General features: G+C 42.5%; 1 protein-coding gene across 1 annotated transcript; it reads left to right on the top strand.

Moving 5' to 3' along the window:
- Positions 1-49,083: 49,083 nt before the first annotated feature.
- On the top strand, positions 49,084-274,733 carry LOC306797681 (NT-3 growth factor receptor-like; the record flags this gene model as incomplete). Its single annotated transcript, XM_079297062.1, has 18 exons — positions 49,084-49,361; positions 85,464-85,538; positions 90,359-90,430; positions 137,575-137,646; positions 164,839-164,993; positions 165,245-165,387; positions 166,277-166,421; positions 179,963-180,075; positions 180,896-181,079; positions 182,434-182,457; positions 184,034-184,080; positions 187,906-188,008; positions 221,595-221,783; positions 233,787-233,917; positions 252,796-252,968; positions 263,836-264,079; positions 270,504-270,662; positions 274,548-274,733. The coding sequence occupies 18 exons, from the start codon at positions 49,084-49,086 to the stop codon at positions 274,731-274,733; spliced, it is 2,493 nt and encodes an 830-aa protein (XP_079153188.1).
- Positions 274,734-288,358: the final 13,625 nt, after the last annotated feature.

The raw sequence follows: 288,358 nt of genomic DNA, 5'->3' as shown, positions 1-288,358 counted from the left end.
TTGAAACACACCACAGGGGGGAAGTTGGGAGTAACCATGCCATTGCGCTGTGGTGAGATTTTTTTTAAAGGTTTTGTAGTCAAAGTCAACATGAAATTCAGACAAAGAAACTTACCCTCCCCCTCCCTACCCGTAGACCGTGGAAGCACGATTGAGTCGAGGTCTTTTTATTCTGTTCTGTTGCTTTTGTTTTGCTGAGCAGACAGGGAGAAATCCCATTTCAAATTAAAATTGAATGACCCCCTCAAGCCTTGCAACTTGCACACACACAGTTTGGATAGTGCTTCAGTTGCAGCAAAGCTCCAGGGCCTACAGTGAGTGATACATGGGGCGCAGGGGCTCGAGTGTGGTTTTTTTTTTTTTGTGTGTGTGTGTGTACTTGCTACTGATGTGAAACTCAGGGCAGATTTGGGATATGAAGTATGGAGAAACAAATAACCTGCTAGGCAGAGCGCATGGAGAGTCCGTGCTGACGTGACTGAAAAGTAGAACCGTGGGTCAGGCTGGGCTGTGGAGCCTATGCAGTGTACGGTTGCAGCTACGAGACGCTCATGGGTAGCTGAAGGTGATAAATATTTAATTCTGATCGTTTGACTGAGATTAGATTTGTAACCCGGGTTGCCTACTTTCTCATTAGATTTAATGAAGTGAATTTTGTCCAGCTGACTAAATGAGTTTAATGAGTCCTGAACCTCTCTGTTCTGATCCGCAAAGTCTTTGGCAGTTTTTCGTTCCCTTCCATTGAAAAACCAAGTCGCTGTTTTCAATCTACGATTACATTATGCTCCTGTTTAATACTGTAATCAAATGTTGTTGTGCTTCTACCACTAATAAAACTCCCATTACTCATACAGTTATGGATGCACAAAATTGACATTTTTTAACAATGCCCAATTACTTTCTTACATGTTCGTTTTGGTTGTCACTGTACACTCACATATTTCATAAACCTGCATGGTTATGTATGTGTTACACGTCCCGGGCATGCAACCATGGAAACAATTCATCTTGTGAAAATATTGAATAAGCAGACAGGACGATGTTATACTGTGTTCACACCAAACGCAACGCGTGTCATTCGTGCCGCCGGTCTCGCCGGGGACCATTTGTGTTCATTCGCTTGAATCGCGCTGGACGCGCCGGAGAGGGGGCGTGGCTTATCGCCCTGGAAGCCATTCAACTGTCCGCCATCAACCATGGAAAAAATAGCCTATATTTGTGCTTAGTACGTTTTGTGGAAGTCCCAGATATCCCGGGAAACTAAACGCCGTCATGTCTGGGTTCATAACATAGTCCAGAGGAGCTCTGTGGATTTTGTCGAGCTGTATTCACTGTGTCTAGTGAGCCACACGTCGGCTGGTTTACTACAGCTGTATGAACACAAAATAAACTCATTTGGCTGTGATTTAACTGTACTAAACCGACAAAAATGAACGCCGAAATAACTACGTAATGACGCTGATTTGTAAAAAGTCTGAATTCATGTTTTGTTAGTTCTCTCCGCAACATAAATAACTTTAAAAATACTTGTTTTCTCAATGGAGCTGGGATCGATCGGTGCTAGGCTATGCTAACATTGTAGCAGCTCCATCAACACTCACAATAACGTCATCTAGACGTAAATACGGCAGCATCTTTTTCATTGTTTGTACCATATGGTTTACACACACACACACACACACACACAGTTTAGTCCGGTCTCTATTGATATGAGGTATCGTAGAGCTCTGGGTGAACACAGACGGCTACAGTATTTATTTTCTGATTCAACAACGGCAGGAAGCCAGTGATGACAGGGGGAGCAACTCAACGCTGATAGTCTATCTTGACGCAGCGTCACGGCATTTTTTCACCGAAGTTGAAAAATTTCAACTAACGCGTTTGGGGCGCTCGTGGCGTTTTTGCGATTAACGCGAATTTCGCAAATTCACGTCAATCGCCAAAACGCCACGAGCGCCACTCCAGTCTCATCGCGTCTGTGCATAGACTTTGTATGTAACCTACTCGCGCGAATAATTCGCGCCGCATTTGGTGTGAACACAGCATTAGAATTCTATTTGTATTTTCAGACTTTCAAAAATAACAACATGAAAATACATTAACTCTCTCACATGTTGCTGTATGCATCTCCAAGCTTTAACCAGGTGTTAACAAGTGTAAATCTAACAAGTCAACAAGCATACTTATTTAAGTAAATTCAGTCAAAAGGTGGTGGAACTCAATGTGCAGTATAATTCTGATTCCCGGGGCCCTTGGGCTTTCAGCCCAATTAAGTAAGGAGCCAAGATACACAAAGCTGGCAAAGCAAGGTCGCTGGCCTACAGTTCAGAGGCACACAACTGGTTAAAACACAACTATAAAACTTACTTACAAGCCCTCTGAAAATGCGTACGTGTTTATGTTTGTGCTTATACATGACTCTAACCTGATAAAAGGATGAAATGAATAGACAGGACGGCGTTAGGCTGTTGCTGCATCGACTGCTCGCAGCAGACTGACAGTAGAGCCAACAAGAGCGTAAAGCTCTTGTTGGCTTGTTCAGGTCATCTGCCAAACGTCCTGCTGCCACCTGTTGACGTTGTTGGGTAATACAACGAAATAACAAGTCCACAAAGACTGAACAAGTGTCCCTCCGACACGTAGTAAATCATCAGCAGTTGCTGGAATACATGTAAGCCCACAGGCCCTGACCGAACATGGAGGAAAAGACTTGACCTGCACTGTCCTATTGTACGTAACAACATTTGATAATTCATACGAGTGCATTAACCTCTTGAACTACATTAGCGTCTTTCAAAGGCTGAAGCAAGCTTATAATTCAAGTTAGTGGTATCAAACTCGATAACCTAAGGCATCCATTGGTACCAACTGTGTCATACTAACTTATTGGGAAGGGGGCTAAATATACTCCAAATTAAGGCAACGTTTTGGCAAGGGAAAAACTGGCATGGCCACATTCACAAGAGTCCCTTGACCTCTTACCACAAGGTATTGGTATGTAAATGTCTATGGTAACCCACGAGTCTCTGTTTTACAGACATGCCTACTTCTCATCTCATGCAGTTTGGGGCAAAAACAATGCAGTTTTTTGGATGCAGTATAAATGTGTTATTTTTTGACTGTTCTTAAAATGGTGCGTTTGAATATTTCTGCCTACTGCGGTCACCAAACAATGTTGGAATTGCATCGCATTGTACTTTGGTGTGATTGGAAAGCCAAGACTCTTGTGGATCCAATGAGCCTAATTCTATTCACGTGTGATGATGTTAGTCTCTATAGTGGCCATGGACATCCACAAACTAGAGACTTATGATGCATGGTATATTGACAATAAGTGGGTTTCTGAGCAGTTTACAGTCCAGAGGCAATCCCCCATCATCTTGCCAAAATCTCCAAACATCAAAAGTTGTTGATTACAAATCACAGCATGGGTTTTTCTACGGCGTTCCTCAAGGTCTTGATGTGGTATTTGGGAAGTATTGAGTCAAAAATAAACAACAGAGTGTGTGTTCATTGCAATGAAGGAACATGTCACCCAGTGCAACAGTGTGTATAATCAATGTGATGGAGCTCTGTGGCACAGAGGGAGGAGATATAGCAGGCTTTGATACACACACACACACACACACACACACACACACACACACACACACACACACACACACACACACACACACACACACACACAGGGTTAATAATTATTGGCAATTATAACTAATTATATTGATACAGTTGCTCATTGCTACTTAAATATTCATGCGGATAATTTATGGACTAAGGTTAAAAGGTATTTCATCAGTAAACCTACTCGTCTCAATATGTGTGTGAGAGAGAGAGTGAGTCATGGAGACAAAAAGAGAGAGAGCGACTAAGAGGGACCTTAACCCTGATCAATAATGAAGTTCAAAGGCTACATCTGCTGATAAAGCCCCATGGTGTGTGTGTGTTCCCCTCCAGGTCCTGGCCAGTTGACGTTATGGAATACATGTGGAGACAAAGCAAAAGCACACATTTCTACATAACCACCATGGACTCTCAATCTACATCAACCAAGTGCAGACCCCTGTTTGTGGTAATTTTGAAAAATCCAAAATGTAATGGAAATGTTTTCTTGGAAGCCGTTTTCTCACAATATAAATGCAAATATGCTTGCAACCATGACTACATATCAGAGAGACCACCATAGCCTGCAGTGAGCACAAACTGAATACAGATACAAAGGCGTTTTGTTAAAAAAGAGAGAACTTAATGTTCATGTTTTCAACATTCAAACGTCTCTGTGACACAAATCTGCTGAAAATTCACAATCACTGAAATTTGAACTATTTTACCTCTAAATGAACAGTCCCTTGGCTGCATGCAGTAATATCATACACTTATCAAGAACTGCAGCATCACAAAAGACACTATCACACGTTTTAGTCATATGCGGAAAAACGTTTGATGATATTTTAGAACCCCATCACACCATTTACCATATTCTTTTCCATTTCCCATTAGTAGTATTCACATTTTGCTGTAAATGTCACTATATTGAAATGTGTGGAGTGGGACAGTATGGATCTAAAAGGAGACCTGTGTCATTATGTGCAAGCTAAGAGAGGATTCCGGTCATTCCGTACAGTAAAATGTGTCGATGCTCTTTACTGTCAACCTTAAAACCAACCTTAAGAACCTTTTTTAAGTGTCCAGTTTGATGAAGAATAATCTAATAGAACCCTCTAATATATAATGTACTGTGCTCGTACTATATAATTAGAATTGGTCAAACACTTTTACATCACGTAAAAACAATCACACAAAGGCAAATATCCATCCATCCGTTACGTTGTCCTTTGAGAATACAAGTACATTTTAAAATTGATTTAAACCTTGTTCCTTTACAAAAACTAGTTCAGGGAGTTTGTTTGGGGACATTTTAAAAGTCCAGAAAAGTCGGATGTTTATGAGTTTTGATTGAATTAAAAAGAAGAAACGAAGAAGAAAAAAAGAAGAACTCATCTCACTGCTGACCCTTTAATTACTTTGTTCCTTTTTTAGTTTGTCCTTGGATTTTAAAATATATTTTATTCCTTAGCCTTCTAGGGTGCTCCTTCAATTGAATGCAGTGTGAAGCTTGAACATAGTCAAGTCATTCATTTTTCTTCTTCAACCTGCAGGGGCAGTGCTGAGTAGGAACTTTACCACCCACACACCTGCAGGACCCCTTCTGAAATTTAAATAATATTCTCCACAGGGTTTTAGATATGATTTTAGCTTTTAAAGCGCTAGTCCACTGTTAGTGAGTGTGTAACGATTCCAAGGGCAACTGTTGGATAGATAAACAAGCATACACACATACACACACACACACGGGGTTGTAATTGAAGCACATCCAAGTGGCAGTGGGAAGACATCATACAGTCACAGGGTCACCAGCCTCAGTATTATATGGCCTTCTCCAACATGACTAAATGGACTCAATGCTAACAACTGGGACTGATTTATACTGAAGAAGCCATAACCTGCTGCAGAGCAAGGTCATTGATCCTCACTGATCCTAAGAGGAACACGGCAACGATTTTCTCTCTGCTGGTTTATCCCCATTTACATGCTTGCTGTATGATGGAGGCTCTTAAGAGTTTGAATGCCACAGAATTGTTTTGATTTGAAAGTGTCTTCATTCCTTGACTGACTCAATATTTGCATACATATTCAATATTCATATCTATTTGTTAACATAATTACTGTGATTGGGTGTTACAACTTCCTGCTTCTAATGCAACCGATGTCAAGCCAAATCTTCGGTAATACATTTCGGCGACTGAAACCAGTAAAGACATCATCTGCAAAACAGCATCCTAAAAGAAAACACAACGCAGTGCTGACTGACACAGCTGGGATCATTTCACACTGTTATCTGCACTTAGAAAGTAAGTATGACATAGAAAAAGGAGTGTTTAATAAAGACGGATGAGTTGATTTCAGCTCCATAGTGTTTGTATTTGGTAAATGGACTGTACTTGTACAGCACGTTTCTAGTCTTCTGACCACTCAAAGGACTTTAACACTACAGGTCATCATTCACCCATTCGTACTCTGACGGGAGGGGCTACCATGCAAGGTACCACCTGTCCATCAGGACTCTTACTAACCATTCACACCCATTCATACACCTGCAGGAGCAATTTGAGCCACAGTCACCCCATTATATGTTTGCCATTCTCAAACATAGAATTTACACTAAACGAGGGGAATGAAGAGGAATCTTCATTGGTTTTCTGTGGGAATGTCTATGGTTTGCATGTGCCAGACTTAGTTGTAATTGCGTCTGGTCTTGGTCTTGACTCGAGTTCGCCCGGCCTTGGTCTTGGTCATGACTTGGTCTCAACCCCTCAAAATCTTGGTCTTATCTCTGTGGTCTTGATGCACCCTTGACTACATCAGTGAGGCTTCAACTCAGCCTTGCATGCGTCATATAAGTGTTGTGATGTCCTATAAGTAGGCTACCACATGCTAACCGATTGCACCACCTGAGAGCTGTTACTTTACAGTGTCTCTGTTTTGCTTAGTTATTTTTAAATGTAAAGCAGATTATAAATGTATTTTTCAGTTTGTTATATAAACACACTATTATTAAAGTATTGTGCCATCGTCAGGATATGCTTTCCATTTTTAGTTCCACACTTTAAAGAGTGGAAACGTTGCTCCACTGCTTTGAAAAGGAAAACAGCAGGAACTACTCTTGTATATATATATATATATATATATATGACACTTTAAAGATAATCATAAGAAAAAAGTAGTATAAAGAAGCTAATGATAGTTGTAAAAAAAAAAAGATCTTTTTAGTTTTCATTTACAATACATATCTTTAAAGGCCATTTTCTCAAAATACTAATTCTTTCTCAGAATGTTAGCCAAAACATGTCATTCATAGATTTTTTACTGAGGGGTCTATTTATATATCATACATGATTTATGCAACATTTTATGACTAAAACATGATGAAAATTGAATGTATTTTCTGATTTATGGAGTGATAGAAAGAAACATCCAATCTTTATCAGATTTATTCAGGTTTTTGAAATTTACACAAATTAGCATATATCTATTGAGATAATGCCAAACTTTCATATCCAAACATACATTTTCAGATGATGTGTAATCCAAAAAGAATTGTCTTAATTGAAGTTGATTTACATCAAGTCTTGGTTAAATTAGTTTTGCCCGATTTACTATGCGTGTCCCCCCTTAAAGATAACCTATAAGTGGATGAGCGTTTCTTCTATGAAACAGTCGTGCCGGCGCCTCAGCCAGCGCTGATAGTGAACACGTGTGATGAACGCTCCCCACGCTGGTCTGGCCTGGTCTGTTCTCAGCGGTGGATCTTATCGTGGAAACAGGATAGCTGAAACCTATAACTCCCCGACAGATGTTGAAGGTCAAGGGCTGAGGGTTCCCATGTGGAAGCAGCTCAGCGGTGCACCTATTAGTTAGCCGATGCTCTGTTTGTGATTCCAACAGAGTGTCAGTTTCTCTGCCGCCAGCAGCAGCCCCGGCAGATGCCTGGGGTCGCAGCCACGAGGACTCGTGCCTTGCTACATCCATTGCATCCATGCATTTTAAGCATTGGTACATAATCTGGAAAAGACAGGTGTTTATGCATTTCTTTTCTTGTTTGTTTTTTATGCCTTTCATTAGTTTTTAATCTGACTTTTTATAAATCTCACATAATAGCCACCACCGCTCTCTCTATATAGCTATTCACAATGCCATTCAAGAATAATCTGATTTCTCCCAAAGTCTCCCTCTGTATGAAGGGCTCATTCTAAGCTCACAAAAGAGATAATACACCAATAAAAATATAGTTATGAATATGATATTTCATTTATGCCAACAGATCCTCCTACACACTTTTCCTTTTATTTTATATTATGTGATAATGTCCACATTTTCCTAATTGAATTTGGAATATATAACCAATGTATGTACAAAACCACAGAATATAACATACTGAAGCACACAATTTCCACCAGATGTTAAAGTTCCACAAAGTTAAAGGTTGAAAAAACCTCAATATCACCAAAAATGCCCTCCGTGTCATCATCTAGCACCCTGTCTATGGGACATGTTAGACAGCACTCTCCCACCGCATCATCAAAACATCAAAGGAGGATATTCTGTATATTACTGCAGTTGGACAAATACTTGCTGAACCAGCGGTGTTGATCAACAGCCCTTCGCTCCCGGCACGTATACGACAGCCTGTGGGGCAGCAACAGCCATCTTAATTGCACCTTTTACAGAGAAGGTTGTCCAGGTCAGCAGCAGCAGATGGTCCCAGCTGCCTGTTTGTCCAGATGGAGACACTGGATCCCCTGGAAAAAAGAGAAACACATGATCCTGCTTCAGTTAATGGGAGCACTGTGTTCTGACTACAACAATAACACACCCCATTAGCATTATGCAAGTACGATAATACAGTATGTTCCGTACTCTTGTAGATTTTCCTGACTGTTCAGTTTTTTCATGCATTTGGTTGTTGCAGAAAGGCTGCACAGCTGCTGGTGGGCACACGGTAAAAACTGTAATGAACGCAAGCGATACATTCAATTATTTTGTCCGCCACATTTATATAATTTGTATGTGTTGAGGCAGCAATATATGTATTTGAATAAAAGTAGAAATAGATACAACAATCCTGTTTGTATTTCACTTCTAATTTTAGGATATCAAAGTGTTAATATGAGTGTTCCTCAATAAAGTATTATAATAATTATGAACACTTTATACCAGGTTAGGGTGATGCATGTGCATTGCAGACGTTGACAGACGTTTCAGATCTGCCGAACCGTTGTATTACTACATGGATCTGCACAGACTGTGAAATGCAGATGCTGCAGGACACAAAGGAGAGTAGCCTAACAGGCTAGTGTCCTTCCACTGCCCTGCCAACAACACAGGCAAACGCTACCCCAGGGGTCGGCAACCTTTACTATCCAAAGAGCCATTTTGCTCGATTTTCCACCAAACTAAATTTGTCTGGAGCCATAAAAAAGCGATTTGATATCACAGCTTATAACGTTTTATATATATTTACATTATATATACAAAAACTATAGTTTGTTGTATTTATAAAAATATAGAACAAGAATAAAGACAACTCTTGACATTTTACCTGTTATAACAATATCAAACTCTTATGAAGAGGAGAGTTTGCTGCAGCAGTTGAGAAATCGCTCTTTTTCGCTCATCTCCAGCGTGACACCAGCAAATGCTGTGTGTTCTGGAAGTGTCTTTCAACATTACATTTTTTGTTGTTTGCAAATTTCTCGCCACATATCAAGCATGCAGGTAAACCAGCATCGTTGGCAGTGAAAGCAAATGAATACGTCCACGCAGGACTAAACTCTCTATTTTGCTCCGTGACTTTTCTTTTTTTGGATTTATCCATTGATAGTTTACAGAGGGCGAGGGTCTGCAAATCATGATTAGCCACCTGCAGGGAAAGGCGCTTGACAGCAACGTAATCTGAATAGTTTTGTGACGGTTCAGGGTTTGCCGTGTGGGTTTAGGATTGGAGCAGAGACTCAGGCGCAGACTTAGACACAATGAGAGGTAATATGCAAGGCTCTTTACTGGGCACTTAAGCATACACAAAAACAGAAACCAAAAACAACTCCAACCGGGAGCGGAAAAAATCCAAACTGGAGTATGAAGCAAAGTCACAAAGAAGGGCTTGGTCACAAAAAGGCAATCACAAACCGTGGGGCACAGAGGGTCAACACGAGAGATGACCACAGGAGCGCAACGAGTCCACGGGGAGGAAAAAGGACAAATGATAATCCGGCAACTGGAACAGGGCAAGCAGGGGAGTATAAGTATGTGAGGGTTGATGAGCGGCTTGCCGGCAGGTGAGTGGAAATGAGTGGGGTTTGCAGAGGGAAAAACCAGGGGAGGTGATTTGGCACAGGTGGAGAGAATGAGCATGATCAGGAGAGACACACACACATAGCAAAACCCAACCGTGACGCGTTTATTGCCATGGTATGTTGAACATACAAGGAATTTGACATGACGCAAGGTGCATAACATTTAACAATCAACAATCAACACAGTGCAAAGTAGCAACACATTAAAATGTACAGAAAAATATAAAATAAAGTGCACAAACGAACAGATAACAGGGTTAGATGTTTTCAGGGGAGACCCAGACCGCTGGACTTTCACTGCTGCAAACCTTCGGCAGCGAAGTCGCACCAAAAATGAACTGGATCCGGTTAACAATCAAAAAGTATTTAATAAACAAGAGAAGTGATAACATTTGCAAACTGAATTACTCTGTCGATATCAATATGTCCCACGGGGCAGCGTTCTCACAAGGCCCACTAAATAGCCCAGCCCAGCTGGTCAACTACACAGAGTGGTAACGGCGCGAACTCTGCCAAAACCCTCTGGAACTAAGCCTATATTTAAATGTCTCTGTCCTAAAGTTTAAATGTCCAGTATCAGCCTCTGTGATTGTCCGAAATGCAATAGCCCCCCCTGGCTTGGGGCAGTTATCATCTCAGTGTTTGGTTGAAGTCGTCCGGACTCCTCCTGTGACCTGCTGCATCTCTGAAAAGCCTCACTCTCTTTCTGACCCTCAAAACTATTCACAGTGTTTTAATACCTTTAGTGACTATACTTCTATGGTTTAATACATTCAATGAGTAAAATACTGTAACATATATCCTCTAAGTAAGAATATTGTAAACATATAATACATTCCATAAGTAAACATATTTCGACATTCTTATTATTGTGACACTTCTACTCACCACTTGGGGTGTTATTTAATCCTACTTATAATATGTCTAATACTGAAATCCTTCACAAAACGCAAGTACAACACCGACTACATGAGATATGGATTTTCTTACATTGAGGACAAAAGAGGGCAAAAACCTCGGTGTGATTTGTGATTTGTCTGCACAAGAGAGCTCCCTACTACTACAAGGACATTTTCAGCTCAGGTTGGAAATGCACCATCTTTTCATTAAATAAATTTGAGAAGTTGAAAATTTGGGTCGCGGCTTGTCATTAAGGGGTGATGGTGGGTCCCGCAGCCAGACCAGTTGAGAACCACTGCCCTATACGAACAAACAGACAACTCTCACAGATTCAACATTCTTTAGCATAGCATAGCGTTTCCATTAAATGAGGATTTGTTATATAGGATTGACGATTGTAAAAGGGGCAGCTATTCCTATGATTAATGGAAGAAACTATTATTTTGATCGAACATTATTTTGCCATCACCTGCAGTTCTAGTGAAATGACTATGTAAGACAATACATTTAGTAATTTGACTGTGTTCAAACTCTGGTTTTAAATACCGTTTAACTATGCATTACTTAAGCAGCTGATCGATTGTCCAGTGTTGGTCATGTATAATGACTTTCCTGTTCCCTGGTGATGACCCTTCAGGCTAATTCATAGACTCATTCTAAGACTAATTAATTAAAGATGATGGAAGTGAATGTACATGGTATGAATGTTGAAGAAATATGAACGGCTGCTTTCTTAATATACTGTATGTATGCTGCCATACAGCCCACAATATTTCAGAAAGGTGCTGTAGAAATAATCGCCAGGGTGAGCCTGGCCCAAAACAATAAAAAAATCCATCTTTAAAATATATAAATTAAGAGCCAACAGTTTTTGCTGATATTCACTCTCTAAGAATTGCGGCAGTGTATGGTTGATTGCGTGCAGCGTAATGTCTCAGGGAGACATCAATTATTGTTTCAATGTATGTTTTAAATCTCCTTTACTTTTTACGACTGAATTTTATTTCTTACACTGTTTCTTTAATTGTTTTTAAATCTCCTTTTCTTTTGCCTTATGTTTTGATGCTTTTAATGGTTTTATGTGAAGCACTTTGAATTACCTTGTTGTTGAAATGTGCTATACAAATAAACTTGCCTTGCCTTGCCTTGCCTAAATTTCAGCATTTTCCTCTTCCACTCGAAACTCCACTATCCAGAATACCCATCCACTCCACAATCTACTTTTCTGTTAACGACCCTTGAGTACACAATCATCTAAAAGTTGAACTTGAAACTAATTTGCTTTTTCAATTACAATGGATGGTGTGCGCAAGCATTTTCAAAGAGCAGTTTTTATGTGACCGTGCTGTGGGAGTCAGCATGCTTACCCCGCGAGACCAAAACAAAGCAATGAACTCGTCATTACCATGAAATATATAAGCTACTTGCTCTCAAAACAAAAACCTTTGCTCTCAAAAAAAAACCTTTGCTCTCAGAAAATGATGGATGTAGTGGGCGGGGCATACGCTGCTGAATGAGCCAGGTGTTTCTATTGGTGGGTTCGACTTGGCTCTTGGTGTCGGAACCTTGGCATTACACTACCACTAAACCTTCTGTCCTCAGGGATGTGGGAGTTTCACTGACCTAAGCGGAGATTTTACAATTTACAGTTTGACAGAATCTGCAGGTCACTTTAAATTGCATGTTACATGTCAACTCGTTCTCACTCCCAACTTATCAAATACCAACGCTTGGGTCAATGCCCTCTCGGTGCACCTTTAGCGTCTTGACGCACTGGGCTTTCAACTAACTCCAATGTAAACCAGTGGCGGGCCGTCAGGGCCTGCAAGGCCTTCTCTGCTGGCCTAAACAGAATCACAAAGCTATATCTATTCTGTAATTTATAAAAATATTTTCCCATTATCTTATGTTCTCATTGCACAGCTCCTGTCTTCCTCAGTTGCTCTGCTTCCAGTGCAACTTGTTTTAGAGCTTTTATCCAATCAGATCTCACCTCTGTGTCTCTAGGTAAGAACAGAGCCAGAGGCCTGCAGACTCACAAGTGAATCCATGTGCACTTTAAGTGAATGGGGACGATATTGTTGATTGTCATAGTGTTCAACCAATCACATCTTTAGTTTGACATGTTGGGCGTATTCTTTGACTATCAGAGCCTGCGTGCCGGCCTATAATGACGTCAGCATTACATGCAGCTCAGTGTCCACGTGTAGCTTTCTCGTGAGTTGCAGAGTGTGCTGTGATTGGTCAGTGGGCGAGCACGTGACTATTGTGAACAGCCAGCAGAGGCTGATGGGGAGTGAATCACATCACGTGATGCAGCTCAGCCAATCAAATAAGAGTATTATGACTGAGTGAGATGCACCATGACACATGAGACTGAGACGAGGAAAGACATTGCAGAGCAGTACATTCAACATTCAATTTATGAAGGTAAAATTCTATGATACTCTCTTTGTGTCGCGGGTTGTCATTAAGGAATGATGGTGGATCCCACAGCCAGACCAGCTGAGAACATTATTTCCCTGAATTTAGGCTTTTGCATTTTCTAAATGCTCGAGCGTTATTCAAACAACTCGTACCGAACGGTTTAATACGACGACGTACATAGTTACAGCCTTAAAAATGAAAAATAGCTGTGGCGCCACAATGTGGTTATAAGGTGGTATTTCAGCTGCAGGACAGCAGTGAAGGCCCAGGTATAAAATGCACGGCCGCCACTGATGTAAAGCAATCTGTGTCATTATTAGACGGTCAGAGCAACTGAAGTAGTACAAAGAGAGTCTGAGTTGGGAGGAAGTCGGGGTGAATGGTTGTGCAAAAGAAACAGACAACTGTGTCCTGCGTGAAACCAGTTTAGTTAACTTATGTTAGGTACTTATTTTAACCCATACCATGATTATTTTAATCAAGCTTAACAAAGTACTTTAACTTTAAAACAGAGTAGAACTACATTGGAAATTCATTCTGAAAAGACACTGTATACATGTAACAAGCAGAACTGAAATTAACACGCACGCAATCCCTGACAAGTCCAAAACTGACACTAGAGGGTTACCTCGAGCGGCATAGTTTGAAGCGCAGGAACACTGACCAAGCGTCGGTATTCGACGAGTTGGGAGTAAGAATGTGTTGGTTATGTTTTCAGTTTTGGGACGAGTTGTGTTTACCTAACCGCCCTCTCATCTTTCGTAACATTTTCTCTCCTGCACCAGTTGCTGCAATTTTGTCTTACGTCAGTGGAGTGAACAAGACGCCTGTGTTTGTGTGTGTGTGTGTTCCAAATAATATGTGCTTAGATTTCTGTGGTAAGCTGGGTAGGAGATGTCCTTGTAATGACTTTAATAAGGGACAAAGCCCTGTGGCCTATCCATTAAACACACACACACACACTGCAGATGTGATGTATGTGGAAGAGAGGGTGGCCTTTAGTGCTATAATTTATCTTAAATCTCTTTCTTCCTCTTATTTTGTCTCTCTATCGCCACATTTATTCTGCCCTTTCACGATCACTCTGCTTTCCTTGTATATCTCCCTTGCCCTCTCTATTTTTGGGTTCTCTGTGCTCTGTTCAATCTATTGTGCTTTTCTATATTGATCTGAAGATACTGTGTTTTGTTTTCATAATGTTGACAATTTGACAAGAAAGTGGCCATATGTATATCCATCACACCTCGTGGGGGTGCATTTTGGGCCTTATGGCTTGAAATTGAGCCTGTGATAGAAGGACAATCCGATTATTAATAGGACACATAAATAGGGGGATGGTGAAAGACCAGAACATTATTCTCTTAGCTACACAAAACGTTATTCTGGTCTTTCAGCTGCTCACATACCTTTGTATGGTCTGTTGTCAGTCAATTGCGAGGTGGATTCAGCACAGTCTTGTTGTGAAAAGATCTGTTAATCCATCCATCCTTTTTCTTTAGCTTGTCTAGGGCAGCAGGGTATTCCAGATGTCCCTCTCCCGGTTTCCAGGCCAGATGAGATATATAATCTCTCCAGCGTGTTCTGGGTCTACCTTGGGGCCTCTTACCCAGGATGCATTCTGACCAGATGGCCGAACCACCTCAGCTTACCCATTTCGACTTGAAGGAGCAGCGGTTCTACTCCGAGCTCTCTTCCGGATGTCTGAGATCCTCACCAAACGAAGGAAGCTCATCTTGATCGCTTGTATCCAGACAGTTTGAGTCCGCCACAGCAAGTATATATAGTGAATGTGTATTGTTTGTATTGCATTACTGGAATTACTTAAGTTTCATTTGGTGCAGTACTCAATGGTAAACAAGTTAATCCAATTGAATCCCATTGCACGATCTATGATTGCTCAGGATAGTTCAGCTCCTTTAAATAAGAAAGACTCTGATCACAACTGACATATCGCTCCAAATTCTTGCACCCCATAGATCCAGTGGAGCAGCAAATCTGTAAACATTGTTCATCTCCTCCAGGAGAGATCTGAACTGACAGCGAATCAATGAGGAGTGAGCAACAAGAAGATCCCTGTCCAGTTTTTCCAGTGGATAATACAGCAGAGCTCGATGTTGGGGGCACCATCCGTGGGATGCAATATCTTCTCCTTTAGTGGTGCCATGCATGGGCCTCCAACAGCAAAGCGTCTCCGTTATCACTTTTTTGTGCTGCTGTATCTTGCTACAGTCACCAGACATGGGATGCCATGCCCTTGCTTTCATCAACAGCACACACTGGTACATTTGATGATGCAACAACTTACTTGATGTGTACATTTTCCGCCGTTTCAGAAATGCTCCTCTATACAGTTTTTGTGGACAAAGGACCTGAATGTAAAACAAAACTCTGCACTGTTGATGAAAGCCTCCTTTATGTACTTTCAAAAGCATCTTTGAAGTTATTACATTGACGAGTCTCTTAACTTTCAGTTATTTTTCTGTCATATTCAGTTTATGGCCAAATGTCTGCAACACACACGCCATTCCCATCAGCCTCAGCATTTTATATATGTTAAAGTTATCCTTTTTCAATATCAGCAAAGAAAAAAAATGGGCTCTGATGAGAATTGACATGAAGGTGTAAAGCTCAGCTGAGGAGAGGCGGTGCTTCGCCATGGACATGTTTCTCAGAAGGAGAAAAACAAGATTAGCAAGAGTGGAATAGTCAGAGTGGGCTCTGTTTGCAGAGCTCAAAATGATTGGCCTTTAAAAGGAGGAAGAATATCGTTAGCTTTGCTACTGAGCAGGAAGTGTGTAACTGCTTTGCTAGCAAGCACCACGGCAGGATGAGGATCAGCCATGTCATGTTGTTATTGGTCCCTTGACGCCATTACTTTTGGGTGACATCTGCATGCTTGCTTGAAGAGCCGTTAAAGATAAACACCACCACAATATGAGCGGCCCACTTCTATAAACTGTTTGACATTTTGAGAAATACAGTGATGACAAGATTCAAGGAAGCCAAATACACAACATTCATCATACAGATGGGGTTTTTTTTTACTTTCACTTTTTGTATTCTGTTGAAAGTAGGAACCAGTAAGAGATTCTTAATGAATTTTTAAGTATTGCCAGGATATAAAGGACCAAAGAAGTTCAGCTGAAAGACATTTATTAAGACTTCTCCCTCGGTAGACTCATCAGCAAATATACACAAACAGGGACACACTTTTCTCCCTTGCAGTGTGTCTTGGGGTGTCTCACTTCTTCTAATCCAATCATGGTGAACCCTTGCCCCCCTCACCTGTGGATACACTGTTCCGTTGCTAGGCAACCTGTCCATTTAATGTGACTGCAAAAACAGAGTGCGATGTCCATATGTCTCACTCATGGACAAAGCACATGTATATATAGACATAGACAGAGAGTATACCCCAGTCTGGGTATTCTAACTATACATGTGTCCAGGTTCAAAAACAGCGATTGAGCCACTTCCACTGAGCATCAGCGGACTGTTGCTGCTTTAAAATCCTGTTTTAAATACAGTGTGTACAATTTAAGGGGATCTATTGGTAGGAATTTTAAATAATCATATTAAGTATGTTTTCTTCACCTGATAATGAGATTGTTGTGTTTTCGTTACCTTAGAATGAGCTGTTTATATCTCCATTGGGAGCGGGTCGTCTTCACTTAGCCAGCCGCCATGTTTCTACTGTCGCCCAGAACAGACAAACCTAACACCAGGCTTTAGAGAGAGACTTTTTCATTTTCATGTTTTCATGTCAGCCCTTGTAGTTTTCCTACACGCTTGGTGTACAAGAAAACAGTTATTACTGTTATCTAACAGTTATTATAATTAGATAAATCATAGTCATAAATAAATAAAATCCACGCTGAAACAAGTGGCTTTTCAAAATGGTTGCAAGACCATTTTATGTTAAATAAACTTAATTTTAATGTATCGTGTAGAGGCTGGGGGGAAAGACAGTATCAGTGGGGGTCCCGGGTCCTGATGATGAGTTACAGATGGGAAGAAACAGTTTTTGTAGAAAGATGTGTTGGTCCTGATGGACTGCAGCCTCCTGCCAGACGGGTGCTTGGTTGAAAGAGTGCGTGAACGGGATGGAAGGGGTCGGCCAGTCTTTCCTGCCCACCTCAGGGTTGTGGAGACAGTTCAGGTGCTGGAGGGATGGCAGATTGCAGCCAATCACCTGCAGTCCTTGTCCTTGGCTTTGGCGTCGGCCTACCAGATGGCGATGGAGGAGATGATGTTCAGTCAGAAAGGAAGTCTTTGGTCAAGCACACTTCAGCTGGGAGAGCTTGGTGTCTTAGTTTTTTTTAGCCTCTCATGCCGCCTTGCTAAACCCCTATTTTGCCTCTTTAACCATGTCTCTGTCTCCACTCTTTAACACTTCTTCCTTTTCGAACCTTTGCTAACTATGCGTACATGTATAAAGCAAATCTATGTGTTTGTATTCACCACTTGACTGGGCTGTTAAGTGCACTCTACACATAATCACAGCATTTCTGGCAGGGATTGAAGGCAGCACCTTGTTCCTGCTGTTGGGGATGTGTCGGTGGATATCAGAACACTTCTCTGTCAGTGGGGACAATTTAGGAGAAAATAACCTTTGGACTCAGTACAATTGTTAAGCCTGAAAACATTGATTTTACTGCAGCTGATTGAAGTCATTTCAGACTCATTTCGTTGTAGTTGTTTTTTTTTAACTCTGAAGAGCATGTCTGCTTAGACTTCAGCTGTGCTGGACAAATAAATTCCTTTTAAGGGTACACATACTTGGCCAATAAATTCTGGTCCTTTATGCACAAACAAAAGATTTTAAACCATTTTGTTGGGCATGCTGTGCATCCTAGTGGAACATGGTGATATACTGTAAATGCAGTTGTATGGCTTTGCTTAAAAAAGTGTGTTTCAAGATTTGTCCAGTCCAAGGATGCTATTGTTGTCAGTCCAACACTTTGGTGCAGGGCATTTAATGTTGACAGCTAAAACCTCATAATCATCCAGCATTCGATTTGATTGGCCCTGGGAGCTTTTCTCTCTAATACTGCGATTCAAATTTCCTCTTGTACACAGGACATTTTTAAATCTAGAATGCTGCCACACAATGAACTCAGCACATTCATGCTCTCAAACATATTTAATTCAAGCTAATCCATTATCTTTTTAAATGGTAATGGTCCTTGTATAGCTCAAAGCGCTTTCACACGACTTGTCATCATTCACACACTGATGGCAGGAGCTAAGTGACACCTGCCTATCAGATTCTATCACCTTCATACACTGTAGGTACAGCAATTTTGGGGTTTAGTGTCTTGCTCAAGGACTAGCGGTAACGGGGATCGAACCGCCGATCCTCTGATTGAAGGATGACCCTGCTCTCCACTTTGCCACAGTCACCCACGTTTACTCAGCCTAACAAGTTATTTCATTGCGTTCTTTTTGGTTTAATTTGGTTTAATAACGTCAACCCCAAATTTAAAACTGCAATGGTAATCCAGGAGAAAATATGTAATCCTTTCAAATGTAAATTAAATATGCAGTTTAGTTGGGTAGAAACATCATTTTGCTGCTTTAGTGGATCAACTTTATATTTTTAGCTTTTATACAAGCAATTCTTGATGAATTTCCCTGTTTACTGTGATGAATACTGCAGAAACCATGTAACATGGCAGACTCACATTGAGGAGAAGCCAATAAAGCAGTCTGAGTGACAAATTCAGGGAATTACACAGAGCTCCAGGTGATGGTCCGCACTATTTTCTAATATTGTGACCAGTGCATTAGCAGTGGTTTGTGATGTAAAACGTGCGGTGAGACTTAGAGTCTTACAGGGTGACTGTGGAATGCTACTGCGGTGCCATGAAGTCAGAATAACCTGCCAGAAAGAGGCTCTAATGCCACTTAATGGGCCATAGCAGCCTCTGTAAGTGTGTGTATATGTGGGGTTGCTGACTCGTGGGCTTTTGTGGCGAGGGAGCATTAGTAAATTAGGGGGAAGCATTAGTGAACAGTTAGAACTTAACAGTGGGATTTAAAACAGTGCTGGATCTGCGGTCTGCTTCCATTAACGTGGCTGAATGGGGAGAGATAAGTTATAAAGTTGGTTTGGGATTTTGTGTGTGTGTGCGCGCTATGGGACATAGAGGAATATGAAATTGTATATACTGTATGTGTGTGTGTTCTGGTAAGGACTGCAGACATCGACATAACATGCTGTCTCGTTCTAACTGTTAACGGCAGGGATAAAATGCCTTTTATTGATGACTTGAAAGATAAAATGACCACAGATAATCAGGTTGTCCGGGGTTGGTTTACGCCTCCCTCTGCACTTTGGGCAAATTAGGCAAAAAAAAGAGATCCATTTAAATTAGGCAAAAGCTGCTCGCTAATATGTCTGAAAATCAGCAAGAAACTGAATACATTAATGGTTAGAAATGAGGGAGTAGCTTTCCGTTAATGTGTTGCGATAAGGAAAAAGTTCATTAAGATTGAGTTGTTTTTATCGTAAAAACAGCTGAGCGCATCAGGTTTGAGGAAATTGTTGTTTGTGCAGTGGATGTGATGCTGTGATGCATGTTTTGTTGATTTTTCACTGTTCTCTAGTTCCTCTACTAATGTAGCATTCTAAGGTGAGATAGGTGTGTCTGGGAAGCCTCCCAGCACGTGCCGGGGTCATAGATTCACGGACGTACGCTTCCCCATCTCTCAGACCTGAGACCATTAACCATCACCAATGTACAGAATGAATGCAAAACAATGTCCCTTTGTGTGACCGTCACTGGACCTCTTTACGTCCATCGGCGCAACTGCCACAATGTTCGGAAGGCATCGACCCTGCACTCGCATGTGTGTGATTCTTTCTTTTTGTTCTTTTCTTGCAGTGCTGACTGCTGTTTGGCCTATCTTTGAACTACATGCATTTTCTTTGGCCAATGTCTAATTTTACGAAGCTTGTTGTTGGTTGTGTTGGCCAGTGCTTTTGATTTGGCGCCATCTGATGGTAAAGTTACAGATTGCAACCAACTGAAATTCTTCCTGTACGTCAAGCGTGTATAGGACAACTACCGCAAAAAGACGAATGGCCCTATCTAGAGCCAGTGTTTGGTTTGTCCGTTCTGGGCTACTGTAGGAACCTGGCGGTGCAACATAATGGACTCCATTTAGTGACAGCTCAAGCAAGTTTTGTTACGATGAAGGTTGAATACACTTTGTGTGAGGCACTTTGGGCATAATGTAGTGAGAAGATCAAAGTGATGCACAGTATTCCACCATAATGTTCTATTTGATTGAAAAATCATTAAGGGTGTCGTCAGTCAGTGGGGTTCATCTCTGACATGATGGATATGATGCTAGTTTAATTGATTACATGTTTATTGTGGAGTGGATCAATGGTGCCACACCAGTCAGCCATGGGAAGGACATGAACACAACAGTTTGATGTTTATTGTAATCATTATTATTATGGTTATTCTAATTTTGTCAGGATCCAGGATCCCTGTCTGACCCGGTGTGTGTTTCCCCTGATCTCCTCTCATGTGTCCTGTCATTCCCCTGTTTGTTATTGTGTGCCATGTGCTCTGTGTTTGTCCTCTGCCTCCAGACACCTCCCATGGCCGCCGCACCCTTGAGTGTGCACAGCTGAGGACACTCCAGCCGATCACCTCCTGCAGCCTCCTTGTGTTTGTGGATACACTCCGCCGCTCTGCCCGCCTTGTGTTCAACGGACTACACTCGCCGTCAACCCACCAGCCCTCCGGTGTCGAGCCACCGGCCTCACACCGTCGATCTGCCACTCGGGTGTCGGACCACGGGCTCCACACCTTCACCCAGTCTAAATAAAGCCTGTTAATATTCACTTCTGTCTCCTGTGGTCTTGCGTTTGGGTCCTACCTGTGAACTCCCGTGACAAATTTACTGTTATTTTTAAATGGAGTCAGTGCTGTGCTCCACCCTGATGAGAACAACATTCCCTGGCTAACAGTGGATATCTGCAATTTAAAAAAAATATTTTACACAAATGAATAAGATAACATCAGGTAGAACTTTACTAATCCTGACGGAAGTTTGATCAAATATTACAAAAGAATATAAAAAAATAGAATCAAAATATAAACATACGTGAACAATAGAAGAACAATTATTAAGTTATATGGAAAATATTGCAAAAATAGAACAGCAATAAGAGTAAGGTAAATAAATAAAGTAAAAATGCAACTAAATTAGAAAATGTAATTTACAACAACAAAAATAAAGTGTATAAGAAGTAATACTAACACCTGTGTCAAATAGATAATAAAATGTAAAAGTAATATTGAGCATAATGTTGAGTGATATTGTCAATGATATTGAAACATTAACATATGAATTCAAATATTAATACAGTTTAAGAATAAATGTCAGTGGAAACCTTTCCCCCCCCCCGGCCAAATGAACCTGCAACCCTTTCGGAGGTAAGAACAAAAGCTTTGTGCTCCATATGCTGTGGTCCCTGAGGGCACTTCCCACACCACTACATAGCACCCCACAGAAAAGCAAGGAATGGGAAGTAGGGCTTGGAAAAAATGAATAATGCAGAGAAGTAATAAAGAAGGAATATGACAGAAGACAAAAAAACTAAACTGTTTGTACAAGATCATAATGAAGCCTGGAAGTGAGTCCCAGTTGATGTCCAAATCTGTGTCCAAAATGATCAATTGATTATTATTGGCTGATTTGTGTATTGCTGGGATAAGGTGCCTCAAAGGATGAGACTCGGCTCCAACAAGAGTCCCATTTAATGCCTCTGTGGCTTGGATCATCAGTCCACATAGCCACGCTGAAGGCCCTGTGTGTCAATACTGAGATGGGCCCCCTGGGAGCATTCAGACTGCAATCTATGGACCATGGCAAAGATAACACACACTTGTGTTGCCGTACTTGTAAGGACCTTCCAACGACTACCTCCCTTCCTTAGCCCAAGCTATTTGCCGCGTGTGATGCATGTACCTCGGGACGCTTTAATTGACACCCAGAGAAATCTCAAGAATGGAATTATTGATACCGTTGAGTTACTTGCCATTTCGTGCCCCATCTTTTCCTCAAGCTTATTTGCATGTGATTGTTCACTCTGTATTGTCACAGAGCAAAGGAGTTCCTGTTGCAGATGCCTGTGATGGTGACCGGTCATGGGGTTGCTCTCTAAAACAAAAGGAATGGATGAAGATTGTGCAAGGTCTAGCTGTCTGGAGAGGAAGTCTTGGCCATTTTGTGGAGAGAAACTAAAGGTTTGCTACTTGCTAAAAGAAAAAGCTCCAGATGCCACAAAGAAAGAAACAGAGTAGTATATGGATGTGAATGCCGCTTGCATCACAGCAAGCAGACCTAAACCTTGAGCAGAGGTCCAATCAGCCCGAATCACTGGAAACACCTGTAAAAACACCTCGGCTATAAATAAAAGTGCCAACCATGTTATAGATAGAGGCCACACACACACACACACACACACACATGCAGCAGCTTTCCAGATACGAGATAAAGACACAAAATGAAATGCTATCCTGACCTAATTAATACATTCCTTACCTTCAACCAAGTCTTCACCCTGGAATCTAGTGATTTACGATATGTATTGTGTCCCCAAAAGAAAGGTGAGTCCCCACAATGTAACTTAGACATACACACACACACAGCAATAACAAATTGCATAGACTCATCTGTTTATTGCCTTTATTGTAGTTGAATAATACATAATACATACGTGGGTCAAAATGAAAGGAACTGTGCCTCTTCGTCTATGTCTATGGAAGCATCTTAAATAATCCTAGAAAACAAACAAAGACGAAGTAAACTGACAGCTGAAATTAATTCAAATCACTGAAGATACAAAACGTACAACAATGATAAGCAACAGTCACGATAGTCAGGTAAGTCAAAATAATGTCAGTTGTAATTTCTTGAAATGTTGGTTTAGATGCAGCAAGTCATTAACGAGGAAGATCGGCTCGCCATGTGACAGCACCTGATCTTCTGAGATTTCTCCGTCCCTCTCCGTCTCTTTTGCTTTCTCCTTTCTCGTCTGTGCAATTAAAAGCTCTCAGTGAAATGGTCAGTCGCTGCTATTAGAGGAACAAGGAAAAATGACGGATGTGTAAATATCAGTAGAGACCAGGGTTCAGGTCTTAAAGACAGAAATGAAGTCGTAAATGTTTTGAATTGTTGTTGGGGTGTGTGTGTGTGTGCGTGCGCGACGGAAATAGATGCTGACTCAGGCTACAGGAAAAGGAAATTGATCTTAATGGGAAGAGAAGGATGTTTACTGGGAACACATTTTCTATGATTATGAGTATAATATAGTCAGTGCAGTCGCTGTGTTATAAATCAAACTTTCAGAAACCCCGTTGACAGATCAGAGCTCAGTTATCCATGTTTTGTGTGGCTGGTAAGAACAGCACTTTTAAAAAATATAAACAGTAACGGGATAAAGACTCGACATAAACGTCTTCTGAGATATCCATGTTGCAGACCCAACTGTGAGTGACTTGGTAAACTTCACAAATAAGACAAAAAGGGACCGTGCAATTCTCAAAGCAACTGAAAGGGTGAAATGCATCCCTAACTGCGCTGCCAGACAAGTAATGTCTCGACATTCCTGTGCTGTATATATTTAAATGAGGTAATATGCTGTTGGGAACGTAAGGAGCGTGTTTGGGTTATCAGCATTTAAGAAACTGAATTCTTGACATCAATAGAATTATTGATGTATGTAACAATTATTAATGATTATTAATAACAACGGGGCACCACCCTGCGAACAGGGACCAATAACCAAACGATAAAGCTAAGTCTCATAATTAGTAGTCACTCATAATGTCAATAGTCTGCGTATGACTATACATTCAGTGACAGTGAAGGTTTTAAGTTCGAGCACAGGCTACTACATACAGTCTTATCAAATACATATGCACAAGTAATCACAGACGACTGCTCCTTAAAGTATAACAGAGTTTATTAAATCAAAATAATATATGATCAGATCAATTAATATTGCAACCAACAAACGTTATCATACAATTTTATATGCCTAAACTAAAGAATGAATAAAATGGATGAGGGTGTATGTCTGTGTGTGTGTGTGTGTGTGTGTGTATGTGTGTGTGTGGGTCTGTGGGTGAAAAGGAAGGGGAGTCTTACAGCTATTGCTAAAGACTACAAAGATGGCGGCGTCGAGTGACGCGGACAAAAGGGGAGGGGCCTTAAGATACTACAGCTAAACTACCACCAGATGGCGGAGTCGAGTGACTCGGACAAAATGGCGGCGAGCCTGCTGTATGTAATCACGTGTGCCGATGCACACATGTGTTGTGAGGCGATCGTTTGAACGGGGTTTCCCCAGGGGCAGAGATAGGAGCTGTGTGTGTTACGTGAGAAGAGGAATAAAAGGGCAGAGAGAGGAATCAGAGTTTCTGTGTGCGATGTCGCGTTGTAGTGAAAATGAGGATCGCCGATCGTATCTCACAAAAGTTGCCGTTGTCGCTTCGCGAACTGACGACACTTATGCCCGATAGTCGCGTTTCCACACTTCACTCACAGAATCGATTCAAGGAAATAGAGCAAGAACAAAAATGAAATCAAATAATCCCAAAAGCAACAGTCAAACAGTTAATACACAATGCAGCGGAGCTTCTCTGCTCCGTAAGGAGTTGCGCAATATCTCAATATCACGCGACAGTAACTTAAACACACAAAAACACGGGAATATCAACATATAAATGAATGGCCTGAATTAAATTTAAGTTAATTTAAATTAAGATATGCCCAGATACCAAGAATCTTACTTGTCGATGCTTCGTTGCAACGTTGAAGTGTGTTCGTGGCAAAGTGGTCCTTTTTCCTCGGCAGGAAGGGGGGGGGGGGCAGCTTGCGGGTCGGCGCGGCTTTGCAGCGGGCGCTGTGTGTCGCACGGCGTTTGCTGGTGCGGCTTCGGTCCGTTGGCGTGAGCTCGCTCTGGAGCGAAACGCAGACGTGATCAATCCTCGCTGCAGGGAGGGTGATCTAACTTCGGCTGACTGCGTGGTCCGTGCGTCTTACCGGGAATCGTCTGTGAAGGAGGGAGGCTTGGTCGTCTTTCCTTCGCCGGAATGTGTGCACCAAAAGAAAAGCAAAAAAGCGGAGAACGGATCGCTGAAGCGGATTCGTTATCGCGGGCTGAGTGGGCCTTTACTCAGCATGGAACACGGCTGTTTCGTCCAGCGAAATGGCTCGTGACCTGACAGGGTTTGAGGAGGGGTGAAGGGCCGTTGCTTCCTCGTGGCCAGCGTCGCGCTGGCGGGGAAAGCTGGATCTTCTGTGGCCTGGACGGGGGTCTGAGGGCGAAGAGAGCGTTGTGTGCTCCCTGTCTCAACCGAGGTCGAAGGGAAAAAGCGTGCCTCCTGCTATCCCGGAGGGATTGTTGGAAAAAGCGTTGGTGTGTACTGCAGGCGGTTTTGTAGAACAGTGGTCGAACCACAGGGGTCCTGGGGTCTCTTGGCCTTCCGCCAATGAGATTGCAGCGGTGCATTCAGGTGACTTCAGGAACCATAGTTTTTTGGGGGGGGGGGGGGAATTCACACCCTGGTGTGAAATTCCTTCTGGAGGTTTGCTCTCATCAAACTACAAATCAGGGTGAAACATTTGCTTGAAAAAGTGAAGGCCTGATTCTCTTTGTTCACAGCACATGTTGAAGCCATATGGTCAGACCCCAACTATGCCGATGCTTGGCACAAAATCAGGTCCTTTCTAACAGTCCAACTTGCAAAATTCAGAGCCAGGTCCAGTGGCATTATTCATGTCTTCAGAGAGTTGGTGGGAGCTGGAGGGCATTCATGAGGGGCTGTCCACTCTAACTCATTTATTCTGGGGTGCAATGACAGTTGTGCCGTTAAAAGTAAATGAATAAAGATCCCCTACATGTCATTTTGAAAATACATGAGAGAAAAATGTTGATTGAAATAATGAATGTTACACTGCTGTTTTTCGTGCGTGAATGCACACAGCGTTTCTGTCAATGGGGAGACACACTTATTGTTTCCCCTGCGGTGGGATCGCTGCAGGTATTCAATGAACTCAAATAATCTGATCAGCGCAATATCTTTTATGAATCAGAATTCGAGATGTAAGAATCAAACGTGACAGTTTGGATAATTTTTGGCGTTATCTGAACAACGCTTGGGTGGATTGCCATGAAATTCTGTACGGACATTCATGTTCCTCAGAGCATAAATCGTGCTGACTTTGGTGATCCTCTGACTCTTCTTCTAGGTCCATGAGTGTTCTGCCCCCACATTTCTGTGTTGTAGAATGTCATTGCCTTTTCATGCTCGTATCTGTCCCTCATGAAAGGACACGCTGCACTAATCTTTCACCTCTTCTGTTTAGTAACCTTGAGAGACCTTAGTCTGTGAGTATTTCGTTATGAAGCATGAGAAGATATATTCTAGTTGCTCTGTTAATATAGCATTTGCGTTGTATTAAATGCTAATCGCGGTTAGCATTTCGCCATTGTGATTTTCCAATTCCACATCATTCAGTTTCACATATTTTAATTTGCAACCGGAAGAAATGAGCAGCAACTCCGCACCATGGGCGACCGGGCCTTTGGCTCGGCAGCTCCACGCCTATGGACCAGATCCCTGACCATCTAAGGGCAACACAGACCCTGGTCTCTTTAAGACCGGCCTAAAAACCTTTTTATTCAGGAAAGCCTTTCTAACCTAAGTCACTGTCAGTTATTTATTTTGTGTTTCCGTTCATTCACTGGTTTTTATTTTATTATAGTTTTGTGTTTATGTTTTAACTATGTACTGGCTCTGTGGCACTGAGATTTAAAAAAAAAAAAATGAAAAGTGCGTTACAAATAAAATACATTATTATTATTATTATTATTAACTGACTCACTGTCTGATTTTGTGTTTTTGTAATTACTAAACCGTATCTGCATTATGTAGCCCTGATGCACTTGCCTGTGCTATAATAAAGCATATGTGGCCTTTGTCCACAGCACAGCAAACTCCCAATGCTACAGTTTGTCCTCATGAATTATTGGATGATTGAAATGACTGCTTTGGGGGATATGGCCAGAAAGTGAAACGAGGGAGGAGTGCAAAAAGAGGAAGAGGAATGAGTGGAGCTGGCCAAGGCTGGAGCGGGATGAGGATAGAAAAAAAAAGCGAGAACCAACCAGGTGCAGATTAAAGACATCACAAGAATAGATGTGGTCTGTATGGAGAGGAAGAGAGACATATCAAGAGATCTGGACGACGAAGATAATGATAGTAAAGGAAGGAGGAGGCGAGGCTGGGAGAGGATGAAGCAGAGAAAACGAGGAGGAAGACAAGAGAATGTGTTGTGTGATTTTGACAATAGAGATCTCTGGTTGGTGGTCTGGTCGATAACAACCCTGTTAATGGCTAAAGGCTGATGGCTTTTACCGCCAGGGGCACAACAATCAGTAATGGTGTTCTTACACACATATACACATATATATATACATATACGTACATATATACATACATATATATACACATGCGTATATACACACGCGTGTATACACGCGTGTGTATATATACACACGTATATATACACACACATATATATACACACACATATATATACACACACATATATATACACACACACATATATACACACACACACATATATATATATATATATATATATATATATATATATATATATATACACACACATATATATATATATACACACACATATATATATATATACATATATATATATATATATATATATATATATATATATATATATATATATATATATATACACATATATATATATACACACATACATACATACACACATACATACGCGCGTGTGTGCTCTTTTTGACAGAGCAAATCGCAACAAGCATAAGGCCATTACGTCCTAAATGGGCTCATCTGTCCCTCTGGCTCTTTGGGGTCTCAGATAGAGAGTGCAATAATCCAATAGGCTGGATATAAATATGTTTGTTTGGGCTAAAAGTATGAAGAAAGTTAACCAGATAATGGAGAGTCTCAAGCTTTATCTTGCGCCCAACCATCTAAATCCCCTTAAAGGAGCACTGTGACACTCCACTGACACAACCAGCTGTTATGGGCTGAAGCAAAAGGTAATACAGTTTGCACCATATCTGGTGTCTTCAAGGTCATTTTTGGGAAGTAGCTGTTCGCCCCAGAGTGAGATCAGCTTCATCTCTGTGTGTGCAGTACAAAGATAGATCCAGGATGTGCTTAGCCTACCTTAGCATTGGTGTTAACTTCATTAATAAAATGTACGACTACATGAGTTAGTCAACGGCAGTTTCTTTTTCCACGACTAAGACAAGACTGTTAGATCAATATGCAATATTGTTTACGGAAAAAAAAAAAAACAGGTATTACTCATAGAAATGTGACTCCATGGTGCTGCAAAAGGTCAGGCCATCCAGCACGGGTTCGAATCCCGGACTCGATAAAGCCTTCTGTGTAGAGTTTGCATGCCTGGCTCCCTCCCACAGTCCAAAAACATGTAGCTCAGGTTAATTGATTACTTGTTAATTGATAAATTGTCCATATGTGTGCCCAATGGTGTAAATGTGAGCGGTTGTCTGTGTCAGCCCTGCGATAGTCTTCACCCCTTGTCAGCAGGGATTGGCACCAGCCCCCCCCCCCGCGGCCCTGAACAGGATAAGCGGTTAAAGATAATCGATAAAAGATGGTTACAACAACATGAAACCAGAGAATAGGAAAGAAGTGACTGTGGTTCAGTGGTAGAGCGCATCGTCCTGAATCAGAGTCCGCTAGTTCAGTGGTTCTCAACTGGTCTGGCTGTGGGACCCACCCTTTAATGACATCACCCTTTAATGACGAGCCGCGACCCAAATCGAGGACAATTTTCAACTTCTCAAATGTATTTAATGTAAAGATGGTGCAGTTTGAACCCGAGCTGGAAATGTCCTCTGCGGTCGTAGTGTAGGGAGCTCTCTTCTGCAGAGAAAGTGTTCCTGTCGGTTTCACGTAAACGAGTAAAACTGCTTTCTTTGTGATGTCTGTAGATTCATCTATTTGTAATGCAAAATGACCACTTGCCTAAATTCGAGCTGTGGTCTGTTTGATGTCATCAGACATGTCTTCAATTCGCCTACTTATAGTGTCATTTGACAGAGGTATAGTTTTCAGTTCATCCCCTGCTGACATTAGCATTACAAGGCATTAACGCCAAATACTGTTAAGGAGCGTGACTAGACGGCACTCCACTGCATAAAAAATCCTTCAAAATGAAAACTTATTTTTTTGCAGTTGAGAATCACTGCGCTAGTTCATGTCGATGAAGACCTAAATTGCTCCCGTAGGCTGTGCTAACGGTGTACGAATGAGTTAGTTAGTCCTGATGGATGGTGGCACCTTGCATGGCCCCTGCCATCAGTGTGTGAATGAGTGAATGACGTGTAGTGTTAAAGCGCTTTGAGTGGTCGAGAGAATAGAACGGTGCTATACAAGTACATTTACCATTTAACACCCCAAAACAGAGAGGGCAAGAAATCCTATGCTTATGCAACTTACCTCCCCTCAACTTAAGAAAAACATGGTTTTGTAAAACACAAATAAAATCAATGACAGTAAAGCTTTCAGTGTAAAATGAGCTGAGCTACTGTGTGTGTAGGGGCCTCAATGGGAGGCCACACAAACGGCTCTCACCAAAGCGTGGATCATCAAAGGATAATCTCCTGTTCAACCGTGTTGCTCGTGTACTTTCGAAAAAGCGCTGCTCTCCTAAAGTCACACGTGTGCAGAAGAGCACAGATAAGGTATTATTATGTCGACTGATGAGTCTCTCAGGTGTGATAAAAAGGTAGTTTTTGATTCACCTTTGTTCACCTTTAAAACTGCACAGCCATTGGCAAACAAACGAGATAGACGCCAACACTGCATGCCATTTATTATCCTGTTCCTGCAGTGAATGCAGTCCAAAGACAAACCAAGAACCCTGTCGAGAAATTCACTTCCGTACAGTCTTCGATAGGTTTCATTTTCCAATATACTTTACAGTAGTGCATTTGGGTTCACCTGTGCCAAACTGAAACAGAGTTGTCTGCTGGCTCTTCACAAAACAGCTTTGTCGCTTGTGAGGAGGACACTCACATTTAAACTCTCCGTACCAGTCTCGCGTCAAACCTGCACCCACAGGATGATGAAACAAAGATGCTAAATGGGATGCTCCTCTGGCTTGTTGCACTACAGCAGCTGCTGGAGGAGTACTGCTGGTGGAGTGCAGCCTCATTGTAGGAACTAGACTGATTTAAGTCGCGTTTAAGTAGTCAAGATAATTGAGTGTGCATGCTATTCTTAAGCAGCAGTCCACTGAGGACGATGTGGACCACTGTGATTGGAGAAATCCAATTCAATAAGTTTGTGCATCTGGGTGGAGCCAAATTACCGTAATCGTAGATGTAGACATCCTAGTAATGTAAATTGGGAAGGTTGGGGATTCTACAGTGTTTAACATAATTAAACCACGGGCACAATACATTCAGTTTGTGAGAACAGTAGGTTATTAAAATGATATACATATATATATATATACATACACACACACACACACACACACACACACACACACACACACACACACACACACACACATACATACATACATATATATATATATATATATATATATATATATATACATACATATACACACACATATATACATACACACACACATATATACATACACACACACACACACACACACACACACACACCTATACACACACACACATATATACACACACACACACACACACACACACACACACACACACACACACACATACATACACACACACACACACACACCTATACACACACACACACATATATACACACACACACACACACACACACACACACACACATACATACACACACACACACACACCTATACACACACACACACACACACACATATATACACACACACACACATATACACACACACACACACTGCAAACTGCAGCCGATTAGTATTGTGGAAGATGTCGGTCTGAGGAACGTTCTCAAGGTGCGTTCACGTTTGGTGTGAACGCACCTTTAGGATCGCAACGAATGACGGCACATATGAGCCTCAAGACGCATCCTCACAAGAAGAATACACGAGTTGTATGAAAAGGAGAGGACTACATAAGCGTGCACCAGCTGTTGCTCTCACTGGAGACGACTGGACATCGCTGGGTCACCATCATCACCTCGGAGTTACAGCATTATATTGATGAACAGTAGAGCTGCATTCACATGCTCCGACTGTCATGAAAACAGAAGATAGACATTTTGCTGAAACATGCACGGAACATTTTATTCATGTTGCACAGCAGTGGAACGTTTCACATAAAGTCACACACTGAGCACAGATGGTGAAGCGATAGAACTGCTGCTGTGTAAAGGGAATACTGCTGTTAAAAAGCACCTGATTTGTTTAAAGTGTTCGCAAACCAAATGTTATTTTTGTTCATATAGCAGTACTTTCAAAATAAACGTACGCAATACTGTCACGCCCGAGGGGCAGATTGGAGACCTGTAGATTGGAGACATATGTATGGAGTATGTATGTTAATCGTTGCCCAGCACTAATTTATATATATATATATGCTTATTTTCAGGTTCATACTTCTGTTCTGGGTTTCTACTAGAACATGCTTTTAATGTTCAAAAAACACTATTTCTCATACTGCCTGTATTAATATACCTGTATTCACCTTCGGTCTGAAACGCTCCATTTTAACGCCCTTCCTAAAAATGGCCAGTCTGCTCTCCTTGTTTTGCAAAAATAATATGGTGCACCTTTTCAGAGGAAGTTCTCAAGTCACGGGTGGAGAGAATGGGCCGGTGAAATATCTGGAAGAGTAGATGTGGAAGGGGATCAATAAAGCTTTATCTAATCTTGCATTTATCTGTCTATCCATCTGTCAAATCTATCTATCCTTTCATTTTTTTGTGATTAGCTCCCATGTTTGTGTATTGACCATTTCCACAGCTGGTAGATGCAGGAGCAGCAGAGCTGTTACTAATAACATTAACAACGATCTCGTTCCATTGAGGTGAGCCAGCATGCACTATAATAGTTGTTCTGATGAGACTTACAATGTAATATGTTTGAGAGAGGGTGCAGAAAATTTCATATGAACGCATACGGATGAGTGTGTGTTTTAATAGAATAAACCACTATTCATACTTCATATAATGCAGCTGGGTCTGCCATTGTTGTGACAAGTGGGTTTTTTTTTTACACCATCAGAGTTTCAGCTGGAGATAGAATTCTATTTAAAACTCAGAACGCTCTCTGAAGCGGTCGTAACCTGCTTTTAAAGAAATACCACTTCAAAAGCAGAACCAACGTGATTATTTATTTTTTTAAACGGTAGATAAAACTAATTTAACACCCTATTATGCGGGTCACCCATTTTTAGTCTATTACCTGCAAGCCTGGTATTTATTGGCTTAACTTCCATTACACAGACTCAGAGAGGCTTTGGAAGCATTAAATAGATGAGTTCTTTCTTGAAACCTTCCCCTAAATGGGATGCCCAATGGTGCTATTTTTGACCCGTGACTGACTTGATATCATGGAAAAAGCCTGCTACAGCAGTGGTTTTTGTATTTGCTACACAGCCTGAGAGGTAACTACTCTTTGGTGGAAATGCCACAAACATCTGTGTCATTATTGGACTGATGCAAAACCACTTTTGACTGCAGAATGCGACAGTGGATCTAAACACAAAGGGTGCAGCGTACAGGAAGAACACTTGAGTTAAAACAAAGGGACTCAATGAACAGAAAATGTACTACTCACACCCTCTCATCACTCGCAGCAGTCTGCCTCTTCCACAGAAATACAGTTAGACTCTCTGAATGTCACCATTGTAGGAACCATTTGACACACTGCCAAGATTATTTTATTAGGTTGAAGTGAAAAATGAAGTAAAAAAAATTAAAGTATCTGAAAAGGTAGAATACTGTTCAAAATACGTGAACAGTAATGATGAAGATGATAAAGGACCCACATCTGCAACACAAATCAAGTTGGTTTCTTGGCATGAAAATCTCAATAAGTAACTAAACTTTTGGTCTCACATGAACATCATTCCCCTGGGTAAAAGTCTGGTGTTTGTTTGATCCATCCACAACCCAAACGACCCGCTCTTAGAGGACTTGGACTTCTTCATACTATGTCCAATTTTCTGTGTCTAATGACTTGGATGGGTTTACATTGGTGTTCCCGGTGTGTCTCACAGAAGCTTAAAAGTGCCTTGTGAGTCAGTATCTAGACTCCAGCCTAGTCCACTTGCAAGGCTAGATTTTGACACAAACATGCAAGATGCGGGCATGAAACTTTACAGGTGTATAATAGAGATCAAGATGAAGGTTGAGATGGGTGTGATCCAGGCGGCAACCTTTGGTTCTGTAAAGTGAAGCCAATGTAGAAATGTTTTAAACTTGCCTTCTCTCTACTTGTCATTACGGGGCGGCTCCTCTGATTGCAAAAATAAGTTCGATTGTATAGAAGTCCTCCTCCGCGAATCGCCACCTTAATGTGGTGGAGGAGTTTGAGTGGCTCAGTGATCCTGGGAGCTATGTTGTCCGGGGCAGTAGACCCTGGTAGGGTCTCCCAAGGCAAACAGGTCTCAGGGGAGAGCCCAGACTAAGAGCGGTTCAAATAACCCTGATGATCAGCAGCCCACGGTCTTCAGCCACCTCGCCCGGACCAGGTAAACCGGGGCACCCTCCTGGCACCAGACCCAGGAGGGGAGCTCGTCGGCGAGCGTCTGGTGGCCGGGCCCGGTCGGGCTCAGCCCGAAAAACAACATGAAGCAGCCAACCTGTGGAACCACCACCCGCAGGGACAAGCATCGGGGTCGGGTGCAATGCAGACCGGGTGGCGGGTCAGGCCGGAGGCTAGATATAGTTGGACTCACCTCCACACACAGCACTGGCTCTGGAACCAAGCTCCTGGAGACGGGTTGAACTTTGTCCTTTTCCGGAGTTGCCCAAGGTGAGAGGCGCCGGGCAGGAGTGGGGATACTCACAAGCCCCCGGCTGAGTGCCGCTGTGTTGGAGTTCTCCCCGGAGAACGAGAGGGTGACCTCCACATGCCTACGGGTTGCGGGGAGCAAGGCTCTGACTGTGGTTTGTGCTTATGCACCAAACAGCAGTTCGGAGTATCCGCCTTCTTGGAGTCGGTGGGAGGGGTCCTGGAAAGGGCGTCGCCTGCCGACTCCATATTCCTCCTGGGGGGTTTCAATGCTCGCGTGGGCAATGACGGAGAAACCTGGCGGGGGGTGATTGGGAGGAATGGCTTGCCCGATCTGAACCAGAGTTGTGTCTCGTTATTGGACTTCTGTGCTTGCCACGGTTTGGCCATAACGAACACCATGTTCAAACATAAGGTGGCTCATAAGTGTACCTGGTACCAGAACACCTTAGGCCGGAGATCTATGATCGACTTTGTAATCGTATCATCTGATCTGCGGCCTTATGTCTTGGACACTCAGGTGAAGAGAGGAGCAGAGCTGTCAACTGATCACCACCTGGTGGTGTGTTGGATCAGATGGCGGGGGAACCGGTTGGAAAGACCCGGCAAGCCCAAACATATAGTGAGTGTGAACTGGGAACATCTGGCGGAGGCCCGGCTGCTGGAAAGGAGGCTCCGACAGTTTGTCGAACCTCAGATTCAAGCGGAGCAGTGCGGATTCCGTCCCGGCCGTGGAACAGTGGACCAGCTCTTTACCCTCGCAAGACTACTGGAGGGGCTCTGGGAGTTTGCCCAACCAGTCTACATGTGCTTTGTGAACTTGGAGAAGGCTTTCGACCGGGTCCCTCTGGGGTTCTTGTGGGGGGTGATGCGGGAGTATGAGGTGTCGGACCCGTTATAACGGGCGATCCGGTCTCTGTACAACTGCAGTAGGAGCTGTGTCCGCATTCTCTGCAATAAGTCAGACACATTCCCGGTGGGTGTTGGCCTCCGTCAGGGCTGCCCTTTGTCACCGGTCCTGTTCGTGATTTTCATGGACAGGATATCTAGGCGCAGCCGGGGGGTGGAGAACATCAGGTTCGGCGGTCTTTCGGTCGCCTCTCTGCTGTTTGCAGATGATGTGGTCCTGTTGGCCTCCTCGCATCGTGACCTCCAGCATTCACTGGGGTGGTTTGCAGCAGAGTGTGAAGCGGCGGGGATGAGAGTTAGCACCTCCAAATCTGAGGCCATGGTGCTCTGCCGGAAACCGGTGGATTGCTCCCTCCAGGTGGGGATGGAGTGCCTATGCAAGCGAAGGAGTTCAAGTATCTCGGGGTTTTGTTCACGAGTGAGGGTAAGATGGAGCGGGAGATCGACAGGCGGATCGGTGCGGCTGCAGCAGTAAAGCAGGCGCTGCACCGGACCGTCTTGGTGAAGAGGGAGCTGAGCCGGAAGGCAAAGCTCTCAATTTACCACTCGGTCTACGTTCCTACCCTCACCTACCTAATATCACTTTTATTATTACTCACATTACTGTTTCATATTACCGATACCATTAATGCACATTATTGACCTGCTTCTTCACCAGAGTATCTGTGCTTTCTCGCCTCACAGGTTCCTGTGTATCCTGGTTATACCTGGACCAGGTCTTGCCTCCTGCCGTGGTTCTGTCATACATTGAATGTGTTGTAATTCTGTTATCTTGTTCTACACACGACATCGATTGCACTTCTGTCCATCATGGGAGAGGGATCCCTCCTCTATTGCTCTCCCACAGGTCTCTTCCTATCCCATTAAAGGGTTTGTTGGGGAGAGTTGTTCCTGTTCCGATGTGAGGGTTCCGGGACAAGAGGATGTCAAATGTGTACATATTGTAAAGCCGTCTGAGGCAAATTTGTGATTTTGGACTATACAAAAATAAATTGAATTGAATAGAAATAAATTGAATTGAACCTATGTTCATGAACTCTGGGTCGTGACTGAAAGGACAAGGTCGCTTAGATAGGGTAAGGAGCTCGGTCATCAGGAGGGAACTTGGGAGTCGAGCCGCTACTCCTTCGAGTCGAAAGGAATCAGCTGAGGTGGTTCGGGCTGAATCAGGATTCCTCCTGGACGCCTCCCACTGGAGGTTTTCCAGGCACGTCCAACTAGGTAGAGACCCCGGGGAAGACCCAGAACACGCTGGAGGGATTATAGCTCCCAGCTGGCCTGGGAACGCCTTGGGATCCCCCAGTATGAGCTGGAACATGTTGCGGGGGAGAGGGAAGTCTGGGTCAGCCTGCTTGGCCTGCTGCCACCGCGACCCGACCCCGGATAAGCGGAGGAAAATGAATGAATGTATAGAAGTCTATGAGAAAATGAACCTACTTGTTAATGGATTTATTACCTCAGTAAACATTGTAAACATGAGTTTATGGTGTCAATCTCTAGTTTCAAGTCTTCTTCAATACAGCATGATGTTCATTTAGTACATTATGGTCCATTTAGTGTCAACCATAAAGCAGGGTATGCCTAAGGGCGGGGCTACCTGGTGATTGACAGTTTGCTAATGCTACCAGAGTATCCAGTGTCTCTAGGTCACTCCTCTGCAGTTCAAATATGGTAACTTCAGTTCACTGGTTGGAAAAAGCCAAGTAGGGGGAAAGTAAGGAGGGACACTTAATGCTGTGACCCGTCTGGCATCTCGAATGGTGTAATCCCATCACAAAATGGTCTCTAATTATTTATTTATTCATACTACTGTCATTAGGTTTCTGGTGTTCCACTAGGCTCTGTTTCAGGCCCACAGCTCCATAGCCAAAGTTTGACCTTGCTGCAAAGTTTTTTCTGGAGAACACTAAAACACAAGCAGGCTGTTCTTTTATGAATAGAAGATAATTAATTTACTAGCCCACTATTTACCGGCTGGGACCTGTTCGAGTCAAGAACATGAAAATGAGAGAAAACAAATCTAGAGGGAGCTGTTGTGGTTAACACACACAGTAAACAGTGGAAATATAGGTGTGAGGATGACAGACAGTTGCGATAAGCCTAAATATGTGTTAAGCAAGAACACATGTGCCAGGGCAAACTGTGTAAAACCTGAGACAAAACCAGTTAATGCTTAAGCAGATAGGTGAGAAGGTGAGCACAAAGGTGCGCATTCAAACAACATAGTATACCAATGGACGCAACGTAGCACCACTTCTGATGTTGCAGGCTGTCCCTGCTTTACAAATATAGACAAAAATCATTTAAAAACACACAAACTGCTTTGGGTACATTGTGTCAAGTACGAATAAGAAGGTGATGTTTAAGAGTTTGAGGGCTAATTAGCCTCCATATCCTTATTTCTTACACAGTGCCTTTGTCTGTCTAAAGCCGTTTGCACAAGCTGTGGTGGTGATTTGAATGTGCTTCGTGCTTCCCCATGAAGCCACTATTTCAAGACAACAGTCACATTTAAATCCATAAAGGCAATAAACTGTACAATATAACCTTCTACTAGAGACCAGAGTTAGAAGTGAACCAAACAATCGCTAGCCTTAATGTCTGGTCAAACCATAGACTGTATATTACAAGTGGACAAAGTAATCGAGACATCACCCATTGGTTTGTGGACTGCGGTTTAGAAGCCTCCAGTTCGGTGATTTGGCCGTCACCATCTTGGCTGTTTTTTGCAACCAGTAAAAGGAAGTTACCATTAAAACAATTGTCTTGTTTGAAGGTCATCCACTACACGGTGTCTTCAATGGACTCCGAAGCTCACTTAGTGAGAGACTCAGGATGCCTCAGTGTTCTACTGAACGAATAAGAAGGTCTTTCGTTCCAGCAGCAGTCCGATTTTTTAATGAACACCTTTAGGGTTTTTTATCTTTCTGATGTCAATCATGTTTTATATGGCATTGTCTGGTGTTATTTATCCTTTGTAATGTGTTTTTGTCTGTTGTGTACTGTGGACTGTGTCGTCTGTATGAGTTTTTGGGTGACAAATGAGTTTCCCCACTGGGGATTAATAAAGTTTTCTAATCTAATCTAATATTTGGGATGTGGAGGAGTGACGTAGAGACACCATATATAGCTCTGGTAGAGGCTGCGACCTGTCAATCACAGTAAGCCCGCCCTAAAGCACAACCTGCTTTATGGTATATTTGACTCTAAATGGACCATCATTTACTAAATGAACATCATGCTGTATTGAAGAAGAAATTGAGACAATAAACTCATGCCTAGAATGTTTACTGAGGAAAAAATCAAGTGAGAGTGTCATTTTCTCATAGACCCCCATAAAGTCTGACTTATTTTTGCAACCAGAGGAGTTGCCTCCTGTTGGTCAGTAGAGAGAATGCAAGTTTTAAGACACATTCGCATTGGCTTCACTCATCAGAAACGGAGGTTACCGCCTGGGTCAAACACGCAGCTCATGTTTCACCGTAATGTAATGAACACCATGGAAGTGTAATAATACACAGGTCAACGACTACTAATCTCAGGCCCCGCAAACATCTTGCATCTTTAAGAGTCCTGATGTATCATACCTGACATTTGCTGTACATAATATGAATAATCAGACACTGCGTTTCCAAGCTCCATTTTTTTTAAATAGCCACTGTGAAAGAAAACAAATCTTATTGTTTTTTGCATTTGAGATGAGTGTGTTTTTACACCAAGACCTGCTGTACATTAAACCAGTTCTACATTAACGTCAGTAATGCTCCTGGGCTGCTGCTGCTGGTTTTAGATGCATGTGGTTTCTGCCCACGCCCTGATGTGTTTAGCTTTTTAAGCAGGCCACAATCCATCGGAGCAGAGCCACAGAGGGCCCTGAGGACAGATGGAAGGCCCAGGACAGGCAGGAAACTCATGTTTTACTGCTCCCTTAAAAGGAAATGGACTTCTATTAAAAAACACTGTGGTGCTTGTGCTGTTGTGAGGTTTCTCTGCCTCTCTCTGTGTATATGTCGTTTAGATAGCGATAGCAAGCTGGTGTCTTTCACTCTAAAAGAACAGGGTTCTTAAGAGCATTTAGATACAATTCATTTACAATATATTTGTATTTATGTTTGGTTGTTTCTAGTGTAAAATGTGATCTTTTCACGGTTCCTTTTCCTTGTCAGGAAGGGGGAGCAGGGGGAGCTTGCTTGCAACGCGGCTTTGCCGGCGCTGTGTTCGGTCCGTTGTGGCGTGTCTCATGAGCTCACGCGGACGTGATCAATCCTCGCTGCAGGGAGGGTGATCTAACTTCGGCTGACGGCGTGGTCCGTGCGTCTTACCGGGAATCGTCGGTGAAGGAGGGAGGCTTGGTCGTCTTTCCTTCGCCGGAATGTGTGCACCAAAATAAAAAGAAAAGCAAAAAGCGGAGAACGGATCGCTGAAGCGGATTCATTATCGCGGGCGGAGTGGGCCTTTACTCAGCGTGGAACACTGTCGTTTCGACCAGCGAAATGGCTTGTGACCTGACAGGGTTTGAGGAGGGGTGAAGGGCAGTTGCTTCCTCGTGGCCTCGTGGCCAGCGTCGCGCTGGCGGGGTAAGCTGGATCTCCTGTGGCCTGGACGGGGGGTCCGAGGGCGAAGAGAGCGTTGCGTGCTCCCTAACTCAACCGAGGTCGAAGGGAAAAAGCATTGAGGTGTGTACTGCAGGCGGTTTTGTAGAACAGTGGTTGAACCACAGGGGTCCTGGGGTCTCTTGGCCTTCGGCCAATGAGATTGCAGCGGTGCATTCAGGTGACTTCAGGAACCATAGTTTTTTGGGGGGGGGGAAATTCACACCCTCGTGTGAAATTCCTTTGCTCTCATCAAACTACAAATCAGGGTGAAACATTTGCTTGAAAAAGTGAAGGCCTGATTCTCTTTGTCCACAGCACATGTTGAAGCCATATGGTCAGACCCCAACATGGGACAACATTTCAAGAAAATTCCAAGAAAACCACCGTAAAATGATTCAACATTGACTTGGTTTCACACGGGACACAAACAGTGGTCCACTGGCTGAAAGTTGTATGTTTGTTTGACCCGACCATCGTTCTCTGTTGCTTGAACCGTCTAATATTGAGATGGACGGTTTACATTGGAGTTTGTTTTTGAAACAAGTTGAAAACATCTCCCAGCATGTTTTTCTGCAGAAACAGACAAGGTTTTCTTATAATTGGGCGGAAACTGTAAATGTATCCTCTGGGGAACATAGACATCGGGCCAATCGGTCATGTCATTTTTGGAGCCGCCACGCTGCTACTGCGAGGAAGAAAACGGTTGGACCAAATATGGACCTTTTAGTTATGTTTGAAAATGAATGAGTAATAATAGAAGCAATGTTGGTTAGGGTCAGTGAATATACTGTGTGTGTGTGCGTGTGTGTGAGTGAAGGGAAAGAGACACACACAGAGAGCAAAAGAGAGGTTGGTTTCTGTCTATCACGAAAACCACAGCCTGGTCACAGGCAGTGCATTAACTAGCCATTAGGAATCGATGGTTCATCCATAATGCACTCTCGTCATAGGTACATTAAGAAGTCATGACATTAACAATTGATTGATGTCATCCGAACGGGTGGGACCAAACCCTTTTAGCCCAAAAGCACAGGAGAATAAATATAGCTGCAGCAGGCAGTGCATGCAGTCAGGACAAAATGAGAGAACAAACTAGAAAAAGCATTTCCTGCAGAAAATGCGTTGGAATGCTGAAAACTGAAATGAATCGCACACCTCTCCTGAAAGAGCTGAACATTTTGATATTTGAACAGTTTCTGTGGCTTAAAAAAATTCATCAGTGGTCAGTGGCGGCTGGTCAATAGAGGGCCATGGGGCCTGGCCCCACCATGAGCCACACAAAAAAAAATAAAAAAAATAATAATAATCATAAATTATATAAATTTCAATATTTGTGTTTTTGAACTATGGAATGTATCCAGTAATGTGTGTAAAGTATGATATCTGCGCAAAATATATGCTTTTCCTGCTCGTGCTCTCAGCCTGTGTGCTCTCTGATCGTGCTCTCTGTCTGTGTGCATGACACTCTGAGAACGCGCAGCTTGGGGGGCCTGATCGTTTTGGCCCAAAAGAGGCGGGTCTATGAAGCAGTTTAGCCAATTGCTGATTCAAGATATAAATGAGTGACATACAATTTAGCCAATTAGCGCCCTCAAATAGATTCCGCTTGGCAAAGTGAACATCTTTTCTTCTACGTAGTTGTCCTCAGTCTCATCTGCTTAACTTGGTCATGGAGGCATCAACATGTAATAGAGATGTTAAATTAACAGTGAAAACTCATCATAGCTTAATTTAACATCAGTATTCATAATTACACGTCATGTTTACTTCTCCTGATCTTTACCTCCTATAACAAGGTCCATAGGGGCATCTCAATAAATACACGTTATATTATATAAGTGTTATTTACTGATTGTTTTCGTGTTGGAATACATGTTAAATATTTAACTGGCAAGTAATAATGCGTGTTTGATACTTACATTTTTTTTGCATGACATCATACTGGGATGTTTGCTGAAATTGATAGGATGGCCCTACCTAGAACATGTTCCACCAGCCGCCACTGTCAGTGGTGATATTTGTAGTAGTATAAGTTGCAGTAGAAGTATTATTAGTAGAAGTATTAGTAGCATTAGAATAACTACTAGTTATAGTAGTAGTAGTGGAAGTTGTAGTAGAAGTATTATTAGTAGTAGAAGTATTAGTAATTAGAAGAAGTAGTAGAAGACACACATAAACAGAGGTTATTAAATGCCTGGCTTCTTCACAAGCATTTCAATTAGAATTCACTCTTTGGGGCTTTTATTTTGAAATGGGGTGTGTGTGTAGGGGGGGCCTCTAAAAGTCTCAAAGACCTGAATGACTGTATGAGAGAGAGACACAGACAGGGAGAGAGAGAGAGAATTAGTGAGGAGAAAGAATTAGTGAGTGAGAGAGCGAGAGAGACTGATATCTCTGGCAAACTTTCTCATTTGGAGATTATACTATGTTTCATCTTTTACAGCTTACATGACTGTTGTCCTGCTCTGCCATGTCTTTCCTCGTCTCTCCCTCTTGTGGCGCGGTGTGTGTAACTGTCACTCGAATCAGGAAACTTATCAGAATACTCATATCTGATTGGCCGAGCTGCAACACGTAACAGCTGCAACAAATCATGTGTGTGCGGCTTTTATTTTAAAATGGGGTGTGTGTGTGGGGAGGGGGGTGTGAGTCTGTGTGTTTATCAACATCACTAATTGGCTCAATCGCGAACACCTGTGTGCCTGAAGCCATTTGAAAATATTCTCCATAGAGATCCCATTGAAAATAAAAAGCTTAATAATTCAAAAAGTTTAAAGGTTAGAAATATAAAAAGTCATAGCACCCCTCTGGTGAATGAGCTGAACATTTTAAGAGTTGAACGGTTTCTGTAGCTTAAAAAAAATGGAGGAGAAGCGGTGCGATGGAAGAAATAGAAGTTGAATAAAGAAACAGGATAACAATAGTTGGAATGCTTAACAGCATTCCAACAATAACAGGACTGTTAAATACAGCGTGGGATTAGAAGTACATACACACAAGACCATATGATAAGTCTTTTTTTCTTTTCAAGAGAAATTTGCACATTATGTATATGTAAGCACCTGGTTCTTATGCCCGTTATTTAATGGACCATTCAGTGTTTTAACAGATGACGTCTTAGTTTTGGCTATCTGTAACAGGAGGACAGAAATTAGTGGCAGCGCAGCAATCACAGGCAGAGTCAGTACTGCAGGTTTTTAATCCAACAAACCTCAACCAACACAAAACATCGCTCCTTCCAGAGCTCAATCACTCTATGACAGGGGTCTCAAACTCCCGGCCCGCGGGCCAAATCTGGCCCGCCACGTCATTTTATGTGGCCCGTGAATCAGCCAGCAAAAAACCCCCAAAACTTGATCATAAAAATATCCCCATAGTCGAAATTATGAGATAGAAAGTCGAAGTTATGAGATAGATCATCATAACTATGATAGAAAGTCATAATTCTGAGATAGAAAGTCAAAATGATGAGATACTTAAACACACAGCCACAGAAGCAGCTCTTTGGCTGGTTACTGTACACTTGAAATAGAAATGTATTGAGAGTATATTGAAGACTACTTTAAACATGGCTTTAAAAACACATGAAATACTTCATGATTGTGCAAACGCACCCTTGAAAGGATTTTAAGCTTTGAACAAAGTTAATGTCATAACTTGTTTGATATTTGTATTTGATATTTTCAATAATAGTTCTTTGATAGATATTTGATAGAGTAATGTGGGTTTCTTAACTAACTTAATTAAATTAAAGGATTTAAGTTATAATCACAGAAATATGCTTAAATATATTTTTACATTTATATAACTGCATGTACACTATTTTTACACTTGAATAAACAATAATCAAATGCAGAGACAGTTATTTACCAATATGTCAGGAGTAGTTACATTTACACAGTCTTACATTTACAACCGGCCCTTTGAGGGCGACCGCGATGCTGATGTGGCCCAGAGTGACAATGAGTTTGAGACCCCTGCTCTATGACTAAACTAAAACAGCCGGGCCGCTAGCCGACTTACCGGGCTTAGTCTTCTTCTCCTCTCGTTGTCTCCTCCCTGCTCCGTTTCTCCCCTGGCCTTTTGTTCCCTCCCTGATGAGGAGATCCAGATCAGGTGTGTCTCTTCCCACACCTGATCTCAATGCTCTCATCAAGGAGAGGGTGGAGCCTTCTGGCAGGAATGTAGCAGCCAGCCACGACCCTGCCCCTCAGGCCCTTACACTATCGTACCTCAGTATCAGTTCGGCTGAGATATGGGTACATGATGACATTGCAAGCGGTCGGATGTGTTATCAAGCAATGGGACATTTTAAACTTGATAAGGACAAAGACATGAATGTTTATACTTTTTGTTTTGTATCCCAGGCACTTAGCAGTCAAAGCTTCCCACTAAGAATGAAACGCACCACAATGCCACCTCTCTACTTTCAGCACATTGTCAGTTGGTTATTGTATGACTTGCAAACGATTTACTACAGTTTTTACAATAGTTCAAGGCTCATTTATTGTTGTTTTACACACAAGGTTGCACAATGAAATGCAGTCGTAGTGCCTTCATGCTACACAAGGACAACATGACGAAACAAAAAACACGGTTGAATTCTCTGGGCAGATAATATTTTTTTTAAATACGACATCATCAGAGTCCGCCTCCTGCTGTCCCTACGTGGCCTTGCGCTCTGGCGGCGCGGAACAAGTTCCATGATGTCATGATGGAGGCAGGTCTTAATGTCGATGAGAGTATGAGGCCATACGTGTTCCAGTTATAAAGATGAAAAGACAAACAAATTCAAACTAAAATATAGCAAAGTTCATTGGAGCTGCTGGCCGCCACAGCTGCATGAGTCACCGTCACCATGGTTATTGTGTGCATGTATGTCAATTACATTAATTTAGTAGAGTTTATTATCTTTATTAAACTGAGCCTGGTGCCGAAGAATTGCTGCTACACTGTAGGGCCATTATCAGTCTCTGCCTCCAAAATAGTTATTGATTGCGATCAGAGAATATTTCTGTAGTATACCAAGCAAGTGATGATAAGATCTTTTACCCGTGTTTTTTCATCCGCAGACGACAGCAAAATCTATCTCAACGTTGCAGCTTGTGTTAGAAACTTGTGCTTTTCTCATACATGCTGACAAGTTAGTGCCGCACGCCTTGTAACCAGGGGCGGACTGGGGGGAAAAAGTGGCCCGGGAGTTACTGTCAGACCGGCCCACTCAATACACGGCGCGCTGCCCACTCAATGCACGGTTTTTGCAGCAGCTCACTCTTTTCTGCAACACCGTCTATGATTTTCTCACTGTCCAGCATCTGCAAAACATCTGTCTGAGCAGCCATCAACATAAAAGCCTCCAGGTGCTGTTGAGAGAGCGAGCTCCTGAGCCTGTTTTTGATATATTTCAGCGTCGAAAAGCTTTGCTCGCATGCTACCTGTGTGACAGAGAGGATAATCAGGAACCTGTATGCAAGGCCTATGATGTGGTATGCATCTGTCAGGATGTTGTACTGCTTCAGAACTCGGTAGCAACAGATTGGACAGTCCTTGCAAGATGAGCACTTTTTGTAAACCATCTCTGCCTCATCTTCAGCCTCATCTTCAGCATCCTCCGGCCCGGCTTCTGTTGTCTTGGTTGTGTACTCCTCAAATACTGATGCCTTCAGCCTATCCCACTGTCGTGCCAGACGTTTGAGCTCGCTTTGTAACTCGCATAGTCAAATCAACGTAATTAACACAAGGACAGCCACAAAGTCATAAGAACCAGTCACATATATTCATATGACAACAAAGCACATCAATCCAGCAGACCTGCAGCGGATCCACGCATTCCACCACACAAGAGCACGAGCCATCAAATATTATTCATAAAAACGTTACTGCAGATGTAAAAAAACAAACGCAGTTTGTCACTTACCAAATTCTTTGTTGACAAAGAATTTAATCCCAGTACATCGTTTCAGTTCCAGTAAGAAGTCCTTCTCGATTCATGGACGCCGTGACAGTCGAGCCGCCCCTGTATTTCGCCGGTCTATGGCGGCCATTCGCACCTCCGCGGCCCCGCCCCGACCGTCGCCCGGCACGAGCGCACGGCGCAGACCGCGGTTATGGAGAAAAGTTTTTAAAAGCACCGTAGTGTCCAGCCGTGCTATGGCGTCCTCGGATCGCGAGGAGTAGTATAATGTCAGTTTATACTGTTGATGCAGTTTTCACTGATTATTGACTTTCGGTATTAGAGTCAATTGAACGTGTTCTGTGAAGCATATAATATAGTCGGGGCCGGCGATGTCAGAGACCGGCCCAAACCCCGTCGGCCTACCGGGGATTCCCCCGGTATCCCCGATGGCCAGTCCGCCCCTGCTTGTAACTCACGATTCAGTTGCATTTTCATAAAGTTGGGGAACTGAAAAGAGAGATTTTAAAAAATGGTCCAAATGGAAAGCACCAGAGGTTCAATGTGACTGAAAAGCATATCTTCATCATGTCATATGGGACTGATGGTAAAGACGGGAAAGAGTCCTATGTTTATGAAGAGCATTAAAAGAAAGCTGAAGATGGTCTCTCAGCCCGAGCTCATAACCTCGCTTTGACATCATCAGGGTCATTTTCTCAGACTTGACAAAGCTTGTTCGTATTTTGAAATTCTGCTTACTTTCAACAACTTGAAATGCTGACTGAGGTCTTAGTCTGGACCTCAATTGTGACTGATTTTGTAAGCTTTTCATGAGCTGGTGCCTCGTGATGGACAGACCACATGACGTTCAGGTCGAGGCGTGATCGTAGACTGTGTAGCAGAAGTGGACGTAGTCACTGTGACGTAACCCACTGGTTTGTATTCAGTTGTGAAGCCTTGAGTTCAGCAATTTGGCTGTCGCCACCTTAGTTTTTGGCCCTCATTATCTTGGATTTTTTGGAACTAGAAGTAACACAAGAGGGGGGAGCTAAGCGGCAACCTCCAGTTCTGCCGAGTGAAGCCAATGTGGAAGTTTCTTAAAACTTACATTCTCCCTACTGACCAGCAGGGGGCGACTCCTCCGTTTGCAAAAAGAACTCAGATTGTATAGATTTCGATGAGAAAATGACTCTACTTCTCTCTTGATTTATTACCTCAGTAAACATTGTAAACATGATGGTCTTAATCTCTAGTTTCAAGTCTTCTTCAATACAGCATGACGTTCTGCTACTGGAGCTGTATATGGCGTCTCTACGTCACTCATCCGTATTCCAAATATGGTAACTTCCTTCATTGGTTGCGAAAAAAAACCAACATGGCGACGGCCGTAATCCAAGATGGCGATGGCAAAATCGACGTAAACGAGGATTCAAAACGTCCACAAACCAATGGGTGACATCATGATAACTTCATCCACGTCCCATATAAAGTCTGTTTGGGACCCAAGAATATCCAATACAAATTTCATATTAGTCAAATGCCAATGCATTATATCGGACGTGTGGGTCACCTGGGTATGATAACAATGAACCTGGCTCTCTGTGTGACTGTTCGCTCAAGGCAGTTAGATAAAACATATGATGCACTGTGTTCATTATCCCACGCTCACTCCCAAGATATAGACGCTTGGTCAGCGAGACACTCCACTTAGGGAGGGATGGATGGGTGGGTCAAACCAACACAAGCTTTCACTCAGGACACATCTTTTAACGCACTATGCACTTTACTAACGCTGGGTACGTAAGTTATGCTGCAAGTATTTTATTTTATACCTTAAAATCCATTGCATCTTCTCGTCCATAGACTATACAAGAAGTGGACGTAGTTGTCGTGACGTCATCCATTGGTTTGTGGACTGCGGTTTCAAAGTCTCGAGTTTGGCTATTTTGGCTGTCACTGTCTTGGATTTTGACCGTATATCTTGGGTTTTTTGGTACCAGTGAACAGAAGTGACCATATTTGGACAGCGGAGGAGAGACATAGAGATGCCGTATACGGCTCTGGTAGCAGCCGGTCAATCACAAGGTAGCCCCGCCCTAAAGCATCCCTTGCTTTATGGTCTGTTTGACTCTAAATGGACCATCATTTACGAAATGAACATCATGCTGTATTGAAGAATACTTGAAACTAGAGATTGAGACCATAAACTCATGTTTACAATGTTTACTGAGGTAATAAATCAAGAGAGAAGTAGAGTCATTTTCTCATAGACTTCTATACAACCAGAGGAGTCGCCCCCTGGTGGACATTAGAGAGAATGCAAGCTGAAGGCACTTCCACATTGGCTTCACTTTTCAGAACCGACGGTAGTCTCGTCACATGATTAAATAGAGACTTGACAACATCTGCATTCTATAGATATTAAGCAGAAATAGCCATTGCACATCTATATAAGTCATACAAGTAGTCCTTTAACTGAAACTGTCAGGGGAGTATGAAGCAAATGACACTTCGATCGAATAATTGTGAGTTCTTCTTTGAACACAGGTGCATTAACAACATGGCTAATTGGTGGCATGAATGTGTGTGTGTGTGTGTGTGTTTGGATCTAATTATCCAATGCGTGTTTAGTTCCTGTTATTTCTGTGGGGTCACAACCATCTAACAACCACGCAGGGGCGTGTGTGTGCGCGTCTCTTGTCAGTTGTTTCCTCTCGGTCCAGTAGGTGGGACTTGAAGCTCGGGAGGATGGAGTCGTCCTCTCTCTCTCAGCCGCCACATCTGCGTCTATGTCTCTCCACCATTCCCACCGTCTGAGAGAGAGAGAGAGAGAGAGAGAGAGAGAGAGAGAGAGAGAGAGAGAGAGAGAGAGAGAGAGAGAGAGAGAGAGAGAGAGAGAGAGAGAGAGAGAGAGAGAGAGAGAGAGAGAGAGAGAGAGAGAGAGAGAGAGAGAGAGGACATAAAACGATGCAGAGAGAGGAGGGGAAGAGAAAGACAACCAGACCGCACGCGCTTCAGACCCCTTCATGTCATGGATCTGGAATATTTTCGGGATTTCTTGCACCTTTTTTTCCTCCCCGGAGGTGCGTTTCTTTAAAAAAAACGCGCAGAGGAGCCGTGACTGGCATCATCAAAAGCCCTGACATACCCACACACGCACACACACGTATACACACACAGACACACACACGCACACATATGGATACGCAGGGACATGAAGGGAGATGTGTATTTTGCTTCTTGATTTAACATCTGGACTCCATTGAGAGAAATAAGGAGAACGCCGGTTACGCATTCGCACACCCACGTATGCACGGAGCGGACTATGAACAAGAGGATTTGAGTGGGTTTTTTCCCGTCGCAAAGTTGCGAGGAGATCTCGAATCGTGACAGAATGGATGGATCTGGCGCGTCGTTTGGCGCATTCGGTGTCCGTCGCCCCCTCGGGGTACGGTGCTGCTGGAAGGTCGTCTTTCTGCTCAGCGTATTCTTTCGCAACTACCTGAGCTCCCTGCTGGACTGTCCGCCCACCTGCACCTGCTCGCCCACGGAGATCTACTGCAATAAGTCCGACAACAGCAAATTCTTCCCGCTGCTGTCCTTCCAGGGCACCGGGAGCGCCGGGAACAGCACCGGCAGCATCGAGGACCTTTTCCAGAACATCACTTCCATGTAAGTGCTACTGCTGCTGCGTTAGAACAGTCATGTAGCTGTGTGTCGGTGGTCTTCATTTGGGTTCAGGAGGTTACCTTTTCATTGCAGAATTTCGTTTTTTTTAAAGCAGAGAAAACCTCCACACTTTGGTGTTTATCATTAGAATAAAGGAAATCCTTTGATGGATATGTATCCACAGCATATGGGGAACAATCAATACATGTCAGTAATGAGAAAAGGTTCCTCAGTTGGGGAAAAAAAGGAGAGATGCATTCTGTATCGTGTTCTTTTTGGGGGTAGAATTGGTGTTTGCCTTGTGGGATATTCACAAAAATAAACTTTAAATCATCATAAAAAAATTAAAAAACAGACAAAAATAATGTAATATTGAAATGAGGGTACAAATAGACCATTATGTTTGTGGTACACAATGAAACATTTCAGATCCAAACTTAAGCCTGAAAATCGGCAATTCCCCAATCCCTCAACTGGAGGCCACATGTTACCGTTTTTTGTAATAGCGTCTATATTAGGGTTGGTACAACTTTTTGGATTGTTGTTACAAAGAACAATATAAGGAGCCATGGGCCAAACAGTTACACTGCCAGAAAATCTGATGCTCATAAATAAATAAATAAAACAGTACTGTGCCCACCTCAAATATGATGACGTGTAAATCTGTAAATACATTTTGAGTTTGAAATGACTAAATGTTGGTTTCTGGGCCTACTTAAAATATTACAATGCAAAATGTAAGATTATATCTGTAAGTCTGGATATCTAATGTTCAGATGAAAAAACAGAACAGGTACAAATGATCTTGGTTGTCACAAATGTTGTCGCCAACTACGATGTGCAATGTACATCCAATTTATAAAAAATATGCTCAAACCATATTCTATTATTTTTTTAATAACAGAGGGCCATTTAACAATTGGCAGCGGGGCCGTAGTTTGGCCATCCCGGGACTACATCCATACATCAACTCTATATTTGTGTACACTAGCTCATATACTGTACGACCTGGTAAACCAGTACTACATGACACTACCATCCTGCCTTAAAAAGCTTGAGAATGTCTTCATCTTATTTGGACATAATCTTAGTCTTTGCAAACAACTTCAATGTAGAGGAAAGGGTCCTTCAACTGAGCTCATGGGGTCAAGTCAGAGGCTTATTGTCTCAATCATTACTGTAAGAGCAAACAGACAAGCAGCAGCAACACACAGGTGGTTGGTCTGTTGAAGATCATATGTGTTGTTTTTATCCTTTCAATCCTGTAAGTTTTGTCTAAAATAGTTTAAGAAGGACACGATCAAGGGATTCTGTGACCTTGTTGTGGTTGAATGTTCAATGAGATTTTCTTTTCCCATAAACTGGTTCAGGTTTTAGAGCTGGTCACACCTGTGATGTAGTGTTCAGTAAACTGGGACACTTGGCGTCAATATGAGCCAAGCCAATTTGAAAGCACCTACAATGAATCTATGTCCCCATAAAAGTGCTGAATTCTGAGGAAATGAGTATGTGAAGGTGGTTTAAGTCTTTTTCTGCATTCATGGTGGCAGGCAGTCCTTTCTTAGTCAGATTGACCCTGACCAAAATGACTTGGAACGCTGCAGTTGTACATCATGTGACTCAGATCCTTTCTCAACGAGTGGATATTTGAAAAGCCTAAAAGATGTTCTTTGTTTTTTTGTTTTTTGACTGTGAATGAGCTACCGGAAGATGATCTGAAAGGCCCCAGTTCTTCAATAAAGAACAGCACAAAAAGCATTTCCTGATTCATTACTCTTCCCCTTCGCTCACTGCAGTATCTCCTTAAATACCTTCTTTTTATATTCTTTCATGACAGAAAACCGCATTGCCCAAGAGGTAATAAGACCAGATATCTTGAAACAGCTTTTACATTGGATGATAAAAGCAGGCATTGCTCACTGAATACAAACCACCAAGGACACAAATTACTTTAGAATCCCTATTTACTTCGTGAGCCCGGCCTGAGAACCACAGGAGGCTGAACTTCTCCCAAGAAATCCTCCTTCCTTTGGATGAGAACAGCTCAAAAAGACCCCAAACGTCACATCTCTTGTTTGATGGGATGTTGAGGAAAATCTGTCTTGTCAAGACAGCTCTATGACCAAACGAGAGGCAGTATACAGTATAAGGTCCATCGAGTCCATCTCACATGACCGTTATTTCTGTGTTTGTGTGTGTGTGTGCATGTGTATACGTATCCTCCTGCGGGATTTTCCACATGCATGTGTCACCTGCTCAGAAAGTGATCAGCATTCACAATCAGAAGTTGTGTCGGAGCTGAATTCATTCAGCCATACTGAATAATTCATTTGCCGTATACACTCGTTGATATATGCATCGAGCATTTCCATACAGTCGGTTAGTTACAAAAACATGATACCTCACAATCAGCTTTGTTGGCCATGTGTGCGTACGCATGGAGTTTGACTCCGGTTTACACTTTGGTCTCAACGTACATACACAAGTTTACAAATAAACAAGAGAAATATGAAAGAACATAAAACAAGGACAACAAAAAAAGTGGATCAGATGTAGGTATAAACATTTAATGTTTAACGACTATGTACAAATCAATATCATTTACCTAAAGACACAAAGAATATATACAACACGATGCTTCTGCCTTTTGACAAAGCACCTCACCTCCAAAATCAACGTTTGTTTATTGATAACCACGCTACCTTGAATTCTTGAAGAACACGTTGTTGCATGCCTCTGTGGTGAATGGAGGATGAAAAAATGCCCCAAAACAGAGTAAGTCCTTGATGAATGGAAGTCAACGGAGGCCAGCACTAACAACAGCAAAACAATATAAAAATAGTTTTACAAACTCTCACTCAACTGGTGCAGAACAATCCAATTCTAATTGATGCATGTCCTCACTACTTCCTTGAACACATGCATGTTTGCTAAAAGTTGACTATTTAAAACACCACCGTTCATACGGTCGAGTTTGAAGGAGTAGTTCGCATTTGAAACATGGAAAAAAATCACTTTGAGGCAGCTTAAAGGGAACTTTGAGGCTGAGTTCATGTTTTTGCCTCCTCATGCAGGTGGAAATTCAGTCAAGTTGTTCAACCAGATTAAGGAAAATCAGTTTAAAGACATATTGATTCTAACATCACCATTTCAATGTCTGACAAGTTGCCATCATTCCGGAGCTTGTCTGGGATTTTATTATCTTGTGCACAATCGTCGTTTTCAAGTTATGCAGCCAGCCAGCGTGAGCAGATGTGAGCAAGAACTATTGAGCTGTTTTATCTGATAAACTCAACACGTCACATTGTTCTTTTGAGCATTTTAACCTTGAGCGTGCTTTAATAAAATAAAATATACCCAGAGCTTTTGTTCTGCGTGGAAATAAATTCAGAAATGACCCTTAAGCTAAAATTAGGTTTTAGGAGTGTGACTTTTGCTTTGTTCGTCGTCATTGTGCTTTTACACCTCAGCAATCAAAGACTTCAGCTGAACCGCAAAGAGTTTTGTATTTAACAATCGGAACCAGTCCTTTGAACAGAAAACAAGCAGAACCATGGCAATGCTTGCAGTAGCACCCATCAGCAGTAGCAGATGGGTGGAAAGCTTTTTCAACAGTAGGCAGTGCGCAATTATAAATCCTACGGCATTTCTTGGCAAGACCTGCTCTGTGTAGCTCTGTGTAGCAAATTTGTTAAGGTCAGGCATTGACCTCGAGTAAGTAGGATCAGGATAGCCCATTGGTCAGCGCATATGACCTGAACAAATCAAGTTACCGCTAACTCTGCGAGTATGGACGCCTGGCCAATCCTAGCACTTGTATGCTGCGCAGGGAGGATTTTGCCAAGAAAAGGCACCGGGATTCATAATAACTCAAAGGCAGTAAGGGTGGAACTGTACGTTTATTTGTCCTGAACCATTCAGGATGTTCGGTTTGCTATGCACCATCCGTTCGGTACTCCCTGTGACCCAAACGGTCAAAATAGTATATTAATGTCTACCACACTTAAGCGCGGGATAAAAATTCTGGAGCGCGACTTTCAACCGGAATGTTTTGGCAGCGCAGCAGCATGTTTTTAGCTGTAGCATGCTAGTCGTAGTTGCCCGATTAGTCGCATTGACCGAGCTCACTCAACAATTTGTGTCAGAACGTGTGCCGATATTGTTCAACTGAAGTCGAGATACACCTCAAACATTTAAATTTGCGATGACATCAACCAAATGTGTCAATTAGCGTAACGAAGCAAACAAAAAAAGACTCCTACCCACAACGTCCAGGCAGCCTCAAGCTGCAACGTTCAGTTTCAAGTAATAATTTGGTTCTGGCTAATCAACAACCAGTACCAGTTTAAGACCGGTCCATTGGTACCCATCCCTACTGACCATCCATCCCTGATGGAAAGGAGTATTCTGACAGGGAAGAGTGCCGTTGCCAGTGCAGTGAGCTAATCAGGAATAATGGCTCCATCACGTCATAGTAGAATCTGAGTGTTGTCTAACATTGAGTTCGTGCACATGCAGCACCATACTCCTCCGGCTCAGTTCACCTCACTTGGCTTTGGCGGATCGAAAGTAGAAAACAAGGTCGACTGGGCGTCAAGATAAGAGATCGGCATTTGTTACATGAATTTCCTTTCGCCACATTGTAGTTATGTCTGTGCATGGATGTGTGTGTCTTTCTGCTCTGAGGGATTTTACATTTAACAACATTTCACCAGCTCTCAGAGGTTGTAGTCCAGCAGGTCATCGTTGTGGTAAGACGACAAACTGCAACTGTATCCTCGTACTCTCTTATTTAGCTCGCATTCCCCCCCACACACACATATTGTCATTACATGTCAGTTGTCCATCTCCCGCTGCATTCTGCAACTCAGCAGCACCAGTGGTCGGGATGGGAGTGTGTTTCGGTGCGAGCTGTCACTGCTTCCCTTGAAAGGCAGAAAAAATCGAATAAATCCCCTCTGCATCTGAGTCCGAGCCTCGTTCGGATCACTTTCCTCTGTCCGTATGAATTTGACCTCATTGCCACTCACGGTGAAATGAATCCGATCTTCACGCTTATACACACACAGTGACTCACGAGAGAGGGAAGACCCGGGACTGGCAGAATGCACAGTGACATCACAGTAAAGAACTAAGTGTGGTAGCAGTGCTTCTGATTTGGAGCCTTTCCTTCAAACATTTTTGCCTATTTACGGCAAAACATTCACATAACTGTTGAAGCATTAACCAAAAGATAGAATAGCAGTTATGATGTTTGAATTACTTTTTCTTTTCACCTTCCAGTCAGATCTTCTTCCTCCTCACACTCATCCTCCTCCTATGTGGCATTCATCTCACGACAGTTTCAAAGAAGACCTGAAAGTGACTCCAGATAGATGATCCATCGTGCCTGCTTTATTCTTATCAAACTCACGGTACTTTATTCATGAATGGCAATACGTTTGGAAACCAATGTATCCATAAGCTTGCTGTTGGTCGAACAATTATTTTATTAAACTCTTAAGATGTCATGTCAGGAAACTAAAGATCTTAAAACCCAAATAAACAACTGGTGAATTATTGATGAAATCAATTCTGCTGCAGCCTAACTGCACATAAACCCCCGAACATGAACAAATATATGGAAGCTGTGTCACACGATATTTCCTTTCAGCATCAATCCACGCAATGGCCACAGTGCAGGACGTGCAACCCCGTTGAGCACTTTCATAACACAAAAGACCAATAGCAGACTAACCAGAGCAACAGCTCGCGGGGACCTAGTGGTCCCAGGCAGGAGAAGCAAGTTTAGCCAGCTATCATACTCTGTCACAGCTTCCGTCACCTGGAACACTCTCCCATCACACATAAGACAGAGCACCACATACAGGTTCTTCACACACAACCTCAAAGCCTGGCTCATTAACAACCAGGTGTGTCAGCACTAACAGTCTCATGCCTGCCATGTCCGTATGTAGCCTGCCTGTCTGCCTGTCTGCCTGTCTGCCTGTCTGCCTGTCCGTCTGTCTGTCTGCCTGCCTGCCTGCTTGTCTGTCATGTTTGATCCTGTGTCTGCAGGATTGTATTGCACAGCTCTGTTTGCTTGTTTTTGTGTTGTTGTCTTTTTAAACAGTTTTTAAATGTTTAAATGTTTTTAGCGGCTTTTAACACCGTGCCCAGGGACAACGGTTGAAAATTAGCTTTTTTAGCTAACACTGTCACATTTACAGTCATGTTTTTATTAATGTGTGCTGTCGATTAATGTGAACTGTCCCTGTACAAATAAAATCTTAATAATAATAATAACTTAACCGAAATAACACGTCACGCTGCAACTTTGTCGCTGCAGAAAAACTGCCACGGTTCTAGTTTGAAATGACTCATCCAGTGTTTGCCATTGATAACCTACAGTCTGCGTAGGCCCGCTACAGTTTCATAGTCTCCCTAGTCTCCTCAGAGGGATTCAACTCGGCGGGTCGGTGTGGGAGGATCCTCTACACGGTGCTGGCCGGCCCTCACCGGGCGCATCTTCTCAGTGTTTGGTGCAGCGCTACCAGCTCTTGCTCGGCTCGGAAAGGCTGGGGGTGAAGGTGGCTCGCGGCTCCCCTTGCACGGACTAGCTGCAACCTTTTTCCCTGCGGGAGAAGGACGGAGCCCCCTCGTGCAACTGTAATCGAGATCGTTCAGAAATCAGAATCAACCTCAAAAACCTCAAAAGTCTAAATACATTGTGCAGTTAAAATGACAATGATAATGCACCTTTGTTGATTAACAGTAAAAGACAGAAGCGCTGGATTAGAGTGTGCATTGAAATCTTTGCGGGTCTCTGCACACATCAGGAAGTCTGTATAAAGACCTGCACCCCGCTGTGTAAAGGTCCGCGTATTGGATGTTATTTTTTGGAACGGCGGAGCGTTTCTTCCTCTCACTTGCCTCTCACTTGAACACAAGCAGGGATTCACTCCTGCTGCCCCCCCCCCGCGCCCCCCTTCTGATTCTGTGTGAAGACTTTCAGCTGGCAGCAGTCAACACACATCACAGTGCATTAGGATCACATAGCACAGCAAATAAAATGGCACACAAATAAAACCACGCAATAGCTGAAACTGGAAGAAGAGTATCAGTCACCGTTATTTTTCCAACAGAGAGATGGAGAAAAAAAGGAGACTTAAAGATATCTGTGAGGTGATAGACGGTGATTATATTGTGAGAACAAAACCTCATTTCATTATTAATCCGTTTTGGTGCTGAAAAGAGGCTGCAGCAACAGTGATGCCTGTTTCCACCCACCACTGTGTGTAGGAGAGTGCAACACGGGGGCGGCTTCCACATCGAGTGCTTGTTTTTTCACGCCAGTCACAGAGAATTTAGTGAAATGAGCGGAAAACCCCAGAAAATGAGAGCCGCTCGCCGATAAGGCTGCTTTGTTTTTAATTTAATGTCCCCGGGAAAGGAAAAGTGGGAGAGAAAGCTTGAAAACGGAGAGACATAGATAAACAGTTTGAGGTGGGAGGAGGGAGAGGAGGTTTTATATCTGAGAGAAAAGGGAGATGAAACATGAGGGAGAGAGATCAAGTACTGTGCTGTTTAACAAATCAGCACCACATACATAGACAGCTCCCTGCGACACGCACACAGTTGTTCCTCATCACTCCCTTTTAATTTCACGGACTGAAACAAGCAGGTTTTTTTTGCGCCTCCAAATTTGACATTTGGCAGTATGAATGTTCAGTGGGGGGCTGTGGTCGGAGAGTTAACGCAAAAGTGTAACCCTCACTTGATATAAATAGCTTGTTTGTTTATGCTGCAGCCGGGACACACAATTTGTAGAACTCCAAGAATTCTTTAATACAGAGGTGCAGTTATAACTTACCTTTTTAAATTAAACTTCGGACCCCCTGAAAGCCTCAATAGCAAAGAATTGGGGATTATATGTCACCTGCAATTGGGTATTTCGGTCATAAACCACTAACTAACGCTAGGTATTGGCACTTGATACCTTTACGGTATCAAGTAAAATAAATCAGTAACAAGAAGTATCGAGACTTCTCCAGTCAAACGATATCTGAGGTTTTTATGATGTGGAAAAATATTCGTAGCCAATCACTGCAAGCTTTCTTCATTTTAATGGCCCACTACCGCGGCAGCTAACCCATACAGCCGGGTCTGAACACGGAGATGTCCAAGTCGGCGGCTAGAAGCCAATGATGCTAACAGCGCAAACTGCTGTAACAGCGCCACACAACAGCAACAATGTCGACAAACAAAGTTAAACAAAGTTTAAACCTAAGGTGGAACAGGTGGTTACGCTTCTGCAACAACAAGATCCCACCAACGTGGGTCGAGGATAGCATCATCAGCAGTGCGGCGGCAATTAGGTAGCCAGTGGGCACACACGCAGCTACTATTGACAAAGTGGGTATAGAATGAAGTACCTAGTATCAGTATCACTTTAACTGCACTGGCATTGGTATAGCATTGTAACTTTTAGTGGTAACTAGTCATGCAGTTTTTGCCCATGTGTTAAGATATCTGTCTCTGAGATTATCTTGCCACCATAACAGTGCAGTGAGAATGGAATTTGGTTTGCGAGGCTTAAATCAGTGCAAGATACAGTTGGCCTTGTTGTTCATTGGAACTACTGAAGGTAAGCAATGGAAAACTCCACACGTAGTCACATAGCTGTTGAATTTTACAAATATAAATCTCATTCTGATGCTCAAACAATTCAGTTCAGCCTCCCTTTGTCTCAGCACAGAGATCTCAAAAACCTTGGAAGTCAATTATGCCTTTGTGCATTTTACGCCACTATTTGTGGTGATAAAAGTGGGTTCATGAGGATGTTCAAATGCAGTTTTCCACCTTGTATTATGAGAATTTTTTTTTCTAAAAAAAGAATTAAATGCAAAACAAATGCTGCCTTAGATCCTCACCACCCCCACCACTCAGTGCATGTCACGGTAAGTGATAATGTTAGCCTGCAAAGCATAAAAGCTTCATAAATTGTTCCATAATTCAGGCCCCAGTTTGTAACTCGTGCATTTTTAAATGATTATCAGCGGAATAGGTCTGCAGTGTAATTAACTTTATCATATCAAACAAGGTGAGCGTTCAATGTGGTGACCTAGCCAACCTTGGCACCATAGAACCCCCCACCCCACCCCACTCTCTGAGGCCTTAACGGAATGCATGACCCACTGTGCTTACGCTATGTAATACGCTATGTAATACGCTATGTAATACGCTATGTAATACGCATTGTAATACGCTATGTAATACGCTATGTAATACGCTATGTAATACGCGTTGTAATACGCTATGTAATACGCTATGTAATACGCTATGTAATACGCTATGTAATACGCGTTGTAATACGCTATGTAATATCCAATAACATTAGCAGCCATTATGTACCACGTCATGTCACCCACATTGCTGCGAGTGTGTGTGTGTGAGTGAGTGTGTGTGTGTGTCTGTATGTGGACGTGTAAAGGATTAGACAGTCTGGGTTGAGATGCTGTTAAGGCGATAATGCGACACTGAGTTTTAGCTGGCTATTTTCTTTCTCCTTGCTCATCAGCACTTAGTGGGGAGCAGAATGTAATAATTAAAAAAGACATTTCAGAATAATCTGAACCACGCTTGTCACTGTTATTTAATCTTTCATTTAAATAGGGGAAAAAAGGACAGGATTGTAATTTACAAATATTCCTTTGAAGGCATGAATACACTGCATTCAGGGTTGAAGTGTTTGGCAGGTGGGGGAACCGTAATGCCCAATCCACATAGAAGTGATTTTAGAAGTGCAGATCAGATACTTTTTATTAAATGTAGGCTGTCACCGGCGTGACAAATAAATGAAACAAAAATGCGAAAAACACGCCAGAGCATATTTCTTGTCGAGGGATTATATTGTGAAAGGTGCGAGTGGATCTGATCTGCGCTGCCTTTGCCAAGTTTAACGTCTTGGCTGGACTATGGCGCTTCTGTGATATTGTTTTATAAATCCTCAACCTGTTCCACACAATGGAATCAATTGATGCCTTTACTCGCAGTTTGAAAGCCCAGAACATTGACGTTGCTCCGGAAAGAAAGTGTCGCCTTTTGGCCGATTAATATTCATGTTCTGTGTGAAAGTATTTATGGCAAAAAAAATAAAATAAAGTTAATACACACATATATATATATAGCCCCAACAAGCCCCCCAGTGTGTAAAGGCCTTCAGGGGGGGCTAGAAGGGGGCTCACTGGACTTTTTAATGTATGAAAATGCCGCTCAGATTTATTTTAATTACATCAATTACATTAAATCAATACGAATGCATTAAACAAATGTACCCAGTAAAATACAGCATATGTAAATGTGTTTGTCTCTCTTTTTTTTAAACATGAGACCTGTCTCAGCTGATGCATGCTGGGATAGGCTCCAGCTCCCTCTTGACCCTGAACAGAAAAATGGAAGCTCAATTTCTAAAAGTCCCCCTATCAGATACCAACATGATGCCAGGTGTTGCTGCTGGGTCACTGGGTGAGTGCATTAATGCTAATTAGCAACATGCAGCTAGTGGAGCGGGAGGGAGGAGCACTGAGTGCCTGAGAAGGACCAGCAGCCTCTGAATGAAATGCAGGTTTATTAGGGTTGTTTAACCAGACAAATAATTCTTAGTTAAAATGCTAGTAAATAGCACAATTATATATTACATAAATTGTTAAGCACAGTAAATAACATTAAGTCTCTACAAGACTTTAGGGCTAAAATGTTGTCCTCGTGATTCAGGGGTCGATCCAGCTGCCTCAGCTCAGATTGATGTTCTATTCATTGGAATGACAAAATATCACAATGTGAATTATTTTTCCAACAAACAAGTAAAAGGTGTTTATTCCAGTTCTGAGAAGTGTCTACAGCGCTTTCCTCCAGGCAGCGTACGACCCAAACATGCTCCACATAACTGAGAGCAAAACCCATGTGCCCAGTGGAAAATGTAATGTTTTTGAAATATTCGTTGTCACTGTTCGTTTGGTCCCCAGCAACACACTCGCAAAGTGTGAAGTAGAACGGGAGATTTGTGGAAATATGCAAAGGACACACAGACAGACTGACAGAGACTTCTTGCTTCATCTTGTGTCATTTCAGCACCAGGAGCTGTCCACACTGTGACCTGTAGCAGTTAGAAGCCGGGTGCTTGGCACATTATCAGTTTGGGTCAAGATGGTTTATATCCCTGCATTCATATTGTTAAACATGTAGTAGAAAAATTTGATTTAATTGAGGGGACAAACGTTGCTGGAAAACAAAAGTACCAATGTGTGCTGACATGTAGACCTGATATTTAAATGAATACTGCCATGCTGTGTGTGGCTATTCAATAACCCAAATAACACTATTTTGCAGTGAACAAACCCATCACCACGTCTTTCATGCACAACTGTTTCCATACAGCACCTGTTGACCAAACAGTCCAACTCACGCTAACATAAAACACTGAAAGCACGCCGTGTGTCCTCCTTTTCCATCTCCATGTATCTAACAGAGCTGTTCGTGAAACGCGTTATGACAGAACGTCGATGGCCAAGGATCGATGCTGCGCTGACGTCAATATTAAAATGCTATCAATTATGACAATGCAAAAAAAAAAAAGAGTCAATATTTCCTTCAGTAATGCACTAATGCTGTCTGACAATGTCAATCATTTGTGGGGTTATGGTTCACAAACTGCTCAGAGGGGTGTCTGATGTGTCTGTGTTTTTCGAGGCCAACAGCACAGGTGGCTTTTACTGGAATTATCTATTTTCATTAGATGAGCAGGTTTTGGTTTAAAACAGCCTTTGAAATAGGGCACACACCATCACAGCGCTTAACTCTTCGATGACTCCTTGTGTTTTCCGCCTTGGTCGGACATCAGCAGAGCAATGTTGTCATGTTCCTAGATCTCATGGGAACACTGGAACAAACACTGGACACATGTTTGATTTGTCGGCAGTAGATTCTGTTATCTGTGAGTGTGCATTTGCTCGCATGTCCTTGATTGCACAAGTGCGAGCAAAGCATGTGTGTGTGTGTGTGGGAGGGGGGGGGGACCGAGAGTGAAGTAGTTCCAGCGTTCTATCTCAGTGATTGCCAGCTACGCGTACTGAGTGAGTGTGCAGAAGGTGATGATGTGTGGTTTATAGTGTGTTAGTATGCTGTGCGTGTGTGTGTATAGGATACGCTGATATATGAATTCTTGCGGTTTATGGCAATGAATCACTTACCGCTGCAGCCCACACATAATAAGGTCATACACACACACACACACACGACCTTGTGCTTCTATCTGTGTGAGGACCATCAGTAACATTATGCACTCTTGGGCCCCTTACCCTTATCCAACCTAAACCTGAACCGCATTCTAACCTGAACATTAACACCATGTCTGATCCCTCAAACAGGCATTTTAAGGTTAGTCCCAAAACGAGAACAGGCTAAAATGTCCTCACTTTCTGAAAATGTCCTCACTCTCAAGGTCTAAAAATCAAATTGGTCCTCACAAAGATAGCTGAACAGGCAAACCTACACAAATTCACACTGTACTTCTTTCTGATTGATGGTTTTCCAGTCTGTGCTATCAGTGAATAATATAGGTTAGAGACAAGGATGCAATGTGAACCATAGAGCTTCCATTATCAGCCAGGTCAGTGTAAATATGTATCAGCCTTTGGGGTAAATATAGCTCATTTCACTCATCATATGTGTGGGAAAAGTGAAGAACAGCGCCTCCTGCTGCTGCTCATGTCCTGAGGGTTTACAAGAGGTTTACGTCTGCTGATAATGGATGTGGTTGGAACTGTGAGGAGAGGTCATGCCTCTTCTTTCCCACCAAGCTGTGCTACTTGGAACTCAAACAATCAGGAATGAAATGATGAATCAAGCCAATGCTCAGTCTGTGGGATTGCATCGCTACTAGCGCAGAAATACCAGCTAAAAAAACAAAATGAATAGACATGCAACAATAAAAAATGGCGTTCAAATGTTAATTTTGAATTCTTAGAATGAAGCTGCAAAGCTTTCAATGATTCAAGACCACATATTGCATTGATGAGTTTCATATTCTGTTCACTGATTAGGTGGGCACTACGTTAACTATTTGTTGCTGTCCATTGATGAGGGGTGCTGATTTTTTGTGAAGGGCCTCAAAACTTCCACAGCCCTAGGTTGTTGTTAAGCAATATGAAGGTGCTGCTGCATGTGCAAGGTGTAGTCTTTGCAGCTTTCAATGGTCTTCAACTTTGTTCATTTCTTGACATTGATGCCATAGCGAATGATTCACATCGTTTTCATCCTCACCAAAGCATTCAGTCAGCCCTTGGGAAATGAATGGAGACGTCGCTCACTCCGTAGAATGTTCTGTAATAGTAAATATTGTGTTTCTAGTAGGATTTGAACCTGCTGGTGTGCCAACAGTCCATCATTTGTGCAAGTATTCAGTGTCTTTTGAACGGAAACCAGTTTACTCCCACTGAGAGAAAGAGAGAGTTAGTGTAGCTCCAGAGGCAGAACAGATGAAATCACACAGCTGCACTGCAGAAATTCTTCTGTCCTCATTCTTTCTCTCTCTCTTCCTCTCTCTCTCTGTCCGTCTTACACAGACATTTCCTCAAAGCTTTGTCATGTGTGGGAATGCCCCGCAGGATCATCCAACCTCCACACTGATACACTCTGCTGAAGGAATACATCCTGTATGTGTGTGTTGTTTTTCATGTTCTTGCTTCATAGTGAGGACCGAAACATGTTTTTGAGTGAGTATGAGGACATTCAGGCCAGTCCTCAACTCTACAAAGGCCTGTCTGAGGGTTCAGACCTGGTTTTGAGGTGAGGGTTGGGGTTATTTACTTGTGATGGTTAAGGCTAAGGCAAGGAGCTAAGCAATGCCTTATGTGAATGAGTATCCTGACTAAGGACTACACGAGAACCGCTATTACGTAGGTGCAGTAAATTCATTATCTACAGTTTTTCCCCATAATGCTACATTGTGAACAACAAATCTGTTAACATGAGCTATTAGCAGGCTGAGGACAGCACAGCCTTGCTTGGCTAAATAACGGAGCCAACAGCTAACATTAACGGAGTTTGCATTGAGTTACATTATGACATTTTAAAGATCTATTCAGTGATAATGTGTACTGGCGAAGGCAGTGGTTTGAAGGATATGTTTTCACAGCAATATAAAATAGATATTAGGGAGCGAATTATGACCAGTTTAACTTCCTAACACTTGCTCAGCTTTATCTTAAAGTGTTTAAGATAAAGATAAGATAAAGAGGTTTTTATTGTCATTGTAGTGATACAACGAAATTTCGTGATTGTTTTGTTTTTAACTGTGAAATTGAATTGGATAATCATGGAATTTAGCTGGTACTGGTATCATGGCATCACTAATCCTCACAAAAATAGAAGTACAGGGATTTGTGTGTGTGTGTGTGTGTGTGACTGGAGCATTAGAGGAATGCAGTTCTTTGAGAGAAAAATTGTCTCCAGCGCGACTCGGGACATCTTGTGCAAACCCGCGATTTTAAGTAGCAGACCTCGTCAATAATAGCGACAGCAATGTTTTTAATCACTTGAATCTCTATTTTTTTAAATGTCACACCGCCAAACTACGCCATACCACTGACATGACCCTCTGTCTGTTTGCCGATGAAACTGCAGTTTACGGTTGGGGATCCCGCTTACACCAAGGTGGGAAACAAATCCAGAAAAAGACCTGTACCAGAAAAGTGAGTCGAGTTGAGTAGAGCTGTTCCATGCAGCGGAAACAGACCTATAGATTCGGCACAACATCTAACACATATCATATAAAAAAAACACCAACATGCAGAATACCGATTGATAACGGACCATTCTGGTGTATGTGGTGAATCGGTAGCATGTCAGTTAATGAAGCAAAGAACAGTGGACAGCCGTGTGTGATGACACTGCGCTCTGAGTGACACTTCTCAAATCATAAGGACAGATTTATTACTGTGTGTCCCGAAAGGCCTTCGGATGTCTTCAGGGATTTAATGAGCTGAAGGAGAATCGTTTTACACAGTGTAAAGCAGCTGCGGACGACACATACTGAAGAAGAAAGAGAATCACTCATCTTCCTCTCTAGATGAAATGCAGACGTTCCCGCCTTGACCACATTGAACATCAAGGCAGAGAGTCAAGCGTGAACATCTTATCCTTCAGTGAGGGCTTCATCAGAGCCAATGGGCTTTTTCCGAGTTGTGTAAAAAGCGAAAAGTGGGCAGTCGGAAAAGGTTGGACAGTTGATTCTGGCGCTCCCGCTGCCTCACTTAGGTTGCAGTGATCTTTTCTTTGTATATTATTTTAAGAGAGTTTCAAAGTCGGGGGAAATACCGAACTCTGGCAGCGCTGCTTGTTCTAGTTGTTGCATCGCCCAAAAAATAGGAAGACACCCTCATGGAACTAATACAAAGAATCAGAACTCGGAGAGCGATGCGGGGGACAGATAGCATCCAGATACCCATCTAATTGACTGCACTCCCCCTCTTTGTCACTGTCGCTCTCTCTGTGTCGTAGAATCGTGGACCATTAAAGCAGAGACTGCAGTCCATTTTACACCGACTTCATCTATCGTCTGTCCCAGGACTACACTAACTTGTCTCGACTGTTTTCTCTCTCCGTCTCTATCTCCCTCATCACTGCTTATGTTTCTTGGTATTTCTCGCCTTCTCAATCCTTCCCCATACCACTGGCTCAAATCCTGCAGCGAAGTGAAAAATCTTTGTCTGAAACTTGACAGACTAGCACATTACATATACCTTCTTACATGACATGGATATCACTTGTACTGTAGGCGTCTAAAGAGACATTTTGAAGCTTGGATTTGGGTTATTGCTTACTTGTCTTCCTAGCATGCATGGTTCTAAAGCTAAAGCAGAAAATGCTAATTTAGGCAAAGAGTAAAGAGCAAGATCTCCACAGCGCTGTGTCATCGGTAAAGAAAGATCTGCCTCCACATTATCACTCTGCTATAGGAGAAAATAAATACTCTGACTTGTTTGTATTGATTTAAACTAATCACAATCGTCTCTGGCGGTGCTATGCAGTGACCGTGACCTTGCAAAACAGTGGCAATGGGAAGGTGACCCGATGGCAGGCTTCTACCCACGGTCTATTCAGCCCAATTGGGTTTAGACCAAGACAGGGCTGAGGGACCATTCTGTATCTTTCTCTATAGTGATCACAGACTTTGCACTTCTTATGATGTGTGTTTTCGTCATTGGTTTTAATAAGTGATGGTGGATCCCGAAGGCTGGTGGTGACAGTGTGTCCCCGTGGACGCCAGTGTTGGAGGCTGACTGTCTGCTGAACTTCAGTGGAGAGGTGCAGCTGGCAAAAATACTGAATGTCAAATGTTTCTGACTAGTCTGACTAGTCTGACTAGTGCCATCACATCACATCACATTTTTTATTTTACATTTTAAAGGACTTTTCAAATTCGAATGAGAAGATTTCTTTAAAATCGTCTCACATCACATTTGTGTTGTCTGGGGGTTGAGCCCTATCGCTGACACCAGGTTATAAAGAAACTACACCACGGCTGCTTAAGCCAATATACACAACGAGGCTAGTCGGCATGGTGCAGTTTTGTAGTCTCAATTGGTCACTTGTTAGTAACCGCCTTTTTTAAGACACGTAAAAGCAACATAAGGCCCAAGAGGACCATCTCCTGATGTGCTAAATATTGTAAAACAAAACATTAACGTTTCTTATGCTCGTGTTAAACACTCTCATTATTTCGGGCACCTAAACTTTGAGACAAGGGAACGAGAAAAGCAAAACACGAATTTCCTGGTTTTAGGATTCATTCCTTCAGCACTCTAAATGGTGCCCACATAAGCAAATAGATACAGTTCCAATACAACACGTTTCACCTGAGGCTAGCAGCTATGTCAATAACAGCAAATGGGGGATTGCGTCAGGCAGACAGATCTGTGTCATTAGGGTCGTGCGGTAAAAGGAGGCTCTCATAATGTTCATTTCTTTCCACTCTTAGTGGTGTCACACACTCGCACGTCAAAGACAGTTTAATACTTAAACATGCTGTCTGTTTCCATGTCAGCATGTCCTCCTCAATGTTAGATCTGAAGCCCCCGCTCTTCCTCCCACACACACACATCTGTTGGTCTCTTAAGTAAATTGAGCTTCATGAATGTTTAATGTATTTGAAACCAAACACAGCAATCGATTCAACCCTAGCACCTTACACACACACACACACAATCACACACACACACACACACATCAGGGAAACACAGCTGCAGTCACAACCCATTCGCTCACCTCCCCCTTTGTTTCTTCTTCAATCCTTTCTCTCTCTCTCTCTCTCTCTCTCTCTCGCTCTCTCTCTCGCCCTCTTCCTCCGCCGCCTTCTCTTTCTGTTCTTGCTGAGTGCCTGGCTGAATGTAAATAGCGTGTGATAGCTGAAGATGTTGGAAGCAGCTAGTTGGCCCCAAGGGGGCCTTTTCTTTCTTTTAATGACAGGTTGGCTTTCAGAAGGCGTGAATACATTAGTGGAGAGAGAGCGAGAGGTGGAGGGGAGGCGGTAGAGAGACACAGACCGACAGAGAGAGAGAGACAAAAACAATAAAGGATTTCTGAAGGACGCATGCAGAACATACACATACATCTAGAAAGAAGCAGTACCTGCAGGTGATGCGTAGAGTAGCGGTGACTTATATCTTCTACTTGTACTCTACACATATTATATGAAGGACCCATGAGTCAGACACACGGAGAAGCTCTATTTTCACATTGCAGATGACACAGTTTTAATGTCATTTTCCTAAAGCACAATCTTATTTCTTTGGCATCTGCACCCGTTTGGTCGTTTTGATCTGTGCCGAGATGGAATGGCGGCGTGGTGCTCATATAAGGCACGAAATTACGCTTTCTGCTCAGACCTAGTGCGACGTACCAGATGGTTTGTGTTACGCAGAACCATCTGAGAAGCCATCGTTGGAAACTGTTTTCAAAGGTTCAGGAAGTTTCAAAAAATATATGATTGGTTGGAAGGTGATTGGTTGAACTATCTGTCAAACTCTTGCCAAAGTCAGTCGGGAGAAAAGAGAAAACATCTTTACCTTCGACAAAAGCCTTCAGTGTTGTTCTTCTCTTCAGTCGCCTCTACGTGCTTCGTCACACACACCTGAGCCACGCCCTTAGCTGCCAGTGGCCTAATTGGTTTAAACCAATGAAAAATATATCTTCTTTTCGTTTCTTTTCGTTTCACTGAAGCGTGATGGTTTTATGACAGTTTCCCATTTCTTTACACAGTCCTTTGCATTTTCATTGAACACTGCAAGGTCTTTTGAGTTGCAAGGGTTGGGTAGTAGAGGACAGACAAGGCAATGCTCCATAGTGTGGTCTGCTTCTCCACATTCACATGTGGTTGGGCCAGCCTTGTAGCCCCATCTGACCAGAGCAGCTTTTGATCGTCCCGTTCTTGTTCTGAGGCGGTTTAGTGTTTTCCATTGAGCCCATGGTGCTTCTGGGCCAGGGGGAAGGTTTTCATTGGGCGGTATTTCCATGACAGTTGGAGGAGGGTCATTCTCAAGCTTTTCCCTCCAGAGTTGGAGTCTGGTTTCTTCCTGAGACTTTATTAGGGGCTGGACATGGCTGAGAAAGCTTCTTCTTGATTTTAGCCATTGGGCCGGAGGGTGACATCAATGGAGGAGATGGCATTCATCACTAGTAGATTTTGTTTTCTCGACTCGGCTGGCAACTTCGCATCTAATATCAGCAGGGGCAATGCCAGCGAGGAGGTGAAGGTTGCTTGTGTTGGTGGGTTTCAAGCAGCCAGTGATCAGGCGGCAGGTGTTGTTCAGTGCTGGGTCAAGTTTCTTGGTGTTGTAAATTGTTTCAGTTGTATGTTTACTTTTATTGTGAAGAGCATGAAACAGGAAATGCTTTTACTGTGAAGGAGCGAGAAGAAGCATGGTACGTGTGTTATTGATGACAACAATGTGCGGATGATAGAAGAAAAACCCTATATGTCGGGTGCAAGAGTGCGCTCTGTTTACTGTAACAGTTGTAATACTGCAGTTTCTGAGAAGTAAACGTGTTCCGTTCAAACCAGACGTGTCTTGGTCATCATTCGAAGCTCCACTTCACAAGACTTGGCATGGGTTGACCTCTCCCAAACTGGACATGCATATTCCGCAGAGGAATAGCACAGGGCCAGAGCAGTAGATCTTAATGTGTGTGCTGTGGCTCCCCATTTGGAGTTGGTCAGTTTCCGTAGGATGTTGTTTCGGGAACCGACTTTGGATTTTGTGTTGTTGATGTGCTCCTTAAAGTAGAGAGTACGGTCCAGGGTTACTCCAAGGTAGACAGGGTGGGTACAGTGCTGAAAAATAATGAAAAATATATGAAATCACAACACACCTTTTCATTGGTTTCTTTGAAACGTCAGCATTGATTGAGTTCCCCCCAAAACAACTTGCAACAATGATGCCTGCGTTTCATTGACATTCTCTGATCAGAGCCAGTGGCTGTGTGTAATTTACAGAAGCGGTAACTTCTTTATTCATTTAAGTCTCCCGTCACAACGTCAGGATCTAACAGCTAATCTCTCGCCAGTGATAACACATCTCTAGCCATAACTAGCCGCTACTCTGTGCAGTGGGTGGAAAACAGTTTGCTCACTTTTGTTGTTTTGGACGGTGTGAGTTTGGCCTTTTAGCTCCAGTACGTCCTCCAGTAATGGAGCCCGAGGTACTTACATGCTAGATTGAATATATTCCCACCAGTGCAACAGTAGGCATTCAGGAGGCATTCTGAAGATGACACCAGCCTCAGACATGACAGTCAACATCATTTTGATTGTTTTTGAACAGTTTGCTAAGATCTTCAGGAATGTTTGTAATTACTAAATCAATGCCACAATGATGAATCTGACTTGCAAGTGTTTCATATGACCGATGTGATGAGATGGCTGTCCAAGCAGTGATATCCTCTAATTCTCTTTCTGTAACAGAAATGCTTCAGGTTGGTGTTTTAGTTGCAGGTTTTTGGGAAATAATGTTGGTATGAAACGTAAATCCACCTGCAAGCTCTTCTCTTGGTTGTTCTATTTTTTGTCTCCTCTCAGCCAGCATCATTGCTTTCCCCTCTCTTCACCTTCATCTCTCCGGCTCTTACGCTTTGGAGGGAGAGTGCGTAGGAGGCTGCTGTAGTGTTGCAGTTCCTTCTCTTGTCCTGGCAGGCAAACATTGATGTGTGGGTGAGGGGGTCGGACTCTTCACACAGTGCCAAGATCAGGAAGGGAAAGGGGTGGGTGTGTTAAGGACAGGGGCAGTGTTGGGCATCAAACGCCAGTTCTGGGCTTGAACTTCTTCCATACGAGAACTGGGGATTCACTGAAAGTTTTCCAGTGAAATATAACCAGTGCGCGACAAATAGTCTATAACACTATAACATGACAAAGCTTTTTCTTCAGCATGGTTGAATTATGGAGTAGTTTTTATGTCTCCAGTCATGGGCATAATACCCCCGAAACAGGTTATACTGCTGCATCCGGCTCAAGTAAAAAGCAAGATAGGGGATACAATTTGGTTTAATAATTGTCACCAAAAAGAAATGAATAACGTGGCTGTTCTCATGTTGCATCAAAAACCCGTAAAAAACCCGGCCGTACCGCTTTCATCCTTTTATCCGAGGTGCTTTAGAGCAGTGATTCTTTCAGTTTTGCACCTGTGGGCCGCGAGACTGCATAGGTTATCAATTGAAGAGACCAGAGATATTACTGTTATCCATGAGACGCTCAGTTACAATATAGCTTCCCACCACCTGGTGGCGGTAATGCGTCAGTCAGTTGTTTAACAAGCTGCAATAAGCAGAAGAAGACACTCAGCTAGCCTGTAGCGAAAGTTATGTATAGGTTTATACGGCTTTGTGAACGGAGGCAACGAGGCAGAGCCGAGGGCTCAGTGTGTGGAATGTGAGCTAATGCTATCAAACGAAGCACTGAAGCCTTCAAAAATAAAGTGACATCAAGCGACGAAACATCCAACGCTCGTGGGAAAGCCTGTTGGGCTTCTTGTTGTGTATGCAGGTTTACATACACATGATAATAAATGTCTTTGTGATCATCACATTGTATCATCTCATTTATTTAACAAGGGTTTTGCCTGTTCAACACCGGCATCCTCGATCCCCTCCCCTTCCGTTCCTACGGCTTGTTTGCGCAAATACGTCACAAAACATGTCCGTGTTTGGTATCCCAGCATGCCCAAAATCCTCATCTTTGCAAAGAAATCATCGATTTTCTTTCATTTCTTATGGTTCCTCCACAAAAGGAGCCCAAACACACACTGTCCAAAGTCGCCATAACCGCTGCAAGTCGTATCTTGCAGCATTTCGACGGAAAAAGACACATTACAGACCCGACAACGTGCTAGTGGATGTTACCATGGAGCTTCAGAAAACGCTAGTACTTATAGTACAAACCGTATCTTCCTCTTCCATAAACCGTCAACCAACATTTGCGTAACTGAGCTATTCTCATACTCGATCGTGCGCTCGGTCGCAGCCATTACGCACAGCAAGTCCGCTACTCACACACCATGTCTTCGACCATATATACATAGTTTTTGCAATTTGCAAAGGCTAATAATAAAAGGAAAATAATATAATGTCAAAATATAAAGGGAGAAACACCTTTAGTGTGTCAGAATATCATTTGGGTACCATGTGTCCATTTGGGTCTCCAAATGTCCTTTTAGAGCTCCGCCTGGATCTCTTCATGGAAGAAACTCTGTAGAATGGTCATACTTTGTCCAATCTTCTTCAAATTTGAGGCAGTTGTTCACTGATAGTGTAGTTACAGCCCTATACTGTCCTTTACCTGTACAGATACAGCCACCGGCAGTTATTTATACTGAAAGATACTTTTTTATTTTATGCGGACAAAAATCTTAAATTTGTACTGACTCCAAAGGCCCACTGCTCTGTTTCTGTATGACCTACAGGTTGTCTGACACTTTTGATGCATATAGTCAGAGTGGGCCCCGGGACACTTTGTACTTGAAAAGTTGGGCCCCGAGGTCAAAAAGGTTAAGAACCCCTGCTTTAGAGGTTCCACTACTGTCAGCAACGGAAACCTGCCCACTGCGATGGTGATGATTATGAAGTGGCAGTAAGCCTCACTGACTAACTAACAAAATATGTTTTGAATGTCCTTTTACAGAAAGTGGGAAGCAGGTAAAATAGTCGTTGGGACAGATCGTATGACTCTTGGTAGCTCTGCACTAAAGTTAACTTTTCCAAATTTATCGTAGACTCATATTTACAGAAGAAAGGAACAATATTTGCCGCCTGCGATTGATTGTTCCTTGTCATGCGGTGAGTGTTGTCGAGTTCCAAAAGTTGAACTATTGTCTCGGGGCGCAAAATAGTCTCTTGGGAACAACAGCCTAATCTTATTATACATGGTTTTAAATCAGAATTGGTGACATTTATTTTCATCAAAACTTATCTTTAGAAAACCGTTTGTATTCATTCTATTGACATGTGTTATTTCCAACATGTCTTTATAATATTATTATTATTACTGTTATTTTTATCTTATATTATTGTTGGGTGTTTTGTTCTTTCCGTATTATTTTAATAGTTGGATTTTATTTGCCTCAACAACATAAGCCACTTTGTAACTCCTTCTGAAAAGTGTATAAATAAAGATTCATATTATTAATTATTATTCATGGTTTATTCAGTGGAGGAGAGTTTTAGTATTTTACTGCTCTGGGACATTTCCAGGCATAAAATTATACAGGTTTGCATGGCGGTTCCTTTCTTTCTGGAATGTTTTGAAGCGATCGGGTTCATTTGAAATACAAGGTTTATAATGACGGATGTTTCTTTTCATTCAAGCATTGCAAGTGGCTGTGTTTGCCTAGGTGTACTCGAATACCAGGGGATTCTGTTTAATTCCATAAAGCCTCGGGTGGATAGCCTATGACTGTAATATAATAAGAACGATCTTCAAATGTATCTGCTTGGCACAACCAGCAAGCTACTGGTGAATCAAACATGATAATGTCATGGTAGAAATGTGTCTGAGCATCCTGTCTTGCATTGTCAGAATGAATCTAGTAAACGTTTTTATTTTAGCTGTTCTTTGTGCTCGGTAACCCTTTTGACGAGGTGCCTTGTTGGATTGATAGTTGGTAGTTTCAGGACTGGTTTGAGCTCAGAGATCATTAAGAAAGAGTGTTTGTTGGGGTACAATGTGTTTTAGGCTCCAGGCTTTTTTATATGTAGACAAATACGTGCATGTGTCGTAATCTTCGTTTGTTTCTAGCTTTATTTTGAAGTTCCCTGTCTCTTGTGACCTGTGTTTGTTTGACTTCCTGTCTTCGTGGTTTCCCCTCCTTTGTTCTGTGGATCACCTGTGTTGCTCTGTACCCTTGTGCTTCTTCCACCAATCAGATTTCGTCCTGCCCTCGTGTCTGCCCACTTGTGTCTCGCTGTCTGATTAGTCCCATGTGTATTTACAGTCCTTTGTCTGTTGGTTGTTATAAAATAAATATAGATTTATTTCACTGTAATCTTGCTTAGTGTACATAAAAAAATCTTACACAGTCGGTTATAACACAAAAGAGCTTGTGAGCCGTGTCAGTGGATGTAATTTATTCCACTCTGCATGTTGTGCATTTGATTTTATTGCCACACAAGCTGCCCGTTCATGTTGGCGTGAGAGGCTTTGTATGCCATGCTTGTGTGCCATATAGAAATGATGTGAAACCTGCACCCAGACAGACCAGGAAGGCAAAACAATGAATAAAGTGAAACCGTTGCTTATGTATATGCACACTCTTATAATAATTTATCGAATGATTCTCTGTACAAACAAATCTTTTGATGTCAGCTTTATTCAATGCACAGAAGCAATATCTGGATATCGTTGATCTTGTTTTTAAAGTGTTGAGAGACATGATAGTCCTCCGTGTAAGGGTCTTATTTCCCATTCTGTCCATAGCCTGAGAGCGTAGCTGCCCTTTGCTACTGTTGGGAACTAAAGGAGCGTGTTTGGGTTATCAGCATTTAAGAAACTGAATTCTTGACATCAATAGAATTATTGATGTATGTAACAATTATTAATGATTGTTAATAAAAACGGGGCACCACCCTGCGAACAGGGACCAATAACCAAACGATAAAACTAAGTCTCATAATTAGTAGTCACTCATAATGTCAATAGTCTGCGTATGACTATACATTCAGTGACAGTGAAGGTTTTAAGTTCGAGCACAGGCTACTACATACAGTCTTATCAAATACATATGCACAAGTAATCACAGACGACTGCTCCTGAAAGTATAACAGAGTTTATTGAATCAAAATAATAAATGATCAAATCAATTAATATTGCAACCAACAAACGTTATCATACAATTTTATATGCCTAAACTAAAGAATGAATAAAATGGATGAGGGTGTATGTCTGTGTGTGTATGTGTATGTGTGTGTGTGGGTCTGTGGGTGAACAGGAAGGAGAGTCTTACAGCTACCGCTAAAACTACAAAGATGGCGGCGTCGAGTGACGCTGGCCAAAAGGGGAGGGGCCTTAAGAACTACAGCTAAAAACTACAAAGATGGCGGAGTCGAGTGACTCGGACAAAATGGCAGTTAGGCTGCTGTATGTAATCACGTGTGCCTGGGCAGCACGTGTGTTGTGAGGCGATCGTTTCAACGGGGTTTTTCCCGGGGTAGAGCTAGGAGCTGTGTGTGTGCGTGTTACGTGAGAGGAGGAAAGAGAAAAAGTTTGCTGGTTCTATCACGCATAAGTATACCGCTGTCGTCTTTGAACTGCCGGTAACATATGCCGTGATAAGCCACGCACCTCAGTTCACTCACAGAGTTGATTTAATGAGGAGAGAATACTACACGAAGTGTAATAAAACAAAGGAAAAGAAATCAAATGAATCCCAAGCAAACAGTCATAGTTAATACACCAATACAGCGGAGCTTCTCTGCTCCGTAAAGAGTTGCGTGATATCTCAATATCACGCGACAGTAACTTAAACACACAAAAACACGGGAATATCAACATATAAATGAATGACCTGAATTAAACTTACGTTAATTTAAGCTAAGCTATGCCCAAATGCCAAGAACCTTACTTGTCGATGCTTCGTTGCAACGTTGAAGTGTTCGTGAGCAAAGCGGTCCGTTTTCCTCGTCGGGAAGGGGGACAGGGGGGAGCTTGCTTGCGGCGCGGCTGGTAGCGGGCGCTGTGTGTCGCACGGCTTTTGCTGGTGCGGCTTCGGTCCGTTGGCGCAGCTCGCTCTGGAGCAAACGCAGACGTGATCTATCCTCGCTGCAGGGAGGATGACCTAACTTCGGCTGAGACGACGTGGTCCGTAGGTCTTGCCGGGAATCCTCGGTCACGAGAGGAGCGAGGCTTCGTCGGGCTCCTCTGTGCCGGTTTGTGCACAAAATAAAAAGAAAAGCGGAGAACAGATCGCTGATGCGGGTTCGTCTCGCGGGCTGAGTGGAGCCGTACTCAACGTGGAACACTGTCGTTTCGTCCAGCGAAACGGCTCGTGACCTGACAGGGTTTGATGAGGGTTTGAGGGGCTTCCTCGTGGCTTTCACGTGGCCGGCGTCGCGCTGGCGGGGAAAGCTGGATTCTCTGTGGCCTGGACGGGGGGGTCCGGGCGAAGAGAGCGGTTGTGTGCTCCCTGTTCGACGGAGGTCGAAGGGTAAAAGCGGAGAAGTGTGAAACTGCAGACAGTTTTGTAGAACAGGGGTTGAACCACAGGGGTCCTGGGGTCTCTTGGCCTTCGGCCAATGAGATTGCAGCGGTGCATTCAGGTGACTTCAGGAACCATAGTTTTTTTGGGGGGGGGGGGAATTCACACCCTAGTGTGACATTCCACCCAGAGGAGCTGGCTCTCATCAAAACTACAGGTCAGGATGAGACCTGTGCTTGAAACAGTGAAGGCCTGATTCTCTTTGTCCACAGCACATATTGAAGCCACTTGGTCAGACCCCAACATCCCCCCTTTGTTCTGAAGAGCGAGGTGTTGGCTTCGGTCTTTAGAGCAAACCAAGGGCTGGCATGTGTATCCATGTGGTGGGGAAACCTGAAGAGGTGAGACAGTCCAAGTGTTCCTGAGACCAAAAGCAGTGGTTAAAACAGGCAGTGTTCATTGTTCATAGAGTTCAAGGTTCATAGTGGTCAAGTTCATGGTGTTCAAGTTCAGAGTTCATTGGCATCTGGGCAGATGACTAAGGTGGCATCTGGGCAGATGACTTTAACTACTTCTACCTACATCTACTATCATACACAATTCAAATCATAGGTGAGCAAAACATTATTCCCAAATAATTCAATCGCTATTATGATGTTGTGATAATCTAGCATTGCGGCATAGTGTCAAAGAAAGTAACAACCCAAATAAAACAAAACAAAACACAAAAGAGAGAGAAGGAAAGAATAGAAAGACAAGAAGCAGGTGAGGGGCAAACAGTGGTTACTGGTTCAACTCCTAGACAGGACTGGAGTCCGTCGGCGGAGCAGTCGTAGGTTGGCTACGTGTTGTTATGAATAGGAGGGAATCCAGTTTAGTCTGTCGCTTCTGGATCTATTGGTACATGATATGTGCGTCTACCTCTCTCTAATCGGTAGATTTAGAGCGAGTCCTGTGTCTAAGTTTTAGAATCTATCGATATTGGAGTTGCGTTGCCAAGACTATAGGCCAGAGGTACCTGTGAGGGTTGCATAACAGTAGTGGTAGCAGATTTACAGATTTCTTAGCACGGCTAGTGTGACTAGCTAGGCTGGTCTTTCGCTGCTCCAGCTGTTGACAGCTGGGTCTTCTCGGATGAGGTCCTGGGTTAAATCTGACTGCTACGGCCGAGGTTATGTCTTCTTTGGTTACTTCTGGTAGAGTCTATAAAGCATGCAAAGGGTTCTCTATGAGAGTGGAGCATAAGTTTACAGTCACAATGGTTTGTCAGGTCATGCAACTGTTCTGGTTGAAGTTGGCTGTGTTAGCGGTTAGTGCATGTCTACAGGGTGAGTTGGAGCATGCAGTTAAACGTTAGTAGTCAATAGTAAGCTGCCATTCTGCCGGTTGGTTTCGGCACTGGCGAGATTAGAGTGTACTTCCTGTGAAGTGCATCTCTCTAAGTTTCTGTTGTCAGAGATCCCAGCCCCCTCGCGCTGTTCAAGTGGTGAGGGCGGATATCCCCACGTTACCGTCAGCACTCAGGGAAACGTCGCGAACAGTTTCACTCTGGAGTGTGTCATGGCGGGCTGGTGATATCTCCCTCCCCCCACCCTCCTAATTAGAGATGGAGACAGGTCCGGCGCACAGGTCAAGTTCAGTTACCTACGGCACTGGCGACTTGACAGGCCCGGGCGATGACTCGGCTGAAAGAAGGCGGTGGCTTCGTTGAACGAGCTGGAGGTGGATCATGCTGAGAGAGCAGGAGAAGAAGGCTTAGTTGACGAAAGATCTTACGAGCTAGGGTGCTCGAAAGGGCCTCTAAGGTTGTGGCTTCCTAGAGGTGTATGCGAAAAGGTGGGGGAACACATGAGGCTCGTTTCTGACCCGGAGTCGGGTAGAGCAAGAGTGTTATGACCCCCCAGTAAGACTGAAGAATATGTATAGATATATACATAACGGGCATTGCCTTTGCGAACAAGGTCGCCCAAGAAGGTTGAAGAACGAGGTGCGAAATGGGAGTGGTCGTTTCCGGAAGTGTGCTGAGTTCTCTTCCCCCCCCTTACCACGTCGACTTGGCAGCAGGGGGAAAGGTCACTTGGCTGAGTCAGGTGGGCTGCGAGTCAGCGTTACCTGATGTGTTGCCCTTGAGGGCGTCTTTCACCCCCCTGGTTCCGTTGGTCTTTCGACCGCCAGGGTCGTTTGTTCCTCGGGGGTGACCAGGGCTCGCTAGGCCAAGTCCTCTCGTCGTCTTCCGACTCTAGGTCGGAGTCGCTCGACTGTTGGATGCCTAAGACTATGGCGGTGTCTTCGTACCGATTTGTCGGCCGTCCGCGTATCTCCCATGCAAGTTGCGCGTATTTCCTAATCTCTGGCATGGTGAGGTTACTCGTTCTGCAGTGCATAGTAACATCGTATCTCACGTTGTCGTGGAGATTGTGCAAGAATAGCGACTTGAAGGCATGGTCTTCTTCTAGACCTGGGGCGTTACGTCCTTGGAAGTACGCAGATCTCAAGCGCCTGAAGTAGTCTCTCGGAGACTCTAGCCTTTCCTGGGAAATGGCAAAGGTGCAGAGGGTGGCAGAAGCTGGGTCAGTGTACAGGGAGTACTCCTCCCTAAGGGCGTGACAAAGGGATGAATAGCGGTCGCGGATGCTCGGCTGGAGCGTTTCAATGAAAGCGTGGACGCTTCGCGCAGTGGTTTTCCACACTAGCTTTAGCTTTTCGCGTGATAGGTCGAGGAGGCAGCGATCGATCTCCCTTAGGTAGTCATCGATGCTCGAGTCGTGATTATCGGGATCGAAGCGCTCTACGTCTTTTACCAGAGGCTCAATCTGTCGAGTACGCAGGCCTCCAAGGTTGATGGGGCCTGGGCCGTCCGAGTCGTCTGAGTCTCCATACTCGCGATGGTGGTAACGACTATCATCCTCCCTCCCTGAGGGGGATGGGGTCAGTTCTTGCCGCGCGCGTGAACTGCGTGGAGGATTGCGTTCGCCTGAGGTGGGTTTGAAGCCACCTGGGCCGACTAGGACCTGGTGTTGGTCCTCTCTCCTCCTGGTTGGGGAAAGCGTTTTCAAGAAATGCAAGGTGGTTCGGGTCTCGGGGAATGAGGGAGCCGAGACCAAGAAGTGACTGGGCTGACAGGCTCGAAAGGGGGTAGCAGTACCTACCGGGGTTGCTGGAACACCTTGAAGCGCTTTCAGTTTGTCATCACTCTCTGATGCTTTAGAGAGTTCTAGGTTGACCTCTCTGAGGTCACTGCCCAGGCTACTATTTTCTGACTGTAGGGCTCTACAGTCACGTGACAACTCCTGAACCTCTGTTCGGAGTGTCCAGATCTCGCGTTGCTGCTCGTCACTCTGTGCCCGGGTTCGGGCAGCTTGCAGCTGCATTTTCTGATGGTAGATGAGCAGTATTTCGCCGATTACATTCTGAATCAGGCGCTCTCTGTTACCTGCTGGGTTATTTACATAAGCCACCAGCTGCTCTAATTGCTCGTCGCATAGGACAGCAGTGTATTTTGCAAAGTACTCTCTTTCCTTTGCTGTGAGTCCGAGGACATCAGCCACTGCATCTCGTAATGCGGTGTCTTCTGGAGCTACAGCTCCAGGAATGGGGGATTTCTCGTCGCTCATTCTCTCTAATGAGTGCGACTCCCAGTGGTTGTTAATTCCCTAGTGTTAGAACGGAAACTGTTAGTGTTTACGGTTCTCAGTGAAATGTCTAGTTCGGTAACTTAGGATTTCTACTGTTAGATGTTAATTACTGTTAGTGTTACGGTTCATGCAGGCGCACAGTGAAATGTCTAGCTCTGTGACTTACGTTTCTACTGTTGCTGCTCTGAGGTATCACTACTGCTTTGCAGCCAGAGGTGCGAAAATGCTAATGTGGTTTAGCACTTTGGGCCTGTGACAGCTGTGTGTAACTTCTTTGAGGGATTTAAGAAAACAAGCAAGGTATTACAAATAAACGATCAAATCTACTACACAGCTGGCTGTTAGTTTTAAGAAATGAAACGAATAATTAAACCTGGAAACGAAATAAAATTTCGAGAAGGGAATTAAAGATTAAGATTAAAAATCTGGATTTAAAATCAAAAATTTAATTACAATAAGACAAGATTTTGAAGATCAAAGCCTACCTATTTTGGGAAATAAGTTTCAGGAATTTGGATCATTCAAAAGAGGAAAAAAAATAATTTTTCGGAAAAAATATTGTTTTGGAAAATTAATTATTCAAAAATAATTATGGATTAATGTGCACATATACTGTAACAAAACTGGAATAACGTATCCTCACACGGGGCACCATTATGTTGGGAACTAAAGGAGCGTGTTTGGGTTATCAGCATTTAAGAAACTGAATTCTTGACATCAATAGAATTATTGATGTATGTAACAATTATTAATGATTATTAATAAAAATGGGGCACCACCCTGCGAACAGGGACCAATAACCAAACGATAAAACTAAGTCTCATAATTAGTAGTCACTCATAATGTCAATAGTCTGCGTATGACTATACATTCAGTGACAGTGAAGGTTTTAAGTTCGAGCACAGGCTACTACATACAGTCTTATCAAATACATATGCACAAGTAATCACAGACGACTGCTCCTGAAAGTATAACAGAGTTTATTGAATCAAAATAATAAATGATCAAATCAATTAATATTGCAACCAACAAACGTTATCATACAATTTTATATGCCTAAACTAAAGAATGAATAAAATGGATGAGGGTGTATGTCTGTGTGTGTATGTGTATGTGTGTGTGTGGGTCTGTGGGTGAACAGGAAGGAGAGTCTTACAGCTACCGCTAAAACTACAAAGATGGCGGCGTCGAGTGACGCTGGCCAAAAGGGGAGGGGCCTTAAGAACTACAGCTAAAAACTACAAAGATGGCGGAGTCGAGTGACTCGGACAAAATGGCAGTTAGGCTGCTGTATGTAATCACGTGTGCCTGGGCAGCACGTGTGTTGTGAGGCGATCGTTTCAACGGGGTTTTTCCCGGGGTAGAGCTAGGAGCTGTGTGTGTGCGTGTTACGTGAGAGGAGGAAAGAGAAAAAGGTGGGGGCTCATGAATCAAACTTCTGCGTGCGGTCCGCGTTGTAATGAGCCTGAGTTTGCTGGTTCTATCACGCATAAGTATACCGCTGTCGTCTTTGAACTGCCGGTAACATATGCCGTGATAAGCCACGCACCTCAGTTCACTCACAGAGTTGATTTAATGAGGAGAGAATACTACACGAAGTGTAATAAAACAAAGGAAAAGAAATCAAATGAATCCCAAGCAAACAGTCATAGTTAATACACCAATACAGCGGAGCTTCTCTGCTCCGTAAAGAGTTGCGTGATATCTCAATATCACGCGACAGTAACTTAAACACACAAAAACACGGGAATATCAACATATAAATGAATGACCTGAATTAAACTTACGTTAATTTAAGCTAAGCTATGCCCAAATGCCAAGAACCTTACTTGTCGATGCTTCGTTGCAACGTTGAAGTGTTCGTGAGCAAAGCGGTCCGTTTTCCTCGTCGGGAAGGGGGACAGGGGGGAGCTTGCTTGCGGCGCGGCTGGTAGCGGGCGCTGTGTGTCGCACGGCTTTTGCTGGTGCGGCTTCGGTCCGTTGGCGCAGCTCGCTCTGGAGCAAACGCAGACGTGATCTATCCTCGCTGCAGGGAGGATGACCTAACTTCGGCTGAGACGACGTGGTCCGTAGGTCTTGCCGGGAATCCTCGGTCACGAGAGGAGCGAGGCTTCGTCGGGCTCCTCTGTGCCGGTTTGTGCACAAAATAAAAAGAAAAGCGGAGAACGGATCGCTGATGCGGGTTCGTCTTGCGGGCTGAGTGGAGCCGTACTCAACGTGGAACACTGTCGTTTCGTCCAGCGAAACGGCTCGTGACCTGACAGGGTTTGATGAGGGTTTGAGGGGCTTCCTCGTGGCTTTCACGTGGCCGGCGTCGCGCTGGCGGGGAAAGCTGGATTCTCTGTGGCCTGGACGGGGGGGTCCGGGCGAAGAGAGCGGTTGTGTGCTCCCTGTTCGACGGAGGTCGAAGGGTAAAAGCGGAGAAGTGTGAAACTGCAGACAGTTTTGTAGAACAGGGGTTGAACCACAGGGGTCCTGGGGTCTCTTGGCCTTCGGCCAATGAGATTGCAGCGGTGCATTCAGGTGACTTCAGGAACCATAGTTTTTTTGGGGGGGGGGGGGAATTCACACCCTAGTGTGACATTCCACCCAGAGGAGCTGGCTCTCATCAAAACTACAGGTCAGGATGAGACCTGTGCTTGAAACAGTGAAGGCCTGATTCTCTTTGTCCACAGCACATATTGAAGCCACTTGGTCAGACCCCAACACTACACAGCTATTGCTATTCTGTGCTACACCAATAAGAGACAGAGCCGAAGAGTCACAAAGACAGAAAGAGAGCGTAGGATGACACGTTCTTACTTGATCCGTCCTGTTTATGGTATTGATTCTGCATTGGTAACACACCGAGAGCCGTTTTAAACTATTCGACAAGTGACAACTTGCATTCAGTCTAATTACTGAAGACAGTCCCACCATGTCTGCTGGGACATGCTTGAAAATTTAGGACTGTCTTCATTTGATCAGTTACTCTACAGCCCCTTTTCCCACGGGACGAAAAAAAACCCCATTAACAGCCACTAACATCTGTTTTTTGTCTTTGGTGGGAAATGTTACAATGGCATTCATTCTTGGGACAAATGTCTCCGCGGTACTCACTATTTATCAGCTCCAGCTCCGATCGGCAGCGATGGAAACGAAGCTACTTGGTCAGGGTTAGGCAACAAAAGTACTCGGTTAGGCTTAGGAAATGATTGTAGTTTGTTTGGAAATAAGTACTTTCTTTATGTGAAATAACTGTATGCAAATGTGAAGACTGGAAGTTCCACAACAAAACTAAGGTAGAATTAGTCAACGTTGACTTGGTATTACACAGGACACAAACAGTGGTCTCCTGGGTGAAGGTTGTGTTTGTTTGACCTGTCCACCATTGACGTGGATGGGTTTAGTTGAAAGCCCAGTGTGCCCCATACATATGATGAAGGTTACATCAATGCGTCTGTAGCAGACATTGGGTCGCAGTGACCAAGTGTCAGTATTTCACTTGTTTGGAGGGAGAACAGGTTGGACACAAAGTCATTTTTCATGTTGATATGTTTTTAAAGGCAGTGTAGTAATTTACTACACACTCTTTTTCTAAACCAGTAGTGTCGTGTTTTTAAAGTATGAGGAGTCAGTTATAAGTCTTTTCTCCGTGTGAGTTTGATTTGCGCCAGCCGAGGCTGCTGTTTAGCGTAAGCTGCATTTCAAGAAGGTTGCAGTGTGCTCAGTCCATGCTGTAATCTATGCAAAGAAAAGAGGCAACTTTGTTGCTGCAAGCAAAGAGGATTTAATTCATTACAAAGCAAAGCCCCTTCTCTGACACTGGCCGTTCTACAAGAGTTTATATTCTGAGATAATAAGTCGATACAGTGATTGTGGAAAAAGCTCCCATGCAGCGAGCAGAAGTTGAATTTAAACTGTGATTGTGAATGTGTCCGCTGTATAATTAAATCTTAAAGAATTCTACTTCTGTGTATGTATGTGTGTGCTTCCAACTGGACCAGTAACTGGTGTGTTACTGGCTATACAGACTCTGAATTGGATGAAGGATCTGTCATTCAATAAGTCAATCAGCAAGCCCTCTGTTGTCAATGTTATCACAATGTGTTTTTTTACACTGATTGATGGTGATAATTATCACAATATAGATTTTATTAATAATAGAAAATAATGATAATAATAATGATCAATTTACATTTTTCACAATTGTTTCTTGGTTTCCCTCTTTGCATTCATCATGGAGGGAGGCATTGTGTTAACATTGCATCATGCATACACATTTGTATTTTATATGTACATTAATTAATTTACATTCACGGAGTGACATGGGATATATTACATCAATAAATGCTGCGGTTTACAGTTTTTACAGAAACCAGGAGGTTAAGAGCACGCACAGCAGAGACTTACGCTGGCTAACTTCCTGTTAGCCCCATGCTAACTTGAATGAGGATAAAATAATTCAATGGCATGGCTCTTCTAGACTGAATGTTATCAGACCAAATTCATGAAATTCTGATAGTTGTCATTGTGGAATACGAATGTGGCTATGTTGGTGTTTATGCAGCCAATGAACAGAAGTTACCATTTGTAATGCTAGGGAGTGACGTAGAGACGCCATATAAGGTTCTGGTAGCCGCAGCGACCTCTCAGTCTCAGCAGCCCCGTCCTAAAGCATACTCCTCTTTATGGTCTGTTTGACTCTAAATGGACCATAATGTACTAAATGAACATCATGCTGTATTGAAGAAGACTTGAAACTAGAGATTGAGACCATAAACCCATGTTTACAATGTTGAAATCAAGTGAGAAGTAGGGTCATTATCTCATAGACCAGACATACTTCTTTTTGCAACCAGAGGAGTCGTCCTCTACTGGTCAGTAGAAAGAATGCAAGTTTTAAGACGCTTTCACATTGCCGTCCCTCTGCAGAACCGGAGGTTGCCGCCTGATCCTGGTATGATTGAATGACAAATGTTTCATTGAAAAGACATGTGTAACCATGGCCACAGACAAGCAATGACTGTCAGAGAGAGCAAGAGCGAGTAAATATGCAAAGGTGTTTTGGTGTTGAATCAATTCCAGGAAGACAGATGGACAAACAGCACCTCTACCTGATCTTTCCATGAATACCTTTGTAACCAAACACACAGAGAGGAGTGTCGTAGTGTACACACACACACACACACACACACACACACACACACACGGTCAGGGCCAGGAGAAGGTCTCTTGGGTAAACAGATGTTCAGTGTGATGTGGTTTGCGTGTTTTAATTTGCTGCCATCCACTGCCGGATCCAGAATGGGCCACTACCCTGTTTCTGCTGCGGGGGCTCTCACAAGGCCACGCTGCAAAAACCTTCACCGCCAACAAACCACAGCAGCCAGCCAGTTCAGACCATGTCTACATAAACACTTAAAAAACAGTTTACTGAACAATTGTGTGTACTCTCCGGTCAAGAGAGAGAGAGAGGTTGTGTGTGTGATAAAGAGTATAACGTCAGCCGTAACGTAATAGCTGTGGATGTTGAAGTACAGTGTATGTACAGTTTATTTGTCTGTGCCTCAAGACCCATGAGGAGACCCAAGCTAAGTTACCATGTCTCGCTTGCCAGCAAGCAGATGATTTAAGTAAAGGGTGTTCACCCCGGATGTTAGCAACGCAGTCGCACTTAAGGTGGGCTGCCCTTTAAAGGGGGACCAGTGCTATTGTCCTTTAAGTGACAAGCCACTCCTCTGAGTTGCATTTATTCTATTTCTTTTAAATGTTTAAAATAGCAGGGTTACACGGTTAATCATTTATACCATTTTTTTAGATGTACACATCACCTTTGACATGTTTTAACCTCTAAAGCAGGGGTCTTCAACGTTTTTCAGGCCAAGGACCACCAAACTGATAGAGAGATGGAACAGGGACCCCCGACTATATATGTTGTATAAAATTGTGTTTTATATTAAACTGGGCCTAGTACCATGTATAAACATACCTCTTTACTTGCATTCAATACTAAGCTATTCAAATAATACACAGGTTCATATATTCATATTTTCATTTTAAACAGGTACAGTGAGTAGGGAGGCTGTACCACTGACATTTAGAAACACACGTTGTCAACTGATACCAATGCTAATAAACATTGTCTGTCAATTGCATGATAATCATACATACAAGTTATTCAAATTGACATTTTTATTTTAAACATAAATGTGGAAACTAAAATGAGTGATGGCCTATTAGTGCCACTGCCATGCATAAACATACCGGTTATCTTGCATACAATACTGAACTATTACAATCATGGACAGATTCGTGTTTGGGAAAAAAATTTAAATCAATAAATTGTCGAATCAACCAGAGGTTTCGCGGACCCCCTGCAGTACCTCCGCGGACCCCCTGGGGATCGCGGACCCCCTGTTGAAGACCTCTCAATCATAGCGTAGTATTGTCAACATTTTGTTAACAGTGACGAAAGACCTGCTTGGCTTTAAAGAAACACTGTTGTTCCTCAATTTCTTTGTCTTCTGTCTTGAACTGTGGTGGTTCATTTTGACACTTTGATCTGTGAGCTTTAGTGATCTATTCTTATCTTTTTAAACCGTTTTCACTGCTGGATATATCCTTCAAACGCATATTGTAAACCCTTTTCTCTGCTTCTCTCTAAAAAACGTTTTTTAAGTTTTCCTAAATGTATTCAATTTAAGAATTGGAAGATGAATCCATAATCTATAATACACTAATATATCTCATCGTGTCCTATGTTTCAGACACATTGAGAACTGGACTGGTCTGCAGACTTTGAGGGATGTGGACATGGAGCTCTACACCGGCTTACAGAGGCTGTAAGTAGCAACACATGTGTCTGTTTGTTCATGCAGCGTTATAATGTTTCTAATGCATATCCCAGATAACATGCCTTGCTGGTCAGCGAATATTTCCCTCCATTCCTGTTTATCAGACTAATGCCTGGAACACATTTGTGAAAAACAGACGCTTAGTACAGATAAGACAAATGATAAGAATGTTTGAAAGAGTCCGAAGTATCTATCTATATGCAGTGAAGCATGAAAATATAGAAATATAGGTCCTACATTATATTCTATACATAACAGCCAGGTAACTTCGAGTGCCACCCTGCTATTATAACATGCAGTCTAGGAATAGTATTTGTCATTATTTTCAACAGATTTTGAGTAATTCACTTTTACAACACAAAGCACACAAAAATACAACAGCAACACATTGTTCATGTTTTAAATGGACATTGTGTACCATATGGTGGCATCTAGTGATGAGATTGCAGATTGCAACCGACCGAATACCCTTCCGCTCACCCCTCCCTTAGAGCAGTGGTTCTCAACTGGTCTGGCTGCGGGACCCACCATCACCCCTTAATGACAAGCCGGGACCCACGACCCCAATTATATTTATAATTTGGGTACATCTATATTCAAGAAGTCTCATAGTAGTAACGTCTCTGTGTAGTAAACAACTGTCAAATCAAATAAAGAAAGTACACATCAATTATATTTTAACAAATATTATTCTCATTTTTCAAATTTAACTGGATGGATTATAAATAATACAGAGAAATACATGAATAAATGTTCTTCTCATTTCAAGTAAAATAACGGCTGGATTAAAAAATAAATTACTTAACGCAATAAATTTTAGCAAAATAATTTTCACTGAATTGCCCTGCAGCTTTAAATTCAGTTCATTCAGGGTGAAGTGAAAAAGCCATAATATTATATTCTTCTCATCTTCTAAAAAGAGAAATTAGTGTTTGAATGGACAGACTCATATAGGTGAATTCTTCAGAGTCTAATGACTCTGGTCTCTCTGGCCATTTCTCTCTTTTGCAGATCGTCCTATGATTTGACTTTCACGACTCACACCTCAATAAACAGTCTCTCCCCGTGTGTCACGGTGTGTGCACATCGCACTCAAGTCAGGAAACTTGTCAGAATACTCATATTTGATTGGCTGACCTTCATCACGTGATGTGATTCACAACGCATTGGGCGGTGTTTTTCCTGCACCGCTGAACAAGTGCTGTAAATGCTGGAATAATTCCGCTGCATAAAAAATGCCCTTCAAAATAAAATCACTTTTTCTTTTTTTTTGTCAGGCAAAGGCCCGCGACCCACTGAAAACGGGTCCGCGACCCACTTTTGGGTCGCGACCCACCAGTTGAGAATCACTGCCTTAGAGGACTGCTGCGACGTGCTGCGACGTGCTGCTTACCAGTGTTGCTAGTTAGCTAGGTAACTAGCTTTAGTTAGCTAGGTAACAAGCTTGTCCTTTTCGTGACAGGGAGTGAGGCAGAAACCGTTGGACCCAGTGCTGCCACTGAAATTAGCAAGCTGGCTAACTACCCAGCTGTCTACTGGTTAGTTAGCCAGCTTGCTAATTACACAATACTTTAATACTACACTGGTTCCAGAAAATGAGCCAAACAGTGGGCTGATGGCCAGTGGCAGCGCTGGGTCCAACGGTTTCTGCCTCACTCCCTGTCGCGAAAAGGACAAGCTTGTTACCTAGCTAACTAAAGCTAGTTACCTAGCTAACTAGCAACACTGGTAAGTAAAATGCCTCTACAGTACTGAAGGTCTGATGTGAAATGAATTGAAATGGCCACATAATTAATGGAGATATTGAAAAAAAAGTGGTTTAATTGAATCAAGTTTTTCTTGAACTTGTATCACAGCCAAGTTTTTGCAATTAAACAGGACAATCACCACTCAGCAGGGTTAAAAGGGAGCTGCTGTCCTCAGTCAAACAAGGTGTTTTGAGGACTAGGGCACCGTTTGCAGATCACTATTAATCGTAGAAGTTTTTCGAACATATGTTTCCCAAAGTAGCACTTAAGAGCGAGTGCGCATGTTAAGAGCTTGTTAACATTGGCTGTCTGTGCTTCCGAAGAGGATGCACTTCAAAGTAACTTGGTGGATTCAATCGTCATGTGCACCGTGCCATACATTAAAACTACTTCAATCACGAAGTGCAGGGGCTGTAAGCGATTCAACAGGAATGGCGTAATTTTGTGTCAACACTTTGGATCATTCAGTTTAAAAATGTAGCTTAATGTTCAGTCAGGAGTTTCATTAATATACATGTCAGTCATCAGTGTCATTTCACCCAGAAGGGATGATTATAATAAGCGGCAGGTAAAGATCCTTTAGTGTGATTCTGCTGAAGAAAAAGGGAGAGCGAAAGAAAGGAAATCCACTTTTCACCATTAGAGTGCTCATCACTGTGATGACGATGGCAGCCTGACATGATGGGAAAAATGGAAATCAGAAACTGCAAGATGTCAGTCAGTCAATGGAGTTGCAATTTCGTGCATATCAATTATTGTTCAACCATTTTTTTTTCTTATTTTCCTTCCCCCCCAATCTTAAACATTGCAGACGGCATCGGTGGTTATGATCAACGTATAGACCTGATGCACCTCATGAACAAAAACAAGGCTGTACCTAGACACAGTGGAACTTTGAGCTAAATGCTAATGCTAAGGTGGCTCACAGTGACAATGCTAACATGCTGATATTTAGCAGGTATAGTGTTTACAATTTTTGCCATCTTGCTTTAGCATATTGACATGCTAACATGTGCTAATAAGCACTCAACACAAATAGCAGCTGAGGCTGATGGGAATGTCATTTGTTTTGCAGATTTGGCCTTGAAAAAGTTGAAATGTTCAGCTGCCTGATGGGGCTAGATGAAGAGTCACTAGGTTACATTTTTTTTCGTGTCTTGATACTTGACAACAGTCACATGTCTGTATGTACAATGAAACACTTGCTGGTGGCCGTCCTGACCAAAAAACGATCCCTTCCTAAAACAAGGCTTTATTTACCCCAATACTGACTAAATGGACCGAATGAAGACAAGAAGCTAAAGACAAATAAGAACATGTACAATGGCCGATCAGGCAAAGGGGTAACACGAGGACAAACATTACCAACTAAACTACAAATAAAACAAAACAGTAAGTCTCTTCAGAATTAACCCGAACTAAAGCACCAACAACCTAATCAATATACCCAAAGGACATCAACTAAATCTCTGAACTAGAAATCCCCACCATGATGTTGTGGGCACTTGGTATATTCTGATTGGCCACTTCCTGTATTTAAGAGCTCTGCTTCAGAGGGACGTTTGCATCCAAAAATGATATAGAAGGTTAAATAATCGTATATTTTCAGTCTATCTTAAAGCAACATTCACTTGCCATAAGTAGGAAGGAGACACTCTTTAATCTAAGATCGTTAGTCCATTCTTTTTTAGAGGTGTTCCGATACCATTTTTCCTTCCTGAAACAATCCCTGGACTATAGAATGCAAATGATTGGGAAATAAATGATTGTAGTTTTATTTAACTATTTGCTTTGGTTAAAATAAATAATTCTTGCCATTTTTATGATGGATTATATGTTGCTTTTAAAGCTATTGTTAGAAAGGTAAACAGGTCATATTTCCCTCTTTATCATCTGTTTTATATTGCTGTGAAAACAAACCCTTCTGTATTTATTAGTTTGTCGCCTCGCTTTCTAATACAAGCCCCTGATCTTCACTTTATTTGTTTGCTGTATACAATCAAAACCAAATCACTGGGCTCCATTTTTAAGCACGTTGAGAGCGAAGACTCGAGTGAGTCTGACCGTCAGCCAATTGTTGCCAATTAGCGCACTCTGTATCTCCTAACCCTAACCCTAACCTCTTCCACTCTCTCTTCTTCTACTCTATTAGATGGCTGTTTTTAGACCTCAGTCAATGGAACACATTCAACCAAAACTATGCTTCATTTAAGTTGTTCCGATGCCGATACTAGTATCGGAAATTCTCAGATACAGCCATAGACTGTATATAAGAAGTGTACGTAGTCATTGTGACATCACCCATTGGTTTGCGGACTGCCGTTTTGAATCCTTAAGTTTGACGATTTCACCGTCGCCATCTTGGATTACGGCCGTCGCCCGTTGGTTTTTATGCAGCCAATAAACAGAAGTTACCATTTGGAATGCGGAGGAGTGACGTAGAGACGCCATATACGTCTCTGGTAGCGGCAGCGACCTGTCAATCACAGTAAGCCCGCCCTAAAGCATCCCCTGCTTTATGGTCTATTTCACTCTAAATGGACCATAATGTACTAAATGAACATCATGCTGTATTGAAGAAGACTTGAAACTAGGGATTAAGACCATAAACTCATGTTTACAATGTTTACTGAGGTAATAAATCAAGAGAGAAGTAGAGTCATTTTCTCATAGACACATACAATCTGACTTCTTCTTGCAACCGGAGGAGTCGCCCCCTGCTGGTCAGTAGAGAGAATGCAAGTTTTAAGGCATTACCTCATTGGCTACACCTTTCAGACCCGGAGGTTGCCGTCTGGCCAAGATTTTAGAATCCGCCCACCCAACCGATTTCTTTTGAGTTGACTGATTCTTCTGGCATCATGACATGAAAGAGCAGTTTCTCAACTAAAAAAGCAAGCATGTCAGTTGGCCATCGAGAATTAAGTATCTGAAGCACTCTGTTGTGATAGCAAATGTTGTCTTTCCTTTCTAGGGTGATTGTTTCTTCTCTGTTAAACTGACAATGATTCGGAGTGATAGAGATGACGTATTTCTCTCCTCTGCGTCTGTCTGTTGCAGAACCATTACGAGGAGCAACCTGCATACCATCCAGGCTCGTGTTTTCTCCAAGAACCCCCACCTGCGCTACATGTAAGTGCACACACACACACACACACACACACACACACACACACAGAAACAGCATGCATGCATACATGAATACAAAAATGCACACTGTGAATTATACCTAGATACAACCACGGGGATGAAAAAATTTCCAATACCAATTACTGATATATTTCTCCATATTGAGATGAAAAGACTGAGGCGAGGTTGGGAGTTTTTGATCAATTAAACCAACCTGAAGCAGGATGATTGGATGTGTGGACATGCCCCTCTCACGGTGAGAGGGAGATGGGTTTAGGTGAGCTGTGTGACACAGAGTAGCATCACAGTGACGCAGAGACGATCCTTCAACTAGTCTGCCCGAATTAGCATCATGAATTTCATTTATATTTAAACAGCGTTAGTCCTGCCAAAAGTTGTAGCGTCACCAACTCTGATTTGTCACTACATTCCCTGCAGTCTGCAATTCTATTTATTCGTATGTTTGATTTATTCAAATCCTTACTTTTAAGAGTGCACCACTTCAACCCTCTGAACTCTAAGCCGTTTCACATTTTACCCTCTATGGTCTTCATTTTCACTGCAATATAAAAGTCCTGCACCTCTATGGAAACATGGCTAAAAGTAGAGGGAAATCAAACATGGCTTTTATGCAAAATAACACAGTTATCATCATGCCATCAATAAAATAAAACAATGCAAGTTGCATTTTTTTGATAATTTATTCTACAAAAATTGGAATACAATGGAATCTATATATCCAACATTGTTCCAAATGTCCACAATTGTCCCGCAATGCTTTATATATTGAGCTATTTACATTTGTACAACCTCTACTTACAGCCACTCCTGTTCTCTCCTCAATGCTCTGCGTTCAGTCAAAGATTCACTGAATTTCTTTCACATGACTGTCGGTCTCAGACAAATCGATTATGGCCTCCTAGTTGCGCTGAGGAGCCCAAATTTAATGTTTTTTACAGGATTTGGTTTAAGCAAACGGTTTATTTGGGGCAAGATTTTAAATGAGACATGTAGAAAATCTTTTGATGAAATATCACAATTTTAAGCTTCATTTTGGCTGCTTTTTCTGGCAGAAGCATTCGTCAGTCATTATGTGTTCAAGGACTGTGGGAAGGATGAAAATCTGATGATAATGACGTTTCAATCCCACCGGCAGATTTTGAGGTTCAGGGGGTTAAAACCTTTGTTTATTACTTTGCCATTGTTTTGGACTATAATACAATAGGTGTTCATCTGATTTTGTCCATGCAATTTTATATGGGCAGTGATATTGTTTTTCATATAGATCTGCTTTGATAATGTTTTTATGCTGGTTTGGTTTTTAGCTAACACAGCTGGTTAAAAAGCTCCATATCCCCGTTCGTATCATATCTAAAGAAATGTTCAAATTATTCGTGTGTTTTTCTACAAAAGTCCAGCAACACGTGTTAATTTCTGCTCTTTACATGCATACAGTAAACTTTAGTCCTCATGGGAAAAAAACTACACTCGTAGCAATACCTCCGAAAAAATGATGTGGCGGCATTCGTAGATGAGCAACGAATTTGTTTTGTACTTTGTTTTGTACGTTTTGTACTTTTTGTACTAAAAGACACATTTCAAACAAGGGTGTTGTTTCCGATAGCCGAAACTAGCATAGTTAATTTGAATTACAGATGCAACATGCTATCCAAGCTCGCAAGCTCGCGTTAATTGGTTACTTAGTGTTTGTTATTAGTGTTTGTTATTCCAACAGCACATGGCTTACCCTCTTGTCCAAATATGGTCACTTTTTGCTCCAAAAAAACAAAATGTCACTCATGGCTTGAAAACTTCTGATGTACAGTCAGGGTGTAAAGACAAACCAGAGCTTTCCACGTTCTTTTAAAAATCACACAGCCTACAAGATGGTGCTGACTTGCTGCTGACATTACATCACATCAAGCTGAAGTGGTATAGTTATAGTGCTACCTGTGCAAAGCTCTGTGTGAGCACACATTATATTGTAGCACATTCACTGAAACCGTGCAAACGGTGCGTGTGCTGCTACTGTATATGTTTGGAATTCCATTTCCTTTGTGTTGCTTGTGCTGCACAGATGAATGTTCCCCTCCACTCACATACACTGCAGAACAGAGGTAACATTCGTCAGGGCTGCCAAGTAAGTAAGCCCTGTTCAAGGTGAGGTGGCCCATAAACCAGGACTTAATCTCCTGTTTCAGTGTGGGAGCTTTAATGGAGCACTGCAGCCAGCAGGGACCGACACCCAACTAATGACTTCTAATAACAATCATGTGTGAGTGTGTTGGCTGTGAAAAAAAACATCCACTGTGAGCCACTGTCCTGTCTTTGTGGAATTACGATTCAATGATCAGCTGCTTTTTTGAAGTCTTAAGAAAAGCTTTCAGCCCACTCTTCCTGCATCTCTGCCAGCATAGTCTACCCAAGATTAAACCAAACCAAACTGCCATTCAGGGCCCAGCAGCCGCAGTGGAAAAAAGCATTTCTTGCCAGTTATTGGATTGGATCGGATCGATCCAGGGCTGCCCCAGTTGTCTCTGAAAGTTACTGTAAATCTCTCAGTGCAAAAAAGTAAAGCTAGATAATGTTTAAGGTTGGTTTTTCTGTGTCACTTTCATGGTTTCCCCTCGTCCGTATTTGGAGTAGTAACCCTGTCCGAGAATAGCATGCAGAAGACCTTATCTAGGGCATTAGAGGTCATTTGCATGATCTTCTTCTGGCATCTGGCATGTCACATGAGTAATTATCAATGGCCGACAGCATATTAAAAAAGACACTGAATAAGAATTAAGATGAGAATATATGGTTTTTACACATAATGCTAGGAGTAAAGTAAAGAGCTAAACAGAAACAATCCGGTTAGAATAGAATAGAATAGAATTTATACTATCTTTATCCCTTTAAGGGGGACATTTTTCTCTGCATTTGACCCATCCCTGTATATAGGGAGCAGTGGGCTGTAGGCTGGTGCTTTGTCCACCCTTCACAATATTTCACAATACCACAGTTCAGATTATAAAAAGGTCAAAGATATAAGCCTTTTAAATACAGGTTTCATTGTGGAAAATATCATGGATTGCTTTGTAGAGGTGTGGTGTATGCATCCAGGGCTGGGTATCGTTTAACAAGTTATGATACCAGTACCTTTTAAAGGCAGTGTTGGTAATCTTCTTCAAAAACTTTTTTATATTTTATTATTTTTATTATTTTATATTTTTGTTGAAACTCTCGTTACATCCTGACAACAATCAATGATTTAAATGCTCTAAAAAAACATTGGTATCTGTGGCTGTCACAGGACTGTAATACGCCCATCCGATCATCATCCGGAATGTAATGATTGGACGAGTTTGGATGGCTATTCATTTCTCGTCACTTAACGTTCATATTGATAATTTTGGAGGAGTGGCATAAGATTGGGGCCTGAAGGGACAGGGTCAGGGCCTGAAGGGAAAGGGTCAGTGTTGCCGGCTTGGCAACTTTCTTACTAGCGACATTTGGTCTTTTATTGGAACAGAGTTGGCAATACTTGGCTAGATTTTGTTTTGGTTGGATCCTTTTTAAAAATCTATCGTAGCAAGCCACTGACTAGCTAATCGCCGGCGCATTGCACAACGCTTATACAGCGGTTACCGCTGACAACAATCCCCTAACCCAGCGGTTCCCAAACTTTTTAGGCCACGCACCCCCTTCTACATCCAGACCGGGTTCACGCACCCCCAATCCCCCCCCCCCCCCCCACACACACACCTTTAAAAAAAAAAAAGCAACAGAGCCGCATAAAAATCGGACTAATGAGAGAACAGTTTGCTCGCGCGTGGCGTTTGTTTACAAGATAAAGAACACAAAAACTCTTCCTGCACCGTGCCTTCGAAAAGGTAACGGATGTACACCAGACGATTGGCCAGATTGGCCACATCTGTAGGCTCGTCTACTTGCAGAGAGTAAAACTCACTCTTCTTCACGCGACCGACTAATGTAGCCAGGATGTCTTCGGACAAAGCATCGATGCGCGCGACACAGTGTTGTTGGACGCGGGATCACGTCCAACTTGTTCGCTTCTCTCTCTCCAATCATACATTCCATCATCTCTTTAACATTTTTTTCCCTCTCCACCACCGCCTCGCCTTCTCCCTATTACGCAGTCAGAATACTACCACAACACGCCGCCTGTCTCCGGCAGAAATGCGCTCATACACACACGCACCTCCCCAGCAACGAGGCACATCACCCGGTCACAATACCTCCAGAATGTCCCCGGGTGAAATCCGGGACTTGGTTTTATGGTTCCGAGTGGCGGCCGCTCACCCGTTGGCGCCGGGACGCGAGGTCTCCAGCCGCCCCCGCCGCGAGGCACCCGATCGTCAGGTCTGTCAGCCCTCGGAACAGGCCGCGGGTCAATAACTCGTGGGTGGCGGGGCAGAGGCGAGGCAGATCACAGAAACATAAAGACTAGAGTACAGCAAAGATATGTTGATGAGAAACGTATTTGTAATATGTCAAACACAAACGTAATCAGGGAGAAAATACGTTTGTGGTCAAACGTAATTGAGAATGCATTTTAGTTTTGGGGGAACGTAATTTTTAGGAGACGGGACTGCACCGCCATTACATTTTTTCTCTCGCGCACCCCCTAGAGGCAGCTCGCGCACCCCCAGGGGTCCCCCAGTCTTGAGTACCAATACCCAGCCCTGTATGCATCAGGTGCAAAATATATAAATCAATCAAACTTTTATTTCAGACTCTGGGTCCAGATAAGACAAGACCTTACATAAAATAAATTACATACAAAAACACAATAACAGTTCATAGGACTAACAATGCTTTCAAAGAGACAGCTGTAAGATAATTTCATTTTCAGAGTCATTAAGACAGCAAATACATTTAAACATAAGATTCCTAAAAACATTTTGGAAAGTATTGATGCCTACAGCCAGAAACATTTCACTTGCGCTACACCATCTCGGTCTCTTCTGTCTATCTGTACACATACTAAACTTGCGTGAGAGAGTGTCTGCTTGGGCATACATCCTACGACATTGCCAATGAAAATCATTATCGGTCATCTGTTCTGTATTCAAATGTCCAAGATATTTTACCTTGTCACAGACACCAAGATTGTTATCAGACAAATGGACAGATCAAGATAGCACTCTTACTGGCACTGTATTTGATATCGTGTTTCACACTATAGACAGTACATATAGTAAGGAGCTGCTGAAGACCAGCACTACATGGACTAAGAATCACAAGAACATCTGCATACATAATGTGGTTAACTAGAGTATTACCAAACATGAACCCAGTATTACAGGCTTTCAATTGCTTGGACAATCATCAATATAAAAATGGGGCTGAGACAATATTGCCCCATACCAGCTCTCAGTGCCAGTCTTTAATGACTGGCACTAACAGAACAGACAGCATTGAGTCTGGTAACAAGCCGTGAATCATGAAGCCAAAACAAATGGCAAGGAGAGGAGCTAACCTCGGACTAGCATATTTAAGGTGTTCAGCAGTAACATGATCTAAACCACTTGCTTTGCTATCGGACAGCTTATTTATAGCTTGCTACACCTCATGTGACATAATTGCAATTGATTCATTACTAAAGCATTTCAGTAAGTGTAAAATATAGGTAATATAGACATGAAAAGCAACTTCAAAACACCCCTTTTTTAACATTATGAATATGCATATTCATGTTTTCAAAAATGCACTAAAAGCCAGACATCCTCCCATCTCCCATTCCGACTACAACTGTACAGGGTCTTAATCTGCCATTCGTACAGTGCGATACAGAACACTTCACTACAGCTTTTACATCTTTTAGTCAACGACCAAAAACGGCAAGCGACATGTGGAAGAAAACTATGTCTGAACCCACAACTCGCAGCGATCAAGCATCTGTGAGTCCTCAGTAACATTCATCAAGATTGTTTTTGTCTCCACAGTCTTAATGGGCAAAGATAACATTGAAACATGCAGTGAAATTCCTTGTGATCATGGACACCAATCTCAGCTTGGTCCCGAAACAACAGATAATTATAAGAATTATTAAACTCACTGTACATGGTATAACTTGAAAAAAAGTGTGAAGTTCCATTCAAGAAGACAAGCAGTCTATAATAAGATGCTCGTCTGCCATTGAAAACCGTAGACTCATTAATATTGAAAGAGTGTGGCATGGTAGAAGTATCAAAGTACAAGCAAGATCAGTGATGATTTGTCACTATTCATTAGTTCTGCTCGCTGTACATGCAGCCTGTAGACAAACAGACGGCATCAATCATTTAACACCCTGTAACATAAAAAAAACACGATGCATGTGCCATTGCATATCTGCATCTCCCATACAGAGATAATTACAGTATAGCTTTGTATGACCGTGGCTGATGGTATATTAATGGCTTCGGAATGATTAAACTGACTGTGGTGCAGAAAAAGGCTGTTTTAGTGTTTTCTCAGAAAAATCATGTATTAACATCATCTGCCAAAAAGAATCCATCTAATTATGTGTACAAAAAAACATGTGGCGTTCCTCTTGAAGCTAAGCGCTTCTGTTCAAAGTTATGAGTTAATGCTGGCAGCAGATACAAGATTTCTTTGACAGAGCGAGATGGTAAAGCTGCATTAAAGGAGAATTCATCATATCAAAATATTATATTCAGTGAGCACACTGGCTGTTGTGAGAAAATTATTAGCATTCATTCACCTCCTCTACATCCTGACATCTTGCATCTCTTGGCGTAGCGATGGTCTCCAAGGAGGAAAACGACGGGCCAATCAAGGCTTCAGCCGGATCCTCGTGGGGCCATTGTGGCGCTGCCGAGACTTCCCGAACAGCAGGAAGTGGGCAGATGGTGTTTGCTTCTCTCTGTGTGTATGGATATGTCCATTTGTATGCGAGTGTGTTCCTGTGTGTTGCTAAGAAACTTGGACCTTCTCAGCCATCTTCACTCCTCTTGAAACAGGCCTCTGCTTATTGAGTTTAATTGAAATGTTCAGTAGATTATTGATAGAAAGAAACATTGGGTATGAGTTAATGTGTCACTCCATATTGTCAGACAGCCAAACTGCTAATATAGTGCTGTATAACAATTACTTTTGTCCATATTTCAAACCGTATTTTGATATTTACAATAGCATGCTACTTGAGTTCACCCTCGTGGCTCTCATAGCGTTATTATCTGCTGCAGCAGGCAGCTGTTTACGGAGAAAGAGCTCAGGTAAAGCCACTGTACACTACCTGCTCAGCAGCAAACAGCAGATAGACACAGTTAGAGACTGGCTTGGGAACATAGTGGAGCATTTAACAGCTGAGGTGGTGGAGACCAAAAACAGAGCTAAAAGTCTGTGTTGTTTACAGCTTGTTTCTGCTGCCCCCTAGTAGCAAAATAATAGTTATTGCAGGTTTAAGAGAAGCACTATAGAGTCATGAGTCAAGTTTTTGTTCGCTAACCTGGCTAGTATTTTCAATGCTTCCTGTGGTCGTACAATAAAAGCCTCCCGCTTCCTGCATTAATTATCAGACAAACGGAAAACGATTGCTTTATCAGTGATCATTAGCCTACCAAAGTAAAGGTATCGCGCAGTCTGTTAGCAATGAATTGATGAATGTAGCGAAAAACTATACAAGCCCCCAGTACCAAACAGTGGTTTTAGTGGTCAAATACTCAACTAGTTGAACAATCGATGAAACCCCCGATAGTCGGAGGAGCAGCTTGTCACTAAAATGAGAATAGCGGGTCCACCTTTAAGGTCAGTCCACCTTAAGTGAGCCGAAGTTGTCAACAAAAACTAAATCTAGAGTTATAACTGGGCTGCTGTATTGAGGCCTTTACACACCGGGGGTGTGGCAAATGAACAACACGAAAATGCGAAATACTCGCCTGCGAATATGATATTTGTAGGGCTTTTATTGCGAAAGGTAAGAAGTGAAAGAGTTGATCTGATCTGCTCGGCCTTTATCAAGGTTGAAAGAAGTAATACAGTTTGCTGTCTTGGTGTCGGACTACAGAACCTCTGTGTTGTTTCAACCTCAAAACATTCACCCCAACATGATTGGTTGATGCCTTTTATTCACGGTGCGAAAATGTGTTTGTCAGGGAAAAAATAAAATATATTCTTGTAAACTTTCTGTGTCAACAGTGAGAGCACTCTGTAAAGAAAACAAAAAAACAAGCACAATTAGTTTGATGGTGTGGACAGCTAATGACAAGTGTTCATTTGATTGACAAGTGGAACTATAGACTGCACTGCGTCACACCCACACAGACAGACAGAATGACTGAAAGTTTTAATTACCGGGGCAACACCTGTCATTTCACAGCCTTGTCAGTTGCTCTGAAAATAGCTTTTGCTAATCAAGTGTGTGTGCGTCTGTGTGTGGCGTTGTCCTCAGTGAGTTTCATCTTTGACAGTCATTGTAGATAATAAGCATAGACAGTCATATAATGTATGCAGTAACAAGAGTAAATGGACAAAAAATAAATAAAACGGAGCGGCCATTATAAAAAGGCATGACGATAATGATGGAGCGGCCATATATGGTGAACACACAAGCATCGCAATGTTTGTTTAAGTCACGATGAAGAATTCGTACAAAGCATAGTCAGCATAAGGATGTGGTCATCCTGTTGAGTGAGTCAGACAAACACAGGACTTTCACAGGACTTTCCCTACTTAAGTAAGACTACTACTTGTTATTAACAATCCAAAAACCACAATATTTTCGTAAACCTTAAAGAGTTCATAGGAAAGGAGACCTTCATTCTGAAAAACATCACTGCTATTAACGATGCCGCTGTGTTTTTGTTGTAGTTCTGTGTCAGCTCCAGAAAAAAAGGCTTCCAGGATGTTGGAAGTTGAACGTATAACGCACATGTAGGCAGCTCAGTGCCCAGTGCACCTCGGGCAGCATTGAAGGGTAATCAGAGAATAAAAACAACAACAACACAGAGGTAGAAGTGGAAATCTAAATGAAATGTGTCTTCCTTGCTCTCTCTCTCTTCTCCTCCCTTTTGTGCTGAGAGGAATACTGATGAGGGCCATAATCTCAGCAGCTATGAATAATAAACATTGTTACATCACCGGCTGAAAGGAGGCTAGGGACACAGATGGAGCTGGAATCAGAGGAGAGTGTGCGTGACCAGAGCAAGAGAGACAAACACAGATACAGCTTTGCTGATAGGGACGCCCATTATCATTACGAACAGTACTTCTACTCTCTACACTACACCAACTAATACTAATACTAATACTAATACTAATTTCAGTTCAAGATTCAGACCGTGATTTGCACTTGTTCGTGCCTGATGCATTCTAGCTGCTCAATTCGTTGTGCTGTTGTGAAAATAAAGCTATCTTTCACACTCAGAGCGGATTTAAGAGGATAATGAAAGCTCTCAAGAGGCGTTTAGTTATATCAAAAGCAATAGGTTTATTATCAACAGAGTTATTCAGCCCAGCAGTTATACGTGCACGGGCCACTAATAGCTTCACTCTCAGAGATCCACCATAAGCACACACTTGAACATGGCAGCGTGATGCTTTATGTAGGGTTCCTCTTATGGAAGCCCATTGGTCAAACTCAAAGAAGCAGGCGTCGCGTGTTTGTACACGTAAGACACCTGGGTGGAGCCTGGACATATCCGTCCACACTGGCCCATCCCAGAAGGCGTTTTCTTCTGTCAGTGTGTGGTGAGATGTTGAGGTGAGAGGACCTGGGAAAAGTGGACTCTGCTGGGGCGCTGTCCCTTTCCTGTATCTCACTGTCTATTGTTCCTCCCTTATCTAAAGATGGCGGCCTATTCCTTGTGACGCAGTTAAATCAGTAATCTCCCTCTTGCTTCTCCCTTGCCCTAGCGTGTACTGTGTGTATTGCGTGAGTGGTTAATAAAGCTGCATATAAGCTAGTGGCTAATTAAAGCTGCATATAAGCTAGTGGCTAATTAAAGCTGCATATAAGCTAGTGGCTAATTAAAGCTGCATATAAAGCTATTTTATCCCTACTAATTGCAAACAGTAGAAGGTGTAAACTATTATACCTTAAAAGAAATAATTTTCTCAACAAATCCCTCTCTTGACGTCTGAAGGACGTCACTTTCTTTACCTTCCTGTCCTGTTACACGCATGTGTCTGGCTCTGCCTCATCTGACCCTAACAGGCTGGTCTGCTCCTCCCATACTGGGTAGGCTCCATAGGGAGGGGGTGGTGGTGGTTCCTTGGAGAGGGCAGTGGTGATGAGACGGCTAACCTAAGGACGAATACAGGGTATTATACAACATCCACATTTTGCGTCAGATCACCTCGGACCTCTGCTAGAGGTCTGGACGGCTCAGGTGCTGGGGCACAGTGTGTCAGGTGGTGCCAAGGGGCTCCTGCTTTACCTATGACTTGGACCGAGTGTGAAGTAACCTCCTTCACTTCGTACGGCCCTGTCCACCTGGGGTCAGTCCACTTTCTTTTATGAACTTTGACCCTGACCCAGTCACCCACTCGGATGAGATTTTTACTTCCTCCTGGTCAGCTGCACTGGTTCGCTGGACCTGTTTGGAGAGAGCCTCCGGGAGAGTGATTAAAGCAGTCATATATGCCTTCATTTCTACTTGCTGCACATCTAAGGCCGGTATATGACTACCGTCTCTTGGAGGACCAGGCATTTGCCTCCCTGTCATTAACTCATGTGGTGAAAGATGCGTCTCATTTCCTTGTGCGCTCCTCATTGCCATTAGAGCTAGTGGTAAAGCTTCAACCCATGTCAGCTTTGATGCTGCACATGTCTTCGCTATTTTTGATTTTAGCGTCTGATTTGCCCTTTCTACCAGTCCTTGTGACTGTGGATGATACACTGATCCATACCTATGTCTGATTCCTAGTCTGGCTTCCACTTCCTGCAAATGCTTATTACTGAAATGTGAACCATTATCGGACCTTATGCATCTAGGAACCCCATAACGAGGTATCAGTTCTGTTTGCAGCCACTTTATTACTGTCTGTGCGTCTTCTCGTTTGGTCGGGATTGCCTCCACCCACTTTGAGAATCTGTCCACCATTACCAAGATGTACCTTTTTCCTTGTACTCTGTTTTCATGTCCCATGTCAGTAAAGTCTATGCTGATGTCCTGGAAGCAGGCTGATGGTACAGGATAAGAGCCCATAGGTGCTTTGTATGGTTTCTTCACATTGTGCTCCCCACAGGTGGTGAGGTCCGCGTAGTCAGGAATGTGACTGCGAGAGTAGCCTGTTAGACCCAGGAATGACAGCATATGTCCCACAATGCTAGGTCTGTCATGATGGAGAATGCTTTCCCTGTGGGCTGTGCTTACAGCTAGGCCGCTTGATGAGAGAGTGTGACCCAGGAAAGTGACTTGTCTCCTACATGTTTGGACCTTGGTTTTCTTGGCTTTGTAGCCTTTTGAGGCTAATAGTTGCAGCAGAGTCTCTGTTGTTTCCAGGCAGGTGGCTGCTGATATTGCTGTCCAGCTTGATTCTGGCTTCTTGGATCCTGATTGCCTCTCCCTCTCTGGTAATTTCCTCTTCCTCTGGGTCCTCCTCCTCTTCCACATGGTGGGCCTTGTTGTTGCTGACCACGTGAGCGGCAGTCACGTGAGTAGTGACCTGGTTTTCCACAGTTGTAGCAGTAGAAAGTTCCTCCTTGGCCACCCCCTTGGGCGCCTCCTCTTTGTCCTCCTCGTTGGTTTTGTTGCCATGGTTGCTGCACCATCATTACAGGGAACACTTGTTCTGCTTGTGTCTCCTGTTGAGCCATCTGCTTCTTTTTGTCTTTAGCAGTCTTTTGAGCCACGTCAAGCTCTGCCAGCTGTCTCTTCATTAGTGACACTTGCCGTGCTTTGAGCTCCACATCTGATCCTTCCACTGCTGCTCTGTGTTTATCATAAGTGCGTTCTTTGCCTGCCATGTCTGCACTAATATGCAATATAAAAAGTTTGGATGCAATATTCCCAAATGTCCACCAGATGGAGCCAAAGCTCCTGTCCACTGTTCTTGTTGCAGTTCCTGAAGTGGCCACAGAAAGAGCCAAAACTCCTGTCAAATGTTCTTTTTGCAGTTCGTGAAGTACCAACAGAGGGAGCCAAAGCTTCTCCCAAATTTTCTTGTGCAGTTCTCTGCCCTTCAAATGGCCTGATGGAGCTCTGGACAGCTTCATCCACACTGGCTCAAGTCCGAAACCTGCCTTCTCTGGAACGTCAGTGTGTGTGAAATGTTGATCTACAGCATATTGTTAACACTTAAGGTGAAGAAAATGAAAGGAGTGCAGTTCTAAACTATTTCGAAGTCTCTGTGTGAATAGAAAAGAGCTCTTCTCCCTACTTTAAGATGGCAGTTTCTGCCCTAATCTGGTGGTTTAAGCAAGCGTTACTTTCAGGGCCACTGTATCTGTTCCTATCGTACGAACGGGTGACGGAATGCCCCATTCGGCGTTTTTGACCTACTTACAGTGACCTCACAACTCCGCAATATAAGCTTTACAAGTATAGCGCATATTATTTAACAGTGAATGAATATATTTTATTTACAAATCCCCCTTTTCACACCTGCTAGGTGTGAACTTCTATGTTTTGGAATTACTCATTCAATGGCTGTAACTCGATGTTTAGGTCCCTATCATCTGAATCGTCTGGATCAGAAGTTGGTGGGGTGCTTTGTCTAGTTCGGGTGTGTGTCTGATTCGGGGATGGAGAGGGAAGAGGGGCAGTTGAATTAGATGGGTGCTGGTGTGTCTGATACTTGGTTTCTAATCCCCAGATCAGTAAGGCAACTAGTATGCCCATACCCACCCCCACTATAGTTTTCTTCCCACATCCCTCTAACCTTGGAGCCGATACAAACTTGCTAAAGCTGCACCTGTTTCTTATCAAGAATGCTTTTACTCCCTTATTTTCCCAGCGTCTGTCTGACTGAATGAATGCCTGCTCTGTTTTTCGCTTCTAACTTTGCTGACGGTCCCTATGAAACACAATTTCCAATAAATCTGTATTCTTTGTAACTACTCCAGTAAGACTGACACGTATATTAACCCTCAGCTGTCTCTCAGTCTATCGTAGTGTTTTATGTTTGTGTGTGATTGCAACGTTTGTGTGTCATGCGTGTTTTCTGCTGCACTGACCGTCAATCTCTGAAAAGCACACGAACATGTTGCAACACATCAAGACCTCAGCTGTCTCTCGCTTACATGTACGCTCCACACATTCACTCATTTAAACAAAATTGAAACCATACACTGCCGTCTCTGAAATGCGCAGAAATCACGAGCACGGTCCCGGAAGAAATGGCGAATTCTTGTGCTACAATTGAATCGATGTCTTCCCAGAGTACATTTATGCTGCATGCAAACCCATACACTGCCACTTCTGCAATACTGGTACACAAACCTCTGAATGGATCTTCGTTTTACAGTGTACAACATGCACGAACGTGGTCCCTGAAGGAAATGGCGTTTTTGCAGTCTTCAGACACACTACATTCATATCAGCGTATTTCAACAACAATTTCTATTTACTCAAACTCAGCAAACCGACTGCCGTATCGCTGGCCTCTTGGCCACGATACAAATGACAAACTGCTTTTTCAGCAAACAAATACAGTCAAATAATAATCAATTCTTTCCCTAACCTACACACAAAACAAACAGCGCTACTTTTAATGCATCAACACGACCGCTGCGTATTGTAAAATACGAGTACAGCCGGGGATCGAACCCGGGGCTGGCGCGCGGCACCCGGGGATTCTTTAGCTAAAACTCCCTAAACCGTTTCCCATTCATTTTCAATGGTAGTCCTAAACCAGTACGGATGTAATATATCTTTGGCCACCAGCACCAGCAGCGCTGTGGTGCCGTTTTGCGAGAGAAAGATTTTCTCCGGTGTTTGTCAGTCAGTCGGAGCCTGGAAAGAGCATCGACAGCCCGCATTTTCCGGATCTATTCGCTGGGTGGACACTACGTTGAACGGTAAGTCATTAAGATGAATAACAATGAATTAAAATGTCATGACAATTAGTCTGGGCTGTCTGACATTCACTTGAAAGCTTCAAAGATAAAGTTAGTTGTGTTTTTTTTGTGTTATATTGTGTCGAAGTCGGACTTCTGACTGTATGAGTTCGTTACCTTACAACGTAACGTAATCTGGAGCCGTTAACGGTTCATACCGGTTAATTCATGTCCGACTTTGATGCGTTTTTGTGACCAAAAGTATCACAAGTTAACACGAACGTGCATTCAAATAAAATGAGTTGCCGTTTACGACGCATGTCAGTGAACACAGAGGCTGAGCAGCGGCCGGTTAAGGTTGTGGTGAACGTAAGATATACTCTGTTACTTTACGGACACGTAACAAAAGAACAACAAGCTGTGACCGGACCCGGTGGTTCATGTGAATCACGTTAACGTTAAATAAACACGCACGTCTCCGTTGTATCATGTCACGTATCGTCATTAATGCATGTAGTTCATAGTTATGTACATCAACTGCTCCACGTGTGTTTGACAGCATTAGTTACTAACGTTAGTTACTTGGCAGATTAAGGATATCAGACAAAATATACTCAACTAATAAATTATGTGTTATTACAGATTAAACTACCAGCAGTATATAAAGTCATTAAAGTGATGAACACATGCTTTTTTGTACTTTTACTGAAGTCAGACTTTGAGTAAGTAAGATTTGAATGCAGGACTTTTACTCAAAGAGTATTTCCACCATGTGGTGGTATTAATACATATTTTTTTACTGAAGTACAAGATGTGTAGACTTTCACCATCACTGTTAAAAACAGAGAACACCAGAATATGATGATGTTTATGTTATTACATAGTATAATCATACTCTAGTCTCGTGCATGTCTGTTTGGGAGGGTGAAAAGGTGAATTGAGTTCCGGGAGTTTCTTGATAAGACACTTCACACTTCATTGTTACTTGAGTCACATGACTGGGGGGGTCGTAAATGAAGGTGTGACTCCCCACCAGGCTGAGCTTCCTTCACCTCCCAAGTTCCGGCTTTTCTATGAGTCGTTCAAAGGGTTTCACCCACAGGGGGGTCTGCCTTTGAAGTGTAAATCACTGACTTAACAAACTGTTCATGTCAAGTTGACAGAAAGACAGGCACTGAAGGTCCACACATGATCAACATCAGATGTTAGGCTGATATACTAACCTCCTAAACATCTGTTATGAAAACAATGGCTGTTGTCCATAACGTAGTAATAGACTTATTCATATATCCTACTCTTTGTCATTTCAGGTAAAATGCACAAACAGTTTTTTTTCCCTGGAAGAATGGCGGTTACGTTCCGTAAGGGACCACTGGGATTTCTCCGTCAGGATCCGACTGATGCAGCCAAAGTCCTCAAAGACAACACGTCTCTACAGGACAAGTCTGCACCTGTGAAGGAGGAGCTGGTCAGACAGAATGCTCTGACTGTGGTCCGCCAGAGAGGAGGGGATGCTTCGGATAAAACTGAGGTGACTGGAGATTACATCCTGCAGTTTGGGAAGTACAAGGGGAAGTCCTTCTGCTGGCTCCTGGAGAATGACATTGGGTACACCATCTACCTCATCAGGAACCAGCAAAAGGAGGAGGCTGCAGGAGTGTTCATGGCAGTGGGGCACAACAAGGACAGCCTGCTGTCATTTGTTAGCTATTCCCTCAGCTTTCAAGAAGTCCAGTCTCTTCTCAGCTATGAGGAACAAAAGCCAGTTGTGAAAGCAGCAGCATCGGAGGATGACCAGCTGGTTGGTTTTGGCTCTCGTGCCAACAACACCTGGCGAGAGATTTGGCACAGCAGGGGTGATGGGTATGCATCTTTTATACTGAAGAAAAGATGTGCTCCAGGGACCAAGATGCAGAAACTCCAGAAGCAGCTGCATCCGCCCTCTGGCTCCTCTGTGATGACACAACGCTCACATGCTCCTGCTGAAGCCATGGGTGGGTCTGGTTTCCTATTTGTTTTAGAGAGATGTACACGCTGTCATACACACCATCATTCCAGTGATTTAAGTCATACCAGCCCAAGTACAAGAAGATACTCATTTAATGACATTCGGATTCTTGTCTGTTTGCATCTCAGTGATGGATGAAGATGAAGAGCTGGAGAGAGGGATGCTGAGTATCTCTCCTTCAAAGCAACATGTGCAGAGCTATGAGTAAACATTTGTCTTTTATTTCTTTGTTTCTACCGCCTGAAGATTTAAAATCGGTTACAGTTTGCTATTAATCGTGTATTCTATTCAGTATATATGATATGTTTTTTGTTTGTGTTTAACAGCTGTTTCGGCATCATCATCAACAGCCAGACAACAGGCTTCAGGACCAAAAAGAGGTTTTTCACCAAAAACGTTCTGCTGTCAACCGACAACCCTGGGACCATGAATTCTTATCCCACATGAAATGACTTGAACCATTCTCATGTTGACCATGTTCTGGTCCTGTTTGTGTTTTGGTGTTCTACTTGTTGTCCCAGTGACTATGAATTGATACCAGTCATGATGAGGGTACGTATCACTCTTTGTTTTCTTATATGGATAAAAAGAAACAATATGCATGTCTGAAACTGCTGTGTTACTAACACCTGAATGCATGTGTTTGAAGTGTGCCATGTTGCTTCACCTGCCTAGGTTACATCACAATGACTGGCCACTGAATATTAACCCATTGAAAGACAAACACACGTGTATGAATGAAGTATATTCTTTATATATTAATGTGAGAAACAGTCTGTCATTGGATACGGCTGAGAAAGGTGAAGTAACGATACTAACAGTTGTGTTTCTTTGTCAAAATATAAATGACTGACAAGGTGTTTTCCATTGTAGAACCATCTGCTACACTGGCTGCACCAACTCATCTGAAGGGTTCACAAGTAGATGGTAAATACATCCAACATTTAAACACATCTGTCATATTCACTGTGCTCATATCTGTTATAAACCATTGATTGTGTTTTGTGATCCTTCTCTCCTTGCAGCTGTAACTGTAAGGAGACCAGTGCCTGTTCCCCAGGAGCTCACGTGTCTGCTGCCAGAAGGAGCGGGTCGTCCAGCAACAGAGGCGACTGTCACAGTCCCTGGTGTGTGTTATTTGACCTGTATTTGCATCTTAAAAATATACTTCATGTAGTGTTCATCAAAACTGTTGTTAATTCTATACAGTTGCTGCTGCACTGTATTGAGACAATAGGTAGGCAGCACTCCAGTGTCCAGCTTGCTGAGTTTCACAGACTACAGTGTAGCTGTCATGTTACATCCTTGCTTCATCCTACTGTCAATAATAATGACAACATGTTTAATATTCTCTGTAGTGTCAGAGGCCCCCCTGATTTCTCCTGAGACGTCTGCAGAGCCCGCTCAACTGTCACCTGCACAGAGAGATCAACGTTAGTATTAGAAGGTTTTTCATGTCAAAAGATTAAATCAAGACGCAACCAGAATCGTACTCATTTGCTCCGTTTATTCTTGTCTGACTAGGTGAGCCATCACGCAGGCCGTTAGCTGTCCCCACCCGTCCTCCTCCACAGCTCCCTGGCTACGACCATGAAGTCAGCCAGTGGACCTGTTCACAGCAGCAGAGGATCTGGATGAAGACAGAGCTGGAATCCATGGGTCTCTGGCCAGGCTCCTTTCCTGTGCGCAACCTTATGAAGATGGTGTCATTGTGGCGTCTCCCTCCCCAGCCAGAATTAATAGACAGCATCTCTGATCTTCCTTCTCCAAAGTACTTTCAGCTCCATCCCTTCTTCATATGGAAGCCAGAGAATGACTTGATGGCTAGACTGAGGAACAATTACACTCTGCCGTGCATTGAAGGTTGTGCCCGGCCTCAAGTTGTCTCTGCAGGTGTTGGTAGACCTCGTGTGATTGTCGGTGTCACTGGACAGTACTACCTGTTGTCATCCAGACTGTGCTGCAAAGTGTGCAGGAAGAGGTGGTACGCTGATAACCCAGTGTGGCTGGACAAACTCCCAAAGAGGTTCACAAACCTGTTGCCAGCAGTACTGACCTACAAGAAGGCCATTTGTAAATCAGTCATGGACGAGCTCAGGCGGACAGGCAACTCACCCACCGACATGGCAAAGCAGATAATGGAGATGATGCACCTGAAGTTTGAACGTGCTCACCTGGCCTACCTCCTCAGCTGCCAAAACATCATGGATGCTGAGGCAGGAAAGTACGACCAAAGAACCATCACTCAGTTCATCAGACAGGAAACCAAGCCGGCTCCCTTCGGAGAGTACGGTGATCCAGTTGGCTGGAACGGGATCGCTGTGTCTGCTCACTACCTGACTGACTGTCTGCTGCACGAGTACCAGCACCAGGAGAGCGCCATCAAACAACTCCTGCAGGGTACCTTTGGACAGGCTCTCCGCTCAGACCACACACGCAAAGTTGCGAGGAAGGTCACCTTTTCATCCGGCACCATGTCCTCGTATGCGGTCATGAATGAGAACTGGATGATCCTTTCATGGGTGATGGTGCAGGCGGAGACGGAGAAGTCCCTGAAGCCCATGTACGAGGGACTAGCACAGCGCTACAGCACTGCAGGCATAGAGAAGGCACAATACCAGTGGGTAGACAGGTAAATTATAACCAGTACTTTTTACCAACATTGGTGACACAAACAGCTCAGAATCACAACTTACATTGCTTTTCATATTTCCAGTTTGACGACAGAAAATCCTTTTGCATTGATTTTATTGTGATGACCGTATACACTGGACTACACATGGTGCTTGATATGACTGCTTTAACATTCACGGCTATACTTTGTCTATATTTGTTATTTCAGGGATTGCTGTGCAGCATTTAAGGTGGCTGAATCGTTTGCAGGAGAGCAACTGAACTGGGATTCTTGGCGAACAACTGATGCCATTGTTGCCGGGGCCACTTCTGGTAACCTGCTGAACACCTGTGCATCAAGATCCCACTTCAGTGCAAACATCACCATCAAGCTGGACTTATTCCACTGTATGAGGCGGTTCCTCCGTGAGTGTGTGTCAGAGCATCATGCCCTGTACAGCTCTTTTGCTCAGTTCCTGTCTGCAGCTTTTTCTGTGGTGGATCAGGAAGACCTGCAGAGGCTTAAGGACGCCTATGCCTTCTGTGGAATCCAGCCTGCCAACCCAACCAAGACCCACATTCGCGAGCACTGCAGGACCAGGATTCCAAAGCCCGAGGAGCTCATCAAGAGGGTCGAGGGAGTTTTCCAGCAGTTTCACCTCGCGGGGGATCCAAATGGTGCTCCTCTCTTCAAGCCCTCAATGCTGAAGGAATGGCGGATTCAGCGGGTGCACATCCTGCGAAGTTGCCTGAGTGATCCTGTGGTGGAAGGTGGGACTCTGTACAGGCATGGAGGAACACTGCAGCTGAACCATGTGCAGGGTGATGGGGCCAAAGTTCCTGTTTGGATCCCCATCAGAGGCACATCCCAGCAGGAGGGCTATCACTTCCACCAGGCTCAGTGGGTCACTGGAACACGTTTTTCCACAGAGCTGTTTCAGGCTCAGGGGATGACTGGGGTGGCACGGTGGAACTACCAGCGTCTGGTGGACTTGAAGCAGCCAGGTGTTCCCCTCCCAGCTGTCTTTGATCCGGCATTGATTGCACACCTTAACGCGGTCTCTGAACGGGTGTTGGGGCAGGTCAAATATCCAGCTTTTCATCTCACTAGTAGAGACACTGGAGAGAAGTTTGGCCTGGAATATGTTGAACCTGGTTGCCACCCAGTTATTCTGGACTGGGACAAGCACAGGAGCAAGACAGACTCCGCCCAGGCCCTGAATCCACCTCCTCACAGCGGCCCGCCCGCTGCCCAGTCTGCGCTTCCTCGGTCCTCCTCAACGGCACCGCCCAAGATGCTTCAGTTTCCTCCCTGCCCTGCTGCTGATTCTGCTGTCAAACCAGAAGTGAATCCCACTACAACAGGTAAACATCAAACACACAGACAAAGTAGTGCACCACACCTCAGTTGGTAGGAACTCGATTTTATTCATATTTCATTTTTCATGAGAAGCGTAATGGATGATTCACTTTTCCTTTTTTAAAAGATGTGACAATATTTAATGTGTTATTGAATAAACATACCAGTCAGCCACTTATCTAAAAGTGGAAAGTGTGTTTTCACCCATACGAGTGTATGAATTAGGGCTTCTCTCTTCTGTAGGTGAGAATGTCTTATTGTATTCTGTCTTTTGTTTTTATAGAAACCACATGCCGGCCGACTCTGCCCCTGCTGTCCTCACCAACTGGTGCCCGCACTGGACCTGTGAAGACAGGAGGGAGAGTGTTTGTGTTGGACCACAAGCGATGGCCGGTCCCCATGAAGGCAGCCATCGACAACCTGCTGAATAAACGCCGTGGGCAGAAGGACATGCTCAAGCTTGTGGACCAGGACTATGCTGCTCTTGTCCACAACTCCTGTACAGACCCCAACAGCATTCCACCCAACAACAAAACTGCACATCTCGCTGTATTTAAAGTACCTGAGCAAGTTGTTGAACACCAGCTCATCTCTGAATGTCAGCCCAGAAAAACTGCAAGAGAGGCAGGAACTCTGGCACTCTCTGACAGAGGGCAGTGAGACCACCAGTGTGCCAGTTGTGACCATGCCTGTTGCTGCCATTAACCCACCTCCACCTGTTCACACCCTGACTCAAGCCTCCATTGAGAAGATAGTCCAAAACATCATGGAGAAGCAGCAACAACAACAACAACAACAACAACAACAACAACAGTCAAAGGAAAAGAAGGCCCAGACAAAAAGGTGTCTTTCTTGTGGCCAGCCAAAGTCCAGGTATGAGAACGATGGTTCTTCTATCCACTTCTTCTACCAGCAGGGCCCTGTCAGATACTTTTACTGCTCCACTAAAGTTTTTAAAGCTTACGGTGCAGAAGGTCTGACAAACCCAAGAATGCCCTTTGTAGACTTTGCAGAGACAAAGTTCTTTCAGCTGGAACTGGATGCCACAAAGAAAAGGGTGGAGGAGAGAGGACAGCAGAAGAGGAAGAGGACTGAACCCCAGCCCACAGGTCGCAAGTGTGGATTCTGTAAGATGGAGCTGAAGCAGGGCCCAAACAGTCCTCACATTCATACGGGGTTCCCTGGACTAACAGGGAAGTACATCTACTGCCCCAGTAAAGTCTTTTCCCTTTACAAAGGCCAGGGCATGGAGAAGGAGACGACCTGGAATGAGTTCCAGGAGTCTGCTTTTTATGAGACAGAAAAAAAGAGATGGGAGGTTGAAAAGGGAAAGTAAGAGAAAGGGGGAGTGTGTTGTCATGTATATACTGTATATCTTTGCTCATTTTAATAATTAGATTTTGTACTGGATTCATTATTATATTTGTTGTACATATTTGTGTTGTGTATTTGCAATATGGGCTCTGTGTTCAACAGTCACTGTCTCTGTTGTGTTTAATAAATTATGTTCTGTTCACTAATGTCTACATGTCTCATTAATAAGTGAATCATTATAGTGAACAGTAAATACATATTTAATTAAGTGATTGCAATTTAAATGTTCATAATTAGGAAAACTGCAATATAATAGGTTAATAGCCATAAATAATTCAAGTACTTGATAATCTATCTGTCACTACAATCTAGTGATAATCAGTAAACGGTACAGTTGGATAAACATTTCTTGATTTAGAAATAGCTCTTTATCATTGATGTGTGGCCTTGCCCCAAGTGGGACTCGTACCTGCGTCCACCAGCGATATGAAAGTGGATTTTGAGGACCTTGGACAGCGTTAATAATGCTGCAATTTCATTGGCTGTCGGCGTATGCCAACTATACACGGCTTGCCGGCGCGTGGAAGGCAGCTATGCTAACCCCTATACCACCAGCGCAGTACATCTACAACACAATTTAACACACTTAAGTAGCTCTGGGCCTGTCCTCTGGTTACTTTTTCTTTTAACTTCGTCCGTTATCAACGACACACCGATTAACTTAAATTCTGTGCTCTCGTACAGAAACTTCGTCAAGGATACTCTAAGCAGAGATATCATGTTTTTACACTGCACGCCACTCACGAGTTTAGTATCCGGAGATTTGATGGTCTTGATACGGTAATTTTTCTCTTCGTCCGCTATCAACGATTCATCGGTTAACTTAAAACCTGTGCTCCCGTGCAGAAACTATCTAAAGGTTACTCTACGCAGAGTTAACTTGGTTTTACACCACACGCAACACACGGGTTTAGTATCCGGAGACTTGATGCCTTGATACGGTAATACTTCACGGTCAATTCTCTCAATACAGTTTATCAATGACATCAATGACATATACATATATCCCCGTCATGTTATACAATTTCTTCGTAGCCCAAAACGTCTTATAAATTACGTTAAAGATTACGCTATTTGTGGCATGAATTCGAGTGCTTCGTGTGAAGCGCGTGACCGCACCAGAAGAGGCGCGCGACCGCGTCTCACATTACTTCAGCTCTACAATGCCACAGGTGCGTCATTTTTCCGCCTTTTATCTTACGTTTTCTGTTGGACTCATTCACGCATGTGTACAGACCCCCCAAATGGCTGTATAACAACTCTGTTGCAGTGTGATTACTCTTTACAAGTACTCTATGACTATGCAATACTCACAGTTCGGTCAGTCTGATAAAATTTGGATCATGTCTATAAATACAATATGCAGAATTCAGTTAAATAGGCTTCTGCTCACCTTAGATGTACCGGTACAATCAGACTCCCGAGCTGCTCGCACGGCTACCGGTGGCAATTTACCAGCAATCCCAGCCTCAGAGGGGAAAAAACGCCTTTTGGTTCTGAAAAGATAAAGAGAGGTTCATTATTTCTCTAATCCGAAGCTCTGTATCGTGTCTGCCCGCATCCTCCACCAATTTGTTGTGAAAATAAAGCTATCTTTCACACTCAGAGCGGATTTAAGAGGATAATGAAAGCTCTCAAGAGGCGTTTAGTTATATCAAAAGCAATAGGTTTATTATCAACAGAGTTATTCAGCCCAGCAGTTATACGTGCACGGGCCACTAATAGCTTCACTCTCAGAGACATAAGCACACACTTGAACATGGCAGCGTGATGCTTTATGTAGGGTTCCTCTTATGGAAGCCCATTGGTCAAACTCAAAGAAGCAGGCGTCGCGTGTTTGTACACGTAAGACACCTGGGTGGAGCCTGGACATATCCGTCCACACTGGCCCGTCCCAGAAGGCGTTTTCTTCTGTCAGTGTGTGGTGAGATGTTGAGGTGAGAGGACCTGGGAAAAGTGGACTCTGCTGGGGCGCTGTCCCTTTCCTGTATCTCACTGTCTATTGTTCCTCCCTTATCTAAAGATGGCGGCCTATTCCTTGTGACGCAGTTAAATCAGTAATCTCCCTCTTGCTTCTCCCTTGCCCTAGCGTGTACTGTGTGTATTGCGTGAGTGGTTAATAAAGCTGCATATAAGCTAGTGGCTAATTAAAGCTGCATATAAGCTAGTGGCTAATTAAAGCTGCATATAAGCTAGTGGCTAATTAAAGCTGCATATAAAGCTATTTTATCCCTACTAATTGCAAACAGTAGAAGGTGTAAACTATTACACCTTAAAAGAAATAATTTTCTCAACAGTGCGCATGTGTGGGAGTGGCTACTCAGTATTCCTTTGCGAGAAAACCTTCCCCCTACACTGCTTCGGATTGGCTACTTGCAGCTAAAAGTGCTAATGTTAGCCTAGCTATGGCGTTAACCAGTGCTTCAAACTAGACGGGCCGCGAAAGAGCGACTCAGCCAAAGCAGCTTATGTTTTTCATCGATAAACTTACTTCTGATGATTTTTAAGCAAGAATCAATTGTATATATTTCAAATATTGCCAATTTTATAGAAATTTATGGAAAATTTGCCCCAATGTTGTCAGGGAGTTTGAAAATTGTAAATAAAATAAAAACTGCCATTGTTCGGACCTGGTAGCCTCCCTTCTGACTACAGGAATAATAACGTGTGCTGCCTTGGCTGAGTCGCTCCACCCGGGCCTGTCTCGTCAAAAGCGCAGATTAGCATCAGGAATGAATTTATACTAGCTGTATCCCTTTAAGGGGGAAATCTTTCTCTGCATTTGACCCATCCCTGTATATAGGGAGCAGTGGGCTGCTAATGACAGGTGCCCGGGGAGCCGGGGGTTCAGTGTATTGCTCAGGTACACTTCGACACGTGACACGTCCCAGTCTGGGATCGAACCATTGACCTTCCGGTTTCCAGACGACCTCTTAACCCAGTGCCCCACGGTCGCCCAAACCTAGGCTAACGTTAGCATTTAGAAGCCTGTTGCCAATCAGAGGGGGACTACGGGGCAGGTATTCCTGCAAGGCATACTGGGGAGGCGCTCTCGTACAGGCGCAGAACGGATCGAGTAGCTAGGACGGATCAGGCACAGAAAGCACCGTTAGCATTGTCAGCCATGGCCTGTCAACATGTTGAGAGGCAATCGAAATGCTCCCAATGTCGGATCTTGCACTTTTAAGTGAGACAACATATCAGTAGCCCGAAATGAGCAACCACGGTAGCTTGTAACATCTCCTTGTTTGTGTTTGTTCCTAAGATGTTCCAGTCAATGTGTGAGCATCACAGTTTGGTTGTGTCCCATTCTATTTAAAGGGTAACTTTGGTATTTTTAAACCTGGAGCCTGTTCCATGGTTTTGTGTCTAAGTGACTAATGTGGACAACATTTTTTTTAAATGAACAAATATTGAGGGGAACAAAATCAAGCACTTTTAGTGGACGAGGAGTTTAACCTCAGTTAATACATTGCAAACTGTTTGTGGCTGCCGGCTGCAGCGTTCTATGCGTCAAGGTTGAAAAATTCAGAAGTTCCCCTTTAATGTCAGAAGAGGCTGGAAAGATCTCAAAGAATAGTTGCCTTTTTATTTATTGGTTATGACGCTTTTGTAAGTAATTGACATTGGATGAGTTGACCCTTGAAGACCTATGAAGTGAGAAAGATACAGTAAGTGACTGGGTTCAATTTGGATAAAACCTGAATATAAGCCCTTTTGAGTTAATCTTTGGTGTCATTTTATTTATTATTTCTGAGAAAGTTTTAAGCCTATAGCTATCACCAAAACCTCACAGATGACTGAATAGTTGCATTACTGTTTTCTAATGAGCGGTCATGTTTGAGAATGTTAGAATTCTAATAAAATGCATTTTGAAACAATTATTTCTAGGCATCGTCACAATTTAAATCAAATAAATGCTAATTTTCCAATTGTCCCGTTTATGCTCTGAGGAAAAACGTGTAAAGCATCCATATCTTAGGAGATGACTGCTATTCCCATTGGGTGGTGGGCCAACAAAGAAAATGAAGCCGTAAACCCGGGGCTGTATAGAGGTAATAAAAAGAAGAGATTAAAAGGAGAAATAAGATGAAAAGAGAAGATGAAAAAAACAATGAGAATACTCTGCTGTAGGTCTCCAAAGGTACATGGAGGATTTGGTGGGATTTACACCAGGAATTTATACATTCAACTCCTGTTTCATCCTCTGCTATACTTTTACGTAGGTTCTCCTGTGATCCTCTCCCCTTTGGCGTCTTCTTTCCTGCTCCTCTTTACTCTCCTCTCTTCGTTATTGTTGGAATGCTGACTTTATAATGGGTGTGTATTGCGCAGCTTAGAGTGTGTGATGTGACCACTAGAGTGAAGAGCAGCTTGAGATTCTTGTGAAAAAAACATTTGTATTTTGCCACTGTGTCCACAATCTTCACTCTTCATGCATAATTTCTGGATGTAGAAGTAGCTAATATTATCCTTGTCGTAGAAAAATTACTGTGGAATCCCACAGATTTCCACATTTGACACGGAAGCCGTTAATTGAGAGGAAAACCAACTTTCTGCTCCATAGAGACCAATGTTAAATTTTGCTTCAAAAACATCTTCCACAGAACACAGTACCCCATTTGTAGATCGCCAGTTAAGCCACATTTTTTACACTACAGACACAATTTTTACAGGATCTGTTCTTCAACTCAGCCTTCCTCTTATTTATTCATATCGGCGCAATAGGAGCTACAGTTATGGGAGTTTTGAGGATTTGTTTGAGAGGTGTTTCCCTGTTTTATCGCCATGAAAAAGCTGCAAGGACACAGGTATTTCTGATTAAGCTAATTAGTCTCTCTCTCTCTCTCTCACAGGCATTCAGGTCTTAGAGACTTTTAGAGGAACCCCCCCCCCCCCACACACACACACCCCATTTCAAAATAAAAGCCCAACAGAGTGAATTCTAACTGAAATGCTTGTGATGAAGCCAGGCATTTAATAACTTCTGTTTATGTGTGTCAAAATGTATTGATTATGTCTCCTCTCCCCCTCTCCCCCCACCCAGCCCACCCTTTCAAAATAAAAGCCCCATGGATTAACTGTATTTAAACAAGCTCAAAATTTGGCTTTTTTGTTTCAAAAAATGAATGCTCTTACTAATCCTGCGACAACTACTACTGCTGCTGCTAATATAGTATTACTACTACTACTATAACTTTTGCTGTTGCCATTACTACTGCTGCTCCTGCTATTACTGCTACCATCAATATTGTTACTACCACTACTGCTATTACTACCACTACTACTATTACTTATACGACAACTGCTACTACTACTGCTATTCATGCTACTAAAAGTAGTAATACTACTACAGCTATTAGTACGACTGCTACTAGTACTACTACTGCTACTTCTTCTACTGCCATTACTATTACTACTACTACTTCTACTACTACTGCTGTTATATTAAATACTACGACCAATACTACAGCTATTACTATGACCACTGATACTACGTCTTCTACTACTTCTTCTAATTACTAATGCTTCTACTGCTAATAATACTTCTACTACAACTACAAATATCACTACTGCTACTACTAGTACTTATTCTAATGCGACCAATACTTCTACTAATAATACTTCTACTACAACTTCTACTACTACAAATATCACCACTGATGAAATTTTTTAAGCCACAGAAACCGTTAGAATATTAAATGTTCAGCTCTTTCAGGAGAGGGGTGATATGACTTTTCATAGTTGGAATCTTTAAACTTTTTGAATTATTAAAAAATTGGATACCTATTTTCAGCAATGTTTTTGCAATTAATTTCAAATTTCAGCTTTCCAACGCATTTTCAGCAGGAAATGCATTTTCTAGTTCTTCTTCTTCTTCTTCTTCTTCTTCTTCTTGTTATTCCAACAGGATTTTACAGCAGCAGATATGGGATATTAGAATGATTTTAAAAGCTCAACTACTAATGAATCTATCTGCCAATTGTGAAATCTTGTCAGGAAATAATTTGAGAATGAATCTGTATAAGACCATGAATATAACATGTGCACGGTTCATTTCCCTGTAGGTCAAAAGCTGTTATAACTGTTGTTCTTAAATCTGTGTATTTACTTAGTGTACTGTGTACTTAGTCACTTCATGAAGTCAATTAAAAAATATGTGACCGGGATCCCACAGTAATAAACCTAGAATTATTGATATACATGAAGACTCCCTTTCATCCTGTCTCCACCAGTTTAATTGTAATAATGCTTTTGAATCTGTTGTTTCTGTCACCAAAGAACATAAATATACCCATCAGAAGCATTCAATTCTGCATAATGCCAAAATGATTGGGCCATCCGTATGAACAGGAATCATTTTACGTTCGAGTTGGACCAAATTAACCCAATTGCTTTTGTGAAAGCACCCTGAAGCGCATAAACATCCACATTATCATACATAACACCAGTAAACAGCTCCAAGACTGTTCTGTAATCTTGTTTTCTCATCTAACTCCTAGTTGCATTCTGTTGCGAGGAGAACCATTACTGGACTATACTGCAGTCAGAGATGGGCAAAGATACATCAAAATGTATTTTGATACAAAATACAAAATACTCCTCAAATAAATGTATCAAAATAAAATACAAAATACTGGTGCCAGAGAATGTATCAAAATACAATACATGTATTTTGTATTTAAAATACAGGAAATACTTTTTTCTGGATTTTCCGTTTTCTCACAATTTGGTATAGCGGAGCATTCAGGTTTGGGCTATATAATATAATATAATTATATATAATGTACACAAAGCTCTGGTGAAGCCCACTAAAAGGAAGAACAGTCAGTGTAACTAAGCACATCTGTGCTTGTTGATGGTCCTTCTTGAACATCATCTTGCTGAGACATGTTGTCCACCTGGCCAACTATAGAATGTATGAAATAATAAAACTAAGAATACTTTCATAATATGCCTTTTAAATTAAATAAATTGGATATTTAATGTTTTTTAGTTTTTTTTGAACAAATGGACATCTACTGTCATAGCCTGGCTAACTGTGAACTATATTATCTGCCAGTAATTGATATGGCATTATGACATTCACATTGAGAAGATACAGCATAACTCAGTGGCGGGCCGTCAGGGCCTGCAAGGCCTTCTCTGCTGGCCTAAACAGAATCAAAGTCTATTTTATAATTTTTCATAAATACACTACATGTATTAAAATTTATAAAAATATTTTCCCCATTATCTTATGTTCTCATTGCACAGCTAATGTCTTCCTCAGTTGCTCTGCTTCCAGTGCAGCTTGTTTTAATAGAGCTTTTATCCAATCAGATCTCACCTCTGTGTCTCTAGGTAAGAACAGAGCCAGAGGCCTGCAGACTCACAAGTGAATCCAGTGCAGTTTAAGTGAATGGGGACGATATTGTTGATTGTCATAGTCTTCAACCAATCAGATCTTTAGTTTGACATGTTTGGCGTATTCTTTGACGTGTCAGCGCCTGCTAGGCTAGCCGGCCTATAGCTACGTCAGCATTACGTGCAGCTCAGTTTCCATGTGCAGCTCTGCCGCGAGGTGCAGAGTGTGCTGTGATTGGTCAGTGGGCGAGCACGTGACTATCGTGAAAAAAAACTTAACAGCAGAGGCTTTGTCGGGTAGTGAATCACATTGCGTGATTCAGCTCAGCCAATTAAATATGGGCATTCTGACAAGTTTCCTGACCGGAGTGAGATGCACCACACACCATGACACAGGGGGCTGAGATGAGGAAAGACATTGCAGAGCAGTACGTTCTATGTTCGAGTTGTGAAAGTAAAATCCTAAAACAATTTCGGTGGGTTATTGGCTTGTTATTAAGGAATGACGGTGGATCCCACAGCCAGACCATGTGAGAACCACTGTCCTACATGAGTGCAGAAAATATTATAATGTCCTCAATTTAAACTTCTGCATTTTCCAAGTGCTCTTGTATTATTCAAACGGATTGTAAGCCTCGTACCAAACGGGTTAATACGAAGACTTATAGTTACATCCTTAAAAATGATTAGCTGTGGCGCCATCATGTGGTTATAAGGTGGTATTTCAGCTGCAGGACAGCAGTGAAGGCCCAGGCATACAATGCACGGCCCGCCACTGGCATAACTTGTAATACAGTGCAAGATTAGATGGTCAGACGTCTCTTGATAAGGTTATCATGAACATACAAGCTCCCAATCTCCCTCTTCCTATAGCTAGCTACTAGACTGATAAGTTAACTTGCTAAACACTGGCTATGCACTAGCCTAGACAGCATGCTAGCGTCATTAGCATGTTAGCATCGAGCTTGATATTATAACCATCACCATGTATATACAATAGGCTATGTAGCCAGACCCAGACATCAATTATACATCAAGCTAGTTGACATCTGTCACACTCAGATACAATATTTAACTTGAAGATCTGAAGACTGTTTTTTGATTGGTGGAGAAAGTATTTTGAGTATTTTAAATACAAAATTACTCTACTCTAAAGTATTTTGATACAAATTACGTTTGATTTTTATCGGCCCTATCAAATACAAATTACAAAATACTCAAAAGTAATTGAAATACGTATTTTAAATACAAGCAATATAAATACTGCCCATCTGTGACTGCAGTGTAGTACATTTGATTAAGTTCGCTGTCAGAAATTACTTCTGAATGTATGCGTTAGGCTGGCCCGCAGCGGCCGGACTTTTGAAGTAGGAGGAGGACACAGAGAGTATGTGTGCCCAACCAGGTGTTTATTTCACCAACAAAAACAACAAACAAATACATGCATAACTTTCCCAGGGACCACGGGCAGCATGTGGTCCTGGCAGCGACAGACTAGATGTAATCATGGCAGCCTTATATAGCCTGCCACTAACTAGGACCTCCACATCACTGCAAGATAGGCGACTCCGCCCCTCACTCTACCACACAATCCCCTAATCTACAACAATACATTAAAATAGATTCCTACCATTCTCTATCTGATCTCTATTGTGGTAAAACTTTACCATAGAGATCATCTCTAGCCCGAACAGAGGATTCAATTTTCCTACCACCCCTCTAGTAATTCCCACATGGTACATTCCCGGAACTATAAAATGGTGGGCTTGTACCCTGGGGACTCTTTTAGGATGAACACCCTGGAGAGGAAACACAGCAGAGGTAAGTAAGAACATTCATGTTATTTGACAGCACTATTCATACATTCAATAATTTAAGTTACAGATAAGCAAACTAATAATATGTTTGTGTCTACAGGCCCGACCTTCAATAATTACTCCTGAGACCATATCAGAACCTTACAATTAGTGATGGCGAGATGAAGCCTCATGAGGCATCGAACCACTTCAGCCAATTGGTTCGAGAAAGGGTTCATTTCTCGAAGCTTCATGTGCATACGAAACCACCTACTGGCCAAGTGTATAATCACAGGCAGCTGTATCTGAACCACATAATGTGATGCATTGAATTTTTGTGTCTGTTATGGCTGTTGGGAATGACTATGAATTACAAAAATGTATGACCAAATAATTTCTGTACATAAATGATCACATATGTGCATAATAAAATATTTTTGAATGTATTCTGTGTGTGTAAATTTTCCCAAAATGGTAGTATCATGATATGGCAGGTTGTGTAATAATGTTATTATGTCACTTTAGGAAAATGGCATGGGCTTAAGCAGGCAGAGGACAGTGAAAGTACTTGTGGAACCAGGAAGAGGGGACTGAATATGCTTATGGAACTTGGACAGTGATGTACAGGACAGGGGACATTTTATTCATTTTTATTCAGAAATAACAGTTTCTCAACAGTTTTTGGTTTTAAACAATTCCTTTTTTTTGACACAACCTCTCCGGCCTTTGAAAACACCCTTTCACAGGCTACAGAAGATGCTGGCGTGCACAAAAACGCAAGAGCAAGTCTATATACACGTTCATACAGGAATTTTTGCCTCTCCCAGTACTCCAGAGGCTTTTCCAGCCTGCTTATATTTGGCTCGGAAAGGTACCGCTGGACCTCCACAGTGGCATCTGCTGTTACATTTTGAGTCTTCCGTGCCTCCATGACGCTGGTGTCTAAACGATGCCACAGTTTGCTACCTAAGAGGAAACCACAGATCACTTTACTAAGTGTTCTCATCGGAATAATTGATCTCAAAATGTAAAATAATAGATTACCTCCTGTGACATCATGAGAGGATGAAGCCTGGGGGATTTCCCCTCTGCTTTGTTTTGACCGTATAATGGTGGCACACTCGGAGGTCAGTCGTTTTATTGCTTCGGTGGCTTTTCTTTGGCTGAAAAATCCTATTACTTTAAATCGGGATCCAGTTTGGACACAAACGCCCTGAATCCAACATCATCCACAATACTGAAGGGCTGTGTGTTTTTCACTATCATGGAGACGAGGGCTTCATCCAGCTCTTGTTTTCTGGTGGCTGGTTAAAAGAGAATAAATAGTGTCTGTTACCGGTCTTTATTTGCACAATAAACAAAAGTGAACAGGGAAAAATTGTGATGGTGCATTTGTAATATTGTAATGACTTACAATGGCTGGGTGAAGCTCCAGTTTCCTCCTTATTCTCATGCAAGGCACGGTAATGCCTTAGCATGGATGAGGTGTTGTTATTGTACCTCAACTCCTTGGAGCACAATAAACACCTCACCTTTGAATAAAATAAGAAACTGTGAAAAATACAGTTCTTGATAAGCAAACCTAATGTGTCTGAAATAGAGTTAGATGTAGCTTACCTTATTAGGAGTTATCAAATCAAAGTGTTCCCACACAGGGGAAATCCTCCTCTTCCGAGCTGGCTCCATCTTATCACCTATCCTTCTCTCCTCACTCTCCAAACTATCTCTCTCTCTCTAAACTCTCCAAACTATATAAACGCCATCCAAACTCTCAACTGACCGCAACTCTCCACCAACAACCCACATTTTGAATGGAGCCTGAGGGGTTTATATTGCTGTCAAACCTCCCGGCAAAATCTGAACCACTTCCCGAAGCAGTCACGTGGTACAGCCGGGCAGCGAGGCTTCGGACGTCATCATTTGTGGCTCCTCCCCTAAATGAAGCAAGCCTCGATACGCGCTTCGAGGAAACGCCCCCTCCATTACTCGACACACGCTTCGAAGCGTCGACACATCTCGTAACATCACTACTTACAATAAACATTCAACTCAGTGTCTGAGTCTCTTATTGTCTGGACAGTCCACAAATGTGTGCAATGGAGAGGGTCTTTGTCACAGTATGAAACAGCAGCTTAAACTAAATCAGAATGAGTGAGGCCACAGTAAATGCTGTGCTACAGATGCACAAGTGATTTTACTGAGGACTAAAAGGAAATCCACATTGACATCATTTTGGGGGGGGAGTCATCTGTGTCATACAGCAGATATGCTTCTATGTCTACAAATCCACATCAACCAGAAAATACACCCTGCATTTTTAATCTATACATATATATTGCCTCTTTGCCCAGCACGCGAGGTGTTATACCTGTCAATCAAAACACCTGTTTACTCCCTTTTTAGTAGCTTACTTTAAAACTACTTTCATCCACTATACGGTCCATTGGTTTGGGTGTTTTTTTGTAGATATCGTACAGCTGGTAACAAAATTATGTTTTTCATAGCGCTGACTGCATGGTATAAATTTTAGGATCGTGATGTGAGTCTTTTACCCCTTGACCAACACTTTGGTCCATGACATGGCATCTTAAAAAAACTAATTTAGGGTACTCTGAGCTTCCCTCTTGTGTATGCTATACAAAAGTCCCATTTACACTTGTCATCTCAAGTATCATATTGGAAAACTGGGATATATTTACGTTTAGCCACTTTTTCTCTGTTGTCTGAGCCACATTAACAATCTGATTGCATAATCTAGCCCATGCTAGATGCAAATCAAGCTCGGCCCTTCTCCAGTCTAGAGGGCTTTGGTATTCGCCTGAAGCTGTTTGGTAACTGCCAAAAACACCAGAGGAAGAACTAGTTAGCTAGTTTAGCCTAACCTGTTTAAGTTAGCTTAACTGTTAGCTGGAGGTAACTTATAATTGTCATATTCACTTTAAGTTGTTGCTTTTTATTCTGGCATCATGTTAGCTAAAATATTGGTGAAATTCTACTGCAAACAAACATGCATGTAAACATAATAGGCAATGAATAAATTCATGTCCCTACATTGTACGATAAATCAATGACGTAAAAATGATTAAGGTCATGTCCATGTATTGTACGATAAGTTGATGACGTAAAAAGAAATGAGGTCATGTCCATATACGGTACGATAACTCAATGACGTATAAAAGGAGTGAAGTCATGTCCAGATATCGTACGATATGTTGATGTACAAATTATTGAGGTCATGTCCCTATATCATTGGACAAGTGGATAACGTAAAAATTGTTGAGGTTGTGTCCATAAAGCGTACGATAAGTCGATGACGTAAAAAGGATCAAGCTTATGTCCCTATATCGTTTGATAAGTGGATAGCGTAAAAAGGATCAAGTTCATGTCCGTATGTCGTTCGAGGCCTATAGGGGCCCTTTTCCACCACTGCTTCCTCACCCACATAATTCACTCAGTGGTTTCACTGATCACGGATCAGATAAACACTACAACAGCTCATTCTGTGTTGCAATCGCTGATGCTGCTGTGGTTTTAATGTGACAGGGAGAGAGAGATGGCCAATTTCAGTGTCACTAAAGCTGTTGTCATCACAGGGGACAGACCATGTAAACGGTTACTTCCACATGTCATACAGATGTAGATACATTGAAGGAACAGTAAAGGTTACATATGTGTCTAGCTCCGGAGGTCGGCCTTTTTTAATATCAGTCACTCCACGTGTCTTGTAGAGATTGGATTAATGGTTAAACTATAGGCTAGGCAGAAGACAAAGCCCCCAACAAGGGGTTTGGAGTGCACCAATCAAAGTCAGACATCTGAATTCAAGTTTATGGAAGATAATGTATTACTAAACAGCGCATTACACTGACAATAAACTCAGGCAATATAACTCTGGGTGAACCGAGGCCAAAACAACAAACAAAAGAATTCTGCCTCCCCAAAAATGCTGTTTAACCCTATACAAACAAACAAAAACACATTTATTAAATCTTGCTCCCTAGGATATGTAAACCAACCAAAGCTCACCCCTACAGCTTCAGGGCTATTTACAGACAAAAGTGGATGATTTAAAAGTCGCACCAATATTCTAAACACAAACTAGGGCTAAGCCTAGCGTGATCTGTCAGAATGCTGTCACCGAAACACTGGAAACCTGGCACATTTTTAAAAGGCAGGATGTGATGAATGGGCCAGCAGCAGACACTCCGCAGGCCAAGCCCTCGACTCCAGCCAGTCAGACAGAGGTTGAGGACAAAGATCCTCACAGGACAGTACACACTCTCTTACTCTTAATTCAAAAAAGGTTTTACACCTTTAGAGCAATACACACCTGACCACTCATGTGTGCACAGACACGTTTCAATGCCAGAGGTCAATTGTACGCACAATACAACAGGGATGTACTGTCGGTGAACCGTGAGGTTGTCAGTCTCTGAAAACCTCAGATTTTCACATGGACATCCTCCTCCCATTCATCTTCTTACCTTCTGAATACTGTCAAGCTTGAGAGAACAGATGTGATGCAAACGCCAAACCTCATGCAAACTGACATGCGTTTGGAAACAGAAAAGAGCTGAGTAAACCCTTTGACTTCTGTTAGATGGGACTTCATGGTACAGTAGAAGACAAGCAGCACAAATGACAATCTGCAACCAGTGTCACTGAGAAAGACGCCACATTTAATTTATATATATCTGAGATTATTGTGATTGAAGCATAGACTGTATATAAGAAATGTACGTAGTTGTCGTGACATCACCGGTTTGGGTTGTGGACTACAATTTTGAAGCCTCAAGTTCCACATTTTGGCCATCACCATCTTGTTTTTTAGCAACCAGTGAACGTATGTGACTATATTTGGACCACTCCTAAAGAAGTCCTTTAGACTCCGCAAAACAATGAAAAAGTATTGGCCAATATCAAACCTCCCAGTAAAATAATTGAGAAAGCATTTTTCCAACAGCTGACCAACTTCTTGGCCATAAATAACTGCTTTGATGTCTTCCAGTCAGGCTTTCGACAGCACCACAGCACTGAAACTGCTCTGTTAAGGTTTTCAACGACATCCACTTAAACATAGACAATGGCAGAATTTCAGTCGTAGTATTACTGGATCTCAGTGCTGCATTCGACACGGTCGGCCATGCCATACTCCTAGAAAGACTAAAAATCTGGGTGTGACTCTCTGGCACAGCACTTAACTGGTTTGAATCCTACTTGAAGGGCCGAGAATACTTTGTGTCTGTAGCTGATTACACATCAGAGCTGACTAAAATGACATGTGGTGTTCCCCAAGGTTCAATACTGGGGCCTCTTCTGTTCAACATCTACATGCTTCCACTAGCTCAGATTATGGAAAACAACAAAGTGTGTTATCATAATTATGCAGACGACACACAAATCTACATAACTATGTCACCAGGGGACTATAATCCCATACAAGGGCTGGGTAACTGCATTGAACAAATCAACAACTGGATGTAACAGAATCTTCTTCAATTAAACAAAGATAAAACAGAAGTAATTGTTTTTGGTACCAACGACGAACGATTGAAAGTCAGTGCTCAGCTTCAATCACTGATGTTAAAAACCACAAACCAAGCCAGAAATCTAGGTGTAGTTATGGATTCAGACCTCAACCTGAACAGCCATATCAAGACAATTACAAAATCAGCCTATTATCACCTGAAGAATATATCAAGGATTAGAGGACTTATGTCTCAACAGGATTTGGAAAAACTTGTCCACGCATTTATCTGCAGCAGACTGGACTACTGTAACAGTGTGTTTACAGGTCTCTGTAAAAAGTCCGTCAGAACGCTGCAGCTCGAGTCCTCACTAAGACCAGGAGGGTGGATCACGTCACTCCAGTTCTGAGGTCTTTGCACTGGCTTCCTGTCCAACAAAGAATTGACTTTAAAATCCTGCTGTTGGTTTACAAAGCACTGAATGGTTTAGGGCCAAAATACATCTCTGATCTGCTGCTACCTTATGAACCATCCCGACCCCTCAGGTCGTCTGGGACCGGTCTACTTTCTGTTCCCAGAGTCAGAACTAAACATGGAGAAGCAGCGTTCAGTTTTTCTGCTCCACATATCTGGAACAAAGTCCCAGAAAGCAACAATAATCCCTTTAGGCTTTGGGTGACAATTGTTTTAAATGTATTATTTGAGGTTTAGGCAAGGCAAGTTTATTTGTATGGCAAATTTTATACGTTATATTTATTTTCTTCATTTACTGAATCAACCAAAAACGCTATTCATTTCCAGCAAACAAACACTGAATTCTCCAGATCTGAATTAGTTTGAACCAATCTAACAACATCCATTCAAGTTGCAGGAGAAATCAATGAAGAACTTAGATTACCGAGCTTTATATTATTTAGCACTACTTTGTTGTAAAAATGGCATTACATCAGGTGAAGAATTCAATATGACTTGTTTAGGGATCGGAACTTAACGATTTGGGACTTGACACGGGATTTGCATTTTTTGAACTGGGAATTGAGTGCAACGACTTTGATTCTACTTGCGATTTGCAAAACAATGACTTGGTTCCACCTCTGTCTGATCGCACCAGTTTCTTATGACGACTGATGTTAGCTGATGTTAGAAAAATGTTGGTAGATATTGCTTGGCAACTGAGTAAGGCAAGGCAAGGCAAGTTTATTTGTATAGCACATTTCAACAACAAGGTAATTCAAAGTGCTTCACATAAAACCATTAAAAGCATCAAAACATAAGGCAAAAGAAAAGGAGATTTCAAAAACAATTAAAAAACAGTGTAAGAAATAAAATTCAGTAGTAAAATGCAGAAATGCAGGAAATTGATTAATATATTAATTGAACGTGGTTCAATGAAAGGCAGCAGCAAACAGAAAAGTCTTCAATCTTGATTTAAATGAGCTGAGGGTCTCAGCAGACCTGCAGCTTTCTGGGACTTTGTTCCAGATATGTGGAGCAGAAAAACTGAACGCTGCTTCTCCATGTTTAGTTCTGACTCTGGGAACAGAAAGTAGACCGGTCCCAGACGACCTGAGGGGTCGGGATGGTTCATAAGGTAGCAGCAGATCAGAGATGTATTTTGGCCCTAAACCATTCAGTGCTTTGTAAACCAACAGCAGGATTTTAAAGTCAATTCTTTGTTGGACAGGAAGCCAGTGCAAAGACCTCAGAACTGGAGTGATGTGATCCACCCTCCTGGTCTTAGTGAGGACTCGAGTAACTTCACTGAAGACTCTTCACCACCTTTACTACTGTTACAACACCTTTTTAGCATTATGTCATTGAAGGCCTTAATGTCTGGTGGTCAGCAAAAGCGACAGAGTCGCACTTTAAAGTATGAGAAAATAATTGGACGTTGTCACCCGGGTTATATCGAATTTGGCTTGAGACTTAAAAATTTGTATCCAAAAATCTTTTATGAGTTTGGAGGATCTGATGAAAGATGCTAATCAGTTGCTTATTAGTTAATGTAGTTTTGGGAGCCAAATGAAGGCATCGTCATGCAGCTGTAAAACTTTATAATTACTATATCATAAGCTCAATGCCTTTTTGTGAATCGGACCTTGAGACGGTACAGATGGCGGCCACAAGTGATGCGCAATTTGTGGTGCTATCAGCGGCCGCAATCCATTCTTTGTGAATTTGCTACAACCTCAGAGAGAGAGAGAGAGAGAGAGAGAGAGCTGGTTTTGGCATCAAGTGCTACCATTTTAACCTTCACGTGCTGTAGGATTCTAACGCACACATTTACATGCATGCACTCGGTGCTCACATGTATACACACCTGCACTTGTGCAAGTACACACTGCCTCTCTAAACAGCATAAACACACACACACACAGCCCGTGACCTTCTCATAGTCATGACTCATTCTAAATAAAACACTCCACACACAAATTCCTCACGTGTGTGTGGATTGTTTTAAATATAAGGCCGCCTTATTGTAGTCAGGTTGACCTTTTCCAAAGGACACCTTCTGCATGTAGAGAGGGCTGAGTGTATGCGTGTGTGTGTTAGCTTCTATAGACCCCCGCCCGACCACTTCGCTCTGCTGCCTCGGGGCGACTGGTTGCCCCGTCGCTCAGAGGTCCCTGCGGCCGATCGACCGGTCGCGGCTGTTTTCTGTCCTGGCCCCACAGTGGTGGAATGAACTCCCCACTGACATCAGGACAGCCGAGTCGCTGCCCATCTTTCATCAGGCTGAAAACTCACCTCTTCAAGAAGTACTACCCTGAGCCGTCCACTCAGCACTTATTGTATTCATACTAGTTTGTTGCACTTATTGTATTTGTATTAGTTTGTTTGTTTCTGTACTTTTGCTCTTAGATGCTTGTTATAAAAGGAGATGCACTTATGCCTTCTGGTGACTATAGTTCTCTTGAATACCGATGTTGAATACACTTATTGTAAGTTGCTTTGGATAAGAGCGTCTGCGAAATGACTGTAATGTAAATACACATCCTACAGTATGTGTGCCACTTAGTGGCTGCTGTGATCCAAAGGGCCTTCCAGTGTTATGAGTGTGTACATTTATAGCAGAGGAGGGCAGAGGGAATTACAGTCCTTCTCCTGGCACAGTGAGAGCATCGCCCTTTGCATTAAAGAGGGCTGCATGTAAAACCCTCACAGGTAATCATGATGTCTTAATAATGTTTTGATATAATTTATTTTAAATAATGTGTTTAATATTGTTTGTACTGGAAAGCTGATGAGCAAAGAAAGCCAAGAAACAGTTTGTTCAAAGAAAAATAACTTTCCCCCCCCCCCCAACTTTTTAGGCTATTCATTAATTGTTAGTTGTTTTAATTGCCTTTAGAATTACTACAAATGAGATTATTTTACTGCTTTACCAAAATGAATGAATTGAAGTTTAAACTTTCTACTGTCGACAGTAGCCATTACAAATACAAAATAACTATTACCTCCAGTCCCATATCATATAATCTCCCTACTGCATGCACACAGACACATGTATGGCATGACGATATATATATATTGCTGTGGTGGTGGAATAAAATGTATTTGGTGTCTACATCTTTTGGGAATTATCTAGTGATGGAGGTAGCTATAAAACGCAGCTTTCTCTGATTTTTATTTTCATATTATATTGAAAACTTGAAAACTTTCTTCGGAGGGAGTCAGCTGCTTAACATCCGGCTGTAAAAGATTTAAAACATTTTAACTTGGGAGGGCAGTGTCATCTGTTACCATTGTCTGTGTTCTCTGCTGACCTCACCGAACACCATATCTGGTTTGCCGTCTGTCTGATGCCATGTGAATGCAGCATAAACCCTGTGTTTGTGTGTTTGTGTGTGCGTGTGTGAGTCACAAAGAATGTTTATTCCCAGCGTTGGCGTCTTGAGTAACATGCATGTGATCTTGATTTATGAGCATGGCAAGTCCAAACCTCTGGGACCAAACGACTCCAAACACAAGCTGAAGATTCATTCTTCACAGCTGATATCTACACGTTTGCTCTCAGCCCTCCGGGAGAGAGACTCCTGTGAGTGTGTGTTTGCTCATTATTCGGAGTGTAATCCTGTTGTGAATATGCATGCTGGCACCTAATTTAGGCGCTCGACGTTTGCATGATAACTCACTGGGAATATGTCATCTCGGCTTGCAAACCCGTACAAATAATACTGACTCCTGTTACTGATGATGCAGTGTAGTGTCAGACCCTTTCCTCGGTAGAATAAGTCATGTGCAGTGTTAAAACTAGCGCCAAAGAGCCCAAGGGCCCTCCAAGCCATGAAAGGGCCCCTACGTCCCATAGATGGGCCTGTGCGTCATTGTTTCATTGGTTTTGTAATTAGCGCCATGGGCTCCCGCATCTGGGCAGCTTGTAAGGAGTGTGATTTGTGTAGCTGCTTGTGTTTCACTCCGGCCATCTGACGGAGAAGACACACGAAGCAAAAAAAACAGTCTGTGACTGGGAGAGATTATGAAACACAACATTGTTCCATACAAATACAAAATGCCCCCCTTTGCTCAGCTGGCACAGTGTTTCATAGAGGTCATCAAAGAATGAAGAGTCACTCGGGTCAAATAATTAATTGTGGCAGCTGATAGCACCATGGATTTTGCCTGAATTGCAACATCTATCTGCCCAATCTCAAGGTCCGATCAGCTGCATATATAGACTGTATATAAGAAGTGGACGTAATATTCAACTGCATGCTCCATTTGTCCATCGTACAAAACCCAGTTAGGTGAACCTTTGAAGAGCCGGTTGCAGTTAGTAGTTAGCATTGACTCATTTCTGAGAAAAGGCTTCAGCTTAGTTACTAATAGCTATACACATGGAGTATAAATACTTGCGTACAATACCTCAAAACTATGCTCATAATATGAGTGTGTGAGTATTATATGAAATTGGGACACAGGAGTGTATCAGATCTGTTGGACGGCGTCTCAGTCAGATGCCATGAAAGGAATTATTTTGGAGAGCTGCATCATTCCCTAGACACAGAGATGACATTCATCCTCTTGTTCCTATCCTATGATGTACTAATGTTGTGAGACAATTTGTCACAGCGCATGTGTGCGTGTTTATTACCTGCTTATCTCCTGTTCACCAAGTTTGAAGGTGACTCTGGAAAGAAACCACACGTCTCTCCTGATGTTCTCCCGCGAGTCTCTTTCTCATTCTCACCATCAGTGTCACCTCCTTCTCCTCATTTGTCTTCCTCTCTCCTCTCCCTTTGTTGTTTTTGTCTCACTTGCTGTTATTGTTGGAATGCTGTTAAGCATTCCAACTTTTGTTATCCTGTTTCTTTATTCAACTTCTATTTCTTCCGTGCCCCTCTTCTCCTCCTTCATTTTTTAAGCTACAGAAACCGTTCAACTATTAAAATGTTCAGCTCTTTCACCAGAGGTGTGCTATGACTTTTTATATTTCTAACCTTTAAACTTTTTGAATTATTAAGCTTTTTATTTTTTCAATAGGATCTCTATGGAGAATATTTTCAAATGGCTTCAGGCACACAGGTGTTCACGATTGAGCCAATTAGTGACGTTGATAAACACACAGACTCACAGACACATGTGCACATACACTCCTCTCCCTCTCTCTCTGTGTGTCTCATACAGTCATTCAGGTCTTAGGGATCTTCAGAGGTATTTCCCCCCTCCTCCACCCCCCCACACACACATGCCATTTTAAAATAAATGCCCCACAGAATGAATCCTAACTGAAATGCTTGTGATGAGCCTGTCATTTAATAACCGGTTTGTGTTTATCTAACATTATGATTCTGTCTCCTCTCCCCTTCTCCCCCACACCACACACCCCATTTCAAAATAAAAGCCCCAGAGAGTGAATTCTAACTGAACTGCTTGTGATGAAGCCTGTAATTTAATAACCTCTGTTTATGTGTCAAACATGATGATTATGTCTCCTCTCCCCCTCCCTCCCCCACCCAGTCCCACCCTTTCAAAATAAAAGCCCCATGGATTAACTGTATGTAAACATTAAGCTCAAAATTCGGCTTTTTTGTTGAAATAATGAATGCTCTTACTAATACGGCGACAACTACTACTGCTGCTAATATTTCTAGTATTACTACGACTACTGCTGCTACTACTTCTACTACAACTTTTGCTGTTGCTACTATTACTAGTGCTATTACTGCTACCATCAATATTATCACTACCACTACTGCTATTACTACCACTACAACTATTACTTGTACTACAACTGCTACTACTGCTATTCATGCTACTACCAGTACTAATACTACGACAGCTATTAGTACGACTGCTACTAGTACTACCACTACTGCAATTAAAATACTGCCATTACTTTTACTACTACTACTGTTATATTAAATACTACGACCACTACTACAGCTATTACTACTACTACTGATACTAGGCTACTACTTCTTCTAAATACTACTACTTCTTCTAAATACCAATACTTCTTCTTAATACTAATACTTCTACTACTAATGATACTTCTACTACAACTACGACTTATACTACTACTATTACAAATATCACTACTGCTACGACTACTACTTATTCTAATGCTACTAATACTTCTACTACTAATAATACTTATACTTCAAATACAACTTCTACTACTATTACTACAAATGTCACTACTTCTGAAATTTGTTTAAGCTACAGAAATTGTTCAAATATCAAAATGTTCAGCTCTTTCAGGAGAGGGGTGCTTTGACTTTTCATATTTGTAATCTTTAAACTTTTTGAATTAAGCTTTTTGCAATTTTCTTTTGAATGGGATCTCTCTGGAGAAAATCTTCAAATCCTGTTATACTTCTTCAACTTTCAAAGCCTTCTTCTTCCTCATACTTTCAGCTACAGACACCATAGTTAGACGTTTCAACTAGAAGGTGTTTCAGCAGTGCAGTTTAAATGCTTTCGGGCTTCAACATTGTTCAGACAGATCTCCCATTTCTTAATTTTCAGCAATTTTTTCACAATTAATTTCAGCTTTCAGCATTCCAACGCATTTTCAGCAGGAAATGCATTTTCTAGTTCCACTATTTCTTCCGTCCCCCCTTTTTTGAAACTCTTCTTCTTCATTTTTAAGCTTCAGAAACCGTTCAACTATCAAAATGTTCAGCTCCTTCAGCTCTGCTATGACTTTTTCTATTTCTAACCTTTAAACTATTTGAATTAAGCTTTTAGCAACTTTTTTTTGAATCGGTTTCTATGGAGAAGATTTTCAAATCCTCTTAAACTTCTTTAACTTTCAAATCCTTCAACTTCCTCATACTTTCAGCTAAAGACACCATTTCAACTTTCAAATGTTGAGAAAACCCTGAACTATTGCCGCAGAATTCAGCTTTCCGATATCTTTTAAACTTTTTGAACTGCAGCAATTTAACTTTTATGATTTTTCAGCCCTTTTCTGACTTTATAATGGGTGTGTATTGCACAGCTTAGAGTGTGTGATGTCACCGCTAGAGTGAAGAGCAGCTTGAGATTCTTGTGAAAAAAACATTTGTGTTTTGCCACTGTGTCCACAATCTTCACTCTTCATGCATAATTTCTGGATGTAAAAGTAGCTAATATTGTCCTTGTCGGATATAAAAATTACTGTGGAATCCCACAGATTTCCACAGAAGCCGTTAATTGAGAGGAAACCCAACTTTCTGCTCCATAGAGACCAATGTTAAATTTTGCTTCAAAAACATCTTCCACAGAACAAGGTACCCCATTTCTAGATCGCCAGTTAAGCCACATTTTTTACACTACAGACACAATTTTCCATGAAATGGCTTCAGGCACACAGGTGTTCACGATTGAGCCAATTAGTGATGTTGATAAACACACAGACTCAGACACACATGCACTCCTCTCTCTCTCTCTGTGTCTCATAGTCATTCAGGTCTTGGAGACTTTTAGAGGACACCCCCCCCCACACACACACCATTTTAAAATAAAAGCTGCACACACATGATTTAGAGATATACGTGTTGCAGCTCAGCCAATCAGATATGAGTATTCTGATAAGTTTCCTGATTCGAGTGACAGGGAGAGGCGAGGAAAGACATGGCAGAGCAGGACAATAGTCCTGTAAGCTGTAAAAGATAAAACATATTACAATCTTCAAATGAGAAAGTTTGCCAGATATATCAGTCTCTCTCTCGAATTATTTCTTCTCTCTCTCTCCTTGTCTGTCTTTCTCTCTCTCACGCTCTCTCTCTCACTAATTATTTTCTCTCTCTCTCGCTCGCTCCCTCGCTCTCATACAGTCATTCAGGTCTTAGAAACTTTTAGAGGAACCCCCCCACACACACACACACACACACACACACGCACACCCCATTTCAAAATAAAAGCCCCAAAGAGTGAATTCTAACTGAAATGCTTGTGATGAAGCCAGGCATTTAATAACCTGTTTATGTGTTTCAAACTTTATGATTATGTCTCCTCTCCCCCTCTCCCCCCCACCCAGCCCCACCCTTTCAAAATAAAAGCCCCATGGATTAACTATTTAAACAAGCTCAAAATTAGGCTTTTTTGTTCAAAGAATGAATGCTCTTACTAATACTGCGACAACTACTACTGCTGCTGCTAATATAGTATTACTACTACAATTATAACTTTTGCTGTTGCTACTATTACTGCTACTGCTATTACTGCTACCATCAATATTATTACTACCACGACTACTATTACTTATATGACAACTGCTACTACTACTACTGCTATTCATGCTACTAAAAGCAGTAATACTACTACAGCTATTAGTACGACTGCTACTAGTACTACTACTACTGCTACATATTCTACTGCCATTACTATTACTACTACTACTGTGATATTAAATACTACGACCAATACTACAGCTATTACTATGACTACTGATACTACGTCTTCTACTACTTCTAATTACTAATACTTCTACTACTAATAATACTTCTACTACAACTACAACTTCTACTACTACTACAAATATCACTACTACTACTACTAGTAGTTATTCTAATGCTACTAATACTTCTACTAATAATACTTCAACTACAACTTATACTACTACAAATATCACCACTGATGAATTTTTTTAAGCCACAGAAACTGTTCAAATATCAAAATGTTCAGCTCTTTCAGGAGACGTGTGATAAGACTTTTCATATTTGTAATCTTTAAACTTTTTGAATTATTAAGCTTTTTGCAATTTGTTTTTGAATTGGATATCTATTTTCAGCAATGTTTTTGCGATTAATTTCAGTTTTCAGCATTCTAATGCATTTTCAGGAGGAAATGCTTTTTCTAGTTGTCTCAAGCTATCATCAGTCATGCTGTTATTTCACAAATGAATGATCTGATTACCCAGTGTTAACAAGTCATGATCACAAGATGATGGGCCTTCAAAAGGTCTTACAAACCACGACTTTCAAGGATTATATTTAAGTAAACATTAACACAAGGGCATCTTAAGGACAGATTAAGGAATTTAGGGTTTGTCCTGTATCAGTGCGGTTTAAAAATGCAACATGCAAATTGAGCAAAATTTTGTGGTGGGATTTCTATGAAATTGACGCATGTCTGACTTTGACACTGGAGACCACTGTTTGCATACCATAGAGGCAGCAGCTCAGAAAACATTCATACAGTATTGGTAGTTTTGGATGGCAGTGACAAACAACCTATTTTGTTGCTTTGGTATGAGGACTTGTTGGACAAACCTAGGATGTGAAATGACCTTCCATTAATGCCACCTTGAATGTGTGAAGAGGCTGGCAACATTCCACGTATTTCTTATTGTCAACAAGTCCCAAAAAGACGCAATCAAACAATCGTTTGCAGAGTAGGGGTGTAAGCATATATCACAGATCGAAAATTACAATTGCCATTAGTGCATCTCTACAAAATATCACTTGATACACGTGTGTTGTGTGGTTATGTTTTTTGATACTGTATAGATTCACAAAAACAGATATTTAATTAATAGTTAACATGCAAAGATTTGTGGTAGATCCCACTCGTTTTTCTCCAATTTTATGCGTATGGCGGTGAGTTCCACAAAAACGCAATATATCAGCTTCCTTAAAGTATCGCAATATAAACAAATATATTGAATCGTAACCCCTATATTATCATAAGTATTGTATTGCATATCCTGTTGTTTGGGCCTAATTTACAGTGTTGAGCAACATAATCACATCCTGGATTTTGTTTAGAGGTATTGTTTTTTGAGGGAATGTAGTATTTTTATTCATGCACTGCACAGGACTCTTTTACAATTAAAGACTGTCGACAGTCTTCAATTGTCTTTTGTCTTTAACTTGGACACTTATCTTTATCTAGCCTTGCGAATGCAATAAAACCATGAAACAGTACCGTCGTTGCTTCCACAGGATCAAATATTTTGGCAGGAAACAAATATAAAACCTCATACAATCACTATCAATTTTTTGATATATTTGACTTGCTAAATGCATCTATTATGAACAGTTTCTCCATACACGTTTTTTGCTCTTGTGAGCATTTGTGGCGACAAACAAAATCTCATTTTGACGGTCCCCAAAGAAATAAGTTATTCCAAAGAGTGATGATTGAATCAACATCACTTGTGACAGGAGGAGCTCTGCAGTGCTGCGACAGTGGAGGATGTGGGGTCATTGCATATTTCGCTTCATAGCAGAGGAACTGAAGTCTGTAATGTAATCAAACTCTGATGTCAAGAGTGGAATATGATATTTATCAGCAGCGTTTACTGACACATCTGAAGTTTGACACACACACACACACACCCTGGAGACTTTAATAATCTCATCGACGTTAATAACGAGGTGATTTGGATTCCAGCGGGTTTCTCATCCCTTCACTCGCACCAGCCTGAGCACCTCTCCATGGTTGTCTCCACGTTGCCATGGAGACAAACACCTGTGTTTCCACTGTGCGTTATCGCGACCCAGAACGAATGAGTCGTGACCGTTCAAACACTGCTGTGTGTGTGATTTCCTCTGGGAGTGTGTGTGTGTACACAGTCATGTGCGTAATGTCGGTAAAAATCCTTGATTTCTTGTCCCTGTAAATCTTTTTATTACACGCTGCATTGGTGATGTCACTGTATGGGAAACATCAAACTCATAATCTGAAATCCAAATGAAAATACCCAGAGAGTCAACGACATGGAAGACTGTTATCCTCACTCTGTTGTCGTTTAGAAGTCAAGTTTCTAACCTCTATTTCTCATTCTCTCCCTCAGAAACCTGTCCAAGAACCCCACATTGACCTCTTTGTCCTGGCAGATCTTTGAACATCTGCAGCTCTTCGAACTGTAAGTTGACCATTGTTTTTTTTGGTTTCTTTTGTTACTGAAGGCACATTTTGCCCACACTTCCACCATAGTAAAAAGGGCTCTATAATGCCCCTTGTTTCCCTCCCATCAGGCTTTGGTCTGTCGATGAAGAAGACATTCAAGTTTCTTTAAAAAGAAACTGTGCATGTTTACCTGTATGCGAGTGGTTCATGACACTTGTTTTTCAGTTTAAAGTCATTGGGTGCAACAAACACACTTGTAATTACCATTAGGCAAAGCAGAGAATGGAGGGGTGTCAATAAAGATCTATTGTTGCATGTAATCAAGAGGCCTCATGTACACTAGCCTTCTACTTATAAATATTTGAAGAGCAATTTAGGAGGTTCCGTTCTCTTCATGGCTGGATCTGAGTGCGGTGCACGTCATCTTGTCAGGCTTCAAGTGATGAGTGTGGTTTAAACCAATCGGAGTCCTGGGAGGAGCTACAACGATGGTGGCTCCTGAAGAGGTTTGCATAGCTGCTGCAAAAGCATCATTAATATCACAAATGGAGTAAATACTCCATTCATTGAAAGAACAATCGATGTTTTCACTCTTCTCCCGACTGGCTTCGGCAAGAGTTTGCTTGGCAGACGGTTCATCCAATCACCTGCCAAGAATATGTTGAAAGCGCCGGCCTTTTTCCAAACAGCTTTCAATGTTGGTTTTCTTGAAAGCATCTGGCCGGTCCGATTAAGAGCTGAATCACTAAAGGTAGAATCTGTTCAAACACAAAGGTGGACATTTGTTTCCCAATTCTCCCAACATTTTAATGTGAACATAACTGTCAGAGTTGATATTTCCATGGACAGATGATGAGACAAAGGGCGCCTGGCAGGGGCGGACTGCCCATCGGGGATCCCGGGGGAATCCCCGGTAGGCCGACGGGGTTTGGGCCGGTCTCTGACATCGCCGGCCCCGACTATATTATATGCTTCACAGAACACGTTCAATTGACTCTAATACCGAAAGTCAATAATCAGTGAAAACTGTATCAACAGTATAAACTGACATTATACTCCTCGCGATCCGAGGACGCCATAGCACGGCTGGACACTACGGTGCTTTTAAAACGTTTCTCCATAACCGCGGTCTGCGGCGTGCGGTCGTGCCGGGCGACGGTCAGGGCGGGACCGGCGGAGGTGCGAATGGCCGCCGTAGACCGGCGAAATACATGCCGTGTATTGAGCGGGCAGCGCGCCGTGTATTGTGTGGGCCGGTCTGACAATAACTCCCGGGCCACTTTTTTCCCCCAGTCCGCCCCTGGCGCCTGGGAACAGATATCCTACAAAAGGAGCAAGACACCCGTACTGAAAGACTACAATCGGTGTCGCTTTAAGGAAAATACTAATTATAAAAACAAAGCACTGTTTTCTAAAGCTGTGCTGCTGTTCTGATTTAAAACTAATCAATACATACAACTTCTGAACTACCGGACAATGCTGCGTTAGCGACCTGTCAATCACAAGGTAGCCACGCCCTAAATCATACTTTTTCTTTTTGGTCTATTTGACTCTAAATGGACCATCATTTACTAAATGAACATCATTGTAACCGGTTATATATGGACCCAAATGCAACACACACGATTCCAGGGATCGTTACAAACTTGCAGATACAGCAGGCAGAGTTAATCAGAGTCAGGAACAGAAGGCTGGTGGGTTTACCGGGAGTCAGGCGAGATGGGTAGACCAGGGACAGGCAGGATCGGTAACAGGAGATCAGTCTGTGATAGAGTGCTGGAGAGTCTGGCATAGAAAAGCAAAGAACACTCTGGCAATGTGTGTCAGGGAGGCAGGAGTCGATATAGTGGCTTGATTAGTGATCAGAGACAGGTGAGTGAACAAGTGGATGGACATAGAGATGGATGGATAGATGTGGATGGATGGATATATGGGTGGATGGCTGGATGGATGACATAGAGATGTGTGTGTGTGGGTGGGTGGATGGATGGATGACATAGAGATGTGTGTGGGTGGGTGGATGGATATAGTGATGGATGGATATAGTGATGGATGGATAGAGAGATGGATGGATGGGTGGATAGATGTGGGTGGATGGATATAGGGGTGGATGGCTGGATGGATGACATAGAGGTGTGTGTGTGTGGGTGGGTGGATGGATGGATGACATAGAGATGTGTGTGGGTGGGTGGATGGATATAGTGATGGATGGATATAGTGATGGATGGATATAGAGATGGATGGATGGGTGGATAGATGTGGGTGGATGGATATAGTGATGGATGGATATAGAGATGGATGAATGGGTGGATAGATGTGGGTGGATGGATATAGAGATGGATGGATAGATGTGGATGGATGGATATAGGGATGGATGGGTGGATAGATGGATCACTGGCTGGATATAGATGATAGATGGATATAGAGATGTATGGATGGATATAGGGGTGGATGATGGATGGATGGATATAGAGATGTATGGATGGATATAGGGGTGGATGATGGATGGATGGATATAGAGATGTATGGATGGATATAGGGGTGGATGATGGATGGATGGATATAGAGATGGATATAGGGATGTATGGATGGCTTGATGCTGATGGATCAATATAGAGCTCTCTCTCTCTACCTGGGATAGTTACAGTATTTGCTAATAATATGGCATTTCAAACTATGAGCCTGTTCAGGCTGCTGGGGGTATTTCCAGTGTTGCGTGGGTAGTGTGGGAGACGCACACACACACACACACACACACACACACACACACACACATTAGAGGTAACCTGGGAATGTTTGTACTTCTGGATCCGTATGAGCTATTTCTGGTTTTATGAATCACGTTTTCACACCAAGTGTTTAACAGCTTTTATAGACATGTGGACATGAGGAATTCATTTTCTAATAGCTACGAGTAGAGTTAAATGACAGCATATTTTATCGTGGAATTACATGATTTCCATCCTCTCTTCCTTCTCTTTCCTGCTTCCGTGTCTCAGTCCGCATTTTAATCCAGCTGCCAAACTCAACTTAGTCAAACCTTTTTAAATGTCATGAAAAATATAACTTTCCTTCAGAAGTGATTGAAGCAAATAAGTGAAAGGAACTTCCCGCAGAAATGTGGGAGTTGGAGTCTTTTAAGTACAGATAAGTTCCTGAGCCTCTCTCTGTGCATTTATAGACGTGTAGTTTTGAGGACAGCAGTGTTAATCTTCATGAGCAGCCGGAATGGTTGTCTCACAGGTTTGACACACAGCAGCTGGTTAGGTATTTAAAAAATTTAAAAATAAAAACACCTCATCATCCCACCACCTGTTTTATTAGTATTTTTAAATGAGCAAGAAAGAATGAAAAAAAGTGAAATGAATGATGAAATAAATTTGGAACCAACCTTAAAAATAGGTAGGCTATATTGTAATAGAATGCATTAAACAATAACAGAAAACATTTAAACAATGCTTAGTATTTATATCATCATATAACACCTATTACATTAAGTAAAATAACCTATTCTCATCCAATCACATACGAAATCAATTATTTGAAGTAAGGCTGTGTTGCTGTGAATTTTTCAATCAACATGTAATAGAAATCAATTAAAAATGTTTGGAGAGTTTGGGATATTTGTAAAATGTCTTTGACTTGAGGCGACTACAGGATGTTGAATTGTCAGGCAGAGTTTATAAGGGGTACCAAAGTTGGCTTTATTTTCTCTGTTTATATTTTTAACTGTTCAACTTAATGAGTGGATTTGTTTTTCTTTAATTTTTGTCATTCATTATTGAACTTTGCGCATAACAATGCGATTAATCGCGATTAAAAATTGTAATCGTTGCCCAGCACCAAAAAACGCATCATAACTTACTATTAATTGGTTGAGGCAAAACATACCAAAATAGTCACCCCTCCGACACAGAAGTTAATATGATCCCTACATCCAACATCAATGAAATGAATCAAAATGGTATTTCAGTCTGATCATCAGGCGACCAGTTAGTTAATGGCGATACATTTTACATGGTTACTGACTGGATCTAATATTTTCAAGTATTGTGCGATGAGACTGCGCCACAACCATTCATATTTGTACAACAAATTATTTTCGAATAACATAATTCATACATTGACTTTCTTTACTGACAAAATGCCATGGTCAAACATCTATTTCAAACATAATGAGACAGTGAGAGACACAGAGAGTACGTGAGGATTTATTTTAGTCTTTTGAAAGCAGGGCAGCTCCTCGGAGAAGAAGGGGCTGTCCTCTATGGAACAGATATGAATACAAATACTCACAAAGATGCAGTTCTCACAGTAGTCTGCACACGTATACACACAGTACAAGCATGCATTTACACCAATACTGCTGCTAACCCTGATAGTTCAGTGTATGTTAGACTTGGGGACTGAGAGGACATATGTGCAAAAGGAAGATATTTTTGGCTGGTCTTCACTTTCGGCTGGACCTTCAGTGCTGCTTGAGGGTTTAAACTTGTTGTTAGGGTTCCAGTCAGAATCAGGTTCTGTTGAAGGCAAGGGGTGGAATTGTGATAGTTCGGTTTAGAGCTAGGGGCTGGGAATGCAATATTATTGAGGATGACACAATGCAAATAGACATGTACAATCATATATTTGTGTGTACAAAAACTTTGTAGAAATGCCCAGAACCTCTCAGAAATGGACATTCATGGTCAATGTCCATGAATGCATCCATATTAGGGCATTGACTGTATTAGTGTCAACCCATCTCTGAATGGAGTTCTTGGTCTCCTGCATGCAGAATACATACAGAATACACAGCATGTACTCTGATGTGCGTCACAAGTGCAGGATCCATCCTCCTTACTCCCGCTGCTTTAAAGCAGTTTTATTTGCCCATTGACCTTATTCATTGCCTGATCTAGAGTGCTTCTGCATTGCGTCATTTTTTAAGAACACAAAATGTCGGAGCAGAACCTGACGGAGCCACAGGCCCAATCATCACAGATTTCACAGCAGATTGCTATTAATAAGTTAATGTAAATTACATTTTTTGTCTTACCTAGTTTAATGTTAAAAGCCTTCTCTTCGTTTGCTGGCCGTAATGCAGATAGTTCCGAATCAGAATCAGCTTTATTGGCCATGTATGAGAGAACAACAAAAAAGGACATTAAAGACAACAAAGTAGAACAGAGAAACTAAGCATAAACATTAAACGTGTAACTACTATGTACAATATAAATATTTATCAAAGAATATATATGAACATAACAACAACAATGGACAATGGATTTGGGATATTAGTGCAGAATGGTGGTAATCGTGCAAATGGTGGTAATAGTGCAGTATGTCTGATTACGTGATTATCAGAGTGACGGCCAGTGGAAAGAAGCTCTTCCTGTGTCTGGTGGTTTTGGCGTACAGAGCTCTGTAGCGCCTACCAGAGGGGAGGAGTTGGAACAGCTTGTGTCCAGGGTGTGAGGGGTCTGCAGAGATCTTTCCAGCCCGTTTCCTGACTCTGGAGGTGAACAAGTCCAGGATGGAGGGCAGGCTGGAACCAATGCATTTTTCTGCAGACCTGACAGTCGGTTGTAGTCTGATTCCGTCCTGTTTAGTGGCTGATCCAAACCACACAGAGAACAGACTGGATGATGGTGGAGTAAAACAGAAGTACAGGTTGTACTTCCTGAGCTGGCGTCCATCCGTCTTGCCAAGGAAAATGGTAAAACACCTCAGAGTTTTCTGTTTTTGCCTTGTTGCTGATTGAAACAGCAAGGCACCCATCTTGGACCCGATTGACCGTATAAGCCGTGGATCTGAACCCAGTCAGGTCTCGGGTCCTCTGGTCCTCGGGTTCGGGTGGACTAGTAAAGAAGTCTCGTGCGAAGATGAGGTGGAAAGGCCGGAATGTCCGAGTGCATATCTTGGACCGGTGGAGAATGACGAGACCCAGAGAGTTTTCCAGAAATGTGTAGAGAGGAAGTGAGACTGATGGCGGGGACAGTGAGATAAGACGTGTCCTCATGACAGTCGTCTACCCAACTCATGTTAATGTTTCTCCAATGACAACTTTGGGATTGTTTGGGGTTACATATAATCAATTTGGTGCTTATTATACTCAATTTAATTCAATTCATTTTTGTACAGCCCAAAATCACAAATTCTCCTCAGAGGGCTTTACAATCTGTACACATACGACATCCTCTGTCCCAGGACCCTCGCAACAGAACAGGAACAACTCCCCAAAAACCCTTTAACGGGGAGAGAAGAGGAAGAGACCTGTGGGAGAGCAGCAGAGGAGGATCCTCTATCAGGATGAACAGAAGTGCGATATATATCATGTGCACAGAATGAACAACATTACAGAGTTACAGCACATTCAATGCATATGACAGAACCACGGCAGGAGGCCAGACCAGGGTCCAGGTATCACCAGGATACAAGGAAACCTGCGAGGCGAGAAAGCACAAAGACTCCGGTGAAGAAGCAAAGTCAGTCATGTGCGTTAATGGTGTCATCCATTATAGACAGTTGCGCTGGTTTGTAGAGCACTTCCTGTTATTTAGAACTTTTCCTCACCTTTCAATTCCTAACTGTTTTTAAAGTCAAATTTCTCTGAACTGTGCTTGGTTCTGAGCCAAAAACTCATGTCAACTCTCATTGTCACCATTACAATACATTGTTGATTCAACAGCGTTACACCCTAATGAGACCATGGGATCAAATACTCATTCTCAAGTCAAGGTGACTAAGAGTGGCCCTGGCTTAATGGTGCTTAATGATGCTTAATGATCGTCAGAGCTCAGATTAAATTATGAAGCATTACGGTACAGCTGGAGGCAATAGGGCGTGGGACAAGTGTCTGAATAAAGAAATGAGAATTTGAAACGCGTGTGATGCTAAATCTTACCTTGAATGATTGAAAGCTTTTTGAGGCATTAAATGCAATCGAAAAAGGGAATATCTGATCGACAGAAACAAGTTATTAATCGGTGGGTAAAAGCCTGTGAGACGCTGGCAATTTTTAATGGCCTATTTGGAGCTGAGACATTTTCTACTTAATTGTGAATAAAAAGATCAATTAGAAACGCCAACACACCCAGATCCTGAAGGCCCTTGTCAACAAAGACAGAAAACACAGAAAGAGACAGAATGCCTATTTATATAGAAACATTTGTTATGGATTATATTCCCAATACAATGCAACATAGCCATACAATGCTGTGAACTGGAATTATAATCAAGAAAGTAGCAGTTTACTTAAAGGTAATTACAAAAGGGGAGCAGAGAATAGCTCGCCCTGGCCAACACTTATTTCCATAATAAAAACTAAATGGGAAATAGTTGGAAATGGATCCAATTAGGAGATTTGCATGAACCATAAATCAGATATAAAACATCCCTGACTCAAACATTTTCGCTATGCAGATCTGCAAACATGATAAAGGGAGAAAGAAGGAATTTCTAACAAGATCTACAGATTGTTGAATGGTTTGTATGACAACCAAATGACTTACTGCAGTGCATTGGAAGTGTGCAGAGTTATGGGACAGTGATCAATATCAACTTCACAAACCTTGTCGAGCTTTATAATAAGGAAGAATCTGAGTGGTCCAACGTGGTCCAACTGATTAAGGCAAGTTGCACTCTTTCCTAGATTTCACAAGCAACCGTGTCTTGACTTGATCTCAAACGGTTGGGTTATCTTCGGAAAAGTTATCTTGTTATTTTTTTGTGTTTTCCGAAGAATGTACAGCACCATGAGCGGTCAGGTCATGTTTAGGCAAAACTACTTGATTAGGTTGAGGTAAAGATTGTGCCTTTGATTAAAATAACTGTGTTCGAAACACCTTAACTTTAAGCCAAAAAAACCCACTACTTTATTAGGTTTAGGAAAATATTGTGGTTTTGGGCTGAAATAACAACGTATATGGCTTTGTCTTAACTGCAGAAGTTATGTGGCAACTAAGGCTACATCCATACTAATACGTTTTTTAATTCAAAACAAAAACCATCTCCATCCACACGTGCATTTCAGCATCGATTTCTGTCTAGACTAACAAGCCTGAAAATGAATATCACACGACTATTCACGTACACTGGGCATGTGGGTGCCGGTGTAAACAGGAAGTAGATTGGTTGCTTAGTTTAAAAACAAATATGACAGAGTAATATAGTCGTCTTTAATAATGAACGGATCTTCCTCTAAAACCTTCCTCTATAAACTTAAACAGACAAATTTCGTAAAAAGTTTTACAAATTACATTTTTCAGACTTAGTTACAACATTGCAGGGCTTGCTCTATCTCTGCCTCACACACACATCACTTTGAAATGAACACACAAAGAAGCGCTCAGTGTAAACGTAGCAAAGGATATGTTTTAAAATGGAAACAAAGTAGTGTGGACATGGCCTAAGTCAATGTTAACTTATAGTGTCATGTGGGACATGAACACCGATCTCCTGGGTAAAAGTCCTGTTTCTTTTTTCCCCCACTCATCCAATCCAACCTCCTGCCTAGGCGGACTTGGTCGCTCTTCATACCACGTCACCCTCTCATCCGTGATTTTGTGGGTTACATACGAACTGTAGTGCATTTATTTTTAATCGGCATAGGTACGAACAGTCTATGTGAAAAATCTTCCTTAAAATGAGGCCAAACTGTACCTGGATACCGTCAGCATCTTAGATCTGATCACATTTTGAACCTCAGCACCTCCAGATGTGGTCTGCGGGTTAAGATTGCAATGTCTCTTCTTTTCATTTACACCTGCTTTAACATTTGTTTTTCTCCCCGAGGACTCATATCCACATCCAGATCGAAAACCCTCGTTAATGCCTGGTGTCACTGCATTCCGTACAGCGTGATCACATTCTTAAGGGAACCGCGACAAGCCGTCGCAGTAACACTGACATGGGACACATCACATGTTGACTTACTTAGTCATCCCCGCTTTAATAATTTGCATGTTCAATCCAATCACCAATGTGGGCACAATCAAGATAACGAGAATGCATTTTAATCAAATATTGGTTTTCGATTGAATTCACCCAGTTTGGTCCAATTCAGTCCGTCCCGTCATACAAAGCCTGTGAAGAGGAAATATGAGGCCGCGGGGTGACGGATCAGAAAGCTGACAACCCCCTCCATCACCTCCAGTCACTGTGAGCCATTCAGCTGCTTTATGTGTATTAGCAACACAGATATTCTCCTCCATTCAGCCAATGTTGACCCCTGTTGGTGTTGCTATGACTCTCGATAATGGATGCCTATTCAGCTGCTCTGCCTGCAGCCACACTGTGAATGACTGACTCGACACCACACTGGGCCTTGTGGCAACAAAGATCACCCACACAGACTGCGCACACTTCCCCTCACTCGTTACCTGTGTCCCCCTGAATTGTACAAGTAAACCCATGCAAGCACTGTCACACAGCACCAGCTGCACGCGTTTTAAGAGGGAAACATCTGCATTTCGGTAATGATCGTAATGTCCAGTAACACTGCAATGCAGTCTTTATTTCTGAGGAGAAATAAAGAATAATTAGACGATGCAGTAATCAACTGGATCTCTCTTTGTCGGCTCTGATCTGTTGTTGACGACGACACTCTTAATGTGTCTTCACTCTGCAGTGTATTTGAGCGTAAGTCTGTTAGCCGTTCAGAGAAGCTCAGGTTTGGACAAATGATGTCAGTCCAGTTCAAAGGAGATTTGACAGAAACGCTCCAAGCAGCCGCTCTGAGTGGGCCAATGCTTTTCACATTGCCTCTATTATTACTGTGGCGCTTTTCCACAATCGACGCAGGCTATCGCATCCAAATCCATGAAATGTCAAAACGTTTGCCAGGCGCATGAATTCTTAAGGTCAGGCCGTGCTCGATGTATGTGGTGTGTCAACATCTCCCGGTGCTGATGTGGTCCACAGGCCGGCCTGCTGAGGATGAAGCCTCACTGCAAACACACAAAAAAAAACAAAAAGACAAGTCAGATTGTGATTACTTTACACACACACCACCAGCCTATGGCATCCATTTGAGAATGACCATCATCATTCCATCAAGGATTCACATTCACCCCCAAAATAAGTCTGCACTTCACGGAATAACTGCAGGTGAAAGAACGGACTCGGGGCTGTGTCTTCTTGAATTGGATCTGATTGTTGTTGTTTTTGTTATGCTCCATAGATTTATGTGAAATAGAAAAGGACCTCAGCTAAGTCAGGTGCTCCCTTTCATATCCTTAGTGTCATTCTGATAATAACATGCTAACAAGCTGTTTCATTCTAGGAGAGACGTGTGAAGTGTTATCTGTCTAGCACTGCAAGTATGTTTCTTTTATGCTATTATATTTGGTATTCCATCACTTCCATCCATCCAAACATACTTGCTGCCAATGTTGCCAGCAAGTTGTTCATGACTTGAAACTAAGATATATATCATACAAATCCATCCATCCATCCATTTTCCTCCTCTTATCCGGGGTCGGGTCGCGGTGGCAGCAGGCCCAGCAGGCTGACCCAGACTTCCCTCTCCCGGCAACATGTTCCAGCTCATTCTGGGGGATCCCGAGGTGTTCCCAGGCCAGCTGGGAGATGTAATCCCTCCAGCGTGTTCTGGGTCTTCCCCGGGGTCTCTCCCCAGTTGGACGTGCCTGGAAAACCTCCAGTGGGAGGCGTCCAGGAGGCATCCTGATGAGATGCCCGAACCACCTCAGCTGACTCCTTTCAACGTGAAGGAGTAGCGGCTCGACTCCAAGCTCCCTCCTGATGGCCGAGCTCCTTACCCTATCGCTAAGGCTGAGCCCGGCCACCCTACGGAGGAAGCTTGTAGCCGCGACCTTGTCCTTTCGGTCACGACCCAGAGTTGGTGACCATAGGTGAGGGTAGGAACGTAGACCGAGTGGTAAATTGAGAGCTTTGCCTTCCGGCTCAGCTCCCTCTTCACCAAGACGGTCCGGTGCAACGCCTGCTTTACTGCTGCAGCCGCACCGATCCGCCTGTCGATCTCCCGCTCCATCTTACCCTCACTCGTGAACAAGACCCCGAGATACTTGAACTCCTTCGCTTGCATAGGCACTCCGTCCCCACCTGGAGGGAGCAATCCACCGGTTTCCGGCAGAGCACCATGGCCTCAGATTTGGAGGTCATACAAATGTGAATCTCAAAATACGAGCTACATACGGGTGTATGTCAGCATTTTACCGGTGCGACTGTTGTTTTGTAATTGAAGTGTCTTACAGACCCTCTTTTAATTTTATCCTGAATTGATTGCACCAAGATCAAAGAACATTTGAATGCACACCAAAAAATAAATGTCAGCAAAGCAATATTCCAACACATTTACGTTTCCCACCTCCGTACAGCAACTCATTTTCTGCATCATTTCAAATCACTCAATCACAGTTTACATGAGAAATGAAAAAAAGACTTAAAAGCATTTCATTCATTTATTTACATCATGTCTTATCATTATTAAACCTTTGTACAATTTACAATCACTTTAACTGTACACATTTTATTTGACAGTAAAAAACTATTTTTATTATTTAGAGTATTATTGGCATTGTAACTAGTACTGCTAATAAAGTATTACAATATTACTTTTCACACAAGCTTTAACACAATGATGATTATAGAGTAAAACTAAACATTTCTATTACACTATCCCTGTAAAAAGGAACTCTGACCAGTAATTATGAAGTATTAGGAAACTTGATCTTATAGGTCATTATAAAATATGATATTTTTTATTGTGTTATTATGAATACTTGAGTGCTATTCACTATAATTATACAGATATATGAGCAGATCATAACTCATTACAGGTATGTTTATGATGTATTAAGGACATGGGCGTCATAGAAAGCGTGACTGAATGTTTCATTTGATCTGCAGCTACAGACCTGGCTCTGCCAAGTCGCTGATGGACCGGACAAAATCAAGCCCAATATGTTGAGCAGCTGCACCTCAAAAACGTGAAGATCAAGCAAAATTGTTCAGCTCACACACCAGCTCATTCATCCAAATATATCTTCTGGGACACGTGCCCACCCAGAGCCATGTCGTGGTCCATCTTGCCCCTGCTTAGTTTTTTTGGATTCTTGTTTTGTTGCTCGCTCGTGTTGGAGAAATTGAAAGTAGTGTGTTTAATATTCCCTGTGTACAATACTGTGTGAATTGTGACCTCACGATGGCACGGCTAGGCTGACTCTTGGAGGATGACTTCATATTTTTATGTTTGTAAGCTTGAATTGGATCCATTTTTCGGGAACTGTGGACTGCAATGTTTGTTTTGTGCAGGTGCAGCACTGTCCGTGGTACTGAAACGGAGTGGAGGAGATCAACAGACAGACAGACGGAACACGTCACTTAGCTCGGTTTCTTGACCTGCTTCTTCTTAATGTTTGTTAAAGTAACTATGAGGAACTGTCATTTTGTTGTTTGTTGGTTTTGGCCGTCCCTGTGGACGAAAGCGTGAGTGTTTCCGAGCACTGCAGGTTCAAAGACTGCAGTGAATCCAGAACTTGTTGGTTCATGATTTAACCTGATTTTGCACGGAATCGAATCCGGTGGCACTGATGACAAGCGTTAAGAATAACTAATAGACGAAGCCAATCTTCTCTCTGATGGTCTCATTTCCTGATGTTGGTCATATAGAGGCATCAATAGCACACAGTTTCATATCCAGTTAAATGTTCCTCACAGTAACTTTGAGAGATAGAGGGAGAGAGCGGCAAACCACAAACAACTGGTACAACATGCCTCACCCGTAACATATTAGCGCTCTCTGCTAGTTCTACATTCTTATGAGTATGAGTGCTCTGATTAATAACTGCATCATTTGATTTTGCAACAGTAGCTTCAAACCCCCCCCCCACTCACAATTTTTAACTGGATTTGCAGACACATAATACAGATGAAACAAGATTTGGCAGGAGTTATGATGGCATGGTGTGAGTTTCAGGTATGTCGATTGGTCCAACGGCAGAATTGAATTGTGGCGATAGTAAAAAGGGAGCAAATACCAAACAGCCCGGTTCGGCATGACCACATTGGTGCAGAGTTTGCGAGGCTCTCCAACGACCCTCTGGAAGCTCGAGAGACGTGGGGTGGGATCGACTTATCATTTACGCAATATTGATAATTTGTATCCTTTTTATGAACGGCAAAAAGGTACACTCGGCAGAGAACGAGGGATAGTGATTGGCTGCGTGCTACAGCTGTGATAGAGGGCAATGAGTAAACTGTTTGATAACATGTTGGATGATTTATGATGCCTTGTGATGATGCTGTTTGGGCAGTCTCATCGCCACGATTTCCTGCCCCCCCCCCCCCCCGCCCCAGCATTGTTACTGGGCCATTGACTGACCCACTCTAATACCAGACCCACTCACAGATAATAAGGCCTCGTTCAGATGAAACCAACAGATTAACGCTTCATAATTGGTCAAAGAGATGCGTAACAGATTTTGCTATCAAAGTAAAGATGTCAGAACAGCTTAATCAGAGCTGATCCCCTTTCTACAGATAACACTGATGCCCCTCTAATTGAAACGTGCTCTCCTTTTGTCATTTAATAATCCCACTCTTCTTTGGTTGCGTGGAATTATAGAATCAAGTGGTGCCAGGCAGTGCCTTAGACATGCTCATGAACACCAGCAGATTTAGTTTATGTCTCAATCTCTAGTTTCAAGTCTTCTTCAATCCAGCATGATGCTCCATTTAGAGTCAAGCAGACCATAAAGCTTTAGGTGATTGTGATTGACAGGTTGCTGCCACGGGGTTGTCTAGTCTGGGAGTTGTCCGTGTTTTTGTCTTCGAACTCTAACCATTTTACAGTGTTTCCACTTCATGAAAGTTAATTGTAACATTTTGGTCACCTAAAAATGTCTTGTTCAGTGTTCGGTTGTACTTAACATGACCCTCTCGTGTCACTTCTGGCTCCAAAAAAAACAAGAGGGCGACAGCCAAAAACCAAGATGGTGTCTGCCAAAATACCAAACTCGAGGCTTCATAACGGCAGTCCACAAACCAATGGGTGACACCACGGTGACTCCGCCCACTTCTTATTCACAGTCTGGATTTTTCCATTTGATTTTGGATTATTATGGCCTCTGAATTATTCCTAAAGTCAAACACAAGAAGACGAAACCCATGGTGAGGTGCCCTATTATTACCACGGAACAAGCGCTGACGCTGTAGAGGAGTGAGTTACAATAATCAAGGCACCCATTGGAAGGATTCTAAGGCTGTCTAACGTTTTATGAGCAGCAGCCTCCATGCTGTGCATATCCATTCATTTGAACTCTGCTAGATACTTCTTTGATCCAGCTTTTTCTTTTCTTTTTATATCGGTTCTTATCAAGCTAAGGAATACAGGCCAGTGGACACGAACACTGTGAACCTGAGAGGAGTTATCTCCCCTGAGATTCCACTTTTCATCAGCGGTAACACCTCACAGAACACCCGACCTGAAGGGCTGGTGGAGTGTGAAGAGTGTGCGAGTTCCTGGATGGGGCCGGCTCAGGGGCTGTTGGAGATGAAGCGATATCTGGAAATGTATCCCAATCACAGACTTTTCTTCCACTGGGTGTAAGTTCATATTAATGTCGAAAGAAACAGTTGGCAGATGTAGTAGGAATCATTTTCCATATAATGTGAAACTTGCGTGGCCATTGTGATCAACAATATGATGCGTGTGATCAAGGATATTGAAACCTGCAACAGGCTCAGCTGTTGCTGACTGTTTGGCGTTTGATTCAACATGTTACAAGTGATTCAGATACTGTAGATGTCCATCCTGTCTTTCCTCATAATGAGCAGGCACTACTTTCTCTGCATGGACCGTTTATTTATTTAAATCTCCTTTACCTCACGGGCTGATAGCGGTTTGATTCTGTTTCGACAAAAATCTCTTTTTTTATTCTGAAAAGAAAGTTTGCATGTAACGAGTGGTTATTGACATGTTTTGCTGGTTTACGTGGGAACATGCAGGGGAATGAGGAGTGACTTTTCGAAGGATATCATGCGAACCGTTGTACGAGGATACGTTGTGTTGGTCGTCTTCAGGCCTCTGAAGAAAATGAAAAAGATTCGGTTGCGTTTACGACAGAGGTGCCAATAATAATCTTGGAGCACGGTAGAGGGGGATAAAGTTCTGTTATTTATGTTCTTTTGTGCACCATTCATTTATACTTGTTCTATATTAAGCAGTTACTCTACAATTGTAGCTGATGTGATTGAAGTGACTGAGATAGAAAACGATCCTTCAAATTCACCATCTTTGTCATATTTGAACCACAACAGAATAATGCAACTGAATGGAACTTTTTTTTTGTCAGAGTATTTAAAAATGCAAATGTTTATTTCCACTGTGTTTCATTGTGGCCAGCAGGGGGCAGCAGCCTACTCAGCATCCATGTTATGTTATGTTATGTTTATTTTATTTGATATGGACATCACAGTAGCATTAGAATTGTGACATACATTTATGCACAAAGCCCAGATGCACTGTGTTAAGTGTTTGTAGCGAAATGCTAATTTACAACACCTGTCCACAGGAGGCTTTTTTAAAGAAGTTAAAAATAGAAAATAAAGAAGTTAAAATAGAAAATAAAATAAAAAATATATCCACAAATACATACACAGATACATACATAAAGTGCAAGTGTGTTTACAGGAGTGTGAGAACAATGTTGTTTCTCTTTTAGCCATGATTTAATACCTCTATTAAAAACATTAAAATGTTGTTGCATTTTCAACTCAGTTGGTAGACAGTTCCATAGTTTTGCTCCTTTAACAGAGAAGACTGATTGTCCAAATGAGGCTTTGCGCAATGCAATGTGACAGTTCCCGTTCGCTGAGGCCGCGTGTTCACTCTGCTGGTGAGCTGCTGTCGTGTAACAAATGCATTAAGCAGGGAAGGAGCATGACCATGTAGGCATTTAAAAACAAGCTTTAGGTTGGAATAGCTTATAAAGCTTTGAAAGCTGAACATATTGTGTTTCTCTAAGATCTGACAATGGTGCCACCTCATTGGTTTTTTGTCCATCATTTTTAATGTCTGGTTATACAGTGATATGATGGGTTGTATGGTTGATTGTGAGGCTTGTGACCAGGTAGTATGATAGGTGTGAGAATATCATGGCGTGCATGTAGAGCTGAGCTGTACTGAATGGCAGATATTTTCTGATGAATCTGAAGCAGTTGAGATTTGACTTAACCTTTTTGCTGATATTACGCACTTGTTTATCAAATCTTAGATGAGAGTCTAAGATGATTCCTAAATACTTCACATTGTCAACCTCACTGATGACCTCATTCTTTATTTCTACCATAAAACTTGCATTTTCGTGTCGTTTACGTATTGAAAAACAAATTGACACTGTTTTTTTTTACATTCAGTGTTCAGTGAGAGGACTCAAGCCATTGCGATACAGAATGTAATGATTCAGTGAGCTGGTCAGCGGCCTTGCTAGATGTTCTGGCAGATGTATAAATAACTGTATCATCAGCATACATCGGGCAGCCAACCCCAGGACAGCTCTCAGGTAGGTCGTTGATATACATGCTAAATAGCACAGGACCTAGAACTGACCCCTGGGGTATCCCCATGCTATTGGCACGGATGGTGGACTTTTCCCCATTGACTCTCACACATTGTACTCTTGCCCTGAGGTACGAGTCAAACCATTGTGAGGCATGATCAGAAAATTGGAATTTGTGAAGTTTGGACATCAGCACACTGTGGTTAACAGTATCAAAAGCCTTTTTTAAGTCGAAGAAAACTGCTCCCACAGCATGACCTTTATCCAAAAGTCCTTTTATTTTCTCAATTAGATGGCAGTTTCCAGTCTCAGTTGAATGTTTGGGTCTGAATCCAAATTGTTGTTGATACAGTAACTGATTTGTCTCTTGATGTATTATGAGTTGCTCTGCTACAATTTTTTCCAGTATCTTCGAGACAACTGGGAGGATGGTGATGGGTCTGTAATTGCATGTCAAGTCTTGCTCACCAGATTTAAAGATTGGACTGATAATGCACAATCTCTTCTGCAAATCTGAAAAAAACTTGATGAAGACAAAACCATTTTCTTGTCTTATTTGGAAATCAAAGTTTGTGAGGATACCCTTGTGTTTGTTCTTTGGCTCCGTCACAGTGTGTTGCTCTTTACTCTGTGTAACTCAGGCTGTATTCCAGTCCGGAGGCTTTCTTCCCCTCTGCAGACAAATCCAATTTGTTCTATTTATCAAACCTGTGGCTGAGGATGTAATAATGCACCTATTGATCTCAAGGTTGGGTATAAGCAGGTGTGTGTGTGTGTGTGTGTGTGTGTGTGTGTGTGTGTGTGTGTGTGCGCAATCAGCTTGGGGTTCAGATCAACAAATGTTCATTACTCTTGCCCCTTCCCCTCAGCAGACACACAACACCAGATAGCTAGCATTCATCACGGCACGCCTGCAGGGCGGTGGAGAAATACTCCATCTCTGCTCTGTGTGTGTGTGTGTGTGTGTTTGTGTGTGACAGCTACTCCAAATCATTTAGCTGACGGGATGCATACGCATTTAGTTAGTTTATAACAAAAAAGATTTAAAAAAGTTAAATTGACATTACAATAAAAACAATGAACCATTGACAAATGATTGATCATTAATCTATATTTAAATGTTTACATTCAGACGCTTTGCAAAGTATTTAATAATCATTAACAATGTGTTATCAATGTAATGTTTAAGGAGGTTTCACAAACATTTTCTGAAAGGTATAAAAATATTTTGGTAATCATTAACAAATTCTCAATACAGTATATCAAATGTTATAATGTGAGCAACAATAAACTCTTACAATAACATAAATAAGTAAATAGTATCAGTAATAATGTCAGTTTTTTTAACAGTAAATTAACGAAACTAACTGAACTAAATTCACTCCATTTTATTTACTATGAGTTTACCATTTATTAATGATGCCTATTATAAAGTGTTACCTGCGCCGCTCTCTCTGTTCATGTACTTAAGCAGACTCATCTAGTGAGACACCTGCTGGTACCCGCCGGGTGATCTACAGGGTGTTTCCCTTTACTGTTATTTCCAGATCGGTTCGGGTTAAAACTAAGAAAATGCTGGTCGTGTATTAATACGCGTTTATAAAGCATATATTAACATAGTCTTTAACATTAGTGCATATCTAAATCATTATATAAATGCATGAATGATGTACATCTAAATAAGTTCTTAATCATTTACTTACACTTTATAACTTATGTTATTAATCATCTACAACTCCTTAATAATTGGTTTGTAATATATATATAGTACTTAATTTACAAATGGGGAATACATCATTTATAAAGTATGAAAACACATAATAGACGAGCTTATTAATCAGGAATAAAACATCTATAACTGTTATTATGAATATCATACTGAGTGTTAATGTAGGAACAATGTTTACTCATACTTAACTACACTCTATGAAGCATTAGTTATTATAAAGTGTTACCATTACCTTTGTGTCGCTTGTATGAAATGGCCCAAAATGATCTCTTTAAACGTACAGCCGTGCTGGACTTTTTGAAGAGGGCACAGTTGTTATAGAATTTGTGGTTTTGAGGCAGCAAACATCTTGTGTCGGCGGTCCGGTCAGGTTGACGGGAGCAGCCCTCCGCCTCCCCATCACTGCCCAGATCCATCATCTTACTCAGCCTGCAGTTTTATCATCGGACTCCATGGGGGGGGGGGGGTTCATCCTGCTGCTGCTCAGAGCAGATGCCTTTCCATTAGAAAGCTCCCCGAAGAGTCTGAGCCCCAAAGATTACCATCAGTTAAAATAAACAATTACCTTTTCTTCATTCACAACCGACTGATGTCACACAGGACGCACTAGATTAGAACTTTAACGATCAATTATTTATTGATGTATTCGGTTACATTTTTCATTGATAATCTCCTGCTTTTTGCCAGCATTGAAGCCCCATGCGTATGTGTCCATGCACACAGTATTTATTCCTATCCCATCAGTGTGTATGACCACATGTGTCCATGTGTAGATGGCGACACAATTATCCTTCACCTACAGTTGTCCCCAGTAAACCGCCCCGACGCTGTTATTCGTCAATCTCTTCCCCGTTCAACGGGACAATTAATCCAAATGTATGTAACGACTTGTTACACTGAGGGGGGGGGAAAGGAAAAGACGCCGCCTCGTTCCAACTCGCCGTCCTTCACACCTCCATGAATCTCACAGATACAGCTATGTCACAAATCTCCCATCAGCCACGAAGAGTGACATCATGGAGGAATAGCTGTCCACTGATGATGTATGTGACAACACAGGACAGAGATGCCAGAGAGGAATGCTTTGGAGTGCGTGTTAATCAGTTCACTAAGATGCAAGGGTGAAAAATGAAATGTCTGATGGGACTGAATGGGACTCAATAACGCCCTGTCTTTGCTCTGAAATCATGTCTATACCCAGAAACTCAGCCTTTAGGAGGATTAAACCCCATTAAAGTCAACTTTTGGTATTTTCAACGTGGGGGCTATTGCCATTATGTTCTTGGGAAACAGATTAGCAGTCGATGGGAGCATGGAGTGCTTTCCAAAAAAATCCATTTAACAGAAATAATATTGAATACTAAATAAATACAGAAGGTCTTTCCTGGAAGTCTGTAGCTGTTGTAGTGATCTATACAGCAGAGCCAGATGAGTTCCAAGGTTAGCACTGTCAACATGGCTTTCTGTTGGCGCAAATTTACAGGTCAAAGTTTTTCAAACTTGCACTCGAAGCCAAAAAGTTATGTACTGCGCCCAAACAAGCGAAACCCCCAACTACAAACTCATTGGCTTGGATAGAATTTGCTGTTTTAAATGGTATTGTGACCAAAATATCGTTCCCGTACAATAAAACTGCATTGTCAATGACGTTTCCAAGGAAACATATACATTATACATTAACCACAAATACATTTGTCATTATAATCCACGGCAGTCTGCATAGGGTGGAGGTGGATGGGTGGTCAAGACAGGACTTTCACCCAGGAAACCACTGTTCAAGTCTACAATATTTTGAATTTGGATTGAAACTAAGTACTAATACTTTTTGGATGCTTGCTTTTACAGTATGAACGTAAGACCTTGAATTACTAGAATGCTATTGTGGATTTGGGTTTCCAGAGGCTTTTAGTTTTGTGTGCGAGATATGCAATTTGCAAATGCAAGAAGCAATGCTTAAATTAGAACATAAAAAGGTAATGGTACTCTTAACCGTAGCAACTGCACCGCATGTGGCTTTCATCTCTATACTGACATTATCAATACCAGTTTGAATAGTGTACATTCCCCTTTTATTTATTCATGGAGTTATTTTTTTGTATTAGTACTTTTATTATGTGCAGGATATGGCTAATGCAATGGCTCCCAAACTGTGGGGCACAGAGCCATTGCAGCAGATATCAAACTCAGCTGCTACTAATAACAGGCAGCCTAGCAGAGACAGAAGGCAGTCAAGGAAGAGGAAGAACGGGGCAATCAGGCCGGCAATCAACGGCTAAAACAGAAAGAGCCCCACAGCAACATTACGCACCAGTTTGAATTCATTTGAATGGTAGTTTTAAAATGATGGTCGGGATGTGTAAAGGATGTCTCTTTTGGTGAGGATTCTTTCTTTCTGGTGTTGTTTGTTGGGAGAGCTAAGACAGGAGCAATGGAGGAGGGAGAATGGAGCAACTGTTGCCATGACAAAACCATGATAGGCTGATCAAGCTGGTGTCGGCGTCCGCTTATGGGTATGAGCAGCTTTGGAGCTTGAGAAGCTGGCCATCTGGTTTGTCTTTATTGACCAAATTAATCAAATGTTTGAGACTGAGCATTGTTGATCAGTTGGTCAAACACTTTGTTTAGGCTTTTCTAATGCGACTTCTGCTTGTGCCTAAAAAAGGGCTGTCCTCACTCAGTAAAGGCAAAGAAAGGCACTTTAATTGGTGTAGCATATTTCATTACAGGTGAACTCGATGTGCCCTCCGAAAGGTATCGATAAAATGGAACAGATGTGACACAGTTGTGACAGATCTCAGGTCGGCATGTGGTTTGTTCCAGAGAACTGGACCAAAGTACCGAAAGGTTACTGTACCATCGTCAGTGAGCAGCTCAGCAATGCACTGGGAGCCGATGAAGTGATCGAAGGTAGGCTGGAGTAACATGTTGGGCTTTTTTTCTGTATGCTTGAAGGCTCTGTTTGAATAAACTTGATTCTTCATAAAGGCAGAATGCCATTTCGCACAGAATGCTAATATTACACCACCAAAAGGTGTCATACTTTCGGAATAAGGTTTTTTGAGCTGTCGCACCCCGAATGAAGGTAATCACGTTTTCTTAAGTGTTGCAGCTGTCGCAGATTCGCATAGCTTTTGGTATGAATAGTTTTGATGTGAAATACTGATGAGTATTTTCATTTCTTTGTCACGTCGCCCGGTTTGTAAAGGCCTTGAGGTGTATGGATGGGTCAACAGAGCATCTAATGTGACACTGACAATGGCGATTGTGGTTTGAATCCCAACTTTGTTGTCATTGTTAAATGAAGCCCATCTTTGCGTGACCTTAAAGAGTTACTCCTCCATGTTTATTAATCCTGGTTACCCATCCAACGAGTGTTGACTACATGCTTTTTCCCACACCCTGAAGAGCGGAGCTATGGAGAAAGGCTCGGGGCTGCAGGTCGGGCGCTAAGCGGAGGGCGAAGAGGAGGAAGTACAAACCTTCGGTACCGGCGATCGTAACGGGGAATGTGAGGTCTTTGGCGAATAAGATGGATGAACTCGGTGCGCTGGTAAAGACTGAGAGGGACGTCCATGAGTGCAGCGTCATATGTTTCACGGAGACATGGCTGCACGCGGATTTCCTGGACCACAGTGCGTCGTGCCCGGCTTCAGGACTGTTCGGGCGGACAGAACCGTTACACTGAGCGGTAAGAAGAGAGGTGGCGGGATTGCCGTGTATGTGAACAAGAGGTGGTGCAATCCCGATCATGTGTGTGTGAAGGAACGCTTCTGCAGCCCGGACATTGAACTAGCCGTGGGGATGCGTCCATATTATTTGCCGAGGGAGTTCACGTCCGCCATTGTTGTGGCTGTGTACATCCCCCCCATCAGCTGAGGCAGCAGTGGACACCATCCACTCCACTGCATCTGGCCTGCTGAGTCAACATGCTGGTGCTTTTCTGGCAATTACTGGAGACTTTAATCACACCACCCTGGATAAAGCCCTGCCAACTTTTCACCAGTATGTTGACTGCCCCACAAGGAACAATATAACTCTGGACTTACTGTATGCAAATCAAATGAAAATGAGGCATACAGTGCTACGGCCATCAGGAAGCAAAGGCCTTCTTCCCTCATCAAACCCTGAGAGGTCACGAGCCATTTCGCTGGACGAAACAGACAGTGCTCCACACTGAGTAAGGCCCCTTACCCCGCCGAGATGAGTCCCTCCAACGAGACCAGTCTCCGCGTTCCCTTTTTGTGTGCACACTCCGGCAGGAAGACGTCTAATCCTCTCCTGACCGATGATTACCGGGAGACGCACGGACCACGGCGTTTCAGCCGAAGTTAAATCATCCTCCCTGCAGCGAGGATAGATCACGCCTCCAGAGCCACGCCACAACGAAACCGCAGCCGCTCACCAGCGACGCCGACCAGCAAGCAGCCCCTTCCCTTCCTGACGAGGAAAAAGGACAACTTCCCCACGAACACTTTTCCCTTGCTCCGAAGCATCTAAAAGTAAGGTTCATGGTATCTGGGCATAGCTTAGCTTAAATTAACTTAAGTTTAATTCAGGTCATTTCATTTATGTGTTGATATTTCCCTATTTTGTTGTGAGAAGTTACTGTCGCGCGATATCAAGGTATTGCGTAATCCATCGCGGACCCGATGCCCCGCTTGTGTATTCAACGGCTGTAACTGTCTGCATTAGACCCGTCGCTACTGGTAGATTCAGAGTTTGTGTATTATTACTTGAGAGATGTGATAAGAAACATAAACGCTCATCTCACCGCAGCGATAGAGATCTGTTTATTTGGGGATTATTTGATTTCATTTTGTTTCTTGCTCTATTTCCTTGAATCAATTCTGTGAGTGAAGTGTGGAAACGCGACTATCGTGCACAAGTGTCGTCAGTTCGCGAAGTGACAACGGCAGCTTGTGCAAGATACGGTCTGCGACCCTCACACTCACGACGTGACGCCGCACACAGAAACTCTGATTCCTCTCTCTGCCCTTTTATTTCTCTTGGTTTGCCGTAACTTGCATACACATAGTCTGCCCCTGGGTAACCCCGTTGCCTATTGTCCCAACTCACGCGATGCATCGGCACACGTGATTACAAACAGCAATCTCACCGCCATTTTGTCAGAGTCCCTCGACTGCGCCATCTGGTGGTAGTTTAGCTGTAGTTCTTTAAGGCACCTCTCTAACACACACAGCCTCCCCCTCCCTTTTGTCTGCGTCACTCGCCATCTTTGTAGTTTTCGACTGTAGTTTAAGACCCCCCTTTTCTTTTCACACACAGACCCACACACACACACATACTTGTATTACATACATCCTCACCCATTTTATTCATTCTTTAGATATTAGGCATATAAAATTGTATGATAATGTTTATTGGTTGCAATATTAATTGATTTGATCATTTACTATTTTGATTTAATAAACTCTGTTATACTTTAAGGAGCAGTCGTCTGTGATTACGTGCATATGTGCGTAATGAAACTGTATGTAGTAGCCTTGTGTACGAACTTAACCCTTCACTGTCACTGAATGTGTAGTCGCACCCGACTATTGACATTATGAGTGACCACTAATTATGAGACTTTGTTTTATCGTTTGGTTATTGGTCCCTGTTCGCAGGGTGGTGCCCCGTTGTTATTAATAATCATTAGTAATTGTTACATACATTAATAATTCTATTGATGTCAAGAATTCAGTTTCTTAAATGCTGATAACCCAAACACGCTCCTTTAGATTCCCAACACTGCTTTGAGTCGACTGATTGGGATGTTCTGTGTGGACCACATGGGGAGGACCTCAACAGCATGACTGACTGTATCACAGAATACATCAAATTCTGTGAACAAACCATCATACCATCCCGGACTGTACGCTGCTTCCCCAATAACAAGCCATGGATCACCAGTGACCTGAAAGCTGTTCTTAATAAGAAGAAAGCAGCTTTCAGGTCTGGGGACAGGGAGGAGCTCAGGAGAGTTCAGCACGACCTGAGGATAAAGATCAGAGAGTGCAAGGACTCCTACAGGAGGAAGCTCTGCCACCACCGACACTATGACCCCCCTCCCCCCCCCCTCTCTGTGACGACTGGCCAAGTTAGGAGACAGCTGGAGAGACTCCACCAAGGCAAGGCTGCTGGACCTGATGGCATCAGCCCCAGGGTCCTGAATACCTGCGCCATCCAGCTGTCTAATGTCCTTCAACACCTCTTCAACCTGAGCCTGAAGCAGGAGGAAGTCCCGGTGCTGTGGAAGATGTCGTGCCTGGTTCCTGTACCGAAGAAGACGACACCATCTGGCCTCAATGACTACCGACCAGTTGCCCTCACATCTCATGTGATGAAGGTGCAGGAGAGGCTGGTCTTGGCGCAGGTGAAATCCTCACTGGACCCTCTGAAATTTGCATACCAGCCCTGTGTGGGAGTGGACGACGCCATCATCTACCTGCTGCAATGAGCTCAGTCGCACCTGAATGGAACTGGTGGCTCTGTGAGAATCACTTTCTTTGATTTCGGCAGTGCATTCAACACCATCCAACCGGTGCTGCTGAGTGAGGAGCTGCGGGGGGTGGGGGTGAACGCGTCCACCGTCTCCTGGATCACTGACTACCTCACGGGCAGACCACAGTTTGTCCAACTGGGCCGTGTGCTGTCTGATGTGGTGGTCAGTGATACTGGAGTCCCACAGGGAACTGTTCTGGCTCCCTTCCTGTTCACCTTGTACACCACTGACTTCTAGTGCAACTCTGTGTCATGCCATCTGCAGAAGTTCTCTGATGACTCTGCAGTGGTCGGGTGTATAAGGGACGGACGGGAGGAGGAGTACAGGGCAGTAGTGGAGGACTTTGTGGAGTGGGCCGGTAGAAATCACCTGCGTCTGAACGTGGCCAAGACCAGAGAGATGGTGGTCGACTTCAGGAGGAAGATGACGACTCCACAACCGGTGAAAGTACCTGGGTGTCTCCATCGACAGCAGACTGAACTGGAAGAACAACATCAACGCGGTGTACAAGAAGGGGAGGAGTCGACTCTTCTTCTTGAGGAAACTTTGATCCTTCAACGTGTGCAGCAAGATGCTGGAGATGTTCTACAGTCTGTTGTGGCCAGTGCACTGTACTTCGCTGTAGTCTGCTGGGGGAGCAGCATTGGAGCCGGTGACACCAACAGACTTAATAAACTGGTTAAGAAGGCCGGCTCCATCATTGGCTGCAAACAGACAATCTGGAAGAGGTGGTGGAGAGGAGGACTCTGAATAAACTATGATCCATATTGGATAACCCGGACCACCCTCTCCACCACCTCCTGCAGGGACAGCGGAGCACTTTCTCCAACAGACTGATGCAGCTCTGCTGTCACAAGGAAAGATACAGGAGAACATTCCTGCCCTCTGGAATAAGACTTTACAATAAAACAGCTCTGGCCAGATCATCCTCCACATAACTACTCACTGCTTCACTGGTTGCTGGGGTTGACTTTTGCACTACTGTTCTTCACCTAGTCAGAAAATTCAACACGATTCTATTTCATTGTATATACTGTGCATTTTTGTTGTTTTATCTTATATATTCTATATTCTGATATTTTAATTTGTCCTAGTCTGTTATTCTATTGTGCATTTTTTAACACTTAATACTTGGGTTACTCTGCTACTTTGCTAATTGGTGTGTCTCGCTGCTGTAACATACAAATTTCCCCCTGGGGATAAATAAAGTATCTATCTATCTATCTATCTATCTATCTATCTAGTTTGGTAGCTTGCACAAATCCTGCAGTATTGCACATGCAGAGAGGATGTTGACGACACTCTGTGGGCTCGTTTTGTAATGCAGCGCCTTCTTTGTATGTGTTGCTTGGTTCATCGCTAGTTTAACATATACATCATAGAAACCACACATCAAAGGGCTTTAAACTGGAAGTAGCAAGTGGCCCTATAGGAGTACAGAGATGCTGACTGTATAATAATACAGAAACTTTAGTGATCTTAGTTATATCCAAATGCTATCGCCAGCTTGCTAAACTTTAGCTAATATCACTAAAACCCAAACTCCAGCGAAGTGTAGCAGTTTCAAGTTTCAAAGAAAGTAGCCTCATCATCTCCCTCATGCTGGTGTCTGTCTTTTGTGGACTAATGTGCAATTTGTGTCTCACTCCCTGGTTGAGACAACAAACACAGGACCTTTACTCAGGGGACCGCTGTTCATGTCCCACTTTTTTTTTACTAATAGCGCTCTGTCAAGTGACACTTCGCCCGTAGCTTATGTTTCTCTACATGCATATTTATTTTGATTAAATCCTAGTTTATTTTATTGTTTAAAACATTAATGCCACCATTTCACAGCGTGAACTTAAACGTGACCACTTCACGACGTTAACCTTGTGTTACAATGTGAACCGCGACGTTTCCCAACGATAACCACGCACAAACCTGCAGCCTCAAAATACTACGCAACCGGCCCGACAGACGCTGGGGGCTTCTGCCCAAGCAGCAAATCATGAGCAATAGGGCTGAGATACCGTCGAATGTGCTCAGACTTGTCAAAATGTACATTCATCTTTATTTCACGGTGGGTTGTCTTTCAGTCATCTTATTCCCATTTTCTGCTGTCAGAAGGTACCAGAACTATCTGAAATGTGTGCTGATGACGGATGAGAGAGTTGTATTTTAGAATAGTTGCTGGGCTGACTCATTCCACCAGAATGAATGCACAAAAGTCCCTGTGGGCCTGCTGAAGGTGTCCCCCATCACTTTACCCAACAAGGGTCGAAGGGAAGGTCTTGGGTAGCTCAGTCCCTCCGTGACGTTCTTCAGGAGTTTTGACGTGGTGAACGTTCTCCGTTCCCCCTCCCAGGTTTCCAGTTTGAAGGGTGAACGTAGCGCTGGTGAGATTTATCACGCCTGGCTAATACTGCCAATGCTCAATGTGTCTTCTTACTTTCTTTCTCTCTCCAGCCATTTGGAGGAGGTGGTGTTCGACTGCGGCTGTGAGATCCGCTGGCTGCAGCTATGGCAACAGAGAGGAGAGGCGTGGCTGAGCAGCCAACAGTTGTACTGTGCTGACGGCGACACCAAGATACTGCTGCAGGATATGAACATTAGCAGTTGTGGTGAGTTGAGAGTGCACAGACACACACACACACACCTGGGAATTCTGACTGCTGATTATGATTTTTGTGTTGGAGCTGATTAAATCATTTTTGAATAAATCACACCCAACAATATCTACAATATCTACCAACAATGACTGACTTTGGCTCTCAGTTGGTTCCCACTGGAGCCTTAGATCTTCAGAAATGACTCAAAAAGTATCGTTTCTGTGGTTATGGATGGAATGATATATTCCCTCTCCGTCTCTCAGACATGCCAGACATCAGCGTCAGCCACAGCAACCTCTCCGTTGTCGAGGGTGACCGAGTGACGGCGATCTGCAATGGCTCTGGATCCCCGTTACCCGAGGTGGACTGGCCCGTGAATGGCTTGCACTCCATAAATGCGCAAGAGGTAAAGGAGGACACACACACACACACACACACACACCAAGGCAAACACCCAGCCAGACCTGTGTTCTGTTGCATTTTACATGTGATACTCACAAGCTGCTGGCAGTAACCGATGTGTCTGTTGACATCAATCATTGACATGCTTTTCAGCAGAAACACACATGGTACAGTAAGTGTCACAGTCTTATATTATTAACGAGCTTCAGCTCGTTAGCGTGTGAGATCATTCAGGACAGAATAGCAGTTTTGTCTTCCATTGCATCCATGACTTCCACCATCTTGACTTCCGTACAGTGCTACTGTTACTACAGAGACACTGTCTACTGAATATGAACCGGTCTACGGGTGACCCCCGCTTGAAGAGCCTGATTCAACTGCCAGTCTCACTCAACACTATCGGAGCGCGAGATACATTTTACAATTCATGAACAATTCTCTAATGGAAATGGAATTAGGGCCAAAAGTTCCACTTACAACCATGAAAAGCAAGTAGGCTAACAGAAGTGTGCGTGTCGCTGTGTTTTCAGCCCTACGGACAGCGCTGCAGCCACACATGCACGTCCAGTGTTCTGAAACAACAGCCAAGCGATAGTCACTTGTAATGTTGTTGCTTTAAATATTTTTAAAAAGATGAGTGAAGCTTTAAAAAAAAGAACTGTAAAAAAAAAACTGTTGGCTCAGTACTAAAGTACATAAAATCCAATATCAACACTTAAACACACACAGTTGGTTTGTGTTCCCATATTGACGAACCAATCAATAAGAAACACTGTAAAAGTATCTAATATAGGCCATTCAATGCTGAGTGCAGGGTTAACAGTGGGGCTACGACCTTGTTGCCATTCTACACTCGTACAATCGTGCCCGTTCTGTCCTCTCATCCCTTCCAGGCCAGAGTCTATGACAACAACAGCATCCACTCCATCAACATCACGCTGGTCAACGTCAGTCGAGAAGACAACAACTTCCTGCTGACCTGCACCGCCACCAACATTGTGGGCATGACCAACGCTTCCGTCCAGCTAACTGTTCACTGTGAGTACACACACACACACACACGCACACACACTCAGTGCTCTTATATTGTCTCTGCTCTAACGTCTTCCATTTAATGGTGACTCTAGGAAAACACTTATTAGTGTTATCATAGCGGTCAACACGCCCATCCGTCATCATTACGGCGCATACACATGTGACCTACAAAAGGAGCTTGTTTGCGTGAATGGGTCTGATTAATTATCCTGTCACATGGCAAATTAAAAAGGCCACAACAAGCTGCGCGCCTACAGTTCATCATAAAGGACAATGCATGCGCCTGCCAGTTGAATGCACAGTTGAGTCTCATTACAGCTGATGATGTCCTGATTATTCATTCAACCTTTAGAATGGCATTTTTTATGATATTATTATATTACATGGCTCCTATATTCTAAGTCATTGTATTTATTTGTTCAGTTGTCAGCACTCATTAGCTCGACTTCAATAGCTTACATTTGGCTTTATGTGAGCACTTTCTGCCAATTTAACAGAAATAATTCTTAATTGCACTTCTTTCAAAACCAATTGTCATTACTTATGACTCACAGTAGTCTCTGTTATGGTAGAAATTACCTCACAACAAGAGAAGGCCGGAGCACATGTGGCCGGCTTTGTGCCGTCGACACACACGCTGCAATAATAACGCTACCAAAACTGGTTTACAATTATAAGGAATTTAATTCCACTGATGTAAGTACATTTACAGTTACACATTGGAGTATATACTCCTATGACATATTAAAACAATAAAACCCCATTTGCAAAAACCTCACTCGGCTCCTCCGGTTAAAACCACGTCTGTCGTCCGGGGGCCATCACAGAGAGAGCGAGGGAAAAAGTCTTTTAAATTAAACCTCCCACCCCTGTTCGGCACACCCCCTCTTCCATTTATCTCGATTCCTATTGGCTAACTTCCATAAGTGTATTCGGCTGTCTGCCCGAGTCCACTAACACATTCAATGACTGTCAGTTACATTTTAACCCCTTCTATAATAATCCTTCAGTATGAAAGTTAAACTTCTGCAACTTGGCAGAAGCTTCATGTTTCTTTAGCTACTATTCCTACATCACTTTATGTTTATCTTAATTATGCATTCCCAAAACCCTTATGATTATGACTATTTATGAATTATTAATTGTTAAACACTTTTATTATATCTACTAACTACAGTTTTTTGCTCAAATTTCTTACAATTCCCCCCTAACTCACAGTTCACTGTGAGTTAGCTACTCAAATGTAGTTAGTTATTCAAATGTAGTTATTTACTCAAATGTAGTTATTTACTCAATGTCCCTGGAGACCTCCCCCCTACTCAATCCAGGGAGAGGCTCCCTATCTATCTAAACAGAGGCAAACAATTCATGCACACAGATATCATTTCAAGTATTTCTGTTCAGTTCGTTTCAAGATAGAGTGCGTTGAAAATCACTGCCTTCCATGTCTTGGGGCTGGCAGGATCAGGATACAGCCTGTAGGTGGATGTTTTAGAAGTCCATCTGGGCCTTTATCAGGTCCTTCAGGATCTCCGAGAGGATGGTCAGGAACCGCTTGTGAAGTTCTGCTATGGCACCGCTGGTGGCCTCATCTAGACTGTGGCCATCAGAAGCTCCAATTCGTCCTCATCCTCGTCACATAACTGGTTGCCTGGACTGGTGTCTGGCTCCTCGGTGAAGCAATAAACCCCTGTAGAGGTCCACGGATGCAAGGGAACCCCCATCCACAGACAACTCGGCGGTCTATGACGACAGCACACAGAATAATTACGATTGCCAAAAATGTATGTTTTCACTGGCCAAGCATACTTCCCAACCAGTCGGTGAACGGATTCGTGACACCAGAGTTGTCTGCTAGCTCTTGGCTGAGTGCTGTCAGTCCCTCCAGAGCCCTGGTCACCGATCCATCAGGAGCTGTGTTATTTGGAATGAAAGTACAGCACGCAGACCCAAACATCTGGCACACGCCACTTTTCTCTGCTAAATCATATCGAATGCCATTCTGTTCTGCAAGGTCATTAAACTAGTCTTCGCCAGCTGTGCATGCAGTCCTGATATGGCGTCACTGGTGAAGTTTACTAAACGCTGTTGGTTATAGTAAATGTAGTTGATCCAATCGACATTTTTATTAATCATCACCCTCTGAGAGAAAACAGATTCTAAATCTGCTGCTATTTGATTTCTGGCTTGAAAGTCATTAGACACCCGCCTTGGCACTCTTATGACATCTTATGTACACTTGGTCATCAAAGGCTCCCTTCGGGCCACCGGCATCTCTTTTGGATCTTCTGTTAGCATGTGGGCGTGGAGAGATGAGTTCTCTATAAGTTGCAGCAGTGACAGGCAAGATATAGAATGACAATATAAGTTGCACCAACGCACATCTACCTGTCCAATCTTTAGGCAGGATTGGATATATGGTTCTTCCTCCACACCATCACCATAAATCAGCTCTAGGTGCTGTCTGTCTTAACACACTGTTATATAGATAGTCGCTAGCATTGTGACTGTTGCTACAATTTGCAATAATTTGCAATAATACTACCTACATTGGGCCCCTTAGCTGTATCTGAGACTATACAATCAAATGGACCCTCTGTAACCTTGAACAGAGGTGGGGTATTATATTATACAGGTGGGTAATCCCAGTGTAGCCTCGGACAAGTGTGATGGAGGGGCAAAGTGTCATCAGTAAACAGAGTTAGAATACAACTAAATTCAGGACTTATGAGTCTGAATCTTGAAGGAACTGGTGTTGCTAGGGGTTGCTAGGTCCTGAACACACAATACAATCTGTACTACTGACTCTTAAAGGATTACATCTACCCACCCCCTTTGTACACATCACAGGCATAATATGATAACAGCTTCCCATACTTATGTGTGGCAGGCCCACACTCGTCAGTTATGATGCACAAGGTTTTGGACATCCACCCGTAGGTGTGTTCATACTTGGGACAGGAAACTACTTCACAGAAGTCGAACTGGACCGTTGATGTTGTACCTTCTTTGAACATAAGAGTGAGAGTTACATTTTCATAGGTGAGTGTCGTCAGAGAAGCCTCTCTACGTGGTCTGAGATCGGTTTGATTAGCTACTGAGGCTAAATGTCGAATCCTGATGTAGTCATGCATGTGATCTGGTTCCTGTCTGTGGTTAATTCCACATACTAAGAGGGAAGCTACTGAACTCAGGAATAAAATAATTACAGACTTCCATAACCCACTGACCCTAGAGTCTCCTACTGGACGCCCTCGCTTAAACTGTGGGGGAAACGTCATCTTCAGTACTGTCTAAACCCCTCTTTTGAGGTGTCTTTGGCTTCAAATTTTCCTGTTTGATGTTCAATCCTGTCTCTGCGAGTGTCTCACTCGTTACCTTCGCTGCTGCACAGTGAGTGAGGTGGTGCCAAGTAGCTCCAGTTTTACCTTTCACCTTTACTGCATGTGAGGTTGCCAATACTACCTCCCATGGACCGGTCCACCTTGGTTCACTCCACTTGCGCTTGTGGACTCTTATCCACACCAGACTGCCTGGTGACACGTCAGCCTGCTTCCTTTCGTCAGCTGCTGCTTCTGCGTTTGTCACCTGAGAAAACAACACTCGGCTCATGTTAGTTAGAGCTCCCGTATATTTCTCAATTTCTAGAGTTAGCAAGTCTAGTTGTGGTTTATCATGACGTCATTAAATCTCAAAAATTGTGAGTAGCACCTTTACTGAAAACTATTCTAAATGTGGATCTACAAAAAATGTTTGACACCTTACCATATCCCCCCTTCACCTCGATATCTCTGCTGTAAGGGATCACATGGCAACCATCTATGTATCTTGGCTATACACTGAACCTCCCCATGGTCCTGGTGACAGCATGGGCATCTGTTGATGTCTCATGGGAGGAGGTCCAGCTGGACCTGGTCGTAGGTACTGCTGATGTTGTGGTGGGAACGGAGCATGTTGTGGTGGTGCATTGGGCTGTCTTCCTCTTCTTTTATGTGGGCAATCTCTCACCCAATGACCTTCTCTCCCACATACGTAGCACTTCCCTCTACCTACAGGTCTTTCATACTCTCCTCTGTAGTTACCTCTCCCTCTGTTGGATGCTCGTGCACGTCCTCTGCCTCTATAATGTGGTGGAGGTTGGTAGTACACCACTGTGTGGGCTGGTACTGCTGGATTTGGTTGGTATGAGGTCGGGGGTGCAGCTGGATATTGGGGCTGTTGTGAGGCCTGAGCCTTGGCTACGGCCATCTGTTTCTTGGCCAGATGTTTTCTGCTGATTTCTCTGTCGACCTCTGCTACTTGCAGTTTCAGCAGTCGCCGCTGCATTCTCCTTATCTCCTCGTCTTCTTTACTTTCTGCTCGTCTTTCCTCTATCTGCTGTTGCAAATCTTTTCTGATGCGTTCTACTTCTGTTACTTCACATTTTAGTCTTCTTACCAGTGCTCCTACTTCCTTACTCTGCTTCTTTAATGTAAACATTATGCAGCCTAGGAGTATTCAAATGTGTGTATTAAATGTGCATGCTTGTCATCACATGAATCAAAGTCAACTCACCCTCTGTGCTGTATGGCGTGTGGCCGTTGACTCCAAAACTGGGATCCACTGCTTCACTTCCCAGATCTGGACCCACTCAACCACGCACCTTGACTAAAACAAACACAAAACTGCCAAAAGTTCAGCAGTAAATGTTAGCATACGTCTGTAGTGTAAGAGAGGTCAACGATCTCTCAAATATGTTTGCGCCGTCCGTGTCAAAATTGATTCTTAGGAACGATGTAAAATAGTAAATGTACCACAATTAGTCAATACTGGATATGTGAAGGAATCTCGAATCCAAAATTGAAGCTAGAATTCCGAAATCAAACTCAACATCTAAATCGGAATCACAATCACAATCCAGTTCCAAATCAGAATTCGAAAGGTTTAAAATTGGAAGTAAAATGAAATTAAAAAACAATGAATAATAATCAATTAAATATTAAATTCAACTTTAAAAATCAATAACTGTGTTCAAAGATATTCAATCAGAAATACCAATGCAAGTCAAACTGTTGAACTGCACTTACACTCTGGTCTGCACAATAATGAATCACAATTAAGTTCAAGAATTGAAGCACAACTGAAACCATTAATCTTTGTTAAAATGCTGAATTAAAACCAAAGTCAACAACTAAAGTTATAATGCTTAATTAAAACTAAGGTCAGGATATAAGCTCACAGCTCTTAGACAATGAATCTCTGAAAAATTTACCGATTCTAAACACTTCGCCGAACCGGAAGTTGTTCTGCGCCGAACCGGAAGTTGTCCTGAAACTGGCTGTTTTATAACGGATATGCTAACCGCAATGCTAACGACAAAAACGGAGCTTCTAATAAAGCATACGCACACACAAGTATCACCAAAATCCCACACTTTAATTCCACTGGTACGCCCTCTGTCTCCTCTCACACTACTGGTTATTTTATTTTATAAGCACGTTTATTTTACATACAGAGTACCGCAACACCGGAGCTACACGTAGCTAGCGTTAGCTCCTCACAGCGCGGCTACAGATCATGCAATGTTATTCATCATTTTAAACGTATTTCCACGCTGCTAAAACACAGACTAGTCACACGTATTATTGGACTTATTGTCCGGTTTTATTAAACCTTAAATCCTCCGGTTAACAGGCTAATAGCTCCTCCAGACCTGAGTTCATCGTTACTTACGATCGCGAGTTACAAACTACCAACGTCACAACACTCTCCTCAGTCAGTCTAGTTTCCCCAAAAGCCTACCATTCTACCTCTTCCGAATCACCTCCACGATCGCTATTTTTCCATTCACGGCCAAAACAAGCGAGAGTGTCTTTCCCGGAGCCGCAGCCTCAGAAGCTAACTCCCGCTAGCCTAGCTTCTCTAAGCAGCGTATGCGTCGAGACCTGAAACTCATGAACGAGACCCGCTAAGGGTTGCACGCCAAAGCCGGAATGCCACTATATTTCAGTCCGCCAAGCTACATACCTGCTTTAAACTAGCTATCTGCAGGCCTAACAATACTTATGTTGGGCCGAAGGAGGCTCCCAGCATGAGCAAAGCAGTTCGCCCGTTCCACAGCTGTTTGATTCCAATGTGGTGATTTAATTACAGCGCTGTCTGCCTTTAATTTCTTTATTCTTAGGATCCTTATACTCTGGACTAATCCCTTAGTTCATCATACTTCAGACAGTAAATCGTAGCTTACCTCAGTGGAACGTGGCCTCCTCGTGGAACGTCCCCACCGGCAACGCAGCGTTAGCCGTTAGCACACTTAGCCAAGCAGAAATACCTCTAACGTCCTAAAGCTACCTCACAGATTTCATGAAACGGCTCTGCCTACCGATATTATGGGCCCAGGATGTCTGCTTGACCAACGCTGCCTTCAGCACACACAGCGAGGCCGGTAAGACTGTCCCTTCGTGTGTTTGCCAAATTTGTTATGGTAGAAATTACCTCACAACAAGAGAAGGCCGGAGCACATGTGGCCGGCTTTGTGCCGTCGACACACACGCTGCAATAATAACGCTACCAAAACTGGTTTACAATTATAAGGAATTTAATTCCACTGATGTAAGTACATTTACAGTTACACATTGGAGTATATACTCCTATGACATATTAAAACAATAAAACCCCATTTGCAAAAACCTCACTCGGCTCCTCCGGTTAAAACCACGTCTGTCGTCCGGGGGCCATCACAGAGAGAGCGAGGGAAAAAGTATTTTAAATTAAACCTCCCACCCCTGTTCGGCACACCCCCTCTTCCATTTATCTCGATTCCTATTGGCTAACTTCCATAAGTGTATTCGGCTGTCTGCCCGAGTCCACTAACACATTCAATGACTGTCAGTTACATTTTAACCCCTTCTATAATAATCCTTCAGTATGAAAGTTAAACTTCTGCAACTTGGCAGAAGCTTCATGTTTCTTTAGCTACTATTCCTACATCACTTTATGTTTATCTTAATTATGCATTCCCAAAACCCTTATGATTATGACTATTTATGAATTATTAATTGTTAAACACTTTTATTATATCTACTAACTACAGTTTTTTGCTCAAATTTCTTACATCTCTGACGTCCCTATTGTGTGGCTCTCACTGCCAACAGGTGACTTTTGTTTTTGCTCAGTATTTTCTAAAACAGCTGGTCACTGTTGTTTTCATCAAAGGTTTCTCAAACAAGAGTATATCGTCCATTTGTTGGGGACTAGCGGATAATGAGTATGTGTGGCAGCAGGGTGGCATATGCAGGATTGAGTCTGAATAAACTACAGTGTGTGTGTGTGTGTGTGTGTGTGTGTGTGTGTGTGTGCTCATGGTAATGAAGACATTTCACCGAGCACCACTGATGAATGCACAATATTACCAGATACATTCACTGATTGGTTTGGCCTGCACAACAGTTGCTCTCCTACTCGAACATGAGGCACCTGAGCTTAAATGTTGAAGGGCCAGTGTGCAGCATTTAAAGGGGTTTGCAGAAATGGAATACAGTCGTAATAAGTTTTCTTTCGTATATAATTGCTTGACAATAACAATCATTGTGTCTTAGTTACCTTAGAACAAGCCGTTGATATCTACATACAGGCGTTTTCACATCAGGTTGCCATAGTTCTCCTAAAGCTTGACACACTGGAGAAGTTTCCGTTGGTTGCAATCTGCCACCTCACCACCGGATGGCGCCAAATCCTACACACTGGCCCTTTTCAGGTGCTTCTTCTGTCAGGTATTCATTTCTTCATAGCGTTCTAAATGCAGTGTTACGTCTTGTTGATGATCGTAGATTAAGTTGAGCGAGTCATCCACCAGGCTTTTACAAAATAGCATCAACCTGATACAGTCCCAGCCCTATTGGTCACTCCAGCAACAGCATTGACATCCATGTCAGCCAAACTTTCATGCACCCTGTTTTAACAGTGAGTAACAGTCATGATTTGAACTGATGAGGTTTCTACGTAACCTAACAAATTGCAGATTAATTCCACTAGAATATGGTACAAGCAGCAGTGGAATCATCACATCATCACAAATGCTCCTATGATTATTACACAATAATGGCAGGGACCTAACAAGCCTGTGCATGATAATATATCACTCACGGATGCACAAATCTATTCTCAGGGCGAGCTCCACCCGCGCATCATGCATATAACTCGCTACACCCAGAGGCTTGAATTTAAAAACACGGGGCCGCTGAGGAAACAAGTTTGAGTTGCTCTGGACTGGAAACTTGTTTTTTGCGGGTAAGCAATGAGAGCCAAAACTGTGCCCACTGCCGTCATCAGCTCACTGCATTTGATTCTTGAACTTTTCCTTCCTGTAGCCCTGGTAACTATTTGACGCTCCGGTAGTTTTAATGGCAGGACCGGCAGGACAGATGACTCAGAGCACAACATATTCATCACATTACAGCCATGCGTCTCTTTGTGCATCTGGACACAGTTGGATGGTTTATTGATTCATGAGACGTGCAGTGGGAATACGTGTAATACAGCAACAGGGATGCAGTCAATAGGGATGAGAAATGAGCTGTGAGGCATAAATACAATATGTATGCCGGCCGCCGGTAAACATTAAATGAGAAGAAGAAAAAACAGAGTGAAACGGCGCCCACGATCAGCAGGACGACTGATTGTGTTTACTATTTGAACCAGTTAACTTGACTTCTTCTTCCTTTCGCCTTCAAATCCAAAATGTTGCCGTAGTTTGTTTTCTCCGCAATGTCTCGTCACCCCAAAAAACACTTTCTAGTAAATAAACACAACTTGTGAAAAGCAGACAGGGTTTGTATTGCACAATGAGTTCATATTTTCTTTTGCTAACATTAGATATTAACTCAGCTAACAGCCATATTTAGCATTGCGATTAGTTTAAAAGGGCGTTGGCCAATGTTTGTCTTCAACAAAGTGAATTTGCTTCGGATCTATAGAGAAAGGGCTCAACATTTACTTCTACGACTTAAGAATCGGTCATAATCTGTGTTCAAATTGAAATCTCCCATTGGAGTTAATAGACTCAGGACCTGCCGCTAGTCTCCTAAAAAGGGCGGGGCAGTGGCGAAACCCACGTGACGCAAATACGGGACCTGACTCTCAGCGGGCCGCCTCCTTTCTGAACCATCCTTCTTGTTACTGATACAACACGAGCTGGAGTTGACGCAGTGACGCTGACCGCACAGGTTGCTGATGTAGGTTACTTGTTAAACAAACACTTGATCCATTGATTGGGTAAATAATCGGCAGATTATTATGTAATTAAAATACTAGCCCCTCCCCTCCTGAAAGCCAACCTGGTTCAGTGCGGAACAAATTGTCGGTTAGACACATACAGAAAGAAACCAAAGGAAATCCACAGTAAGTGATATTTATGGAAGTCCGTCCGGTGACAGTTTGAGTTTCTGTTTGTGCCAAAAGAGGGGCGCTATGTCTTGAATTGGCAAAGGCTTCTGGTGTTTCTCCATCTAATTACGTTGCCCCTGTTATCACACATTCCCTCGCTGTTGCATATTGTCTCCGTCTGCCATCTGTTAATGACATTTTCCAGCTCGTCATTTGGTTGGTTTCGTGTCTTGCTGCCAGTAGTTACGTTTTTCATACGTTTTTCGCCGGCGACCTCGTGGGGTTCAGCCCCCCTGAAAATGTTGTCCGACAAATGGATTTATTGTTTTGCTAAATATTGTGGATTTGTACATTTTTTTTACCAGATTAAACAGCAACGTATCGGCAACACTATCATATAAGTCACTTTTTACACACTCCAAACACAACTATAGACTACGAATATAAGCATCTAGAAAATGTGTCATAAAAGCATGAAATCCTGGGCATAAATCGACGTTACGTGTACGGCAAATCAATATTTGCACCCTGATGCTAGTGGCTAGCGAGCATTGCAATGCATTTTGTAGCATTAGCACTCGTGGCCGAACGCAGAAATACCTTCGGTTTTTCTCTACGTGGGACCAGAACAAAGCTGTGAGTGGAGAACGGTAGGATGGCACTGCCCTTCGCCGAAACAAATCGTGGGTTTTTGGTCACGTTTTAGGAAAAATTTGTTCATAAGCTACCAGCATTGTTGCCAACTGCATCCGGTTTACTGCCGAGCTGTTTCCAGTATAAGAGCGGTCAATCAGCTTGGGCGAGCGGTCAGACTTCCGGCGAGCGGAAATTTACACTCGGGGAGACTCGGCACTTCTTGCAACTTTACTGGCTGAATCTTCTGTCAGCTGCAACAGCTGGTTTCGAAAATGATCCTAAAATGTACTAAAGCCTCTTATTCTTCACTTTATCCCTGCCAAACGTTATTCTACGACCACTGATCATACATACATAGGTTGTGCTGTGATTTGGGAGAGTTTTAGGCAGCCAGCTGCATTATTTCAAAAACACAATATCAATGAAAGTGCTTGTTCTTCAGGCGAACCTGAATATTTTCAATTTGAGCTGTGTAATGTCTTCATTTACTATATTAACCAGCAACATATACACAATATTACCCACTGAACAACCTCACAAGTGTTGTGATCTGATTATAGCCTCAAAATGATTAAGAGGCCTACAAATAGGGCTAGCGTTTAAGAGGTTGGAAAAGGCCACCCATCCCAGTGTCCCCCCCACCCCCCTCCCCAGTGACGACTCTCTCTATTCTGGAGAGTGACATCAACAGGCAACAGTGCATTTCTACACAGCCATCATTGAGTCCATCCTCTGCTCCTCCATCACGGTCTGGTACGCTGCAGCCACAGCCAAGGACAAGGGCAGACTGCAGCGCATCATTCGCTCTGCTGAGAAGGTGATTGGCTGCAATCTGCCGTCCCTCCAGGACCTGTTCGCTTCAAGGACCCTGAAGCGAGCACGAAGGATTGCAGCTGACCCCTCTCACCCTGGACAAAAGCAGTTTGTGCCCCTTCCATCTGGCAGGAGGCTGAGGTCCATCAGGACCAAGACCTCACGCCACACAAACAGCTTCTTCCCGTCCGCAGTCGGGCTCATTAACAGAGCCCGGGTCCCCCACTGACTCTGTCATCCCCAGGAACATTTCCTTCCCTCCCTACTGCTCCCCTTCACATCACTTCATATTTAAACACACTTGTCACTTTTATATTACACTTGTTGACAGTCCTGTTATCTGTTTGTTGTGCACTTTATTTTATATTCTTTTATATTCTACTGTACATTTTTATATGTTTCTATTTCTTGCACTGTTGATTGTTGTTCATTGTATTGTCTAATGTTATGCACCACCTGCCATGACAAATTCCTTGTATGCTACATACATTGGCAATAAACGGTTCTGATTCTGATTCTGAACTTGATTTTATGTTCAAAACATGACAAATACATGCTGCAAACAGAATTGAGTGGCAGACTGATTTGTTGATTTTTTAAATATGATTTGGCACAAGTCACAACCAAATGCACCAAACATGGATACAAACATTAAGCAGAGTCAGAGTGACATTAAAGCTCCCATGTGGGCAAACTGAAAAATGCCCCCACCATCTGCGACTATGGTCTGGAAGCAACATATGGACAGCATTCATTTTCATCTAAATCCTCTCATTGTTTCATAAGGGTTTTTTTCTGCGAGTTTGCAAAAGGTTTCCCGACATGAGAAGTTGTGAGATACCTGAACACTGCAGCACGGGAAGGAGCTACTTGTTGTTTAGTTTGTCTTGTGCAGCATACAGGGACTACAACTGCTGTTCGTTTTGCAACGTTGTACAAGAAATGAACTTTGAACCTTGAGATGACGAGATATTGGCTTGTACCGATTGGTGATCAGAGCGTATATCACAGATTGTTTGTTCTTAGGCCAATGTTAAGGTGCTCTAACAAACTTACTTTAAATCTTTGCTCTGCGCTCCATAAGAGTAATTAACGTTATTGACCGTCTTTTTTCTTTTCATTTTTTTTCTACATTCGATAATATTTGAGACATTTCTTTACCACAGCAAATAATGCGTTGTTGGAAGGCTAAACACCAGCGAATAAGGATTGAAGCAGATACAGTTACAGTTGCAGTTACATAAAAACATTTTGGGAATTTTCGCTACTTGGTGATCGGTTCAACTCTCAGCAATCTCAAGCAGCCATGATCGGACGTTATGAAAATAGAAACAATTGTTCAACCCTCATATCATATAAAAAATGTATGAAAACCGTCGAACCTGATAGCAAGATACCAATGAACTTTACTCTGGATGTTAACGATCTTTAAAAGTTGGCTTTTCTTAAGAATTAGGTGACCCCTGACCTTTCCTCTAGCACCATCAATTTCCACACAAAATATTACAATCTAATTGCCCACAAATCATGAAACAGTATCAATTTCATGTTCCACGGTTGATAGAAGCTTTCCATATTTCATACCTCGTGACCTTTCCTCAAGCACCACCCAACTTCAATCTTTTTCCACTGATGGTACTGTGTGTTCAAATGTGAGAAGCTAATGCATATAAAGCCTTTGCAAAGGATAACAATGGACCTGTGTACAGGCTCTTGGTGGAGCAAATTTAATTGTTCGTGCAACCTCAAGACATTTTAAATTGATCTGTAATTCATGAATGCACAAAGAAAAGATGGAGAGGAGTCTAACAGCAAGTACATGCAGAGGACCCATGTCGGTGTGTGCAGTGAGTGCTGGCTATACAGCCAAAACACGACAGTAGGTAACATTATATTGGCGACTAAAATACGCATTGGAAAAGCAACTCCAGTGGTCAAATTCCTATGATAACCTGACACAAAACTTTGCATTGCGTCCTCAGCAAGACCAAGCTCTTTTGGGGTTTTTTCCATCAAAGACAATAGCATTGTGGCGTGCAGTTATTACCGCAGCCCTTAGGTGCTGCTAGCGTGGCATTGGTCTTGCTAATTATTCTTACTGGATGATTATTAACACCCAAGGGTGCTTTCATCCAGAGCTGTTTTTACTCTCTTATGCATACACTGTATGTCAGACATATACTCTCCAAATCCTGTTGAGCATCTGGAGCTTGTGAAACTCATCCCAGCAACTCTGATGATGTATTATCTTGTGTATCTGTGTGTGTGTGTGTGTGTGTGTGTGTGTACTTGAGAGGATGAATTCCATTTGTGGAAACAGTGATCGTCTTTCTCTGGTGCCGGTTTTGAATGTCTCATCATGGGCTGTCGAAAGACGATGACACTGTTTGCAGCCGGCCGCAAAATTGTGTTTGCATTCGGAAAACGTTTTGTCTGTCAACAGAGAGAAACACGAGAGCGGGAACACACACACACGCTCACACACTCCAAATCGATCGGAACAGATCGTGATGAGACGGTCATATTAAAATGATCATCAAGGTCTCTCCCATTCTCTATCACTCTCCCATTTCCTCCCTTTTACTTTCATGTGCTGCCACAATACATCCAGTGTAATGACCGACAATATAAGCTTCACTCGTAGTGCAGCTACACTGAAGTACTTTCATGTCCTTTGTTTCAATTACAAAGTGGAGTGCTCATCTGCCCTCTGCTCTCTTTGGTCTCTTCAGTTCCTCCCTCCATCGTGAAGCTGAAGGAGCCCGAACGCCGCCATGACACCTGCATAGAGTTCACTGTTCGAGGGTCGCCCCACCCGACGCTGCAGTGGTTCTACAGAGACAAGGTGCGTTTGTTCCAACCGTCAGCGTGTCACTAAGTCACGATCCAATCAATCTATTGTGCATATTGTCTAAGTGATGTTCTATTTCATGGCTGCTCTTTCTAAGCAATCATTCATTTACCTGAAAAGAATGAACAGTTTGGCATGAAATGCACCTTGGAGAAACAAAAGGATGTATTAGATTTAACAATGGAACCGCACATTGATTTGAAATATATCTATAATCACAGTACATTCATTTTCAAGGTGTATCATCGTGTCTTACAGGCTGATGACGTGTTTTGTATGGGAAAAAAAACAGCTGTCAAATAAATGGTGCCAGTTGATTCAAAGTTTCAATATTTCTCTCTGAAGTGGATTAGAAGTTGTGCGGACATGATCTTTGGTTTCACCAGCCGCCCACACCAACGACCGCAGGTTTATGGTGCTGCAGATCAACGGTGGAGAGATTGAATTAAACAATACATTTGTGCTGGAATTAGCAGGAAGAGAGCTAATACATGTTAGCTGTTAGCTTAGCATATCGCAACCAGTGGGCAGAAAAGTCCTCCTTGGCTAAATAACGGAGCTATCAGCCAACGTTAACAGACGAAGGCATTGAGTTACACTGTGACGTGTTCAAGCTCTGTTCAGTAAAAATGAGTTTTAGGCAAAAGCTAATTATAATATAATCATGATGTGTTCAAGTTGTTTTCACAGCAATATTTAATGGATGACATAGCTGCCAGACAGTGGCTGAAATCAAAGCTGCAGGCACCAGCAGCTGCTGTCGGGCTTCATGACTTGATGTCACCGTTCATTTGTTCTGTCACTGCCCTTTCAGGAAGTATCCCACACTGAGTATGTGCGTCCTGATATGGATATTTACCAGGACTACATAGAGGGCTGCCTGACCTTTAAGAACCCAACGCACCACAACAATGGCAACTACACTCTGACGGCCAGCAACTACCTGGGAGTGGCCACCAGTAGCGTGTACGGCCACTTCCTCGACAAGCCCTTTGATGGTGAGTTGGGACCTTGAGGCCATGTTGAGTTTCTGTTGCATGTGTTGAAGAAAAACGAATCGGCAACAGAAAACTATCTGCACCTGTTCCTCTCAAGTGGAACCATCAGAACAGAACCATCAGTCCTTTAGTGATCACTGCTGTTGACATGCTAACACACCATGGCAGTACACAGCTGTTTTACATTGTGGCTTTGTGTTTGACCTGTTGGCTGTAAAAGCTAAAATCACAGTATTAAATGAACAATGCTCATGATACAGTCTGCAAGCTGCTGTTTTGCTTTCCTTCTCATTCTTTAGATATCTGTTATATGCTTACATGCAGCGACTATAAAAAGTTCCAACTTCTTTTAGATTTTCACTCTGTTGGAAGACGGAACCATGAAGTGTTTTCTCGCATATCTCTTCCCCACTTAACTTTCGCCCAAATTCAAGGTTGCCAGCTGTCTCCACAAACACACAATCCATTGATTGGAGTGTACGTGCCCGTGTACCCATGTACTGCTCACATGTGTTACGCTTGGGAACAAACGCAGCACACACAAAACGTAACGTGAAGCCTCTAAACTGCTCAGTGGATGATACTCCAGTTCCAGGTACGGTCAAGAGGCCTGTGCTGGCAATACTGTGAGTGGTGATCGGTCAAGCAGATGCGTCGTCACATCATTACAAGGACAACTGCAACAGACAGTGGCTGGCTTTTAGCAGTGATGCAGATATGGAGCACAGGCACACAGAACAGGAGGAACAATGCATTAGAAAGAATGACACTTCTATATATACAGTTAAGTAAAGACAAAGATGGGCCAATCTATGAATGGAGCAATATGAAGTTGAAAATAGTCGCACATATTGGCATGAGTCACAAGAGCCTTCAGAAGATTTCCGGGTTGTCCGACCTTCTGTCCGATCCATTCGCATCCACCTTGAGTCGATGTTGTTGGGCAAATGTCGAGGTCACTGTGACATGTCATGTCCGTCCCCTTCTCGTGTTTGGTTTAGCCCTAAGGTCGACGCGCGGTGTCAGCCTTCCCTCAGCAGCACCCCGGCTGCGTTCTGCATTGCATGACGTGGTGACATGAAGCTTATATTTAGTCTAAGTGTGAATGAGATGCGGAGAACAAAGTTATATTCAGGCCGGAGGCGACGGTCTCGTTGACGGTGTTATTTCTGGTGTTTTGCTCTTTTCACACCTTACACCCAATGCTCTGTCTCTAATCTAAACATTTGCTCCACTTAAACTATTTCCATCTCTCGGTTATGCTGTTCTCACGTACACTCAGATACCATACTTATACTCGTCTGTGCAGCGTGTCTCACAGCGTCTTGTCTATCTGCTCTTTCATCTTCCACAGGCCCAGACACAGACTATGAATATGGTAAGTGAATCCCATTATGTTATCCTGGTTTAAATGTTCATGGTTGTCAAGGAGTCAGCTCCTCAACATGACATCCTCTACATATGTCAATTTTGCATTTTATACAATTAGCTCAATATCGTTTATATGTCAAAAAACTTGACTCATGACCCGAAAAATTCCACAGACTGACAGATGTTGAAGGCATGAATTGGTGTCGGAATGTATAGTCCGCTCTATTTTAAATACAGGCTCTCCTATTAAATCGAATGCAATCCAATACGGCAGCTCAGCCATACATGCTACAGCACTTCCACTGCTGCCAACCCTTATAATAAACTCAATACGTCTCTAAAGCTCGACATTGTTATATTTGCAAATGCAGATCATATGTCTGAGCTGTTTTATTATTTATTTATTGGATTGCATTCGATTTTACCGATGTACAGAATAAAGTTGTCACCAAATTCACAAAGAATGAATTGTCGCCGGTGATGGCACCATCAACTCGCCAAACCTCCAATGAAGTTTTGCAGCTGAGTGCAATTTGCTCTTGTTTTCTGTGCGTCTGGTCGTCATTACTCATGTTGTTTTGTAGACCAGGCTCTGGACGGACTCTGACTCATTTCATTTCTCGTCTGTCATGGTGCCTATATACACCTGGATGTCGCCAAAGACACCCAGTTCCTAAATATTGCAATACTTGTATCACCTTACATATATGGCCCAACAGTGTAAGATAAAGTCACCAAACTTTACAGATGTGTAGTTGAGATCCAAATGAAGGCGTGGTTTAAAGATAGACATGCTCTGAGCGGGGGGGGGGGGGGGGGGTTGTTTTTGTTTTATCATTTATTTTTTTCAACGTCATGCAACTTGGATCTAAATGTTATTAATGTCTGCATATTACCTCATTTATATAAAATACTACATGCTCGGCAGCGCTGTTAGGAACCATACGGGTTTTTGTCTTATTCGTGCAGGCTTAGAAGCTGCAAAAGCCGCACAATTCGTTTGCAAATTTGACCCTGAGTGTTTAATATTCTTCATATTCTAAAAGGGACAAGTCTTTATGATGAATAGTTTTTATACATTGCACTTTGTCTCGACTAGAGCCTTTTTTGGAGGCTAAGGTTATAGGAGCTTGAGAATAATACATATCCAGTATCAAGGGACATATCTTTCTATCAACATAAATAAATGTCTATCTTATCAAGGTGTGCCTGAGTAAATATGTTTTACAGTTGAATAATACACTTATACTAATCGTAACGTTTTATTTTAAAGATGTATACTTCCCCAGAAATGTGATCTTTAAGAAGATAGGATTTATTGTGGGACTGTACAGATGATATTGTTTCCAGCTTCAGTCTGAACTGGCCTATAACGACAACATTGCATGACTTTCATCTCTAAGTTGTGTGTATTTCGCCTCCTTTTGTCTGCAGCTCTGTGTTCATTCTTGATTTGAGTAGTTTTTCTATTTTTGTTTTGTGTGATGGCTTCTCTGCTCAGTTTCCCTGCAGAAGCAGCAGCAGGTCTGTAAACTGTTGTGATTTTCACAAGCCAGTCTGTATCTTATTGTGCTTATCCTCAGTGACCCCGACAGCAGAGACTCACAAACCAGAGGAAGATCATTTTGGGGTGAGTGATCGAAATGTTAAAACATGTTGAGTGTTTGGATGAGATGTTGTGCTTCTTCGTTTGGTCCTCGAGCAACAAAAGCCCGTATTGAAAACGTCCTCGTCACAGGCCGGTATTATTGATTGTATGAAACAAGGTGAGGTTTCTCAAACGAGCGTTATCACATGTTGTGTGTTGAATCTACATGAAAACGATCGGATAGAATGACGGACTTGACGTGGTTGAGGTCCTGCCAGCGTTGCGTTTTCAAAAGACTCAAATAAAAGTCTTCTTGAACTTATGTCGGCAGAAGAAATGACCAGTTTAGCTCACACTTCAGTACAACATCACACGCATTGCTCCGTGTTTTAAGGTTGGGATGACCCTGAATAGAGGAGCCTGTTTCAACTGACAACCTCAAAGTTGAAGCGCTGCAGTGGTGGAAAAATGTGGTTATGATTTAAAGGACCGTTCCATTCTGGCTTAATGTGGGTGCTGGATGTTTGATCTTACATAGGATTGCTTGGTTTTTCCAAATAAATCATGAAATACGGCCTACAGAACTAGGTGCAAAAGCTCTATTTACCACTATGAAAGAGCTGGCAGGTTGAGAAACTGTGTCCGTATCTCCATTCCAGTACTAAGGATGCTTCCACACACACACACACATTATTTTATTTTGCATTTCCTGTGTGCGGCTTCTCTGCTGCCAGTGACAGACAATCCGAAAGTTATAAGCCCATTGAGTGGATGTTATCGGTGGTTATCACGAGCATTCTAATGCTTCAGATGCTCCAAATGGCACCTATCCGTTGTGAAAGTGAAACAAAATACCTGTAGTTCTAGGCACCAAAAGCACTTGGTTAGGTTTAGGCGTTAGTGGTACAGCGTTAGTTAAGTACATAGCAACAAATGTAAATGTATTTAAACTCGTAATGACCGTTATGTTAAAGTAACAGTGCAAAAGAAGACCAAAAAAAAAGATGTGGAACAAAAGAGTAGAACAAAAATCTGAAAATGTAGCTCAGGAAGTGAAGAGTGTCGAGAGCGGACGGTGCTATTTTAATCAAGCCTTTCCTTCTCCGGCATTCGCCCGCTGCCGTTTGCTGCTGTCTGCCAGAATCCCCTGGTGGTCGGTGAGCCTGAGAGTCGGTTAGAAATGTAATTGAGTTCTTTTTTCCCTGTAATTGACTGGGAAAAGATAACTGTTGAAGCAGAGGCTTTGACGGAGCGAGCGTAGTGGGTTAGTGTATGTGTATGGGTGCCTTTTTTCCTTTTACATAATTCTGTGTTTCGAAAAATACGAATACCTGTATGCATCTTTAGATTCAAGTGTATGACCGTGACAGATATCGTCCAATCTAAAGCCCAGCTAGGGACCTCTAGAGGCTGCTGTGTTTCATTCAAGCTCATAATATGAAAGCAACTCACCAGTGAGCCGATAAAAAGTCAAATTGGTCCAAATGGTGGTTGCTAGAGGAAAGCACAGTCATGGAGTAATTAAAGCCAAAGCATTTATCTCCTTCTGAATGTGAAGAAGAAGAAGTTCTTTATTAATCCGTCTTGGGGATTTCATTCTCTTGGTACACACGGGTACAACATACACACATATGACCCATTGACATGCATTACTGTTGAGAGATGGCAGAGAGAAGGGGCTGCCAAGGTCAAGCAGCACTGAGCAGTTTGTGGTTCGCTGCCTTGCTCGAGGGCAGCCGCACCAGGCCGTTCCGTATGGTCGGCGCTGGACTTGAACCGGCCGCCCCGAGCCAAGTCCTTAATGAATCAGCTGTTGCCTGATATCTGCTCATACCCAAAGGGTTCATCGACTGGGGACTAAGTTGTTACAGTTAGGGATTTAAAATATCTGTCAGAGAGGAAACATTAGTTGTTGTTGTTGTTGTTGTTTTTTTTGGGGGGGGGGGGGGGGTAATGGGGAGCAACCGCCTTAATTAATAAAAAAAGGCTAATGTATTTGAGGAAAACCACAAGATGGCCGCGATCAAAATGCAGTTGACTTTGACATTTAGCCGTCACGTCCTGTTTTTTTACAACCTGAAGTGACACGAGAGGGTGGACCTAAGTGCAGCTGAATGCTAACTAATGCTGCGTTCACACCGGTCGCGTTGATTTTTTGACGCACTGCAAAATCGCGTCCAACGCACTGCACAATCGCGTCCAACGCGCCGCCGGTCGTGTTCACACCAAACGCCGCAAAATCTCGTAGCGCCGGAGAGGGGGCGTGGTTTATCGACTGGAAGCCGTTCACCTGGCCGTCATTTCTTTCCGCTGTCAACCGTGAAAGGAATAAGGACAATTGCTGCTTTGTACGTGTTGTGGAAGTCCCTCAAACATCGGAATGCCAAACGCCGTCATGTCTGGTTCATAATATTGTTCAGAGGAGCTCCGTGGATTGTATCGAGCTGTATTCACTGTCTAGCAAGCCACCGGTCGTTTACTACAGCTGTAGGAACACTAAATAAACTGATTTGGCTGTGATTCAATGGCAATAAACCGACAAAAAAGGGACTCCGAAATAACTACATAATGATGCCGATTTGTACTTGTCTTCTCTGACAAAAAGGGACTCCGAAATAACTACGTAATGATACCGATTTGTAGGTTACTGGTCTTCTCAATGGAGCTCTGATGGATCGGTGCTAGGCTATGCTAACATCGTAGCAGCTCCACCAGCACTCAATAACGTCACGTAGACGTAAATACGGCAGCGTCTATTCATTGTTTGTACCATATGGTTTACACACACACACATGTATACACATAGTTTGGTCCAGTCTCTATTGATATGAGGTATCGTAGAGCTCTGGGTGAACACAGACGGCTACAGGATTTATTTCCTGATTCAACAACGGCAGGAAGCCAGTGATGACAGGGGGAGCAACTCAACGCTGATAGGCTATCGCGCCACAGCGTCACGCGATTATTTCTCAGAAGTTGAAAAATTTCAACTCGTGCGTTGGCGATTTTGCGGCGTCCAACGCGTCCACCGCACTGCAATAACGCGTCCAACGCGCCGCGCCATCGCAAAATCGCGGTGCGCCAGTCTCATCGCGTCTGTGCATAGACTTTGTATGTAATCTCGACGCGCGTCAAAAAATCAACGCGACCGGTGTGAACGCAGCATTAGAATTTTTAGGTGACCAAAATATTACAAATCACTTTCATGTGGTGAAAACTCACTGTGAAAGGGTTAAAGTTGTAAAACAAAAACAGGGGCAACTCCCAGACCGGAAAACGTTAGTGACCTGTCAATCACAAGGTAGCCCGCACCTAAAGCATCCCCTGCTTTATGGTCTGTTTGAATCTAAATGGACCATAATGTACTAAATGAACATCATGCTGTATTGAAGAAGACTTGAAACTAGAGATTGAGACCATAAACTCATGTTTACAATGTTTACTGAGGTAATAAATCAAGAGAGAAGTAGAGTCATCTTCTCATAGACTTCTATACAACCAGAGGAGTCGCCCCCTGATGGACATTAGAGAGAATGCAAGTTGAAAGCACTTTTGCATTGGCTTCACTTTTTAGAACAGAATGTTGCCGTCTGATTTATGCGCATATTTCAAAATTGTAAGCTCCATTCATATCGTTAATGGTATGACGCTGCCACCTTGTGGTTTACCTGCAAGACCTCGCAATATGCGCAGGTTGTATTTTTTCTAGCATGTTAAACAGCCTCCCAAATAATATATATATACCGTATATATTTAGCTGTTCCCCTGTAAGGCCTGCTGAGGTCCTTGCTGTGCAAAAATCATCCTTTCTTTATTCCTATGTATGTTTGCAACTGCCCTAACACTATCCCCCCCCCCCCCCTGTAGGTCTCCATAGCAGTCGGCCTGGCAGGGTTTGCCTGTGTGATGCTAGTGGTTCTCTTCCTTCTCATCAACAAATACGGACGACGCTCCAAGTTTGGCATGAAAGGTAAGAAGTGTCTCTAAATCTATTTGTTCCGTCTTCTCGAAGATGTCTTGAATCAGGCTCTTAGTGTGCGACACTGCTCTTGAACGCCGCTGAAAGGAGCGACTCGTGGACGGAAAGGCTGAATCCGTCTGCTTTGCCAATATCTTTGTCGTATTCATACTTTGTTTGGTGGACTGAATGGAAGGATGAAGGAGTTACGAGTGACTGAAAGGAAAGATTGCAAAATAATTAAAAGCTTGAAAGATCGAAAGATGAAAAGCACGAAGGGAGGAAGGAAGTATGGACAAAAATAAGGTTGCAGGGAGGAAAGGAGGTCTCACTCATAGCTTTGCGAACATGGAAAGCATAATTTGAACCAACAATAGTCCAGTAGGAGGAAAGGTAAGGCAAGATGATGGAGGACAGAAAGAGGAAGGCAACAAAAGAAAGAATGTGTTGGACGCTTGCTTTATTGTTTGTTTCCTAACGGCCTTTCTTTCCACCATGTTTCTGTCTCTCTTGACGTGTGTTCCAGTCTTTGGTGTGGACTTGCGTCTATGTCCTCACATCCGCCTCAGCTTTCAATATGAAAAAGAGGATGAAACCGCTTTCAGGATTTACGCTCACCTGAAGGCAGTGTTGCTTGGATCAGAGTTAAATGTGTTATCTAATGATGACCCTGGTAGGGTCAGCTAGTTTCTCTTTGAGGAGTTGTGTTGATGTGACTTGGTCCTTTATTAAAGTCCACTGAAGTAAAGGATTAAGCATGGGGCTGTTTTTACATTTCTCTCTCTCTCTTTCTGTTTGGTTTTGAGTCATAATGTTTGTCATCATATACAGAAGCCGGTTCATACTATGGGTCATTGGTTTTTAGGCGCACCATGATGACATCACAGCTGATAACTGTATCTTGGTATCCTGAGAAAATAAAAACTGCTCATATTTAAGAAAAGTCTTAAAGGAGACATATGGTGTTTCTACCAGAACATGTTCAGATACTTTAATGTTGAAACAACTCTGCTTTTTCTCATACTTACTGTCTGAATGTACCTGTATTCACCCTCTGTCTGAAACGCTCCGTCTCTTTAGCCCCAAAAAGTCTGCTCTGACTGGTCAGCGTTTTTCCGCATCTTGGCTGTCCCCGCTACATCTATACAAACAAAAAATAGAACTATAAACACCATATTGAAAACTCAAATCTAATGTATCAACAGAAAGACTCCAAATAGCTCAACATTAGCACAATTCCATTGTCTTCACTCAAATAGAAATTCTAACTAAACCAAGACTGACATCTGAAGGATTTAACCGCACATTGAAACAGCAGTCACAGCTTGAAAAGAAGAAAGTTAAATTGACTGTTGAATATTCCAACCTGCATTTCACAGAAATGGTACACTACAAACAATGTGTTAGATCCTGGGGTACTTCTGGCCCGATACGGGGCTACTTTTAATGTTTTAATGAATGTTCTTAATTGTTTTTAAATCTCCTTTTCTTTTGCCTTATGTTTTGATGCTTTTAATGGTTTTATGTGAAGCACTTTGAATTACCTTGTTGTTGAAATGTGCTATACAAATAAACTTGCCTTGCCTTACTTACTGACTCCGCTCTCTATTAAAAGATTGTCGAGCTGGTGTTCTTGCGAGGGAACTCGCCTGGCTCTTCTAACTGCCGTTACTCCCGACGTCTACCCTGCTTCCTCCGGTCTGAGTGCACTCGGCCGAGGGGCCACCCTGACCCCGGGCGCTCCTACCAGTCGCCTCGGTTATGGCAGCTTCCCTCTTCTGGATCCGTGCTCTTGGTAAATGCCAGGTTAGGTTTTAACGGCTAGGATTACTTCTAAAACCGTAAGGGATTGTTAAGTGGATTCGGTCCTAGGATAACCTTACAGAACTCAGTTGTTAGACATACAATGGATTTAACTTTTTACTGCCACGAGGAACTTTTACTACCTAAGCAAATAAATGCACTTGAGAATTTTACTTTAAATGCAGATTAGATATTTATTGCAGGTTATATTTAGTTAGTTAGCAAGGGTTAAGCTACAGCTCACATAAAATGTTACTACACTTGATTCGTTACTTTCATTTTCTTCTTAGATTATACTCATTAGTTTTAGATGCCGAGACGGTTCGGTGGAGCTGGATTGTCGATGTGATGAAAAATCCTTTTGGGGTTTTTAGGAGCGAAGGTTCGGCCAGACCCCCCAGGCTCCTCCTGCGCGGCAAACGAAGTCCGTTCAGCGATCCTCAAGGCTCAGTACAAAGTCTTTAAGGCGGCTGTGTCCATCCGTTGTCCAGTTGTTAAAGTCAAGCAGGGGGGAGAGGTGATTCTCCGTCTTTCAATTTTTGTCCACGAACGGCGGTCTTCTTTCCGTGAACAGAGACGAAGTCCTGTCGAACGAGGTCCAGTGTTTCTCCATGGATGGCTCGGTCGGCGTCCCATCGTGAATTCCCGTCTTGCTGTTTGCAAGTTACTTCTTTTATAACACTTTTGGGCTGCCTCTCGCGTTTCTCCCCCCTCTTCCTCAACACGGCCTCCCTCAGCCCATGATTAACATGACATCATTGATTTGGTGCATGTGCTTCGAAAAGTACCTAACTTTTGTGTGTGTGTGTGCATGAGGAAATCACCCCAACTTCCCTGTCTGGGCGCCTACTTAATCAAGCTCTGCGCGTGTCTGGGTGTTCAGCATCTGTTGTACTTCCCCTTTTCCTACACTCACCCATTTCTAACAGATTAGTTATCATAATCACAGTTACAGTTGTTATAATCAGTTACAGTTGTTATAATCAGTTTACTTAGTACACATTTGCTTATAAAATGATTATTGATCTCATCCTTCATCATTATTGTGCTTTGTGTCTTTTCTTCTCAACCACCATTATTTCCCCATCCCTTGAAGCCAACACCCTGCTTACGTCCTCTTTCTCCGTACTTTCTACGCTCAGACTGCACTATACTCAGATACACATATTATTATCAGGTTTACATTTGTTAAATCACTCTATGTATTAAACATTTGTTATGTAACGATCATACACTTTATCTTTCGATTACACTTTAACTATTGATTTCTGAGTATATGCTTTATGCTTTTTATATCCTGACCTTCCCCTGATCGTGTATGCATGTTTTCGAGGCAGCTCTCGTGAGCTCAACTCTTCTCGACACCCCCTTCTTGAGGTCACAGGCTGCCTCGCCTTAGCTAGTAGGAATCTCACAGGAAGTTTTCGTCGGCCGGGGCAGTGATGACGAGCACGTCGTCCTCTTGTGAAGACGGTCCTGATGCCTGCTCCCAGCTGTCGATCACCACTAGGTGATGAAGGTTAACCTTGTTAACTTCTCCACACGGCATGTACCGCATATGCATGCATCCATAACCTTCACCGGTTTATGGCGCATGCGGTTAAACTTTTCTTTTTCCTGTGACCCGGAGTGGTTTCTGGTCTCCGGGTCCCTGCCATGCAACGGCTAGGGTGGTCGGCAGCAGGCAGACCACACAGTCGTTCTTAATTTCTCTCCATTGCAACACTTCTTTTTCTCCGGAGAGAAATCACTTCTTGCATAACCCAACTTCCTCAGGGCTCTTCCTGCCCAGAGCCCCGTAGTACTCCTTCTCATGGTAACCACCCCTTTGACATTGGCCACTCTGACGTAGGGTGGTAAATCTTGTATGTTGGTGGCCATTCTTGAGTTCCTGGTTTTCTCCTAATACGGAACTGGCTTCAGCTGCCCCACTCCTTGGATTCCTCTTTTCTTAATGGTGAGTCCCCCCCTCCCTTTGTCCTCTCCTTCCTGCATTGTATCAACCACACAACTCACAGTTTTTTTAGGATTCTGCGGACTTCTTTTTCAAGAATCCAGAGTCGCTGCTTTTCCAGTTCCCTTTGCGTTGGAACGGTGCCTGCATATCCTAGTGCGCCATGCACTGCCTGCACCACCTCCTCCACGCTCTCTTCTGGGACTACCCTTCCTTTGGGCAATTCTTCCCACTTCTCGATCCCAACAAAGACAATTTGTGTCATCTGGACGAAACGATCCACTTCTTCGTTTCCTTGCCAGTGAATTTCGAGAGGTTTCTGACTTGTGTGAAATACACATTTGAAAGTTAGAATGAAAGCTCTTAAGGCTCCAAGAAAGACTACTTGGATTCTTTTTTTTACGTTAGTAAACTGAACAAGGCCTCTTAGAAATCCAAACCAAAGAATTGTCAAGTATACGACCAAGGCCTCAAATGCAAAGACAAAAAATGAAGGGCAGATTTAGATGCACATCGTAATGAAACGGGATGATTCTTACTGATAATATTCTTCCTCAGAGGCTGAAGGAATATTTGAATGGCATTTTGCAGTTTTTTTTTCGGGTACCTTCATTAATTATTTAAATCTTCCTCCACACCAGAATAACGTAATTGACCTTCACACTGATGAGCTGCTCCACACATTCTCCATATTATACAAGGAGATCTCTTCCTGGTTCTCTCCTGTTTCTACTGAAAGCAGACATCCGTACCACGTCTCCAAATCAGTCAAAGAAACGTGACCTTTCAGCCCGGAGAGCGTGAAACAGGAAGTCAGTGTTGGTGTATTTGTCACGTAACTTGTGTACTTCAGTAATGGCACTTCCGTCGACATTTTAACCCAAACCTAACAAAGTAAGTTTGTTACCTAAACCTAAATAAGTAGTTAGTTGCCAAAACCTAACTAATTTGTTTCTTGTGAATACCTAACTTCATTTTGAAAAGACTGCTTGCATGTAACGAGCGGAAATTGACACGTGTTGGTGGCTTTTGGTGGAAAATGTACGAACAACGAGAGTATGTTTTTCCATGATATCATACAAACAGTTGGGTGGGAAACGTAGGACTCACTACATTTTGGTTGCCCAAAACAGGTCGTTTTTGTTGTGGTTTGCTGCAACTTTTTTCCATTATTGTTGTTCGGCAACCACCGAATGAGTGCTCAGGTTAGGTTAACACGAACCATAAACTGTACCCTACCTAATAGTATAGAGTGCCATACAAATGGGGTTGACGCTGCTGTTCCACTGATGGCACTAAATGTAAAATATGCTAAAATGACACGCAATTAGTTATAATGCAGGTAATTCCATCCCTCGTTTTTTTTACCCTGATTGGCATCGATTTAAATACCAGCTCAAGTGAAAGTAAATTACTGAAGAAATATAAGAGTGTTATGATAATGGAAATTGTTTTCAAAATATACTTTAAAGCCCTGCTCTCTTTTGCTCTTAATTCAATTCAATGTTGCTTTATTGCCATTAAAGTTTCAATGAGTATTTTTTTGTATTTCAAATGTTAGAGTTTTAATTTAGAATTTAGGATGACAGGTTATTCCATTGAATGTTTTACATTTTAGGAGGAAGTGCATCTCTCTCTCTCTCTCTGTTTCCCTCTGTCTCTCTCTAACACAAACACACACACACACATACAAACCCCATGTCTTAAGGGCACACACACACACACACACACAGAAACACCATATCAACCATCTGTTGATTACTTCGATCTGTTCTGTTCTTACAGCCAGCCCACATTACTGCCTGTAGGGTGAGTGTGCACTTTCACACACGCACACACGTACACACACACACACACACAAACAAACTCTGGCATTTGACTCGCGGTACACACAGAGATGAAGTGCACTGATACAGAGTCTCAGACGCCCAAAATGGATGCTTTTTTGAAGAAGACGGAGCCGAGCAAAACAGCGATGATTCTATTATGTCTCCGTAAGTCCTCCTCCTCATACACTCCGCTCCTCTGTTTTAGGAGGAAATTGCATCTCTGTTTTCTCCTCAGAAGGAATATTGTCATCTTTATCATGCTGTAATCAGATTTTTAGATCCAATAGTCTCTTAATGTCCAGAGAAAACTGAGAGACATCTATCATGTCTGCCTGCCAGCATCCGTCTCTCTTTTGCTCTCCATCTCTGTCCCTTTTGAAACTTGATGGACATGAAGGCATTGGTCTTCTGGAGCTGAAGTGGAAGTGCATCGGCCATGAAGCTCAACTGGTTTAGCTACACTTGGACACCTTTATGTAAAATATGTTCTCCTCTTCTCAACTGCGTTGTTGAACTCTGTGTGGCTCTTCTTCGTCAGACACTGCAGATTATGGAATGCTGGAAACACAAGCCATCAAACTCCTGCATCCCCTTTGGGTTGTTGCTGTGACAACTGAAAGTCTCCTCTCTGCAACGAGTCATTTGGCCCGGCCTCTAAAGGGTTTTAATCATCTTTTTTCAGATTTAATCAATCGCTGTGTGGTCATTGCTCTGCCGACAATCCAACACACTCCACTCCCAACCCGTCAAATACCGACTGTTGTGAATTCTTCACGGACAGAGACGATAAGGTTAAGACGCTTTTATTCGGAAACTTAATTTTGATATCGCAAACGGTTTCCGCTTGCGCTAATCGTATGTGCTACGTAGGACTGACGGTACAGTCAGATCGAGTAATTGATGATGTGAGTCATATTACTGTGACTTTGGACCTATGCGGCGAAACTGTTCCGTTTTGTAGCTGTACTTATGTTCTTAAATGCATTTACTGTCAGTAAGTGTTTGTCATGCAATTAGCCGTTCAAATAATAGCCTAAAGTTGAGCCAAGTGGCTAACCTGGCTAGCGAGCCTGTATTCCTGTGAATGTATGTGTATTAATGCTTTAGTTAAGGGTTCAACATTGCAAATACTTTATTACGGTTCTGTAATTCGTTTTCTGTGTTTATTTCAGAAACTCTTTCAACATCTGTAACATCGTTCAAAATCTGTCACCATCTGTCACCAAGCTATAACACTGTATGCCAGATTCAATGCAGTAACATGTGGAACAAACAGATGTCTGCGTGTTCTCTGACCAGAACCCTGTAGTGGTCAATATTCACCTGAACACCAGTCTCTCAGGGGTCGAATCCCCAACACAGACACATGGTCCGTGACGCACCAAGGCACCTTTTAGGGTCTGTATGAGACGCATCGTGCTTTTAACTCCAATGTAAACCCATCCGTGTCACTCTTCGATGGTCAAAGCAACTGACATAGTATGATGAGGAGGGGTGGATGGTTGGGTCTACCACACAGGAGCCCACTATTCGTGTCCCGTGTGAAAGTCAACTTATTTTACTTTACTTTTGTTATGTGACTTACATACTTAACTAAGTTACGCAACAAGCGTATTTATTTTACTCAACAAATGTAATATTTTAACCCTAAACCAACATCGGAAGTTTATTTTGAGAAGACACAATGCATGTAACGAGTGGAAACTGATCATCCCTGACTGATGGGAGGTCTAGAGCGTCATCGGTTGAAGCGTTGGGCCACTGAACAAGCTTCGGATCTTAATTGGGGGTGAGAATGTTTTGCCATTTGGATTCTTTCTCAGAAGAAAATGTCTACATCGGAGAGGAGATGTTCACCTAAATGGAACAGTCACGAAGCTGGACCGCAGCCAAACTAAAACCTACAATCAGTAGTTTAAGGCAGTGATGGTCCTACACAAATTGTGAGAAATGATGTGAAAATGGTAATTGGTCATTGTTAAAGATATTGCATAAAATATACTAATCACCAATTCATGTATTAACCTTTAAAAAACCCAAACTGAGCCGAAATGTTTCTGAACTTTGACCAGAGCCCAGCTAGCCGTCTGCCCCTGCTTCCAGTCTTCATGCTAAGTTAGGCTAACATCCTGACTCTAGCTCTGCAGTGAACACACAGCCATGAGATTGATAGGCTAACATCCTGACTCTAGCACCGTAGTGAACACACAGCCATGAGATTGATAGGCTAACATCCTGACTCTAGCTCCGTAGTGAACACACAGTCATGAGATTGATAGGCTAACATCCTGACTAGCTCCGTAGTGAACACACAGTCATGAGATTGATAGACTAACATCCTGACTAGCTCCGTAGTGAACACACAGCCATGAGATTGATAGGCTAACATCCTGACTAGCTCCGCAGTGAACACACAGCCATGAGATTGATAGGCTAACATCCTGACTAGCTCCGTAGTGAACACACAGCCATGAGATTGATAGGCTAACATCCTGACTAGCTCCGTAGTGAACACACAGTCATGAGATTGATAGGCTAACATCCTGACTAGCTCCGTAGTGAACACACAGCCATGAGATTGATAGGCTAACATCCTGACTAGCTCCGCAGTGAACACACAGTCATGAGATTGATAGGCTAACATCCTGACTCTAGCTCCGTAGTGAACACACAGTCATGAGATTGATAGGCTAACATCCTGACTAGCTCCGTAGTGAACACACAGTCATGAGATTGATAGGCTAACATCCTGACTAGCTCCGTAGTGAACACACAGCCATGAGATTGATAGGCTAACATCCTGACTAGCTCCGCAGTGAACACACAGCCATGAGATTGATAGACTAACATCCTGACTAGCTCCGCAGTGAACACACAGTCATGAGATTGATATCCTAACATCCTGACTAGCTCCGTAGTGAACACACAGTCATGAGATTGATATCCTAACATCCTGACGAGCTCCATAGTGAACACACAGTCATGAGATTGATATCCTAACATCCTGACTAGCTCCATAGTGAACACACAGTCACGAGATTGATAGGCTAACATCCTGACTAGCTCCGTAGTGAACACACAGTCATGAGATTGATAGGCTAACATCGTGACTAGCTCCGTAGTGAACACAAAGTCATGAGATTGATAGGCTAACATCGTGACTAGCTCCGCAGTGAACACACAGTCATGAGATTGATATCCTAACATCCTGACGAGCTCCATAGTGAATACACAGTCATGAGATTGATATCCTAACATCCTGACTAGCTCCGTAGTGAACACACAGTCATGAGATTGATAGGCTAACATCCTGACTAGCTCCGTAGTGAACACACAGCCATGAGATTGATAGGCTAACATCCTGACTCTAGCTCCATAGTGAATACACAGTCATGAGATAGACAGGCTAACATCCTGACTAGCTCCGTAGTGAACACACAGCCATGAGATTGATAGGCTAACATCCTGACTAGCTCCGTAGTGAACACACAGCCATGAGATTGATAGGCTAACATCCTGACTCTAGCTCCATAGTGAACACACAGTCATGAGATTGACAGGCTAACATCCTGACTAGCTCCGTAGTGAACACACAGTCATGAGATTGATAGGCTAACATCCTGACTAGCTCCGTAGTGAACACACAGTCATGCGATTGATAGGCTAACATCGTGACTAGCTCCGTAGTGAACACACAGCCATGAGATTGATAGGCTAACATCCTGACTCTAGCTCCATAGTGAACACACAGTCATGAGATTGACAGGCTAACATCCTGACTCTAGCTCCATAGTGAACACACAGTCATGATATTGATAGGCTAACATCCTGACTAGCTCCGTAGTGAACACACAGTCATGAGATTGATAGGCTAACATCCTGACTAGCTCCGTAGTGAACACACAGTCATGCGATTGATAGGCTAACATCCTGACTAGCTCCGTAGTGAACACACAGCCATGAGATTGATATCCTAACATCCTGACTAGCTCCGTAGTGAACACAAAGTCATGAGATTGATAGGCTAACATCCTGACTAGCTCCGTAGTGAACACACAGCCATGAGATTGATATCCAAAGTGTTGAACTATTCCTTACTTTAGTTTCAACCCAGTTGAAAATAAATCCTCGAGTGACAAGTATATTTGAAGTATAGCAAAGCTTTCTTCCCGATTATATGAATTTGAATGAGGCAACTGAGGTTAAATGATATGCATCAACATTAGCAGTTATACTGAAGCAGCCTGGATGTAATTACTGTGAACCTGCATCGCGCTCCTATAGTTTCCCACAATGGATGCGATCTTTCTAAATAGGTGATAAACAGAGGTGAATTGAAGTTGTGGAAAGAGAGAGGGGCATTCGAGGACATTGAAACAATTGCATGGAGAAGTGAGGCCATGAGAATATATTTGGGCTCGTTCAGGGTTGCAGGACATGACTACAGAGTTCACCTGCAGCGCTTCTTATTTCTTGATGGGGATTGCATATGCTGGTGTTACATATTTCGGTAGTTTCTCTCCGAGATGGAGATGTTTTTGATTCCCATCGCCAGGCCTTGAATGGTTGAAAAGGGTATGACCATTTTCTTTCCTGTGGCTAAACAGACTAGCCAAGGATATAGCCGCAAGGATAACACCACTGTATAAGAATACATCAGAATACACAGAGAAGTCCATCATTACAAAAAAGTCTCATCCTTACCGACCTTGATTCTTTGACTAACTGCTCTAATTGGCTGTGTCTCTAATCAGGTCAGGTGATTTAACGGCTTCTGATCTATTATCCGCTATCAAAGGCAACAACTCACATATGCAGAAAAAGCTTTAATTGAGAGGTCAGGGAGTATGCAAACATTAATATACAAGATCCTTTTACTGTGCGAGCAGTGAGCTTTGCAAACACCTTTCAGCAGACCTTTATGGACCAAGGGGGTTCAGATGTGCCTTCAAAAGGGGGTAACTTGCATTCTCTCTAATGTCCATCAGGGGGCGACTCCTCTGGTTGTATAGAAGTCTATGAGAAGATGACTACTTCTCTCTTGATTTATTACCTCAGTAAACAGTGTAAACATGAGTTTATGGTCTCAATCTCTAGTTTCAAGTCTTCTTCAATACAGCATGATGTTCATTTAGTACATTATGGTCCATTTAGAGTCACACAGACCATAAAGCAGGGGATGCTTTAGGGCGGGGCTACCTTGTGATTGACAGGTCAACTCGTGGCTTTTAAATCCGTAGTCCACAAACTAATGTGTGGCTTCACGGAGAGTACGTCCACTCCTTATACACTGTCAATGCTTCAAACTGATGTCTTGGTCTTTGGTCTGTTGTACCTGCACTCTCAATCCTCGTTCTTTTGCTGAAGGAATCCAGTCTCAGTTCCTTGGGGAGTCGTTCAATGCAAAGCAGTGAAAAATGTATTTTAAAAGATATGCTTGATTTTTCAACAAAAGTAAAACAGTTGGGGAAAATGAGTAAGCAGGACACAGCCTAGTCACATACAAGACTGTCTCGCAAAACTAAAAATCATAACCTACGCCATAGCAGTCTGCTGCGGAGCTGCTGTTAACCCCATGTATCCCATGATCCCAGTTTACCTCTGGTGGACACAATGTTACACTACGTTAAAAAACATTGTGAAGCTTGTTACTTACCATCGTGTAAGAAAGTCTGCTGAGAAGAGTTCATGCTCGATATGTTGTAACGTCACGTCGTTACCGTTATGTATTAATGAAGCATATTTTATAAATAATTTATATATTTGTTCATTTTTTTTCTGGCACCTGGGTCGTGTCAAGATGTCAGGTCCTTTTCAGAATAGCTTTCTTTTGATGCCTCTGCACTGGTGAAGGATGTGAAGACACGAGTACGTCCTCCTTCCAGTCCATTCACAGGAAGACCTGGAGGGATTTTTTATTTTTATTTTTTAGCACAAATGTCCACCTGAACTCAAGGATGAACTTTTTAGAATTTTGTTGTTAAAAGGTCAATATGATTTCAATCAACATATTTTTGGCCATAACTCAAGAATGAATATGAAAATGATGACTATTTTACATTTCACATCATTAGATTTTACACAATCTAGTATTGGTTTAATTGGAGAATATGATGAAGGGATGACATTGGACAGACATGGATGTAAACCAAAACTTGACTGGTTGGTGGAGGCATACAACCGCGAGGTTCTCCATTTTGGAGCGGGCCCAACATTTTAAATCTGTGAAGACTTCAACCCTGGACTGACTCCCAACCAACAGGACCAGGTCCTTCATGGTTGAACTCATACCAAGTCAGTGACTGTATTGGTTTAATAGTGTTGATACATGTCGCAAGATTACAATGAATTCAAATATTGTATTGCATTATGAACACATTTCTACCCAAAACTTGTTTAGAGTGGAGAAAGAGAAAAGAGAATGTAGAGGAGGGAGTATTCTTCACTTTGTTATTTCTGTTTCTCTCTGTCGCTCTCTGTGTCCCAGATCATACTACCATCTGCTCTGGTGTTTTATTAAAAACCAAACAGCCTCCTCGGGGCCTGCTTTACTTATTCACACACAAACAGTGACTAACACTGGCTCAGGCTGTTTCTCTGGGATCGCTCTCTGGCTTCTGTGTCCGACAGCTCAGAGGTTTGCAGAGATTTCGGACTTGGGTTTGGCTCTTTCTATTTGTTTACATGAGTGACTTTTATGTAACTTCATTGTTATATTTCCACAGTTGATTTGTATTCAATGTGAGAAAACAAAAAGAAATGTCATGAACATATCATCTCCATATGCCTGCATTTATTCTAGAAGATGGGATGACAGTGTGGACTAAACAATCGTGGTTTGAATTATATGCAGACACACTTGATGGCAATCTGGACTCTACTCAGTGCACCTTTCTTCCACAGCATTCATAATTCATTTCAATCTATTTAGGGCAATTATTGATGATAATTAAGAAGATAAAACCAAACAAACACCAGCCTTTAATGGGAATACCTAACCTGGCTTTGGCCTATGTCTGACGACGAGAAGATGAGTAGAACAGGCCCCCACGGATGACGCGATATTACACTTAGCTCTTCATCACTCATTGAATGTTGACTTACTTAATTACATGGTTCATATGTGTGGTTTAATCAGTGAACTGAGCATTTCAACATTCATCCATCCGACTGAATCTGTGCCCGCATCACGTCAGCCTATTGGACAATCGTAACATGTAGTCAACTATCACTGTGCATTCATGTGACTAGCTCACGCATCAGAACACTGAGACACAGATGACTTAATGAGCTGTGACATGATGGCACACAGTAGTTATTGTCAAGTGTGGCTGTAACAGAAGGTAGCCTTCTCACAGGGATGTCATAACATGTTCAGATGTAATGGACTGCGTTAATAGGTTATTTGCGTGGCAGATACTTGCTCTGTGATTCTACACATTTGGCTGTGCAAATGCTCAGGTGACTAATAATGATAATGATGCAATATCTTTACATTTAAACTGCTGTGGCGTTGCAGCTTCTAAAATTCTAATTAAGGAAGTGAAATCAATACCGAACAAGAGAGAAGAAAAAAAAACAGAAATGAAAAGAGGACAAGAAAGTGCTCCCCTTACATGAGTCACACCAGATGAATGAAGGTATTTATCCCCTTAAGGAAGACTGCACGCTTACTGTTCATTACCATTTAAATGGGACCATCAAACATATACATAATTACACTCTTAACTTCTCTCTTTCTCCAGTGTAGATTTAAATATCGCTTCATGACACCACGGCAGTGTGGCGCCCTTACAAAACACTCACACATGCGGTATCTCCCCAGACAGGGTGCTCATTGGTTAACGCTCCCAGTGGAAAAAGGAACTGGCTCATTACAATTAGAAGAAAGAGTTATCATCGTTTCCTCATGACTGGCTTACGAGAACATGAGCAGAGTTCAGAGAGAATGTTTTGTGCCACAGCCTTATAGAAATCCAGCAGGGATTCTGTCCGTTTGATACACACGCTTCTGGCTCATAACTTGTGTGTAAATGAAAGGCAGCAAACGCTGGATGTGACAGAAGGATTTCTTGGCTTGGATCTACAGTGGAAAACCTCCTGGGAATGACGCCCGCTTCGAAATAAATAACACCGTTTTGTTCCATGAAATGTGGGCTGTGGGACCGGCCTGTATGTAAAAAAAAAATAATAAAAAATTTGTGATTCTATTTTGAAGGCCATTTTTTATGCAGCGGAATTATTCCAGCATTTACGGCACTTGTTCAGCGGTGCACGAAAAACACTGACCAATGTGTTGTGAATCACATCACATGATGCAGCTCAGCCAATCAAATATGAGTATTCTGACAAGTTTCCTGACTTGAGTGAGATGTACAGACACCGTGACACACGGGGAGAGACGAGGATACAGAGAGCAGAGCAGGACTGTTGAAGTGAGAGTTGTGAAAGTCAAATCATAGGACGATCTCCAAAAGAGAAAATGACCAGAGACCAGAGTCATTAGACTCTGACTGGACAGACTCATAGAGGTGAATTCTTCCAACACTACTTTCTCTTTTTAGAAGATGAGAAAAATATAATAGTGTCTTCTTCACTTCACGCTGAATGAACTGAATTTAAAGCTGCAGGGCAATTCAGTGAACATAATTTATCTAAAATGAATTGTGTTACGTAATTTATTTTTTAATCCAGCCGTTATTTTACTTGAAATGAGAAGAACATTTATTCATGTATTTCTATGTATTATTTATAATCCATCCAGTTAAATTTGAAAAATGAGAATATTTGTTAAAATATAATTGATGTGTACTTTCTTTATTTGATTTGACAGTTTACTACACAGAGACGTTACTAGACTTCTTGAATATAGATATACCCAAATTATATACAAATATATATATATATATATATATAAATATATATATATATATATATATATATATATATATATATATAAATATATATATATATATATATATATATATATATATATATAATTTGAATATATAAATTATATATATATGTTGGGAACGTAAAGGAGCGTGTTTGGGTTATCAGCATTTAAGAAACTGAATTCTTGACATCAATAGAATTATTGATGTATGTAACAATTATTAATGATTATTAATAACAACGGGGCACCACCCTGCGAACAGGGACCAATAACCAAACGATAAAACTAAGTCTCATAATTAGTAGTCACTCATAATGTCAATAGTCTGCGTATGACTATACATTCAGTGACAGTGAAGGTTTTTAAGTTCAAGCACAGGCTACTACATACAGTCTTATCAAATACATATGAACAAGTAATCACAGACGACTGCTCCTTAAAGTATAACAGAGTTTATTAAATCAAAATAATAAATGATCAAATCAATTAATATTGCAACCAACAAACGTTATCATACAATTTTATATGCCTAAACTAAAGAGTGAATAAAATGGATGAGGGTGTATGTCTGTGTGTGTGTGTGTGTGTGTGTGTGTGTGTGTGTGTGTGTGTGTGTGTGTGTGAAAAGGAAGGGGAGTCTTACAGCTATTGCTAAAGACTACAAAGATGGCGGCGTCGAGTGACGCGGACAAAAGGGGAGGGGCCTTAAGATACTACAGCTAAAGACTACAAAGATGGCGGAGTCGAGTGACGCGGGCCAAAATGGCAGTGAGACTGCTGTATGTAATCACGTGTGCCTGGGCAGCACGTGATTGTGAGGCGATCGTTTGAACGGGGTTTCCCTCAGGGGCAGAGATAGGAGCTGTGTGTGTTTGTGTTACGGAAAACAAGAGGAATAAAAGGGGAGAGAGAGGAATCAGAGAGAGGAATCAGAGTTTCTGTGTGCGATGTCGCGTTGTAGTGAAAATGAGGATCGCCGATCGTATCTCACACAAGTTGCCGTTGTCGCTTCGCGAACTGACGACACTTATGCCCGATAGTCACGTTTCCACACTTCACTCACAGAATCGATTCAAGGAAATAGAGCAAGAACAAAAATGAAATCAAATAATCCCAAAAGCAACAGTCAAACAGTTAATACACAATGCAACGGAACTTCTCTGGTCCGTAATGATTGCGTAAATACCTCCGTATAATGCGACAGTGTCTTAACACAAACAGAATACGGGAATGCACCATAGAGCGAATTTTCTGATCCGCGAGGGATTGCGCAATGCCTCGATATCACGTGACCGTAACCTAAACACACAAAAACACCGGAATATCAACATATAAATAAATGGCCTGAATTAAATTTAAGTGAATTTAAGCTAAGCTATGCCCAGATACCATGAATCTTACTTGTCGATGCTTCGTTGCAACGTTGGAGTGTGTTCGTGGCAAAGTGGTCCCTTTTCCTCGTCAGGAAGGGGGAGCAGGGGGAGCTTTCAGCGCGGCCTTGCAGCGGGCGCTGTGTGTCGCACGGCTTTTGCTGGTGCGGCTTCGGTCCGTTGGCGTGGCTCTGGAGCAAACGCAGGTCCGATCTGTACTCGCTGCAGGGAGGACAGTTAACTTCGGCTGAGACGGCGTGTCTGCGCGTCTTACCGGGAATCCTCGGTCACGAGAGGAGCGAGGCTTAGTCGTCTTTCCTCTGTGCCGGTTTGTGCGCAACAAAAGGGGGGAAAAGCAAAAAGCGGAGAACGGATAGCGGAAGCGGATTCGTCTCGCGGGCTGAGGGGGCCTTTACTCAGAATAGAACACTGTCGTTTCGTCCAGCGAAATGGCTCGTGACCGGTCAGGGTTTGATGAGGGGTGAAGGCCGCAGCTTCCTCGTGGCCTCCGTCGTGCTGGAGGGGGGAGGAGAGGCCGATGTGTCTTCATGTGTCCAGGACGAAGGTCCGGGCGAAGAGAGCGTTGTGTGCTCCCTGTTCGACGGAGGTCGAAGGGAAAAAGCATGGAGGTGTGATCTGCAGGCACTTTTGTTGGACAGTGGTTGAACCACAGGGGTCCTGGGGTCTCTTGGCCTTCGGCCAATGAGATTGCAGCGGTGCATTCAGGTGACTTCAGGACCATAGTTTTTTTGGGGGGGGAACTACAAATCAGGATGAACCCTTTGTTTCAAAAAGGGAAGGCCTGATTCTCTTTGTCCACAGCACATGTTGAAGCCATTTGGTCAGACCCCAACATATATATATATAATTTGGGTCGTGGGTCCCGGCTTGTCATTAAGAGGTGATGGTGGGTCCCGCAGCCAGACCAGTTGAGAACCACTGCTTTAGGCAGTATCAGGCAACATCTCCTCTTTGTCCTTCATGAAGATGAAGTGCAGCCTAAGAGTCACAGATTCACTGAAGGTTGATTCTCATCCAATTAACAAGTAAATGTTGGCTGTGTTTTTCTAAATATCTTCATATGAGGGTTTGAATGATATCTTACAAAGCTGTTAGGATCTGGTATGAAAACAAAATGATTGACATTAATAAAAATATTAATATCAATACGATTATTGACAAATAATAATGAGGCACCACCCTGAGATCAGGGACCAATAACCAAACTATAAACTATAAAGTAAGTCTGCAAACTATTCCACATTCAGAGTGAACGGTGAAGGTTAGGCCACGATATCCAGCTGTTATCACAAAACACATGCACAGAGTAATCACAGGAAGCTGCTCTTTAAAGTACAACACAGTTTATTCAATTCTAACAACACTGATCAAGTCAATACTATCTAAAACTAACAACTACTATATAATTACGAGCCTGCTGTCTAAAATCAACAAACAATCAAACAATACGATGTGTGTGTGTGTATGTGTGTGTATATAGAGGGGAGAAGCAAGAGCAAAAGAAAAATGGCGGCCATGATCTCGTAAGTGGTCACGCCACGTGAGACTACAAAATGGCGGATGCAGACTCGTATGCGAGTCAATATGCGAAGCTAAAAAAAACGGCGGCAAGGCCACGATTATTAAATGGAGTAATGAGGCACACAGTAGAGGCCGCGTTTACACACCACGTGTGTCTAAGATGAGATAACAGCACAACCTACATGTCTACGTGTGTGTGTGGGTCAGAAAACACTCAAAGCAGGGCAGATCCTCACCGCTGTGAAATACAGAAACCCGACCGGCAGCTCTGGGCATTTGACGAATAAAGTTACAGTTACCAAGCTGACTCATGGTGACTGATCTAAACACAACACCATTATATCAGCATGGACTTATAGCAGCGCTAAACTACTATCGGAGCAACGACACAATAGCGATTTACACATCACTAACGGAACTCAGCGGTCCGTAGACATACACTATAACACGGTAACATTACATTTAAACTTAAAAGAGAACAAACAAGGTTGCAAACACACTGTGACCTATCTCTGCCGAGACAAACACCTCTTACTTTCAGATGGCTTCATAGCAGTTGGAGTGTTTCTTTAAATTTCTATATTCAATTCGGGACCCGGAACTTCCACAAATATAATATACAAATGTATATTGCGGGTTATATGCAAAATAATGTGCAGTGTTTTTTTGTCGGTATAACAGCCTTTTTCATACACAGTTTTTATTAGCTTGTTTCCTTCTCCCTGTACTGCTAATCATTTGTCACTCCCCTCGCTCTTTAATCCAATCTGTCATCCAACAATGCTTTTAACATTGGTAAATGACAGAACATTCCTTGAACGACGCATACCCCGATGACATGCACACACACACACTCACACACATATTTCGCTCAGGTCTAAAATGTCAGCGTGTGCTTTTCTGAGTTTGGTGGCAGCTGCAGTGTGTATGCTGGTCTGGCAGTAGCAGTCCACAGAGGAGAGCTTTACTTTACTTTGCTTGGCTCAACAGTGAACGCAGGATGACTCATAACAAACCCCACTGCTTTTTTTCCTGCCCATCCCCCGGCTCTCACTTTCTCTCTGTTCCCTGCATCTCAGTAAACCAAATAGAAAAAGCAATGAGGGATAGGACTAGGGCTGTGTATCACTATATACATATAGTGTATATAATATATATATCAATATAGTTATATATGAGACGAGATATTGTTTTAGATTTTGGATACCAAAGGTAAGGTGGTGTAGGTGTTGTCTTTTCCTCTTTTTAAAGGCTGTTTTACAGTAAAGTGATGTGATTTTCTGAACTTACCAGGCTCTTCTAGCTGTTCCATTATTTATCTTTACCCACTTTAGTCATTGTATCCTCTTTACTGATGATTGATTATTATAAATATTGTTAAAATATTTTGTGAAAGCAGCAATAGTCAACCCTGCATTGTTGTCACAATATCGATCGAGGTTTTTGTTAAAAGGAATTCTTGATATTTGATTTTTTTTTCCCCATATTGCCCTAACAAGGACCAAGAGATCTTACACACATCCTCTTGTGTTGAAGAATGAGCTGAATCTGAAGGCGAGGGTCTTGATACCATGTGTACATGGACTGTGTACATCAGGGGTGTCCAAACTTTTTTCAAAGAGGGCCAAATTTGATAATGTGAAAATGCCCAAGGGCCAACAGTCCCTGCTGACATTATTTTAAACAATACAAGTAGCCTATACATACATTGTTATTTTATCATTTTATTTTCAATGACAGCAAATAGCAATGTAACCAAATGTAAGCATTCATGTGTGAACACATCTCAACAACTATTCTGCCTTTCTTTCACATCTTGAAAGTCAGATAACAAAGAACAAGCCATCTAAAAGCTAATTACATAGGAACCGATCAATATTCTCACCTCAAGACAATCTTAAATATGACTTATGGGTGATGAGGGTGATGAAAAGTTGTCTAACATTTAAATTCAACACACATGAAACAGGCTCACGAAAAAAATCAAGTTGTCTCTTCGTATCTGATGATAGCTCTTCAGTGTTACGAGCCAGGCAAACATTAGCAAACTCTGTCTTCTTCTCGGGGCAAATGTTTTCTGCTATTTTCATAACACAGTCTTTGATAACCTCACATTCCGTAAAAGGTTTGTCATGTTTAGCAATTACCACGGCCACTCCGCAGCTTACTTTGATGATGTTTTCATGTGAAAGGGACCGCTGCTGTGTGGCCAAGTTATCTTGGAGTTGCTTCACTTTTCCAGCACGGACGCTCTCTGATAGCTTGTTGTAGCATTAGCACGTTTGGTCTCGTAGTGTCTCTTTACATTATATTCCTTAAACAAGGCAACAGTCTCATGACAAATTAGGGAGACACAGTTGTTTCGGTTTTCGGTGAAAAAAATATTGCGATCTCCACCTCTCCTGGAAGCGGCGGCCCTCATTATCGACTTTCCTTTTTTTACTTGCCGTAGCCATGACAGTTCAAGGGTCAGAGCCAATTTCAAACAGCCAGACAGTTACAGAGTGGTGCTGCCACCATGAGGTAAAAATAGGAATTGCATGTTGAATTTGTATGATTTATTCATTCCGTTTTGACTGTGCTGGCGGGCCATAAATAATGCATTTTAAGACAGAAGGCGCGGGCCGTATAAAATCTGACCTCGGGCCGTGATTGGCCCGCGGGCCGGACTTTGGACATGCCTGGTGTACATCAAATGTACAGTGTTCTTAGATATTAGGGTCATTATTGTCGATTAAGTTAACGTTTTTGGGTCCAAACGTTAGTAATAGTTTCTACCTTTTCTGGGAACTCAGGAACTTCACCTGCAATTTGACTTGAGGAACCAGGTTCACATCTGTCCTCACATTGGAGCTCTTATCAAATCTTTGCACGACCCAATGAACAGAAAATTATTGATGGTAATTCAAAGTAATATTTATATAACAATTCCAGAAGTCTAAGTTACTGCGTGGAACTTTTAACTGGTTAAAAATGAATTAATTTGGAGTTATCTGTCACTGAAATGAGGTTGTCAGAGTCATAATGTAATTTTGGGTAACTTTTCGCTTCATTGGCCGGCTCTGCTTCCTGATTGTCTATTCTAACTGTAGGCTCAGCATTCTCATCTGTATTCAGAAAGCTTTCTTGGAAACTACCTGCACTTTAAATTGAATCCATGATGTGACACCAGCATCTGCAGTAACAAAAATTGCCTTCCGAAACTGGTAGAATATTGCTGTCTCCACCCAAAATACCAGATGCTCAAGACGCTCAAGGGAGACCTGAAAACAATGAAAGCATTCACAGAGTCAAAAGATAAACTGAAATAATCCCATGCATGAGAGAGTGAGGTGAGAAATGAGGACGCCAAGGACAAGAATATGGGCATTCAAAAGATTAGTTTCAATTAGGTTTTGGCTCATACCAGAACTTCGATCACTGACTTTACAACTACCATCATCATCTGTAGAATTAAAGCTGCATTAGACAATAAGGCTTTGGTTAAGAATATATCCGTTTCATCTGTCGGAAGTCAGGATCACTGGTTAAAAGAAACAATGACGACTGTTGGTGGGAAACCAATCAGCAGTCAGCCTCTCCATCAAACTCTCACGCATTGCTGAGCCTTCCGACCACCTCTCTGAGCGGAGGCTGTGCTGGTTGGAAGGTTGTGTCCGGCAGAGTTCTAATTCATGAAGTGGTTGCCGGTGGTCCTCGACAGTTAAAAGAATTTTAGGTTTGTTATTCGCCCTAAAATGCTGCAAATGGTATTCTCCAGTGTGTCCGCTCTCTTGCCCCTATTCAAACAGAACAAGGAATCTTGCCTTTATATTTGATCTTCAATTGTAATTCGAACACCATGCCAATAAACTCAAATGAAATAAATAAACTAAATTCAATCCTGTTTTGTTTTTTTAACTGGGTAACATTGCAAAAACCACATCATTATTATTAATGGCTTTTTATTTAACTTATCATTCACACCGTCATATTTTCCCGTCTTGACTTCGTCAATGCCATTTTCACTTGCATAAGCCAAACTGCACTGTCCCGTCTACGGGCTGAACTAAATGTAGCAGCTAGGCTCTTAACTAGGATGGAAGGAACATCTCCTATTGCTCTCCTTGAGATTTCTCTTCTTTTTTTTACTCTTAAAATTTTTTTCAGGGGGAGAGTTTTTCCTTAAACAATGTGAGAGTCCAAGTACTAAGGATGTCATTTGTTGTACATAATGTGAAGTGTGAAATGTGTAACTGGTGGTGATATATGGATACAGTTTTACTTATTGACTTACTTACTATTTGAACAAGTAAGAAATGGTGTGCTTTTCTTGTGAGGACAGTCTTTTTCATTGACAGCTGTAGACAAACTCATTCAGGGTAAGTCATTATGCAGGATGTGCTGGTCATAGACGTTCACTGCACAATCAACCAGCCTGTTGCATCAAATCTGGAACACATTACAAACTCAAGTTCATTGTATTGGATGATATTCTGATCTCATTCCCTATGGTCTATAGACAACACTCCAACTGCAGTATATTGGAGTGTTATTCACAGATAAGGCCATTGTTTTTATATGCACTATGAGTTAATGAACGCAGCAGAATATGCATGCGTCGTTTCTTTACCCCAGACCTTCAGATCAACATTTCAAATTGTCGACTTGTGATTACAGAACTATTACCCGTGCTGCGCAGAAAAATTTAAACTCTCACTCATCAGGCATTCACTGCACTTCCACTGGCCTGGCCTGGAGGGAAAGAGAGAGAGGGATAGGGAGGGGGTTGGTGGTGGAGAGAAATGGTGCAAGGAGTGGGAAGAAGAGAGTGCATTGAATGAAAATGCGAGATATCTGGTAGCTGTCAGTGTTGATGTTAGGAACATGCGGTTTCCTGTCGAAGTGTCCTTGAGCAACACAGCGAAGGCCCTGTGGCACTGGTGTAGTCCCAGAGAGTCTCTCCTCTATAGGCTTCAGCTACAGTCTCTGAATGTAAACATGGAGGGTTTGTGGTTTTACTGCTTGTTGGCTGTTTGTCTGTAATGGTTTCACGGAGAGACATTTGGAAGATATCTCTGGAATGTGTGTGTTGCTGGCTTGCTTTCTGCTATCTCGGTTTGGCTGGTTAGCCTTTAGCTTTCACGTGGTAGCTCAAACCGGAGTGCGTAGCTCGTGGACTCATGGCGAAAAATACAGAATATTGTGGTAAATCTTCTAGTTGATTATATTAGTTGTGTAGAATTGTGTTTGGAGTGTGTAAAAATGGCTTACATGATATTGTGGACTTTGCTTTTTAATCTGGTAAAAACATGTATACATGCATTAAATTCGCTCTCGATAAGCTGGTTCTAAAATAATAAAATGGTTTTAATACTTCCTCATTTATAATTTCATGGATAACAAATTACGCCAAATTACGTTTTTGTGGGTTTTTGCTATGAATGCTGGATAAGACCAGCCGGCTTAGTGACACAGAGCAGCGTCTGCCATTCCGTTTGAGGTGAATTGTTGTACTGCCTAAGCTACTGTCAGCTATTTGATTGACTTTCCTTTTTGCCAAATACTCTGAGTAAAATTGAGTTCCCTCTGGTAAACAGCTACGCAGTGTACCTGTACCTGGGCTTCATCATCATTTATTCACCAAGTCTGTCTCTGCTTTCATCCAAAAGCACATCAAAAAAACTGATGGATGGAGAACTCATTGACTGGTAGCTGAAGCAACATGTTCACACAACACAACTCAGTGCTGTTTCCAGTAACAGACAGTCGGTCAGTGAGGGAGTGTCGGCCGGCCACCGCCCCCAGTCAGTGTAATTGTTTCTTGTTTCTCTCTTGTTTGTCTACATGGCACCGCTTTGCTGTCAGCCTCTGTGACATCCTCCTCTCGCCTCCAATACCCACCCCCCACATCCCCAGCCCCAAGCAGCAAACCAATTACGAGAGAGAGAGAGAGAGAGAGAGAGAGAGAGAGAGAGAGAGAGAGAGAGAGAGAGAGAGAGAGAGAGGAGAGGAGGGTTTGGGCTGCTCAAGGCTCTCAGATGAGAACACTCTGCCTGCCTCTATCGTTTAGCATCACACACGTGAGTACGTGTGTGTATTCTTGGAAGGAGCCAATTGTCAGTGTTCGACCTTCAGAAGGAGGACATTGATGTGAAGTAATTCCAGCGGGTCCCCAACAAGGAGGCTTTAGCAGACCTGGATACAGTGTTGGAGGTCCCGTTTATTCCTACAAAGGTTACATTGGAACCTGAATAAAATGTAACTTGAGTAAAATTAAAAAATAAATAAACTAAAATAATGATTTCCTCCAAGCAAAAGGCTCTGAGTGAATTTGAATTCCCTCTGGTAAACAGTGACTTATGTGTCTTTTATTGTGAAAGGGAAGGACGGGAGGAGTGAGGCATGTTATTCATTTATTATCTTGTAATATTTAAGTATAGGCACAAGTCAGATTTTCATTGGCAATGTTTCTCGTTTAATAATGAACACAACAACTCTGATGATCTCACGCTACTTCTTGATGTTGTTTTGTTTGCCGAGCAAACGTACATGCAGTGAGTTAATGCTGGATGAATCTTTATCTATCAACAGCTGCTAGCTCCACATGTTTCACAATTTCAAGCCCTCTGATTTGATGTTTTGCCATCTTGGTTTTTATGGATCCCGCCAGCTAAAAGCCGTTGCTGGAGTCATTATGTTTTTGGGCTTTCTGTCCGTCTGGTCCAATTTTTGTGAGCGCGATATCTCAAGAATTCAGAGAGGAAACTGAATCAAATTTGGCACAAATGTCCAGCTGGTGTCAAAGATGAACTGATTAGAATGTAGCGGCTAAAATAAGAGTTCACTTTAACCTCACACAAACTATTTTGGGCCAAAAATGATTTGCTGCTTGTGACAATTTCACAAACAATGTTTAAAAGGATAAAATGATAAAGTGATTTGGACATTTTGGACATTTGTGTGTATGTAAACTGCAACTCTACTAGTTTGCGGAGGCATGCAACCTTTTTGAGGTCATTTTGGATCCAGAAGTGACGGGAGAGGGTGCACAACTAAAATGTTACAATTAACTTTAATGAACTGAAAACACACTGTGAAAGGGTTAAATTTCTAAGAGGAAAACACGGAAAGCACCCACACCGGACAACCTGTCACTTCTAAGGTAGCCCCGCCCTAAAGCATCCCCTGCTTTATGGTCTGTGTGACTCTAAATGGACCATAATGTACTAAATGAACATCATGCTGTATTGAAGAAGACTTGAAACTAGAGATTGAGACATAAACTCATGTTTACAATGTTTACTGAGGTCATAATTTAAATGAGAATTAGGGTAATTTTGTCATAGACTTCTATACAACCAGACTTGCAACCGGAGGAGTCACCTCCTGGTGGCCATTACAGAGAATGCAAGTTCAAGACACTTTCACATTGGCTTCACTTTTCAGAACCGGAGGTTTCCCGTGGGTTGAGGTGACGTGAAGATCACGTGTACTGCTTTCGATAATGTCGACAATGGAGCATACGAACACACATATTTGACATGTTGCTGTATCATAGATGCTAAAAGCCCAGATAGCTCACACCAGGGTGGAGAACACACAAATTGTGATTGTCGCTGTGTGACGGATGCTTGCACTCAGTCCTCTGCCTGATTTACATCATCCCAGTGTATGTGAGGGAAAAGGGAGGGCCTATTTCCGTAGTTTGTTTGTTTGTGTGTTTGGCAGGGCAGGTGTGAAGGTGCATTTGCAAAGTGTCTGTCGGCAGAATGATTTACAGGTTTTGGGAGAAGGAGGTCTGAGGGGATGACAGGAGAGCGATGGAGCACTGAACCCACAGTAATCACAGAGCTCTGAAAGGAAAGTCATTTATATTGACTGCGTTGGTGCTGCCACCACTTGTATGTTGTGTAAAAAGATTTGTAGAGACGTATGGTTTCACTTTTTGTGCCAAACTGCAATCATAAATATGGAGGAATACAAAACCTTTTCTCCATGCTCGATGACTCACTTGCCATTTAGCTTTCCTCAAATACCAGAACATTTTCCGATTAGTGATTTCTTGTATTACCGCCCTTTGCAACCACTTTCTTTACTTTGACATAATTTACAGATTATCAATTTCTTCTAGCTGTCTGACATTTTAAAACCAGAACCATGTCCATACAATGGAAGTTGAACTGTTTTTTTGTTGTTTTTTTACCAACTCCTCCTCTTCTTCATTATGTGCAGAGCTTACAGACTTGATGGGTCAAATAAACTGGACAGACTCACTCAGGAGACCACTGATTGTGTCAACGTTGACTTATTTTACCGTATATAGAAGGACTTGTACTTGTATAGCGCCTTTCTAGTCTTCCGACCACTCAAAAGCGCTTTAACACTACATGTCATTCACCCATTCATACACTGATGTTAGGGGCTACCACCATCCATCAGGAGTAACTATACTAAGCAGTCAGTCTTTCACACACCGATGGCACAGCCCTCAGGAGCAATTTGGGGTTGAGTGGTTATGTTACATAACTGATGTACTTAAGCAATGTCAGTTACATAACAAGCATACTTATTCTTATGTCAAGCTTTAGTTATCTTGAAAAACTATTTTTTTTCAGGATAACATCACCTCCCATTTCTTTCCCTTTTTGCCATCCTCCATTACTTTGTCCCAACTGCCGTTTGACAGTACATTTGTCAGCCAACCTTTGCAGTGAAATGCATGTGTGTCCTGATTTCCCCCCGAAATAATGAAGCGTCATCATCTCCCAAGCCACAAAGCATTAACACAAACGGCCCCTTCTTTGGGTTAGCATGATGTGATATCTTGGATGCTCCAGTGCTCAGAACTGGCAGAGCGACGGAAACAGCTGAGCGGGTGATTTATGGAGTTAATGAAGTCTGTCTGACTGTTCTGAGAGCCAGTGAGAAGCAGGTATCAATACTGGGGGCCTATTAGATTGATGTGAGTAATAAAGTGTGATTGAAAGACTGTGGTGCCAATTGGGCACAATGGAAAACAGAGGGGTGGTCATGTTATAAACTATGGCATCAATCACCATGACCTAAGGACACTTATTTTTATAATACAAGTGGATTCCCTTGTAGTTCCAATAAGCCATTAGGGTATCTGTGTTCCAGTAAAATTGCAAGTAATTGGGCACAGATGCCATTGAAGAGTTCAATTTGTAATGGTTACTACATCACTGCATCACAGTTGCATTCTCTGAGAAAGTCGTGTCATTTCCATTCAAACAGCAGCAATTGCATCATTTTGAGTTTTTGAGTTTTTTTCTGTCAACAGTTTTTATACCATGTTGTTGCATACAATTATCAACATGTTCATAGGTAGTGTAGTTTGACTTCCCTGCCAATGCAATAGTGCTTTTGCACTATTATGACCACTGTAAGGAGGAAATAGATGTCAGAAAATGTGACTGGTTGAAGCAACAACGTCAGTGGATGCGTTCTCCGTCTGTACTGTATTTACACAAGCAAAAGGCTTTAAATACATGATTTTGGGTGCCAGGCAAACGCCGTGTTATAAATCTGAAATCTGGAAAAGGGGCGGGACCCGAAATAGATTTTAGGTAGGACATCAAATCTCTCCCTTATTGACTAAACTGCAAACCCTAGGCTCTGTGGCCCATAGATGTTCTGTTATATACGTATGTTACTTCTAAGTAGTGAGATGTGCAGTTCTGACTGTAAACTAGAAAGACAGCAGCTACCAGTCAGTATTCCCAGTTCCTCAGCGAGTCTGCCCGATGGCCCACTAACATCATTCAAGCTCTGACCTTTGTGCTCTATGAAAACTGTCTACCTGACATCTTCCTGCCCTTCTGCATCCCCCCAAATCTCTCCTTCACTCACTCCTTGTCCTCTCTTATCCATTATCAGCTGACCGTTCAGCCCACATGTCAGCTTGTCTGACACATGGCCATAAATATTAACACGTTCTTTTCAAGTGTCCTTCAGCATCCGTCCAAATCCCAAACCTGCTCACTGAGAGTCCCTGTGGATGACAGAGCTGCTGCAAACCTGAGCTGGAAACCATGTGCATATCAATGGAAACATTGCAAGAATATGCAAGTTAGCATATCTGCTGTCAAACATACCTTCATCAGTAATAGGAAACACTGGTGCACCTAAAACATACAAGCCTGCATGTTGTTCCTTTTAATTGAACTATGGTAGTGTGAGCAGTTGTGAACACAGTGATTGCACATAATCCACCTCATAATCCACCTCAATGGCAGGAAGTGAACCACAATGCAGCATTAGTGGGCTACCTGTTCAAGCATCTATTGAGATGGACACAGCAAAACGACATTGACGAATGGGAGAAGATTGACTTGACCTCTGCAAAATATAACAAAAATGTCTATTTCCCAATATGTTGAGCTGTTCCATAAATAATCTGGCACCCCCTCCCACATGACACACTTTAAATGTGTACCTCCATTATAATTTAGAATTTTGTCCAGCATTTTGTTCTGCTTTCCAACAAGTTTTATAACCTCAAAGTGCTGCAAGTAGGACTTTTAGACTGCTCATATCAGAAGGTGGTAATGCAAAATACTGCGGGGCATTTCTGTGTGATCGGTAATTAATGATCGCATTCCTGCTGAGATCCAACCTCACAGTTCGTCATCCTGCCACCTTCCCTCCTTTATCCATGCTCTCATCAGTTGATGTCTCTCATTTCCTTTCTTCCTCTCTCATGTCCTCCTGTCCCCCGTTTCCATCAAACCCCCCCCCCCCCAGCACCAACTCACAGCGCGAACACTTCCTTGGTTTCTGTCTGCTGTGAAGGTTGACTGTGTCAGTCATAGTAACTGCAGGTCGGTGTGTTCGGTTCCATCAGACACAACAGCAGACTCCCTGGATCCCCCGGGGGGAAGACGTACGTATATAAAGGATGTTCGGCTGCTTTCTTTATATACCGTCCATTCCTTGCTGTGACCTTTCAATCATCATAGATACTAATTATAGACAACATAACCATCATCATGATATTCATCAAAACTCCATATTTACAAAATAGCATTGAGTAGAATTAGATGAGAAATATATGTATGACCATGAATACAAAACTTGAAATCAAATTGGTGTCAACTAATAAAAAAAAAAGGTCTTTGAGTTGATATGAGAAATAAAGAAATGAATAAGAATGCAGCCTGAAACTCAAATTAATAATCTATACTGAACATTAAATAAAGTAGAGGCCATTATGAACGCTACATCAATTGTTGATGGTCATAATTAGTCATTGGCGTCAATAGACTGTTGAATCTTTGTATTTGTCCTTCATTTATAGGCACTCCTTTGACATTTCTTGTCGATTATCAGCTGACTCAGGCTACGTTCAGACTGTGAGCCTCAGCGCTCAATTCTGATTTGTTGCTCAGATCAGATTTTCTTTTGTTTGGCTGTTCACACTCTCTTTTAAATGTGACCAATATCAGATTCCAGTTTGAACCGGTCACAATTATGAACTGACCCGAAAGAGTCGATAAAAAAAACATCAAATGCTGCACATTGTCGTTGGATAGCAAACATAGAGACCATGGAAGTCAGCACGGTTTCATTTCTAAGTTAGTGTGCTGTTTTATATTGTTTTTATATTTTGAATTGAGCCTTTTTGTGGAGCAATGGCTGCTACTTCTGTACAGAGGTGTGTGTGGAGGGGGAGTCAGAGCCAAGTGTGGTGGGATCATGACGAGAAAGGCTTCACTGCCCAGAATTCTGACGAATGTCAAACTAGAGTGACATAAAAGTTGCATGAGGTTGTATACCATAAAAGTCTGACCTGTATCTGATGTAGGACCACATATGAAAGAGACCCAAACCAGAATTGAAAAGATCAGATTCCATATGAGTCACATGTCTGTCAAAAACATCTAATCTAAACTCTGCTGATAATATCGACCTGACCAAGGCCTTGGTTTTAATGGAAGGGTGTAACAAAATGTTCTGTTGTTGTATACTTGTGATATTAACCACATATTTTATTCAGTGGAAAGGAGGCGAGGAAGGTTCTTTGAGAAACAAAAATTAAGGCAAAAAGTTTGAACCTTTAAAGTTTGACATTTTGGGAACACACTTATTCGCTTTCTTTCAGAGAGTAAGACGGTCAGAATGATGCCATTCGCGTGTCTGTAAGGTAGATATCAAGCTACAGCTAGCAGCAGGCTATCTTAGTCTAAAGTCCCGAGAGTTGCCCGACAATGGTCCCTTGTTTATTTCGGTAAACAATTAGCACAGACGTTACTAATAACCTTGACAATGGATCTCTGCTATTCAAGTGTACCAGTAAGATGAGAGTGAGCCAGCATGCATAGTACCAGGACCATGTAACCTAAAGAACAGCAACTTATCCTCATACAAATAATTCTGGAAATAATAACGAGAGTTACATGACAAATTAGTCAACATTGACTTATGGTTTCACACGGGACGCAGACAACGGCCTCCTGGGTGAAAGTCTGGTGCTTTTGGATCAAACTTGACCTCCCTATACAAAGTGTGTCGCTCTCTATACTTCCTGATTTACGATTCGTGGATGACATATCAAATACAAATTATGGTGCATTATTTTTCATAGGTAAAGCTCCATGAACAGTGTATGAGAACTGCCTGAGAAGAGTGGACAGTTGAGGTTTATGTGAAACATCATGGGCGTAGATGAATAAGTATAAATGGAGAGTTGAATATCTCATGAGAAGTTTTTCTTCCGTTATAACAACACCAAACAGACCAATCAACCTAATAAAGGGAATACATGCTTTGTGGACCTGGTCTTATTGCTTTGGACCAGCCTCAACCCTGCTCTTTACTAAGTCAATATGTTCCCAGAGTATTCCAGAGCAAAGACATGCAGCTCAGGTGGATTTAAGTCTGAAAGTCTCTAGGTGTGACAGTGAGGGTGTTTGTGTGTGTGAGTTGAGACGGACTGGCAGCTCGTCCGTGATGTTTACCTGCCGTCTGTGGTCTCCTCTGAGTTCAGCTCCCAGCGGACTGCACGATGTGGACTACAAAGCAGACCTCCTGTTGTGCTGCAACTGAAGCTTCCAAATATTCTTCAAGTTTGTGCTAGATTTTTTTTCAGGGTCAGTGCTAAATATATGATTTTTTTTACATTTATATCTATTTTATATATTATTTTATATTCAGTTTTTTTTCCAAAGGACAATCATAAGCTAAATCAGCAAATTCATAAATAACTCAAATCCATCTTACACAGCTACAATAATAATCTAATGACATACAGACATAAATGTAGTCAAATAATAAGATTAATTTTGAACTCCACATAATCTCTAAATTTTCACAAAACATAGTGGTGGTGGATTCAGCAGTCTTGGTGAGGGGCACAGTGAAGTCAAGGGTTCTTATGTAAAACAAATATAGATCAATGATATTTTGTGCACACATGTAACAAATAACACAATAATGAACTGTATTCTATAATGATATATTAAAAAAATATGTAATGCACTGACTTCACATTAACTTTATTTGAGACATTGCGCAAACATGACAACTCGGCCATGGTGTTATTTCAATGAAACCATGGATGAGTCCCTTCTTGGTAATCTTGTATCTCATTTATCCTCTCACATGATATTGCAATGTGTCTAACAGCAGATCCATTAAATGGCTTTAAAATGCTATGTTTTGTAAAAAAAACTAAAGATTGGTTCCCTCCTCTCCTCCCGTCCTCTGAACCACTGCTCTACTTCTAAAGTTCCTCTTATGCCTTTAAGCCGCCTCCTCTATCTCTGAACGTCTCCTCTCTGAATCTCAACCACTGATGTTACCAATAAAGCTCTTCCTCCACCTGGTAAAGCTCTGTATCCACCTCAAAAGGTTCCTCCAGATTCTCCACCTCTTAACTTCCATCACTCCATTTAAAGGGAAGTTCCGATATTCATCGTTTTTCTGCCATCCTTCCTGTCGATAAGAAAACACTTAACTCACACAGCTTCATGCTGAAACGTGGGGATGCGACACTCCCACTGATAAGGATGATGGCCAAAGCTATGAATAAAATACTTTCCTTTTTCTACTTTTCTACTTTTTCTACCTTCTGTATCTCTAACCTCTGTCCCAATCTGAACCATAGACTGCATGTAAGAAGTCAACGTAGTCGCAGTGAAGTTGCCCATTAGTTTGTGGACTAAAATGTTGAAGCCTCAAGTTTAGCATTTTGGTCGCCGCCATCTTGGTTTGTGGCCATCGTTCTTTTTTCAACCCCAGAAGGGTTGCAGGGTGGGGCTAAGTATAACTGATAAGCTGGATAGGACAGTTTTTTAGAAAATCAAAATGATACATTTAACTTTCATGAACTGAAGACCCACAGTGAAAGGGTAAAAGTTCGAAGAAGAAAACAGACATTTCCCCGACCGGACAATGCCATGGTGGAGAAATGTCAATCACAAGGTGGCCCCGCCCTAAAGCATACCCTTCTTTATGGTCTATTTGACTCTAAATGGCACCATAATGTACTCACTAAACATCATGCTTTGTTGAAGAAGACTTGAAACTATTGAGACCATAAACTCATGTTTACAATGTCTACTGAATTTGGAATTCGTCAAATATGTTTCCAGAAGTTGCACTACTTTGGTTGGAGTGTTGGATGGGAATGGCAGTTTGGAGCCTATATTTAATGTGTTTTTCAGCTGCAGTGAAATGGTGGCATGTATAAAGTAGCCAGTAGCAAGAATGCGGTTCATAATTGAATGGATGGCCGGGTGTAGGTCTTTCTTCATCTTTATATCATTGAGTCATCTACATTTGGGATTTAATTCATTTACTGTCACGGAGTGTCTTAATCTACGCTCGAATACATTTTCAAAGAATGGAATGGAAAATGGGAGTAGCTGAATCTGTCAAAATGACAAGATGGTATTCATCATCTTGTTTTCATTCTGATTCAAATGTGTATTATCACACACCAATATTCGGTGGGAGCAAAATATGATGGTGATTCGTTGACTGGCTGATTCAATTCTTAACTACCCAGCAGCCTTGCTGAGTAATTGAATGCATTAGGGATAGCATGATGTAGTGACTGGGTGACTGTCTGGCTGCGTAGATGATTGGCTGACCAGTTCATTAACTAGCTGCTTGGATGCTGCTTAGGCTTGTAGTTTATTTCTCATACATCTGCCATTCACTCCTCACGCATGCTCAGTCATTATTTCCTTGCTGTTATTGTTTGGGGCTGTCAATCACGGTATCAGTTGTTTAGATCAGCTGGTCTCCTTTTTCCAATAGCACAAGGACATCGTGAGCCTGTCATCTTGCTGCTGTCTCTTTTAAATATGATTGTCTCTCTACCTTCAGTATGTTCATGTTGCTGTTACGCAACTCTCCACGTCCCCATCTCCGCCCAATCTTCATCAGATTCATCATCTTCATCAACTCATTATTCTATCGGCCTCATCAGCCACCATCACCACCAGTGTCTGGACTCCACGGGGGGGATTTAACTTGATGCTGCTGAGGGCAGACGCCCCGCGATTACAAATCCAAGCGCCAAAGACTCTGTCAAAACTTTATCATCACATATCATCCGATAATAATGAACAATTATCTTTTCTTCATCTGACTTGTCTCTCCTAATTGAAATAAAGTTGCAACTGATTGACCGTCAGTCCAAAACTAATATCTCTTCCAATTCCTCATCTTCATCGTCCCTCCATGCCTGATCTTCAATTACAAACCAAGATTGTTTTTAAGAAATCAACGTTATCTCATAGAAAGACTTAACACTGCATTACGGAAACATATGATGGGTTAAAATAACGTAATTTTGAAAAACTGAAATTTTTGCTTTTGGTTATATAACCCACGCGATTTAACAAAGTCAACATTGCCTTTTTTTTTACAACAGACAAACACCGCTCTCCCGTTTTTGACCCATCCATCCTCTTACCCCAACCTGCTCCCTGGGGGGACTTTGATTAAAACATATCTTTGTTGAACCTGGGAATTTGTGTGTCCAACACAACAAAGGTTGACATTCCTTTGTCATTGTTTTCTTACCACCACCATGTGTACGCTGTGAAGAGGTTGTGGTCATTTCACGGTTTTTTTTGTTAGAACCAGGCTCGAAGAAATTGTTCCAGAATTATGAATATTAGGCTAGATTTTTTATCAAGTATTGGCTTTTGTTTCACCTACAGGTGTTAAGTCTGTGACTCTGTGTTTTCAGGACCGGTAGCAGTGATTAGCGGTGAGGAAGACTCCGCCAGCCCCCTTCATCATGTGAACCATGGAATTATCAGCCCCTGTACGCTGGATGCCGGGCCGGACGCCGTGGTGATTGGACTGACCAGGATCCCTGTCATAGAGAACCCACAGTACTTCAGACACGGACACAACTGTAACAAACCAGCCACATGTAAGTACAGACATCTGGATGGACCCACACACTGTGCAGGCGTTGTAATATGTAATATGTTTGTGGCTCTTTCAGTTTTCACTCATTTCATGGTCCTTGCCGGCAATGGCTGAGGCATTATGTTTTTGGGTTGTCCATCTGTCCAGTCCATTCTCATGAATGCGATATCTCAAGAACAAATGTTCACTTGGACTCAAAGATGGACTGGTTGGAATTTGGTGATCGAATGTGACTGACCTCACAAAACACGTTTTTGAACATGAATCAATTATTCATACGAGTTAGGGTTAGACAGAGGATTGGACAGACAGGGCTGTAAACTGCAACATAACTGCTTGGCAGAGGCATAGCCACCCCGTAATTCGCCTTTTCCTTCCATTTAAGTACAGTGAAGCTAACATTGCCAACAAAGCCAACAAGTGCACTTTCACACCTGCTTGGTTCGGTTCAATCAAACGTTGTGTTGGCTGGTTGGCATTCAAACTCTGATGGTAACCAAACAACAAGACCAAACCCTTTGAAAAGATGGGTCTCAATCCGCTTCCAACCATGAGATTCAGCTGTTGTGCAAACGCAAATTGGACCAACTGCAAAATTGAGAGTATATATGTGACATTGATGTGATTTCAGATGCCAAACTACTATTAATAATATCACGTGACCTATCTACGAAATATTGGAACTACCATTAATGCGATTTACTGTCACGGTTTAGGCTTTGCCCCCTGTGTTCCTGTGTCTCTGGCCAAATCCCAATGTCCTGCCTTACGGACGCACGGACTTTGAGGCGCGTTCCCGCGAAGTCCGTGAGGGTTTAGGGATGTCCCACTGTCAAATCGTCAAGTGTTTGAGGCTCTCTCGCAGACATTTTGAGCCCTTTATGAACCCTTTCCGTAAGTCAGCATGGTATGCTGACTTAGCCTAAGGGAATTACCCACAAATCATTGCAATGTGACGTTACAGTTTTTCTCGATTGCTAAGACACATTTCTTGAAACGGTCACCCATTCTCTCAAAACTGTAAACACAAAACCTCATCTTCAAGCACTATTTACAAAACCTCTGAATCCTCTTGCAAAATGAAACTTTCGCCTCAAAACAGTTTCACCTGTGCTCAAAATCAAACACTGCTCTCAAATCATAAACAAAGTGATCAAAATAATATACACTATCAAGCAGTCAGTAAACAATACACCAATAAATAGAAAACACATTGTTCAAAACATATAGTTCTCAGGGAGAAGTCGATTTTTAATCTCAAAACAAATTTCATATGAACGAAAACATGTTATATTACAGTAGCTCAAAATTGATCAGAAATTACTACTGTGCTTTGCTCTTTGCAATTTATTTTGTTCTTCCTCCTCCTTGTACCCCTATTTGTACAGTACTGTACCCTGCATCTCACAAACGTGTCCTTTGTCTCTGTGATACTGTAATTTTTGTTCTTTGTTGATATGAACCTGCAGCCAGTCAACATCTATTGAGCAGTCAGTACTGTTACTGGAACAAATAGAAAGCACGATGTCCTCTCACATTGTTTCTTCTATCCATTCTCAGACTTTCTCCTTCCCACCTTCAACCACCTGTTTGCTCTCTAAACTGGCTTATATTGGTTGTGTCACATCATTTGATACAAGTGAAATCCATTTTGAGTGATTGTGTTTAATCAATGACATGTGTTCTCTATTTGTATTTGATTGTTGCCACTTGTGTTTACCAGTATGGATGACATGTGCATTAGAGTGCAGAATGTGTTTTGAGACTGAGAATGTGTTTAGAGTTTTGCTGAAAAGTCTAAGTGAGATCTGCAAATTGTGTTTTACCATGTGACACAGTTTAAGGTATTGACAACAGACTGCACAATTAGCTAAATGAGTTCAGGCAACTGAGAACTTTGTTCAGCCAATGGGTTTTAGTGTTTTAGCAATTGAGAAAAACTGTAAACACGGGTAACCAGTGGACGCATGGAGACGTAAAAAAAAAGGTAAACAAAGAGGACGGATCACGTGTGTTCAGCCTGGAATATTCCATTTACTCAGAAACATTAAGGGTTAAAGATGGAACAAAAAATAAACATGAAATCAGAGGTTATTTATTTATTCATCAAATATTTGATTTTGTCATTGAAGCTGTTTTGACAAAAACGAATAAATAGATTATATGAAGTTACTTCATCTTGTGAGGAAAGAGCCTGAAGACGTTCAAATCGGGGAGTACGAAGTATGAAATAAATACACACAATTATACATATTTTTTGTTGTTTTCATGGTAACATGATATGCAGCAAAGCGCTGTCCCATTCCTATTTCCACCATCTCAAGCCCTCAGTCTCTCACACTCAACCACTTACCAGGTGATGTCAATTAAGTCCTTGAGGGTTCAGGGCTTAGGGTTTAGGGGGGACATTGGGATTTGGCCTCTGTCTCTGTGTTTTCCCTGATTGCACTCATCCTACTCACCTGCCCAGTCCACCCAGCTGCCTTCAATCTTCTCATCACCCCACACATATATACTCCCCTGCTTTCCCTGTTCTGGTTGTCAGATCGTCTTTGTTCGTTCCCCTGTCTGTTCCGGTATTGTGTCACCCTTGTGTTTGCTCGGTGCTCCAGCGTTTGCTCCTGGTTTGTACATTCGCCTTTTTTTGTGATTTTGGATTTTGGCCCGCTCCTTTGGAGTCGCTTTAAGTTTTTGTTTGTGACTTTTTAAGTAAAAGACTTTTTCCAACTTCACCTTGTCTCCAGTGTCTGCACTTGAGTCTCTGATCTGCCCCTCGGGCGTGACAGAACGATTTGACCATGAAAGACTCCGCAGACAAGTTTTGGGGAACCCGCTTGGCCAGGGGAGGGCCTTTGAGCGTCCAGAAGGCTAACCACGAGCTACGCCGCCTTTCCACCTCTAAGAGGACCATGACCGACTCAGCAGACCACTGTTTTGTGTATGATGCACCACACCCGTCTGACCAGTTTTGGGGAACCCGCCTGGCCAGGGGAGGGCCTCTGAGCTTCCAGAAGGCTAACCTCGAGCTAAGCTGTCTTTTTAACCCTAAGAAGAAGAGACACAGGAAGAAGGAGCGGTTCCCGCTGGGCTGCAGCTGACTCCAGCTCCCCGTGTCCTGTCGGCGGTCCGGCCGACTCCAGCTCCCCGTGTCCTGTCGGCGGTCCGGCCGACTCCAGCTCCCCGTCCTGTCGGCGGTCGCCTCAGAGCCGCAGCTATCCCCGGACCAGGCCGCCGTCTCCTCAGAGCCGCAGTGATCCCCGGACCCGGCCGCCGCCGTCTCAGAGCTGATGCGATCCCCGGACCCGGCCGCCGCCGTCTCCGAGCCACTCCCAGTTCCTGCCGCCGTCTCCGAGCCGCAGCCGCTCCCTGTCGCTGCTGAACGCCAGAAATCTCCAGTTCCTGCCGATGCCGCCTCCGCGCTGCAGCAACCTCCAGTTTCTGCCACCTCCGTGATGCAGCGACCTCCAGTCCATTACCCCGCTGGGCCATCACTTCATCCCCCTGAGCCCTTCGGGCCGTCCGCCTGAGCGCCTGGGTCCAGAGCAACTCCGGCAGTCAGGTCGGCCACCCGAGATCCTGTGTCCAGATCCCTCCTTCCCGTCCGACCGCCCTCCTGCCCATCCCCCAGAGCCCTGTGGCGGGTTGGATCCATATAGCAACAAACTGAAACGTCTCCCATGTGCCAAGCGTGTAGGACAATTGCAGTGGCTGTCGCAAAAACGTGAATGTCCCCATCTAGGTTTATCCGTTCTGGGCTACTGTAGAAACAGGTTGACTGCCTCCAAGAAGAGAACTGCTCATTCTAAAGTACTACCACACACTATTATACACTAAAGGCAACATACTTAACAGTATATCCCATGTCTGCCAATAAATGCTTGACACTGTACCTTTTATAGAGAGAGTACCTTTCAATACCGTACCTTTATCCTACCCTGATCAGTTGTTTCCCCCACCCAACTTCCGCAATCATGAGAGAAACAATTGAAGGAGAAAGGCTGTATGATATGTACAGTCCAGTAAATCCAGGGATCAACACAGCAAAGTACTTTAAGCATGTGACAATGCATATGCCAAGTCGACCTCATCCCAACTCTTGGTATTTTGCAAAGTGTCCTGAAAGTTTGCAGGTGGTTAATGTCTTGAAACTGTTGGGGGACAATGTTGTTACTTTTGGTTAACGTTTCGGTCGGCAGCAAAACCGCTTTGTTAGGGTTAGATAAAAGCATCGGAACTTGACGCTGGGACATTAATTGTAATTTCAAAAAACAGCCAAAGATTACGAAAATCACAGGCCTAGAATAACAAAGACAGTCTCTGATTTGGGAATATCAGAGAATACAAAAACATGACAGGGTTGTTTGTTGTGTAGAATGCTATACCTGAAATTATTGCAGGGCCCATGCTGTATGAGATGTAGTTGTAGTCTCAACTAATAAGTTTTGACTTTGAGCTCTTTGACATCAAATAAATCCAGGCTGCAGTAAAATGTAGCGCGTCCACTGGAATAAACTGTTTTGGGGTTCATATGGTGCCAATGATCATGATAAGTCAGTTGATATGAGTTCATGTTTTTTTTCCTTTGGTTCAGACCAAATGGGACAAACTACAAGTGTGAGGGACCTTAATTGCCATGGTTTCAAAAATGTGTGTGCAGAATAGAAGCTCAGTCTAAGCTACTGCTTGTCTATTCTATACTTTAGTGACTATCAGGTGTCCCAACGATGTTTGAAGAAAGCACTGAAAACAGTTCGATGCAGTAGTTTATTCTTTTGGCAAAGAAACAACTCGTGAGCTGGGCGGCGTAGACCAACCAAACATTATGCTCCTTTGTCCTGAGCCAATGTTTCTCCTTTCTTTTCAAACTTAGTCTGTTGCCTTAGAAACAATAGTGTTATCTTTTATGGTCCCTTCCAGGTTTCATTTTTCTAATGATATCGTAACAAAATACTCTGAGCAGGCGGCTTGGCATATCCCCAAGTTTCACTGCCAAGTTTCATGATGTGATGACATTCCTTTAACTCCAGGTTACAGAAGAAGTTGGTGAAGATAAAGTAAAGATGACAACACAACTAGCAACAGGCCGTTAAGTTGACATTTGCATAATGAGGTTGCTAGTCAAGTGTGCGAATCAGGCAGGTGGATGTGGGGATGGTTTTACCATCAGTCATGTTGATGGTAAAACCCCATTCCAATTTTTACTGAGTGAAGTTTTCACTTAAACTAGCCAAAAAGCCTTTTGCTGTCCCCAACTGTCCACTTAAGACCAGGTTTTGTTACCTAAAAACATCAGCTAAACTTTAATTTGATAAACTGATCAGCATAAGTCAACTTTCTACATCCATAATCACACTAGGTGACTCACAGTTGGGACAGTTTGAGACTTGTGTGGACAGTCCTGATTGAATCATCACTACGAAAACTGAAATTGTGGGAAAATATCTGGTTCACGAAGGGACATAAAACCTGAAAGAGGGAAATCAATGACTTCCAAGGTGCATTTCAGCAAGGAACATCCAATCAGAGCTTTAAATCCAGTTTTGTTCTACGTTAAAGGCAAGCGGCAAAAAACGTGTCCTTGTATGAATTTGATGAACATTCTGCAGCTTAAATGAGAACTCTCAGCCACTACGATGTTGTGCAAAATTCCAGAACAAAACATTCTCAAAAACAAAGCTGAAATAACTCAAACTGATTATTACAGAAACCAATTGTTAGAATAAACCAATTGTTAGAATAGCAAGGAGTCAACTGTGTTTTCGCCTGTGGCTTCTATCCCCCAACTGTCACCTCACCTTATGAGCTATGAATTTACTGTGAAAAGTAAACCACTGACTTAATAAAATGGATGGGTCAGCACCATCAGCACTTGTTAATGTGACAGTGATCAACACGACCAATAGCTCTCTTTCCATCCAATTGTCATGCAAAGAGGCTTTCTTACAGTCCTGTCTCTACCCGTTAGTCAGTATTCATAACATGTCGTTGATTGCAGTCCAATATTACTAATTCTTCTTGGAATCAGTTATTTCTTTGTGAGAGCAAATAACATAACTGTACACATCAGAAGCATTAAAGTGCTGCATAAACTTCTGTCAAACACCGGAATTGGATTTCCCCACGTAAGCCCTGAAAAGTCTTTATGACTTCCTGTTTACTCATCTTGGTTTGTTTGCAAAAGCCAGTGTAAGCAGAGACCTGGACCAGAACTAAAATGTGTAATTCATTACTTTAGTCAGAACCAAACTACAGGTGGGAAAGCACCCAAAGAGACCAATTGATGGGCCAGTGTGTAGGATCTGGCAGCATCAAGCGGCGAAGTTGCAGATTACAACCAACTGGGAACTTGCTGTTTGTTCTGGGCTATTGTAGAAACACAATGGTCAGCTTCGTGTAAAAGGCCCGCTCCATATATAGATACAAACAACTCGTTCCACGCTAACGAAAATTATTTTCATGTGATTATACAGTAAAGAAAACATACTGATTCATATTATATTACATTTCTACCAATAGATCCCCCTAAATGCTGCACAATGTAATAATTGAGGTTGTTGCTGAGATTTGGTAAGTTAATGACAAGACTAAAATGAAGTCAGGTCAAAAAAACTTGAGTCTCGGATGGAAACAAACCATTCCCCATTATCAACTGTCTGTTGCAATGAGGGACTTTTACCGACATTTCTGGTGTGCTCACATTCAATTTGTCTTACATGATGTGGATAAACGCTCGGGCTTGTTTACAACCTGTCTGATCGTAGAAAAGCCTCCGCTCCACCAGCCTCCGTCTGACTGACTTTTCATCGAGGCTTTTCTTATATCTGCTAAAAGGGCATTTACAGCAGAAATTGTAAAAAAAAAAAGTGCCTTGTCATTGTAAATATTTTTATTTTTTTACATTCAACATTTTCTCATGAGTCTTAGCCACGTTGGTTCTGTAAAAGCCTCATGGGAGCTGAGGTTAGCTACCTGCTCCTTCTCTCTGTCTGTTATTCCAGTAGTGTGTGTGTGTGTGTGTGTGTGTGTGTGTGTCTTAACTGTGTTTCTTCCACCCATGCGTCTGTGATCATAAACCCATCATCATCTTCAAACTCACTATTTCTCACACACACACACACACACACACACACACACACACACACACACACACACACACACACACAATATACTTCACACAATATACTTTATGCATTATCACTATTGAGTTCACTTTCGACTCTGCACACAGTGAGCACAACAGATTACTTTTCATGCTTAAAATGCTTTCAATGACCACATTTTTCAAAATCCATGAAACGTTCTCTCACTCAAACACCAACCAAACCTCTGCATTTACATTCCATTTTACACATTTCATAGCATTGTAAAAACGGTTCGATTTACATTTATAACCAAACTAAAGTAATGACTGTGAATTAGACCGAAAGACTTAACCTCCAACCCCGTGGCTACTTGGCTCTAAATTGATACTAACAAAGGTAAAGTCACACAAGTGACCTTGTGGCACAGTTTCACCATGCTAGCTGAAGTGCTGAAATGAGAAAAAAAGCATCTTGGTTACGATGGAGCCTTCAGTTCCAATGAAGTGTATTCTGTATTTATTATGCAAAAAAGCATTGCATCAAAATATACACTCCATAACATTTTGGAGGTGAAGCAATTGTGTAACTAAAGGGTGTGATCCAGCGATGGTATATTTCCTTTGTTAAATAAAGTCAACAGACTCACTACACTGCTCACTATAATTACTGTCCGTCTTCATGCTGCCGTACCAAGTTTTTAAATCATCTGCATCCCCACAGGAGCCTATCATCTTGTTTAGTAATGCCAACAAATGCTGGTTACTACCTCCATCAAGGTGTCAGAGCTGCCATGGAGGCCACACTGTCCCAAACTGCACTCTTTAAAGAAATATCACATTTTTGAAAAATGAAAAATAGATTTCAGAGAGAAGCTGACAGAAAGGTTTACAATATGTCTTTGAAGATTATATTCAGGATGTCAAACTGATTCAGCTGTAAAAAAGGTTACGCCCACATATCTCAGTCTAAAAGTGAACCACCACATCACTTGGCGATTGAGACGACAGAAGACAATGATATTGTGTTCCTTTAAAGCCGAGTAGGTCTTTATTCAGTGTTACTGAAAAGCAAAAGCAGCAAGTATACAGTTAGTATACCTTCAGTGGGTAGAAGTGCTATTGCTATTTAATGATGTGCTAAGATGCTCTGCTAATGTTAGCTCCACAGGTTTTTATGTAAAAACGCAATGTTCTTGAAACTCATATCTCCTTTCAACCTCTCCGGGTAACCAGAGTCACTGTAACACGTTTAACTATGACTCGCTCCAAATCCATCAAACCAGCCTGAACATAAAGACAATCTAAAAACCATTGCATGAGTCTGTTGAGCAGTGCCGGGTAGTTGTCGGAGCTAGCCGGTGCTACGCTACGATTGGCCAGTCTGCGTTCAAGGGGAGGGACTTAGCGGAAAGCCAATTCAGCAAAGTTTAATATTTACATCACAGTAGTATTAGTCCTATTCTATACTATAAAGCTGTGCTATTACGCATGACCTTGAAGTGTCTGCAAAACGTTTCTTCTTTTATCATGTGATTGAGATGATTCCCATTCATTCACAATGTGCTTATAATGCATTTAAAGATTGTGTTGACTTGATTGAGAGGTCCTTTGTTGATGCAGTTTGCTACGCTGCCCTTCTCCCTCCTCGAAGCCTCTATAGCAGTTATATGTATGCTGCTGGATGATGCGAGTCCCAGAGCTCATTACAGCTTCGCTAATAGCAACCCAGTGGCGGAACGGTCAAGTCATTCAGCGAACCCTCATTGCGTGTGTGCGGGTGTTTTTGGTGAGTGTATCGTCAAAGATGTGTTCTTTTGCGTGTGTTTTGGTGCTTGCACGTCTTTTCTTTCTGTATTTTGTGCGTGTGTGTCCCCACTGTGCTGAAGCCTTTCAGCCATGCACACAGCACTGCCAGCTAGAAAGCAGTGTGAGCTCAAGGCGGGGAAGACTTTGACAGTGTGTTAAAAGTTAGAGGTCACAGCGCTGAATCTTTAAAGCAAGAGCTGCTAGCAGATTCAGGCTCAGTTTAATGCAGTCTTTGATGAGCACCATACCGCATCCTGGGAGTGAGACTCCCTCACCAGTCTGTCTCACAGGGTTGAAGGCCTTCATAAACTAAATTATTGCACATTTCAAAATAAATACGACCTCACGTTGTGTCAATTGTGTTTAAATACCGACTTTTCATCTGAAGTTTGCGGAACAGGTTCGTCGTCGTTTTTTGACCACTTGGAGCCAACGCAAATGCCGACATCATAATCCAAACTGGCAACTGATGAGCTGAATCACTTCGTCCATTCATCTCCCAGCACAAAGCACTTTACGACAAATAAATACAGAGATGCAGCATTTAAAGATAGATTGTGACCGGTCTCATTTTTTGGTCCCAAAGGAGGGATTGGTGGTTTGATCCCCGGCTCCGCTAGTCCATGTCAGCGGGCAAGATTCTTAACCGCAGATTGCTCCCGTAGGATGTGCCTGCAGTGTATGAATGGTTAGAAAGTCCTGATGGGCAGGTGGCGCCTTGCATGGTAGCCCCTGCCATCAGTGTATGAACGGGTGTGAATTTTCCAATTCACCAAAACAAAGGATGTACGAAAGACCAGACAGTAGTGATTGTGCTCTAGGCAGAGAAAAGATAGCTTTTCACTAAAGTCATTCATTCGTTAGCCCCATTTGGGACCAGCACTGTGATTGCACCCACCTAATTCATTTGATTTCGTCTACTATTGTGACATTTTACAACCAATTGAGTAATAAATCGCAACAGACTCAGTGTGCAAGGTTTTTGTGTGTTATCTGATGACACATTTCAAACACACAAACAAAATTGGACTCAGCGTGCTAAAGCCTTATCACAAGATATCCATCCAGCCATTATCTGTGAAGGCAGGGTACACACGGGACTGGTCTGCAAGCTATCACAGGGCTGTATAAATAGAGACAGACAAACATTCACATCACACTGTCGCCCTGCACACAGGTATACAGATTGTGATTGGGTATTGTGTCCCTCCAGTAACAAGGCTAAAGGGTTATGCCATTAAATCAGTCATTCATGATTTCTTTCTCATCTCAAGCACCACCTCATGACAATTTGTTTTTTTGCACACAGTCTAATATCACGAAACATAAAAGGTGCCTCAGAGGGCTGTACAACATACGACATCCTCTGTCCTTGGACCTCGCATCCGATGAGGAAAAACTCCCCCCATGCCATGGTCCTTCCATAAACACTTCTCTCAGACTAAATGTTGCAGTTTGAGCCCCACCATTGTGAAGGTTCTAGTACACTACATGGCTAGAAGTGATCATCATATGCCATGTCCACAGGATCAATGCTGACCTCTGCGTGGCGAGCAGCCCGAATTGTAATTTCAGGCCAACTGCTCATGTCTACTATAAACAGAACTGGGCATTTGTTTGCAGTGCACCCCACTGTCTGTGTCCGTTTGGATTACATCTAGCCCTAAATGGGTTACCACAGTATGTTTTTACCTGGAGAACGCTGCAGGTGGTGGCCATGAAATGGTGCAACTCCTCACCATCAATGTACGTTTTTTTTTTATTGTTGCAACTATTTTTTTAGTGGATGTACATTGATTATGAGGAGTTGCCCGAAGCGATTACACTGCAGCCCATTCAGCGGCTGCAGCGTTCTCCTCGATACTTGACCGCTTTCAAAAATTGTTGCCCCCATTAGTCACTTGGAAAACTCCTGGTTACACTTTTAGTCTTCACTTTTTGTCTACACTGTTTACTGCCTCAACATGACTGCCTCAACATGACTATGCATATATATATATACATATATACACATATATGTGTATATATATATATATATATATATATATATATATATATATATACAAAATGTGTATATATATATATATATATATATATATATACACATATATATATACACACATATATATATACACACATATATATATACACACACATATATATATACACACACATATATATATATACACACACACATATACACACACACATATACACACACACATATACACACACACATATACACACACACATATACACACACACATATACACACATATATATACACATATACACACATATATATACACATATACATACACATATATATACATATACATACACATATACATACACATATACATACACATAGATATATATATACATACATACATACAGTGAGGTAGATGATGGGTCGCGGCTTGCCATTAAGGGGTGATGGTGGGTCCCGCAGCCAGACCAGTTGAGAACCACTGCTCCAGTGGCAAACCCATCTACCTCACTGTCCCCATCCAAAGACCAATTTTGTATTCTTATCCTTAAAGGGGATAAATACATAATTCAGAGAATTTCTATTGGATTTAAACCAATAATCAACATTTTTAATGAATTTGGCGTATTCTTGCTGCGCTGTAGTCGTCGGCTTTCTTCCTTCTTGCTCATTGCTTTATTAGCATACGAGTCCCTTTTGCTAAAGTAAGAGTAGAATCAGAGAAAACAATATCAACGGTGGATTATTTTTTCTGAATATAAACAGAAAATCATCTGATTATTCAGTTTTGCTCAACACTAATTAATATCAGCTCATGTATGCATGGCCACTTATTTATATATATCAATATCAATCCCAAAGTGCTTGGGTTGCAAAAAGATATCACACTGTATAGAAATCTATGAGAAAATGACTATTTCTCACGTGATTTATTACCTCATTCAGCATTGTGAACATGAGTTTGTCTCAATCTCTAGTTTCAAGTCTTCTTCAACACAGCATGATGTTCATTTAGTACATTATGGTCCATTTAGAGTCACACAGACCATAAAGCAGGGGTAGCATTTAAAAAAAAATAATAATAGTAATGGATGTCAACTCAGTCCCTTTGTCTCTGTCCCGCTCAGATGTTCAGCATATTAAACGGAGGGACATTATTTTGAAGAGGGAGCTCGGAGAAGGAGCCTTCGGCAAGGTCTTCCTGGCTGAATGTTACAACCTGAGCCCCACCAAGGACAAGATGCTGGTAGCTGTGAAGGTAAGAGATAGAATCAGAGTGTGTGTGTGTGTGTGTGTTTGTGTGTAAACACCAGTAGTGTGTGTAAAGGCATCTAGCTGATTGAACAAGTGCGTTCCAGCAGGCAGCAACAGTCAGCTGCATCTCAAGGAGAGATGCCGACAAGCTGACACACACATGAACGCACAGCAGCTGTGTGTTCTCTGTGAAGTTAAAGGCTCCACAATTACAGACTGATTGTGCACGTTGGTTTACTGGTTCCGTGAGGTGAATCAGCCCTGTAATGGTTTTAAGTGTTGACTTGATGATGCTTCTTCGTTTGGAAAGGAAATTCATTCAAAGAACACTGTCTTCAACACACAGCACAAATGAGCCAGTTATATTTGCAAAACAGCCACCGACACAAAATCTATTTTAGGTTCACCTGCAAGTACAAATAACCTCACCCCCACAAAAAAGAAACTAGACCAGCAGGCCTGCTCAGTCAGAGTAGTTGAACACCTGCGTCGAACTGCTCCACGAGCTGGCCATTAGTTTGGAAACGATGGTTTTGTGAGAATGTTGGGTTAAAGCCTCCCTTCCGAGACATTTGAAGAGTTTTAAATTATACAGAAAGTCACATGGTTTGACCTTTACAGAACAATAAACTCTAATGTTACTCTACTACAGAGCCACTCAGCTGGGTCATGTGATTAGTATAATTGTGAAAACTCTTGATCTCATCCGGTTGAGAGTGCCTCATCAGCGTGAGTTTGGGACCTTCCTGTTGGACATCGATGCACAGTACGGGGGACCTTATCTACCAATCAGATGTGCGCCTGCGTAGTCATGGGGTAGTTCTGGAGAAGTTCTATTTGGGATCTGTAATAAAAAAATATAGAGACTAACTTGTTCAGTTTCTCAATCATTATATGCATACAGTGTCTTTTCTTTTTAGATTTACTTGGTTAGCTTTAGGCAACAAAAGTACTTGGTTAGGCTCAGGAAAAGATCGTGGTTGTACGTTTGTTACGTACAACATCTCCAGCCCATGAACTTTACGCCACATTTTTGTTTTACATTTTCATCTTGTCGTGTTTATTACTGGAGCGCATATGGCATATGACAGAGATACTCATCAACAATGAAGAAGGAAGCACGGGGATGGAATAGAGTGCAGGGGACCTTTAGACGTTCGCTGCGCATGGCATCCTCCGATCTGCCCAGCCGGAACCAAACCCACACGGAAGCAGAGCGGTCCGCCCCAGTAGGAGAGGGAGGACAATCGAGATGGAAGCTAAGCTAACCCGGCTAGGACCTTTGGCTATTACATTACCTGGTCAACTTCTGTCCGTAGGAAGATAAGATAGATGAAGTAAGACTTCAGACTAACCCCGTAGAGCAACTACTGGCTTTTATAGTGGAACCCTACGTTCTATATTGACAATAAATGATCCTTTGATTCTTAAAATAAGTATGCTTATTAACTGAGTAAGTTAAGAATGTATGTTATACAACAAAACCAAGTTAAAATAAGTCAACATTGACTTAGTTTCACACAGGATACGAACACGGGTCTCCTGATTCATAGTCCTGTGTTTGTATGACCCAACCTTCCACTCCAACCTCCTCCCTAAGCAAACCTTATCAGTCTGCATACTCTGGTGGTTTCTCTGACCGTCTAATAATGACGCAGGTGGGTTTATAAAAGCCCGGTGCGTCACTTCAAACGCTAAATTTTCCGGCGGTATCAAATACTGAGGGGCACCGACCTAGCGTCGCTGTTTGACGATTTTGCTTCCCTGGTCTGGGGTTAAATGATCTCCAGTTTCCAAAAAACAGATTTTTAACCTCCACTTTCAAGATTTATTTTTACACGAAATGACCTCAGACCCTTTTTCTGCAAACGTGAACAGGAGGATGTGCAGTTGGAATATATTTAAGTGCAATGTGATGGTACTCTTAGAAGATGCCACCAGCAGCTCTCTCTGTTAAGAGTTCTACAGACGTTTGGGAAAAGTCCAGATTTCCTTAAATGATGCACCAAACCTAAAGGAGGCTCAGTTTATTCGACTCTACATGAATATGTTCGCAAACATTTTCTTTGACGACGGTGAATAAGAGTAGTCCACCTCTGTGATGTACTGCAGGCCTCCACTACAACACTCCCATCTGAGTAGGCATCAGCTCTTCAGTAGAAGGCCCAGCATCTCTCTCTCCATTAGGGGTGATATTTACTGAAATTGAACAGTGACAAAATCCATTTTAGTGCTGATGCACTTAGCGTAATCTCAGTTTTGGATTTGGAGACGACAAATGAAGCCTGAATTACAAAACGCAGGTGGGGAGTCTGAAAAAACATTTGTTCTGCAAATGTGATGTACATATGGAAGGAAGAACTGGGCCTGAAAAGCATCAGTCCAGTTTATGACGTTAACACTCAGTAAAGCTGCCATATGGATAATATGGCATGGATTGGATGATTAACATGACATATGTCGAAGACAGACAATCTGTTGTAAGCACCGCAGCGGTTATTAATGGAAACATGGCCGCCACATTGACCTGCAGCAGACAGGTGTTAGTCTTAGAGAGAGGATATAGGGAGATTACAGCTGCAGCCTTTTAAATCACACAGGATTTATTGCTCTTTGCAGCATTATGTGATTTTTTGCCATCCGTACAACCACCCAGCCCAATTTGAGACACGCAGCACACACACACACGCACACATACAGTCTGTCTCACACAAACTCAGTTTTTGTCAGGATCGGTTTTCATCTAGGACATGGTTCTGCATAGACGTTTCTGCTGAGTCACATAATGCGGGACAGGTGAAAAGGCTGTTTGTGTGACTGCATTGTTGTTTTCTATAGTTTTACAATACATTATCTACGGCACTAACATATGCATATCAGTCAACTGTTGTCTTTGGTACATAAATTATGCTGGTTGTATTGTATACACATACACAACACAGTGTGCTTCATAAGACGCGCATGGCTACTATACTTATGGGAAATGCCTGTCGACCACTATCCTAAGAATTACGTACATTTTGGACAAATTTGCACCTCACAATTGAACTCCAGTGTGAATGTTCTGTGTCAGTGCAGGAACTCGTGGACTGTTCATGAAGTCAAAAACAAAGGCTGCTTTATTCTTAATCAAAACCACAATCGTTTCCAGACTTCGCCTTCAATAAGTTGCCATGTGCAGAGTTTAATTTAGAGTGTGAAAACTTGTGGCAGAAATCCATGTATTTGCAAAAACCTTTTACTGAAAATGTTTTTTTTCTGGCGATAGCACTGGTATGTACAGCTTTAAATCACTATAGTATACTATTTTGAATTTTGATCTATGCAGGTTGAGCCTTAAGACAGAACCCATAGAGCATCAGCTGGTGATATTGTAAAACAAACTCCTCAATCTCAATATAAAGCCATATTAGGGGGGAAACACATTGATTTCTAAGATAAACTTGCTAATTACAGTGGAATTGATTGAAAGACAATAGCATTTACATACAGTGTGCTACAGTGATCATTGAGGTTTAGCTTCTTTAACAGTACATGTCGCAGTTCAACAGGATCATCTGGGAATATTTCTTGGCAACTGTACAAAAGGAAGTTGGATTGGTCAAGCAAACGCCTCACTTTCACCCAGCGTTATTTTACCATACTTTTACTGCAACTTGCATACATAACTAACACCAGTGACGTAACAAACACTTATTTTATGCAACAAACATACCAAACCACGACCTTTTCCTAAACCTACCTGTGTACTCTTGTTGCGCAAGTAAACCTAAAATGTATTGAACTGAAATTTATTTTGAAAAGACACTATGCATCCAAGGAGCCAAAACAGACACGCTGTCGCCGACACGTCCACAACTGACACTAGAGGGGAATCGAGAGCGTCATAGTTTGAAGCGTAGCACTGGCCAAGCCTATTATGCATATTTAGATGTTCGATGCCACCACAGTAATAGCATCCTGTTTACTTTTGCTTGCAACCTGGATTCGTCTACCGTACTTTCCGGACTATAAGTCGCACCGGTATATAGGTCCTAATTTTGAGAAGACAACGGAATATTTACTTATATAAGCCACATCGGACTATAAGCCCAAATGCTACCTGCGATTAGCATTAGCGATTAGTATTAGCGATTAGCATTAGCGAAAATAATATATCTTTGTATCCACCTTTGTACCGTATATCTTTTCATGCTTCATACAGACATACCTACCGGTTCATGATGTGGTGTGTTCAAAGACCCAAATGCAGACTCGGGACAGCAGAGTTATATTGCAAACCAAGATGATTTATTTCTCTCACTCAAACAGGCACACAAAAAAACTCTTGAACAAGTTTTGTAGAACTGTAGAACAAGTTTTGTAGAACTGGAAAAAACGGTAATAAGTCAACTAGGAGGCGTCTCCACGCGCTCCGCACAGGTCCAAGCCGGGAAATGGCGTACGGTACTGGTAATCCCTCTGATCCGAGCCGGAAAGTGGCTGGATCGACACAGGATCGCTATTGATCGCTGTCGCCATCGTCCTCCTGTGCACTAAAACCATTGAAGTCCTCTTCTTCAGTGTCGGAATTAAACAGCCTCAGAATTGCTTCGTTCGTGCTTGCAGTCAGTGTTTCGTCTGCACCCTCAGTGTCACTTTGCTCCCGAGGCAAATCCGCCCCTGAGCTTGCGCTGTCCTCCTCATTGCGCTGTCCTCCTCATCTCACAGCAGTCCAGCCTTTCGGAACCCGTTGGTGATGGTGGATTCTTTCACACTGCTCCACGCTGTTATGATCCACTGGCAGACTTGAGAAAAAGCTGCTCTTCTCATGCAGCGTGTCTACCTTGCTCATATCTCTGAATAGCATTTACGGCTAACTGGCTTGGCCAGTTGCTGCTAGCACAACAGCTATTCAGAGCTATGAGCAACAACAGTTATTGCCTCATTGCTTTTCGTTTGGTAGCCATGAGAGACCTTAGTCTGTAATGCAAGTATGTCTGCATGAAAAGATGTACAAAGATATATTATATATTCGCTAATGCGAATCGCGGTTAGCATTTCCCCATTGGCCGTAATGTTAAAATTAGCTTAGAAGTGTTATGGAAGAATTTTACCTCACAACAAGAGAGAAGGCCGGAGCACATGTGTCCGGCTGCCTTGTGCCGTCGTCACACACGCTGCAATAATAACGCTACCAAGACTGGTTTACAATTATAAGGAATTTAATTCCACTGATGTAAGCACGATTACAGTTATACATTGGAGTATATACTCCCATGACATATTAAAACAATAAAACCCCATTTGCAAAAAACTCTACTCAGCTCCTCAGGGTTTAACACGTCTGTCCTCTGCGAGCATCCAGGTGAGAGAGAAAAAGGCTTTAACTTAAACCACCCACATCTGTTCGAAACACCTCCCCTTCCATTTATCTCGATTCCTATTGGCTAACTTCCAGGAGCGTATTCACTTGTCTGGCTCTGAGTTTATTATCACATTCAATGACTGTCAGTTACGTTTTAAACCCTTCTATAATAATCCTTCAAAATGAAAGTTATACTTCTGTAACTTGGCAGAAGTTTCATGCTTCTGCATGTTTATGTTTATCTTAATTATGCATTCTCAAAACCCTTATGATTGTGACTAACTATGAATTATTAATTATGAATTATTAAACACTTTTATTATATCTTCTAACTACAGTTTTTTACTCAAATTTCTTACAATTCCCCCCTAACTCACAGTTCACTGTGAGTTAGCTACTCAAATGTAGTTAGTTATTCAAATGTAGTTGGTTATTCAAATGTCCCTGGAGACCTCCCCCCTACTCAATCCAGGGAGAGGCTCCCTATCTATCTAAACAGAGGCAAAGAATTCATGCACACAGATATCATTTCAAGTATTTCTGTTCAGTTCGTTTCAAGATAGAGTGCGTTGAAAGTCACTGCCTTCCATGTCTTGGGGCTGGCAGGATCAGGATACAGCCTGTAGGCTAGAGAACACATACTGAGAAGCCTTGACTGTTCTTTTACACGTGACAAAATTACATTTCTTAATCTTTACACCCTAAAATCCCTTTATAACCCAATTAAACAAAAAAATTAATCTCCAAATACTCATCCAAAACAATCCGTCTATTTTCCAAACTTCCAACATCTCACTGGATGTTTTAGAAGTCCATCTGGGCCTTTATCAGGTCCTTCAGGATCTCCGAGAGGATGGTCAGGAACCGCTTGTGAAGTTCCGCTATGGCACCGCTGGTGGCCTCATCTAGACTGTGGCCATCAGAAGCTCCAATTCGTCCTCATCCTCGTCACATAACTGGTTGCCTGGACTGGTGTCTGGCTCATCGGTGAAGCAATAAACCCCTGTAGAGGTCCACGGATGCAAGGGAACCCCCATCCACAGACAACTAGGCGGTCTATGATGACAGCACACAGAATAATTACGATTGCCAAAAATGTATGTTTTCACTGGCCAAGCATACTTCCCAACCAGTCGGTGAATGGATTCGTGACACCAGAGTTGTCTGCTAGCTCTTGGCTGAGTGCTGTCAGTCCCTCCAGAGCCCTGGTCACCGATCCATCAGGAGCTGTGTTATTTGGAATGAAAGTACAGCACGCAGACCCAAACATCTGGCACACGCCACTTTTCTCTGCTAAATCATATCTAATGCCATTCTGTTCTGCAAGGTCATTAAACTAGTCTTCGCCAGCTGTGCATGCAGTCCTGATATGGCGTCACTGGTGAAGTTTACTAAACGCTGTTGGTTATAGTAAATGTAGTTGATCCAATCGACATTTTTATTAATCGTCTCCCTCTGAGAGAAAACAGATTCTAAATCTGCTGCTATTTGATTTCTGGCTTGAAAGTCATTAGACACCCCCCTTGGCAGTCTTATGACATCTTATGTACACTTGGTCATCAAAGGCTCCCTTCGGGCCACCGGCATCTCTTTTGGATCTTCTGTTAGCATGTGGGCGTGGAGAGATGAGTTCTCCATAAGTTGCATCAGTGACAGGCAAGATATGGAATGACAATATAAGTTGCACCAACGCACCTGTCCAATCTTTAGGCAGGATTGGATGTATGGTTCTTCCTCCACCCCACCATCATAAATCAGCTCTAGGTGCTGTCTGTCTTAACTCACTGTTATATAGATAGTCGCTAGCGTTGTGACTGTTGCTACAATTTGCAATAATTTGCAATACTACTACCTACATTGGGCCCCTTAGCTGTATCTGAGACTATACAATCAAATGGACCCTCTGTAACCTTGAACAGAGGTGGGGTATTATATTCTACAGGTGGGTAATGCCAGTGTAGCCTCTGACAAGTGTGATGGAGAGGCAAAGTGTCATCAGTAAACAGAGTTAAAATACAACTAAATTCAGGACTTATGAGTCTGAATCTTGAAGGAGCTGGTGTTGCTAGGGGTTGCTAGGTCCTGATCACACAATACAATCTGTACTACTGACTTGAAGCCGTCTATTGTACCCACCATAAATTCCCATCTGCCATTCCAGTTTCCACCCCTTACCTCATTCTCTGCGTCAGTCGTATGTCGAACCTGGTCTTTTTACAGGCTTAACAATAATCCTAATGAGCCATTGTGGGGCAGGACTATCAGTAGCCTTTCCCTGTATTACGTAAAGTCCTCAGTCAGTCAATTTAGGTAAGTCTTAAAGGATTACATCTACCCACCCCCTTTGTACATAACAGCTTCCCATACTTATTTGTGGCGGGCCCACACTCGTCAGTTATGATGCACAAGGTTTTGGACATCCATCCGTAGGTGTGTTCATACTTGGGACAGGAGACTACTTCACAGAAGTCGAACTGGACCGTTGATGTCGTACCTTCTTTGAACATAAGAGTGAGAGTTACATTTTCATAGGTGAGTGTCGTCAGAGAAGCCTCTCTACGTGGTCTAAGATCGGTTTGATTAGCTACTGAGGCTAAATGTCGAATCCTGATGTAGTCATGCATGTGATCTGGTTCCTGTCTGTGGTTAATTCCACATACTAAGAGGGAAGCTACTGAACTCAGGAATAAAATAATTACAGACTTCCATAACCCACTGAACCTAGAGTCTCCTACTGGACGCCCTCGCTTAAACTGTGGGGAAAACGTCATCTTCAGTACTGTCTAACCCCTCTTTTGAGGTGTCTTTGGCTTCAAATTTTCCTGTCTGATGTTCACTCCTGTCTCTGCGAGTGTCTCACTCGTTACCTTCGCTGCTGCACAGTGAGTGAGGTGGTGCCAGGTTGCTCCCATTTTATCTTTTCTGCATGTGAGGTTGCCAATACTACCTCCCATGGACCTGTCCACCTTGGTTCACTCCACCTGCGTTAGTGGACTCTTATCCACACCAGACTGCCTGGTGACACGTCAGCCTGCTTCCTTTCGTCAGCTGCTGCTTCTGCGTTTGTCACCTGAGAAAACAACACTCGGCTCATGTTAGTTAGAGCTCCCGTATATTTCTCAATTTCTAGAGTTAGCAAGTCTAGTTGTGGTTTATCATGACGTTATTAAATCTCAAAAATTGTGAGTAGCACCTTTACTGAAAACTATTCTAAATGTGGATCTACAAAAAATGTTTGACACCTTACCATATCTCCCCTTCACCTCGATATCTCTGCTGTAAGGGATCACATGGCAATCATCTATGTATCTTGGCTATACACTGAACCCCCCCATGGTCCTGGTGACAGCATGGGCATCTGTTGATGTCTCACGGGAGGAGGTCCAGATGGACCTGGTCGTAGGTACTGCTGATGTTGTGGTGGGAACGGAGCATGTTGTGGTGGTGCATTGGGCTGTCTTCTTCTTCTTTTATGTGGGCAATCTCTCACCCAATGACCTTCTCTCCCGCATACGTAGCACTTCCCTCTACCTACAGGTCTTTCATAACCTCCTCTGTAGTTACCTCTCCCTCTGTTGGATGATCGTGCATGTCCTCTGCCTCTATAATGTGGTGGAGGTTGGTAGTACACCACTGTGGGGGCCGGTTCTGCTGGATTTGGTTGGTATGAGGTCGGGGGTGCAGCTGGATATTGGGGCTGTTGTGAGGCCTGAGCCTTGGCTACGGCCATCTGTTTCTTGGCCAGATGTTTTCTACTTATTTCTCTGTCGGCCGCCGCTATTTGAAGTTTCAGCAGCCGCCGCGTCATTCTCTCCAGATCTTCCTGTCCTCTTGTCTCCTCAGTTAGATGTCTCTGGTTGTAGTGAGTTAGGTGTTCCCTCCACATGGCATCTTCCATGTTGCTCAAGCCTACCACTCCTCCCAGCGCTGTCTGTACTGGTAGGGGCAGGCCCTTCTGCACAGTGTGTCGCCATACTACAGTGGTGGCTTCATTGCCGTCATGTCTCCCCCCTGTGGCCTCATGCCACTCTTCTTCAGCTCTTTTTAGATACCGATGCAGCTCTTCTTCTGGTTTTAGCTTCAATCCACTGAGGGAAGTCATGTTTGGCTTCGTGGGCCAGATGCTTCTCATAGTTTCCCAGTAGATTCCTCGGAAGTTGTCGAATGGGGTCTGGTCCACTCTGCGGGCCGTTCCCGTTCCTGCTTCTAGGGCATTTAACTTTATTGTCCCCTCTGTGCGGATAATCATGGCCCGTATGTCTCCCAGTGCCAATTTATCCGCTGCCGTGAGTTTTTCAAAGAGACGGATCCAAGGGCTGGCTCCTCCTCCCAGCGGTGGCAGTGCCTTCTCCAGTGTGTCCATGTCTCGATGTCCCCATGGCACATACTCCGCTTGTCCGTTGTATTTCACCAGCAAGGGGTACTGTTGGGTCTGGGCTAATGGTGGCATCTCCCCTTTTACAGGATAAAGACGTTCTCGATAGCGTTCTGGTGCCTTCCTTTTCCTGTTGAACCGTCTGGGAAGTGGACAACCTCCGGCTGCTCCACTTACCTCTTCTCTTCTGTCCTCATCAGTGTCGTCAAGGGTGTCATCATCACTTGTGGCTGCTCTCTGTCTGTTTCTGGGTTTTGGGAACACATAACCGTCTGTCTTATACTCACCACTCCCCATCTTCCACTCCCGTTTTATCTTTTTTCCTCTGCACCCCATTTGACCTGCTTCGTCCTGGCAGCCCCCTGGAGTCTCCACGTCCATGTCCCCCCTTTATTCTGTACACAGGTGCCCGGAACTGCGTTGTTCCTGTAGTCAGTAAAGTGAGTCCGAGTGTGGAATCTCCCCCCTTGACAACTCAGATTGTGGGGGAACAGAGAAACAGAGACAGCAGCAGTATATTTTGTCCAATAAATGCTCTAAATGTGCTGTGCAGTGAATCAGCCTGCATGTGACATTCTAAACACTTTACCATAATAGTTAACGTAACTTGCTGTAACTTTCTAAATCCTTCAATCGCATGTGTTATGTGGGTGTGCGTGGTGTTTGTCTAGTTTCTAATGTGTGTGTTAAATGTACACACTTGTCATTGAAGTCAAAGTCAACTCACCCTCTGTGCTGTATGGTGTGTGGCCGCTGACTCCAAAACTGGGATCCGCTGCTCCACTTCCCAGATCTGGACCCACTCAACCACGCACCTTGACTAAAACCAACACAAAACTGCCAAAAATTCAGCAGTAAATGTTAGCATACGTCTGTAGTGTAAGAGAGGTCAACGATCTCTCAAATATGTTTGCGCCGTCCGTGTCAAAATTGATTCTTAGGAACGATGTAAAATAGTAAATGTACCAAAATTAGTCAATACTGGATATGTGAAGGAATCTCGAATCCAAAATTGAAGCTAGAATTCCGAAATCAAACTCAACATCTAAATCAGAATCACAATCACAATCCAGTTCCAAATCAGAATTCGAAAGGTTTAAAATTGGAAGTAAAATGAAATTAAAAAACAATGAATAATTAATCAATTAAATATTAAATTCAACTTTAAAAATCAATAACTGTGTTCAAAGATATTCAATCAGAAATACCAATGCAAGTCAAACTGTTGAACTGCACTTACACTCTGGTCTGCACAATAATGAATCACAATTAAGTTCAAGAATTGAAGAACACCTGAAACCATTAATCTTTGTTAAAATGCTGAATTAAAACCAAAGTCAACGACTAAAGTTATAATGCTTAATGAAAACTAAGGTCAGGATATAAGCTCACAGCTCTTAGACAATGAATCTCTGAAAAATTTACAGATTCTAATAACTTCGCCGAACCGGAAGTTACCCTGAAACCGAACCGGAAGTTGTCCTGAAACTGGCTGTGGTAACGAATATGCTAACCGCTATGCTAACGACAAAAAACGGAGCTTCTAATAAAGCATACGCACACACAAGTATCACCAAAATCCCACACTTTAATTCCACTCATACGCCTTCTGTCTCCTCTCTCAATCCAGCAGTTATTGTCTTTACAAGCACTTTTATTTTTCATACAGAGTACCGCAACACCGGAGCTACACGTAGCTAGCGTTAGCTCCTCACGGCGGCTACAGATCATGTAATGTTATACCTCATTTTAAACGTATTTCCACGCTGCTAAAACACAGACTAGACACACGTATTATTGGACTTAATGTCCGTTTTTTTAGTAACCTTAAATCCTCTGGTTTAACCAGACCCTACGATCGTCGTATATAACCTTTCACCCAGTGTGTTCTCACAATCGTATCTCCCCACAACGCTATCGCCAACACGGCAACCACGCACATGACAAGACACAATTGTTACCGGACTTATTTATCTTTTACCCACCCGAACGTCCTTTAATATCTTGCATTCAAAAGCCTCCCAGCACCCCGCGGGCACAAGGCAGCCGGACACATGTGCTCCGGCCTTCTCTCTTGTTGTGAGGTAAAATTCTTCCATAACAAATTTGGCACCGCAGATGGGACTTCCTTACCGGCCTCGCTGCATGGGCTGAAGGCTGCACTGGTCAAACACACTTCCTGGGCCCATCATATCGGTAGGCAGAGCCGTTTCATGAAATCTGTGAGTTAGTTTTGTAGGAAATTTAGAGGAAGTGTCTTTGGCTAGCGTTGCTAACAGCTAGCTCTGAGGTGCCGGTGAGGACGTTCCAAGGAGGCCTCGTTCCACTGAGGTAAGCTATGATTTGCAGTCTGAAGTATACTAGCATGGTGAGCAGAGGGGACTAGTTCAGTGAATACTGAGATTCAGAGCGTTTGGTAAGCTGCGAGGACTGGGAGCGTTGAATCGATAAGCGTTGATGGGCGGCAGCCCTGATAGGCCGAACTGCGTGTTCTTTGGGAGTGGCGGACCAACACTGCTCGGTATAGGTAAGGAGTTAGACCGTCGGGGTCGGGGATTCCTGCACTAACAGAGCCCGATGTCCGCGGATTACCTCGCCGGCCTTGCCTAGAGTTTGAGTTTTGGATGGTGTGGTTCAAAATGGAATAAAGACACTGACAAGAAGGAGCTGGTGAGCCAGGACAGCTTCGGTAGCTTTGGAAGCAGCCAGGCACTGCTGCCGGGAATCGAGTCTGCAAAAGGTAAGATTGCCGCGGTCACACACGCTGCAATAATAACGCTACCAAGACTGGTTTACAATTATAAGGAATTTAATTCCACTGATGTAAGCACGATTACAGTTATACATTGGAGTATATACTCCCATGACATATTAAAACAATAAAACCCCATTTGCAAAAAACTCTACTCAGCTCCTCAGGGTTTAACACGTCTGTCCTCTGCGAGCATCCAGGTGAGAGAGAAAAAGGCTTTAACTTAAACCACCCACATCTGTTCGAAACACCTCCCCTTCCATTTATCTCGATTCCTATTGGCTAACTTCCAGGAGCGTATTCACTTGTCTGGCTCTGAGTTTATTATCACATTCAATGACTGTCAGTTACGTTTTAAACCCTTCTATAATAATCCTTCAAAATGAAAGTTATACTTCTGCAACTTGGCAGAAGTTTCATGCTTCTGCATGTTTATGTTTATCTTAATTATGCATTCTCAAAACCCTTATGATTGTGACTAACTATGAATTATTAATTATGAATTATTAAACACTTTTATTATATCTTCTAACTACAGTTTTTTACTCAAATTTCTTACAGAAGCTAGCGAGTCGGACATGTACTGTTAAAAGCATCTTGCCGTTCAACCTTTTTTGTTAACAGTCTTAGTGAGAGGTAGGTCAAAGGTACTTCATCCATATTGTAGCGACCCTGTCAGTAACAGCTGGTAGCAGAGGGGTTGCTGGTAGCAACTGTTCTGTGTCGGGAGCTAGTAAATGTTGTGTTCGTCCGGAACCGGAAGTTGTGGTTGTTGTTGTGGCGGAGGAAAGCTACGGAAAAATCCGTATATAAATCGCACCGGACTATAAGCCGAGGCCTCAAAGCGTGGGGTAAAAAGTAGCGGCTTATAGTCCGAAAAGTACGGTATATAGACTTCCTATTATAGTGAGAGCCAATCTGAAATGTGTCTCCTTGTTTGACAAAAAGGTTCAGGAAGCCATCTCTTCATCAATTAAAGCCGCAGTGCCCTCATCAATATGAAGAACATTTGTATGCATTGTTATTTATGCAAATAATTTCCTTAGTATGTTTATGCATGACAGGTTCATTAGTATTTGTGATAATGGTGTCACAGGTCATTTCCTTTCTAAGGACCAATGAAGGGCAGGCCAATCCCATCTCTAATTCAATCAGTAATTACTACGAGCTATAATATGTCCTGGCTGCCAAGCATTATGGGAAAGCAGAGTCCTTCCACCTCCTCTGCAGTTATTGTGGCGTGTAGACTGCCGGAAAGCCCAAATTGATGGCACCGTACCTGAGCAATGATCATAATTGACCCCCTTTCTGACTGGAACCATACTGAATGTTCCCTCAGAGGGTACCTCGGCAGGTTGCTATTACCCTGTTGACATGCAGGGAAATGTTTCTGGAACAGCTGTCGTTTGTCTTTTTTTCTGTTTGAAAACCTAAAGGATATCTAATGACAGAGAGTAAAGTGTTCATGCAGTCGGCTGCAGGAAGGCCTTATGTAGGTGTGCCAGGAAGGATTGTCAGAGGGTTAGTTAAGGACTGATCCGATCGCCTGCCAGGCCCATTGACAGACCAAGAACACATGCATTCAGCTCTGCCAAACCTTTGTGAATGAAGGGACATTAGTGGGGTGACTGTAAAGCTGTAAATGATGGACAAAATGGTGAAATGTTCGTGGTTGTGGTTTATTGTAACTTTGGGCATACTATTTATAGTTTTGTTTGTCCTATCTGTGATAGTAACACTGTACTCAATTAAATGCTGGAGTCCGAGAGCACAACATTACTTCAAAGAAGTCAAGACACAAGAGCAGTCCAGCAGCAAAACTACTTGATGAGGCTTAGGAGTTCCCGATTTGTCTTGAAATTGTCACGGGGTGTGGTGGAGGACTCAAAAGCAGACATAGGGTACATCCCAAGTCTCTTAATTCTCATTTCCGCGATCGAACCGGAAGTTGTTCTGCGCCACCATATTGACTGCCGTCCCAAAGCTCTAACGTAGCTCGGAGGAGCGAGGAGGGAGGAGGGATCTCGGAGGAGCCGTGAGCGAGGAACCACGAGAACGGACTTCCAGGAAGTATTTTACCGGCCGACACGCCCCCTCATTGTTCATCAGTCATGTGATTGGACGTTGCAGCCGATCGGACTGACTGACTGAGTTTAACACCAGAGTGAAGACAGATCACAGAATAAACTCAAGCTTTATATTTGATTCGGCTTCTGATTCAACATCTGGTTTAAGTAAATGTTCATTATAGTCTGAACAACAAAACGACCACAAACAACTTTCTACATTCATTAGAAAGATTTGTGTTTTCATGATCTGATGTTTCCCTCAATAACTTATTATGAATACAATTAAAGTCAGAGAGAGCTGGAGAGACGAAACACTTTTTACATCATTCCTGAGTGTTTGAGTTTTATCATTTTAGAGAAACAATAATCATATTCTGGGTTATTTAATAATGACGCCACAGTCACAATTTCAAAACGTACAGACGCAAATAATTCATAAATAAGACGATCGCATTCCGCCGGTAGAAATGGATCCTGTGCTTATGAACAGAACACAGGACACAGTTTGTTAACAGACTACAGAGAGAAACACTCTACACTGATGATTACTGTGTCTTTATTAGTTATTAGTATTATTAGTTACCATTATTAAGTACAGTGATCACGTGAACAGACACAAACTTATCAAAAGTCTCTCCAGCTGTTAAAGCCGACTGACAGCTGATCAGCTGTGATCAGAAACAGAAGTCGCTTCACGTGATGCAACTGAGGAAAGGCCGTCTCATGTCTCCTATAACATATTTCCTCGTTCCTCTCTCCTCGCATGGTTTCCTCCATGCATCCCTGGTGGGAGGGACTAAGACGCAAGGAAAGGACCCAAGTGAGGGAAACGGGGATGCAATTAAGAGACTTGGGATGTACCCATAGTCAGATGCAGTGAGAAATGGGTTTCAATGAGATATGAACACAACAGGGAATCCAAGGACGAGACAAGAGACAAGGGGGAATATCCGGCAGGACAAGATGGGGCAGGGAGACAGGGAACAGGATGAGCCAAACGGGCAGGGAGACATGGCAATGATCTGGCAAGGAGTGACTGAGAGGCAGGGGTTTAAATAATGGCTGGATAGAGGCAGGTGAGGGGAGTTGTGCTGATGAGGAGGGAGTGCTTGATTAGTGAACAGAGGCAGGTGAAGGGAGTTAGGCTGATGATGAGGGAGGCTGACAGGTGCACTGAATGAGCTGATAGGTGAGTGAGAAATAAAGAGACAGGAGAGAAGGGGCAGAGCTGTGACAGAAATACGTATGCTTGTCACGTAACTTAAACTATGGCCGTAGCGCCACATGACAGAACGTCGGCAGTCAAAATAGCCCAACTTTTGATTTCACATGGGACAAGAACTCCGGTCCCCTGAGTAAAAGTTGTGTTTGTTTAACCCATCCACAGAAGGCAAACAGTAAAATTATTACCAAAGACTCATAAGAAGAAAAACAGCATTTGTCATTTGTTCAAATGCTTAAAATCTGGGAAAAGTATAGTCAATCACTCAACGTAATTCCATTACCTTACTACTTTACCAACAGCAACAATAATCAGTTATATGACTTATTGCATTACTGTTTCCCAGCTCTGCTATATCGGTTGTGTCTTTGTGTCCTTAGTAACCCCACGTCTCATCTTCTGTCTTTCACACATAGTTACTGGAAATTAGACGATTTTTTAAGCAAAACCAAGTGATCCCTGGAAGCAGGCTTACCAGTGGCTAACATTAGCAAGCTAACTGAAAACACAAGGTGACTCAGGCAAACTGTAAATTAGACAACTTTGTAGTTTCAGGGAGGCAGGCTGTTGTGTTAAAGGTCAACACAGATCAACCGTCCATCAGACGTCAGAAGCCTTGCCTCCAAAATGTGCACGTAACGGATCATTACGAGGATTAGTAATTGTGATGTTACACGCACACACCTGACAAAAACCTGCACCAGGTCTGTGAAATGATGGCTTTTGTCGCACCAACAGTCGATATGTTTTCTTTTACTCATAATGCCATTTTCCCCACCCAGTAGTTTTTTACCTCAAACCCACAGTAACTAAACCTTAACCACAGAGGTTACAGATCAGGAGACAATAATAGCAACACCTTCTGTAATGGTCATTTGTAGCATTGCTAGTAAGCACTGACAAACGGTGTCATCTTGTTGATTGGGGCCCCAGATAAGAAACTGCTCAATATGTTTGACTTTGTGTGCAATCAGGGAATATTTGGGATGTTGATGGCCAAAAAAAACTGAAAATAAAGTGTAATAATCTGGAACCATCTGTGTAAATTTAGATTTGACTGTAGGGCTGTTTTAATGTGACTCCAACATTCACATTGAAGTAAAAAATGCAGTTTAATGAACAGGTTCACAAAACAAGTATCTAATAATGTTTAGTGTGCATTGAAACACGTTTTGCTTGCTGTTATGAGTCTGCCTATAATTAAGAGATCCCTCCCGGACGCACTTTCAATGTAAATGATGGGGAACACAATTTTTTAAAGTAACACTTTTTAGGACAAGGTACCCACTTTGTGTTACTATTGGCCACTTGAACTCAAGAGGGAGTCACTGTCAAGCACAATGAGGGAATGTTGGGCTAAAACAGCCTTTAACTTTGGACTGATGGAGTCTTGTATGAGCTCCAGGTAAATGTTGATGGTTGCAGCAGAAGCAAGAATCACGACGATCAAAAAATCTGTGGATTAAAGATCTTATGCAGTTCCTCCACCTAGAAAAAATAACATTACAATGGATCCTAGCCCTGATCCACAATATCCATAATGCATTTGTCTGTGCTCACACCTGTTTCAAATGCACTGACATGACTATTTGTTTTAATTCTGCAGTATGGAAGATAGCAAGTAAATGGACTGTGTACCTGCAACATGCATACACACAAACACAGTAACCAGACATAATGTTATCCCCCCCCCCATTTCATCTTGTCTTTAAAATATACTATGTAATAAAGTGTTAGGTTGTGCATCAGTGGTAATTATTAGATTCTAACAAAGAGGGCTGTTGCTGATTGGTTGCTGTGATCACATGTAAAAGGGAGGTGTAGCAATGAGGGGATATTGTATGGGAGGTGCGTCGACTAATAAAAGGTTTGGAGGTTTGAATAGATTCCTTCAGGCAGAGGACCAACTACCAGGATGTTATTGCAACGTATCCTCATAACGACTTTATCTTACTGTTAGATTCAGGGCCTCTTAAACTGTGGGGAAACCGCACATGATCCAGCCTCTTCCAAAAAGTCAGCCGGTTTCAATTATAATCAAAAGCATTTAATACTACAGAAGCTAAAACAATTGCAAAGTGAAGTACTCTATTTACAGTATCTATAGATATATATTTACAGCATCGACACAGACATACCCCGCGATGAAAGACGACACGAGTTATTTTTCTCCCGCCTTACATAGTTGAAAAACATCCCATACTGTCCGTAGTTCCTATTGGCTAAATCCAGCTGGCTCCTCCTTCTCGCAGGACCCTCACACGGGTGTGGCTTGTCCCTGAAAATCCCTGTCTTTCCCTTCGCTACTCTTAAACATACTATATAAGATAAGGATTTGCAACTTTTGGCAAAAACTTCACAAGTTTTACAAGCATAGATGGTACTTCCCAAGTACTTGCTATTATTATTATCCACCTCTAAAGGTGCTACAAATTCTACTAAAACATTTCTAACTATGAATTCTAAAACACACCTATAATTATGAATCTTCTAATTATGAATTCTAAAACACTTTTAATTATGAATCATTAAACACTTCTGTTATAATTTCTTAAAGCACACTTCTAAACCTAAATTTCTACATTACCAAAAGTTTCTCCACATTTTTCGTGCGTTTTCCTAATGAAAGCCAGCAACACGTGTAGAGTTCCGCTCGTAACATGAGAAACAGGGTCCGGTACCTGAAATAGAGCCGTGATCTACTTTATCTTACAGATTCAAGTGCCACATTTGTTTGCCTATTATGCAAGTTAGGTCCAAGTCTGAAGGAAGGTGTCATGTATCACCTGTAGCAGCTGGAAGGATAAACAAGGGATATTTTAAAGAGCCGCTCAAATTGAAGAAATTGATAAATTGAGGCTGTCGCTACTGATGACTAATCTTCAGGCTGCTTTTTTGTCCTTCTTTTTCATTTGACCCACACTGAATTCCATCCATTACTGCTGCTGGTATCACCTTTTACTCCAGATGTTGTACAGGAAACTGTAAGTGAGATTAGTGGAATATAATAACACGGGGGGAGGAGTGTTTCCATGGCTAGTAAAGTTCAACCCTGATTTGGTCATGTAAACCACTATAACATGCTCTCTTTTTCTTTCTCTCTCTCTCTCTCTCTAGACGCTGAAGGACCCCACTCTTGCAGCCAGGAAGGATTTCCAGCGCGAGGCCGAGTTGCTGACCAACCTGCAGCATGAGCACATAGTGAAGTTCTACGGGGTGTGCGTAGACGGAGACCCTCTTATCATGGTCTTTGAGTACATGAAGCATGGGGATCTCAATAAGTTTCTCAGGTGAGCTTGGCAAACAGGCAACACTTGGTGGTGTGAGTGGCGACAGTGGCAGCTTGTAATCGCCAGAGGCTTGGGACTTTTGGGACTAGAGTTCATAAGTAGGAGCAGAAGGGATGGAAGTGAAACTGAGCAATTTCATATGTTCTTTTGTCCCGACACAAAATGTTCCATTTTCATTGTGGAAACCAAGATTTTTACACATAGTATGTGAATATTAAGGATCTAAAGGATCTTTACTACACAAATTGTACTGTTAATTATTATCCTCACAATGAAATACCCCTTACAACACATTGGTTTTATAAGGCCTTAATGAGCATTATCAGTGGTTTTACACGATAACAACTTTCAATACTGACAACCATTTCCCAATTCATGCTAGCAGCGCTAGCTACCTACCAGCTACCTGGCTACATTTCAAGGGCCAGTGGTTCCAATTCATTTCAGTCCACTCTCAAAATCAACTCGCCATGTTACTTGATTTTGGAGTTTGAATGGTTTCACAATGGTGGAGTGATCTGTGGTGCATTCACATGCTGAAGAGAAATTCTGATGACAGACGTGATTCAGCTGCCACATAGCGTTGCATTCGTACATCGGGAGATCTGCGGTTCATTGCTCGGCCCCTCCAGTCTGCGTATTAAAGTGTCCTCGGGCAAGACACTGACTATAGTATAGAGGCCTGATTGGCAGTTGGCGCCTGGCATGGGGTACGAATGTGTGTTTGAATTAATGACATGAGTGATTTGACTGGTCTGAAGCATAGAAATGTGCGATACAAATGCTAGTCCATTTACCACTTACCATGTCTCTCCAAGAATATGGTGTCGCACTCTATGCTGAAATGCTTATTGGAAGAATGAAAAAGTTAGAGCCAGAGAGATGAGTTCAGTATAAAGCCAGCTCTGTGGCACCTGTGTACTGGTCTCTTCAGACCTGCTGCTTTTGTGTGAATTATCTTGTGTAACTGAACTGCTGGTAGATGGTTGAGGGGTATTGGTATCTTCCTCTTGGTCCTGGGTTCCTCTTTGCACAAACTTCAGCATTGACTGTGCATTCATTCAGAAATACAAGTGAAATGAATTAGCACACACATGCAGAGTTAAAAATGCGTTCAAACTTCAGCAATTAACTGGGCATTAAGAAAGGTCTCAAAACGAAATTGAATAAATCTTAGTATAAATACATGAATCAAACAATTATGTATGCTGAATATTAACCAAACAGGTAATGAAAACATGATTATGGACTTCAAATGAACCAAGACCTTAAATTCCTTGGCCAAAGTAAAATATCATCCATGATGGGTCAATTAAAAATGCATACAAACAAACATTTATTATGAAAAGACAATAATTGAATTGTCTTATAATACTACCTCTATAAAAAACAAAATCTGAGGAACAGAAACCAAATGTGCAACTATATTCAGCAACAACTGTGAATATAAATCAGAAGCTTCTGATTCTCACGTATGTTTAAAGCCTAAAGCAGCACACGGTAGGCTACAGTTGCCCAACGATAGAATCCAGCTACGCCACGAAGGTTCAGTTCATTACACATCTTGACGTTATGCTACGGTACCACATCAGCCGGTTGACCATGACATTGACACCGACGCTCTCTCAGTCACCACGAGGTATACGGGGCAATCTTAGGGCTCCAGGGCCGGAGCAGACCGACCCACGGAGCAGCCCCCCGAGTGATGTTGATTTCACTCGGTTCGTCTGTGTACGTAGACTTGTTGCTGGTTATCAACCAAAGAATCCATATCGAGCATTTACAAAACTGAGATATCTTTAATCTGCTCTTAAAATGTGATATTAAGCATTGACGTTTTGGCAGTGACACAAGTTGCTCTAAACACTATTTGCTTTTTGAAGCAGTTACCAGAGAAATATCCAGAATCTTCCCTCATTTTATTGTCTAAGTCATTTATAGATACAGCTGAGGGTCAAAATATTTTACAAAAGCAGAAGCGCTGTGCATCGAAGACATCACAAAATAAACAGATTGAAATATTCATAGCCCACTGTCCCAATGTAGTCCATGGGCCCAGGCATATATCGGTACCATCTGAGAAAACCAAACTTTAGGGCTGCTAAGTTATTGGTCGGGACTATATGATTATTGTAATATGTGATAACCATTCCAGAAGAGCAGCTTAGTGTATGTATTTAGCATTTTTACCATTCTGAGATATTGACGTTTTGGGGGAAAATCACACAATGGACTATTGACACATCCCATGAAGGTAATATCATTCAATAACAGCTCAGGATATCCAGAATTGTTATCTGCACACTTACAACAAGCATACTTCCCATCTTGAGGCACATGCTTTAGTTTGGTATTCAAATTACGGCTGATTTGCACGCTAGATTTTGTGAAATTTTGCGGATTTATTATTATCATTATTTACGGAATGTTGTGTGTCCCATATGAGTGCCACAGTCCTAATGGATCAGCTACCCATATGTACCTGGTTTGCAGGGAAGCACAAAGGAGGACCATCCAGCTGGTTACAACAAAGTTGCAGACTTTTTCCTTCCCCTACCCCCGAATGCAAATTGCGGCTGAATATATGATGGCATGAGCCTGGTACAGAAGATGAAAGGGAATGACAAGACGTTTTCACAGCTGGCGGAAGCGATACTGTCAACGGCTCTTCATGATGGAGCCCAGAGCATTGATGTTGTCTTCGATGTTTACCGAGAGACGTCCATCAAAGACGCATAGAGATGCAACAGAGGTGCAAGCACAGCAATCCAGTTCAGGAGCATCGCACCGGGCCACAACATTCAGCAGTGGAGGAAACTGCTCTGTAGCTCTTCCAACAAGGCAAGTCTAATCAAGTTCCTGGTAGAGGAGTGGAAAGAACCAAAACACAGGGAGAAACTGAAGGAAAAGTTGCTCTATGTAACCTGTGAGGAGGTCTGCTACAAGCACTGACATGTGCAAGTTGCGAACCTGTAGCAACCAGCCCGCTGATGTCGAGGAAGAGGTTGTAGACCTCGAGGACTCTGATGCTGATAACAGTGATGAAGCCTAAACTACTGATTCATGGTGTGAATGTTTTGGCACACTCACAAGGACATTCATGGCTACAAATATGCATGAGTAAAACATAGTACATAAACATGCCACAGTAGCGTGGTGAAATTTGGGTTATCCGTAAATTTCACATTTTGGACGCTTGTTGGAACTAGGGTAGGGGAAGTGCAATTCCTTTAACTGTGGTAAAAACGTTCATAAATGTTTTCCTCATACAACATGTGCATGTTGTAGGCTACTGCGGTTCAGTACTACCCAGGGAACTTGTATGACAATATTATAAATTAAAATGTACTGAAAATCACTATAATCAGCAACATTTTTGATAGGCCCTATTGTTCGCCCCTTTCTGCCATAGAAACAAATTCTGCCTTCAGGAATGACAGAAAGGATTATTCGGATGGTGTAAATAAAGCATTTCAGACACGTATTTGTGGTTTGTAGTTCATTCTAGCCCCATGTGGAAACAGCAATTGCATCATGAGTGAATGTTGCCGAGTTTGCCTTTTCGCTGTCATTATGCGGCGGGTGGGTACATTCCAGAGATAACTACCAATAAGCTACCAGTCTGCAATGGTTATCACATCAAAATATGATCTATATATATATATATACACCAATTCAAAAATCATAACTAGGATTGGTTTCCTTAGATCAGGGATTCCCAAAGTGTGGTGCGCGCATCCCTAGGGGTGCGCGAGCTGCCTCTAGGGGGTGCGCGAGAGAAAAAATGTAATGGCGGTGCAGTCCTGTCTCCTAAAAATTACGTTCCCCCAAAACTAAAATGCATTCTCAATTACGTTTGACCACAAACATATTTTCTCCCTGATTACGTTTGTGTTTGACGTACAAATACGTTTCTCATCAACATATCTTTGCCATACTTCAGTCTTTATTATTTTTCTGTGATCTGCCTCGCCTCTGCCCCGCCACCCACGAGTTGTTGACCCGCGGCCTGTTCCGAGGGCTGACAGACCCGACGATCGGGTGCCTCGCGGCGGGGGCGGCTGGAGACCCCGCGTCCCGGCGCCAACGGGTGAGCGCCCGCCACACGGAACCATAAAACCAAGTCTCGGATTTCACCCGGGGGACATTCTGGAGGTATTGTGACCGGGTGATGTGCCTCGTTGCTGGGAAGGTGCGTGTGTGTATGAGCGCATTTCTGCCGAAGACAGGCGGTGTGTTGTGGTAGTATTCTGACCGCGTAATAGGGAGAAGGAGAGGCGGTGGTGGAGAGGGAACAAAATGTTAAAGAGATGGTGGAATGTATGATTGGAGAGAGAGAAGCAAACAAGTTGGACGTGATCCGGCGTCCAACAACACTGTGTCGCGCACATCGATGCTTTGTCCGAAGACATCCTGGCTACATTAATCGGTCGCGTGAAGAAGAGTGAGTTTTACTCTCTGCAAGTAGACGAGCCTACAGATGTGGCCAATCCTTCGTAACGTTACGTCCGTTACCTTTTCGAAGGCACGGTGCAGGAAGAGTTTTTTGTGTTTTTTTATCTTGTAAACAAACGCCACGCGCGCGCAAACTGTTCTCTCATTCGTCCGATTTTTATGCGGCTCTGTTGCTTTTTTTTTAAAGGTGTGTGTGTGTGGGGGGGGGGGGATTGGGGGTGCGTGAACCCGGTCTGGATGTAGAAGGGGGTGCGTGGCCTAAAAAGTTTGGGAACCGCTGCCTTAGATGGTACCGACAAATGGAATTTCTGGCCTGGGCCCATAGTCTAATGCCACTGGTTAAAGAAGTAGTCAGATCCTTTACTTTAAGGATCATTTCACTTTATTACAACTTGTTTTTTTTTGTAGCTCTGGCTTTTGGTTTTATTGGATTTAACATTATGCTCAACAGAGTAACTGCTGAGATCAACAGCATGGTTCAACAGACATGAGCAGTCCGCCAATCCGACAGGAAGCAAACCTCTCTTACACACCAGTTTACAGCTCATCCTGCTTTAACCGTGACATGATGATCTTGTTGTAGTTGCGATCATACAGTTTTCCTGTGTTATGAGGAATAAGGGACATTCCATGTGTGCATCACTTTCTGTTTGACCTCCAAATAATAATCTGGTTAAACGTCGGCTTGTTTCCAATGTTATTCTAACAAATTAATAAAAACACAAAACAAACTGGAGTTGTCCCGTGAATAAAAGTAGTAGTACCACAATATAAAAATATCCATTACAAAAACGATATTTACTTAATCTACATAACTAGTAAAAAGGCTATTCTAATCATTTTCAAGTGTTTGTTGTTCTAATACTCATTTCGGCCACAAGAGGCTGAAGTGCAACACGACCACATAATCTAAATAAGACTGAAAGCATTCTTTTTTTTCTTTCAGGTGAGTTTAATTTACATAACTTGTAAGCACAATATGTGTACTTTGTGTTTCGCAACATGCGGTAGTGGTGCACCTCAGCCGCTTGTGGCCGAAATGAGAGTTACAACAACAAGCGAAAAAGGATTCTGACAAAAACCCAACCTGTTTAACTGATAAAAAACAAAACAAAAGGAGTAGAGTTTAGGAAAATTATCCCGGCAAACTCTTTTTTTTTCAAAAACACAGGAGATGAAACTATTTACATGACACTTAGAAAATGGATCACAAGAATATTTTTTCCTCTTTTTCCGCTTGCCTCTCAGGGCTTCCTTATATTTATCATAGACTTTTGGGTAGTTAAACCTGTGACCATGTATCATATTTCCCAATCGTATATTGGTCATGTGATCATATATTTTCTATGTAAAACCTGAATCTATAAAGTACAGTAACTACAAACTAAATAGTCAATTAAATGTAGTGGAAGAAATACATTTCCCTCTGAAATATAGAAATTATTTAGAAGCATCAATTGTACTTAAGGACAGTACTTTAGTGAAATAAAAAAACAGAAGCAAACTGATGGAATTATCACATATCATATAATATGATCCCTATTACAGATGCAGTAATGTGTAGACAGTATTTAAATTGTGCTGCTAGTGTCACCGAAGCTAATGTAAGTCAACATAAACATAAACATCAATTCTTGACCCCGAAAACACAAAATAAAAACAAAGTCAAGATGAGAAGCTTGTATCTCAGTAACTGAACCTTGAGGTGAGATGTTCTGCTTTTTCTACCGTTGGAGGTTCATCTCCAACAGTGTATTTGTTTTATATTTCATGTTTTGTCTGGACATTGTTAATGTATAAACTCAGTCGTTAAATGTAGTGGAGTAAAAAGTGTGATACGTCCCACCCTGTAGCATCAAATGGAAATACTCAAATACATATTATTTTATATTAATACAATGATTGAATTAATGTGCTTTGTTACCATCCACCTCTGTCTCAATACTTGTGTTTTAAATGCTAGTGCCGCCTCATGAGTGTTAGATCTTCCTTCCTTGGTGCGTCCTTGTCACCTGTCTTGTATTTCTGACTTGACCTTGTTTAGCTTTGCTGTGGTATTTCAAACTTCCCCTCATTAGTACACAGAGTAGAACAGGTCCGCAGAGGTTGACCCGAGTGTGGTCACAGAGAGCCGTGTGCCAGCTCGTGGACACGGAGTGATGGATGTGCCCGTCACGATGAACAACTGAAAAGGTTGAAGCCTTAATTTGAACCTTGTCGCTGGACTACACCCCTCCACCCCACTGCTTCTACAGCACTGCTCCCTGTTCCTCGACACCCTTACTTTCCGTCTCTACCGGTAAAACCCCCTCGCGGACTCCTGCCTGGCTATTTATGAAAAATGTGTCTTAGTGAACTTCCTGTTATGAAGGTGTAAATATAAATGACAGACTCCTTTCCGCCATCAAATATTTTCACGGCAGTCTGTGTGCCCTTATGCAGAGCCTTGGTAGAGCAGCGTCGCACAAGTGCGACCCATGGTGATTGATGAATGAGCCTGTCGGACGGAGTGACAGACTGACAGTGGGAACTGTTCCACCCAGAGCATTATGTAAAACTCTGAAGTGAGGAATAGTGCAGAGCTAGTCTCGCTGTTATGTGGCGATTGATGGCTGAGATATAGAAGATAGACGGATGCCGGTGCATCCTTGGTGTAAATAAGTGTGCTTTCAATGAACTGGTGGCATCCTTGGCTTAAGGATGCCACCTCCCCTCACCAACACTTTGGTCCATTGCAAGCGTTCCTAACAGAATGTATTGATGGCAAATATCCACCAGATTTGCTTAGTATATTGTATATGTATATTATATATATATATATATATATAAATCTTTTTACCCCTTTTCTGATACCACTCTTTTGGTCAAACTATTCTCTTACAGATATAAAAATCTGATGTGCACATTAGTATTACATTCATGCTCACCAGAGGATGAACTCAATGATCTTTCACTGAGCACTCTTCTCAGTCTAAAAATGTCAATTTTGCACAAAGAAATCTTTGAGTATAGGTGTGGCTGCAATATCAGAATTAGGATCAGAATACTTAATAATAATAATAATAATAATGCATTTTATTTGTAACGCACTTTTCAGCACAGAGCCAATACATAGTAAAAACTGTAAAAAGCATAGTTAAAACATAGTAAAAAAAAAAAAAACTATAATAAAATAAAAACCAGTGAATGAACAGAAAACAAAAGAAATAACTGACAGTGACTTAGGTCAGAAAGGCTTTCCTGAATAAAAAGGTTTTTAGGCCGGTCTTAAAGAGACCAGGGTCTGTGTTGCCCTTAGGTGGTCAGGGATGTGGTCCATAGGCGTGGAGCTGCCGAGCCAAAGGCCCGGTCGCCCATGGTGCGGAGCTTGGTGCTGGGGACCCGGAGGAGCGAGCTGTTTGATGAATGTTTGACTTTATTGATCCCAAAATGAAATTTGTACATTAGAGTTGCCCTTATAAAGAAATATAAAGGGAAAAATGAATTAAACCACAATGTCAAGTATAAATAAATGACTATGTCAAATAAAATGTGAATTATGAACATAATGCTACAAAACATGACACAATACTTGCTTTTGTTCTATCACTGCACACTGTCAATTTATTTATTTCTTCTTTTTGTATTAACCGGATGATTTAGCTACTCTTGCCCGGCTCAACCTGCTCTGTGCTACTATTGAAACATGTGATATTCAATTTCTTGATTGTAATATAAAATGGATTACTCTCTGCAATCAATCAACAGCGAATGCACTGGATTAAAATAATATTTGAAGAGCCATTACCAAATATAAAGAATGCATCAATGGGAAAACATGACACGCTGTAAATTTGGGAGCCATTGCTCATACTTTTTTTTTCCTCGGGTCCCTTCCTCACTTATCTCTTGACAAGAAGGTTCCAAGCTGAGTCCGACTCTGCAGCCCCTCTCTACCTGCAGCTGCTCTGGATAAAAGCACAAGCTAAATGCCCAAATTGTAAATTGCGGTTGGTAAGCTAATGAGCTGCATTATGTCTGCTGTGATTAGATGTTATTGGCTCCCAGGATGCTTTGCGGAATAGAATAGAACATTGGTACTTAGTCCGCCGCCAGGAAGCAAAGTCTACCAGTGCTTATGTGTGACTCTCACTGTGTGTGTGTGTGTGTGTGTGTGTGTGTGTGTGTGTGTGTGTGTGTGTGCACGCATGCTTGTATGGGACAGCATTTCAGCGAGTCACTTTGTGCCTCGGATGCTAATTTCGACTCAGTAATTGTGTTTCCATTAAAGTGCTGGCATCAATTCTTTCAGGACATACTGCTAATTTAGCCAGCACCCGTTGCCCTCCAAACCATGCACACACACAGGTTGACTACTGGGTACACTTTGTATTAACTAAACACAAGTCACACTCTGTCCTTCCTCAGTCACTGAACCCCATCGCTCCCTCCAAAACGGCACTAAAATATTGTTGGAACATAACGGTGATCGCTGCGCTGCATCGTTGATGCAGAGTCACAACTCAGAAGTGTCACTGACTTTCTTTTTTTGATGAACCATCATGTAGGGGACATTTTGTAAATGTATGCAAATCCACTGGATCCGGATATGAATAATTATCCGTTAACCAACAATACGATTTTGACAAATGAATGCAATCAGTTAAACAGTTACAAATGTATATTAACGGGCAAAACAAGCGGAGCGGCTCACTAAATAGAGAATAGCTGGTCCAAGTTAAAGGTTGGACCACCTCAGACCCCGAACATACAAAGACGCGTGTCTAGAAACACGTAGCCCGCAAAACCATTGTTCTGATATCGCTCTTTTCTTGCGCCGCTTAATGCTCATTAACGTCGTCAGGCAGCCAATCAAATCGAGCAAGAGGCGGGCTTTGCTACTTTGTCACTGACTTCCTGTTTTAGATGCCGGTAGATGTGGGAACGGATAAAGGCAGACGAAAGGTTGATATTGGCAGTTTTTAACTACGATGAACTGTAAAGAAAATGTTTTCTCCTCCTCCAACAGCAGAGCAACAGCAAGAGCTTGATTTCTGCATTGAATCCAAATACAGCATGCAAGACACAAATCTTGTCTGTTGAAGGTTAATGATCGAGGGTCGGCTATGGGTCTGAAAAAATGAATTCTAAATTTGCATCTCTAGTACTGAACCAGTGGGACAGCACTGTATACCATCAGCTGTACTAAGAGTCTGAAGCACTGCAGCATGCTGAATACCAGTAAGGTAGTCACCAAGGTAGTTCATGTGTCCCATACACAACAAGCTTTCCAAGCATTGGCATCCCCTCTTTAAATGGGCCAAACTGGGGATTTTGCATGTTTTAGCCTTTGGGCTTACTCATTAGATATACTTGATGTAACAGCTAAATGGAACATGATTAAGGATCTGAGTGGTATTCCAATATCAGTATTAGAGTTCAATAAATACAATAAAAACATCTTGTCCAGTGACATAACATTAAAACAAGTTTGTGAAGAATAATTCATTTTTGGGTATTATATTACAAAACTATATGTATGTCTGACTATTGAGCAGGATATTTGGCAGTGGAACAAGTACAACACACAACAGCGAATGTAACGTAGACTTTAATCTGCAAGCATTCATGGGATTAGCATTAATATAGCAGATACGAGCAAAAATACAAATGCAGAATAATTGAGCATGGAGATTCATTATTCCATGTGTTCCTTTGGGAAATATGGTGATCTAAAAGGATCACTTTTTTCCACAGTGTATTGTTCAGGGACGTTCAGACATTCAAATTCATGAATATGAAAGATATTACTTTAAACATTCCTGTAGTCTCTCATCAGGCCAACATTTTTGTCAACCCACTCGAGCTAATTTTTACCGACATCATTTTGGACTTAATGTGTTCTGCCCCAGATTAATTTTTTTTTATGTCCATCACTACCAAGGCAAAGACTGTAGGCCGCTCCTTTTTTTAGTTCTTGCGCATTTCAATGTAACAACTAAAAAACTAATTTCCCCCTGGGGATGAATAAAGTCTCTAGCTATCTAAATGTTAACACAAAATATGAAAACTATATCTCATTAAAATATTTACTTCTCAATTGCAACTGCAGGAGGGGCGTTGCCCTCCATGGATCACACGCCACTGTGAATTACCTATCTTAACACGTTTCAAGGGTCTACAAGATCATTTTCATATTATACCAAACTTACTTTACAACGGCTGCCAAAAGGAAGGAAATTAAATGGGTTGTATGTAGGCCAGCAGTTGTGCAAAGTTTGGATTTAATGAGCTACAACCTGCAAAATCGTCACTTCACTCCAAAAATGCTAAGCTACATGACACCAACTGATGTTGGGTTGTCTCGCATGTAAAACGTTTGATTGTGAGATATTTCCTGAGCTTCTAACTCACTCTGTAACTTCCTCCTCAGAGCCCACGGGCCAGACGCTATGATCCTGGTGGATGGACAGCCTCTGCAGACCAATGGGGAGCTGGGTCTGTCCCAGATGCTTCACATAGCCAGTCAGATCGCAGCTGGGATGATCTACTTGGCGTCTCAACACTTTGTGCACCGCGATCTGGCAACCAGGAACTGCCTGGTTGGGAATGGACTTCTGGTGAAAATAGGAGACTTTGGCATGTCTAGAGACATTTACAGCACAGATTATTACAGGGTAAGAGACGTTTGTTTCATGCAAACACACCTTTTGTTTTTCTCCCCATGTATTTAGCCCAATTGAAAAAGTACTTGCGGTGCACAGTATGCATGTCTCTTTTACGCAGGGCCAATTTTAGGCAATGGAATGAACTCAGCACATCCCTGCTCCCAGAAGATGAACCTATTCATCTTGGGATACTGTGTTCCCTCTGATGTCAGCCTCAGAATAAGATGTCAACTTTCACAAATTTGCACGCTGAATATAGTCAAATTTATACTGTGGCCACTGACGCAACAAAGTTTGATTGCATTTGCTAAATGAATGTGCCAGTGTCAAACTGCAGGAGAAGACAGCAGCAGTAAGGCTTGGCTCAAGAGCTTGGTGCTAGGGTTATTTGTGCAATCAAAAATAGCTTCTCAGTGAGAACCAAACAGTCAATTTTAATTGTGTGTGTGATATTTGTGAACCTGGACGTCCAAAACCAACCTGTTCTAACTGCCAACCGTGCCGCTCAGCATCTGACATCAATGTAACCCAGGCACCCTGAAGTGTCTGTATGAGATTAACCAGGCTTCCGACCAACTCCATTTTAAACCCATCCATACTCATCCATACCCCACTCGTAATTTTTAGATGGTCAGAGCAACTGACGTAGTATATAGCGGGAGAAAAGCCTTGTATGGCAGATTGCAGCTGTGGACGGATGGGTCAAACACTCAAAGACATTCAATAAGGAGGCTGCTGTTCGTGTCCCATTGACATATTTTACCTTAGTTTGGTAATGCAAGCTTCGTACTTAACTAATGCCAGTTATGTTAAAAAGGTCAACATTTTACCAAACAAAAGTAGGATACTTATTTTAACCCAAACCACAACATTTTCCTAAGTCTAATCGGGTACTTTTGTGGCCTAAACCTAACTAAGTACTTTTGTTGCGCAAGTAAACCTGCATTCGAAGTTTATTTCGAAAAAACATATGCATGTAAAAGGCTGAAACTCACTTTAGATAAGACACCATGCATGCAACAAGCGGAAACTGACACGCGACATATATAGTTCCTTGACCTTTATCGGATGCCTTCTTCACTATCCAATACATGTGTTGTGCTTTTGTTTAGATGTAGTGAAGAATTACATGACATCACCCAACCAGACTCACCTTTAGAAGTTTTCATTGTGGTTTTGGACGACCTAAGTTTTGTTCTCAAAATGTCAGTAGTGGACAGATGGAGGATGGACGACTGATTGGGTTCTACCAGTGTGCAATAGCTGCAGGAAGGGAGGCTGCTATAACTTAAATGGCCATCACATAATAAGTAACTTCGTAGCTTCTCTAAATGATGGTGAGATGTTGAAAACGATCATGTGGGTCCCAGATAGAGAAACGGCCTTTTGCGTGTCCTGCCTGTGCAGAAGAGGTTTGTCTTCATAGACGCTTGAAACAGAGGCTCATAGGGATTTTCAGGAGACTCTCTCAGCACGTTAATTGGCATGGTGGGAAATTATTTGTATTTAGCAGTAAATGTCAATGACTCCATCGAGTCCCATCCCCCTAAGTCGCTTCTGTGGACTGCTTTCTTTTTAATGGCTGCTGCAATGTCTCAGTGGGGCCCACTGGTAGACAGCAGCAGCAATGGCGAACTGACTCTCTTTACATTTTTACCCTTATCAGCAGTGAACTTGTTCACTCCCTTGTTTATGTTGCTCATGTGCACTCACCAACCTTCACCTTAATGCAGCATGTTGTTTATTAAGTTGAATTTGTTGTTAGTTGGTACTTGGATTTGGGGTACGTGGCTGGGCATTACACAGTGCAGCCACATGACCTTCGTCGTCTTGGTTACAATAATAAACACTTGGTTGAGGTTATGGAATGATATGGAATGATAATGATACATGGTCACGGTTAACGAGAAACCAACATTGACTGTTACAAACATCAGTCTTATGCCGTGTTCACACCAAACGCCATTCACCAAACACCAAACACCATTCGCGCCACCGGTCTCGCCGAGGACCATTTGTGTTCATTTGCGTGAAACGCGCTGGACGCGCCAGAGAGGGGCTTATCACCTTGGGAGCCAATCAACTGTCCGCCATCAACCATGGAAAAATAGCCTACATTTCTGCTTAGTACGTGTTGTGGAAGTCCCAGATATCCCGGGAAACTAAATGCCGTCATGTCTGGGTTCATAACATAGTCCAGAGGAGCTCCGTGGATTGTATCGAGCTATATTCACTGTGTCTAGCGAGCCACACGTCGGCTGTTTATTACAGCTGTATGAACACAAAATAAACTCATTTGGCTGTGATTTCACGGCAATAAACCGACAAAAAGGGACCCCGAAATAACTACATAATGATGCCGATTTGTACTTGTCTTCTCAATGGAGCTCTGATGGATCGGTGCTAGGCTATGCTAACATTGTAGCAGCTCCACCAGCACTCAATAACGTCATGTAGACATAAATACGGCAGCGTCTATTCATTGTTTGTACCGTATGGTTTACACACACACATGTATACACATAGTTTGGTCCGGTCTCTGTTGATATGAGGTATCGTAGAGCTCTGGGTGAACACAGACTGCTACAGGATTTATTTCCTGATTCAACAACGGCAGGAAGCCAGTGATGACAGGGGGAGCAACTCAACGCTGATAGGCTATCGCGCCGCAGCGCCACGCCATTTTTTCACCAAAGTTGAAAAACTTCAACTCGCGCATTTGGGGCGTTTTGCCGAATGACGCAAATTCGCGTCACTCCAGTCTCATCGCGTCTGTGCATAGACTTTGTATGTAATCTACTTCGGCGAATAATTTGCGCAGCGTTTGGTGTGAACGCACCTTTAAAGTTGTTTCAGACTAAAGTTGTTTTCTTGACTCGTCCATTGTTGACTTTGAGCCTTTGAGAAATGTAGCTTCCACAATTTCCTGTTTTTATTGGATTTCTTTATATTTAGTTAATCTCTTGGCAAGTAAGCCAAACATTTCCTTTTCCAGACACAAGGCCACATATCCTCCCAGCTGTACTCCGTCTGAGAGGACAGAATGACTGGCTGATTAACATGCATCATCTGTCTACAATTCAAACTCAGACAGCCAAAGTGACAGAGGATATCATTTTCCTACAGTGATCCTCCTCCCTGTGCAGATTGTTTGCCTGCAGTCAAACAGAACTCTGAACTCTGTCTGCAGCTCAGACTGAGCAGATTGCACCGAAGCACACAGGACTTCAGGGTCAGATGGAGCACGCACCTCTGTGCTCACGGCTGTACCCGGCTTCCCAGACTTTACAATGTAACAAAACCAAAGCTGCAGTGCACATATCTCCACCTACCTCTACCCTTCGGGCAGCTCCATTTTGAAATATTGTTCTGAATATTGATGATTTACCTACTTAAATTGTGAAAAATGTCAATCACAGTTTCAACGAACCCAAGGTGACTTCTTCATGTTTCTTATTTTCTTTGACAAACTGTCCAAAAACCCATAGATATTGAGTTTACGGTCACATAAAAAACAAATTGTAAAAGCTGGAACCAGAGAATGATTAAAGTCAGGCCGGCTCTCGGCCCGAGGCTAACAGTAACCCTGGGCTTGAACATGAAGCCTGAGAACATGAAGCCTTTGAATGAATGTGATTCATGCAGAGCTTTGAAAATCTAGAGAAAAGTGCAGTCCCAGAATCATCTTCTGGAAACAGGTTGAAAATAATGGAGCTTTTTTCTCTCTCTATTCAAGAGCGTGGACTTCATTTGAACTCAATTTATGGACTAATTTTGAGAGCATGACAAATTGATTTCCCTCAGAACTTTGCTTCCTCGCACTCAAATAGTCTATGCTTGCGCTTGGATTTACTCTGCTGCTGTTCAAACTGTATGCTTGAATAAATTGTAGCGTGCACTGATTTCTGAATGATGCGATCACATCAGACACGACGCCACATCAGGCCAGGGGTGTAACATTGGGGGCATCAGCCATTCCCACTGTTTGAAATGGGTTTACAGAACCAGCCAACCAGCCTGCTTCATAGCTTTGTTAATTGTCTTTACGAGCAATGTATCCTCAGACAAAGTTATGCATGATGTCTGTTTCTCACGGGACACCAACAGCGATCTCCGGGGTGAAAGTTGTGTTTGTTACTTAACTTATGTAACAAACTAAAGTAGTTATGCAAGTTAAGCAAATATAGGTTAGAACAAGTCCATAATAACGTTTGGTCTCACAAGGGACCCGAACAGCATACTTCTGGGTGGAAGTCCTGTGTGTCTTTGACCAATCCATCCACACCTACGCAGACTTTGCCTCTCTTTATACTACATCCCCCTGGCTTCCTTGGTGGCAGCCCTGCTCGCCCTGGCTCACGATTAAGTGGGTTGTATCCAAATTTCATTGCATTACTTTTTGTAGGTATAAGTACAAACAGTGAATGAGAACAGCCAGCAATGAGCCATGATAGTGAGTCAGCATGCACGAGACCAGAGTCCTAGTACTGGGATGCAGCCATCATTATTTGAATAATTACACTGCTATGACAAGAGAGCCATGAAAAAGGGTTATGGAAGAGAACCTCCTGGACTGAGACGGACACTTTGTATTGAGCTATATATTGTAGTTAAAATATGGATTATTGTAACACAGTGAGCTTAAGGATCATCAGACATTCTGAATGTTTGACGCTCTGTCACCAAGAGAGAGTAACTACTTGTCTTCATTGGAACACATGATGGGATAAATGTCCAATGTAAAGTACAAACCTTTTACAGCGTTCTCTCTGGTTTATAGGGGTGTGTTCATATCCACCACCACAATTCAACGTCCAGTGAAATTGTAGTTAAGCAAAATCAATGCAGGGTAATGTCACGGGGTTAGGCTGCCACTCTTCATTCACTCCAATAGTGATTGATGATGAATGATGATGATACTTTTCTGTTGACAAAACTGAAATACTGCAGAAGCATTATCTCAGGAGTGAATGAGCTGTTAATCAAAGAGCAATCATGGAAATGGGTTAAATGAAGATACAGCTTTACTCCTTGAATTTCTCATGCCTGGAACAATTATACAAGTCAGTGTATGTTAATGAAGAGAGAAAAGGGCTAGAGCAGGTTACACACAGTAATGATCACTAATAACAGATTCAATTCAAGTTGTAAAAGTGCTTATTGAATATTGAAGAAATTACTCATTTATGATGGAGAAACAAGTAAAGGATGGCAGGATAGGAGGAAGAGTCGGGGAAATCAGACAGTGGAGGGAGGAGGGGAGGAGTGCAGGAAGGTCGATTAGTCAGCGGCACACTGGAGGTCATTCATTATGTGAGTCGTGATTAGGAGGCACATATTTGACTAAATTAGTCAAGCTGCTTTATGATTTCACAGCAGTTGGAGAGCAGGCAGGAGCAGATGAATAATGATTCAGTCTGTCTGATGTACACGCTGTCGGATAATAGAGAAGACATTCTCGTCTTCTCATATCCTCACCATTACTCATGTTTGATTAGAGGAAAAGTCCACCCAACGACAGAATCCACAGGAAGTGACCTGCTGTATGGTATCACTCAGTAGGCTGTATTGGTTTGTATTACATACATAATATTGGTTTGTATTTTGTATTACAAACTAATAATGAAATGCCACAGGGTCCATGTGCTATTGATTTGTAGCTGCAAGCCAGAGAACAGTGCTTTTATATTTCACTGGTCATTGTTTTGCTTTATACAGTTTTAAGAATGTTAATTGTGAATGTAGCTTGGTGGAGGGAGGTCAGTGAGTGAGTACAGGAGCACAGTTTCTAGAAGTTCACTGAAATGAATCACACATATGAACTGCATGCTTTGTCTAAGTAGGTCAGTGCATGTTCGGAGTGATTGCTTGGCCACCAGAAGTGCAGCCAAATGGGCGTGGCTTCTATGGATGGATTGGTCTGGACCTACAGAATCAAGGACAAGAAGAACAGTGTAATTGCAGCCATTACATTGCCCTCAAAACAAAGCAGTAGCATACAAACACAATTTTGAGAAGACAGGGTTGGACGTCGTCCCAAACACATTTTGGGACAATGTAACAATAGGGACTACTTTTACCTTTGGTTAGAGGTAAAAAGATCAGGTCAGTTACTTTGATGAATACAGTGTTTTTCCAGAAAAATGTAATGAAATGGGATTTTCCATTATAAATCCCAAAGTTGATTCCAAATTGTAAACCTGGGATTGTCAATATATACTATTTGCTTGTGATTTGCAAAATAATGGCATTGTATGAGCAAGTGACCACATGTAAGTTTGACTAATTTGTGTGTGTCCCTTAATAATTGTGGCGTTTCAATGATGGCGAAATCATCCCCCAAAGGCATCAAGGGTAAGATATTCATCACACACTTTATCATACACATTTCCTGCTCATATCTAAAAGTTCTTTCTTCTGTGTGTGTGTTCAGGTGGGAGGTCACACCATGCTGCCTATCCGCTGGATGCCTCCAGAGAGCATCATGTACAGGAAGTTCACCACAGAGAGTGACGTTTGGAGCTTTGGAGTCATCCTCTGGGAGATCTTCACTTACGGCAAACAGCCGTGGTTCCAGCTCGCCAATAATGAGGTACGGTATCTTATCTTAGTAATGTACAAACTGTATGTGTTGTCAGGGTTACGGCAAAGACTGGTAGGGGATGGACCCAAGCGCAGAGAGACACAGGAGCAGAAGGATTTGTGAGATGAGAATTTAATAAGAATTTATTGGGGGAAAAAAGACAAGTGTTATCATTTACAAAATTCACAACATGACTATCTTTCCCAAAATGTTGCAGGACAGAACTCATTGATGGCAGCAATAAAAATTAAATAGTACATTTTCAAACCATAAAGGTAGAAGAAGATAAACACTCAAAAGCAAAAGTAGCCATTGAAACATCACAATTCATCAGCGGCTGGGATTATTCATGTCTGTAATAATATATAGTTTTGACCAAGAACCTGACCTTAATGCAACATTGTTACTTATTATTATTATTATTATTATTATTATGACAAAGATATAGTCGTCATAATATTTTCGGTTGTATTTCTGATCCTACTCTTAGTTGCCGGTCAGATGGCCTGAGGGAAGACTTTTCATGTGGAAAGTGTCAGTGAGGCTTTTTTTTAAATGACTGCACAGAGAAAAACAAGAGAGGAAATGAAGCTCTTGCTAAAGGTGCTGAGCATAAGGAAAACCTAATCGACCCTATTTGACAGCAGGGAGCCCCAGATATGACTGAGCGAGTCTGAGAGTAATACTATGCGTTACAAACCCAGACCAGAATACAGCGAGTTCACGGGACTCTGCGGATTCTATCCTTGCCATTTTACTGAACCCTCATTGAGATCATGTAATTATTAATGAATTTAATTGCAACAGCAACAAACTCTGTCTCTTTAGTCGACATACCCTCGTATGGTGCGTTCTCTTACGAATGTCCAGCAACGGGTGTCAATTTTGGCCTGTTACATGCAGAAAGTATTTTCAAAATAAACAAACAAGTTGTTCAGCTCACACGGAACAACTTGATTAGTTTTATGCAATAAAACTGCTCAGTTACATTGAGGAAACAATCGTGGTTTGGGTTAAAATAACTACAGAGGTCGGGTTATTTAAGTACGGAAGTTACAGGACAAATAAGTCAAAGTTGACTTCTGGTTTCACACGGGACGTTTACCCTAAACCTGGGGAAAAGCGCAGACCTCCTCCCTATGCTGCGTCTGTAGCTTTACAATCACATGGATTACATATGAATTCATTTTGTGGAATACATACATGTTACAGTGATAGGTAGGAACAGTGGATGCAAACAGTGGATTAGGGCATTGGATCTACACACCAAATATAATTCTTAATGATATAATGACTTTCTGGTTTTGTGTAGTATGAACATAATTTAAAAACCATTGCTTGATTCACAAAAAAAAAGAACACTGTGTTTGACACTGAACCCAGGTTATCAGCAGAAACCAGATATCTAGCCTGTGCTCTACCTTCACTTTCAACTGTACATTAGTCAAAACAAAAAAGCTAAAGTTCAGTCTGAGACACTTGGATCAACGAATATACCATTTATTGCAGATGGTTATAGAGTTAGTTTTGATGGAAAAGGCTCTGCTGTTTAGTAATAATAATAATAATTACTTAATTAAGTAGACAACAAAGGTCCATAGTATTCTAGATAAAAACAGACAAATACAAAAATACAATAAAAAGGTTAATACATAGCAATACATATGCAACTTCATTTCATGTTTCATGTTTGTGGGAGCTCTTAGTTAATCTGAGCTGAGAGAGCTGATCCCCCAAAAACATGAGTTTAGCAAGAAAATATTCAAGCTTCCGTGTCAAGAGGACGTTGTGGTGGTGGAGGGAATTTGCATTAGACAATCAGCAGGTCGCGAGCACGGCTGCGCAAACTAACACCATGTTTATGTTTCATTGCTGCTATGAGTAGGTTCATGTGCAAAACTGATTGGAGAGTTGGACAAAATGTTTGAGCGCCTGCCCTCTCGCACCGCAAGTCATGTAGTAGTACATGCGACGGCCGCTGGGATGATGGTCATCGCTGGTACTGAGCAGCTTCTAAATCCCTGCAGGCTGTTTGGAGCTTGAAAATGCCAAACATCTTATTAGCTTCCTCTCGTTTCTATTGATAATAAGGACTAAAATAATTGGCTGAGGTGTTGTGGACCATGCACTGTATGTACTCACTTGAACCATAGCAGCATTAGGCCAGTAGTCGATATACAGGTGCAGGTCTAATTAATGCTCACTTTTGGATAGTTGAAGCTGTTTCTGGGACACACAGAGTCTAATTCAGTGAAATATCTTTAATATCTGTGGCGTATGCTGCATGCCTCAGCCCTGAAAACCTCCAAGCTTCTCTGTGCATGTATCAAACTCAAGGTCTGCTTCGCTTTTCTTTACTGCCTGAAGCCATTTCATGGAGATAAAACAGGGAAACACCTCTCAAACAAATCATCAAAACTCCCATAACCGTACCTCCTATTGCTCCGATATTAATAATTGAGAGGAAGGATGACTTGAGAAACAGATCCTGTAAAATTTTTGTCTGTAGTGTAAAAAATGTGGCTTAACTGGCGATCTAGAAATGGGGTACCGTGTTCTGTGGAAGATGTTTTTGAAGCAAAATTTAACATTGGTCTCTATGGAGCAGAAAGTTGGTTTTCCTCTCACTTAACGGCTTCTGTGTCAAATGTGGAAATCTGTGGGATTCCACAGTAATTTTTCTATGACAAGGACAATATTAGCTACTTTTACATCCAGAAATTATGCATGAAGAGTGAAGATTGTGGACACAGTGGCAAAACACAAATGTTTTTTTCACAAGAATCTCAAGCTGCTCTTCACTCTAGCGGTGACATCACGCACTCTAAGCTGCGCAATACACACCCATTATAAAGTCAGAAAAGGGCTGAAAAATCATAAAAGTTAAATTGCTGCAGTTCAAAAAGTTTAAAAGATATCGGAAAAGCTGAATTATGCGGCAATAGTTCAGGGTTTTCTCAACATTTGAAAGTTGAAATGGTGTCTGTAGCTGAAAGTATGAGGAAGTTGAAGGATTTGAAAATATTCTCCATAGACATCCCATTCAAAAATAAAGTTGCTAAAAGCTTAATAACGCTTAACGGGTCTTGGAGGAGTAGTGCTCGCGCTGGCGCGGGCACTCACCTGTAGAGACTTCTCCTGACGAGAACGCGCAGCGAGGGGGGCCTGATCGTTCTGGCCCACACTGAATCTATTTGAGGGCGCTGATTGGCTAAATTGTATGTCACTCATTTATATCTTGAATCAGCAATTGGCTAAACTGCTTCATAGACCCGCCTCTTTTGGGCCAAAACGATCAGGCCCCCCAAGCTGCGCGTTCTCAGAGTGTCGTGCACACAGACAGAGAGCACGAGCAGAGAGCACACAGGCGGAGAGGACGAGCAGGAAAGGCATATATTTTGCGCAGATATCATACTTTACACACATTACTGGATACATTCCATAGTTCAAAAACACAAATATTGACAATTTATATAATTTGATTATTATAATTTCTTTTTTTTTTTTGTGTGTGGCTCATGGTGGGGCCATGCCCCATGGCCCTCTATTGACCAGCCGCCACTGTATATAATGATAGTAATACACTCGTCTGTTTATCAATATAAAAATTATATATAGTCACTATTTCAACTACAGGTTTTTTCCCCATCAATGTTTTTCAACTCTCCAGAAAAGCAGCAGTTTCATCAACATTTCCTTCCTGGATTGGTACATGTTGATTACTGTACCAAGACTTCTTCTGTCTGTGTGATGCGTCCGGTCAAATGACACATTCTGCAAAGCAGCCAATGTGTGTTACACTACATGTGATCTTTGAATTGCATAACCAATGCTTCTTGAGAAGAAGGCAATACGTTGTTTCCTGTTTAACAGTGCGTCTTTCTGTCTTCCCAGGTGATAGAGTGCATCACTCAGGGCAGGGTACTGGAGCGGCCCAGGGTCTGTCCCAAAGAAGTCTACGATATGATGCTGGGCTGCTGGCAGAGGGAGCCACAGCAGCGTCTTAACATCAAAGACATTCAGAAGATAGTGTTCACTCTGATGAAAGCCACGCCGGTCTATCTGGACATACTGGGATAGAGGGAAGAGGAATTGGATACGTTTTGGGTCGGACTAGATCTTCCCTGGAATACAAATGAGTAGACAGGATTAGAAGGACATGGATTGCCTTGGAGTGGAAGTCTGGTCTAGACTCACAGCATAGTCTGAGATGGAACCATGTGGATTGGGATCAGAAATGGACTGTATTGCATCCAACTGCCTGACATATAAGTATCGGGATGAACAAACTAAAGTGGAGTAAAGTGTGTTTAACTGGATTGGAATGAACTGGATTGCATTGCATCGCATTATAATCAAAGGAAATGTCTTGAACCGTCCCTAAAAGGTTGAGCCGAGGCTTCTTAGGTCCAGTCTTGCTCCTTTGGGAATGAACTCGTGACTAAAATACTATGAAGATTGGATTGCATCAAATTGGACTGAACTGGATTTCCCTGATTGTACTTGTCTGGTATTGTTGATTTTCTTATCCTAATGCTTTAGGTACCATCATGTCCTATGTGATCCCCATTTCACTGTCGAAATCAAAGCAGTTTAGGTTCTATCTTGATGAAGCCTTACGTAGCCTGCTAGAATCTGGCTCAATCTGGCTCAATTTGAAAAATCCTGTGCTACGTTATTTGACCTCACCCTACCAAGGATTTCTCTGTGTCCCTTGGTAAGTCAGGCAATGGTTCAACATAGCTAGGCTTCAAAAACCCTAAATCGGAGCCATCTAAATTGCTAGGCCTCATTTGGCTTGTACTCTTGCCTGGTCCTCACACAGTAAACCATACTTGACTTCTGCTGTGGAATGTAGTTCAGAAGGTTGACCTGCACAGAGTAATCTAAAGAAAGAGCCGTTTCATTTTAAACAAAAATGGAAGCTCTTGTGTTCCAAGATATCTTGCGCAGGCTTGTATATTTCTCTATAACTTTACAGCAGTGCTTGGCCAGAATGGACTCAATGCCCCTCGTGTAGAGCTTGAGTGTTTATGTCAAACGTTTTGCAAGATCTTCATGACCCCCACAGTTCGGAAGTACTAAACATGTCTGTTAAGTAAATCTGTGAGGTTGAAAATTGGGGTGTGAGACAGGTGTTTGCTCCTAATCATCATCTTTGGTGGATGGTTCCTATTAAAACTGGATAGAGGAACTTATTAACTTAAGTGCTGCATCATTTCATTTTTTGAACCTCTGTTGGCATGCCTACTCCTGACACTGGCAGCATCCTTGTGGCTGCAACCGGAATTGTCCAGATACGAAATCCAAAGAAAAAAGCAAAAATGCTGACGAAGTAACACACCACATTCCAGACATAAATATGTGAAAGAAGGACAAGAATTTTTTCAACACTGGTCTTTGAAACATAGAGGAAGTGGGTCAACAAGGAAGAACAACATGCATAAATCAAACATGTCCTGTGCAGCAGCAGTTGTGTTCTTTAGTGCTAGTCCAATGCTTCAGTGTTTTCATCTGCCAAACTTTCATATATTCACCTTCTTGTCCTGGACTCACTGAGCTGTTCACTTTTGCAAGAGCCCAACCGGACCTTCCAATCCTGAGCCTGGAAGTGTGGCCTGAGTGACTGTCTGTCGCCATAAAGATGGACCTAAGTGCCTCCTACTTCTTTCTAAACACTGGAAACAAAAAAAAAAAGTCTTTCAAAATAAGAGCACTTTTACATTTTGTTTACTTGCTTAAAAAATGTACACGAGCTGTGAACCTTCCTCGTTTTTCTTACAAACTTTCAGCACTATGTATTGCAAAAAAACCCAAAAAAACAAGAATAAAATATTGAAAATGATACAGAAAAAAATGAACCCCTGGGAGGAAAAGCAAAAATGAAGGCTTTTTTTGTACCCTTTGCAGCTTGACAAGAACGTTTAACTACCCAAGGTGAAGTTACATTTTCTGTTTTCAAGAAAGAAAAAAAATACATATTCTATATATTTTTTATTTATTTTTATTTCAAATCAAAGAGTGGCCCTCTGCCATGCTCCAAAGCCATTGGAATATTCTGCCACTGGGTAGGACAGAACTAATCGCTACAAAAAGACAAGCAATTGGCTGGGAGGAAGCCTTCAAGGATTACTTAAAAGAAGCCTTTTGTGTTGCGTTCCATACCTGGATCCACGCTGACGTCAGCGACTTACAACTGCTGCTTGGCAACAGAAAGTCTGAACTGAAAGAACAACGGAGCTACCAGTCAATGAACACAATCTTTTTTTTAAATAATGTATATACTGTAAATCTCTACGTCTTGAGATATGTTAACTTATTTCCTTTTCTTGAGTTTGATTATTTTTAGCTTCTTGATGTGTTGTTATATGGTTCAGTGAAAGCCAATAGATATTTTGATAATCTTTCTTTCTAGTTGTAATTACTGTTTATTTACTTTATTTAGTCATACGATGTCGTTTCAACATTTTAACGAGATAATCTACATTAAAATCATTTCTGTTCATGATTCTTTTAGTTGCTCATTTGATAGTAATGTATGAGTCAGGACAGTAGAAGAAATATGTAAAGTTATTGGGCCGGTGTTTTGTTAAGAGTTCAAGTGCTTTTCTAGGATCAAGGACATTCTTAAATTTTAAAGAAACAGTTCAACATTTTGGGATTTACTTTGTTCGCCAGTCAGAAAAAAAGTTTTTATTTTATTTCTGCATGTCCACGAATGGTGTGTTTAGTTTAGCCAATTTAGGATAAATAGTGGAAGCTGGGGGAAACTGCTAGCCTAGCTCCCATAAAAGTGAAAACAAATCTTTTATCTTTTATTTTGGGCATTTTGGGATCCTGTCTTTCAAACTTATTTGAGTTGCGATTCAGGTGATTGAGAAACGTAAAACGTAATGATTTAATACACCCATTTACGGACAATGGTCCAATCTCACCAGTAACGACAAATCAGGGCATGGGATTGTTTGATATTCTGTCAAAGGCAAACACATTGGGCACACAATAATGAGTTTGGTTTGGGTGTCTGAGGCCATGGATTAGCTGGCACAATCAATACAAATTGTATCTGTCCGTGCTCAACGACACCAACCAGCAATTGAAAAGCAGTGCTCTATCCATTAACTTGACAAACGGAACACATACTATGCTGTTGTTGAGTCAACTTAACAATGACAAGCCATTGCTCAACTTTTGTCCTCAATTATAGCCATAACTGTGTTAATGTGTCATCTGTGTCAGGGTAAAGAATGGGTCACAAGGCTGAAAGAGACTAAGAATGGTTAGCAGGGTTTGATAGCTGCTCAGCTACATGTAAGCCACTGTCATACTATTCAGTGTTGTTTGATTGTCATGTAACTGATGTCTATGTCTCAGAACTAGTCGCTCAAAAGCACCTTTGTTCTAAAATAATTTAACTAAATTTTCACCTGGCATTAAAGTCGTAATGGAGATAAAAGGTTTTCGAGATTGAGCAGATGCAAACTTCAACACGTTCTCATTCCAAGTCATCACTTTATAACACAATTAGGTAGCCCGGCACACAGTCGCAGTAACCACGTGGTTGACATCATGATATTAAACAAAGACCCTTGCTTAGGTTCAGGCAACAAAACCAGTGTGATTTAGAAAACTTCATGGTTGTGATTAAAATTACTAAATTGCGTAAAACGCAAACAACGAAACAAAATTCGGGAAAACTTTCCAACACCAACACTTTCCTGGTTGAAAGTCCTGTGTTTGTTTGTTCCTCCCGCCCCTGTGTGGCTTGTTCAGTCTTTATACTACGCTATCACACTCCCGGAGCATTTTCTCAGATCGTCTAACAATGAAGCGGTTGGGATCACATCGTGGTTACTTGAAAGTCTGGTGCGCTGAAGGCGGCCTTATGCGTCGGTATCAGACATCGAGGGCCGTGACAAAGTATCGGTATTTGACACCCTGGGAATGAGAAGTGGCTGATATTATAGCTAAATCAGATTCCAATGATTTTGTGTGCGGCCTCATGTTATACTAATTTACACATTCATGTAAGAATTATGATCCCAATGCCAGGAATAAATAGAGCCAAAGTTATCTTACAGCTTGTGTAAACCTTCCCAGCCTCTTTCTTTCTAAGACCTTTCAAGAACTACTGTATGACACCATTGCTCGTTTAATTATGAGTGGCTGTTTTCTGATTTAACTGTAACCATGTTAAACAGCTGTATTCCATAATTTAATAATTCCAATTTAGCAGGGACAGGAATCTCCTATAACAACTCACACCTTGTCTTTTATGCTTCTGAAATATTCTGTTGGAGAATGTAGTGTGGTGGATCAGTACGGTATATTGCATCTTTCTCACTGTGAATGTTTATTCTGGATGTCCTCTAGGAAGTCAGGTTTTTACTAATGTCTATTAGGTGCAGGGGAGAAGCAGCTTTATTCGAATGTTTTTAGGTTTACAATCAATTGAGAAAGAAGTACACGGGCAGTGTTTGTAGTCCTAAGGGCCTTGCATAATGGTAGTTTAGCGTGTGCTCACCCCTGGGGTCCGTCGCTCAAAGTTACGTTCGACCGGCCTTCATTGTGCTCTCAAGATGCGCTTAAATTCACCAGAATTTGCACACTGAAGTGTTTTTGCAATTCATATATAGATATTCACGGAAAATCTCACAGTGGTTACCATGTAAGTTCTTGTGTTTTGTCACAAACTCCAAGTCTTTTGAATCATAGCTGGTCTGTAAAGCCTCGGACAAACTTTCCATTGCGCATACGGTTCCATTCGTACTACAATGTCATTAGTTATTTGGCTGTTCAATTGTGGGGAACACCGGATGTCTTCGTGCAACCTTACTTTAAAAACAGGCAACCGTTTTGTTATCTTCTTCTTGGCAAACCAACTAGAGGTGCGTACCCGACCAGCTGGACTGGAGTGTGGAATGAAACTGGAGTATACACAGGAGGCGCGCTTGCAATGCGTACAGGCTATTGGGCTCTGCGCGGACATGGAGACTTGGAAAGTATGAATTGCCCATAAGACTGCATTGCAAAATCCCAGTCGTGGTATCACCCGCAAGTCGCAAGATGAGGCAGCAACAGAGAGGAGCATCTAATCCTCAACCTCCACCAACCTGTCCAGTATAGTGACTCTCCTGTTTACAGCAGACATGACATCTTCGGAGGGGGTTGGGGGGGGTGGGGGGGGTAATTGAATCACACTCCTATCTGCAATGGCATTTCCCCTAGTCAAGATAGTATTCTAGTCAGATAGCTACCCACAATAACATTCTTACTAGTAGAAGTTGTATTTCAAGACATCTACAACTTTGATTGTTCCAGTCAAAACCAAATTCAAGATATCTTTAAATCCTAAAAGAGTATAAGTGGCCGTTTTAAAATGTAATAGTTTGACTGGATATATATTGCAGATATCTGTAATTTCATTCTTTCTTTAAAACACAACATTCATTTATCCTCAAATATATTTTTGATAACAGTCTGGATATCTGCAATATAGTTCTGAGTAGGAATACCTTCAATTTCTGATATCTACAATCCAATTGTTAGTCATAACTAAAGTGAGCCATTTGGCCAATTATCTTTTTGGAAACCCAGAACAAACATCCACAATGCATTTTATGTCATGACAATTTTGGATATCCGTAATGACATTTTTACGCGTCGCAATGTATTTGTTGGGTTTTTTTCAGAGTAAGAATTCTGTTGCAAACATCCAAAATGTTTCCGAGACAGAATGAAGTTGTGGATATCTGAAAGGCAAGGCAAGGCAAGTTTATTTGTATAGCACATTTCAACAACAAGGTAATTCAAAGTGCTTCACATAAAACCATTAAAAGCATCAAAACATAAGGCAAAAGTTCTGGGGAAAGAAGAATTGTGGTTAAGAAGAATGTTACTGTGGACATCTGATCTGAAATCAAAGATATCTGCAATACATATCCAGTCTAGATATTAAATGGTAAAATGACTTGCCTTATTCAAACTCTGAAATATTCTTTACTGACTCATCACACTATTAAATGTGTCCTGTATAGTCACAGCTTAAAGTTTTGTATACCTCACTAATTCTAATGCCATTAGGGCCATTCATTGTGTTTCGTGTCACTCTATTGGCTCATGACATATTTATAGTACTTTATTTTGAGCACTACTTTTTTCTTATTTTTCTCCATGGTATTTAATCAATCTTACTCATGTACTCTTTCATCCCCGCTTTCCCTGCATCATGTTTCTCATACAAGGTATTTAAGCAGAATATGTTAAAGCTATCATTACTAGTAATAGTCAGTGTCTCTCTCTCTCTCTCTCTCTCTCTCAAGTGATGTATATCTGTGTCTCCATACTATCATTTATAACTATGTATTAGAATAATTTGAAAATGTGTATAATGTCTTTTTAAAAAGCTGAGATGTGGTGAACTTTTAAGGTGGCTCTGTGAATGATTCTGACTCATTAAAAGTTACTTCATCCTTGAACAGTTGTGTCCTCTTGTTATGTCTTCTGTTGTCTTATCTTCAAACACCACAGATTCAGGGAAAGTTAGAGAATGTCTATATTTGTCAAAACAAATCCACCTCCACTTTTAATTAAATGCATCAACACATTCATCCGCTTTCTAAGTTTGGCACCATTTCATCATAACAAGTGTTTTATACTGACTTTTTTTACTACTTTAACATATTTATGATTTATGACACTATACTAAGACATTTTCTGGACTTTTTTGGCATAATATAGCATGACTTTCTATCTTTTTTTAAATTTCGATTGTTGGGAACGTAGAGGGGCGTGTTTGGGTTATCAGCATTTAAGAAACTGAATTCTTGACATCAATAGAATTATTAATGTAAGTAACAATTATTAATGATTATTAATAACAACGGGGCACCACCCTGTAAACAGGGACTAATAACCAAACGATAAACTAAGTCTCATAATTAGTGGCCACTCGTAATGTCAATAGTCGGATGCGACTACACATTCAAAGTGACAGTGAAGGGTTAAGTTCGTACACAAGACTACTACATACAGATCTTATTACACAAATATGCACAAGTAATCACAAACGACTGCTCTTTAAAATATAACAGAATTTATTAAATCGAAATAATAAGTGATCAGATCAATTAATATCACAACCAACGCTATCATACAATTGTATGTGCCTAATATCTAAACAAATGAATAAAATGGGTGATGATGGATGTAATACAAGTATGTGTGTGTGTGTGTGTGTGGGTCTGTGTGTGAAAAGGAAGGTGGGTCTTAAAGCGATAGCTAAAGACTACAAAGATGGCAGCGTCGAGTGACGCAGACAAACAGGGAGGGGCCTTAAAGAGCTATAGCTAAAACCTACCACCAGATGGCGGAGTCGAGTGACTTAGACCAAAGGGGGGAGGGGGAGGGGGGGGGGGGGGGGGGGTCAGCTATATGTGGTTGCGTGTGTCGGCGCACACGTGTGTTAGAACAATAGGTGAGAGTTTCACCCACAATCCGGAGCTCTATGTGTGTGCAAGTTACGGAAAACAAGAGGAATAAAAGGGCAGAGAGAGGAATCAGAGTTTCTGTGTGCGATGTCGCGTTGTAGTGAAAATGAGGATCGCCGATCGTATCTCACACAAGTTGCCGTTGTCGCTTCGCGAACTGACGACACTTATGCCCGATAGTCGCGTTTCCACACTTCACTCACAGAATCGATTCAAGGACATAGAGCAAGAACAAAAATTAAATCAAATAATCCCAAAAGCAAACAGGAAACGCACAGTACGACGGGCCTCGGAGCTCCGTCAACGATTGCGCAATCTCTCAGCAAACCGAAAACAATGACTTTAACACGACAAAAACACGGGAATAATAACATATAAATGAATGGCCTGAATTAAACTTAAGTTAATTTAAGCTAAACTACGCCCAGACACTGTGACTCTTACTATGAGATGCTTCGTGGCAAGGTTGTAGAGTGTTTGTCGATGAATGGTTTTTCCTCCTCCAGGAGGAAAAAGAAAAGTGTGAGGCTGCTGCTGTTTCGGCGTCGCTGGTGAGCGGCTGCTGTTTCGGCCCGGCTCGCTGCAGAGAGGAGGGCCTGTGGTTTCCAACGTCGGCTGAGACACGTGTCGGTTCGTATCTCCCGGTAATGGTCGGTGAAGGAAGATTGTTTGGTCTCCCTAGTACCGTAGCGTGTACACGAAGGGGGGGAGCGGCTCGCGGGCCGAGGCCTTAACTCAGAAACGACGTGGTCGGTTTTCGACCAGCGAAATGGCACGTCCGTGCTGAGATGAGTGGGGGTTGAGGTCGAACGGGTCCTCTGGTGATTCTTCTTAGAGACCAGACGGAAGTCCAGAGCGAAGAGAGCGATTTTGGGCTGCGTTGCCGCTTATAAGCGGGTCTCTGCGCACAGCGGGAGACGGCTTGTCGGCCAATGAAAGGTCCACCTCCGCGGTGGACCGAAGGTGGAGGTGTGGTCATCTCAAGGGGGCAAGGATCAGACCCTAGGTCATTTGTGAGGAGGGGAGGCCCATGTGAGGGACTCAACCAGCCAGGAGGTGGCGCCAGAACCCCAACATCCCCCCTTTGGTCTGAAGAGCGGGATGCTGGTCACGGTCTTTAGAGCAAACCAAGGGCTGGCACTTACATCCATGTGATGGGGAAAAACTGTCCATATATTCCTGAGAACCTGAAGAGGTTAGAGTCTAACCAGGGGTGTCAAACATACGGCCCATACATATTATTATTTTTTTTACAAAAATTAAAAGTTAGATGTGAAAATAAAAATATCCCCATGGTCGAAATTATGAGATAGAAAGTCGAAGTGATGAGATAGCATGTTGTCTGTGTGCCGACATTAAAACTATCACAACAGGTGGACAGGAGATGCAACAGCCCACAAAGAGGATTTCCAACAAGTGATCGTGCCTTTCTCAACATGCGTACTTCTCTGCACTTGTAAACTCATGGACTTGTGAAACGTCATCAGTCTCAGCCCAAGTACTGTTCCAATTCAAAGTTCACATCGAGCGGAGATGTTTGAGTATAAAAAAACTTTGAGTTGAGCCATTCGCGCCGCCGGTCTCACCGGGGGCTATTTGTGTTCATTCGCACTGGACGCGTCGGAGAGGGGGCGGGGCTTATCGCCCTGAAAGCCGTTCAACTGTCCGCCATTAACCATGGAAAAAATAACCTCTATTTCTGCTTAGTACGTGTTGTGGAAGTCACAGATATCCCGGGAAACTAAACTAAATATGTTAGGAGTGGTTACATTTACAACCGGCCCTTTGAGGGCGACCGTGATGCTGATGTGGCCCCAGAGTGAAAATGAGTTTGACACCCCTGGGTTAGACAGTCCAAGTATTCCTGGGATCAAAAGCAGTGGTTAACAGGCAGTGTTCAATGTTCAGAGTTCAGAGTTCACTGGTGTCTGGTTGCTAACGAAGGTGGCATCTGGGCAGATGACTTTAACTACTTTTTCCCTACATCTACTATCATACACAATTCAAATCATAGGTGAGCAAAACATTATTCCCAAATAATTCAATCGCTAATATGATGTTGTGATACTTCAAGCATTGCGGTATAGTGTCAAAGAAAGTAACAACCCAAATGAAACAAAAACAAAACACAAAGGATAAAAAGAAAAGAGGTCGAAAGAAGGGAAGCAGAGGAGGGATACAGTGGTTACTGATTCTACTCCTAGACAGGACTGGAGACCGTCAGCAGAGCGGTCGCCGGGTGGCTAACACGTGGAGCTCCGTATAGGAGGGAATCCAGTCTGTTCTGTAGCTTCTGGATGTATTTGTACATAATATGTGCGACGATTGCTGTGATTATCCAGCCACTAAGAAGGAGTCCCAAGGCTAGCATGCTGAGGTTGTTTGCCTGATAGGGGTTGGACCTAATCAAATGGTTAAACAATGTGGTAGTGAGTCCAGTGGGTTTGAGGCTGAACTGGACCAATTTCGTCCCTTCTGTTAGAAGCTGCTGTTGAATGTTATCATCAATGGTGAGGTTGTGACCCTTGAAGGCTTCCATAATCTCAATCTCTACATTGTGTGTGTCTGGGTTGAGGTAATGGAGGACGATGTCATTGATGTGCACGGTGGCTCCTTGTGGAACTGTCAAAAAGAATGTCTGATTTGGTAAAGTTAGCTTAGTGGCGGTGTCGTGGCGATCGTAGGATACGAGGACTTCGGTGGCGAGGGTGCTAACCAGCCATTTGTTGCCTGCTCGTTCTACTCTCGTCTCCGTACCATCATCCTTGACGGACAGACTACCTCTGCACCTCTGTTCAGGGGACTCGGCTCTCAAGCCGCAGAGGTAGCCTGTTATGTCTCTAACGAAAGGGTTGCTCGGGCAGACTCAGTGGATGTCTTTAGTTTTTGTACACATGCCTAGGTTGGGGATGAGGTAGAGGGAGAGATCGTCGTCATGGTAAGCACGGATTGGCGGTGTTGTGAGGTGTACATGTGTATCACCTTTCCAGAATCCGACATTCAAAACTGACTTCATTCGATATACATTTTGTCTCTCTATGATTGGTAGATTCAGAATGAATCCTATTTCTAGGTTCTTTGGATCTACTGATATCGGGATGGCGCTGCCAAGACTATAAGCTAGATGTACCTGTGATGGTTGCACAACAGTAGTGGTCGCAGATCTAAGGATTTTGTCAACAAGGTCCAAAGGGACCAGATAGGGTGGGATTTTCCCACTGGTCAAGCTATTGACCGATGAGCTGATTTCTCTGATGAGATCCTGCATTAAATCTCGTACTACTCGTACATAGGTTATGTCTTCTTGGACTACTTCGGAGAGGGTAGCTAAGGCATGCAAGGTGTTATTGAGGAGAGCAGAATGTAAGTTTACAGTGACGATGGTTCCCTGAAGGGTTTTACCCAGGCCCTGTAACTGTGCTTGTTGGAGTTGGATTCGCTGTTGGATCTCTGGCATTTATTTGTCAAGTTCGCCAATGTGTCTTTGGAGCGCGCTCAGGCTAATGGAGTTGGCGGCCGAGAGGCCGATGGAAAAAAGGGACCCAATGGCCATCAGTACCACGGGGAGTTTCACGTCCCAGTCTCTGCCACTGTTAACATACTTCTTGAGCATGCTGACAATGGTGCGGTTGGCCCGTTCGACCTGACCGGAGGACTGGGGGTGGTACGAAATGTGGAATTTGGATTAAATTCCCAAGATGTCGTACACGCTAGTCATGACGTGGGAGGTGAAATGGGTACCTTGGTCTGAATCGATGGAGAGGGGTAAACCCCAACGGCTGAACACGTGGTTCAGTATCTGGTTTCGAATGCTTTGAATAGCCGGGTCTCGTTCCTGCATCGTGACCAAGTCTGTGTCGCCTGGTTTGCGTCCCAGGTGCAAGGTCTGGAGGCACGACTGCGGATTCTCTGCTTTCTCTTTGGTTTGCCGCCGAGTGATCGCATTCACTGCGTACGTTTGGGGGCTTGGGAGCCAGCTTTCCTGGAACTCCCAAGGCGTGCCTTGTTCAGCCCCCACTTTGGCGAGGCGGTCCGCCTCATCGTTCCCGTCCCTATCAGGGCCGGAGGTTTGGGAATGACCCTTTATCTTCTTCCAGTAAATTGTCATCCCCTGGGTTGTCACAAGCTGATCGCATGTGAGGAAGAGCTCTGAATGTTTGACCTCTTTGTTTCGAACATTTTTCATGCCGTTCGCCTTCCACGTAGGGAAGTGAGAAATGAAACTGGCGAGCATAATTAGAGTATGAGCAGATCACCAGCTGTACAACCGCTTGCCTAGTGGCCTGTTGGAGTGCGATGAGTGCTGCTGCAATCTCTGCATATTGGCTCGACTTTGATCCGAGTTGGTAGCAGGGTGGCTCGTTCGTTTCGAAGCCCACCCATTTCATACCGACTCCAGCGCGGATCTGGCTCTCGTGTGGAATGAGCAGCCGTCCACATAGACCTTCAGGAGGCCTTGGCAGATGTTCTCATCATAGTAATGATGGTTGGATGGAAGCGATGGGGTTGTGATGATTGAAGATTGGGAGCTTGGCTGTTCTTCACAGTCGCAGTGTTGGCACTGCACAAGACCCTGGCCCAGAGCCATCTTGTGGTTCTGGGCGTACTTAATCTCAACATCATAGCCTTGCAACGCCATCATCCAGGATGCGATACGACTGTTAGAGACTCGACCCTCTCTCAGTCGCTGACTGTTCAAGAATACGACCGGTTGGTGGCAAGTCTCGATGATGACTTTCTGACCTCCGATGTAGCTACGGAAATGTTCCACAGCCCAAACGGTGGCAAGAAGGGCCTTTTCGCAGTCGGAGAACTTAATCTCGATGGTGCTTAAAGGTCGGCTGGCGTAGGCAACGACCCGCTGGTCGGTGTCGTATTTCTGTGCCAAAGCAGCGCTAAGGCACTGGGAAGAGAAGCTGGCCTCAAGATGGAACTCTTTGTCTTTGTCTGGGTAGGCCAGACAGGGGGCGGAGCAGAGCTTCTCCTTCATTTGGCGGAAGGATTGCTCTTGGGGTCCACCCCATTCGAAAGGGCTATCTTTGCGCAGAAGCTCCGTGAGGGGTCTGGCTATTTCTGCGTAGTCCTCCATGAACTGCCGTGAATAGTTGCAGACACCCAGGAAGCTCCTGAGTTCCGACACGTTTGTCTGAGCTTTGATGTTTCAGATGGCTTGTATCCTCTCTGCCAGAGGTTCAATGCCGTCTGCGCCCACCGTGAGCCCCACGTACTTGACCTTAGTCCACTGGCCTTTGGTGATAGCCAGTTTAGCTCCTGCGGCGGCGAGCTGGCCGAGAACATGGCGGATCTCAGCCAGGTGTTCCTCAAAGGTCCGACTCCTCTTGAGGATGTCGTCCACGTATATGAGGTTTCCACGAGCGGCGACGTCGGCCATCGCTTTGTGGCGGAAGATGTTGAATTCTGAGGGCGAGTTCGAGTACCCAAACGGGCAGCGGTTCCAATTGTACTGGCGATTGCCAAAGGAAAAGGCAAGCTTGTATTGGTCGACTGGGTCGACTCTCATGGTCCAGAACCCATTGGCTATGTCCACCGTTGAGAAGAAACAGGCCTCTTTTACCTTTGCCAGTTCTTGATCCAGGTGGATCATTGGCCAACGGGAGGGGGGAACCTGCTTGTTCAGTGGGCGGTAGTCGAGGGTAATATGCCATTTGCCAGTTGGCTTCAGCACTGGCCAGATGGGCGAGTTGTACGTTGAGTTGCACTCCCTGATGATTTGCTTTTCCAGCAATTTGTCAAGGATCTCTTGAATCGAGTCATAGACGGCCAATGGGATTCTGTACTGACGTACAAAGGTTGGTTGGGCCTGTGGGTCGGTAGGGATGCGAACCGTGTGGAGGTCGGTGACTCCGCAGTCGTGGGAGTCTTTTGAAAAGATCTCCTGAAACTCGCGGAACAAGTGTCGAAGTGCGTCTCTCTGAGTTTCTGTTATCAGAGCGTCCGACTTCGTGAGCTGTTGCTCCATCTCTGCCTCAAAGCCAGGGTACGGTTCGTTGGTCGGTGAATCCGCACCCGTGACCGCGGAGGTCGAATCTCCTGGTGGAGTAGTGAGGGTGTACACTATCATGTCGCCGCCAGTACTCGGGGAAGCGTCGTGGATTGCTTCGCTCTGTAGCATTTCATGATGGACGATGGTGATCATTTTGGTCGGAAAGGTGTAAAGAAGGCCATTCAGTTCATCCTCTCTAGCTACGGATGGGG

Source organism: Melanostigma gelatinosum (genome assembly GCF_949748355.1).
Source record: "Melanostigma gelatinosum genome assembly, chromosome: 1".
Classification (NCBI taxonomy): Eukaryota; Metazoa; Chordata; class Actinopteri; order Perciformes; family Zoarcidae; genus Melanostigma; species Melanostigma gelatinosum.
This window is presented reverse-complemented; position numbering and strand designations above follow the sequence as displayed.